At 40.4% G+C, this 256,637-nt stretch overlaps 15 protein-coding genes across 24 annotated transcripts in view; 6 read left to right on the top strand and 9 right to left on the bottom strand.

Moving 5' to 3' along the window:
• The window catches only part of phactr3b (phosphatase and actin regulator 3b), a 28,741-nt gene extending 12,983 nt beyond the window's left edge, over positions 1-15,758 (bottom strand). Inside the window, exons 1-8 of one of the 4 annotated variants that reach the window (XM_072451697.1) lie at positions 15,488-15,757; positions 7,885-8,043; positions 7,669-7,743; positions 7,442-7,582; positions 6,957-7,184; positions 6,674-6,881; positions 5,341-5,537; positions 2,250-2,403 (exon numbers count right to left, since the gene is read on the bottom strand). In XM_072451697.1, the coding sequence (XP_072307798.1) occupies positions 2,250-2,403; positions 5,341-5,537; positions 6,674-6,881; positions 6,957-7,184; positions 7,442-7,582; positions 7,669-7,743; positions 7,885-8,043; positions 15,488-15,596 (1,271 nt within the window). In that variant the 5' untranslated portion in view covers positions 15,597-15,757. Of the gene's footprint in view, positions 1-2,249; positions 2,404-5,340; positions 5,538-6,673; positions 7,185-7,441; positions 7,583-7,668; positions 7,744-7,884; positions 8,044-10,800; positions 10,995-15,487 lie in introns of those variants that run through there. The other 3 variants (XM_072451696.1, XM_072451699.1, XM_072451698.1) reach the window with 3 other exon arrangements.
• Positions 15,759-20,416: 4,658 nt separating this feature from the next.
• Positions 20,417-24,594, top strand: LOC140365330 (bactericidal permeability-increasing protein-like). Its single transcript, XM_072451700.1, has 16 exons — positions 20,417-20,546; positions 21,112-21,214; positions 21,287-21,401; positions 21,470-21,601; positions 21,695-21,850; positions 21,929-21,992; positions 22,146-22,206; positions 22,277-22,368; positions 22,434-22,610; positions 22,791-22,850; positions 22,936-23,103; positions 23,174-23,241; positions 23,334-23,376; positions 23,548-23,611; positions 23,989-24,065; positions 24,149-24,594. Exons 1-16 carry the CDS (start codon positions 20,472-20,474, stop codon positions 24,188-24,190), a joined length of 1,497 nt encoding a protein of 498 aa, XP_072307801.1. The 5' UTR covers positions 20,417-20,471; the 3' UTR covers positions 24,191-24,594.
• Positions 24,595-26,345: 1,751 nt separating this feature from the next.
• Positions 26,346-28,918, top strand: ghrh (growth hormone releasing hormone). Its single transcript, XM_072452815.1, has 6 exons — positions 26,346-26,524; positions 26,628-26,716; positions 27,494-27,598; positions 28,472-28,576; positions 28,691-28,819; positions 28,894-28,918. Exons 2-6 carry the CDS (start codon positions 26,637-26,639, stop codon positions 28,904-28,906), a joined length of 432 nt encoding a protein of 143 aa, XP_072308916.1. The 5' UTR covers positions 26,346-26,524; positions 26,628-26,636; the 3' UTR covers positions 28,907-28,918.
• Positions 28,919-29,411: 493 nt separating this feature from the next.
• On the bottom strand, positions 29,412-35,235 carry rpn2 (ribophorin II). Of its 2 annotated transcripts, XM_072451706.1 has the most exons (18): positions 35,159-35,235; positions 34,662-34,852; positions 34,438-34,533; positions 34,169-34,344; positions 34,013-34,088; positions 33,778-33,912; positions 33,512-33,688; positions 33,314-33,432; positions 33,098-33,203; positions 32,774-32,865; positions 32,587-32,701; positions 32,301-32,495; positions 32,130-32,216; positions 31,956-32,051; positions 31,301-31,376; positions 30,764-30,893; positions 30,282-30,376; positions 29,592-29,691 (listed from the first exon to the last, which is right to left on the bottom strand). In XM_072451706.1, the coding sequence occupies exons 1-17, from the start codon at positions 35,169-35,171 to the stop codon at positions 30,325-30,327; spliced, it is 1,932 nt and encodes a 643-aa protein (XP_072307807.1). In that variant the 5' UTR covers positions 35,172-35,235; the 3' UTR covers positions 29,592-29,691; positions 30,282-30,324. The 2 variants fall into 2 exon arrangements, with proteins under 2 accessions (XP_072307808.1, XP_072307807.1); XM_072451707.1 differs by lacking the exon at positions 30,282-30,376 and having other exon boundaries at positions 29,412-29,691.
• A 672-nt stretch (positions 35,236-35,907) lies between these two features.
• mybl2b (v-myb avian myeloblastosis viral oncogene homolog-like 2b) lies at positions 35,908-40,115 on the bottom strand. The gene is made up of 15 exons (XM_072451701.1): positions 39,749-40,115; positions 39,258-39,354; positions 39,115-39,186; positions 38,931-39,023; positions 38,616-38,836; positions 38,404-38,536; positions 38,267-38,320; positions 37,989-38,192; positions 37,597-37,869; positions 37,356-37,498; positions 37,188-37,287; positions 36,998-37,108; positions 36,503-36,619; positions 36,300-36,428; positions 35,908-36,220 (listed from the first exon to the last, which is right to left on the bottom strand). The coding sequence occupies exons 1-15, from the start codon at positions 39,766-39,768 to the stop codon at positions 36,092-36,094; spliced, it is 1,896 nt and encodes a 631-aa protein (XP_072307802.1). The 5' UTR covers positions 39,769-40,115; the 3' UTR covers positions 35,908-36,091.
• A 967-nt stretch (positions 40,116-41,082) lies between these two features.
• On the bottom strand, positions 41,083-44,029 carry ift52 (intraflagellar transport 52 homolog (Chlamydomonas)). The gene is made up of 14 exons (XM_072451702.1): positions 44,004-44,029; positions 43,409-43,546; positions 43,246-43,333; positions 43,033-43,162; positions 42,882-42,957; positions 42,737-42,808; positions 42,532-42,658; positions 42,375-42,458; positions 42,233-42,301; positions 41,931-42,085; positions 41,690-41,777; positions 41,511-41,619; positions 41,298-41,443; positions 41,083-41,231 (listed from the first exon to the last, which is right to left on the bottom strand). Exons 2-14 carry the CDS (start codon positions 43,525-43,527, stop codon positions 41,184-41,186), a joined length of 1,311 nt encoding a protein of 436 aa, XP_072307803.1. The 5' UTR covers positions 43,528-43,546; positions 44,004-44,029; the 3' UTR covers positions 41,083-41,183.
• A 10,717-nt stretch (positions 44,030-54,746) lies between these two features.
• On the bottom strand, positions 54,747-57,134 carry sp7 (Sp7 transcription factor). 2 transcript variants are annotated; one of them, XM_072451704.1, is made up of 2 exons: positions 57,012-57,122; positions 54,747-56,359 (listed from the first exon to the last, which is right to left on the bottom strand). In XM_072451704.1, the coding sequence occupies exons 1-2, from the start codon at positions 57,030-57,032 to the stop codon at positions 55,025-55,027; spliced, it is 1,356 nt and encodes a 451-aa protein (XP_072307805.1). In that variant the 5' UTR covers positions 57,033-57,122; the 3' UTR covers positions 54,747-55,024. The 2 variants fall into 2 exon arrangements, with proteins under 2 accessions (XP_072307805.1, XP_072307804.1); XM_072451703.1 differs by having other exon boundaries at positions 54,752-56,359; positions 56,997-57,134.
• Positions 57,135-77,321: 20,187 nt separating this feature from the next.
• On the top strand, positions 77,322-88,742 carry igsf8 (immunoglobulin superfamily, member 8). The gene is made up of 7 exons (XM_072451705.1): positions 77,322-77,377; positions 80,707-81,087; positions 82,603-83,031; positions 85,993-86,150; positions 86,323-86,572; positions 86,924-87,382; positions 88,587-88,742. The coding sequence occupies exons 1-7, from the start codon at positions 77,341-77,343 to the stop codon at positions 88,712-88,714; spliced, it is 1,842 nt and encodes a 613-aa protein (XP_072307806.1). The 5' UTR covers positions 77,322-77,340; the 3' UTR covers positions 88,715-88,742.
• A 2,589-nt stretch (positions 88,743-91,331) lies between these two features.
• On the bottom strand, positions 91,332-105,566 carry soat2 (sterol O-acyltransferase 2). The gene is made up of 16 exons (XM_072451711.1): positions 105,457-105,566; positions 104,340-104,468; positions 103,602-103,654; positions 103,385-103,524; positions 103,255-103,308; positions 102,463-102,570; positions 101,575-101,857; positions 100,062-100,137; positions 99,307-99,391; positions 99,190-99,235; positions 97,846-97,975; positions 97,623-97,720; positions 93,808-93,906; positions 93,555-93,690; positions 92,773-92,918; positions 91,332-91,571 (listed from the first exon to the last, which is right to left on the bottom strand). The coding sequence occupies exons 2-16, from the start codon at positions 104,416-104,418 to the stop codon at positions 91,515-91,517; spliced, it is 1,590 nt and encodes a 529-aa protein (XP_072307812.1). The 5' UTR covers positions 104,419-104,468; positions 105,457-105,566; the 3' UTR covers positions 91,332-91,514.
• A 3,880-nt stretch (positions 105,567-109,446) lies between these two features.
• On the bottom strand, positions 109,447-172,370 carry kif5ab (kinesin family member 5A, b). The gene is made up of 30 exons (XM_072451734.1): positions 172,176-172,370; positions 144,474-144,561; positions 142,001-142,074; positions 141,596-141,700; positions 140,581-140,629; positions 139,667-139,722; positions 139,497-139,584; positions 138,634-138,758; positions 136,537-136,641; positions 135,496-135,644; positions 133,264-133,412; positions 130,774-130,988; positions 129,772-129,840; positions 127,462-127,668; positions 124,511-124,657; positions 123,026-123,214; positions 122,269-122,386; positions 121,258-121,322; positions 120,384-120,493; positions 118,994-119,095; positions 118,515-118,575; positions 118,360-118,431; positions 118,181-118,285; positions 116,665-116,884; positions 115,431-115,586; positions 115,250-115,340; positions 113,719-113,783; positions 111,604-111,631; positions 110,685-110,797; positions 109,447-109,726 (listed from the first exon to the last, which is right to left on the bottom strand). Exons 1-29 carry the CDS (start codon positions 172,302-172,304, stop codon positions 110,698-110,700), a joined length of 3,237 nt encoding a protein of 1,078 aa, XP_072307835.1. The 5' UTR covers positions 172,305-172,370; the 3' UTR covers positions 109,447-109,726; positions 110,685-110,697.
• A 431-nt stretch (positions 172,371-172,801) lies between these two features.
• dctn2 (dynactin 2 (p50)) lies at positions 172,802-181,947 on the top strand. Of its 2 annotated transcripts, none has more exons than XM_072451712.1 (14): positions 172,802-172,973; positions 173,303-173,383; positions 175,686-175,776; positions 175,961-176,022; positions 176,235-176,333; positions 177,617-177,777; positions 178,394-178,541; positions 178,781-178,846; positions 178,932-178,970; positions 179,093-179,170; positions 179,271-179,342; positions 180,031-180,133; positions 181,269-181,360; positions 181,438-181,947. In XM_072451712.1, exons 1-14 carry the CDS (start codon positions 172,938-172,940, stop codon positions 181,522-181,524), a joined length of 1,215 nt encoding a protein of 404 aa, XP_072307813.1. In that variant the 5' UTR covers positions 172,802-172,937; the 3' UTR covers positions 181,525-181,947. The 2 variants fall into 2 exon arrangements, with proteins under 2 accessions (XP_072307813.1, XP_072307814.1); XM_072451713.1 differs by having other exon boundaries at positions 173,303-173,371; positions 175,680-175,776.
• Positions 181,948-190,626: 8,679 nt separating this feature from the next.
• On the top strand, positions 190,627-194,349 carry ddit3 (DNA-damage-inducible transcript 3). Its single transcript, XM_072451718.1, has 4 exons — positions 190,627-190,776; positions 192,041-192,096; positions 192,329-192,537; positions 192,685-194,349. Exons 3-4 carry the CDS (start codon positions 192,382-192,384, stop codon positions 193,441-193,443), a joined length of 915 nt encoding a protein of 304 aa, XP_072307819.1. The 5' UTR covers positions 190,627-190,776; positions 192,041-192,096; positions 192,329-192,381; the 3' UTR covers positions 193,444-194,349.
• A 309-nt stretch (positions 194,350-194,658) lies between these two features.
• mars1 (methionyl-tRNA synthetase 1) lies at positions 194,659-203,730 on the bottom strand. Its single transcript, XM_072451714.1, has 21 exons — positions 203,497-203,730; positions 202,275-202,365; positions 202,127-202,205; positions 201,787-201,918; positions 201,452-201,527; positions 201,192-201,370; positions 200,863-200,969; positions 200,342-200,458; positions 200,045-200,248; positions 199,730-199,931; positions 199,558-199,632; positions 199,267-199,437; positions 198,761-198,856; positions 198,188-198,305; positions 197,900-198,113; positions 196,860-196,991; positions 196,651-196,755; positions 196,230-196,425; positions 195,614-195,685; positions 195,095-195,226; positions 194,659-194,983 (listed from the first exon to the last, which is right to left on the bottom strand). Exons 1-21 carry the CDS (start codon positions 203,597-203,599, stop codon positions 194,837-194,839), a joined length of 2,748 nt encoding a protein of 915 aa, XP_072307815.1. The 5' UTR covers positions 203,600-203,730; the 3' UTR covers positions 194,659-194,836.
• A 306-nt stretch (positions 203,731-204,036) lies between these two features.
• arhgap9 (Rho GTPase activating protein 9) lies at positions 204,037-242,947 on the top strand. 3 transcript variants are annotated; one of them, XM_072451715.1, is made up of 21 exons: positions 204,038-204,254; positions 213,884-213,947; positions 217,169-217,459; positions 217,958-218,153; positions 218,696-219,081; positions 220,913-221,188; positions 221,470-221,559; positions 226,285-226,410; positions 226,487-226,576; positions 227,384-227,445; positions 227,523-227,610; positions 231,344-231,439; positions 231,709-231,807; positions 232,252-232,357; positions 232,775-232,894; positions 234,068-234,166; positions 235,928-236,005; positions 236,747-236,800; positions 237,690-237,824; positions 238,578-238,683; positions 242,287-242,947. In XM_072451715.1, the coding sequence occupies exons 3-21, from the start codon at positions 217,238-217,240 to the stop codon at positions 242,471-242,473; spliced, it is 2,616 nt and encodes an 871-aa protein (XP_072307816.1). In that variant the 5' UTR covers positions 204,038-204,254; positions 213,884-213,947; positions 217,169-217,237; the 3' UTR covers positions 242,474-242,947. The 3 variants fall into 3 exon arrangements, with proteins under 3 accessions (XP_072307818.1, XP_072307816.1, XP_072307817.1); XM_072451716.1 differs by having other exon boundaries at positions 226,490-226,576; XM_072451717.1 differs by lacking the exon at positions 236,747-236,800 and having other exon boundaries at positions 204,037-204,254.
• Positions 242,948-247,531: 4,584 nt separating this feature from the next.
• The window catches only part of LOC140365345 (zinc finger E-box-binding homeobox 2-like), a 20,231-nt gene continuing 11,125 nt past the window's right edge, over positions 247,532-256,637 (bottom strand). The window contains exons 1-8 of one of the 2 annotated variants that reach the window (XM_072451719.1): positions 255,541-255,632; positions 252,626-252,859; positions 251,311-251,517; positions 250,939-251,129; positions 250,729-250,840; positions 249,291-250,528; positions 249,031-249,214; positions 247,532-248,213 (exon numbers count right to left, since the gene is read on the bottom strand). In XM_072451719.1, coding sequence (XP_072307820.1) covers positions 247,573-248,213; positions 249,031-249,214; positions 249,291-250,528; positions 250,729-250,840; positions 250,939-251,129; positions 251,311-251,517; positions 252,626-252,859; positions 255,541-255,616 — 2,883 coding nt within the window. In that variant the 5' untranslated portion in view covers positions 255,617-255,632 and the 3' untranslated portion in view covers positions 247,532-247,572. Of the gene's footprint in view, positions 248,214-249,030; positions 249,215-249,290; positions 250,529-250,728; positions 250,841-250,938; positions 251,130-251,310; positions 251,518-252,625; positions 252,860-255,540; positions 255,633-256,637 lie in introns of those variants that run through there. The other variant, XM_072451721.1, reaches the window with a different exon arrangement.

Here is a 256,637-nt window from a genome sequence, read left to right on the forward strand (position 1 = left end):
CAGCCATGATGTGACAGTGTGACATCCCTAGTTCAAGCACCTTATGTCAGGCGTGCTTATGTCATCCCAGCTTCCTAAAATCTCAACACAGCATCGTGAAATGCCTGGGCACATGGAGGCTATGGTGCTATTCTGCAGCATTATTCATGCCTCCTGAATGTCACTGAGCAATAGTTTGATTACAGACGAGATGGAAGCGGCGAGCCTCATCAAAGACCTGCCGGTGATGTTTAATACCAGTGTGTGACCTGTTATGGCAGTGGCTATGTAATGAAACTGCACCCAGGCATTGACTTTTAATGGCGACCTTTATGTTGAGACAATTATGCAACAGTTATCTCACAGAGGAATCTCACACCAGAATCGTGTTTACCTGCTTTCCTCTTCCAAGAACTGACTCCTTTGTGTGGCTTACTCAGCAGACGCAAAAGTCAGCATGCAAAATATGCTCGGCTGACCTTTTCGTGTTGAATAATGGCAAATTATTACTGCTTCTGTAATGTACCGTAACATCCGGCAGTCGCTCCACAGAGAGACACATTATTTGAGTTTGTTTAACTTCATTCATACAAAATAATTCTCTCTGGCTTCAGTCACGTGGGTTGGTAAAATGTAGTAAACGTTTTATATAGTGAGTCTTTACAAACTCGTATTATATAAATACATATACAGTGAACTAGAAGGAAGTAACTACATACATGGACCAACATTTTTTGTGGTATTTTTGTGTATCTGTATTCTGTCAAAAATACCAAATCTTTAAAAAACAAACAAAACTATTACCTTACACAGTATTGTGGTCAAAATGTATAATCAAATTGTATATAATTTATAGTTCTGTGGGTTTTATTCTGAAAGAAACAGGGATCTTGGCTACAGCTGGCTTTATTAATTGTTATAATTGATGAGAACAAACGATGTGACCAAGTACTCCCGGTTCGCTCACATGCTCCAGAGCACAATGTTCTGAGTAGAAGAAGTCAACAAGTGTTATCAACTGCTTAATATGGACCGACGTTATGTCAAACAATAGATGTGACGTGTGCTTGTGCGAAGATTGCATAAGCTTGGGAGCAAAACCTACCGCTCTATTATTCATCAAAGAACCGACATGATTCCAGTGATAATCCTGTTAAAGACGCCAAAATAACCGCCTTTTTACACAACGCGACAAATGCAATTATTCCTCGCTTTGTATTCCTTTTTCACAAAATCCGGAAAAATCGTCAAATAACAATAAAACACACTGAGCAACAAGTAAGTTCCACATGACTGTAGTATGTCATAAATGATAGACTTCCCCGACACTGAAATGAAAATATCGTATTGACTCAAACACGCTGAAATAACTAGTCAAATGTAACTAAAATGTAGTAATCCATGTAAACAAAAAAAACCTCCATTATTGTTAATATTTGATTCATTTGATATAGTATAGCCTCCACGCAAAGATGCTTAGGGCTCGCGAGACAGTGATATCAATATGGTGCGCGTGATTTTCTGCAATATTCCACTGCTTTCACGAACCAAATACATTTTAACAACAGCATTCCTTTGTTAAACCGCTATCTGCTCAAACTTAAAATGAAAAATGCCCATTTTAATAATCAACAACACTGATTATGTCAAATGTATCTCTGAACAAGCAGTAAAACTATAGCGCTGCCACGTAATCATTTAATAAATACTTAATGCTGATATATCGATATATCGTTACGGGCAGCCCACAATGTCAACACTGTATCACCAGATTTTATATCACGATGAATTGATATTTCTTTATTTTAAGCATGCAAAGATTATTAATTTGCCCCTCATTTTTAATCTTTTTTGGTATTTATTATTTACTTCTGTGCCTACTTTGTGTTGCAACACTGGAATTTCCCCATTGTGGGACAAATAAAGGCTTATTTGATCTTATCTTATCTTAAATCTGTTCATTTTTGTGTTTGCTTTTGAGCTTCTTTTAATGGCTCAAGGATTCAACTTTAAGCATAAACCGTTCACTCCTGATGTGCTGTTTCTGACCGTCCGTAACTTTCCTCAGTAATATTCTTTATGCATCTTGAACAGACTTTCAACATTCCCTGCGGGCGGTTACTCGGTATGAAAATTGACAGCGTGAGAATGGTTTGGCTTTGGTGTCGGTGCAGGGATGGAGCGCACATACACGGGGGATGGCATGAGTGTGGTCAGGAGCTGGTCGTGGAGGGGGGAAGGAGGCTGATGGTCGACACGCAGCCACTCACTTGGCCAGCTTGGTCTCGATCTGTTGCCGGATCTGCTGCCGCTCCTGGTCGCTGCGCACGGGGAAGATGTTGCGGTCCTCCAGCTCCTGTTGGCTCGGCCGGTTCCTGAGCTTCACCGCCAGCAGCTCTTTCCTCATTCTGCGTGGGAGTGTTCCTGTGTTGAGGATGGTTTGAAAAAAAAAAAGACGGTTTTATAATTATGATTGTAGATGCACTCAGTGAACTGATGTTTTTCAGCACAAAGTCAACTTTTGTGCCGTCCCTTCCCGGCTCCACTTGTCCCTAACCTCAATTACGCAGAGCAATTAAACACTCCCATACATGTTTTCAATAACAGAGAATTCTCAAACTGCGGTGTGAGTGCTGATGCAGGACTGCAGCTTCGTCACTCAATATTTGGGATGGTTCAAGTTTGTTTTTTTCTGTTTGGTTCTGAATTGGACGTCGGTATTTAGTTCTGTCCATTTTCTGTACACGCTAATCTTTATTTCAGTTCTTCTACTTTAAGTTCTAGTAATTATCTGACAAACGAAAATCTATGACAACATCTAGTTAATTCATGTTTAATCAGTCAGAAAAAATGCATTCCTTGTGCTTATTAACCTTGTGTACCTTGTGTACCCACCAAACAAACCCAAAATGCCCTTTAAAGTAACATAATTCCCTGAGGTGGGTTTGTGACATCAGACTGTGCCATAGTTGTGGGGGAAAAAAACACAGATTATTGTTATTAAGCCATTCCAGTGGGGATTTAGCATTTTGTTAGGAAAACTATGACTAGCAGGTCATCCGCCCCGCAGAGAGCAAAGAGCAAGAGTAGAAAGTGCAGTATTTTAGGACTTCATATTCAAAAACCTTTCTGCAGCAACCCATTTCCCAAGACAATGTATCACAAAACAAAATAATTTGTTTTAGACAACCATTGTAGCTTATGTCTACTTGTACTTGCATAAGTATAATTACTACACAATAGTTCTGTTTATTCATTCAAATGAATCATAACACACACCACACACCACACGTCCAACTCCCAGCTTCCTCAGTATGTCCAAGTCCAGGAACTGCCCATAAAGCCCAAAGTCTGACAAAACAATCCTCTCAAGTGTGTCCTGTCAGCCCCTCAGTATGTGATCCACTCGAATGGAGGGGCAGATAACATGCCGTGTGCAGTAACTCGCAATAGGACTCTTTTTTCCAGTAGAATTAAATGCATCTTTGTGTCTGTAAATATGTTGTCGCCTTTTGTATAAGTGTATTTCTCTGGGTATAAGCCAAACACGAACACATTTGAGTCCAATATCAATTGCTTGGGCATTATTTATTCAGTTACATTATTCATATCCTCCCAGAACAGTGCAATGTTTCTACAGTACCACATTCAATAAACCGGTGTTCCTTCGCACTCACTACAACATCGAGAATACTTACAGTTTCCGCTGCCACAACTGGAACCGTTACACACACTCGCGGTTCTCTTTTTTTTGAATGACTCAAGTTAAACACACGTTGGATCAACTGTAGAAATGTCTTGAGGAGTAACAAATGACTCGCAATGTCCAATTCTTTCACCCAAGTTCTGGGACACTAACTATTTCTTGTCCACGCGGCGTCCATCTGTTCCCCGCAAACATCTGTCTTAAACCCTTTGACTGGGCGGTGTTCCCCCGGGTCGACAGACGTGTGCACTGACTGCCACTGACCTACATGGACGGCCTGCGGATTTAGGGCACAGATGTGGACCAGCGGGACTGTCAACGCAACTGAGACGCACAGCAAATCTCCCGCCGCGTTCCCATTGGCAACAGAGATTACGCGGCGCAGCACCGTTGTACACTGACAGGCAGCATTAGGACCACATGCAGCTGGACACAGACCAGGGGATGAAACTAGAACCTAACCAAGCGCATAAACGGACCAAGTCAAGGCGTAAGTCCATGTCTGACACAGTACTACAAGTAGGACAAGGAGACAAGGACGTAAGCAGTGGTGGGAAGTACAAAAAAATGGATGCTTTCTCTATATTTGAGAGCAAGTATATGTACTTTTTACTCCATTAGAATTGTTAATATGACTGAATAGTGGAGTATATAGGAGCAGATGTATTCAAAAAGCCCAGATTCAGAACCAAAGTAATGGAATGATCTTGACGCAGTATCAAAGAATCAATAACTGCGTTTAAGAGAGACATGAAAACGTATCATAATAAGTATAAAAAATAAATTTAGGTTGAGAGAAAAGACCAGAAATCTGTTTGCAATGTATTTTTGTATGTTATTATTGCAAATGTTTATTGTAATGTGTTTTAAAATATCAGGGTGAGAGAGCGAGAGAGAGAGAGAGAGAGAGAGAGAGAGAGAGAGAGAGAGAGAGAGAGAGAGATTGCTCTTCCTTCTGCTCCTTTTCATTCATTAGTTGTGTAACTGTATATCACTGATCATGTGTTTTATATGTTATGAATGAAATACAATTAAATAAAATGTAAATGGCAGAAGGGTTATTATTTAACATCTCCATGGTGACATCCTGCCTAAAGTTTTGGGTGAAAGGAAATTGCTTTTTCTGATTTCAGGCGTTGCAGAAATACATTGAATCGAACTGAATTAAAATGTAATGAAATAAAAATAAAAAGATTAAGAAGCTTTTGTTGTTTTTTTTCCCTTTTAAATCCAGACAACATTTGACAATTTGATAGTTCTCTGAAATGTGTGAAATACTTTTTACTCTAAAAGTACATTTTAACTGAATTGATTTGAAAAAAAAAAAGATTGAGATACTTTTACTTGTTTTGCTCCTTTTTACTTTTGCTTCAGTAACATAATGTAGTTCTTCTTTCACCAGTGCATTAGCATATTTAAACCAGGACCCAGAACTGAGCTGAGTCTTTAAACCATGACAAAAATGTGTCAATCTATAGTATAAACATAATTAGTACCAGTGTTGTAAAGTAAAAACTATAAAAAAAAAAAAGACTGTCATACCTGTCATACAGTCGTACCTGTACCACAGTTTGAGATCAACACTGCTTTGTCAATGTGTTCAGCAGAAAGTCTCAAGGCTACACAAAGAGCGTTGTACAGTCACATGGGCCTACCAGAGATCACAGAGTCGTTCCAGCTGTCCGGATCACTCAAGTACTCGTCCAGACGCCAGTTCTCCTTGTTCTCATCACATTCCTTCTTGTTATCGGTTCTCTGATCACCGCTGTTCTCCTTCTCAGTGCTGGAGGTACGGGACAGCCGGCCTTCGAATCGCCGTTTGGGAGAAGAGCGGACCTCTTTACCCTGGAAACTGAGGAGATAACACAAGAAAGCTGACCAAAGGCAAATTATGTATCATTATCAATCTTATAATATTCCTTTTGATGCAAATAATAAAAGCCAAAGCCAAAGAAGAGGCAAAATATGTATAGAAATAGCCAAAAGTAATATGGAAAGCACAGGTTTACTGTTACCCAACCAGCTCAAGGGGTCTATTTTCAACCTTCTACTTTGCAGACAGCAAATACGTTTTCATTTATTATTTTTGGTCAACTGGACATCGATAACTAAACATGACATACATAACAAATCAAAACTAGCTCATGGCTCACTGTACTTTGAACACTTAAAAATCAGCTGTATGAGACATTACGGTCCCTTTATGCAACTATCTGCAAAGCTGAGTCCTCAGTGCCTTTATAATGCTCTCATAGGATTAAACTCATCCACCATACAAATATAATAATAAGATAATAATGCAAACCATTACATTAGTCCTAATAATCATAGGTTACGTTGATGCCTTTTAGCTACATAATAATCAAGTATATTATTTGTAATTTTTTTGTCACTTCTTAGTAATGTTTACTGTCAATGTGTTTAGGTCTGTATTGTGGGTTATGCTCATGTTTTGTCTGCAAATACCTGTAATCACATGGTGGTAATAATAAAATAAAACAGTCCATGACCCGGCAGAACCTTTTCAGCAATATTCATATTGTCTCATTTCATATTATCTTAAATAGTACATAAATTACAAATATCTAGTTTCAACAAAAGCAACACAAATAAAATGATATGTTTGAGTGAACAAGTTGAATGTGACTGTGATTCCAATTAGTGTGGTAAAATCCCCTGACCAACAACACGTCTTTATCGTATGAGTCAGTCTGTTTTCAATAATCACAGCTATTAACACCACATCTTGACTTTTAACAGTTATTACATAATGACTAATGTGATTCCAGGTTACGTTGTCGTGTTTGTCCATTAAGTCATCCTAGACACTTAAAAAATATCCAAAATAATACAAAGAAAAAGACAAAAAGCAAAGAAAAAATGTGTGCATGCCTATGACGGGTGTCTAAAACATATATATATATATATATATATATATATATATATATATATATATATATATATGTGTAAGAAGGGTCAAACCAGCACCTGTCCTGCCTGTGTTTGCTGGCCAGTGCCCGGTGCAGCTCTTCTATGATGCAGCTGGGAGGTAGCTGAGGGTTCAGCGCCCCCAGGTGGGGAGAACCCGACGGTGTGGAAATGCGGCCTCTCAACAATGAGCCATGGGGGTCTTTGGGTAGAGTGAAGTTCCTGGGTAAAGTTGCCGGAGACTTCTTTGTTGGCACTGGGGGAGCGGCTGATATAAAGACATGTGAGTCAGACCTTTGCATAATTACGCCTTTGAAATCAGTGATGTTTTTGAATGACTGACCATCAAGGCTGCCCAGTCTGGGAAGCAGTTTGACTGGGAGTGTCGGAGGAGGAGGGGTACTGGCTCGTCTCTGTGGCTGTTTCACTACCACTTCCTGTTTGACTTCAGTTGACTCCTCTTTCCCCACCGGTTGCTCTTCAGTGGGGTCGCTAATGGTGTCACCTTCCCCTTCTTCAGTAGGGCTGGGGTCTGCCATGGTCCTTGTGTCTGCCTCTGTCACATCTTGAACTGTTGAAAGAGTCAAGCAGAGGATGGGTTATTGAGATGTGTCTGTCTCCATCTAGTGGACAAACAAAGATTCTTGCATTGTTAATAAAATTGCCTACATAATGTTTTCTGTTACGATACATGGATCATTTAAGCAATTGTTTAAAAAGTATCAAGAAAAGGAATTGACCAAGCTTTCATCTTTACACACAGGTGTAGGCAGTAGTTGAAGTAGCAGAATATCTTCTTGTAAAGCAGCAGTCTAAGCGGTTGTGTACCTGTGGAGCCCTCCAGATCACTGCCCAGCTCATCGTTGTTACAGGCCAGCGGGGCAACAGGCTCCTCGTCTGGGTCCTCTCCATCCGAATGTGTGGGTGTCTCTACATCCTCACTGTTTGCCCCACAGTGAAGATCTGACTCTGCATGTAATGCAGAGGAGCAAAGGTTAATCCTTCATTAGAAGAATAAGTCTGAAGTGCTTCATAATAAGTGAGTCATGCTGCACCTCTCTCTGCCTCCCCAGGGCTTTGCTTCAACAAGTCATCTCTTTTCTGTCGCATAGTAGTCTTCTTATCCACAGCTAAAACAACAAACACTTATTTATGGTCCTCATCCATACAGATGCATACTGTAGTTTTATATGGTAACATACTGTATTAAACAGTTTGTGTTTATTTTTTGTTGAATCCCACATTTGAATGTGATCACACATCAAACTCACCTGCAACAGGCTTCAGCTTCTCGTTCTTCTTTTTCCTCCATTTCCAGGGTTTGAAGATGCGTCCAAGGCTGGCCAGTTTACTATTGCGACGGACTGGAGGTGTACGAACCCCTGAGACAAGACAACCTGAGTGCATCGACCTCTGCTGGTCCATCACATCTACAACAAAAACACAGCTACATTAGTAAATATCGAGTACTTGTCAGTATGTTTGTGAAGGCCCACAGAATCCCACTAATGGTGTTATAGTTATAGTACAAAGCAAGTCATTTTAGAGGCTACTGACAGTAATTCTGGCCCTGAAAGAGGAAAAGACTATGTGTGTGACTCACATGGTTTGAGGGGAACCAGAATGCCTCCAAAAATACAAGCAAAGACCATCTTTAAAATACAGTTTGAAAGCTGTTAAAATCAGCTCCACAGGGAGTGCTATACGGCCAGTGTGCACTGCACACTGCACACACTTAAAGTGTTCACTCTCATTGATGAATCTAGGAAAAGGACCCAGGAATCCACTCGCGCTTGACACTACTAACAGCAGCTTTGTGGCCATCTCTCACATGCTGTTGTAACTCTGGTGAAAGTGTTTGTAATTACAGGTCGTGTATGAGAGCCATTCCGATATCATGCTGCTGTCATCACAGTAACAAACTGTTAGAAGCCTATAGACCCGTAAGAAAACAATAGTAACACTTTCATTAGCATTCTTCATGTTTGTTCAGCCCATGTGTTTAGTTGAACAGATCTACTTACTAAATGTTTCCCACTGACTATTCTCATTGATTCATTAGCTGAATCTTTGCCCTTTTGACCATTCTTCAAACTATTAAATGGCATATTTTAGTTTTCATCCTGAGGTTTTGGTTGCCTATGCAGTGCATGTGCAGGAACGCCTAGAGAATGCTGCACTATTTCTTTCAAACACTAATTTGAAAAAATACACATCAGTTGGGACCGTGCACTGACTGAAATAAACAATGTTATAATTTGTAAAGTAATACAAGAGCCAGTACAGATGGGGTAAAACCAGCAGTTGAGTCGACCGCCCACTGCTCATCTCCATCTGCCACAGCAAGTGTCAAGTGGAGATTAAAGCTGTTTGAACAAGAGGGATAAACTGCCTTTAAGTGTACTCTTCAAGGGGTGCAGCAGCCAATCAGTTTGTTCACAGAAAAGACTGATAATCAATGGCTTCTGGCTTTACCGTGTTCCTTTAAAGCCATGTGTGTCTGTGCAGAAGCATCACGAAGATGGGCAGAGAGAAAGGATCCTTGGAGAAGGGCTAGAAATAGGCCCTCCTACACGGTCTGACTCCAACCCAACAACAAGCTGACACCACAGGGAGCTTTCACTGTGCAGAACTGTGCATCAATCCAGAAGACACATTTAGCTCTACAACAGTGTCAATAACCAGTGATGGGAAGAATACTTTAGCTACTGAACACTGGATACTGAATACATGCATTATAATGTATTTGTAACATATTTTGTCAGAGTACTGTAAAATATGTTCAGATGATTAAAATAGCTTTTTGTGTCACCCTTTGTTATGCATTTATTTATAAGATAGAAAAGCGTTACCATAAATTAGAGAAGGAAAGAATGCACACGTAAGATCTGCGTTTTCTGTTTTCTCACTAATTCAGTGGAAGTTTGAAGCCTATATTTCATGATCAAATACAATGTTTTCCTCAGATTTTAGAGAATAAACTTACCAGTACTTTAAAATAGTATTCTGAATATGTATTTTCACGGTAACATCTGGCAACATGTCACAAGCAGGTTGCAAGGATGTAATATCAGCTTTACGTCAAACAAGAAAAGAAATCATTGTTTTAGTGGCGCACAATGGATATTGTGTGTAGATCTACACCGCTCACGATAGTAGACAACACATGGCTTAGCACATAATGTCAGCCGCTCAACTCGCTCATCTCTGATGGAGAGAACAGGGCTGTTCGAGCTGCCCAGAATGTAAAACTGAACAGTACAAGTCAGCCCTGCATTAACAACTCAAAAACATGTTATAGTATCAAAACAGAAAAGACTTTTGTTCATAAAAGTCTCCCCGAGGCTCTGTGACAACTGCTCACAATGAGAGCCAGGTCATTTGTCTGAATCGTGTCTGTGCAGCTTTGATGTGCATGGTGAGGAATTCAGGTCAAGCGTGCAGTGAGCGTAGCAGCACGCCCAGGGTCAGGCTGCTGTTGCCATGGTTACTGCGGCTGATGCTGCTGTAAAGGCCCTTGGAGGCAGAAAATCACCACAGCATAAGGAATGGGGAGTTGCTGGGTGGAAGAGAAGGAGAGATGGAGAGCTGTAGCCAATTACAAACGCCCATGTAACGATGCATAATGTAAGGCTATCAGCTGTTCAAATATTTATCAGGTTCGGACTCATACATTTTCTTACAAGATGCCATAAGACTTTAGCTTTTTACTTTCATAATGCCAAACAAGTAGTTTAACAAGTAGCTGCTGGGTGTTAAGTAAGCTAATGCAACTTGTATCTTCAACATAATTGTAATAACCTGTTTAATCTTTGTTTATTGTTATTGTAAATCATTATGAATAGTCTTGTCTTGATTCAGCTTGCACTGTCTACTCTAAAATGCATTTAATATTGCCACATTTGACAGAGTAATCTCTCTTACAATGTTGCTTTGGATGTAAACAAACTGCTTGACATTTCAATTGTTAAGATATTTTTTACGCGCAAATTTACCCTTTTTTTTAAAACTAATTGCATGTATTTTGGCACTGTCAAAAGTTGGATGCATTATTTATGCAATTGCTAATTCAAAAACATTTGCAATTAATGTCCATACAAGGGCACAATTTAGGAAAATCACAAATTGAGAAACAGGATGCAGAAACTGCATCTGTAACCAAAACATCTGTTAGGAGATGCACTCACCTACCATTCGCTGATTCTCGGCTCAAATCCCAGCTCTGCACAAAGCTATCCACAAGAAGCCTGCGTTCACGAGCAAAACACACAAAGAACCTGCACTGCTCCACCACCACGGAACTACTCCGTTATGTAGCTGTCATAGTGCTGCTGTCTCCGCTCCAGTGGAGATTGGAAACTAGGAGGGAACAGATGCAAAGAGCGCAGAGCAGTTGCATCTACTGCTCGCGCTCTGTGCCATGTGGACCCCGCCCCTGTGTGTATGTGCACTGCGCGGGAGGAGCAGATTTAAATCCTCTACTGTAATATGGTGGGTGGATGGATCAACACTGACACACAACTGTTTCATAGTCTAATGTCAAGCGAATGAGTAGTTGGCATTTAACTGTCACGTAAAATTGCAGATATATAGTTGGGGTATATTGAAAAACCCATTTCCAAATAGCAAAACAGACAACCAGACTCCCACTCTGGAAGCATCAACACGTTTGATGTACTTTCCATTTAACAACTATTAATAATTAAGACGTACAGCATGTAATGTGATTTTCAACACAAACAAAAGTGGTTGAAGGACTGTTCCTTGAGTGACTTTGCTCCATACAATCCATCAGTACACACATTATTAATAATGCAGACAACCAGAGCTGGTGTGTAAACAAAGCATTTGTGGTTTAGATCAATACACAGAGTCTGGTACTTAAACTGCAGAAGGGCTGACTTCATCAGACATGATAAAAGTCAATGTCTCAATCTGTCCACAGGGACACAGCTTTGTGCAGCCTCCATCCAGGCTACACAACACATCACATTCAACCTTACCTGCTCCTCAATGAAGGCCATATATTAACCATGACCTATTCAAATTACTACATTTTTCAAACTTCATGATGCTTCTCTGTTCCCTTCTTTAGACATGCTGAATCCACAGTGACAGATTACAGAGGAGACCTGCTGGAGCTGAATGGAGGGAGCACGCTGCCTTGGGTATTCCACTGGATACCAGAAAGATAAAACAAATGTGTGCATATTTTAAATATATTTTCTTCTTAGGCCCTGACCAGTGACTGTCCATCTTCTGTCCAAGCTGCTTTGGAACTCAATAAGTCCTACACTAGTGCTCCTGTGTGGAACGTGGTGTTCATTGTACAAAATGAAAAAAATAAGAAGAATAAAACACATTAAAATAATGGTATTGAGCCAGTCTACTTTGGACTGCTTAAGGGCATACAAGTGATCTGATTGCTGCTCTGTTTCCATACAAATACACCCTTGTTGTGGGATGAGGCTGTCAATGGGATCAGCTGCAGAATGCTCTGTGGTATACATAAGTACAACATACTGCTTTTACTGTGCACTGAAAAGAATTAGGTCAGCGCATGCAACATTCATGCAAGATACACTATGTGTAAATGCTCGCTTGAGTCCAGGAGCTATGCTCACACGTCTGTTGCTGGGTGGATTTCACCAATTCATCTCACACTATTGATTTAAAGGTAATTTTTAACCCTGTGTTAGAAACAACATGCTAAGAAGCTATAGTAAAGCCACAATGACATTGACATCCACTCATCTTTAATGGTGAGCACAAGTGGAAAATGGAAGATTGGCTGGTTCCGATTTGAAATGAAGAACATTAAACAGTAAATGTACTGGTGGAGTAGTGACTCGCTGTTCAGAGAGGACAGATTGTTAGGTTGGTGGGGGAGGGGCGAGTTGTTTATGGGGGATGAGGGATGTACACTTTGACAGTTTATACTCTGCTGTTTCAAACTCCACTTCAAAATTAAGGAATATACTTGATTCTCAACACCAATGTCGATAGGACAAAAAAGGTTTTTTTAGGTCACGGTCCAGTTCTGATGAAGCTCAATATCATTTTAAGGTAAAATGTTTTCTGGTTATTGTGATTTTTTTTAGTCCTTTGTCATTATAAAATAAAATAAATAAAGGAAAGTCAAGTTGTATAGCCATAAAAATAACAGATGTGCTAAGCAGCTGCCATATGATGCCTAAATGATGACGTCAATTTGTCCACCAAAAATAATTTGTACATTACAATGTAGTTTTGCCGTTTTTCAAAAATGATGTATTAGGATAGGACACTATATATGTATATGTAATATATTAGCACTGACAATTTAGATAAGTCATTATATAAATAGTTCAAAATATCCAATTTATAGTGATTTTACCCCTGTGTGATTGAAGTTGCACTTGTACAATGTAATTCCTGTTTAATATGATCATGACGCATTTATAACTTTAAAGTCGTGTTAAGCTGCAAAACAAATTCTATTACCACATACAGTACATTCTAGGTCACTAAAAAGCAACAATAACCCGTTTTGTATGCACTGGCGCCTGCTGAAGGCTGACATCATGTGCACTGCAGTCAGTGTGACCCAGGGACGTCTCTGCTCAGCTCACAGTGGCATGGGGGATGAGTTGGCATAAAATAGCAATGGTGCATTTGAATTAGTGACTACGTACTCAATAATCGATGTAAGTCTCAAGGGGACCAAACTATTACCACCTCTGCAAAGTCACACTTTCATTTATAGTCCCACATTAGAGTCAAACAGCTCCAGCACAGCTCCACATTAATCACTCCAGTGCTGGCCAAGCTGAATCCTTTATCTACGGCTTTCAGGTGCACGACTTTGCAAATGACAAAAGGCACAGAATCAAATGTTAGGGGATTTTTTTTCCAGCTGCATGCCGCTTCAAAATATGTGATATGCAATATGACGTAATAATAATAATAATAATAATAATAATCATGTTCCTTGACCCTCATATTAATTGATCTCAACACTATTTATATAATTGTATTTTGTCTTATTAAAAATAAAATTAAAATGGATTTCAATTACGACTTTAAATCATTGCCATATAACACACACCACACACACACACACACACACACACACACACACGCACCACATACACACACACACACACACACACACACACACACACAAATAAGTGTAATGGCACTAATTTGACACCTTCAAAAGAGCTATGGCTGGTTCTGATGCTCAAAATCGCAGTGACCCCCCCGACCACACCATAGTGGTTTTAGGTTGGTTATCAGTAGATTAACCATGTTTTGTTATTTTAGCTGAGATGTCTCTACTTTGTTGCCCATTTAAGGAGATGGTCCACTATGTGAAAGCTCCAAATAATCATCCCAGAGTAGAAGTTTAGTTTACATCACCAAACTGAGGGAACTCGGGCACATTTTTCAAACGCATCTTTGAGACAAACCCCACCAAATTACATTAATGAAAAGAGAGCAGATAAGGCAATCCTCTAAGTGCTGTCTCACGAGTTTCACTGTTACGTAACCATAACAACCACAACAACGTGACAAGAACGCAAATGCCTCCAGTTGACAGGATTCAGGAGATGCAGCGGCGTGCATGCCTAAACCTAACCATCTGTAAAACACAGAAAGGCCACGAGATCTTTTAGTCTGAAATCATGTTTGAATGTTTTGCCAGTTTTGAACAACTATCAGAAGTTTGCAAGGCTTCAGTAAAAAAACAAAACCAAAGGTAATTTAAGAAGACAGTTGATATTTTGTGTTGGCAATCCCAGTTCACGCTAATAGTATTAAACTCTTTTTAGGACTTGAACGTTGCGACACATGAACACAAATCTCAAGAGCTCCTGCTGCAAACAGATTAAGCAGAGAGAGTTCACTTTCAAACTAAAGAAATATTGTACAGAGCAGCTTGTTATAGTTTAAACGCAATGAGTGCAGACACAAAGCCAAAATGTGTCCGCTCACATCTTAGATCAGGGACGGTGCCAGCAACTAATCACCAATGGTTTATTTTACCTTGGCTAGACTACCTGCTTCTAATACAAGAAAACCGCATAGGTTTAGAAAAAAAAACAACAACAGTATATTTCTTTAATCGGCTGTGAACATGCAGGTCCACACTTTTTACAGAAAGAGCAGTATAGCTGGCAGTGGTGGTCCCTCCGTCATGTTAAGAGAAAGGTCTCCTCGGCATCCATGTCCTCTCCTCCGTCTAGTCACCATGGCAACAGCCCATAGCCTCACACTCTCCTTCACATCTCCTGCTGTCCATGTCCAATGTCACTCGTTTTGTGGAAAAGGGTTCGCAGTTCGAAGAGACATTACACAGATTTTTCAAATAAATTAAAGGAAATCTATTAGCCCAATGAATCTGAAAAGCTTTTATTGCCATTGTCAATTAAAAGCCACAATCCAGGAACTTGCTTTGGCATCAACGCGCAACATACAACAACGAGGACGAAGAAGAATAGCGGGATGTGGCCAATAAGGCGTGCATTGAATTAAAAACGCAGAACTAATCAAATAAAAGCAACTGCCACAAATTGGATACGCCTCTCGTGTCGTCCTCAAATGCTTAAAATGTGTCGATTATCTGCTGCAAACCCCAGCAGGTCCTTGTAAGGGAAAGTTTAGGCAGAATGACGCACGTTTACAACGAGCGCCTACGTTTTGCGCATTTAAATGAACCTGTATCAAGACAAATCCTAGTGAAATGGGCACACATTGAGCTACCACCACCATCATCACCACCATCATCATCATCATCATCATCATCATCAGCGCGTGTTATTCCCGTGCACACACGCAGTGAGCGTTAAAGCGCGCGCACATGACAGGTGTCACCGCGTCCCGCCGCCTCACCGTCTCCGTGCGCCTCAGCCAAGCGGACCTCGGTGATGCTGCTCGGGTCACTGTGGGACCGTCCCCTCTGCAACACGCAGTCCTCCCCCGGCCCGTCCGAAGAGGCCATCGTGGAGCCCAAAAACACACGCGACAGGGATGGGAGCCAAGGTCACACTGGCGCATCAAACATGGTGTGGGGGAATTAAAAATGAAGGAGCTAATTGGGTGAGGCTCGCGCTGGACGGCCGCAGCTCCCGCTCCCCAGAAGCAGCACTGATGGGGAAATCCATCACGCGCGCAGCATTGTGACGCCTTCACGCACTCCCAGTTAACCCTTGGAGCCCAATGCAGCACTACAAGATGAATGTGAGGCAAGTTTATCAACAGATGAAAGAAAATCAACGTTTCTACAATGAGCCTGTGTTTTTTTAAGTTCAATACGCGTCCTGGCAAACGTGGGGTTAATGTGGCAGCGGGGCTATAATATAATATAATATAATGGATCCATAGGCAACCCCTGTTTAGGATAAGATTGGAATAAGTGTGACTTGTGAAGGTGGAATAGATCTCATCCACAGCGCTCTTGAAGAGTGTGTATTACTGTTGTTCAGCTCTCTGGGGCGGAAACATTGCTCAACCAAATCAAACTGTAGTATGTTGTTCTTTTTACAGACAACACTGCATCCTTTCATTTCAAACAACTTTTACACTGACCATGATACATGCCCACTGTGAGGTAGCAATGTGACCCAACAGAGGATGAATCATGAAAGGGTCATTATAGGAACCTTCAAGATTCATCTGACAGGGACCTTTAAAAAAAAGAACCTGTGAAATGATGTGATTGGTTGCTTATTGATTTATATAATTCCATATGCACCGGTACATTACTGACAAAAGAAGGGGAAAAAACAGTGTAACATTTATTAGAACAATTTTTGAAGAGAGTTGCAGTTCAGTTTAGTTTCCTTTTGTTCACCACAGGTCATTCACTCTGGTACATGGTTCAGTCTACAGCCTAGTCTGGTTTAGAGTAGTCTTGTGCTGTGGAAGGACTAACAGGCCATGTGACATTCAGAGAAATGTCACACGTGAGCTTGTGGCAAAACCTTTAAAGAACAATGATGTTTAGAGCAGCCAAGGGCTCTCTTCAAGATACCTCTAAACCCCAACCCCTGTATTTGATCTATATTTAACCTTCAGATGGTTAGCAAGGCAACAGATATATCAAGATGTTTGTTTTGATCGACATTAGCCTTGGTAGGATAATATCCAGTTCAACCTTTTTCTACAATGGAACACTCCTGGACGAATGCGGGATTAGACCGGTTCATTCCAGGCGTTTGTTGTTCAATGTAAGTCAAAATGTGATGTTGTGTTCTCTTGTAGGTCCTTGCGTTTACCGTAATTCCCCTGTAAATTCCCACAAACATTAAATGATCATCGTACTACCCTTGTAGAAAGACTGATGTCAGCAGTAAACATGTAAGTCACACTATGTCTGCTGTGAACGGGACTTTTTGTATCTTTTTTTCCCCACAGGAAAAATTATGACACTCCAGCTGCTGAAAAGATGGACGTCAGGGTTGGCAACTCCTATATAATATATAAGTAAATACCTGACACTTCATCAGTGCTGCCGGTGGTGGAGTGGTTAAGGCGCAGCACACATGCCAGGCTCCAAGTGTAGCTCAGTGTCGTGAGCTCCTGGCTCCGCCAATGTACTGCATGTCCTGCCCTGTCTCTCATCCCCATTTCACACTAAAAGATGCCATATCTAATAAAGCCTACGGGCCACAAATCCTTTTAAAAAGATAATGCAATTTATTTTACAAATATCTGTATATCAATTAAAAAGACATTTAATACCATCTGATGCTTGAGTTTAATTTCTTTTAAAACAACTGTACTCATGTAAAGCCTAAAAATACAAATTGCGATAACTAAAATGGCCTTACTGCAGTTTAAATAAGCCCATTTTGCCCTTGTTATTGCATTAACACATATGGCACATCAAGTAAGTCATTGCACTATGCATTTAATGCGGTATCTTACTGGCAACAAATTGCCAGTAACGTACCACATTTATTTTACGGTAACTTACTGGTGATTTGTTGCCAGTAAGGTACCAAAAAAAAGTCACAGAAGAGTCATGTCATAGTTCCAGGGCAATTCACTGCATTACACATGATAACAGGTCTGATGTTATGAGAAATGGATTGTACAATAGAATTACCCACTCAGCACAACCCTGCACAGACAACCAAATATATAAAGGATTCAGCAGCCCCCCTTTATGGACAATCGTTTAGGTGAGTTTTAGAATCAGATTATGGGGGCTTGTTGGAGGATTTTGGATTCAGATTCTAGAAAGGTGGAAGTTCTGGTGTCGCCAGCAAACCAACCGTTTCGATACGATAACAGCCTTCCCCCGGACTGTCCACAGTCATAAATTTACCATGCCCGTAACCCACAACGAAGACAGTCAGGCCAAGAGCGCCAATGACCACAGCCTTAGACAGCCATACAGCGCCAATGAAGAGGGTCTTAGCTGCGCATTTAACTGTGGACACCAACAGTGATGGATTATTATTTACAGACGTCACTTTGACTGACCGAAGCTCCTTGATGTCTACAACCTCTGCAGCTTCACTGCTTTTATCAATGCCTTGTCTCAAACGGATAAACTCTTGTGCAAGGGTTGCTGTCACTTGGTCCTCGATCTGCAGCTCCAGTTGTTGTCTAAGGTCCTGGACTTGCTCTTTGTGCGTCTCCAGAATTCTATACAACTCCTCAATTAACTGTTTTGAGCTGGCTATTTCAGCATTTTGGTTGTTGATGAACTCGTCTTTAGTCAAGATGGTCAGCGTCATCTTATCAATGTTGTCCTGTAATTGTCTCAGCTTTAATACCATTTCACTCAAGTCATTCCCGCTTTGCCCGATCAGAAAACGGTTTTCTTCCTCAAGCTTTCTATATGTATGGTCACGTTGGTGCTCATCATCTTCAATCTTATCTAGACATTTCTTAACATTTATCTCAAGTTCCTTGATACTCAAGCTCAGATTGATTCTCTCGTCGCCTCTATTCTCCAAATAGTTCTTGACGCCTTCAAACACCACTTGGAGCTTCGTGTTCATTTCTGTTTGAAACGTCACATTTTGCTCCAGAGTCAAATTTCTATAATAAAGTTCATCAGTTTCCTCATAGAGCTTTGTTATCTGATCTCGCAGTGCGGCTGTCATGTTCCTGTCTTGCTTGAATGCACTTTGGACTTTGAGCACTTCGGCCAAAAGCACCTCCTCCACTGACGCGATCGTTTCATCCCAAATGTTTCTGAGTTCCTCTATGTCCCACTTTGCACTCGCCAACTGTTTCTGCAACTTATTCAACTCTGCCCTCGCTTCCCAGATTTGCGCCGCTCTCTCTCCAAACGCCTTTGTGTGTTCCTTCTTTAGATGCGAGACTTGATCGATCAACCGTAAATTCTCAGCAAGCGTTTGCTTATGTTCGCTTTGAAGACGTATGTTCTCCTCTTCCAGACTTTGGTTGCCAGACGCCATCTCATTGACGTCCTTCATGATCGAATTGATTTGAGTTTTTGCATAATTAAAAAAGATGCCCGGAGCGACAGCTGTGCCATCGCCTGCAACGCTTTCATTTGGGCTATCCATGCTGTCGATGAACACACAACTTTTAACCGCTAACCGTCCCCCAAACGGTTACTGTTAAATCGTGACCTGTCGTCCTGTGGTCAGACGCTCACTGAGTAAATTATGTTGTTGTTGTTGTTGTTGTTGTTGTTGTTGTTGTTAATGGGGGCCGTCAGCCAACTGCAAAGGTGCATTTACCGCCATCCACTTTATTCTTTAGATTTAAATCTTTCTTCTTCTTCTTCTTGTGTTTTATGGCGGTTGGTATACAAGTGTTACGTTACCGCCACCTACTGTAGTTGTACGACTTTATTCTTTAGACTTTAGTCTGTAGACTCCAGAATAAAGTCTTCTTCTTCTTCTTCTTTGGTGTTTTATGGCAGTTGGTATCCAAGTGTTACATTAACGCTACCTACTGTACTTTTACATCATAGCCGTTATTCCAGCAGGCCTTTGGTGCTTCCTCCCCCTTCTGGCCCTTTTACGGACCAAGTAAGGGTTCGAAATAAAGCTAAAGGTGATGATGACGAATAGTGACGTGACTACGGAAACCATAGCAACCACGCGCTGTATGACGTCCCGCGCTGTAGACGCTTTCAAGATTTGTCAGAATTTTGGAGAGTCCGACTTCCGGCCTCGTAGGTTTTATAAAAAGAAAGTTTAAATTAAAACAACGGATTGGTTATTTCAGTGATTAGTGGTTTTGTCACAAAAAAGAAGAAGCAAAAAATAAATAAATACAAGCACAAACATTTAAATACATACATTCATACGTTATTATAATGAAATAGAACGAATGGGTCTTATAAAAAGTGAAAAACAGGAATACAAACGAAAACAGGGGGGAAGGGTGTAGTGACAACAAATTGTCAGCAGATGGCAATGCCCTACTTTACACTGCTTTTGTGGTTCTGATAAAAACATGTCTTTTAAGTAGTAGTAAGTCTCCCTCTGACCCTGACAAGAGGGAACATTTTCAGGAGTTTGTTTTTATTTTATTTATATTTTTTGCAGAGGTCTAGTCCACTAATACAAACATAAAGAGGTGCAGATGAGATCTCTATCATATATCCTGGCCTATAATAGACTATGACGAATACCACCACACTAACCCACACATGTGCCTATCAGGCCTCATATACATTCATGAGGTTGGGTCTAAAACAAACAATCAAATCAAACAAGCTGACAAACCAGACTGAGACACTGTTTATCTCAAATGCACTTTGCAGATTTTGCAGGAGTTGTAGTGAAGTGGAGTTGTGCGTGTGTTTGCTCAGTGTTGCGTTATTCTGGGACCTCCTTCTGTTAAAAGTTGACTTCCTGATTCTTTAAGTGAATTAAAACCCATGTGCCTCTCCTTTTCTGTTCAGGCTTTCTCTTTCACTTGCACAAGCAAACTCCTTCCTTGCAGTCAACTAAAGGTAAGAACTCGTTTGACTTTAATGATAATAACTATTCATTTATGTTAACGAATTGAAAAGACAGAAAAGACAGTGAGTTATTGTGGACAGTCTTTACTGTGAAATTAGGCTTGATGTTACAAGTGTGATCTATAAAGCCTATATACATTTTTTTTTTAAGTTGGACAATATTTGGAATATATATGGGCTTCTATAATGGTTTCTTATTTGAGAATTGGTATCTCTGGAGTTTGAATAGACCAAAAGCAGCCAACAGAGCGTTTGAGTTCATAATCAAATTGAAACTTGGCTGCAGCTAACTTATCATGGTCATGTGATGTAGCCAGGCAAGGTCTATAACACACTTATTATCACATGTTTGAACTAGGTCTGAAATGTCCAGAATTGCCAAATACAAATCTGTGTCAATGCCACTACTTGATATTTGGAACAAAGAACTGGCACTTTAGGGAAGTGTATTTGATTTGACAGAAGCTGACAAAAGGGAAATGCAACCTTTATGAGCTCTTGAACAAACCGCTTCATGTGATGCTGGTATTCTCTATTTTCCTTTTTCCGAGTGAAGATGCGTCTTCAGTTTTGGCTGCTACTTGTGGCATTGACCACCCTGACATCTGCCATTAATCCAGGGGTAAAGGTTAAGCTGACACAAAAGGGCCTTGAATATGGTAAGAATTCTCCTTTATGATTGACCCTTATTCACTTTGTGTTTAATAATGTATCTGTTTATCTGTTAAAAGGCAGACAAATTGGCATCGCTTCAATCCAACAGAAACTCCAAACCATCAAGCTCCCAGATGTGTCTGGCTCACAGAAGATTAATCCTTTGGGAAAAGTCTCGTACAGTTTCACAAAGTAAAGCAGACTAATGAGCCTAGAAGATTATTGTCTTTAGAACTTGTATCAACTTGTTTTCTTCCTAGTATGCACATAATCAATGTTGCCCTGCCCCAGTCTGCCGTGAGCCTGGAGCCCGGAGCAGGGGTCAAACTGTCCATCGGAGGGGCCTTCATGGGCTTGAAAGGAAACTGGAAGGTCAAATACTTGAGATTCATGTAAGTGGAATAGAAACAGCTGTTATGATGTTCCTGCTTTTACATAAATGTACCATGGTCATGTTTTTTTTCTTTAATTCCTTGTGCTTACAGAAAAGACAGTGGCTCGTTTGATTTGAATGTGAGTGGACTGAGTATTACTGCCACAATTGCCATCAAAAGCGATGAAACAGGACGCCCTACAGTCAATGGCGACAACTGTGCTGCCTCTGTGGGCAGTGCCAGCATTAAGTTTCACGGTGGAGCCAGGTAGTACTTTATTACCCGCTTGACAGAAAAGTCCCTTGTGAATTCCCAAAGTCATAACTCTGTTGTGCTTTTGTCCAGCTGGCTGTACAACCTGTTTAAGAACTTCATCGACAAAGCATTACGCAACGCTTTGGAGAAAAAGGTGAGGCAACTACAGCTATCTGTCCTTCAGGTAAAAATGTACCTCTGTGAAGCCAGCAACAGTGTAATCATAAGCAGCACCTCGTCACATTTTATTATTACTGCTGTTTAGCTTTAGATCAGGTGAACCTTTTCATCAGCTCTTATTTTGCAGATCTGCCCTCTGGTCACAGATGCCATAGCAGATGTAAATCCTTATTTGAAAACTCTCAATGGTAAAACACCTACTGTGTTGGCTGTCTATGAATGTAATCTTAATCTAAATTACTTCAAAACATCTTGCAGTTTTGGCCAAAGTAGACAAGTACGCAGAGATCCAGTATTCGATGGTGTCGTCGCCTGTCATCTCGGCGACCTCTGTAGACTTAAATTTGAAGGTAAATTACAAAGTTATGTCTCAGATGTCCCCTTGGCTCTAATAAAATCATTTGTACGCACTCAGGGGGAGTTTTACAATGTTGGGAAGCACCAGGAGCCGCCGTTCACTCCGGCGGTCTTCTCACTGCCGTCCCAGAACGACAACATGCTGTACATAGGCCTGTCCTCTTACACGGCCCACTCTGCAGGCTTTGTGTACACCACCGCCGGAGCCCTCAGCCTCTACGTCACGGATGACATGGTGAGCCTCTTCTGCACAAGAACTGGGCACACACGTCTTGTTAAAAATGTGCAGGATTTAAAAATATGAGCACATTTAAGTCACGTGCGTCCTGTGTCGGATGGGTTTAATCTACACACGAGCAAGAGATGGGTCTATTTTCAACGAGAACTGATCGATCGTTGACCTTTGTCCCGACAGATCCCTGCGAGTTCCCCCATCAGACTCAACACTCAAACGTTCGGAGCGTTCGTTCCACAGGTAACGTCCCTATTCCGCCTCTTCCCTTATCGACACACGCCCGAGGCTCTACAATCACCCACCGTTTGCCCTTTTCCAATTCCAGATTGCCAAAAGCTTCCCCGGTCTGATGATGAAGTTGCTGGTTACGGCTGTGAAAAGCCCGGAACCCACGTTCGAATCCAACAACGCCACGGTCCGAGCGACGGGCACAGTGACGGCCTACGCCATCCAAGCCAACGGCACCCTTTCCCCGTTGTTTGTGCTGAACATGGTGCGGTAACGAGTTCGCGGGCCTCACACCGACTTCGAATAGGCTATTAAGCGTGTTTATGTCACTTCAGGACGGCAGTGTAAGCGCTCAGTTGTTTGTCAGCGGAACGAGGCTGGCAGGGTCTGTCTCCCTCAACAAGTGAGTGTGGTTTAAAAGTCAGAAGACAAAAAAAGGGCCAAGGGGTCTTTGTAAAGTCAAGATGAAATTCTGATGTGTTCTCATTTGCACAGAATGGATTTGACCCTGGGGACAAGTTACGTCGGTGATTTTCAGGTAAGACTTCTCCTTGCAAAAGTATCGATTTAACAGAAAACGAACTAGTTTGTTGCCCCTCGGTAGGATTTTAGAAATGTAAGAAAGTCTCTATTTGACCCTTTCCATCAGTTTTTATCCTTGGAGTGAGTAACGGTTGTATTATTTATTCCGTATTACACACCACAACAGGTGAAATCCCTCGACACGATCTTCCAAATGGTCCTGAAGGTCATAATCATCCCGAAATTGAATGGTACGTATGAGCTTAGCAACCTTGTGTGCAGAAAATATTCATTTATTCATTCATTAAATTATACAAAAAAAAGAAAAAGTTGGAGAAGTTGTGTGAATTAAGCAAATCCCAATGCAAAATGAGGTGAATGAATGTATTTAGTTACAAAATACTGAATACCTGCACTAAAATGTTTTCTGAGACGTGGTCCAGTCAGAGTCCTGTACTGTGAAATGCATTATATAGATTAAAGTTTGTTTCACAGTTACATGTATGTATTTAGTTACTTTCCAACACCATCAGTTTATCCATAAGCCCTCCCCCTGTCAGATTATGTGTCTTTGTAAGCTTTTTCATGGTAAAAGAGTAAAAACATGCATCTTTTTTGACCTTCGCAGCTGAATTGGCTACAGGATACCCCCTTCCAACCATTGGAAAGATGAAACTTGTGAACACCCAGTTGCAGCTCATGAAGGTCAGTGCTTGTTCCACGTCGCGGTCAAAGTGGCCCGTGCTGCAGACGCCGCTCTGACGCCGCGCTCTTCTGCTCTGCCCTAGGATTACATGCTGATCGGAACCGACGTGCAGTTTTCTGGATGATGGGAGCTGTGAAATACCTCAGACGTGCACGAGAACGTCTCAGGAGCATTTGATCAGATCCTTCTCCTCGCCCCAAACCACTTCCCGTCCCCGCTGCCTCATTCGAACACATCACAGCGTTTTCTTCCTGCTGACATAAAGCAAACATGTCCGGAAAAGTTTCTGTCGTAGCTCACTGCGCGCCGTTGACATTGTTGCTGATCTCTGGCATTTTGCATTTGAAATAATCTCACCGACACTGAGCGAATCATCATGTATGTATTTCAATATGTGAGTAGTTACATTTGAGCGCTCACAGCCTCACGGTTACTACAGTTCTGAGACATTTTTAAAGATTTTTGTATTTGGTCCATATCTTTGTTACTACAGCACAACAATCATAATTTGTATACACTGCTTTATTGTTTATTACTGCTGTTTAGTCTGCATTTACAAAATCATTCATTAAAATTGTACAAAAGACATCTATATTTTGTGTTTGAAACAAGCACTTCTTCTCTGACACATCCTAAGAAGGTATTAAACCACAGTACATCCTTCATGGCTTTGGCTTGATCCTCAATGTTGTAATGTCATAATCACTGTCAGGAACAGGCTCAAAGATGAAAGGGGGGCTTTCTTGTGACTGAACAAAGTTTGAATGAAGGAAACAAGACCGAAAATTTCCGTTTTTGTGAAACGTAGGACTGAGTGTTACTCCAGTAATGCAGTGTTCTTCAGAGAGGCCAGAATGACATCGTAAATGCAACGTAATGGTGCTGGATATGGCATTCACAAACACACATTTGTCATCAGACAGAAAGAGGATACATGTTTTAGTTTAGAATTACATTATTGAATCATGTGTCTTATCGAGAACAATGAACAATGACATGTTTCCTGTCAAACCCCATGATATGCTCATTTAATTTTGTATTACATTTTTTAAGTTAAACATAGTATTGTAGAACATTCATATACTGTTTTTAATTCTATATAGCTGTGTGGCATCACAATAGTCAAATAATAATAATAATATATGTATATATACACATATATAAACAGTTACTGGAGTAAAAGTTGACCCAGACATCCAACAACATTTAGGAAACACTAGTTTTCCCCTACACAACAGAGTGTCGCCTGGCAACCCATTCCTACCCTGCCGGAAGGGAGCGCTGTGTCTAGCTGACAGTTTAGAGCAAACACTCTTCAGCATTTTATTAATGTAACTCAAGCAAAAAAAAAGTCCAGGAAGCGCTTTTCTTTACCAAGGGATTGTTTCGGGCACGATTGGATATTTGACTGATTATCAATTATAATAAATCTGAGTCATGGCTTTAAAATTAAGTGAAATCAAAAAAAGAAAAAAGTCGAGAAAAAGGCAGAATTTATGTAATTAAACTTTTCAGTAGATTTGATAATTCACATAATATATTTTATACACCATTGACCGTCTTGACAACATTTCCATTCGTTATGACAAGTTGTGTCAGAGTCTCCACACAGTAAATACACTTGGCTTGATCAGAATCAGAATCAGAAAAGGTTTATTGCCATTGTCAATGAACAGGATTCACAACATAAGAACTTGTCTTGGTGATTCAGTGCAACATAAAACAATGAACAATGATAAAACAACCCATATACCGGTAAGTCAAAAAGAAAAACAATTTAAATCTGCTATATGATCAAATAAAAACAGGCTATAAGACTGTAGGTGCTACTTATTCTCCGCTGAGCCGTGTCTTTATCAATGTTGATTTGTTGAGGAATAAAGTGATAATCATCAATTTGTTATAACCTAAAGAAAGTCAAATCTGGCCATTTTTGTACTTGATTTTCCAAATTTCTGCTTTCCCTACAACTGCTCCCTGTGAGTTGTAAATAAAATAATTTCTTTAAAATAATTAAATATCATTGCGTGATTGTGTAATGTATTACAAAGTCACCATTAATTACTGTAGTTCATTCTTATATTTTATTATCATTGTGATGACCTCATCTTCCTGTGCACTATTTCACTAAGACATTTGTGGATCTAGATATTGCTATTCATTTGGTCAAATTCTTCATATATCATCAACCATCAATCACGTTTTGTTTGAGTTTGACTTCATTCATGAACTGGGGTCCCGTCCTTTGAGTCCCGTGTTGTGAAGACCAGCCCTGGAGAGAGAGGGAGGTCCATGTGACGTGGGAGTGACTGGACGCCACTATAAACTGTCATGGATGCAGAGGAGGACAGCAGTCACAGCAGGTGCGTCTACTTCTGACCGCTTCCCACATCTGCTTTCGAAGATGATACACACGGACAGCACCGATTAAGCCGCTTCAACTTTTAACACGAGACAGGTAACTTTGCAAACAAAATCCAAAAAGAAATACTGTTTTTCTTTGGACAGCAGCCTCAGCATTTTTCCAATGTTATTTGCTCCGGTCATTCTTCTCCCTCCAGCAGTTACTGATGATGGAGAAAGCTGCTTTACTGGTGCTCTTCTGTCTCTCTGTGACTCTCTCAGGCTCACCTCTCTATCCATCTGTACGGTAAGTCCTGGCACATACACACAAATCATGGAGAACAGTATTCATGTACAATACAGTAGTTCATTTATGTGTTCTCTGTAGCTATTTTTGACTTGTAAAGGCCATATGTGGGGGAAAAAACCAGCTTACACTGCAAGATATTACATTTGTGAATACTAGATGTGCTTTTCTTTCCTAAACTTGAAATTGAAATACAAATCCAGCAAATCTAATCCAGCTAAAGTATTCCCTTGTGTATTGTATTCATTTGTGTGGGACTGTACGTGATAATTGCACTGTCAGGGCTGAAAAAGGCTGTATTCATGATGTGTAAAAGCCATCATAGGGTTAAGTTAACATGTCACGCTCGCGGCCTCTGCAGTTGTTATGTTAATGGGAGGTCAACATATCTGGATTAGTCACACAGTGCAACAATCACTCTGGACCTTGAAGCGCAGTGTGGTAAAAGTGAGCAAAAATGAACAAAGAGTGGAAATCGTTTATCGTTACATTTATGTGGGTCTCTCCGGATCAATTCATCCACAGCCTCACATTTCAGAAGCAAAACTGAATCATTGATGGATTAACGCATGAAAAGAGAATTTGATGTACAACAACTATGGGCTTTAGACGAGTCACACTGTCAAGTTCATTTCCATTCATTGTTCTCATCCGTCAACGTCTTGACAATAAGAGGAACGTCTGGCAAAACGGGGAAGAAAATCCATTTGTGGTTTTGTCTGATTTTGATCTACCATTTTTTGGATGGCATACACTTAACATTTTACCCATTTTAAGGTTTGGCCAAAGGGACACATCCATCCTGATGACGTCGTCTCTAGAAAGCCCAGCACAGCAGTTTGAAGACCATGGCACACGTCAGGCTGAGCGAGCAGAGATGAGGTCTGAATCCAAACCAAACACAAAAACGAGTGGCATGATTTTGTTTAAAAGGAATCATATAGTGTCTGCGTGATGATGTCACGCAGACACTATATGTTCTACAATTTATTATATTTTCAGTGATTTTCCATTTAGCCAGTTTCAACTCCTTAACGCTTTAACCGATTTCAACATGTTATACCTCATTACGATCGCTTTCACAGTATTACGTGTGCTATTAGTTTTGACATTTGAACAACTTGTACTTTTTGCAGAAATTTCAAAAGTATTAGTACTTTTTCCCCAGTGAAATAAATGGGCCGTTACAGAGTGTCTGCGTAATTCTTTAGGCTTTATTCTTTAGACTTTTGTGAAGGAGCCAGTCGAGAGAGAGAGAGAGAGAGAGAGAGGGGAGAGAGAGAGAGGGAGAGAGCGAGAGAGAGCGAGAGAGAGAGAGGGGGGAGGGGTAGAGGGGGAAAGGGGGAGAGGGAGGGAGAGAGGGGGAGAGGGGGAGAGAGAGAGGGAGGGGTAGAGGGGGTGAGGGAGAGAGAGAGAGAGGGAGAGAGAGAGAGGGAGGGAGAGGGCGAGAGGGAGAGAGAGAGAGAGGGAGAGAGGGAGGGAGAGGGCGAGAGAGGGAGAGAGAGGGGGGAGAGAGAGAGGGAGAGAGAGGGGAAGAGAGGGAGAGAGGGGGAGAGAGGGGGAGAGAGAGAGAGGGAGAGAGGGGGGAGAGAGGGAGAGAGAGGGGAAGAGAGGGAGAGAGAGGGGGGGAGAGAGAAAGAGGGAGAGAGAAGGAGAGGGGGAGACGCAGACACTCTAGCAATGGCTTCAGCCGTTGCAAATTATCTAGTTTCTTTTGAGCTTTTGCATTCATTTCCACCACTTTATGATGTGTAGATTGGGACGCCACGCGGATGCCATCTTCACAAACGGTTACAGGAAAGTACTGGGTCAAATCTCTGCCAGAAAATTCCTCCAAACAATTATGGGCAAACGACTCAGGTAAATGTGCAAAAAAACAATCCAGCGTGTATATTCACAATTTAAGTTTGGAACCACATCAGAGCCCGGGCATATTCCAATTCACAAATACAGTTTTTTTTACACGTCCAAAAGGGAGGAAAGCGAGAGTTACATGAAGCGTCAGTCCAACATCTACGAGGGGACGTACAAAGAGGACCTCACCTCCATCCAGAGAAACCACAGATACAGAGGGCTCCGTGACGACGAGCCACTGAGGCCGAGGTGAGCTTCCAATTCAGAGTTTCCTACTGCATTTAAGAGCAAAAAACACTGTAAATTCTGTCTTCTCTTCGCAGACTGCTGAGTTGAGAGTGACAAGAGGAGATCACCACATAACAATCCACATTGCCAATTTATTATGAAGTATTTTCAGTTCAATTGTTAATAAAAGTATCAGTTGTCTGGTTCATTGTGGGAATTTGTTAAAAAGAATGCATCAGCAAGCATGATCTAAATGATAAGTATTGGAGTAAAGCTTCGATTGTGAACGCGACTAAAGGTTTAACGCTCCAAACCAAGTATCCTTCACAATCCACAAGGAATAAATGACAAAATGACGACAATAACAAAGGAATTCACCTCAGTTTTCTTTTATTTCCTCTGGAATTACAAAAAAGGTGTCCTAATTCAATTCATGTTTGTTTTTCCCCCCTCCAAATGTGTTCAAACTGTACAGTAGAATGAATGTGTTCGTCTTGTGGTGCGGCCTAAATTTGAAAAGAGGAAATGATCGACAAAGAGGAATGTACAAAACTTCCCAAACTCATTTCACAATAAAAAAACATTCAGTTGCAAAAAAGAAAAAAAAAGAAAAAAAGAAAATACAGCTTTGATGGACATTAACAACTCAAATCTCGCATGAAGATGAAGTGCATTGATCAGTAGCTTTAGAGCCTTCAGTAAAACGATCTGTATTTCTGCTGCTGGTCTGTGCTCCAGTCAAAACGGATATTGGTCTTTTACATTTGGCGACACAGACGAACGTTTTCGAATTAGGTTTAGAGAAACTGCTGCTGCGTCCGTCTGGCTGATGTGGTGTAGAATGACTTTGTCGGCGTCTTCTTCACATTTGCGCCGCTCAGTTTTTCTCAAGTCTGTAAAGAAAAAAACCCATGTCAGATAGAAAAAGGACGACGACACGTATGGTACGTTCCGACACTGTTGGGAACTCCCGTGCTCATTAAAAAAACAGTTTTAGATGACAGCCAGGTGAAACATGCACGTACCCAAACAATGAGATCGATGTGGCAATGAGCTTCACGAGTTTAAATCACTTTCTGCTGTTTTTTTCAAATCACTATAACCCTTACCTAGAAGTGAGGGTTTGTTTGACGTAGAAGCAAAAAGGTATTATTGTTCCATTATAATTCCAACAGTATTAACACATCTTTTGTCTAAAATGTTCTAGTAAATATTGTACGATCGTCAATTTCGGTGGATGATTTTGGCAAAACAATGCACACTACAATAAGCACCGTGTACATTCGGCCCTTGCTAGAGAGTTAATAAAAACTTATGGTACGGTCAAAAACACGACGAGAAGGGTGTGTTGAGGAGGATGAGTGATGGGCAAACCAGAAAGCAGGCAGCACACGGTCAAAAATGGAGTCGGTTATGAGCCATGCACGCTATCAGCCGACATGGAATTGCACTGGAGATACGGTCTTTTGAGAAAAGCCCTTACTTTGGCCTGGAAGCACGACCAACTCAACTCTTACAACAGGGCTTTATCGCAGGCTCCTATACTTTGCCAACCTACTACTTTGCTCAGCTGCAATCCTGAAAAGAGGAAGAAAAAGAGACAGCCAAGTGGAGATGGAGGGGTTAAAGACAGAGGGAGGAGGCGGCGGGAAGGAGAAAAACAAAGTCCTCAGTGGAGAATCACCTAATAGTTGATCATAATTGCAGCACGTTATAAAATGTGTAAAACTTTCCGAGAGTAGAGTGGCCAATTACAGTGCGATGTTCTCAGTGTTCTCCCCCCCCCTTCCCAAGAGAGCGACATCGCACCGTCAGGGCCACTTCGGAAGGCCCTCTGTCCCGATCTGAGGGGGAAAGGGGCTGACCCGAATCTCCAGAGACCCCCGTGTGACGTTTTGCGAAACCCTCAGATACAACGCAGAGAGGCCTAGAGCGTCACTCGCGCGGGTCCTCAACATCACGTACCTCTTGACCGCTTTCTGGGCCAGCATGCGGTTCCCGGCGAGGAAAGTGACGCCGCCGACGAGGGCCAAGTATTTGAGGGTCTGGAACATGTTGAGGTGAGTCCAATAGACGTACATGAGGCCCAGCGTGGCTAAAGACATGAAAACAAAATCACATTAACAAAAGATGCAGAGGCTGTAAGAGAGAGTCGACTGTTGCGTCGTTATTGCAATAAAGAAAATATACATAACATAAATGACTTCTGATTACATTGTACTTTGCCGAAGGAAAGTCCAAAAGAAATTTTTTGAAATGTTTACTCTGACCATTTCTATAAGTGACATGATCCATGAATTGATTTGATTAAGGACTTGCTAACCTGGTTATTTAAAAAAAAATAGTGGAATAATCATTTGGGGAATTTCATGAATAATGCATGAATGAGTAGACATTGTGCTATTTTTACGTCATTCACTTCTTTCAACGAAATCAGATGAATAAATCAAAAAGGTCATGAATATAAATAATTGTGTGATGTGTACATTGACTGGGACTGACCTGCATGGCCAGCGTGGAACAAAATGGTGCTGGGAGAGAAGCTGAAGTTGGAGACGTTGGCTCCAAGCTTAAACCACTACAGAGGAGAGGCAGAATAAAAGACAACGTTATTTTTATGCACAAGTGCTTTGAACAAAGAGCTGAAACAGTGTTTACCGTGTTGTACACAATACACCGTTACAATAACTATTACACAGCGCTGCAAATGCCACGAAAACAAAACACGCCACCGCTTTTGTGATTTCATTAAAAAAACGGCATAATCATGAAACACGGGGCCCTCATGTGCAACATGAAGAGGCTTTATGAAACTTCTGTTTCAGTCTGAACAGTAAAGATGCGTTTCTTTTAGGTGGTTTATGAAGAAAATCCACTTTAAAAGCTAAGGATATGGGATAAGTGATTTCAATGATACCAGGGATAAAAGACAACATATCTAAAGCTATTAATTTAGGTTATTGCCGTTTGTTCGATTGAACAATCTTATCAAATCATGATCCTTGTAATAATAATCATTGATTATTATTACAAGGATCATGATAATAATCAAGTATTTTTGCTAATACTTGATTATTAATCAAGTATTATACTTGATTAATAATCAAGTATTAGCAAAAATCCTGAATATGTCTCCCATAAACCCATGAAGACTCACCAGGATGAGAAGAAGCAGGAGCGGAGAGAGGACGAGGGCAGTGAAAGTGTTGGAAACAACAATGGGAGGCTTCTTCTCTGGTTCCCTAAATAAGTGCTGTAAACAAACCAAATATTTTCAGTCGCTTTACAAAGTTCAAGCTTTTTGACATTCATAAGACAGCTTAAGTGTTACCTGAATCTCCGGTTTAGGAACATAGAGCGTCTTGGGCTGGATTGTAGCAGGAGCTTCTTCATCCAAAAATTTCAGTACAACATCAGCCTAAGAAACACTCAAAAATCAATATCCAGATCCCAGCTGCTATAGTGTTAAACTAATCATATTTCCTTATTATCCAACACCCACCATGTTCCATAAAATGGGGTTATCCAAGGTTGCATCACCGACAATCAGATAAAGAGTGTATGTTCCAGAGATGGAGTCAAACTCTGATTTTCTCTCCGCTGTATCCAGTTCAAATTTATACACTTTTTTGCTGTCTGGTTCAGCCACAAATACAACTTCTTGGCCAGTTTTCTGGTTGTGCAAACGGACAAAAGTCTGCAAAAAGTCAAATGTGGTTTTAATAAATGATATGTTCTTCATTTTTCACAGTATTTGTGGAGAATTTGCTAGCGTGTTTAGGGTGTACCTGGTGAGGGGTGAGCTCCACTTCAGTGTTGGCATCCATCAGCTGGAAGGACATGGCAAAGTTTTGGTGGCTGTCTGCGGTGAATGGTGTCTTGGCTTTGGATGGATAATCCACTCTACAATGTCAGAAAATAAGTAATTAGAGTATTTGTCAGTAGTTGTCAAACTAAAAATGTATCTCGTCTTACCTTGTGGTTTTTGTACCAATACTCTGGTCTTTATCCACAACAGAGAGGTCCATATTTCTTATAGTGACCTCTGTTGACACCTTCACCTTTAGCTTTAAGTTAACAGAAAATACAATTTGCTTTGGTTTACCATGTTTAAAAAGACAATATTCAGAAGAGCAAGACGTTTTCATTGTTTGGTTAAAAAATGCACTGCAAATACCAAAGAGCAAATGTAAATAATGGCACAGCATTAGTATAGAAGTCGTGACCTTGGTATAGCACTCATAATCTGAGGAAACAAACTATTGTTTGCTAAAAAGGTTCAAGTATACAAAGGCTTACCTCAACATGATTAGCCACCAGTCTGGTGTCGCCAGTTACAGCCACAGTGAACTGGTAATAGCCACTCGCTGGCTGACTGGACATGAAGTTCAGTTCAAAAACTCCACTGAAAAAGACAAACCTCTTAGCAAAGATGAACAGTTTAATTTTAAGTTGAGCCAGCTCAAGTTGCAATGGCCACAAGTGAACAGTCTGATACAGTTGTTTAATACATACTCATTAAGAGTGAAAGGTGCTTGGCTGAGGATGATGTTCTTGGAGGCCACAGCGTACACAGATTCCACCAGAACATGTGCTGAGGCCAAAGGTTGGGACATGACATCAGTAATAAGAAGCTGTGAATCAGACAAAACTACATGGTCACAATCAGATTGTTAAATCTGTGCACAGATGAGTTTCTTAAATTTTCTTTACCTGCAGGGTTGGCTGGCTGTGAGACACAGTGGCAGGACCCTGGGCAATGACCACAACGGGCACATGGAAGCGGTTGCTGGAAAGAGCTGCGGCAGCACTGGCCACACTAAAGGCTTCAGACAGGGAGTCCCAGGACTTTTTGCTGAATATTGAATTAACCAACTGGATAACCTGATCCTGATTTGGGAAGAATGCATTGGAATATATTCAAATGCAGATAAAAAACACAAAAATACACCACAGAGATAAAAGTATATAAATGTTACCTCTTTGAGTGGCGGCTCCATATCAACATGATCAGACAGCGAGTAAGCAGCAGAGACAAACAAGGCTGTTGCTTCAAGTCCCTCCTCAAATTGAAGGTAAAGGCCTCCAAGGTCATCTAAACGAGCAGTCAGATCCTGAAATGTAAGGTTTAAATCACATTACAACAGTGTTGAGGCACAAAGAAAACATATGCCATTTAAAGTCTCTTAGCTCCCCCTTGTGGAGTTGTCTTACCTCAATTTCCTCCAGAATTGTTCCTAGTTCTGCCTGCTCGGACAGCCTGGCTGCTGTGGCCAAAGCCAATGTGATGCTGTAAATAGATGACATACATTACCGGTACCCCTCTTTTTAAAGTAGAATTTACTGTCCGCCACTACAAAAACAACTTACGCCATAACATTATCCTCTTTCTTGATGCGAGCAGTCAATGCACCTACAACTTCTTGGGAAGCCAGAGGAAGGCCCAAAGAGCTGAGGGCACTCACAGCCCGGTGAATCTGAGTCATTGTTGAATCTTCACTGACTGCTGCCAAAAGGATGTCACGGGTTTCATTTGAGACAGGAATCTAAACAATAAATCATTTAGAATTAAAGTTATTTGCATTCTAAAGCATTTCTTTTTCGAAATACAAGCATGGACCCTGGGGGGGGCAGCTCACCTCACATCCTGAAATGGCTTGACTTGCTTCAGCAGCAAAAAAGAGTGAGTCAACGCTCATGGGGTCGAGCTGAGATTTAAGAAACTGGCAAACCTCCTACAGACAGATAAGACGAAGAGCTTGATTTATGATACATGCAATTAACTTGACTTAAAATATATATACTTTAATTGGTGATCTAAACTATAATCCATTATGCTGATTGTAAATTTAAAAAAAATTACATTTTGATCAGGAACGACACCTCCGAGCTTGGTCAGACCCACAACAGAAAAGTAAGAAGACTCGAGGTCAGTAAAAGGCTGTCCCAGGACAGACTGCAGCCGGGCCACGTCGGATAAGGACAGGTAATGTGTCGGCGTGAGCGCTGGAGCTCCCGTCAGTGCAAGGCTGAAGACCAGCCACCCCAGCAGCCCTGTGGAGGCACATTAACACAGGTTAAACACACACAGCACTGTAATTTCAGACGGAATATGTACATTCAGTATGTGCCACCGTCTGATTTGCATCATATTCAAATTCCATTCATTGATAGCACTTCCTTGCTTTAGCGGGTAGCCATGCTAACGTCAGAACGAAATCACATGAACACGGAGACTGGCGAGAGAAAATGCGAACTTCTCTGCCATGCAATTCAAAGTACAATGCTTTTCGTAGATATGTGAATAACAAAATATCCTCAAACATCATATGAACATCTAATACTGACTGAATTACTTACAAGACCGGTCCATGTCTGGGGATCTAATGCAGCGTCACCAAAAGCGACGTTAGGGCTTCCGGTGTATTTAACTTCCGTTCTTTTCGAGCTGACTTCCGGAATTTCACAATAAAATCGCATACAATAGAACTATGAACACGTAATGCAACGTAGTAACTGCTTTATGACTATACTACTGTACACCTTATCAAAGTATTCTCGTGCTGCCGGTCGGAGAGGTTAAGATTGGAATTTGAGAAGGCATATTGGAATCTGAGAAGGCATAAGAAAGGAAGCAATGTGTGTGTGTGTGTGTGTACTGATGAGGCTCACAGCTCCTGACCCTTCAACGTGAATTGCTGTCCTGACCAGACACTAAATAAAGTGATTACAGTTCTCGCTACATCTTTCATTTATTTCAATCTCTGAAAATAGTGACAAAACATACAAGTTATTTACATACAGTGCCAAATAACAATAATTATACTCTGGTATACATAAAACAATTTTCCATTTATTAATTTCTGATGTCAAGAGTTTGTTTTTGCCCCTTAGGTTGCCTTTGATTAGAGCACTGAATACAACAATGTTTTAATAACATTTTAGAAATCTTCTGCCCACACTATATATAACAAATAGTCTATAATGGCCCACTTTTGAAACTAACTAGTTCCAAAATTGGAAATCTGACCATGAAGTTCAATCTCCGTGATCCCCATCTAAAACAGTTAAGTTATAGAAATATACAACCAACGGCACTACTTTTTTTGATTGTATTGGGATAAGAACATTTTGTGATTGGCCGTTAGTTTACTCTGTTAAGTTTAAAAGGACAACTCTCTAATGAAACCACTTGCAATCTGATAAAGTACAGCCTAGTCTCTAATTACAAAGTGCAATGGGAAGAGACATTTGCCACACAATAGTGTACAATACAAAAAATATAAAGTCATTTCAGGACAAAATTAGTGCTCTGTTATGGCCATGTGACTTCAGCGAGTGAAGAAAACGCTTTGCCTTCTCAGTCATTATCAGCTGGTCTTTAGTTTGTCCACATACAACTGTTTCCCACTCTTTTGTCGTCTTAAAAAGAAAGAGAAAAAGACAATTATATACACACAGCTTTACATTTGTGCCCCGAGGTAATCTACAGTAAACTTACTGGAGTGATGTGTATAGCACCAGGGAAAAAAGCGCAGTCACTTGGTCCCGAAAGAAACCCCTGATCCAATATATTTTCATGGCTTTTATTACATAATGATGAGTTTATTGAAATAAACATGGGTTCTTCCTGTGAATAAATAAAGTATCCATATTCAAAATTCAAAACTAGATTAACAATAACAGGAATTTGCGAAAACTCACCTTTATGTAACGTTTGGCCTCGGTTTTCATAGATTTGCGCTTGGATGATGGCATCGTGTGACAATCCATAGTATCTAGCGCCAAAGACTTGCGCACGTTCTTCTTTGGTTGGCGGTGCTTAAAAATAAGGACATTAAAATGTTTTAAAAAATCTTAAGAGACGATACAAATATTCTTTTTAAAAAGGCCCTCATCTGGATTGGTCAGGTTTATCTAAATATTGTGGCATTAAACTACCGGTAATAATATATTCTATTTTCTAAGTAACTATTTACTGATGTCTGGGAGGGGGAGGGATTTAAAAATTATCACACCTTATTACCATTTGAAAGGCACTCTAAAGTACTTGTAACTTGTAGATGCGACGTGAGTGGCATGCAGCATAAAATCAGGGTGTTAACAAAAAATTCCAAGGACCCAATTGGTCTCTTTAATGATAATGAATGATGTTTATCCAATATGATAATTCTAAATAGGACAATAAAGATTACTTACCATAGTTTTGCGTCTTTGTTCAGGGGGAGTGGAACACGCAGCTGATAAACCAATCCCAGCATCTCTGAGGATCACTTCATTTATATCATCTTCAAGATTTGGGGTCTGAGGCTGCAGTAGAGAAGAGAAAAGAAACAAGTCAGCCACTTATCACAATACTACGAGACGCTCCATCACACGCGACACTCACCAGGGGCTGCAGCGGCCCGTATTTTTCCATGGCATTTTTGAAAGGAGTGGGAGTACGTGGGGTTGTACAGAGCTCGGATTTGTAGTTTGGCGTAACAAATCTGGACATTGGGATGCAGAGTGTTAAAACCAGATCATTTTACAACATCCATGAGATACATATACATACATGGAGTTTTCCTTCTGAATCAACGGCGTCTTGTCACGCTGCAGTGGCGTCGTCACAGTTGCTTTCTGGCTGCAAACCGGCGTCGACGTGAGAGACGGATTCTCCAAGTCGTGGGTGTCCTGCTTGGTCCATATGTTGAGGAACTGAAACGGCAAAAACAGTTAAATGGTATTAACGTCCAAATACACAAACCCATACAAAATAAAATAAAGTACCATTAGGATTACATGAAAAGGCTTACCTGGGATGGGGAAAAGGGTAGGATTTTGACTGGTGTGCTCTTGGGAGTCCTGGAGCTGTTGGCGTCAGGAGACAAAGCAATGCGTCTATGGCTTTTGCGGTTGAGTATGGTGGGTGGAGTGACGCCGCCGGGAGAGATGGGAATGAGCTCTCCTTTACTGCCTTTGCTCAGCTCTTGTAAGGCACTGCCCTCGAGACGAAACTGGTGACGTTCTGGACTGGGGTTTTCTTCTGGCAGGTCAAAGGCAGCAAGGTTGCACCATCCTTCTAGATCCTAAAAAGTGAAGAGAAAACAACACAAAAAACATGACATCAATATTAGCTAGCTTTTGTTTTCCACTTGAACATGGCTCCACAAATAAATAATATGACGGTCCATCCATTGTTACATACCCCATCCACCAGATCGAGCACTTCCTTCAGAGCTGGGCCATTAGGAGACAGAAAGCCTGAACCGTCCACAACCCAATTGGTGCCGTTTGGGTCTCCTGTGTCCGAATCCACTTTAAGTGCCAGGTTGACCTTTGTTGATGTGTCCGTCTTAGTGGAAGCATCATTACTTGGTCCGGCTCGTGTAAGGACCGAGTATGGAAGTTCCTTTGCGAAAAAGGAGGCTTTAGACAATACATTTTAAAAAGTCACACTCTACATAATAAGGATAAGATACTTACAACATGATGTACACTAAGTTTTTGGTCTTCATGATCTATTGAGTAACTGGAAGCCTTAAATCAGAAAACACTTAGTTTAGGTTGAAGTTTAAACACATTAAATGACTCTTAAGATAAGAGAGCGAGTAAAATCTTACCTGCACATTTTTATCAACTTTGGCCAACAGTTCATCCAGTTCGTCTGAGGTAATTACCTCATCTGCGTAAAATCCCAGCTCAATTTTGCGTTTGATGGTTGAATTCCAATGATTCTTCACTGCATTGTCCGTTCTACATAAGGAGAAAGGAAATGCTTTATTGGGGGCATTCTTTAAACCGTTAAAACACATTGTGCTAGGACTATAGTTACCGTCCAGGCAGTAATTTTGCAATCTCAGCCCAACGATTTCCAAGCAGACAGTGAGCTTTATATATGATGAGGTCCTCCTCTGCTGTCCAAGACGACTTCTTCACATTTGGATTGAGGTGGTTGTGCCAGCGCTCCCGGCACTGTTTTCCTAGTCTCCCCTTGAGATGCTTGGCTACCGCTGCCCAATTTTTATTTCCATAATGATTTACAAGGTCAATAACCTATAAAACAATTCAACAAAACATACAAAAGTATAATTTTATCTTTTACTTTGACATGTTCTTTACCAGGCACTTTTACATTTCTACAACTCACCTTCTCATCCTCCTCCTTGGTCCACGGACCCTTGACCAGCTCTGGATCCAAGACTTTAAACCAACGGTGCTGACACTGCATTTCACTGTGGGCCTGCACCAAACACACAGTATTTCATTTAACAGGCATGAGGCATTGATCGTATGATACATTAAAAAAAAAAAGGAGAGAAGCAAGAACTCACTTGAATGACACTGGCAATACTTTTCCAGTCATTCGTTCCCAGTTGATGAACCATGCCTTTCAGCCGATCATCCTGGGAAGGAAAAGAACAGAGGTCATTCACTGCAGCAATTCAGACTGGAGTCCACTCAAGATGTCACCCACCTCATCTTGTGTCCATTTCACCTTCAGCTTCCCACCGTCCCTCTGCTCTGCCACATCAGAGTCTGTATCTTGGAGCATGACCTCGTCTGCATCCTCACTGCAGATAAACAATAAGGCGTTGCTAAGAGGCGAAACAAGGAAGAAGAGATTGTCCCGCCTAGAGTCGCCAACACCGTGGTGCTACTACTCAGAGCATACTAAAGTTTAAACTAATCCAAGATCACGTCAGGTTACATGACTAAAATGAATGTAAATATGTTTGACATCATTAAAACAATTAACGGTTAAGAGGTTCAACGGTGTCTAGAACTTTCCGGAAAAAGGCGGCACAACGACAAAATGTGGAAAAAAAAAACACCATTGTCGACGCCATGAATTACAAAATTGTCACTGGTAACATACATCGTGACACTAATATGTGGATAAAACGCACGCGATAACATAAGTGCAGTTATAACGTCTGCAAAAACAATGATCAACAAACGGCTAACCTGCGACACCACCCGGACATTTCTCTGGACTTCTCTCGTTCGGAAGTGGCCCCGACTTGTCCCGCCGCTGATGCAGAATATACGCACTCCACTCGAGGATTTGACAGTTTTTGTGTTCATGTATAACGCAATCTTCTCCGTGTTGATCCGCGGTGCAGGTCGATACAGCCCGAGACCAGCTGGATCCTGGTAGTCCGCGCTCTGATTTTCTATCTCGCGCCCACTGACTAGATTGTGACGTAGATGCGCACAGCGTCTGCGCGTACGCCGCGTTTGACTTCCTGTAGTCCTTCACATTCAAATCCTTCAAGTAACTTTTTAATTAGACAGGTCTGGATAAGTACCTCATGTAATTCAACTGCAATGTTGGTAGAAATGTTTAAATGAAACACATATAAATAAAATATGCATCTTATATATAAAAATAATTTCCAATCTGTTCCTGGATGTTAAGATGAGAGATACAATAAAATAAAGAAATAGCCTATGTTATAAGAATTGCGAAGACAAACCAACCTTGGCATTTTACAATAATGACTAAAAATAGTTAACAGTACTAAAAAGATGCTCTTGTATAAGTTAATGTGCTTTACTTTGAAAAGTGGTACCCGCTTCCGACGCAGCTGGGCCAATTAAGTTTCCCTTAAATGCAGCTGGATCACGTCTGTCACCCACAAACACACCATGGAAAAAGCCTTTGTTTTTAAAGGTAAGACAACAACCTTTGTGTAGCACCTGGTTTAAACCTGATTACTGTGTTTTAGACATGTTTTGTGTTGCATTTTGTAGATTTGAAGAGCTTCGAGTGCTCATCCCCATCTGAGCTTGACAAGAGCTTCTATTTCAAAGAGAGTTTGCCGTCTGCTTTGTCACTGGATCAACTATCAACATCCAGAGTGTCCAATGAATCTATGGCCAACAACGTGTCTGATGTGAGGCTGTCCATCCTGGCCTCCTTTTCCCCCTCCTTGCAACCCAACTCTCCATCTCAAGTATTATCTGTGTCCAGCATCAATGAGCCAGACACTGATGGTGGCTACCTAATCGTGCCTCTGCAAGGAAGGTCTTCCACGCCACAGTTGCTTCTTCCAAAACAAAAGCCGCTCGCCTCATGTGACAAGTCATACACTGACCTGGTTGGCTCACCGATCTCCTGGGACATTTCCAGTATTAAATCCGAAAATCCAAAGGTTATAATGGAGCTGAGTGCTTCCGAGTCAACTTGGAGTCCCAAACAACCTGATGCTGGACTTTCTCCCTAATTGTTTTAATTTTGTACATTTTAAATCTTGCAACAATTTAATAATAAAGTTTGATTATAAAATATCATTGTAGAAAAGCTTTATTAAGGAATGCAGAACTGAACTTATTTACAAACAAATGCAAGGTACGGGCTCAAGAACTGGCTGTAGCCGAGTTGTACGTACGGGAGCCATCATAATGGATTGAAAGGCGCCTCTGTATCCAGCTCCGTCTCAAGCTCCTGCAAGAGTGATTTACATTTTTAGGATCTGCGGCAGTGATCGTATTTAATGCATATGCTTGTTACCTGATTGAGTTTCTTGAATTCAACAATTTTGAAAAAGACATGTTCCAAAATGTGCTTGGCATCTCTCTTCTCTTTGTCCAACGTTGCAGTTACCCCCAAAATCTCTCCACATTTTCGCACATAAAACTCAAGATCATCCTCCGTGCCTGGAAAATAAACATTTGTTAATCTTATTTAGAGACCATGGAAAATCAGATTTCAATCAGAACTTACACTTGTTGGTGAGTTGTGCAAGGCGTACTTTTTCAGATGAGAAGGCTTCATCCAGATCAAACAGATCAAGCATTGGTGGAGGTAAATCGCTTATAGTAGGCGGAAAGACCTAAACAATACAGTTTAGAATGACAAGCTTTGGATTTGAAACTAATTGTTAAATATGTATGATGACCTACAGCAGGCTGGAGCTGAGGAAGTGGCGTCTCAAACTGTGGGGTGATCAACTGAAGAGGCTCACATTTAACATTGAGTTGCTTGTAGGAACTGTAGACGGGTTATGCTTCGTTTAGAATGTTCCACTTTATGGCATTAATATAATCCATATAGATTTATTTTTTGCTAAAACACCTTGTAAATGACATCATCACCAGAAAAGTGACAATTTAATCAGGATTATTAAAAGATGCCCTGACTTACCCGATGACTTGGGGCAAAGTGTCAGTGGACATGTTAAACAGTGACATATCAAAGAGGGATTTGAAGTCCTTGGGAGTTTCGTCACCTTCTTGTAAACAAACACGCAGCTGCTCAGACAGACCTCCAGTGTCTGGCAGCATGGTGTAATCTGTGATCTGAGGGTTGAAATGTACACAAAAGCAAACAATTATTATTTTACCTATATAAATGTACATTTAAGTTCACGTAAATATACAGATGCTTACACCAAAAATGTATACTTTAATATAGGCTACACAGCTAGCCATAGATTAATTTCTTACCTCTGGATCTTCAGCGTCAATCTGATTGGGTTGAATTGCGTCAGTCATAAACCATTGCAGTAAAACATCCTGAAAAGATAGTTGATTTTAGATATTTTTCTAAAAATACGTATTAGTGATATATACTTGAACACCGAGTCACCAGAATTTTACTATTCTCCTCTTTATCTATGTACTGGTCACTAAACATGTGGCAGGAACCCAGTACAGCTAATTTGCCACCATCCTAGAAGAAACAAAGAAAAATATTGATATTGTAATTTAAAGGAAAAATAATTCAAATTAATTTATAATCTTACCTTTGCTTGATAAAAAGCTAAAATGGGTCTGTTGAGAGGGAAACAGACTGAGCCAGTTGAAAGAATAGCTACAGCAGGTTTCATTACACTCAGGGTAGCCCCATATGGGTAGACAAATGTTAAAGCTCTGCAAAACACAATTATTAATAGTTGCTTTTCTTGCATTTAATTCAGCAAAAAAATCTTGTTCTGAAAATAGCTTTACTGTGCATTATTCCCCATATTTTCATCTTCTATAATCCCAGTCAAACTTTTTCCAGCGGCTCGGCTGATTTCTCTGCAACAAAGATTTGAAGAAAATATAGACATGTCTAAATGCCATCATTTGCAAAAGATAAAGAGCCACAAACCTATTCAAGACACCATTGGATACAAGTGCCTCCTTCGGATGGAAGTATTTATAATATACATTCCTCACAACAACGTCTACATGTCATTAAGGAAAACCATTTAAAAATCAGTATAAATATTGATATAATGTAGAGAGCATTACAGACCTACCACTATTGACCATTATGCCCAGGTCTTCCAGCAGAAAGTTAATATTAGTGTCAAATTTAGATTCTCCTCCTTCACCCAGCATCACAAGAACATTTCCTCCTTTCTCAAGGTATTTCTTAAGTATCTCCATCTGTGAAAATGGGCAAACATTCATAGTATTTAAATACAATGTGATTAAGGCGTGCTTGTGTGTTTGAGCTAATAATGATGAACCTCTGATGCTGTGAACTTGTCTCTTGGACCAGCAGTGATCCACAATCGAACCCCGTTCATCTTCTCTGCTGTCAATTCCTCCTTCATACTAAACATGACAAAGATGAAGGTCTTTAGATGATAAATTACAGCGGTAACATTTGCACAGAGAGAACACGTCCACCTTTGGATCTTCCATTGAGCCCTCAGCCTCTTCTGCAGTGACTTGTATCCGCTGTTGGTGGTGAACAGCTCTCTCTTTGAAGCATTGAAGATCACAGTGTTATGATGATCTGTTTCCATTATGTTTGTTCTCTTGTAGCTGTGAAGCCATAAAGCTAACGTTGGAAAAAATGCACTGGAGATGATGTTAAAACTGTGAACAGAATCCACATGCAGAACATTAACAAACACTGGCATGATTTCTGAATGTGAAGATCTTACAAATAAAATGAGGCAAATCAGAAATGGGATTAGCAACCTGATTCTTCTTAACGTTAGCTTCGCTTGTGTTATTGTGTACAGTTCACGGAGCTGACGTTAGGTTACGACAAACGCCCTTTTACGTTGTTATTTCCCAACTAATCAAGCTAACTCGTTGCTTAAATGCTACTAGTAGTCAGCCGAATGTGCTAAGATGCAATTAAAAAGGCAACACCGCGGGTAAAACGAGCAACAACTACCGTTATTCCATTCCCCATGCGGCTAGCATCAGGCTAACTCTGACGGGGTTTGCTAACATTGTTGAGCTTTAGCATGTTTTCATAGATAAATCTTACCTTATTCAACAGCGATACGGTAATACATCCCCCGAGTTACACCAAGAAGCATTGAAAACCCTGATTACTGTACATATTATAAGTACTGGGCTTATGCTGGATGTAGCTCGTTCTGTTGCCTGATGGGAGATCGCGGTAACTAGGGGCGCTACTCCTTAGCAACCGAAGCAAGTCAAGGTGCTAAAGTTACACGAGTATCTGACAGTCAAGTGCCTGTAACACCAAACCTGCACAACAAAGTAATGGTCAGATTTGATCAGCAAAATCGTGTGGAGAATGTGGCAAAAATAAACATTAAAGAGAAAACGTTAAATATGAAATGTACTTTGCTTCCTAAATACAACAGTCACTCAGCATGTTTGATTTTCAGATTGAATTGGTCTCAACTGTCTCATGTGACTTACTTAACACGTTTGTACCAATGAAGGCCATTTTAAAAGACTGATAATTTATTAGAGATGAGCATAAAAACCTTCAGAGCTCGTAGCATAAATAAATAATCATCAGAACAGGTTTATTGTCATTGTCAGTGAACAAAATGCACAGGCTGGGAACTTGCTTTGGTGATTCGGTGCAACATACAACAACGTCCAGTGATGAATGAACACAATTTAAATTGACAATAAGATTATAAATAGACTTACTATGTCCACAACATGTACAGTTAAATTTACAGATGTAGTGCAGGAAGTGAACAGTGACATCATTTATTAAAATAAAATGTTTACACCACAGTTAATGAATCTGAATGACTAAATTAGAATAATGTGCTTAGAGTTTGCTGCGCTGCGTGGCTGGTTTCACCCTGAGAACACTTTCTTGTGAGCATGAGGCTGCCAGAACCCAGCTCTTCTCCACATTCTGCCGTGGACCAGCCCACGACTGCAATACTCCGTTTTGCTCATTAAGGCCCCCTGCTGGAGTAAAGCAGGATTACACAGAGAAACGCAATGCATTTTGATGGCTCTTCAACTTCATTCACCCACAGAAAGGTCAATTATTTTACGTAGGTACAGGCCACTTAACTAATTTAGTGGGCTATAACCGAGTACAACAAATCCTAAAAAAGATGGAGAAGAAGAATCAATTTATATTACAGGAGGATATCCACATTTCCACCTCTTGGAGGAATTATATACCAACATTTCTTATTGAAGAGATGGTTAAACAAAGTGAAGTGCTATAGCAAGATTCATATTTTGCATTATATGTAATTGTTTTTAAAGCCCATCTTATTTTACCCACACAGGCTTTTCCACATGGATAGGTTTGGTAGACCAAATAAATGAAATATTTTATACAGTAGCTATGATCTCTGTGATCATCTTGGCGATTTCTGGACCATGATTTTTAAAACAATGATAGGTGTAATTATGCATCGATTTCAATCTTAACCAACGTGATTTGGCCTTATGTACTTTGCTGAGATTAAGATATGATTGTACCAATCTACTGGTTCTCTGAAGTGTCTTCTTCTTTCACACACCACTAGAGGGTGCTCTTGGAAAGCCTCACCCGTTGAAAGTTTTGCGTGATTACGTATGCCAATGATTTTTATGATGTTTTGAAATTGTTCAGCAGTTTTAAATAGCCTACACAGTTGGAAATGATTATATATTTGTTTGTATACAGATGATTCCCCATGAACACTTCTTAAACACTGTCACTTTAACCATAATTTAAACAATCACTGCACTGTTCACTTTCTGCATATGTAAACTCAACTGTACATATTAAGCCTATTTTTATTTTATTTATTATCTGATAGCTTATTCTGTTATTCTTGTTCTTATCAGATGGTAGATTTAAATTGTTTCTTTTTTGACTTATTCATTGTTCATTGTTTTATGTTGCACCGAATCACCAAGACAAGTTCCTATGTTTGTGAGTTTTGTTCATTGAATAAATCCAATAAACCCTTTCTGATTCTGATTCAAATAATCCACAAGTCCAAAAAGCTTTACAATAATATCACAGTATGGAAAATGTCAAAATTGTATTGAGCAAGTTAAGATATGCAAAAAATGACTCAAACCTGAATTAATTTTCGTTATGAAGTTTCCTCAAACAGGCCCAGAGTTTCTGAATAAAAAATGTCTTGAAAATTCCAAGGTTATTCAGTATGAAGTTCATAGAGGGAGACATGGCTCAATACCGCCATCATGTGGTCTGACAGTGCACGTGAGTCATATGAGACTTGATACTGTTCATGTTTAGATCAAATCCATACATTCAACAATATGTATCTGTGTCTATCAACTATTAACATGCCATTCCTTCATTAACCGACCCCAAGGTTGGGAATGACTGAATTAGATAAAGCAACAGTTTCTTACACTGTGCAAACATTCGTAGGCTCCATCACACCAGAAACCCCCGTGTGGCTCCTGCTTTGCTCAAACTCTCCACATATCTCCAACCATAGATTGTATGAATTCTCTTTTTTCCCTGCATCCACAATATAATGTGTTTCCTTTTTTGTGTGTGTTTTGATGGTGCTCTTGTGGCCGCGCTGCGCTGTGGTGAGGCAGAGCTTCAAGTGGTGCTCCTGTGTTATTTCTGGCACAAGCAGCGGTTGGTGGCTGTGGAGCAGAGAGGAGAGACAGAGGGGGATCGCATGGAGTCCAAAACCAAGACTGTCTGAAGGATTTGCTTTGTAAGGATTACGCATTATGAAATCTGAATGGATGGAATGGCCATGTATGTGGTGTACACTGGTACGTTAAACTACTTTAGTATCCTGATGAAAAAGTTGTATGAATTATAATTAGATTAACACAAACAACAGGATACAATTCAGAAGATCCAGTAACCTGTAGAGGGAGTTTCTATGAGACATTTCACACTATTCACACAATTTCTACATTTCCCTTTTCTTCTGGGGAACCTGCCTGGGATTTTGTGAAATAAAATGTAAATAGCCTAGCATTTATTATTTTGGATTTTCTTTTTTTGCCATAACAATGATCAGAGATGCACTAGAATGTGTCTGTAAAAGTAAAAGTATGTGTCTGTAAAAGTAAAAATACTGTCAAATTTAAAAGTGCAGAAATATACAGTTTTACCTAAAAAATATATACAAAAGACTTTGTTTAAAAGTACAGATGTTGAATGTTGAGTGGAAAGGGAAAAGTGAGGGTGGAGACATTCAGCAAACCTACACGATGCCGAGGAGGTAACAACCACATCATGAGATACACATTGGCGAGCACGTTTCAATATTAGTAATTTTCTAGATCCTCTGCCTGAAATCCATACACGCAGATTTAATAGGTTGAGTTCACATGACGTCAAAACACCCTACAATGTCTAGGTCAGGTCTGGTTTACAGTTCATATTTCTGTAATTGCTGGTCCTCCACATGGAACAAAAACTGGCACAAAGTTCAACTTCCTCTCTGTCAGTGTAAATAAACAAAAGCTAAATCATTTTTTCACAAAAAGAAAAAAAAGAACGCGATTAATGTAAGTTGAAATAACATTAACCCATAAGATTAACTTTGCAGGTTTGAGGAGCAAATCCCACACAAATAATGAGAAAATTCAACATTTGTGGATTTATAATTTGGAGATTTTTGTCAAAAAAACTAAATCTAGTTATAAAGGCCTTGGTCTTGTTTTCTTTAGCTAATGACCGGAGCCGAGATGATTTCAGGATGTAATTAAAAAATAATCATTCTAAAATATGAATGTGTGAAGTGGGGTCCAATAACACAAAGAACTATACACATAAACAGCATTCAACCTGATTTAATGTTCTTTCTGGTTCGTCTACAGGACTGAGACAAAGACACAAGACACAGGACAATTAACTCTAATCACAATATGGCCTTTTGTCAACTCACCTCAAATGAATGTCGTCGTACAGTGAGTAGAAGCTGCTGTAAAGAGACAAATCACACCATAAAGAAGACGTCGACTGAGCTCCTATTGCATGCCTCCTAACCTATAATATTCATAATAGTCAGTTTATTCAGTATATTTCTCTACAGTCCGTCTGATCTCTGTCACACTTTGGTAGACACATCCCCAGGGACACAATTAAGGGTTATTTCTGATGTAAATGTGATTCTCCATACAGTGTACACAGTTTTTATACGGTACAGGCAAGCGTTTCTCTGATTGGTCCGCCAAACGATCACCTTCTCGGGACGTCAGGTTAAACAGAATCCTATTTTTTGTGTGGAAAATGAAGTTAGCCACAGCTGCCCGAGCGAAGGATACGCTGAAAACTAGAAAGAATAACCATTTATTTCATTAAAAGGGAATAGTTTAGATTTAAACATAATGACCACTCATCAAACCATAGCTTGAGTTGTGTTTTGTTTCATCACATCACTGTAAGCTGACACATTCACCAGTATTTTCCACTTACTGTTCAGTAGTTTGCAAAGACCGTCCTGTGACTTGTGTCTTGTGCATAAATCAGACTGTTTCACCAAACTCTTCCGCCATCGTTTTCATTACATAGGAACAGTTTCTCAGTCTAACCCTTTGCAAATGCTTTGTGGGAGTCTGTGGAAGGCATGCGGTCTAAAACCATGCAACGTCCAGTGTCAGCCATTATTGCTCCTCATGCACTTCTGAAAACAGCTTTTGAAAAAGAAAAATCTCCAACTTTGCTCTTGGCTCCGGATCAAGAGAACATTACTCCACTTTATTTATTTATATATTGTGGTGGTAAGTAGTGTGTGTGTGTCCCTGTGCAGTGAGATTTAAGTGTGTATCTGTGCGCGTTAAGCCACAAAGATATTTCAATTTCTTCTGAATATTAAATAAACATGCAGCAGCAGCCTCAGTGCCAGTGGCTTAAGGGTTAGTTTGGGGGTGGTGCCGGCGGTTAAAAGGGGGACGAGAGGGGCTGGGCTCTGAGGGGGGGTGAGACTACTCTTGGCCAGAGCCCCCACAGGACACACTGGCGCCTCGCACTGGAGGACTTCTGAACCACCACACTCCTCCACCAAAACCCTGCCAGCCCTGGATCCGACGACACATCCTCAGCCCTCTCTTTTGCTCTTTCCTCTCTCGCTTCTTTGTAAAGCCTTGGTTTTATTATCCCGCTGATATTATTTGTTTTTCATGTCCTCTCAGACCACATAACAAAATGATTGAGCCCTATGTTTCATCATTCCTTTTAGCATTGTCTTAAACGTTCGTTCAAATTGCAACTTCTGTGCAGTCTATGCCTTTTTCTGGTATTTAGAACTATTGCATCTATAAACTAGGACTGAATGATATTGTAGAAAGCTAAATTTTCCGGTAAGCTTTGCAATGACTTTTGCTATTCGCGTTTTGATAGCATGATTCTGTTCAAAGTTTACATTTTAAACACATTACACAGAAAAGAGGTGTTTCAGAACATGTTTGTAGAGGTCTAAAAGGTTCAGCAGGTCATATAATAAGACTAAGTTACTTTAACTTCAGTTGTAATTGCGACCGTACAAATTGCGATTTAAATTTCATTCATGAATCAATGGAAATACCCCTTTGAGTAAGATAGTGAGGGAACACCATTATAACATGGTAAAACTAAAAGGTTATCATTTTACATATTATGTCCCCTTTTTAAAAATCTCCTCCCTGTAAATGGAAGCACTTAGTGGCTTTGGTGAAAAAAAAAGAACGGGCAGCATGTCAGTCAGAATGACATTGGGAAAGTGAATGTTCCACAGCGAAAAAGCAGTTTATGTATCAAACTTTCAGATCTTTGGTCCACCAGTTTACTTTCAATGCCCTAAAATGTTCAAATAAGCATGAAACATAAAGTCAGCGTAACCCCTCATTTGTCCAGAAGTAATACAGCTTAGAAACAGTTTCAAAAATAGTCATCATTTTTCAATCTGATTAAAAATGACTTTGGGAAGGAAGTTCAAATGTTTTAAAAAATGCCCAGATTACTACAGTTGAAACTTTATTTTTTATTTTCTTAGCATAAAACATATGTATTTATAGCTGTGATGGAAGCGGGACCTATCACTCTATTTACCTGTTCTCTAAATTACAGTTTGTTGTTTAATTAATAAAAATGAAACCTTTTGTGCGTCATGACTTTAGATAGACACATTTTCACCTCTCTACTTATATACTTATAGGGGTGTTTTAAAATGCATCTACTACTTTAATTTTCGTCTGGTGCTAAAATTAGTAAAGCCCTGACTTTAATTTCTTCCCGCAGGAAAACGCCTTTCGCATCGTACAGTCTCTCACAATGTTGCACCAGGAAAAGCAGCTGGACTCTGGACTCTGGAAAAGAAGAAGAAATAAGTCAAGTCTATTTGTTTTGAGAGAGTTTTCAGTTTCTTCTTGGATCAATATAGTTTTGTGGAGTTAATAATATGACAAATCTCACAATAATATCGCAAATGTGGTTGTTCCAATACCATACCATAATACTATTTATCAAACACAAGTGGATATGTCTATGTCAAACCAGCCGATTTCTTCTTTTCCCCTGGAAGCAATTTGTCACCCGGAGGCCATTAAACGGGAAGCAGATTATACTCTTAAAGAGGCACACAGTCACCCACACGCCACCCTCAGCTGCTATAAACAAAATGGGCTCATTTACTGGTCCTCTTGGTGCATTGGACAACATGGGAGGGGTCCTTTTAAACTTTAAAGACATTTGTAACCTTAAAACGACTTGGCCATGTAGTAAAATAGTGGATTAGAACATCAAAATGATGGCACTTAAACGGTCGATGATGACGTTCTCATAAAGCTAAGTTTGTTTGCAGAGCAGAAAGGGTGGTCTAACCTCCCTCACCACTGTGATTATAGCTTCAATCATATGCTGCATAGGGACAGGAAGTATGAAGATGTTTATCAGGAACTCACAATATATTTGAACGGAACATGCAGAATTACATCTGACCCTGCATGGCTTTGACTGAATTAGTTTGTTGCCTGGCCACCCAAAATACACACGTTACAAAGTCGTGTAGTCTGAACACTTTACCTTTTTTTTTTAAATCTCGTTTTATCTTCAGATAGTCGTGACTGACAGGTGGATTGGTCGATTGGGGACACCGCATGGTTCATCTGCATCAAAACAAACATGGAGAAGGAGAAAAAATAGTACAGAGGAATAGAAATGAGTGGGTACAAGCAAAGTTTGCCCCATGGCACCCGATTAACTCTCACAGTTGTTGGCCTAGGCACCAGTGAGGATGTCGTCACAGAGGAACTGCCCCCGGGAGCTTTTAGGCATGCGGCAGTTTCCTTCTCTGATGACTAGTGATGGTTTGAAAGGATAAGCTGCATGGACGTGTTGTAGTCCCACTAACCAAACCCTTTGTCTTCTCTTATCTGTAGAGCTCTTTAAAGGCTGACCTCCTGCGCTGTCAGGGTCACGTTATGGTTCAGCCCTGGTTCACTGTCTGTGTGTTGTCTTTTACTCAAAACTGCATATGTGCTGATTGTTGAGCCCTGAGGCGTTCTGCCCCCCACGCACACGCACAGACATGCACAGACACACACACACACACACACACACACACACACCTGCAAACACCTGTGCTTTTGTCCCGCTCCCCCAAATCCCCCCTCACAGCAGGCCAGGCACCCACGCCCCAGGCCACGCAGCTCTCCTCTGTTTCTTTTCACACAGCTTGAGCGGCTTGTCAGGCTCAAAGACATTCTGCACCTTTTATAGATTCTTCTGACGTTGTTCCGTGTAGGAATGTGACACTATGCAAATCTCACAGTATTAGATTTTCGCAATATTCATTTCAAGGTACGATACTTATTGTAGATATGCAACTTTTTTATTTTAAAATACCTTGACAAGCCTTTGATGTGAATCATTACTGTCTTAAGTGATTAATAACAGTTTTTCTTCATGTTGAGAAAGATGGTTTATGTAGTTCCTTATGTTTTTAACTGTTCTTGAAAAAAACTTGTTATTTGATATATTGTGACAGGCCACAATATAATATAATTCTAAGACATTTGGCAATTGTGACGTCCCTCATGCGTGTGATGGCCTGTATTACTTGTGTCATTTGGTTGATGTTAATCAAAAATAATAGCGTACTAAAGTCAAAGTTAAAGTGTAAATGACAGGATTGACAGACTACTGTCTTCACTAAAATGTTGCATGATTTTATTTAAGATTGTGCGTAAGTTTTGACCTAGTTCTCTTGACTTCAATTGTGGTTAAGTTTATAATGTTACTTCCTACATGGCCTTTCCTGGCCTACGTAAAGGTATGACTAAAGATGGAAATTACAATCATGTTGCCTATAATATTTACAAAGGGAAAGGTCATTCCATATTATTTGACAAATAAAAATATGTCAAGACCTTTATTTAATTCATGTGCATTGATTGATTGGGGGAATTCCTTTTTAGAACTTGGCTCTACTTCATGTGAGTTTTAGCCTCCTTTTTTTCCTCAACTGCCACTTGACTGATGTAAAACTATATACAAATTAACATCAGGTACTATCTCACGGCCACCAAACAAATAGTTTTAGAGTGATGGGTGCCAAAGGCCATATATTCCATATGGAAGCGATTGTCCGAGCATTGTATTTTTTTCTTTCATGTGGTCTTATTTGAAGCAACACTTAATGTTTCCAAAAAGAAGTAAAAATGAAGCTAAAGCCTGTGTCACCACAAGTGTTGAGGGACCAGTGGCAGTATGGTGTTCTGGAAAGCCGCTGACCGTCTTCACAACCCCCCCACCCCCCACCCTGACACACCCAAGCCAGCCCCTGCTCCTCCTGTGGGGCTTTTATGTTGTGGAGTGGACCGTGCGCCCACTTCAGACCACCATAAACATGTCGGTGCCTGATGACAGAGCGGGCCGAGGGACGTTTTATATAAATTGACCTCAACTACAGCTCATTAGAAGCCCTAAATTGGAACCATGCAGCCTGAGACGTGTAAATGCTCCATCCACTGCAGGTCTGGTCTGGGACTATTGCACATCCAGCACAGTTAGATTTGATGCTTTGAATTGTCCATAATATCATCTATTCCAGTGACTGTAGTTGGGGCGTATTTTACAAATGTCATGCTTATGTTGGTTTACAAAAATAATGTTTCTAACTAACTAAATTACACATTGAACCATGTTAAAACTAAATTATACTTTTGCAGCTCTTACACATTTTTTTTTTTTCAAATTTTCTCATTGTTTGTAACTTATTTTTTTCCCCATTTACTTTCTAAACCACAAGTTCCTTTATCAGTTTCTTCACATTCTTTATCTGTACAATTTGTTTTGATATATCTAATAGATATAAATACAAGGAGTAAACCGGACAGATTTAGTAGATTTGTGCGCGATGTGTGGATTCGTGCATGATGATGATAACGTGCAAAAGTTGTCATCGCTTTTCTGCCTGATCTCATTCAAACAAGTATTTAAGCTCAAGTGGCACAAGCATATAATTACTTTTAGTTGGATTTACACAAATACTTTTTATGTGTTTCAATTAAAACATGCAAAAATACATGTGTAGCCACCGCATGTCTTTATTTCTCATTTGCAGAGCTGTTCCCATTACATCGGCTCTGGACACTGCTTTTTCTTGAGGCTATCTTGCCTTTAATGCCATGTGGTCAATCCACCCTCTTCAAGTATTTTTTATTGGTTTGAAAAGGCCTAAGTGACCTAACAGGAAACTCTACTGAACGCTGAGTGAGACAGTGGCACGTTAATGCAGATGACAAGAGCATTTCTGCAACACTGAAGTATAAAGTTACTGCATTTTCTGCCCCCGACCCATCATTTTTTAATTAGGGTCTTTTGCTTGACCGCCTCCCTCAATAGACAATGGTCATTTCCCCTCTCCTAATCTCTCCTCTCCACTGAGCATCATAATTGCCCCTGTCATAGAGGTGAGTGTATCTACAGTGCTCCCTGAAAGACAGTCATTGTGCAGAGTCGAGACCTCACTTGAGATGGCTTTGTTTATGGTGCTTGAGATAATGAAACTATTTGCTTGTGACGTGGAAGTTTATGAAAAGTTAGAGAAGCGCGATGAGACAAAGTCCATGTTACACCAATATAACAACACAAGAAAGTGATTTTTAAAGATATTTACTTTTAGAAGCACCGAAAAGTGGTTATTGCTCATCACAGCTAATAACACGTACACCTTCTTAATGACACCATTTATATTTACAGTGGGTTTTTAAATTGAAGCATTAAAAAAACAATTCTGTGTAAAATGGTCATTTGATTTCTTTGTAAGCAATATAAACATCTTTGTTGTCAAAATCTTACAAACAGGCTCCAAAGATAGAAGGCAACACATTGAGCATCATCTATATAATGTGGTTATAGGAGAAAAATAGATAGTAGTATCAGGTGTAGAAGATGTCTCAATTTAAGAATCATATAAAAGATGAATACACATAACATCAAAATCTATAAATAAATGTTTAGAACATAGCCATGTTTTGACAAATAAATAAAGTTCTTAATTTATTGTGAATTTTACTATTGGACAGTTTCATCCTGCATTTGTTAAGGCACAATATTTCCTATAGGCTGCAAAATAATGTATAATTTAAGTCATAAATTAGATTTGTATTGTCTGTAAATATGACATTAAATAAACAAAGAAAAACACACACAAATCCCAACTATTCAACAGCACCAAACAAAAATACAATTAACATAACATAAAAACATTGGGCAAATACCGTTCTACATCAGATGTCGTAATCATGCATTGTCTTAAATAACCACCTGCTGAGTCTCTTTTCCCTGGTCAGGTGGAGGCAGACTGTGAACGTCAAACTGATTTATTGTCATGCCATTGCAGAATGCATCTCATCTGATTGTGTTTACACGTTTACACATGTACTGTGGTCCTCATCCACCATCGCTCATGTTGTCTGTGTGGCCCAGCGATAATAAAGTGATTGCTACCTATGCATGCTCAGCCACTTATTATATTAATTCTACCCAAACACCATCTGGTGTTTATTACATGTCCCTCTTTTGGTTTTAAGTTTGCCATAACAAACTCCATCTGTGTCCTGAAACATTTCTGCAAAAGTAATTTAAATCTCCAACAGTCCACTGCTGTTGTCCACTCCATTGGTGGTGCTGGTTTTGTCATCTCCATTTGGGATGGGGTCGGAGGTGGGGTTGGACGGCACTGCACCAGTGTTCATCTCTGTGGGGTCCTCACTGCGAGGGTCAGTCTCTCCCTCCACACTTTTGCCTTGCAGGGCAGACTCAGCGTGGGTCTTCTGGTGTTTGGAGAGGTGGTCGCTTCGGGTGAAGCGCTTATTACACAACAGGCAGGTGAACTTCTTCTCTCGGGTGTGGGTGCGCACGTGCCTCTCCAACTCATCAGAGCGAGTGAAGCGCTTGCCACAGAACAGCCAGTTGCAGACAAAGGGTCTTTCCCCAGTGTGCCAGCGCAGGTGGGCTTTCAGGTGGGACGCTTTCCCATAAACCTTTCCACAGCCCGGAATGTGGCAGCTGTGGACAGGCTTCTTCCTTAAGGAGGCGGCTGAGGCTCCGAGCCGCTCCAGCTCTTGGCAGTTGGGGCAGTCACATGATGACCTTGTGGGTGCAGACCCTCCACCGTAGCCCCCTGTGCCCCTCGCAGGCTTGAGCCCCATTTGACTCTCCATCAACCCTGTGCTGTTCACAGGCTTGGGCTTGTACATGTCCTGGGGCAACATGTGCTGTGAAGGCTGCAGGAGGTGAGAGGAGGAGCCCAGGCCCACAGAGGGGTATGGGGCCGGGTTTAAGGGGGTGAAGTCGGTACTGTAGCTGGGCAGCTGTGGGCTGAGAGAAGCTTGGGGGGCCACTGTCTGCAGTGAGGCCTGGAGCCCCACGTCTGACTGAGGCTGTGTGGCCGACAGCCAGTTGGAGTTGGGGTGGACGTCCCACCAGGAGGATGTGGCATTAGCAGAGGCACTAGTAATGCCCGGGATGCCAGTCTTGTACCAAGAGCCATAAGGATGTGTCATGTCCAAAGAGGTATACACACTGGTCAGGCAGTCAGCCGTGGCATGGGCTTTAGACACTAACAGAGACTGGTCCTGGGACACTGAGGTCTGGAACGAGTGGGAAAACGGGTTGTACTCTGACGCGTAGCCTCCGGCCGAAGGAGGGGGGCTCCCCGTCGGGGTGAGGAGCCCCCCACTGCCTCCTCCAGTTGTGGTGAAGGAGCCAGTGTAGGAGTCCGCCAGGCCAGTGTCTGCAGTGCGGCCGTTTTTGGCTGCCTGAAGGTCAGAGGTCATGATGTATGGTTTCTTTATGGGCGAGGTACTGCCGGTCTTGCCTGGGGTGGCTGTGTCCCTGATGGGGCTGGTGCTGCCGAACTTATTACAGGTAGCAGTTAACATAGCCAGGGGACTGGAGCCATAGCGTGAGTCTTCCTGTGAACAGAGATAAGAGCAGTGAGTGTCTGCAGGAAAAAGCTCAGTGCTTCTGTCACTGTCAACACTAATAAAAAACGTATGTCTGACTGCCACTGCAGGCCCTTCCTGCTCTCCCCCTTTTCAAAGTGGTTAGGCCAAGTTTCAAGCAGTCTATGCAAATGTTTGTGATAATTCTCTTCGGCTCCGCTCAGGATTCCCCCACGGCTATTGTTTCACTTAAACCACTGTCTCCATGCTTCTCTTATTGGAGAATTAGTGTCAAAGCATTTCACAAGAATACAAAACATAAGCCCGCACTCAGAAGAAATGTCATCAATTGATCTGGTTAGAAATACCATACAAAAGCATCTACCGGTACACTTTCATTTCTGTTTACTATGTGTTCCTTGTGTGTGTGTATATATATATATATATATATATATATATATATATATATATATATATATATATATATATATATAATTTAGAGTGGCTTCTCAAATAAAACTTACTGTGAAGACTTTTTTTTCTTCTTTCCAAACAAATTTTAATAATTTTTTTCACCCCAAAAACATATTTAGCATAGCTTCCCAAAGCGCAACTCAAAACATAAATCTGATGCAAATGTTGTAAATAGTAATGAAAGTTTACTTACAAATATATTCCCTACCTCCAGAATAGATGCGGCCATCCCTGAGTAACAGAATCCTGTGGAAGTGGAGGGGAGCAGAGGAGAGGTGCTCTCTGGGTCCCAGTTCAGACAGTGTGGAAGAAGTTGGCCACTAACGCAGGGAAGTGTTTTGAGGCACGGGAAGCCCGCCCCCTAATTACAGCCCCTGAACTCTTTGAAGACTCACTAAAGAGCAATAAAAAACAAAGCCACGGGGGAAAACTTAACGTGATTGGAGGAAAAAAAAGAACACTCCACCCCCTCCAAACAAGCCGCGGCCAATCACACTTCAAGATAAACGCATGAATGGATTACTCATCCATCACCACGCGGACTGGGATCTGTCCAGAGCATGGATCTTCAGTGGTTCAGAGGCGCCTGAAGGAAAGACACCTTTTTTAAATCAAATCTCACTGAGAAAAGTACAAAAAGAAAACTATAACGCGCTTGCCTGTGGTGCAGTGGTTAAAGGCATTGCACATGTGTGGTTGCCACATTCGCTCCCCCAATGTCATGCAGCTGTCCTCTCCGAATGAAGTAAACTAAATCGAGAGCCAGAATTATTTCAACTTCCTCAAAGTATTTTAAAAATATAGTAAAGTGAAATTGTCTAATTGTCTAATTGTCTGAATTTTTCATTTTATCAAATCAAAAGCTCGCTTCAACAAATGACTTGATTTTTTCTGTGTAAAATGGTGTTGAGCAAAAGACAAAAAAGCCCCACTGTTGCTTGCATGAAATTTAAATCTAAATGCATTAATAAATGAAGACATCTGACCGTTGTTGACATCAACATAGGAAAATCTAATGTCCCAGGTCTTTCTTTTCTTTATAAAAGTTTGCAAAACTCACACTTGCACAAACTTCCTCTAACTGACTCACTTCTCGTCTCTCTGATCGCTTTGAAGACTGAAAACAATTAAAATCTGCATGGAAGGGTATTTAATAATGCCTTTCACCTGAGTACATTTGAGTACACAGTTGGTAGTAGTACCTATGTCCTCAGCAATGTCATGATTAGCAATAATTTTACTCATTGTTTTTGAAAAGTGCTCTTTGCCTTTTTCTCATTATTTGAATACTAAAAACATGCTGTGTATTTTATCCACCACACCTTTTAGTCAAGTAAATCATTTGGGTAACCATTTTTTATTTTTGTCTATGGAAGTAACAATGATTTTGTGATACTACGGCAATTTTAGCTCCACTAACCCACCCTAATCCATTGCGTAAGCTATATTCACATTTCCATGTCAAACGCAACTGGAATAGCCATCACACGGCCGCCGGGGACAGTGTTTCTGGCGGAGAGTGGTGGTGTAAAAGATCCATGTTATTAGCCTCATTACTGCACATGCGCCGTAAATAAGACGTGAAAAGCCGACTTAGGAGCTTTCCTGTGAGGGAGGAAAAATAACAATGAACATGTAGCCTTAGCCCGTGCCACATAAATCCAAAAATTCAACCGGCCCAGTTTGTGGTTTCTCTTGCAGATTTTATGATAGTGGGTTCAAGCCTTTCTCTGTTTCCAATATTCTTAACTGCCTTTTCAGACATTAAGTGAGACGGCGCTTTGAGACAGGCAAATGGAAAGAAGTCATTACACACAATAAAGAAGAGATTATCACATCAAATAAAACAGCGGGTTAATAAGGGCTGGCATCAGTGTTGTTTCCTACAGGCTGCATGAAAAAGAAAGAAAGTCTCTGTGGACTCAAAGCAGTAAACTTGAGCCAGATAAATAAGTATAACAGAAACACGCAAACTTGTAAATACAAAAATCAATTGAAATATACTCAACTAAGAATGTATCTATCAAACTTCAGTCAGGTAAATGAATATAACAGAAATATGCAAACTTGTAAATACAAACATTTATTGAAATATACTCAACTAAGAATGTATCTATCAAACTTTAGTCAGGTAAATAAATAAAACAGAAACATGCAAACTTGTAAATACAAAAATCAATTGAAATATACTCAACTCAGAATGTATCGAAATGAACACAGCTACTAACGTTTTAATAAGACTAATGATCTTCACCATCAAACTAAACAAATAAATTAATACAATAGATTATATTTTTGGCTTCTAGTCTTAAACATGAATGTAACTATACTGTTTAAACAAGTTACGATTAAAGATAAAATACTGGCAATTGGGGACAATCGTCAAACCACCAGAAAATTGCTTAATGTTCTCTTCTAATGATTTGCTTTTCACTTACAACAAAAGTAGGCAACATTTTGAGGTGACAGGGAGAGAGTGGCAATATTTATTTATTTAAAAACTTGGTGCTCAGTTTTTTTGAAATTTATATCTACACATTGCAGAGATTTTATCCAAAGAGCGCAAAACGGGACCGCAAATTTTAAAATAGAACTTTTCTCAGTCCCATAGTGACGGAGAAGCCTGAAGCACACACAAAATAATTTAATTGGATGATTTAAATACACTTTTGATTTAAAGCAATGTAATTGGTGGAGCAAGCTACCGTGACTTTGAGCGTTATTAACTGTGTATTACTACGTTACAAGAATCAAATGAATTACATTTTTTTTTAGCAAAGTTTGAATTCACTTCCCCGCTCGCGTTTGCCAGATTCTCAGCATCTTTCTGAAGGCGTTTCATTTCTGAAGGAGCGCACAGAAGATTAAAATTGTTGTCAAAAATAAACATATAATTTCAATCCTTATTTTCTCCTCAATTACAGGGCATGGTCAGAGCTGGGCTTGTTGTTCGGGAGAGTCTGGCCCTCACATGAACACAGCAGTTATATTTGGCAGTCTGCTCTCCGACTGACCTTCAGCGCTTTATTTTCTTATTCCAAAGCCGCGAGTAAAAGACCAAAGCACATAAATGCAATAGTTCAACCCTGACAAACCTCACCTGGTCTGTCACGATCTCTATTCAAACACGCGCGGACAATGTTTAAGTACACAGTAGTTTGCCGTATTTTCCGGACTAGAAGTCGCACCGGAGTAAAAGTTGCACCAGTCAAAAAATGCATAATAGAGAAGAAAAAAAATATATAAGTCGCACTGGAGTATAAGTCGCGTATCAAATACTTTTGTGGAAATGTACTTGATAAAATCCAAGACCAAGAAAATACATTTCATCTTGAAATGCAATTTAAAATAATAACAGATGAGAGAACATGGTGAATAGGTGTACGTATGCTAACGCTAACACCTTCAGCTACATGACGCACAGACAACGAACTGTGGTAAGTGTCTGGTATGTTAACGTAACATATTAACAGTTATTCAGATAACTATAGCATAAAGAACATGCTAACAAGTTTACCAAAGCAGCAGTTTTACCCAAAATCACTAAATCCATTGAATTCTTCTTCCTCTGTGTCACTTCTAAACAACTCCACAAACTCTGGAGGTAGTGGAAGTGCAGATTCGTCTTCTGCGTCGCTTAGAGCCTACAGCGCCCTCTTGTGGTCGCCAGTGTGAAAATAACAAATAATATCACATATAAGTCGCTCTGGAGTATAAGTCGCACCTCGGCCTAAACTATGAAAAAAGGTTCGACGTATAATTCGGAAAATACAGTAGTTTGAATTGTATTGCCGTGATATTAAAAGTATTCAAATAAACGTGCTATGCTAATGGTATATATATACTCTCATGTAGCAATTACATTCACACATGACATCTTATTTAAGTTTGTGCTGTCAGTTATGCTTTTACTACAAATTTGTACCTTTTAGTTACAAATTCTGCATGATTGAAATTGTAAACATCCAACGTGGGTGGAAACTACTACGCATTGAAGGGCACAGTGAGAGGTTATTGCAAAGCCTGTGTGTTGTTGTTTGTTGCCTGTGTGGTGTTGTTGTTGTCGAGATTCACAACCAACAACAGTATAGTTTTGCAGCGTAACTAAGAGCTGCATTTGAGTTGAAACATCTAATTCAAGTCTTTGATTTTAAAATGTTGATCATCTTTTGTCACTTCTTGAAGGATCTGTCCTCCCTTTCCTTGGTCCTCGTGGCGCTGTTCGTTTCTTGTTTAACGCAGGGGGGTGGAGGAGGGTTCAATCGCGCCCGAATGCCGCACACGTGCCCCGCTCCCCCTGTTTTATTGGAGCGGTAATAATCTTTGACTTTTGGCGTGTGCTCATTTACAGATCCCTTCAAAAGACAGTGAATGGGATCTATAATTAGAGAATACGTGAAACTCTTAACGGGCTCATCAAACAGCTTTCCCTGCTCTATTTACTCCTTTCTGCGCGGTGCGGTTCCACTTGTTGGGTTACATGCAGGCACAGTGAGTTTGATGACCCACTGGAGCTGGGTGGGCACCATTATCCCCCCCAGAGCTGATTACATGGTTTGTAAGGATAATTTAAATCATTTAAAACCTTTTTTGACTCCCTATTTTTTTTCCGAGTTCGTCAATGTAAAACGCCACTGCACTTGCAATGTTCTTAGATAGCTGTATCAGTGCTTCGAATATCAATTTATTTATCTCATTTTTTATGAATATATTTGAATTATGGATCAGCAATATTGACTTTTTATTTATTTATTTCTGTGAAAGTGCATGTTAATTAACATTTCTGTAAATATGCCAGAATGTCGTCCCATGACAGCTGTTACAGTCAGCCTAAAGCAGGAAGTAAAAAAGCATTTTATAGCATTTCATATAGAAATTAGAAATATATACACTATTTACATTATGAGACACAGACACATCAATCATCCAGGTACAGACACATAAACGAGCCGATACACACTATGGAAAACAAACACACACAGACAAACATAGATCTAAAATGAACATCTCTGTATTTCTTGGAGAATCACGATAATGGTCAGACTTTATTGTGGTAATCCAACAATGTGTTAAAACATGTCTTTAAATGTATTAGTAGAGGTTTAATTATCAGACTAATGTGAAATGTGCAGAAATATCACCTTATACTCTTTAAAATACATATATAATATACTTAATATGCATAGCTTTAGAACTAAAATTAGATAGACTGCCTGTCTCTAAGTTCAATAATAAATTTAAACAGACCTTAGATTATGAGATGTGATGAAATATTTGGACTGGAATGCTGAGCAGAAACACATTCTCCTTTAATTTGCAATCTTTAACAGGTCATGAATGTTTGGAACTAAGGTATCAGTTTGGTCATGTGCAGTAGCAGTAGATCGCGCTTCACTATAAATCGTTTCTGTTTTGTGCATTCTTGGTTTGCAATAGATTTCTTGCTCCCTTTAGAACATTACTGCAACCAAGTAAGTGTATATATATATATATATATATATATATATATATATATATATATATATATATATATATATATATATATATATATATATATATATATATATATATATATATATATATATATATATATATGTATATATATATATGTATATATACTGTTGGATCAATGGAATATCTGGCCGTAATGTGTTTCCCTTGACATTCCCCCGCTGGGCTGCAGCCTCACAAAATTAACAATGTTAATAATACTGCGACGAAGAGGGAAAATTGAAATGATTAGATGTGTTTTAGTTCAGTGCTGATGGAAATGTGGTGAGAGGGAATCAGGGTCAGGGATAGACTTGCCTTGCAGCATGACTCTGTGCTATTTTTCCAGGCTGTGTGGTCAAAGATTCGGCGAGCTCGTCGACGGAAAATGAGCGAGCGAGACACTTGGGGGTGCGGGGGAGAGAGAGGGGGAACGTATAGACAGAAAAAGTGGCGGTTGGTTATACAACACACTAGTGAATATCATGTTAATACACCATTGACTGTTGATCGTGGCGGCAGATGGCCTTTTGGATTGTGATGTTCGACAATCAAAGCTTTTTTTTTATCCCTTTTAACGTAGGGCATAGCATTTTTCAACCTTCAACTGGCAGTCAAGCAACAATCCAGAAGAGAAAACCTCATATATTTGATTAAAAAAAACGTCAATATGTTGTTAATCAGTTCTTCCTGATGCCTTTGTTACATAACCCGGAAGACTCAAAATGAACCCTGGAAATGTTGCGCTCCATGCTGTCCCAAACAAAGCGCCATGAGCTGCCTGCTGCTGTATACAAGCCACTGTGTGTCCTGTAATCTGTGCGTCTCTCGTGGAGACCTGTGGCCACCTAATCACCCCAACAGGCGTCATCGTTCTGCCATTGCCCTGGATGGGGCAACGGCCGGGTCTGTCAACATTTCCTTACGTATCAAAAATGAACGCTTTGAAAATTAGGTATGCTTTTCCCCCGTAAATGAATAATACAACTATTTCTATTTGAGGTTTAGGTTTGATCATTTGTAACGGCTACTTTGACATTATTCTCATAAAGACGGGAAACATTCAGCTAATGCTTTGTTACTTCCTTTATAATCAGACTAATGTCTTAGTGATAGCAATGAAGGCATTAAAAGGGTTGGGCATTATTGAGAAAAATTAGATAAGTTATTGTAGAAATCCAACAAAAATGTGCTGAATTGAGTCTTTAAATGTATTTATTGGGGTTTAAGTATCAGACAAATGTGAAAGAACTGTAAAATGTTTGAAAGATTATAACAAATTGTTTTGCTGCATTTTTAGGCCGTGGCTGCAGAGCCGCGGCGCAGTCAAATGGCCCAGCTGTTTCAGGAGCCGCGGCAGTGCCATATAGCCTCATGGCTAACCCTAACCTTAACCCTAACCCTGACCCTAACCCAAATCCTAACCCGGCACGGTCTAGAACGGCGCGGTCAAATAATTCAGCAGTTTCAGGAGCCGCGGCACAAAACAACATGGCAGTTTCGGCCACGCGCCGCGGCTCTGTAGACACTCCCGCATTTTTATAATGAACAATACACTCGATATTCAAATTTTGCATACTTTCAAAAAAACATGATTGACAATTTGATATAATACCCACCTCTTTTGTAGTCATTATAAAGATGCACCATTCCAGCTTATTCTATTCCAATACCAATACTGATACTTTGGTTTATATCTGCTGATACCCAATATCAACTGAAACTATTGCTGAGACTGAAAATAGGCTTTTCTTTTCTTAAAACACAATTAACATATTTTTGAGATAGTCATCCTTCAGCTGTGGATGATACAAAATTCAAACAGTATGTGATGTTCAAACACTCAATCCAGACGGATATAAAAGAGATCAACCTTATAGGTTGAAAAATCCATATTCTGCTATTTAAAATACTGCTTTGAAAGTACGGTAACATTTACTTTTGGATGTATTTGAGACTCGTGGGAAACTGTTAAATAGGCAGAATTGATCAAATCAAGGCTTGACAGCAATACAAACGGAGCAAACTGAAATAGATCAGATTGTATGTGGATAATTGCCATACTCGTGAGGGTCGACTCTCGGGATGGTCCCACAGCGGGCCTGAGGTTAGGGTAGGAGCTACTCTCTGTGGAGCTCTGCCAACATGAGTGTGGAGCTCTATAAAGACACTAAATTGATTCTTATTTTATTTCATGCTGGCCAATCCAGCACCATGTGATGTGTCACCAGTATCTAATCGGTCCGATTGTTTCCCTGGCACTGGCAGGTTTCTCCTTTGTGTGTCTATACGCTCATTCACAAACACAGACGTTAGAAACCTTGAAAGTGTAAAGTTACACCAACTGTGTAATTGCACAGCCTTTTTTGCATTATAATACACATTATTTATTCTGGTACATTATTTTGTAAATAAAAATGTTAACAGCATAGAAAATTCTGTATAATTACATGAAAAAAACATATAACCATAAAAAAACACTACTACAAAAGAACATAGCAAAAACGATTTTCATGTTGTTATTTTTGATCACCTTGAAATTTATTACTAGATTCTCCAACCGAACACTGTCAGAAACAATTTGACCAGATATTGGACTTTTTTAAAACGTTAAATCCAATCTCCATAAACAAAGCTCAAGTGATACAGAGTTCGTGGTCAGGCACTTAGACAAAGCCCCATAAGTCCAGCACTCAGAGTGGTACATCTCTTGTCTTTGCCATAATGATGTGGTCTGTGCAGTGGAAACATCATCATTTCTGAGAGACACATTGTGCAGCAGGAGATCATATCTGCGAGTGGGTCAGGACATTGAGTTTGTAGACCAGTGACCAAGAGTATCAGATGTCATCCATAGAGTGATTGTGTGGAGCTGAAGTGAAGTGTGCTTGACTTGTGTTTCCTCTGATGGAGAGGAGACTGATGTGACTTCCTGATGATCAAGGAGAAAATGTCCAAATGAGAAACAGGATGAGTGTTGGATTTAAGCTGCTTTTAAAAGCTATTAGTGAACACGATGCAAAATGTTCATAGTCGGAATGTAGCTGGAAATGACTTGGAAAGTGTGGTGAGAGAGGGCTGGGCTCCACAACAGAAATAGAAGGCATTATAGGTAGGTAAAATAAGCATGGTGTACCTAAAGACACTTTATTACTTATAACCTAAAACCCCTAAAATGGAAACAAAAAGGCCACGCCACACCATATGTGTGTGAGAGGAAGCTTGAGTCCTTTTTGCTTTGGACCACCCAGCGCTTCACCCACACTGGCTCCTGAAAAACCCTGAGACTGAACAGGACTGGAGCAACTTCATGTTTCACAAGGTCCTGAATCCAAGTCTAATACTTCCACATCATTTCTTTCTTCTATGATCTGGAGAAACACCAAACCACACAACTAAAACAGGAGCAAGCATGCTTCAATATGCAATGTGTTTTTTTATGCAAAGAAGTGAAGTTTTGCTCTACCAGGAACCAACATTTAATCACAAAGCACTGAGGAAGTGCCAAACAATTTTCTACGCTAACTGGGCTGCGACTGTTGAATTCTCCCAAAGAGCGTGGCGCTTTGACTTAAAATAAAGGACAAACCGTCCTTCCCCCACAGGCCTAAGCCACAGCATGTGGTCTACTGTGTTGCTGCTCTAAAAATGGCAGGCCTCGGGAGAAGCCCAGAACAGCTTCCATCGTAATGGCCGTGTGGGTGTGGCCCCCCGTACATGGCTTTTGAGGGGGCCCCTCCCAGACGCCCGCGCCCCTGCCAGCACCCAAGGGCTCCAGGCTGCCTGACCAGAGACACCGCGAGGCAGCCCACGCTCAACCAGGTCGAGCCTGACCACTGTAGGCGTGGTTAGGACCGTTTCTCCCTTTCACCTTCAGGTCTTTGCACTCTGCCCTCTGCTGGGGGCCCACAGGACGACAGACAGAAACAAATGGCATACTTCAAAATGTTAGTGATCAGAACATAAAAGCCATTTGGCAAAATTCTGCTCTACATTTGACAAAGATCATAATGAGCCAAACACAGACAGGACATCCACCGGGGGGAACACTATACAAACATACCTTATGTGCTGTCATTTTCAGTGTTTAATGTGGTAGAGAAAAGGCTTTAATCCTGGAGAAGATCCTTGGCAGGTCAGACAAACAAAAGCACTGTTTGATGTAAGCATCTTGTCAAGGAGCAGTCTTTCATTGGAATGAGCAACCACAACAAACTATCACAAATACAACCATACAATACATAACCTATTTATACAAAAATCTATATAAAGACAATTTGCATTTATAACTAAATCTACATTTCAACATTGTCTAATATGATATGGGCTAAAAAGTCAGGGAGGGAGTATTTCCCACAATGAAATAGCCCTCCATCATAAATGTATGGACATTCTTGCTTCATAAGCAAACATTATATTGCAAATTGGTGCCATTAAGGAAATGTGGAAAGTTAGTAAAGCCCAGCCATGCTTATGATGTTTCTATATGCATGTGATGGGTGAAAACTTGACATAGTCCCTTCTACACCCCACATGTGATGAGCTCTGGCAGTGAGTGGTGCAGCGCACTATTACCTTCTGGTTTGAATCAGGGGAGAGGGGGGTCGCTCTCGGTAGGTTGGCTTTTATTGCTTCTCTTCTTTGGTTTTAAACAGATCTGCCTGTTTGTGGAAGTGTGGCTGGCGGTTGGCTCCTCAGCTGGCAAGGCAGCGCCGTTTAATTGGCCTTTGTTGTGGTGGGATCGGGGGAAGGAGGCCCTGTGGTCGCTGCTGCACAATGGATCCACGGGCTGCCAGCTCTGACACACATCAACGCACCTACAGTCAACATGTTAGCCATATTTTGACACAATAACACACATTTTAGCAGAGAAGAGAAGAGGTTGAGTTATTTAAATGCATAGTATTTTCTTCAAATCATTAATACAAGTGTCTGCTCATGAGCGACGTGTTACACAAAGGAAATCTCCTAATGATGTCGGTTTATAATGGTTTTGCAAAGTGTTGTAGGAAATAAAAGGGAAATTATGGGAGAATAAACAGAAGCAGCTTGGTTTGTGTATCTGAGCTGCACCATGAATAGGCAAGCGTATAATTATCACATTTACGGGGGAAGAGCGGCTATAATGGGTCATTGTGGGTGCATTGGAGTGGGGAGTGGATCTTCTGTTACTCAGCCACGCCTGTAGAGTGTTACCTGAATAAACATTTACAGCACATGTCAAAGCCAGAGCCCGTTGGCATAAAGTTGCGCTTCGGTTTTCTTCATTGAGTGAGAAACAAAGAATAATACAAACAAAACCACCCCAAAAAATATTAAGTCTGTCTGACACTTTACTTAGTTTGACATTATTTGTTTCTCATAATACGTCTAATTCAATTAAGTGCTATGATCAAACACAATATTTAATTTGCCCTTACCTTACTTTTTATTATTATTACTACATTTTCCCTTTATATATTTTCTTTCTAAAGTGATGCATTCAGCCAAAAATCTCCCTGTTTACTTTTCCTGCAGCCCCTGCATGTGGGTTTATCCAAAACACCACTATTCTTTCTTTTTTTGCTCCTGCTGCGCCTTCACAGTGGCTTTTTGTGCACGACTGCGGTGAGTTTTGTATATTTTAGTATATTTTACTCCTACACTTGAAAGAACGGCGTGTACTCCTGATGCTTCACCCAGCCCCCCAACCCGTGTCTCTTCCCTGTCCTCCCAGGTCACTCATTGTTCACCCGGTTTCCGTTGATGCTCTTACTGTAAAGTGCTGCTCCGTCGTCGACCACATCAACTTAGCCAATCACTGGTGACTCATTAAACAACTGAACAAAGCCCAAACAGTCATCGCCTTACTTGCACATATACACAGACACACGCGCCAGGCCAGAGCTATCGACTCTTCCACTTCTCTCGGTTTCTTTTTTAGCTCTTTCTCTCTCGCACACACCGAAGGAACAGAACCACTGCAATTTTTGGAAATGAAAATGGAAACTGGCACCAATTAGAAAACCAATAAAGTAACCTCAGTTCTTAATGCCTGCCAAGTGGTAGACGGGATTCTACTGGGGAGTATAGCGTTACAGCCAACTTTTTGGTATCAGCCAGATAACATCATTCACTCCACTCTGGTCACTGTTATTTTATGAAATTGCCTTGTTTTATCTACTTTATTTCAACACTTCATACAAACCCGGCTTAACATTAATTGAGGTATGCACAATTTAAACTCTTGGACTTGTCCGTCTTGTGTTTCTGCCCTCATAAATAAGTTTTAACAATGAACAATACGAAGATCATAAATTAAATGAAAGCCTTGTTCACTGACTATTATATTATTATTTTATTATCATAGTAAAAACCTTCGGTGTGCTCTCAATGTCATCCGAAACAACCCCGTCTCGCCATCTATATCGGGTGTTCCAAAATGTAAAACAGTTGTGAAGTTGTGACTTATCCAACATATTTAACTGTTTTTACCATGTGCTTGATTACGTTAACCACGGTTTACATTGGCTACCAGTGGCATCAGTTACAACCAAGCAGTTACCAGACTTGTCTTGATTCATTTAAACGCATACTAATTGTGATCTTCATGGCGGCCGCAATAAATGATTTCCTGCTGGCTTGTTTCAAAGACTGGAGATGATACAGAGGAATAGATTTAACTTTGCCTCCACAGACAGTAAGGTATGGCACTGATCAGGGAAAAAGAGCTCCAGGTCCATTAAACACTTCATTAGTCCACAGTGAGGATGCTACACCACTTGTGCACTCACACCCAAGTGAACTAGAAGGCACATGCTGGTGTTTTCTTGTTCACTTTTGTTGTTTGAGTACTTTTCCTTGTCCAAATCTACAGTACGTAACACTTTGTTATGATACACTTTCAATAGTCTTCATAAAGCATACAGCATGGGGTTGTTACTACCCTCTTTCTTCCTATTTCACACTAATACTATAAAAGGTAACATAAACCTTCAGGCCAGAAAATCTTTATTAACTTCTTAATAAAGGGAGTAAGGTATTAAATGCTTTATATGGACCAGTCTGAAAGGTACAGTCTGAAATAAAGTTTGTTAGGAATTTCTGAATTAAATCTGAGCTAAAAATGGTTCTGTTTAGCTGTGCTTTGGATTTAGGGCATTTTATCTACAATTCATACATTTTAATAATTATTTATGCTTTTATTTTAATCTTGTCATTTTATATTGTATTGCCATCTTAATGTATTTTTACTATTGTTACGCTATAAGTTACCTTTGTATGAACTGTGCTCTACAAATAAACTTTGCTTGATATGAATTAAGTTATTACTAAATTCATGCTTTACAACGGCTAATTAAGGCGTAAATATCATTAAGCGATATCCAAATCTATCCTCAGCCTTCCTCTAAGATCATGCACAGGCCTGTATTGACCAAACTATCCCAGGCGCACAAATCTGTTGTGAGTAACTTGTGAATATTCAACAAAACTAAAAAGCCGCACACGAGGGGAAACCTCAGCGAAATGTTTGAACGTCCAGAGCAATGGCTTCTGTGTGATGCAAATATATGCATGGTCACATACATGTTTTTGCCCTCCCTTGAAATGACTCAATCCTGTATTTTCAGATTATATAAAAAAAAAAAAGAGTAGCTCCTTGTTCACTGCCCTTTCCCACTCCTGCTGATCACTGCTTGTTGCCTCTGCGCTGTCACAACTACTCTGCCGCGCCTGGGCTATACCTCCTCACCTCTTCTGTCTTTTCCCTCTCTCTTTCTCTGTCTATCTCCATCTATCTCTATCTGGCGTGTGTCTGCGCTGGCCTCATGTGGAAGCGATTGAGCCGATCCTCCAGCCCTCATCAAAGGCCCAGTGCGGTTGAACGCGAGCAGGCCGCGGAGGCACCAAACTTGCGCTGCCTAATGAGCCCTCGTTCCCCTGTTCCCCTGGTCTTCTTCCTTTACGTAACCCCGTAACCGCAGCAGCCCTCCGGCGACAGGCAGCACAACCCCACTTCCACTCCTGCATTAGATTGTACTTAATATGACCGTGTTGAAAATATCAGAGGCTCAGCTACGAATGCCGTTTTTTACTGGAGTAACTTTGTAAATAAATGTTACTACTCGGAGTGGTTTGCGGAGCCTTTTCTCGAGTGTATGGTCTAAGAGACAATATTGATGTTGTCATTGAGGTCACTGTTGACAATATTTAAATGATTTGGACATGATTTGGGTTTTTTGCACAGCTCCTACGGGATATTATTAAGTTTTTACAGTTTTTGGGTCGATCCTTTGAAAATACCAGGTTCTGTGAATTATTTAATGTTTTGTCCATCAAATTACATTCACTTAAAATTAAAACTCAGATCCGATCGCTTACAGTTACTTTTACTTGATTAATAGTTTCCCCAAATACGTTTTCAGTCTTGAGTCATTTCTGGACCACTACTTTGTGCTATTACTTGACCAATATTATTAAACCTTTTTTTTTTACATTACTCTTACTTGAGTACACTTTGTGGCTACTACCCACCTCTGAGTTTAAAATATTTGTACTTTATTATGTGAATATAAAAACCTTGCTATTGTTCTTCTGAACATGCTATATTTTTTTCACGTTTACAAGAATTTAGGACATTGTTATTGTAAAATATACAACACATTCTGCTAATTTACTTGTATTTCTTGTACTCAATATTGGATCTCAAGTTTATCTCCAAAAATCTAAAGTTGAAACTTGGTGTTGGTCATAATAAAGTCATAATAAATATTTTTTTATCCGGTCAGTATAGAGATAATGTCTCATCCAATAATGGACAATGGGGCAGCTCATATAGATGGGCTTTACTCTGGACTGTGTCCAGTTAGTCACAACTATTAGCTACAAGAGAGTTATCTGTTCACCTCACAACTTATTCAGTGACAATTACGATTTATTTAGGTTATTTTGGGATGATTTGTGCTTTTTGTCAAATTAGAATATCAATAAAACATATTATTTTCCACAACAGTCTTGGATATGTCTTGAAATTACCAGAAACTTCATGGACTCTTAAAGTAGCTCTTTGTGCTCATATGTGTGTACTGTCATTGATCATTCTTCCTTTACTTCCCCTCTAAGTTCCTCCAGCATCAGCCAGCCACAGTCCTCGGGCTGTGCTCCAAACCAGCGCCGGCGTCTGTCTGTGTTGGACCCCCTTTGGTCCTCTGCCTTAACCACCAGCACAAGCAGCAGCAGCAGCAGCAGCAGCGGCAGCAGTGGCAGCAGCACCAGCATACACCCACTCAGCTTTAATTACACTGGTGCAGAGCTGTGCCTGTGCATAAGGGAAGACTGCACACAGGTGGGCAACTTGTGATCACTACACATGGGCTGTGCAAAATATATGCATCTTAATGTATGAATAATGTATTGTTTCACTGCTGTGGATGGGCACAAGCTCGGCTGTCACAGAAACACAAGTGGTTTCAATGTGGACTAGTAGACTTTCCAGATGTTAGCTTTACATTGCAGTTACTTTAGCATTAGAAAATAAATATTGTTTTTTCCCTTCATAATACTTTTAGGGGGGAAAAAAAGATCATTATATAGAGTTTAAAACCAACGTGGTTGCTCAGTTGTGCTGAAAACATGATTTAGAAGTAATAGTATAATATGTATAAATGGTATACTTTGTCTCACTGTTCTAAATTATCCTCTTCATTTGACCCATCCTGGGGCCCAGGGACCAACCTCCAGACCTTGAATTGTGCATGGAGAACATGGAAACTCCACACATAAACCCCCCACGCCGCCGGGGAGTTGCTTGCTGTGAAGTGAGAGTGCTGGACGTTCAGCCACTTGATTTCAGTGGCAGTTACCTGTGATTGAAACAAACACAAATATGATCAGATAGAGCATAAGATATACTCCAGCACGTGATTCTGTACAAGCAGTAAGAGGAGACACCGTGAATGAACAGTAGCTGTTGATAAAAATGAACTGGTAACTGGACTGTTTTAAATCATTGCCCACGTTTTATCCATTAAATATGTCCATTTTGCTCTTAAATGTAAGCTCATGTATCATCACCTCAGCCCCACACAAGCTCTGGCCCATGTCCTGTCTTTGTTGTGTGGTTGTGCGCTTGAGAGAGGGGAAAGACCACTGCATCTGTATCCAATTCTCTCTATGGACCTCTCATATCATCTCCTGCTCCTCGCCACTGCTCTGTCTCTCCCCATGTTCACCAAAATGCCCATTAGACATTGTGTTTGTGTATCTGTTGGACAGTATTCTGTGGTAGCCGGCTGAAATCCACGTCCCAATCCAATTGGACTGTTGGAGACCACTCCTAATGCTCAAGAGAACTACCACTCATTTCTATTACTGTATGTACTGTGTAGATGTTAGCTGCAAATCCGTATTCCTGTATACTATTAACTCAATTGAAGTAGAATCCTAAGACAAGGTGCAAAATCCAAATGCATCTATTTCCCATATTAGTTTTATAACAGAATCTATAGTTAATTTAAATTAAATTCTATTTATTTCCAAAATCACAACAGTCAATGCCTCGGTGGGTGTCCCAGAGTTGTTGATTTAATCAACAGAAAGTGATTGAATATTAGAGAAGCAGATTAAATAATGAAACAAATGGAACAGTAATAAAGGAAATAGATAACTGTCCCAGAGCATTCCCTGTCCTTAGACCCTGCTTCTCGTTGAGGAAAAACTACAAAAACCCAATGGGAAAAAGTAGAAACCTCGGAGAGAACCACAGTGAAGGAGCGATCCTACTGCCATGGACATGGACAGGCTACAGACGGTCCAGGACTGACACGCATCCATTTGCAGATAGAGATTGTGGGTGTGGCTCGTCTAATGTAGAGAGAGTTTATCCACTTCAGGTCAGGGTGGTCAGATGGGGGGGACCTCTAGGGTGCAGTCATCACTGGAGTAGCATCAGCAGGGTCTGACTCAGTACCACTCTCCGAGAGGAGTGGGAGAAGGAGAAGAACATGTGAACAGACTACAGATGAACTAAAATATTGACTAATGTTCAATGTAACGCTTGGATACCAACTGCCATAAAACACCAGAGAAGGTTGCTAAATACCTCCTAAATACCTCCTACCTACTTACCTCCTACTGTGTTTTTAGAGACTCTTGGGACCACCGGCATCCAGCATTTAGAGAGCGAAGTGCTCTGTTTGGATGTTTGGTACTATAGCATCTTTGTACAGTAGTACAACTGCTAAAAGTGCTAAGATTTTTATCCTTACTATTACAAATACTCTTTGCTGCTTTGGGATAAAATTTAATTAATCAAATTGACCATTCATCAACATTTTATTTAAACTGTATTTTCTTCTTTGTATTAATTTGAGCAGTTGGATGTGTGTTAATCATTTCTTTTATGTATAGCTGAACATGATGGAAAACTGTAAAATCATTCAACATACTATAGCATGACATCTGCTTTTCCTCTTATAGCATCACTCTTTTCTTTTTGTGGTGATATTTTAACCCAATGTGTCGATTCCAAGAAAAACTGACTGATCAAGCTCACACATTACCGTCTCAGACAGTGACCAAACTAAATCAAACTATGTGGTCAAATGCTTAACTAAACATTGTTGTTACATTGTGTAATAAAGACAGGAAACCATACATGACCAGAAGCCCTTTGAGAGAGTTATTAATATCCTGTCTGCAGTAAATTAGCTGTACCTGGTGTTTGGTCTAGCACTGGTGCGTTCACCCCAGTCACTACTGACGGTGAGTGAGGTGTTCTGGGGCACAGAGAAACTAAATGGGCTGTATACTGTATGTTGGGAAAGATAATCTATGTATATATCTATGTCTCTCCATGGAATTCAATGGTTTCCAATTGTCCATGCGCAGACATTAAACAAACAGAGCCAAAAAGAAATATTGGCAATAAAAACAATGTTGTAGAAGGATAAACAGAGCAGGCGCGAGCTCGTGTATGTATACTGATGCCACACACGGTGATGGGTCCAGTGACGACAGGACTTTAGTGACTGGGGTGGAGGTAATTAGAGACAGTCTCCACTAGGTCACAGTTTAGTCTGTCCGGGCCCGCTTGGAGACAGAGTGGGAGTGAAGGCACAAGGTGAGAGGATCACTAGTAAATAAATAAATATATTTATCTATATGCCATGTAGAATATTTTTTTAGTTGTTAGAGAAAATGCTGCATTTTGTTAGAGAAAATGCTGCATTTTGTTAGAGAAAATGCTGCATTTTGTTAGAGAAAATGCTGCATTTTCAGTTGCAGCAGGTTGGCGGCTTCATCTGCACTCCTAATAAAACATGGGTTTGAGAGCAGATCCACCTGTGGAGGACGCTTGCATAGACGTAGCCTACTATCTGTGTCATTGGTTACATCCAAAAGTGATATGAGATTCAAAAAAAATCTTGTTTGGGTTTCCTTGCTTGTCATAAATCATATTCAAACAGAAGTACAGTAAACCGAGACCCGTCATTACAGATCTTATTTGAGCTGGGTCCGAGCTGTCTGCCCAATTCGGTTCAAATGTGTGATGTATTGGCAGCTGTGAGAGTGAGGAAGTTTACTCTGTGTCAGTGCCATCCCCCAGAAGGCCCCTGCATAATAACCCAGGACTTCCTAATCACATGTGCCCAGCCACATTCATGTTTCCGTTATGCCGTACGTTATGCCTTAAATGAGGGCATCGGAGACAAGGCATGAAGCATAGGTTGTAGTATGTTGCCTATATGAGTCCTTAGCTGTGATTTGATGAGCATCATAGCCTCACAGACAGGACAGTATTGCCCTGTTACACTTTATTATGAATTACTTTATGAAAATGAAATGTATTGGCGTATTAATATAAAAAAATGTTAGTAGTTTTGGAAGGAAAAGGGGGAAAAGAGGAGAAACCATGGCTGTAACTGTGGTGCCATTTTGAAGCCACAGATATGTTGACTGGTTTTCTTGCTGTTTTACATCATTCTCAGCTCATCAGCATTTTTATGTGAAAAGCCTCACTGTTAGTTTGGATGAGGAAATCAGAGTGTTGGGTTTGTGTAGCTGTTTTATATTGGCGTTCACTTTGTGCTTTATATTCAACGTAATTATTAATGCATTTCCACACTCATTTTGTAGCTTTGAGGACTTTGTAGCCCTCGTCATGGCGTGAGCTCGTCAAAATGAATGTTGTCGCCATCTTGTGGCAGAAAGGTCTTTTATGTGTTTTATATTCTTTTTTTTAATTATAGAAGACAACTTTGAGTACAGTGCAGTTTACTGTTTTCCCCTACACTGGATATTTTCCCCCCTCCATTCCCTATTAACATATGAGAGGTTTTTTCACAGGAGTTTTTGTTTATAAGAGTTCTTCTATTAAGAGTGTTTTTCAAACTTCCTATAAGTGATCTGTCCTTTTCCTCTGTATCTTCCTGCGCTGCAACAATGAAATTTCCCCATGTGTGGACAATAAAGGAATATCTTGTCTTATCATATCTTATCTTAATCTTTGCTACATTCAAACCTTTATACTTGGTAACAGGCTCTACTGTAGCCCATTGTCATCATGCACTTAGCCTACTATAATCAGAATCAGAATCAGAAAAGGTTTATTGCAATAGTCATTGAACAGAATTCACAAAGATGTGTGATTCGGTGCAACGTAAAACAATGAACAATGATAAAACAACCTATCAAAGTCAAAAAGAAAACAATTAAACAAAAAAAAAATCTGCTATAGGATAAAAAAAATACTAAATAAGCTATAATATGAAACAATAAGAATAAAAATAGGCTTACTATGTCCACAGATTTACAGTTGAATCTACAGATGTAATGCAGAAAGTGAACAGTGCAGTGCGTGATTCAATTATGGTTAAAGTGACAGTGTTTAGGAAGTGTTCGTGACGATTAATGTACCAAAACATTATAATTTTATACTATCACTACACATTAAAAACAATCAATAATAAATAAAATGCTATAAACTTAATTTACATTCATCCAGTCCTTCATAAACAACATATACAAATCAAAAAGAAAAACAATTAAACAAAAAAATCTGCTATAGGATAAAAAAAAATAAAAAATAAAATAAGGTATAAGATAAAACAATAAGAATTAAAATAGGCTTACTATGTCCACACATTTACAGTTGAATCATCACATTAAAAGCAATCAATAATAAATAAAATGCTATAAACTTAATTAACATTCATCCAGTCCATCATAAACAACATGTATAAATCAAAAAGAAAAACAATTAAACAAAAAAATCTGCTATAGGATAAAAAAATAAAAAAGAAGGTATAAGATAAAACAATAAGAATAAAAATCGGCTTACTATGTCCACATATTTACTGTTGAACCATCACATTAAAAACAATCAATAATAAATAAAAATGCTATAAACTTCATTTACATTACGCCACGTCCTGTCTGATGTCATAATAACGCGTGACATGGAATAACTGAACATTTGGCTCCCTCTTGTGGCGACAACCCGTACTTGTTTTTAAACATCTGCGTCGCCACCGCTGTTCGCCCACAGATGGCGCCGTCACTTCTTCCGTTGCCGTTCGGCGTCCCTCCCCATTTTGTGCGCGCACGCCTGGTTCCTCCACGGTTCCCTCCTCCCACAGCCCGCCCCGGGACGTCTCCAGCAGCCTCCTCCTCCTCCCCGCGCACACTGCACGTCTGATCAAGCGGCATAATCTGAACTCAAACCAGGGGATACAATGGAGGCGTCGTCCCGCTGATCGAACGCGTCCGTGCACGATGACGGTACCGGTAATTCATTCCCCCCCCCAGCTCCGTGCACCGTTTAAACACCGCTCAACGCTTCTGACCGTGCGCGCGTGTCGGGAATAATACTGCAAGTGATTCTCATGCATTTGTGGTAATACTGTTTCATTCTGTCGTCGTGCCCGTGCAGCGCGAGTCCATTGTGCGGTGACCGGGGGACGCGGAGACGCACATCGAGACATCTACGACGTAATTCCAGCGGGACAACGGCAGAGATGAGGATGATGATGAGGATGATGAGGAGGACCACCACCACTACGACCCCGATGAAGGCGGCGGCATTGCTCGTGCTGCTTCATGGCGGTGAGTGGTCCGTGCTGTGTGGATGCTGTGTTACTCCTCTGCCAAAAAACATCTTGTATTATATATTGCAGCAAAGTGTGCATAATCTGAGCTTCATTTTGCAACTACTAGGGCTCGAATAACCTGTAAAAATGTTATTTATTATAAGCATTTGCGTTTATGATGCACACAAGCCTCTTCAGTGGGCAGGTGTTTGTGTCTGTAGTAAAGTGAACTCCATAAACTGACATGATCTGAGCTTATCTTTATATATTCTGCAGTAAACACACCTCTAACTTTTCATTTAGCTCACTGTGGTGTTTATACTGCACATCACCTTGGTTTTGTTCATGCTGAAACCGGTGACACACGCCTAGTTATAGGATGATCTATTGCCAAATGTAGTGTGACTCATGTACTTGTACACGCAGTACTGCACTGACATACACACATACTGCTGTCCTCCCTACTTACACACTTTACTGTATATTTAGTTGCTGAAATCACGTAATCGGTTGCCTTAATTAACTCTCCAAGAACAGGAATGTTTAGAACGTCATTTTGGACACCTGTTGGAAGAGTTTGACGTCAGGATATAAATAAAAGGAGATAGAATAATTATATATATATCAAATGAACCATCTCGACTTCTTCTGGACCTGATGTTCTGCCTCGGGTCTCAGACAGTTGCACCTCGTTTTCTTCCTAGTGTCTAATCCGGAGTGAGCATTGTCCCAATCATGGTCCCCCCCCGTCCCGTCCCATATCAGGCCTGGCCCAGTGTTAATTAGGACTTGATCCGCTTAAGCCTTCCTCTAGTCCCTCTTGTCATTATGAGGCTCGGGTCATGACGGAGCTCCAGTAGTTGCAAGTACTGTAAGAAGTACACGGAGCCAAAACGCACCCAGCTAGTATTACCTGTTGTTCAACTGTTTACTATGGTAATTATACATGTTGGGTGAGGTCAAGGCAGTGCTGCCTTGTGCAATTTGTTAATTTGAGGTTTATCACAAATCATTTGGTATTTGGTGACATGTCATGTGTCTTTCAGACTTAATAATGAACATTCCCTGAGCCCTTCTGAAATGTAAATACATCTAACCATAAATTAAGGTTGAAATATGGTGACTGAGAACTTTTAGAATATTTAGAAAAAATGTCTATTATTGATGGAAATCTGAAATGTTTCAACCATTATGAGGCTGATAATGTATTTAAGACGTCTGTGTCATCAGTGACAGCCCTCACCCAGATAATAATTACAATGATCAAAATAAGAATGGACTAGTCATAATTATCCAGATTTATTGTTGCCGCTCTACATTTGTATGTCATTTTTGCATAGGATTTATGCCTGGTCATTGTTTGAATGAAAAATATAGAAATAACTAATCTGTCACTGACTAGATGGTGTGCTTCCATAAAAAGTGGTAAAATGTGCTCTGCTTTGGCCCTTGTTCTTTTTGTAGATTAGTTTGTCTCTAATGAAATAAACCAGTGTTTGCAGAGGCCTTAAGTCTTCACACACATGTCTGTCCAGTCCACCAGAGTCACACAAGCATTTAATCATATTCTACTCTTTGTACATTCATTTTCAAATCTTTGCAGACACTGCAGTGAAAGGCTTAAATAAATCATGAGCGACGCCTCATCAATCTTTCATGTGGTCTTCACTTCTGACACTCCAGAAAAGCTGAACATTTTACCTCTAACAGTAGGAAAAAAGTGCTTTTCAGCACCTTTGGTCTAAAAAGTGTTCTGTCTGCTTTTGATCATGTATTATTGTCCAAATCGTTTAAAAAAAACATTGTATTCATTAATTTTAATTTTATTAATTTATACAGGGAAAACCTAATAGAAAAGTTCTCTTTTTCATGTGTCCCCTGTTAAAACACAGCACAAAATACACAACAAGCAAACACAGGATACTAATAACACAAATAAAACATTCAATAGAATTAATCAATACATAAAAACACATTTACACATAAAATATGAGATAAAATTATGTGAAACAAGTTAATTGGCACTGCAGGTCGTCATTGACCAGTTCTTTAAAAATCATTTAAAAAGTCTCCTGTGGCGCGAAACGCAAACTTGCTGAAAGCCTTTTTAACTGTCTCTGTGTTGACACAATGAGACTGTGAGACAAAAATGTCCTGAGACTTCAAGCGGTGACAACTTGATCTGATCTGCAACAAACTCGATAAATAATCTGGCAAAATGCCAACAAGAGCATTTTTGCACTACATTTTTACTGGTCCTTGAACAAATGATTTAGCATTTGTATTGTCTTGGTTTAGCCTAAGAACAGTATCGGATTTATAATAATAATAATAATAACTTTTATTTATATAGCGCTTTTCAGTGACCCAAAGACGCTGAACATATATAAAAAAGGGGGGGTATTTACAGACAGGGGGGGACAGCACGTACAATACACATTAATATACAGATAAAATGAACAAGAAGAAGTAGAGAGAAAAAGATGGGGATGTAACAGGGGGTAGAAGAGTAGGCAATGGGGTAGAGGAGGCTAGGGGTAGGGGAGGTCATAGGCTTGGGTGAAGAGGTATGTTTTTAGGCGGGATTTGAATGTTGTGAGTGAGGGAGAGTACCTTCATTACCTTTTGTACTCAGACCAAGTCTTTTTTTATCCCATTTATTAGTAAATTCTTACTTTACGCATGCCTTATTTCATATACTTTGATATTCTTCTTCATTGTTGTATGTTGCACCTTTAACACCAAAACAGGTTCCTACATTGTGAATGTTGTTCACTGACAGTGGCAATCAAACGTTTTCTGATTCTGAAACAATCTGCATAATGAAATACACAATGTGGAAACCGTCTCCTCTTAAAGATGTTTTCTCATTTCTGTGGAACAAAGTGTGAGTCTATGTAGTCAAGCGCTCCAGACACGATGTAGCCTGGTTCTAAACCGTAAGCCTGGATAAACAGAGCTCTGTATTTTAACTCTTTAGGAAATACAACTTGTGGCTGACGAGGTGATTTTAGTCCACTGCTGTGTGAGTCGAGTGTACTGTGTTAAAACATGACTGAGAATCACAGAACATTCAAACTAAATAGCACCTATAATGGGGATTTCAATTATTCAAAGTGTTTAACGCCGTCGAATAAGCAATATGTTGTTAATGTGCTTCTAGTGAGCTGGCCTGGACCCAGACAAAGATTTGTACTCTGTCATTTAAAGTATTGGCTTCCTGTGAGTCATTCATCAGCGTATTGATTGACGGCTGGTTGTGCTGCGAGCGCTGTAGCCCAGACCAGTGCCGCCGCTGTTGCTTAGAGCGCATCTCTGTCCTCACGCTTCACTTTCCTCCACCAGTTTTCCAGTCCGCCGTCTGCCGGGACGTCACCCTCCCCGCCGGGCCCCTGTACCGCGTGGCAGGCTTCCCCGTGTCCCTGCCGTGCGTGGTGTCGGGGTTCGAGGGCTCGCGGACGCAGGAGTTCGAGTGGTTCTTGTACCGGGACGACGCGGGCGGGCTGCAGATGGGGGTCATCTCCACCAGGGACCCGGGCTTCCCCTACGCCCCGTTTCAGTCGCGCGTGAGGAACGGCGAGGTGAGGGTGGAGAGGGACGCGGGGGATCGGGTCCGGCTGGTGATCCACAGGCTGCGCACCGAGGACCAGGGCAAGTACGAGTGCTACACGCCCAGCACGGACACCACCTACCAGGGCAACTACAGCAGCCTGGTCATTGTTAAAGGTTTGTCTGTTTGAACTTTTGTAACCGTGTCAAAGGTGTCATGTGGGTAATTCTACCATGTGGGGGATATTGGCAAAAATGTATATATATTGATGTCAATCCAACAGAAAAGTGTTGAAACTAAAGTATTCGTTGAGGGTTAACTATCAGACAAATGTGAAATGTCTGTAAAACTGTTTCACAAAAGTGTAGAAATATTACTTTACACACTTCCCAATGCAACCTTTCATCTTCTTTTTTTTTTAATCAGCTCTTTTTGTAACATTTTTAACAACAATATGCAGCGTTTCCATTTCAAATGTATATTAAAGTCTATATGACCAGTTGAATTAGTTTGGTGGGACGGCGCCTTTGGTAAACAATTACCATAGTTTGACTTCCGTTAATTGACTTCCGAAATGTTTAAAAATAAAGTAATAAAAGAGCCTGTTGTCATCCATCTGCGACATGTTATTATAAACACAGACTATTTAAACTGTCAGAAAGGTGTGTCAGTTCAGCGTAAACAATCGTTCAACAAAATAAAGGGTGTAATATGGTGTTGCTTGCCAAATCATAACTATTGTCATTTTTATGGCTCTTGTTTTCAGTATGGCTCTGTCATATTCACTGTCAACTGTCAAACCAGGAAGTAACTCTAACCAGTAACCAGGAAGTAAACTGTGGACAAATAGGCAACTGTCAAGTCAAATCTGAAATCAAATTGTGTTCTCTATGTTTTAGTGAAATGTGTAGTGTGACTCGTCATATATAGACTTTAAATACAACATTACTGTAGATAATATTATTATCTACAGTTTGATATAGTGCCCACCCTTTACTGCATGTAATAACAGAGTGGGACAAAGCTGCACTGACACAAAGGCGATTTTCCTATTTCCTCTTATTCAGTCTGTTTACGATCAACACCACAACAACTTCATTACATTGTGCAGTAGAGGTGAGCAATATATCGACATTTTAGATAATATTGTGACTGTTGAATATCAAGTACATTGTTTATGGGAAAAAAATGCCATAAAAAGAGCAGATTAAAAATAAAAATGAAAAAAGAAATGTCGTAAATTTTCAAATGAAGGTCTAAGATGGTGATAATTTTACAAAGATTTCTTATCTGTCTGATAATTGAACCTCTAAACAAATAAGTTTAACACGTTTCTGTTGGCTTGACATAATATTGTCTGCTATAATATTGTCTACGTAAACATTTTTAGGTTACAGACATCTTTGTGTGTGGAATGTGAATCATTTCTTCCGCTCAATCCAACCGATATTTCGAGCCAGACTCACTTCAAGTATTCACCTTGATGCTCTGTTTCCTGAAGCTTTGTACTTTTAAAGGTCGTTCCTCTCAACGTGAAATGTGCATAACTTCTTTTCACTATAGTCTGTGCCCTGAATGAGAGGATTTATTGATATAGCGAGGCACAGCAAATACAATCGGGTGTATTTTCATCCGTCTGTCTGCTGCAGTGACACATAATGTAATTTGTCTGTCCTTTTGTTTGCCCGCAGTGATTCCTGACACACTGCAGATCAGCTTCTCTCGCTCGCTCACGGGACAGCCACTGCCAGAGGGGGCTGAATTAACTCTGACTTGCTCGGCGAGTATCCGATCGGAACAGCTCACTCATCTGTCCGTCGTGTTCGGGAAGCGCGGCGAGACAGGTGACGATGCAGAGATCATCTCCATTGACAAGATGCTGGGGGTCGTCCCCGGAGGGCCGTACCAGAGGCGCTATGACGATGGAGAGATCACTCTGGAGAAGAGGAACGTGGAGGGCGGACAGGACCTGTACGTGATGAGGATGAGAGGGGTGCGGCCGGAAGACAGGGGCTCGTATTTCTGTGAGGCCTCTCAATGGATCCGGGACCCTGATCGATCCTGGCAGAAGATCGCACAGAGGAAGCTGGATATTGGCAATTTGACTGTCAATGAACTAGGTCAGTACAACCACAAAGTGTGCCAAACAGTGCTTATGTTGGCATGGGCCCATCGGTGCTCTGTATATGAAACAGGGCTGTGAAATATGACCAGTCATCAAGCATCAAAATGTTGCCATGGATGAGGGTCCTCGTCTGGATGATTGATGAAAGTGGAAGTGTCCAATGAGAGTGTAGAAACATGCCCAGCAGCCTCGTGCAGACCAATAGGGTTAAACCGGAAACTCTACCATCGATGGACTCTGATGGGATCTGCGCAGGCCTATTGACCGCCCGCCTCAAGGTCCTTGAAGTCAATTTCCCAATTCATTTTTCCAATTGGCTTTTCTAAAAAATATATACAAACGTTTGAAAGCTGAATCAAATCAGCTTGCTGGTACATTTTTGAAAGTGTTTTGGGAAAATGAATGTGACATTCATTTCCTTTGAAGTGGGCGGAACTATTAGGTTCCATTGACTTAAATGAATTACATCAAATATTTCGTTAAAGGCTGATGAAAAACTCCCTTTGTCAACCAGTACAATAAGTATGTTGCACTGATAAACTGTGGTGGAGCAGTTTGAGATGTAGAAGGACAAAAGCTCAACTTTCCTTTAGTTGTGACAGTTGGATAGTCGACTGGCTTAGCAGCTGGATATGTGCCAGTTGTCATGCAGCGCTGCCCAGTTGTTACTGTAAGAGCCATACACACTACGTTTACTTGTGCAGAGAACTCAGAGTGTGCTTAACAAATCACACAAGGGTCAGACCACTCTCGTCCCGGTCAACATGTGGGACACGAGCACGAGTGGCAGAGAGATGTTCAAGAGCTTCTAATAATTTAGCATTAGCTAAATACAAGTATAATCTAGTATACATACATATTAAAAAAAAAAAAAAAAAAAAATATATATATATATATATATATAGCTATATATATATATAGCTATATATATATATAGCTATATATATATATATAGCTATATATATATATAGCTATATATATATATATATAGCTATATATATATATAGCTATATATATATATATATATATATATATAGCTATATATATATATAGCTATATATATATATATATATATATATATATATTATATATATATATATATATATATATATATATATATAGCTATATATATATATATATATATATAGCTATATATATATATATATATATATATATATAGCTATATATATATATATAGCTATATATATATATATAGCTATAGCTATATATATATATATAGCTATATATATATATATATATAGCTATATATATATATATATAGCTATATATATATATATATATATATATATATATAGCTATATATATATATATATATATATATATATAGCTATATATATATATATATATATATATAGCTATATATATATAGCTATATATATATATATATATATATATAGCTATATATATATATATATATATAGCTATATATATATATATATATATATAGCTATATATATATAGCTATATATATATATATATATATATATATATAGCTATATATATATATATATATATAGCTATATATATATATATATATATATATATATATAGCTATATATATATATATATATATATATATATATATATATATATATATATATATATATAGCTATATATATATATATATATATATATATATAGCTATATATATATATATATATAGCTATATATATATATATATATAGCTATATATATATATAGCTATATATATATATATATATAGCTATATATATATATATAGCTATATATATATAGCTATATATATATAGCTATATATATAGCTATATATATAGCTATATATATAGCTATATATATATATATATATAGCTATATATATTATAGCTATATATATAGCTATATATAGCTATATATAGCTATATATAGCTATATATAGCTATATATATTATAGCTATATATATAGCTATATATAGCTATATATAGCTATATATAGCTATATATATAGCTATATATATAGCTATATATAGCTATATATAGCTATATATATATATAGCTATATATATATATATATATATATATATATATATATATAGCTATATATATATATATATATATAGCTATATATATATATATATATATATATATATATATATAGCTATATATATATATAGCTATATATATATATATATAGCTATATATATATATATATATAGCTATATATATATATATATATAGCTATATAGCTATATATATATAGCTATATATAGCTATATAGCTATATATATATAGCTATATATATAGCTATATATATATATAGCTATATATATATATATATATATATATATATATATAGCTATATATATATATATATATATATATATATATATATATATATATATATATATATAGCTATATATAGCTATATATATATATATATATATATATATATATATATATATATATATATATATATATATATATATATATATATATATATATATATATATATATATATATATATATATATAGCTATAAGAGATAAATGTATATTCAGGTCAAACTTCTAGGCCAGGTTTTTTGTTTTCTTTAGTTTTTTCAACACTGCACTCTAAAACAATGGGCTTCCACGTCCCCTTTGTCTCTGCTGATAATGTGTCCATTATAGTGCACATTTCTGTCTGCAGATATTGAAATATTATCTCTGCATTAATTGAGCACTAAAGCAAAACGCAGTTGAGTTATGTAGTTACTCCTAGAGCTGAAATTATAATGTCAATTTTATCATTTACTTATTATCTCCTGGTACTCTGTCTTACTCCCACAAAACAAACTGCCTTTAATTAGAAACTGCTCTATTACTCTTCACCTAAAAGAGTGAAATGGACAATAATATGAATGTGTTTTAATTTGTGTTCAATTCACACATACCATATCATTTAAATCTTATGTGAATGTTTAAATATATTTTTGATTGCAGCTGATATTATAAGAGTGATGCCCTCGCCCTCGGGGGAAGTGACCCTGCAGATCGGCGCCCCCCTGGTCCTGGAATGTGAGGTGCAGGGTTTGCCGTCCCAGATCAACTATGGACTTTTGGTTCAGTGGTTGGTCAGTGAAGGCACCAGAAGCAAAGAGGTAAAGTTGTTGAGTTATTCTGCTATATTTATTATATACGTTTTTGAAGTACTTCAGTAGTATTAAAAAGTCTGCTAACCTAAGTTGTTTGAATTCTCTTCAGGATCACATGTCACTGGAAACAAATGTAGTTCTGTGTTGCATAGTGCTGAATGTTCCTCTGTTGTTTTAGGTGGAGTTGGCCCGCATGACCCCCAGTGGTGAGGTGAGCTGGGGAGACGAGCTGAGCCAAGGCCGGGGCTCGCTGGAGAAAGTGTCTGACGCCCGATACGCTCTCAAGTATTTCTCAGTGCAGCCCTCGGACACGGGCTCTTATCGATGTGCGGTCAGCTTTTACGCTCCGGACACAACCCTCAGTCCATCTACAGCACCCATCTACTCCCAGCACTCTCAGGGAGTCACCGTCAACCTACGGAATAAGGGTGAATATGTTACCTCTTTTTTAATTTTTTATCTAATATAAAAAGTTATTGACCAATACAACCAAAGGCCTAAGCAACTGAACATAACTAACCAGCGTTTTTTGTAAAATGATATAGCTGTATCGCTTCTATCGCTGTTAGATGCTGATGTTAGATTTTGATGTTAGATTTTGATGTTAAATGTTGATGTTAGAACAAGGAATCGATGACCATTTGTCTGGTTAATGCTCTTTGCACTAAAAATAACTAATAATAGCCCAAAAGTCTCTCCTTTGATCCATATAATTTGATAATTTATTACCGTTTGAAACCAATTGCATGTCTCTAATTGTGCGGCGTCCTTTCCCACAGATGTGCGTGTCACCGCGGTGGCCCAGCGTCCTCGTGGGCCCCTGTTGAAAAGAGGCAACACCATAACTTTAATCTGCAACGTGACCGTCATAACCACAGGCCCGGTCCAGGCGCAGGTGCAGTGGGTGCGCTCGCCAACCCCCGACCCGCTCACCAAGACGACCCAACGTCCATCCTTAGACGCAGCTTTGCCCGAGCAACCGCCCGAAGTCGCCGCCGAGCCCGTAGCGACTTTGAGGCACGACGGCGTGTCCCAGATATTCTCCAACAGCGGTGAGGTCAGCGTGGACCGGCTGTCTGTGAGGAGCTACAGGCTCAGGGTGCACGTGGCCCGCAGTGAGGACCAGGGCCTGTACGCCTGCCGCGCCACCGCCTGGGGACAGGACCCGCACGGCGCGTGGTACAACACCGGCGTGGAAGCGGAGTCCAACGCGGTCACTGTTTATCTCTTTTCCCGGGGTAAGTCTGCTTAAGAAAGTCTGACAGTTTTAAAGCCTATAAATGGTGCCTCGTAACATTTTTTGTCTGATAGAACTTATGTAACTTTGGGGTCTGGTCCACCATCTGTTCGTCTCCATTTTATTTGTTTGAAATGTTCTATGAGGACCACTTTCATCCTGGACATGGACTGTTTACTGCTCTTTCTTCTGACAAACGACTCGCGCTGAAAAACGGCTTTTATCTTTAAAACTGTCGACGCGATCACGTCACCATGTAATTGACCCCATTAATAACCGCTGTCATCTATGGCTGCTTGACCTGGGACTTGCTCAACGGCATTTCATTGTTGATTTTATCTGACAATGACAAATGCGTTGTATTCAGTCCATTTCCATTCTATTAAATGTGACGGTAATGGAATAATGCAACGTAGATGTTTTTCCATTGCTTAAAGTGCCTCGAAAAACATGCATTTCTACTTTAAGTGGGGTCATCTTTCCACAGATCTGACATGTAATTCGGCCTGGTGTTCTATATCTCCAGGAAGATGCCGTTGATTGATTTAATTCGATTCCAGACAAAGCAATGACATCTCCATTAGACAAACAGGTGGCGAACCCTCCACCAGAAGTTAACTGTCTCATCATGTGCCTGTAATTTAAACACCCAGTGCGTGGTTTGTGTTTATGTTACACGTTTCTTCATTCCCAAGTCAGTTATATCTTTTTCACGTTAGTAGTTTCTCGTTTAGTGCAGCAGTGTTTGTGGAGACTGCCCCCAATAACCCTGCTCTGAATTTTTGGCCATGCAGCAGCGCTCAGAGGTCATAGTTCAAGAAATGCCCTCTTCGTTTATGCCTCTTGCTCAGCCAAATTAAATGCAGCTGTCTAAATGTCAGGAATTCCTTTGACCCTTTTTGGGGGTTAAATAAATCTTGTTCAGACACTTAATCTTTGCTGCGAAGTCAATTCTTAATTACCTTTTTTATTTTTTCTCTCTGTCAAACTTAGGTGTAGGTATTTGGTCTTATTATATAAATGTTATGTATGTAAATAAATTATGATCCAACTAATCCTTTAATGCATAGTATGTTATTAGCATATAGTATATTATGTTGATTTTAGTATAGAATGTTATTTTAGCATGCATTACAAGACAAGCGCATAATTAGAGAACATATGCAACGAATGTAAATCCCGTTCTTGCTTTCTTTCTGTTGCAGCTGAGGATCTGCTGCTCATTCCTCTGATTGTGGGCGTGTCGTCTGCGTTGTTTGTTGGGATCATCATCATCTCGACTGTGACCTGCTGCTTCATGAGAAACCTGGCCAAACAGAGAGCTAAAAAATAAGACAAACGCTGGCTGTTGCTGCCTACACTTTGGATGTGCTAAAAGGAAATGGACTAAGCTAACACCTGGCTTCCTGTGTTCTGATCTACACTTTGTATTGGTCAACTCCAGGGTTTTTAGTTTTTTTTTTTAATGTTTGCTCCACTTAAATCCCTGTGGTTGTCGATATTTTGTGTTTTTTCAAGATAATACTGCCTTTTGTGACCAAATCCCCTAAACAGACCAAATTTTGTCCATTTCTTTACAGCCCCTCACAAATTGTTAGTGTTTTCAGTTAAAACTAGTCTAAAAATGCCACAGCTAGTTTCATATACCCACATGAAACATCGTCTTGTCCTCTGTCACTGACTTTTGGTCCAGTACAACATTTGAAGGAACTGTTTTTGCAGCTCTGGTCGGTTGTATAAATGAACTCTGTCTGTGACTTAATAAGGAAGGCACCGGCCCAGGACTGTCTCATGCCAAGCTCATTGACCACCATCATTCTATACACAGGCGTTCTTTGTGTATGCTCACTGTGTCACGATGGACTTTTTTCTACATGTATTTTGTTATGTAGACAGAAAAATGGAGCTGATATCCATTATGCACTGATCAGAAACCTTTATTTTTGTTGCCACTTTTAGCTGTTAGTTTTACAGTTTGTTCGACTGCGCTGTGTGTGAGTTTAACATTCTGCAGCGGTCCCACGTGAAGCACTTGGACTAATGTGGGCCTCCGAGTCCTCCTTTTACTTGACTTTCTTTCAGTTGAACAGTTACTTGCTGTACTTAAGCTTTGTTGTATTTAGTAATGCTTTCTTTGCCACTGTCGAGTAGAGTTAAAAACACACACAAAAAAAAGAAGGAAACTGTGGAAAAGCAACACTACTTGTATCGCGAAAACAGTGAATGTTGGACACTTGTGCCTGAGGTGAACCCGTCCCAGTTCTCTGCAGTCATCACCAGTGGTCACATGAGGAAAAATGAATAACCTGAGCCACTGTGGCTTGCTCCAGGAAAATCTCTGGACACTTTCACTCTGCGGCGGGCGCTTGCATAATTCTGCTGGTTACATTCCCCCCCGTCATGCTCAAGTACGACTGTTATAGTATGTTGAATATGCAAAAGTTCCCCCCCCCCCTTCAATTCGTTTGCATACACTTTTTATGTGTTGTTTTTATTTGTTGCCACTGTTAAGCATCTGTCTCTTGCGAATGCTTTGTGAACGTGGATCCCACATGAGCCAGTGCTTTCCTAAACTGATTTTAAAGGTTCAGCATCATGAGCAAGTAAACACATTTCTGCTCGTTTCCTGAGCCACTTTGTTCCAGATGAACCACTCGAAGCCGATTTGCTGTGGCGACACTCGCAACATGATTACACACAGGAGGCCGCGGATACACGTGCACTCTGCCAGCGCCGGCTCATATTTCTGATGGGAATATCTGTGTCCATCTCTAATCCTGCCCATGGCCCTCCCCCCTCCTGTTCCTTTGGCTCAATTCACTTCAGTTTGTGCCCAGGGGAATTAGTCATCTGAAAGTTAAGCTGTGCATAATACAAAATACACTTTGTTGCTGTATATGTATCTTCCACTCCTCTGTCAGTTGAGTCCTTTATACGTTTGTTCACTTTTTTCATGGTGCTCTGGTTAACCTGCCAACTGATAAACAAAATAAACAACTGTGGATTCATCAGGCCGTAGCTTTATTTATTTCCTCTTTAGCTGACGTGGTGTATACAGGAGTTGAATGAGAGAAGAAGCCAGTGGAGGACTTTGTGGTAATTGTGGGAAGGAGAAGATTGTCAGACATTTTCCATCTTTCATTTGCAAACCATTACATCCCTGGTACTTGTGGTTGCCGCCCGTGTTGCTTTCCAAGTAACAATTCATCACAATTTAAGTTCAAATTAGTCCACAATAATTGGGCACAATCAATCATGCCTGAACAACAGTATTTTGTCTCTGTAAGGCAAAAGCTAACATTACATTTTTCTACTTTTCCATCTGTTGTCTGTTCTGTTCTGCTGCCGCTGCCTGTCTGTTCAGGCCCTATGATCCAGTATCAGTTTGTGGAGTATTACATCACTAATACAAACACTGTAATCCTCTACTTCCTGCATGACTTCAGCGGGGTGGCACACAGTGAGAGGCTTTGTATAAGTGATAACGGTCGTATGCGGGCCTGCGTTTCCCAATGATACAATACAACAATGATCCAGGTTACACAGCAGCAGGAGCCGTCTAGTGAGATGTAACCTACTTTTATTCAGTCTAGAACGGAAATCAATAGAATGTTGTATAAAGGGGCTGACATAAGTTCTTACTAGTTTATCCTGAACTAGCTTGTATTATTTTCCTCCTACAGCTTGAATATTTAATGTGGTCAGAAACCCCTTGAATAATAAATAATGCATCTTTATCGTTAAAAAGAAAAAGTCATAAAATACATTTATTTTATTTATTCATTCAGGCAGGTTGATTAAGGACAGTTTCCAACAACAAATACAACTCAACTTTTGTGCTGGCAAATATTAACACACTTTACTTCATTATTTATTTTCAAAGAGCCACTTTTTTTTTAAATTGTAAGCTCAATATGCTTAAGATATTGATAGTAATTTCATACGCATTAAAGTACTTACAAAATACCTATAAAACAACTTGGACTATTCTATTCATTAACTCCTAAAATTTTCACAATACAATAAAATACTGTTAACCGTTGAAAAACATTGCTACAAAGGGCTACTAGAGTACATATTTACACACATATTCATATCCAAACTGAAATCCTCAGTCTCCTGCCACATTGTGTTCACTTGTAGTAAGTGCAGGACCAAGAGCGAGGCGTCACCATCTCCCAGAAACTGCCCTGCAGGAAAAACACACACACGCTCTTCCTTTAGCCTACAAACACCTTCATTGTGGTAATAACATTATCTGTCATCTGTTCATGCGTTTAACTGTATTAAGTAAAACTGTGCATTTATGATCAGTCACTGTGTAATCTTATTTTATGGGCTCTATTTTTAGACATCTGTGATCAGTGCTAAGCCAGAGCGAGTGACGACAGTGGCATTAGAAGTGGCCTGGGTGTTTCAGCAGAGACAGTGGTTCATGAAGGAGTAAGAGTGTTAAGTACAATGCTCCCATCTGCCACAAATCCTCTACATCTGGGATCTGATCCGAGTCTTGGGTTTTTCAAGAGTTAAATGTCGTTTCTCATTTCTCTCAAATACAACTGATGTGCAACAGAGGTCCACACGTCCACACCAGCAAGGATTTACCTTGACTGGGATCAAATCTACTGTTTCTTGACGGTTATAAACTATTAAAATCCAATTGTTATTTAATTATTAGAATAGTTTATGTACAGTTATTTCTTTATTTTTATTGTGAGACCCTGCCTCAGTTGTACACACCAATCCATAATAGACTTTTTGTGACCATGTTTCAACTTAAGAATGCAAAAAATTGTACAAATCTGACTGGAGAACAGACTCGCACTTGTACATTTAGTTTGCAGAATATACAGAACAAGCATGTCTTTATTTTCTAACCATGCCAAGGGTCGCCTCCTATTTCCCCAAAGTTCAAAGTACATTTAGTGTTGTCTTACGAAGCACTTTGCACTTATTGTTTGCCAATTTATAAAAAATCCGGCATGTTGTTTTTGAGGGTGGATGAAAAGCCCTGACCCACATGTTGCCTGTTTGCTGAATGTATGTCTCCATTATTGTACTCTGTCACAAATAATGTGAAGAATCGCTTTTCTGTCAAGCATTATTGACTGTTTCAAAGTGCCTATAATAATTGTTTATTTCAACCAGTGCGGCTGTATTCTGGCCTACTTCTGTCAAGGGAAACTGACTTTTGCCCTCCCCTCTTCTATTTGGATCCAAGACTAAAAACAACATTGACATTTACATGCAAAATTATTTGTCCAGTCCAAAGCTAAGCATCAGAAGCCTTTGACTGAGGATCTATTCACTTCATTTAGGTTTTGGTCTGTAATAATAGTCAATTTGAATGGCCAAAGTGCAACACAAGTGCAAAATGAGTACAGCACAAACCTGTTTTGGAGGACAGTAGATTTGAGCGTACCACTCCTGACAGTACAGACAGACCTGGACCCCTTGCCCCAGGAACAGAGACGCCCACATCAACACGTTAAACACGGGACTCTGACGCTTGTCATTCATCATGAAGTTAAAGAGAACTAGAGGAACCAACAAAACACACTTGTACATTTTTCGTATATGACATCCATAAATATACAGTCTATATATAGTTTCGAAAGGGCCATGTTATTAGGCCATTTATATTGTATTCAATTAATTGTATTGAAATAGACAAAAATGATTAAAATTAGAATTAAAAGACCCTCTTTACCATAACAAATCAAACGTGATGTGATAACTAGCCAAAAATTTACTTTTTAGCATTTCCTTGAGTTGTTTTCATCTCTTCTTTGTATGTTGTAATGATTTGTAACCTTCCTGCAGATGTAAATTAGCTTTGTATATAAGCTGTCATATTTACACTAGTTCAATACAGGTGCATGAATGTGTATTGTCCCTATTAGATAAATAAATAATACAAATTAACATTGACATTCGAAGTCACAGGGTGATTTTTGGATGGACAAGTTTTCCAGAAACAATTGTCAAAAACATAAATAAGACAGAGACATACAAGTTTGCTTAGAGCCTATGCCTATGTTTATGAGCCATTATTATGAGGAATATGCTTAAGTAAATATATACAGTACGTCTATTTTTGACCAGGTGCTCTTTACATTTTTTATTAAATATGTTACTCATGTTCACCGAAATACTGTGTGTGATGGATTTACCCCCAAAGATGGAAAAGAGGAAGAACATGACGGGGTAGAAGAAGCCGAAGCCCATTCCCAAGGCGTACTCGTGAACAAAGGCGGACACCATGAAGACCGAGAGCATGGCAGCTGTTCTGAACTTCCTTCTGGACAGCTGCAGGGATCACAGGCGCACAAGAGGATCAGCAGCAGGTCCAGGGGTCAGCACAGTCCAGGAACAGCGACCAAATACTGCTGTGAGAAGCGTGTGAGGTTGTTCCAGCGCACTTACCCACAGTAAATCCCTGTATCCATAGTAATAAAGGAAGTCATGGACCACCACGTTCCAGGTTCGATAGTAGTTTGCAAAAGAGTAGGAGTTCCACCAGTCCTGCAAGGTTAAGACAAAAATGGATGATGAATTTGTGGTTGGATTTACTGCAGGGTTAAAAATTAGTAGGTGTGATGTTATAAACTGTAGGACCTGATATAGTGGTGCAGCAAGAACATATTTTACAGTCAAATCCCCTGCGGTATATACACTTTATGATGGAAAAGCGATGTATGGCTTCACAATGTACTATAACTCTATTTATATTCAGCCGGTAAGAGCCAGAGGTGAATATAAGACACCAATGTTTGCCTTCAATTTTAAGAACTGTCACAACTTATCAGACGAATCTACTTCTTAAACAGACATATACTACTTTCTACTAATCAACGATGCATAACTGCTGGTTGTCCAGCAACAACACGTACAATGAATCTTATTTTAAATCCTGCTAAACTGGTTGGCTGTAATTAAAGCAAAGAGTTTCACAAAGTGACTACTCCTCCACTCTACAGTCACTGGGTCGAATCAGGTAATCGTCATTTGCATGTTTGTTACAAAACCAGGTCAAGTTTTAATTGATTAAACTGCTTGACCTTTTACTCATTTAGTATAAAACCGAATAACCAGGTGAGGTATAAGTTATTATCAGCATTTGACCTGCCCTCAAAGCCACTGCTGGGGCAACATGTCAGGAGCAGTGGTGACCAGAGCGCAGTGATCCTCTCTTTGTTTAGGACGAGATCAGGGTTGGGCAATTATTTTCCTCCGAGGGCCATTTTCGAATCCAGGCAAGTAGCGGATCGTTGGTGTGAAAAATAATAATAATAATAATAATAATAATAATAATAATAATAATATTAATAATACTAATAAATATAGCCGCAAGCGGCAATGATCGGCCCTCGCCACGCCGCCGCCACGCCGCAAGAGGAGGGGGCGCTAACGCGCCCCAATTGTCCTTTTAGTACGCCTACTGCTGAATCTGTGACGCTGTCACATCTTCTCCCCTTTGTTTTACCATCAAAAAGCAATTTTATTTTGAATTCTTGGCAAAATGTGCGGCAGACACCGTGACTCTTAGAACAAAAATGTGGATATCTTTTGATGGTCCACCCCTGAAGATGAGTCTCACCAAATTTCAGGTTAATAGGGCTTACGCCCTGGGAGGAGTTGGTGAAAGTCTAAGGTGTAAACATGTTCTGGCGATTTCCCCATTGGAATAACATGGGAGGTTTCGGTCATCGCTACGGCAACGCCATAACAATTATGACATGGGTCTCATTGACTTTTTTGATGGGAATGCCAAAATTGAGTTGTGTGTCAAATTTCATATAATTTCGCAAAACTAAACATTTAACCTCCATATAAAATCTGTAGGGGGCGCTGTGGCGCCAAATTAATTTATTTCACCTCAAGTACGTTTAGGGCAAAGAGTTTAACAACTGATTCTAATTTGACGCAATTCGGACTTTATCTGCGCAAACGGCAGAAATGTTAAATTTGGGAGATTTCTGAAATTCTAGCTACAGTTTGCGGCTTCGCAGCACAGAGACCGTGACAGGTATCAATGTAATTTGAATAACTTTTGATGTCCCACTCCTCAGTAGCATTTTCACCAAATTTCAGCTTTTTAGGGCCAACGCCCTGGGAGGAGTTCGTAAAAGTACGACGTTTGGAAAAACTCCCGAGTCATGCTTAGCCATTTTTGAAGCAATATGGCCGACATTTGGTTGGGCGGACGGCGTTGCCGTAATAATATTTTTTACTTCTCTTGTCACCATCTACCTCTGCGCCAAATTTCATGATTCTACGATCAGATTTTTTTTGGGTCATTTCCTATCTCTCAATGCATTTTTGGTACATTTGGGGGCGCTGACGCGCCAATTGTTTTTATTTTAGAAAAGGGAAATAGCCAGAATGTAGAGAGGCACAATTCTTAGAGGTGTGCAAATTTTTGTGACTTTTCGTCAATGTTCACTGGGTGAAAAATAGGGGGGTTGGTCCCGAGAAGAAAGAAAGAAAGAAAGAAGAAAGAATAATATTCCGATGCGAAAACAATGTTTCCCATTTTTCAAATATCATAAACTATACATTTTCGGAAAGCATGGTGTGGGTCCCTGGTCACTGACGGGTACTTTCGTTAATTTTGAGTGGGCTCCGCCCACTTTGTGTTTTTGGCCCTCTATACAGTAATAATGTTCAATTTTTGCATTACATGCTTATATGCACGGAACATGCAAGAGATGGGGAACGTATTCGTGAGCTACTTAGCGCAAAAGAGTGCTTTATATGGGAAGCGGTCGTCATCCCAATGTAAAGTGCTCGTTTAGTGCGCACTTTTGCACGGGCTTCGCCCGTTTACAACGGTAATGTTCCATTTTCCTACTACTAATTAGTATGCACGGGGTGTGCGTGAGTGAAGGAGTGCGTTAGTGAGTGTTTGGAAGTGGCCGAGCGCTTCGCGCTCGATTTCGTGCGCACTACGTGCGCACTTTCGCAGCCGTGCTTCACACGGCCTTACGAGATTAATAGGCCTCTCGCCAGCTTGTGGCGCTCGGGCCTAATAATAATAATCATCATCATTATTGTTATTATATATATATATATATATATATATGTATATATATATATATATATATATATATATATAGATAATATATATATATATATATATATATATAGATAGATATAGATATATAGATATCAAATATCAAATAAAATTCACTTTTCTGAATCCATTATTTATTGAATCTATTATCTAATTCCTTTAATGTCATCTTTATTAAGGATACAAGTGCAGACAATTAAAAAATAGAAACTAAAATCTTTCTAGGGGCTGGCCCTCGGCAGATTAAAACATGCCGAGGGCCACATCTTGCCCCTGGGGGCACAACTGCCCAGTTCTGGCCTAAGGGCAAAAAACAAAAACAAAAAAATCCGAGCCGGATTATAAAGCTGGCTCGCCATAGTTTGCCCAGGTCTGGACGAGATGAAGCATTAGCGTTTTAGAATTTGACAGCGTTATAATCTCAGAAGGAGTGTGGGGCCTTGATAACTCTATTGGAGATTTACTTTTGTTTTTGAAAGAAAAATATAAACCTCAAATATTGAACCTTGCTTCACAAACCTCCAATTATTAATCTCCTGGTTTAAAGTCCTTTCAACTGACAACAATCACACCTTTGGAGTTAAATAATGGAACCACGTTTTGAGGCTAAAGTGAAACAATAATCCCATATTTGTTTATTTATGCTGACAGAAAAGAGGCTTGAACTTTGTGCCAGTGTTTATTTCATGTGGATTGACAGAGATATGTTCAATCTGACAAAAGTACAGGGTTTCTGCGATGTTGTGATGTCGATGAGGGGGTCTGCAGGAAACGCACCCAGGTCCTTAACACTGAGAGAAGATGCAACATAGTCCACACTCTCCTTTGTAATTTACCTCAGGAGCTTCTGACTGTGAGAAACCATCATTAATGTTCCCTTCAATATCCCTGCACGGTGTAAACTCAATCACAATGGCAGAGCTTTGATGTATGCGCGCTATTAGCCACATCAGTTTATTAGTTTTGATGTTTTCACTGGAAGGAATCTTATAGACGATAACAAATGAACCATGTCAAAACCCGCCCAGCCAATTTTGCGGTAACGGCTGCATTACTTTATAAACTTGCTAAGTCAGCTCGGCCCAATCCACCTGCCCACAAGTATTTTTGCTCTATTTTTCCTACTGTAATAAGCGTAAAGGAGGCAATCAGTCATAGATCTCACCTTATAAAACATCCTGTCAGCAAAGCGCATGAGCTCGGCGAAGAGGTTGAGCCAACAGTGGAGGAAGGCGAAGAAGCAGAGCAGCAGCAGCATCGAACCTGAGACGCAGAGACTCACCAAGCTCAAACGTGCACTTAAACATCCATTGATTTACGACGCTATTAAACGTTGCATCAAATGATTGTGCAGATGTATCAGAAGTTTGTTGTGACAAGTCACTTACCTGGTAAAATTGAATAAAAGATGGCCAGCACCATTGAGCGTGTGCTGAAAGTCTGATTGATGTCAGGTTTGAAGGCCGGCACGCAGAGTCGCTCCAAGATGTAGTAGCTATAGAACAGGCAGACCAGAATCTACAAACAACCACACACAACCACACACACAACCAACCAACCAACCACACACACAACCAACCAACCAACCAACCAACCACACAACCAACCACACACACAACCAACCAACCAACCACACAACCAACCACACACACAACCAACCAACCAACCACACACACAACCAACCAACCAACCAACCACACAACCAACCACACACACAACCAACCAACCAACCAACCACACAACCAACCACACACACAACCAACCAACCAACCAACCACACACACAACCAACCAACCACACACACAACCAACCAACCACACACACAACCAGCCAACCAACCACACACACAACCAACCAACCAACCAACCACACACACAACCAACCACACACACAACCAGCCAACCAACCACACACACAACCAACCAACCAACCACACACACAACCAGCCACACACACAACCAGCCAACCAACCACACACACAACCAACCAACCAACCAACCACACACACAACCAACCAACCAACCAACCAACCACACACACAACCAACCAACCAACCACACACACAACCAACCACACACACAACCAGCCAACCAACCACACACACAACCAACCAACCAACCAACCACACACACAACCAGCCACACACACAACCAGCCAACCAACCACACACACAACCAACCAACCAACCACACACACAACCAACCAACCAACCAACCAACCACACACACAACCAACCAACCAACCACACACACAACCAACCAACCAACCAACCAACCACACACACAACCAACCAACCAACCAACCACACACACAACCAACCACACACACAACCAGCCAACCAACCACACACACAACCAACCAACCAACCAACCAACCAACCACACACACAACCAGCCACACACACAACCAGCCAACCAACCACACACACAACCAACCAACCAACCAACCAACCACACACACAACCAACCAACCACACACACAACCAACCACACACACAACCAACCACACAACACCACACAACACCACACAACACCACACACACACACACACACACACACAAACACACACACACACACACACACCACACACACACACACACACACACACACACACAAACACACACACACACACACACACATCTTAGCTTTAGCGCTGTCTCTCAAATGTGTAACTCTGTGTTCCTTCAGAGTAGTATTAGTATTTCATTAGTATCAGTAATTACAGTGGCTTACCATGCAAAGAGTAACGCCGACATACTTCCATCTAATGTGGCTATTTCTAAATACAAAAACAAATGATCAGTTACAATTATTATGTCAGTTGATTAATTAAAAGCACATAATTATTACCTGGGATACGTCTCTCTGTAGATAAGTGTTGGGCAGAAGAGGAAGTAAAGGTAGCTTGGGAAAGTTGGAAACCTGGGATTTTCTCCTGAAACCAAAGGCATGAGAACATTAATTGAGTGTGATGGGAAATCAATGGGAAATATGTTTTATGAGATTCATCCAAGTGATAAAACATAAGGATATAGACAAATTGCATAATACATAAAGTTGTATTTAAGTTTTTAACACTCCTGTAGCTTAGTGCAACTCTCCAATGCTCTATTGTGTTTTGTACAGCATTCATCTAATAAACAACAGTACTTAAAGCAAACTGGAAGAGTTTTATCACTAAATCGTTAAGGAAATCTACCGCTAATGTATTTCACTATAGGCTGTGATAGAGCTTTAGTTTCTTACAGATATAACTAGCTTAAAATGTCTGTTGATTGAAATTGCTGATGTTGTATGACTATGGCCAGCCTAAAACCATACTTTGGTGATTAAAGCTGTCATTTGCACTTCTCAAAAGAGCCATTACAGTTTTATTACATTTACAGGCTCGACAGATTCTCCTCATCAAATAGATATTCACAATACAAGCCCATAGGAATAAATGGATTCCACATTGGCTCATTTGGGTTCTTTCTTTGTTAGTCTAAGCCACACATATATCTTCAGGACGCAGCCGGCTGAATAATGTTTCAGTCATTTTTCATTCTGAGTAATGGCACTGCTCAAGGTAGAAAAACGTGATTTCACACAATACGAGGCTCTACCTTCTTTTGGCGAAGTGTTGATAATAAGAGGAACCGACTCTCTTAAGAATGAGTAGGTTTTCATCAGAAATCGAATCTGTAAAAAGATGGAGAGATAGTTTATTGTCTGTTTTTTTCGTAAGCAAATAACAGGTAATTTATTGCGGTTCATCAGTCCATTCAACTTGTATTTCTTATTCTCTTGCAGCCAGGAGACTCGGGTTTATCAGGACGATAAATATGGACTTATACTCACAAAAGCAGATCATGAAGAAAAAAAAACAAATTTCCTTAAGAACAATAAATATTCCTGACCATGCGCCTCTTTTTTGATTAGTAAAAGCCACTGATGATTATTATTTAGGTTCTGCCTTCTCATTTAAAGCAAGATCCAATGTTGTGCATGAGGACACTTTTATCTGAAGTGGAGAAATAAAGTACAAACAACTTTCTTACTATTGGAACAGTTTACCTCCTGGGGCTCTACAAAATACAGTTTCCATGTATTGATTTCGGGAAACCAGCAGATTTGAGCTCTCATAATACAAGGTTTTTCAAAGTTTTTCTCAAGATATACACTCTTGTATAAAATATCCCGTCTCCGGATGTTGACTTTTGTGAGCACAAAGCTTTGGGACGGGGACTTTCATTGCAGCAGATGGATTTAAGGTTTGTCTGGGGACAGTGGCAGCAGAAACAAAAGGGGTGTTAGGCATATATTAGGGGTTGGGTGTTGAAATGCTGGCTACACTCAGATCATTGCCTCTTTGATCGTTGTCCAGATGGAAATTGAGGAGCTTTCTTTTCATCATGTTCCACTTCTGCTGTTCCAAAACAAACCTGTGTAGATGGAGTCAGCTTCAGTTCAAGGTGTGACCGACTTCAAGTGTGTGTCTATGCAGGAGCACTTACAATTACAGCAAAATATAACAACACAATTTAATGGCATGCTCGATTTGTTATGCAGATGTCAGTGTTTCCTCTAGATGTATTACTGAGCTACTGAGGTTTGGCTGTAGAAGGAGAGAAATCCTACTTTATGTCAAATAACTATATTTTTTTAATCAAAAGGGACATGTTTAATGACCTTTTAACCTTGTTACAACAGTGTTCCAGCATCATTAGTTTAGTTTAAGCTGTATTTTGATTGATTCCTGCATGTTTGAATATTCTTGTATTGTCCTGAAACCGCGCTCAGAACATTTCTGTTTTCACCTACTCCCTATCCCCGCCCACATCCATGTACTTAGTAGTGATTACCTGAAAAAGTAAGACTCCGAGTGACACACAGAGTTCTAGAATGTCACGTATCACCTTATTTATTGATTTTTTAAACATGTTACGGAGAAATATCAGTATAAAGAGGTGGCGCTTATCAGATCTGCAGTTTTAAAGTGGAGTTTTTATTACTAAGCCGCTTTTGATCAATATTGCGGTTTATAATGAACAAAACCTGAGAACCTGAAGACATTATTTATCTTGTTTAACCGAGCATATTGAAGCTGTGCAAATACATTACGTGATCTCGACTAACCTGCTCCAGGATGACGATAAAGCGTGAAGCTGGTGGCAGTTGGTTGTGTACGACAACATAGACCGGGAACAGCCCGAGGACGCAGCTCTGCAGGGCAAACAGGCCCAGACCGAAGCCCACGCTGAGAGCCTTTTGTGAGGGGGACGTGTGGTACAATGAACCCCAGGAGACCAGAAGCTGATAAGGAACAAGTAACGTGTAGAGGAACATAAGCGTCCACGCCCATGTCACTGTCCCGAGCTTCCCAAAGGCATAGAACAGCAGGTCAAACTCCAAGACCAACCTATAGAGATAAACATCAACATGAACAAAGTATAATCGTTCACTGAAGCAATACTTTTCAGAATCAGTATCATTTTCACATCTCCAGACAGAAATAAACTGCAATATTTTCACATAAAAGAGTCATCCAGAACCTAATGCGGCGTATTCAAAGCAGTTTTTTTATCGATAGACAGAGAGCGAGAGAGAGAGAGAGAGAGAGAGAGAGTCGATTCTAACTTAACGCAAGTGCACGGAATAGTTTGTTTCACAGAGGATTTTCCCGCTGGCTCTTGAGAAACGGGGTAAAGACAGGAGAGTTAAACCCACAACCCCACATGTGTGAAACAGCCTGCACATCATTACATGGCTGCCCAGAGCAACAGCAGGAATCCTCGCAGGGGCCGATTGCTCTATCTTTCATGCTGCAGATGAGGGAAGAGGCGGGAAACGGAGAGGAAGAGAATAACAAGTTGGACCAATAGAACGATAAGAAGTTTCACAGCACCCTGGGGTACGGAAGTTAGCGTGGAGGTGACGTTTGGGGTCATAAAGTTTGTCAGTTTGGGGGAACTGGATCAGTCGATAAACATATGTACCGTACGTATAAAAGATGATAAGACTGACCTGCCGTGCTCCAGATAGTCCAGAATCAAAGTGCTCAGACTGAAGAGGAGAAAAATGGCCATAAACATGTGGTAGATGGTTCGAATGTGGTTGATTTCAAACAGTTCACTGAAACACAGGGAATACAAGTTTAATAATTATACATACAGTCAGTGCAACAGAAGAAAGTGTTATAGATTAGCATATGGTATACTTATTGTAGAATATAATTATAAGTTTCTATTGTTGGTAATTGTTGATACAGTTGTATGAAGTACAGAGCCCTCAAACTACATACAATGCACAGATGTAAATTGAAAGTTACATGTTGAGACTTTTTATGCTTGTAAAAAATAGGGCCATCTACAAATGATTGCTCTGAATTGCAAGATATTGCAGAATGAAGCAATATTAGACATCAAAGAGCAAAAGAGTGTGACAGTTCTCTTCTAGACTGCGTCCACACCACTTCCCAACTGTTTTCACAAACATCTGATTAAGGATGACACAATACAGTTTTTTTCTTCAGAAAATGTCTATAGTAAAATGTATGCTCTCAATAAATCACAACATGATGCAAAATGACATTATTTTCTCAACTAGAATGAGACATATATATGATATCATAGTTATTATAATGATAAAAAAATGTATTTTCTCACACAAACTTTAAGAGGGGAGAGTTGAGAGTGTGCATCAAGGGGAAATTGTAAGCTTTAAACATATAATTGTTTTGAATAACGTAGTATTTGCTGTTTAATTCTGTCTATGATTGCAGAACAACGCCCATGTGCAGGACTACACAATACTTACTCCAAAAGGGATATTCTGTGCTTGAACACTTTCCCCTCATCTTTCCTCTCTGTCCTGAAATGAAGCATAAAAGAGGATTAGTCTTTATGCTATCGGCCTGAAAAACATGTCAGGCCCTCTCACTTCTCACCTGGACACGGGCGCCTGTGCTGTCTTTCCATTCTGATGAGGCTGGATTTCGGGAACGGTTTGAACAGACTCAGACAGCGCTCGGTCTACAATCTCGCTAAGCTGATCCTGAACCTGGGCCAGGATTCTTCCCTTCAGATTCTAAAGAACGACAAGAACAAAGTGAGTGAGCCGTATCTGCGCCACGGAGAGCAAAGACCAAAGATGACCTCACTAACCTGAACGTGTTTGGGCCACAGCCGCAGAACCTCATCTGAATTGTTTCTCACCTCTGGATAAACAAGAAAACAGGTCAACGTGTATTTAGTGTTCATTTCAAGGAAGAACAAGAAGATGAGACAATGGAAAATCCTCACTATTCCACAAATACTACGACCGTAAAACTAAAAAGTCACCGAACATACGTATAATGGCTTAGATAAATGGCTGTTAGAATGATTGTGTCAGACCCCCGAGGCTTGAAACCCAGTTATCAATCAAGACATTAGCAGGCAGACGAGATAGAGCAAGTCCAGACACACTCACTCATAATAACCCACCAATAAACCAAGAAAACAATAGGGACGTCAGGATTAACCGGGTAATTGATGGTTTTGATAATTCAGCTAATCAATCAACCCTTTTTAGAGGCAAAATCGGGCCGGTCGCTTACTGGACTCGAGCAATGCTGATCATTTAGACCGTGTGAATGATTGTGAGTGAATCATTGCGTCTCTTACAGTGGGTTTTACTGGTGTGAATAACAAGAGTATTTGCTGTGAGTGACGGTCCAATCATAATGTTACTTCTTACAGTAATCGCAACCATAACATTTTATATTGTGACATCCCTGGTCTCAAATATAGAAGTAATCATAACACCCGGGTACACATAAAGATGAAGAGGACTATAAAGGACGATAAAAATGTAAATCCAGACACAATGGTCCCAGTCTCCGCCCGTCACCGTTGCCATACCCGGGTTGGAGGTGTCATCAGTGCCGCGGCCGCTGATATTTCGGCGCAGCGCTCGATTGGCGGGCTCGGCCGTTGTCATGGTTACCCTCGGATCGGTCCACCTCTCGGAGCTCTACCGGATGGATGATCCTGTGCATATTAAAGCAGCAGGTTTGTCTATGCCTGTGTGGTTTGAATGATGTTCGAACATGAAAACTGCCACTGCGTCTGTTGTGCTTCAAAGGCTGTGCTATTGTAGAAAATCTAATATTTCACTTAAAAAAAAAAAAGGAAGCAGCAGTATCGCGGTGAGATTTCGACTTTGTCCAATACACAGTGGGTTTTTGCTTAGATTTAAGCTTGGGTTGGGTTTGATGACGTAAATCAGAGGCTCTTCAACCATGAATCGACTTATTAATTGGGTCACGGTCTCTTATTGCTGGCAGGTTGCCTCATACCAGTTAATGTTCCTGATAGGCTACAGCACAGAACGCCCAGAGTCTGTGAATCCAAAGCACAAAGTTTACTCTAGGACGTATAGGTCAGGCCTTTGAACGCCGGTGACCTGCTCGAGTGCTATTGCGGTTCAATCAAATCACTGCAGATAAATGATAATGCTACAGGATGTTTACGCGCTGTAGATAACATATGAGCAGGAGAAGAGAGTGAAATAAGTCATTGACATAAAGCGACCTTGTTTTATAATACATTCTGTCTAAAGAAGGAAACAAATAGGTGAAGTTAACGGAGGGAAATGGAGTGGAGCAGTATTTACAGTAAGACCACGTTTATTAAATGTAACAACGTAAACTCTCTTTCAACAAGGCTGCTGTTAAACTAGTGCAATCAGCTGTTCACTTGCAAAATTGTACATGGACACGTAAATATGCGCATATATTGTGAGGATACTACATTTTAAGTAAGTTAAAATGTAATGTTTAGCTGTCTTTGTCTGTTATAAAACATTTGACCCAAGAAAAGCATTGGAATGATCTGAGCCCTGCAATAATTAGTCTTTTCAATAATGCTACAATAATATTCTATACACCAAGAGATTAAAAATGTGTTTAATGATGTAGTTTGTTAGACTAAATGAACAGGAAAGTGTATTATTCATAGCCAGAAGCTGTATACTCACGTCTCTTGGTGTCCGGGGCTTGTGGGTGGGTGGATGCTCTCTTCCTGGACACAGACTGCTGAGTGGATCGCAGTGACACAGTGTTTGCGATGTGTGGCATCACCTTTTTCACAGCTGCTGATGCACTTTGACCTCTGACTCCTGGACTCGGCAAACGAGGCTCCGCTGTGTCCAACCTTCTTCTGTGAACCGCGGCTGCTCGGGTCACGGGACGAGGAGTGCACTGTCTGCGCTGGAACAGTCTAGGTGAACTAGTTAAAGAAGATGACCAAACCAACCGTACTAAAACCAAAAACAATGACGGAAATGAATGGGTTGAAGTGTCATATCACAAAACAAAAAGTAGGAGCGAGTTCAAGATTCAGCCATATCTAAAACCAGCAGAAAAACAGTAATTTTTGGTGTGGTTTTGTGGAATTTAAGGAAGAAATCAAAGCGAGTGTTGGTCAATTTAAAAAAAGGAAAAAGTAATAAATTCAAATGAGTCAACTCCTACTTTTGTTTTGATTCTTGGTTTTGTATTGTATTGTCATAGTATAGTTATTATGTGTTATTATATGTTGTTATGTGAAATGGCCATTCATCTACATAAAAAAGTATTAAAAAGTCTAAAACTTAATTTTATATTTTATATCCTTTTGATTTCGTCGTTTCACTCTCTGGTCTTGTTCTGTTTGTTCTCGCTGCTCTGTCTGTTTTTTGGTTGTTGCTTTTTTCATAATGTATAAAAAAAAGAGTTGGTTTGAAGATTTCAATGGTTGGTCAAAGTTTTGCAAATCAAGACGTTTCCGCTTCCATCCAGATGGAAATGAATGAATGAAACTTTTAATACGATAAAAGGTTAGCCAAATACATCGAACACACTGTGAAGTCACCAAGTCATTAAACCTTGACCTGAAAACATTACTGGCTTAGAAAAAAAGGAAAAACAAAAAGTAAACTGTTCGTATTATTATTTGAGTTCAAAGCTCATTTTGAAAAAGCTTGACATTGAACTGCTTTAAATGCTATAAAGGGTAAAGGTGAATAACATGGTTTAAAGGGAGGTTAACAACTCTAAACCATTATTATTAACCTGGTTTGGACTTGGAGTATTTGGCTTGAGACCATTAGCCTACACTTAAATAGCAAATGAAAGTTGGATGGTTAGTTTTCCCCCCTTTTAGTTTAGTTAGCAGTGATTCAATACAACATCCTTAACCTGTTGAATTAGATTTCATAAAATGTTGTGCTTATTACACTTTAATGTTGTGCTTATTGCATTTTGGGAACAATTTCATTTACTTTGCCTCTTCTTAAAACGTCAGGGTTTGTGTTTCGAGTCGTTTGTCACTCGTCCCAAAGTTCCAAAAGCCGCGCCTCCTCCCATTGATCTGTTTTGGCAATTTCATCTTATCAATAAAAGTTGCGTCACGACAAAACAACCTCGGGGCTCCTGGCGGAATTCCCTGTTCTTTTACAGATCAAAGTTTTCTTTGCTTCAGCAGGATTCGGCTGGCATGGCTGAATTCTCTTTTCTGAACGCCATTTTGAATACTTGTGAACCATCTCCAAGTCACTGCTTTTGAACAAGCTAACCACGTACATAAAGTAATCTTGAACTTTGAGTGTAACTGTTTGTTTAACATGGTACTTTTTTCTATTTTTACAGCCGAATTGGACCGTTCTCTCACAGCACGCCGAGAGTCTGTATAAGAATAATAGCCTCAGGAGTAATTCAAAGTTCTCAGCTTATTCCCCATCACCATGAGTGCTCTTAACGGCCACAAAGTGAAATATAGGCATAAATATTTAATGGCCACTTTCGTTTTATAGGCCTTGTTAAAATAAAGACAGGATTGGTGTGTACACAAGGGATCATCTTTATTAAAATGAATGGGAACAGTACCGTCTCTCAGTGTCCAAAGAAAAAGAGCATGCACTACAGCCTCACGCACGTACAACACAGACATTTTATCTCAATTTTATTACAGAACACGGTCACGGACGGGGGTGACGGACGGTGACGAGATGATAAAAACATACTGGACACTCATTGCGGATCAAACATGGTGCGTTTAAGGATATGTTTTCGTGTGTCTGCAGTTTTACAAAGTTTACATTACAAAAAAAAAGGGTTAGTGGAGGTGAAATGAGATTGGAGCAGTAAAATGACCATAATGCTTTGTTTGAAGGAAACCGTTAAAGATTTTCCACAGCAGATAAAGAATGGAGAGCATCGTCCTCTGTGTGTGGCGACCTAAATATTGGGCAATGCATTGTTGCTCAGTAGAGATGTTCAGCCACCAGCACGAGGGTTGTAGGTTGTTGTTGAGTGAGGGGCGTCGCGCATAAACGGATCAATACGACGTTTGCGGTGAAGGGGAAAAAACAAATGTTCACTTTTGCCCCAGTTCCGCTCTCGCTTTGCCCGATCAGGAGGTCAACTGCGGTCACTGCGCTTATCCGGGCCGGCGAAACTGAACGCAGGTAGCACTCTGCAGTTCGCTCCAATATAAGGGTCAAAGGTCCACAGCCTCACTGCTCGATGGGGTCAGCGCCCGAGCCAAGTGTATGTCTAAGGACGAGAGCCTGTCGTCTTAAGATAACCTAGAGTAACCCACGTCTCACAGCTTGCGATGCATTTTATGGACAGAAAGATCAAAGTTACACTATATCTCGTGCCGTCACCAAAAAAAAAACTAAAAAACGTATTTTCCGGACTATAAGTTGCACCTTTTTTCATAGTTTTGGCCGGGGTGCGACTTATATTTATACTTATATACTTATTTTTACACTCCGGAGCGACTTATATTTGATATTATTTGTTATTTTCACACTTGCAACCGCATTTCATACTCCAGTGCAACTTATAGATGTTTTTTCTTCTCTATTATGCATTTTTTGGCTGGTGCGACTTATACTTCTTATACTACTACTTATAGTCCGGAAAATACGGTAAAAGGATTTCATATCACCTCTAGTCATTTTACACGAGCACGTTTTCAGTCAGTGATCTTTTGACACAAATCATCGTGAACACATCCAGCAATTCTTCAAATAAATACACACATAGCGAATAAATAACATCTATTTTAAGCTACCGATAAATAAGATCTGTCTCTTTTTATATTATTTCATGTATAAAAATAGTTGCTACACAATATTTTTTTCTTCACTTGTGCCATGCTTTGATGACAAGGACAACATCCCACACGCAAACACCCCGACAAGCATTTTTTTAGGGGTAGTAGTCTCAAACGTTCACCACACAGTATTTGTCCAGAGGTCTTTTGCAAGTTAACTGTGTTTATATAAAAAAGTCAAACATGCCATGACTGACATAACCACAAAATACTGTACTGAAACTTTAGCTTTTTTACCTTTTTACTTGAGGAGAGGGGAAAAAGACAAATGTGACCATAAAGTTATCAAGGGACATTCTCTCGTGATGTATCGATGTCTGAAAACGACTGCGGCTCTCTTGTAAAACATTCCTCTTGTTTGCTGAATTCACACATAATAAATTAAGATGACAGTTCTAACTTTAAGGCCAAAAGCAAGTTCACTTTGGTCCGCGTTTTGTAGTGTCCCAGAACCTTTAATGCTTTTTATACATTCATTATTTTTGGGTGATTGTGGACATGAGATGGGGTACAACAACCTTGAAAAATCGAATTTTTTGTGGGCAATTTAGAATTCACTTGATACTAGTAGATTTCAAGTTTTGTGCCTTATTTATAACCGGCACTAGCAGCAAACTTATTCTCTGTTATGTATTTCTTTATGTTAGAATCTACTGTATACGTGAAATTGAAGTTTCAGGCATATCCGCATTATTGTTTTTTAAATAAAAGTCATAGTCAACACCATTTTCTACATTCTCTTCAGTCAAAGTGAACCATTTTCCATTTGTAGACGGATGGTTTGGAGGAATAAATTAAAGTGTCAGTGTCTTATCAAAACGGGGAAACAGCACCCCCATCTGGTCACCTAGAGAACTGCCGTTAATTTCTTTTTTGGTCCCAAACACAAAGCCAGTGTGAGAAAAAGGAGCAGCTCGATGAAGAAGGTGCCAGCTCATGCACTGTCGATGCAGCGCTTGTCACAGATGCCACTGAAATCCACACATGTCCACAAACGTCATGAAAAAGGGTGAAAGAGAAGGGTGAAAAGGGACACTATAACAGAGGGGGCAGGGGTCGTACAGAGAGGGCAGGTGGTGCTCTAGCAGGCGGGGGGGGGGGGGATAGTGATCAGTTCATGCAGATTTACAGAGGTGCCTTCAGACCTGGAAGGAGAGGACAAAGGCAGAGACAGAAAGACAGAGTCAATTAGGTTTGAAAGCAAAAGTGAACGAAAGCTTAAGAAGATAGAAGATAAGAGTTATGGCTGGAGGCAATAAATCACGGCCATTTTATTTTCCCGAACCTCAGACTCAGAGCTGAGTTAATGCACAAAGCCCAGGGCCAAATTTAGACTTGCATTACATACGTCACAAAGCGGCTTGCCGTATGTGTGCTGCTGAAACTGATCTAGTCTGCAGAAAGTCCTCTCATATCAAAGAGAAATCCCACTCCAATTCCATATTTAAAATGTGTACAAAAAGATGCTGATACAAATGATTATGAGAGAGTTAGTAGAACATGGTAAATACTATTGTAGATCAGCAAGGTATTTTAAGAACTCTTGCAGCGTTTACTTTGTGTAAATGTTTGACTGCTACAGAATATTTCTTAATGAATACTTGAATGAGAGTAAATGTGATGAAGTTGACTGAATAAAGCCCAGTGGTAAATGATAAAATAAACCTAGCGGTGTCATTTTCATTTGCCCATATTGCAAGGGTATTTCCCCAGGCAATACTTATATTATCTATTAAGCAATAAACAATTAATGATAATAGTTTTTCTCCCCTCACCAGCTACACTACACTGCACTACACTACACTACACTACACTACACTACACTACTACTACAGAAAATAGAGTCATCCATAGATCTATGTACGTTGCACACATTTGAAGGCAATTAACACAAAACATGTAAATAGAGATTGGATTTGTGATTCGTGCTCATATTATTCATAAACTGATTCAGTCCACAGAGCACATTATAAACACAACCTCGTAAGATTTTGAAACATGAATTGCTAAACTACTAAAATAACCCCAAACATTTGAGAACAAGATTAAACTACAGCATTAATATGTTTCTATTTCCCATCGTTACAGGTCTATAATGCTTACCACCATTGAGCTATTAGCTGGCTGGGGCCTCTGACTGCCGGCCGAAGAGCTGGATTTGGTCCTGATTGTCACAGATGACACTTGTGGGGACAGAATTCACATTGAGACACATGCTACACTCGACACAGCAGCAGCAGCAGCAGCAGCAGCAGCAGCAGCAGCAGCAGCAGCAGCAGCAGCAGCAGCAGAAGAAGTGAAGGAGGCATCAATGGAGCAGCCACAACAGGGACACGGCCAGGAAAAAACAAATCAGTTAAATGGTCCAAAACAGCAGACAAATCAAAGCAGGCGGAGAAACTACACTGTGCCATTGTGGATTCTATAGAGATCCACTCCCCATTATTCCATGGGTGATAAGACATATATTCATGAATAAATGAAATGGTTAATTCGCCTCCTCTACCCCACTGTCTACACTTCTACCCCCTGTTACATCCCCATCTTTGTACTTCTTCTGTTTTGTTTATTTTATCTGTTCTTTTTCGGACTGTGTACATTATTGTGTATTTTAAGTGTTGTCCCCCCTGTCTGAATATACCACCCCCTTTTTGATATGTCAAAACGTCTTTGGGTCATTGAAATATATAGATATAAATAAAATGTATTATTATTATTATTATTATTAATTCTCTTGTGAGGAAGATCATAGGTTCAATTCCTCTTCGTAGAGCCAAACATATAACATGCTGTGTTTGTCATTGTAAACTCAATGGAGGAAATGGCACTAATATATTCTAAATCCCAGCTCAACGTTCTGTTATGGCAGGAGCATTTGATGTAAAAGTCCAAATATTGTTAACCAGGCTTTACTGTCATGTCAAATAAATCATAATGAGCTTTTACACTGGATTCATGTCGGCAGAAGCGAAGCGAGAAGCTGCAGTTTAGTGTTTTCGTCGTGAATCAAAGGGGTGCTCACCTGTTGTCATTGATGTCGGTGGTGTTCCCTGTGGATAGAGAAAGGTGCATGAGGAGCAGGGAGGTGCACAGTAAGAGGGGAGTGAAGGCGGGCAGAGGGTTTCTCACACACAGGTACAATACTGGTGTTATTCAGAGGCACATGAAACAAGCAGCTGCTCCTCAAAACACGAGGCTCATGACTTGTTTTAGTTTATTGTATATTATTAAGCCGCCTGCTGTGCCATTGTATCCCAGTTTCTTAGTTGACATAATATTGAATTGAACATAGATTGATTCAGTATTAACGTCCCATTTGGTAAACCCTATTTCAGAAAATAATCCTATAAGCTTTGGAACATTTCATAGCCTTTAGCACAAAACGGATAATCTCCTTTGTGGGAAATGCAATGTAGAATTCGCTCAATTACAAGGAAATTGTAGCTATGTCTTTTTACCTTCAGCGTGATATTACATGTCTTGCTGTCAGAATACACATGCAGAATATCTTGGTCAAAGCTTGAATTGAGCAAGAGGAAGGATAAATGTCAAGCCTTTTACACATATATTTCATGAATCTGTTGCAGTCTTGAAGTTTGATTCTCATTATTTGCGCCAGATCAATGTGAAACAGCGAGCTACATTTTTAATCAGATATGCACAAACTTCACTGCTACTAAAGAAGTGATTACGCGCTGACATTTCATTTCCAATAACCCCCGAATCTATGTGGACTAACGCAAACATTTCCTCCACAATACCCCATTACACACAGACATCTGCCCTTTAGCGAATCTTAAAATAAGCCTGGTCACTTCTGTTGCACTGACCGTTCGTACGTGTTGGAAATGACACGTACTGGCCCCGGTGCGTTGATAAACCGAGCTGAAGTGTGCGTTTGATGATTATTGATATTTACTGAGCGCCAGAGAGGTGGAGTGTTGTCCATACAGCTGTCATCTCTGGGACACAGGCTGAGGTGGGCATCCGTCTGGCTGAGTAATGACTCCGCAAGCACAATCTATCGCCTCTAATAGCCCCCCGCTGACGGCTGCTCACGCACACGGTTGCACTACGTCTTTCTCATCTCTAGGGGCAACTTTCAGGGCTGTATCCAGGCAAGGATAGAGCTCAAAATATTTGCATATACAAAGTCTAAACTGATGAGCACCTTTTCCATCTGTGCGCGAAGTATATATTTGGTGCTTAAGGTCGAGGCATAGCACTTCTCCTTCAACAAAGACGCAAACGATTGCAAATAAAGCCATTATACAAAGATGAAAGCCACGGGAGGAGAGGCAGCCGGTTTCACAGCAGCAGTAAATTGAATTAACAGTCAGTAAAACGAGATAAAGCCAACATTGCACCAAGAAGCAAAGCTGGGCTGTCGAAGTTTTCATACAATCCTAATCTCACTATATCTGCAGTAAGTGCCTCTCCGTCTACATCTTGAGCTTGTGTTGGCGCTGAGAGTTGTGGGTTCACTTGATGGCCGTCCGGGGGAACAGTAGGTAGAAATAATCCATTGGGCAAACAGCCTTTTTGTCAAACGCAGCATTAGCTGGAGGACCTTGCTTCCTGTACCGCAATATTTAGATTGTGGATAGAAGGAGATGAAGCTGAGCCTTAAGTTTTTATGGTGCTATGCTAACTCTAAAATGAAACCGTGTCTGGCTGTTGTACATTCAAGCAGACAAACTTTGCTAATGTCAAAAGACTTGTGTCACTTTATGTTGATAAGGTTGATTGTCTGTCCCAGAGTAACTGCATAAGGCCCAGCTCAATAAAAAACACACATAATACAAATACTATAAACTGACAAATGCTAAACTAAGTGACACATATGTATACATTCAAATATGAAAAAAAATCATTACTTGTGAAAAGGTAAAAAGGAATAGCACCAAGTCTTGGTTGGCTTTCAGAAAAACCTTAGTAACCTGAGTGACTAACATACACTTGAATACAATTGGTCACAAACAAGAAAAGTTAAGTGCTTATTGTTTTCCCAATTGCACAATCCTATAATACATACATATTACTGAGTCCATTTGACCCTCCCAGTGTCACCGACAATCATTACATTGTGCATAACATGAAAGAAAGTTATTTTTTTAGCTGTCAGAAGAGCGCTCACCATTTTCTGAGTCGAGCATCTCTGCTGTGTTATTGGCAGCTTGTGTCACTGGTTCCACTGGAAGACTGTGGGCAAATACAAAAACATGAAATGAAGTAAATTCAGTTCAATTATCACATTTTTAATTGTGATTGTGAGGTGTTTATCTACAAACTCAACAACAGCATTTGAAACTCTCACCCTCACAGTCTGTCTAGTGCGATAACGCAAGCAACATTCAATAAGTGGCTACTTTTCACCAGAACGCAATCAGAAGTTAAAAGGACCTGGAAAAGATTATTAAGAGTTTGGGGAAATGAGTCGCCAAAATGTTGTTCAATAGAGCAGTGTTTAAAAAAAGGAAAGGACATAAATAATATATTGCTCGTTGCTAAACTAGTGATTTTTGAATTATTGAAACCCTTAACTGAAGAAAAAAACCTTAGACTGTATCTCAATGTTTGATGTATATTTGAAAGATCTCTCAGAAAGATCACTAGTGAAGTGAGGAGTATCTCATGCATATGAAATATTTATTTGTGATGCAAACCGCAGCTCCAGAGGCTCGAGCCGGATTATGAGTCGGTGTTACAGAAAGGTCAGAGATTAAGATGCAAAGATAAGAAACCATCCCTAGAAGCATATCATATACAGCAAATCTGTAAATCTGTGGGGAAATTAAACTCAGTTGTTCTAATCCATCATGTGCATCACAACAAATCGAATAGAGTTAGAATGTGAATAGTCTATTTTGCTGACTAGTCTTTGGTTAATACGTTTTAAAACGTCTTCTTACTCCCTTTGAGCATCACAAACTCCATAGTGTATTATCAATAAATAAACAATCCCATTTTGTATTGTTCTCTACAATGAATATATGAACGATTTCATGTATGTTTTTTTTTCATTTTACAGATGCTCAAATTAATGAAATAGAGCCACAACATTTGTTCAGGGTGCCATTGCAGCAGGGAATAGCAGTAATTACCAGCAATGAGCCTGAAATTTAGCTTTTGGAGTTTATCTTTGTCATTAAATGAAGCTGTAAATAAGAACACATCTTAAAAACTGATCAGATAAAACATTAGCAACCGTTACCTGGTCTGAGTGTACTTTTAAAGAGTTTAAATTGTGGCAAAATCTGAATATCTGATTCACTTTCCACCTTCTAATATCATCCAAAAAACGTGTCGGTGAAAAATATACCTTATTATGAAAGACCAAATGAATGCAGAAGTACTGTACATTTGTGGCTTTATTAATGCGTGGCTTGACTCACCACAGTCCGTTTAGTTAAAGAAATCCACTTCTCTCGTCAATCTGGAGCTTTGTAAATCATTTGTACATTCATAAAGATAATCCTCAATCTTCTGAAAGTCCGATAAAGTTTGGAGGAGAGTTTAGTGGTGCACGCCTTGCCTTAACCTGTGCCATGTTTTCTTCTGTCTTTGTGGATCATTAGCTTCGTATGCACATTGCTATTCCCCATACGATTCTCAGACGTATTACTCTCATACTCATTATTATTATTATTATAACTTTTAATACTTACATGCTGTTTTGAAGTCCGTTATTACACTCCTGGTTGTCCAGTGATTGGGGCCTCTTCGCGGGGCTGCTCGGTGTGGACCCGGGCTCGCTGTCTGGAGAAAGTGCCTCTGCTGGAGAAAGCGGCTCTGCTGGAGAAAGCGGCTCTGCTGGAGAAAGCGGCTCTGCTGGAGAAAGCGTCACTGCTGGAGAAAGCGGCTCTGCTGGATCGGGCGTTTTCTGTTTGTTTTTGTTGTAGGAGATGTCATTGCAGAAGGCGACGGGGTGCTCACCGAAGCCTCGGCTCAAGAAGGGATTGGCTGGAGGACACAGCGGGTAATGGCCCGGACGCACTGGCTTCGCTGTGGGAAGAGAGCCAAGATGATCTATTGACTTAGCTATCCATCCGTACCCCAATAAGAACATCTTTAGTCTGCTTTGCCCCGAGCTCCGCGGAGGTTTTTGGTTTAAAAATGTACAATATTTGAATTCAATATTACAGAAATTAAGCTGCAGATGCCTCAGGACGATCATAAAATCAATTGTTATTCATAGACGCTCACAGAAAATCGCAATGACACAACATCAATTGCTAATTTTCCTCAAAGAATATGCATCTAATTTGAGCTGATAGCAAGTTTGGGGGAAAAAAAAAAATTGTATCACTGACATAAGCAATCTCATTAGAGGATGTTATTTTTGGTTTGGAGCCAGTGGAGCGTGACTATAACCTTTTCTGCTGGACTGCATACCAGGGGAATTCACAGAACAGGAGCAAACAAGGCAAACCTGTGCCATGAAACAGTTTAGCAAAAAACACATGTATGAATGAGATTTGGAGATTTCTCTCATATAGTGCAGCTTCCACCAGCAAACTGTGGTTAACCTGTCTGATCCGGTGTGAACCTCATGTCTCCAGACTTGGGACCGGCAAAAGAAACTGCATATATTGGACATATTCACAAATGTTGGTTAATTCTGATCTAGGTCCATATTTTTTTCATAGGGCAGATGTAAAAACGCATTTTCACCACTGTCATGTAGTAGCTGATGCATCACATAAGATGATTTTAATTAAAAAAAGTGAAGAGACACCCGCAGGTCTATGGCTGACCTGATGTTGATCCTGGCAGATGGGTTTTAAAGGTTTATCAGTTTAGAGGTACAAATGATTGGATAGCGCCTTGTTATTATATTGCTCTCTTTTATCCGCTTACACAGCTTTCACTGCAATGACGCATAGGAGATGTTTAGTGCGCATAGGACATGTTTAGTGCGCATAGGAGATGTTTAGTGCACATAGGACATGTTTAGTGCGCATAGGAGATGTTTAGTGCACATAGGACATGTTTAGTGCGCATAGGAGATGTTTAGTGCACATAGGACATGTTTAGTGCGCATAGGACATGTTTAGTGCGGTATGTGAGGTGCGTGGCTGACCGATCTGAGCTGCATGTGGGCGGCGGAAAGGGTTGCGGGTCCTAATCATCACAACTTTAATGCGCTCGACTTCCTGCTGGTAGTGATGGCGGTCCTTCATGGCCCCCTCCTTGGCCTCCTTCAGTGCACCCTCCAGAGCCTTGACTCGCTCAGCTGTATAGCGAAGACGTTTCTCCAGCTTTGGAAGCTCACAGCGCAGATCTGCATTGTCCCGCACCAGCTGTGACAGGGAGCACACGCTGCGTTAACAAGTGACATTCTGAGAGACAGTTCTGAAATAGTTTTCCAACAGTCTTTACAGGGCCTTTTGAGGGAAGCTGAAGTTAAAAAGAAAGTTAGAATAATTTTAGAACTGGTACAAAATCATGTCAGTTGGGATGCCTTTTATCCAAAGACGGTGGTTGAAGCCAAACCCAAGGACAGTTACCAAAACCGATATTGTCTTATAGTAAGAAGATTGTCTGATCATTAAACAGACAATACACAGATAAATACATTCCTAAATTCTATATAGTCAGCTGCTTTATCTTTAGAACATAGTGCTAGCTGCCTCTAATATGTAATTCACTTAAATCAATGAGTCATCACAAACGAAGTAATTAGGCATATATGTGAATCTAATATGACAGTGGATTCTTCAGTTTTGTTCTCAATACTGTCTAGATAGATAATGCATTGTGAATATATTCATAATCCTGGGATCACTGCTAGCGTGATGGATTTTCCATTTCTAATGTCCTCTTCATCTCTGATTGTGAGGCCATAATTAAGCATCGTCCATTTTAAACAGATGTTGAAAGTCAAAATAAAAATCCCTGATGGATGGAGAGAGTCCGTGCACCATGAATATGCAAATTAGCCCAGACCCTAGAGTCCAATATATGCACAAAGACATTGATTTTTTATCCTGAAAATGAGGTAGTTCTTTGCACGGAAAAAATAACTGCATATGAAGAAACTAAAATGGCAGTGACTGCTGCAGTGTATGTGGAGATAGAGCATGTTACATCTGTGAAAACACCCAGCACACATTTCCTTTGCCTTATCACTCTCTACTGCGACTTTTCAGATTTATGAGACTTCAGCCTTTCATTCTCACAGTACCAGCAGGTGGTGGATGGGATGACCTCTCCCAGCAGTCGCTTTTACATTGGTTTTCTGCCTGACAAACTGCTGCAGTGCGGTTCACACACAAGTATGTGCTAATCAGATAAACATACAACGTCATCCTTCATCCTTTAAGAGCATGACAAAGATCTCTGTGAAGACCCTCTGCAGATAAACTCAGGGTTTATCAAATATGAGCCGCCCTGCTTTCTGTACCAGAAGGCACACCTTTCTGCTCTGTTTCAAGGCAAGTTCCTAAAAAAATATTACCGGTATTGATGGACCTTGCACTGCACTGCCCCGCGAGAGCACAGAGAGCACACAACACTCGATATTTGGATTTGAGATGCTTTTTTTCTTGTTCTTACCCTGAACACCTCTGCACGTTTAATAAAACTATGTTTGTTACCTGTTTGTGAACTTTTGTAAGTTGCTCCAAGTTGTTTTCAAGAAAGGAAATCTTCTGTTTCTGAGTAAAATATCCACCACTGTCACCTAGATGCAAGTCTGAACTCTGCGATAAAAGACGTTACAGTACAGTAATACAGTGATCATTTCTGCTTCTCGAATACAATGGATAAGACTTACTTTTCTAACACGAGTCGTGAGGTCTTGTACAAAGAGCTTGCGGAGGTTGTGCAAGCTGTAGAGTTCATGAGCCTTCAGCAAGACACGTAGAAGAAAGGGAAAAGTTACAGCTAAACATTCTTAGTAACTGCAAGAGCGAGCAATGAAACACTTACAACAGTCTCCTCCAGTCCTTTGAGGTCTTGTTTGGACTGTTCATGTCGCTCATTGAGAAACCTGTAGGCAGACAGAAAGTAAGATGCATGCACTACAAGCTTTATTATTACACTTTCATAAAACACCATCGACCAATACATGGGCCGTTAACCACTGCCATGTGATGCAGCACGCCGCAAAGGTCAGTGCTAAGTCCTTTTACCTGCCAGCTGTCTGATTATAGTAAAAGTCTATAATGGAACCGCAGAGAGGTTCTGACCATATAATGAAAGGGTTTGCCAAGCTTCCTGTAGACTTAGCCTTTGTGGCTGCGTTAGAATTTTAAGAAAAGCACATAGTACATGAATACAACAAAATAAGTGGACCAAAAGGTGACAGAGAGCAATAGAAGATGTGCAGTGAAAGAGACAACCCTGAAGCATCCATATGGGCAGTGTTTGAACAGTGGCCAGGGCCATGTCCACAGTAACACACTCACATCAGCTCCTCCAGCTGCCGACTCTTGTGATGTTCCAGGCTCTTCAGACTTTCAAAGTCCTCACAGAGTTGATCCAGTTCCAATTGCTGCTTCTGGTTACAACTAAAGCACAAAGCAAAACCTTGAATTTAGATCAGTTTAGTCAGTTTAGTCATTCAAAAAAGATATGTATCTGGCTTTATGTAGAGGTCAGACCCACAAAACCAAATTCTGATGTAATGGAACACTATGATTACATTAACTGTGGACTTTCACTAAAACATATTCTTTGTGAGAGTGCAGAGAGTGGGTCAGGCATGGTCTGAGCGTCACTCAATACAATAATCATCACAGAATTGTCTTTGAGCTTTCAAAACTTCATATTGCTGGATTATAATAGGGTAGTCTTATCATATGGATGAATTTAGTTTTGTTTTTGTGATTAAGAGCTTTATTAGGTTGTGCATCATGTGTGATATTAGAACACATTTAGTTGTTGGCCTCTAGGGGGCTGGGGCCTCTGGTCTGGGGGGCTGGGGCCTCTAGGGGGCTGGGGCCTCTGGTCTGGGGGGCTGGGGCCTCTGGGGGTGCCAGAGATTGCAGGGGGTCCAAGAGCTTAATCTGGTAGAAGGTCAAAATAAGAATTTGTGCAAATTTTGGTTAAACTCCCAAACAAATGATTAGAAAATGTGTATCTGAACATATTTACCATAACTGTTGCTTATTTGTCTGAAATAAATGCTTGTTAGTGATCAGTAGGGGAAAGGTTGGGAAACATTGCCCTATAGCAAAGAGTTTTTCGAAGCCAGGGACCAGGGACCCCTTATGAGTATGAAAATATCCTGGGACCCCCTATCGTTCCCCACAATGGCATCACAGTACAATTCACAAATTCAAACTATGATTATAACCACATTTGGGTAAAAGAAACATTGTATGCTTCAGATTGTGTATAATGAGTATAATAATAAATAGTTTTACAGTATTTATGGGATGATCAGCGTTATCATCATTTTTGGGGGACACCCAACACATGGACCGAGCACTTTGAGAACCACTGCCCTGTAGGACACTGACTCTGACTGTCATTATACAGATGAGATGTGGGAAATAATTAGAAAAGAGGTGTAAGTAAGTGAAAAAGCTTATATTGAACATTACATATCATTTTTTACATTGTGGGAACAAGCAGGTGGGAGCAAGCTTGGTGGGTGTTCCTCACACTTCCTGGTCTCACAGCAGTCTTCCCTGTTTGTCCCTGTTTGTGATTGTTTGTGCCCGTAATTCACTAGCATCGAAACACAAATGCCCAGAGGATGTACTAAACCCCCTTTGAACAGAACTAATAATACCATAATTGTAATGTATATATTTTAAGGAACAATGAACTGAATGACAAATAAACACTAACTCTGTGAGCTGGTTGATGGTCGTCTGCTTCTCGCTGAGTTCATCTCTCAGGAGGCTGAGCTGTTTGCTGTGAGCTTCTCTGTGTGAGGCCATCTGCTGCTCAATGGCCCTCTGAAGAGCGGGAACACCAGGGGCAGGACAGAAATATGTTAAGAGAGAGGGGAAAACACTAAATAATACCAAAGTAGTACATCCAGGGTACATTTCGACAAGTATGGAAGCATAGGAAATGGATCACTATGTTTCCTTCTCCGCCAGTGTGAACCTTGACAAAAAATGTTTGAATTATAAACTAGTCATGCAAACAGTTTAGAAGCGTTTTAGTGATAAAAGAAAGCCCCAGGGAGCCCTATCCAGTCCCATTTAGGGCTGCTTTATTAGTGATTTGATTACATGCATTTGCTTACCCAGAAGTAGAAACAACAGCTGGAAACAGCTCGATTACATAAATGTGAGTCTCCAGAGGAGCTATGTTCTGTTGTGATGCTGGGTTCAAACAAACTCATATTCTGCACACATCAGGCATCCAAGCAAATAAACTAAAAACACTTGAAATATACAGCAGACCTGTTAATAGGCATGGCGTGGATCAAATGTGTAATATATTTTAAGGAAGTGATTATTTAGGAAAAAAGGCATAATTCTAAGCAGACGTTTCATTCCTGCAGCCGCTTGAGTCTCATTGTGTTACAAATTAATCTGCACTGATGAATAATAACGAATTGTTAGAGCTTAGAGCTTTAGGAGAACCATGGCCACCAACGATGTGTGAAGAATGTGTTGTCTGTGTCTGGTGTCCCTCCACCTACACACTCCCACTACAGCATCTGCGACAGGACATTCTGTGGCGATGCTCTGGTCCTCGTCATGGTTACCTTTATCCTGGCAGATTTCTGGACTGTTGTGTGACTCTCCCGCATGGCCACTCGCGACACACTCTCTGAAAACATCCAAGCAGACGTGTTTGGATAAAAGATAAGCATGGTGATAAGCGAGGAGAGGTGAGCAGAGAGAGTCTCCCTGATGGAGATAAACAGGGTGACAGTGACCTGCCTTTGACAGCACTGCAGCACGTCCAGCCATCGTGACAGCCAGGTCAGCACGGGACAAGTCATGCCTCCTGTGTAATCATATGTAATGTCCCAGCCACAAGGCACGAGTCACTGAGCAGGACACAGTGCTGCTTTAATGATGAAAATATCCAGCTCTTTCAGCGACAACATTGACAACTGCCACAGCTCAGTATTTATTCACTCCAGGGATAACCAGGGACAACTTAAGGACCTAGTGGCATTGTGAATGAAGAGTGGGCTCATTCTAGCTGCCTGTTATTCAAAGCACTTCATCAGGACTTCCTAAAAAAGTGACTCACACTGCCTTTAGCCTGAGATGTGAAATGTGTCTGTCTTTACAAGATCATGAACACATTAGAAATGTGGGAACAGGTCTATATATTCTTTCCTTCACAGAACAATGAAGCTCTCTATTGTACTGAGTGAGAAAAATATGTTTTTTGTGTTTTTGTATCTATTCTATATGATTGTATGATACATATTATAGAAAGCTGTCTGGAAATGTACAATGTATTGAAATCAATTCTTATTCTAAAGTTGGTATTGGAATTTAAACTGCTCTTCAACTACCAAAGTGAAGAATGAATTGAGGATATCAAATCATTTGGCTGGAAACTAATTTAAGTATCAAAGTCTGTGCAAAATGTGAACATTTCACCAAATGTTTTCAACTTTTCCCTTGTTTTTTTTTTTTTTTTTGGGGGGGGGGCATAACATGTGGATCTATGGTATTTGATCTATCTTATTGGTGTTGGTGTGTTCAGGATGTTACTGCGTTGATTTATTAAGATAGTATAGTATTCATGGCCATACCTTGAGCTTGGAGTTTGGCCAGTTCCTCTTTCAGAGAGTCATAGCTGTCTTCAAGCTGTCTCTTTTTCTGCTCCACGTTCTGCACGCACTCGGTCAAAGAGCGGATCTTTGCCTCATGCTGGAAGTCAAAACACAGCATCAAGAACCCACACAGGATACTGATGAGCCAAGAACCTGCTGGATATGCTCAGAACTGCCTGTGTATCATCAAACAATGAAATAAATGTCATTTTGATTCCATTTTATTCATCGAATGTGTCTGTTGTATGAAGATTGTGTTCTTCTCTGTGACGCATGCGGTTGTGTAGATGTGGATTTTCATATAAATAGATTTTAAGCAAATGAATTTAACCAATGCAGTGTAAAAAACAACAGTCACTTACATTGATTAAAAAATACTACAACTAGTTTACATTAATTGTGTATATTCTTTTCTTTCTCCAAAACATCTCTACATTATAAATCCTTGCCATGCGCTCTCGACCAAAGAGAACTTTAGCATCTACAGTTCCTTTCATCCAAACCATCAAACCATCAGTTTAATTAATGTTTCTCAAGGCCTATTCAAGTATACATTATGCCCACCTAATCAGAGAGCGGTCTCATTGTCCAAACAGCTAATTATGCTCTTTTTATCTTAGCCAACTTCTCCTGAACGGCTAAAACTTCAAGGCATTCGATAATAACTAACATAATTATAGCTGGCGAACGGTCCACATTTTTCTCATCAATTATTTCTCACATTGGGCCATTATACCTGTGAAACGAGGAGTTGACACGAGGACAGCTCTTTGCCCGTCTCCTCCATCTTGCGCTGACACTCCATGTGAAGGTTGTCCAGGTAACGGCAGCGCTTCACCATGGACTTCACCTCCGACTTGATCTTGCTGATGTAGAGGCGCGCCACCGTGAACTCCTCTTCAATGGCGCCCGTGATTTCAGCCGGCTGCAGACAATTCAATTTAAAAAGTAAAGTTTGCTTAGGTGTAGGAGTAATTGGAAGGCGCTTGGACAGGAGGGCTGCGTTTCATATTCATAGCCGCTGAAGTAAATGGGGCCGTTTAGCAGATGTTTTTAGATGAGGCTTTTATAATCCGTCTCGATTAGACACGGATCTGAGAGCAAACTACACCTTCAATCTCTGACACTGACTTTCATCAAACTGCGTATAACCTTTAAAAAGGAGTGGAATATACAGCTGCCTTTGGTGTTGATACAGCCTTTTGTGTCGTGGATGTTTAGTCTCACCTATCTCTTATATAAAAAATGTAATATACTGATTCTTTATCTATTGAAACACCTTTGTGCATGACGTTCTATTGCCTGCAGATTTCTATGAGAGCTTACAAGTGCCACTTATGATGCTCTCTGATGAATATATCACTTAACGCTATGATTTTTATATTATACATCTGTGTTCTTTGGTTGTTTTCACTGTTATTATCCTGCATGTATACCGGTAGTTTTTCTTTGTGGTGTGGCTGGGAGCACACTATAAATAGGTGCCTGTCTATGGCGCACTCTCTGTCGCACCCTTCACACCCGAGACGTGCGCCCGTCGACTTGCTCCAGGTTCTGCTGCTGCTCGATGGTCGTATCATTCTGCGTTTAGCTGCGTTAGTCTTTTGTGCTTGGCCTTTACTTTTACACAGGTTAGTTTAGGGATGTTTTTTTACCTGCTTCTACGGACCTCGTCATCAGTGTTGTTGTTACTTTGTTTTGGGAACGGAAGGGGATTTAGCTCTTTTGAAATAAATACAAACCTAATTTAAACTAAAACTATAAACATTTTGTAACACTTTTGAATCCTGAATCCTCTTTAATATGTTTGATCTGTAATGAGTTGTAACAAAGATGGACTTCAAAAATAGATCAATAAAGCATCTGTAAAAGCTTTTGTATTGATTCTATGCAACACCACTGTTCAAATGTCATTAGAGTATAGTTTATGGGAAAGTGGATATCATAATAGTGTTACATAATCCACTACGCTCTAAATCGAGACTGTAAACTCGTCAAATCCAATGTAATTAATTCACATCACTATTGGCTATTACTTATTTCCAAAACTTAATCTGCTTTTCTCCTACACTAGTCAAACATGAGGCAAAATAAATATGTTGGAAGCCGCTGCACAAACACATATTGAGCAGCAAACGCTCATTATTGACAGCGCTCTGTGGCATATTTTTCACAGTCTGTTTCCTTTGGCGCTAATTAAATTCAACATGCCTCCACTCACCAGCTTGATGTCCCGGTTTCCAACTATCGCGCTGAACTCGCTCAAGTCCCTCATCAGACCGTTGAGAATCTCGGCGATGCGTTTCCTCTGGTGACCGCTCACTTCCTGGATACGGGACAGCTCCGCCTCCAAAGCCACGAGACGAGTCTGTGGACAAGAATGTACTGTAGCATCATCAACAACACACAACAGAGAAGAGATGGATTAGGGGTTATGGATTAGGCCCTGTGTGCAAGTAAATATCAGATGGGGAGAGCATAATGTTCAACGAGGAAGTCTAAACTGAAGGACAGATGGATTGGGCTCAAAGATGCGAGATGCACATTGACCCCTTGACCTTATTTCCAACCAAGAAACACAGGCAGGAACAACAAAGTGGCGGCTAAATTACAAATCGATAGAGAAACGAGAAGCTAGGCACATGGCATCGGAACCAACTGACAGGATGTTGGAGTGAAAAATGGGACTTTTCTTGAGGCGGGCCAGTTCGTAATGCAAGCAATTTTTTTTTTTAGACAATGCATTGCGGCAGCAGCAGCAGAAGCAGCAGAAGCAGCAGAAGCAGCAGAGGAACAATCGAGATTCTGTTGATTACGAGCCGGACCTCGCTATAAGTGGTGAGAAAGAGAGACGGTATGTAATTCTGTATCTGATCAAACACCGTCCCCCAATCTGCAGCGGAGACACAAACTGTTTCTGCGATGTGAATGCAACAAGAGGCGACAATGTTTAGGTTTTCTGTTTTCAGACATGCCATTGTTCACAACGCCAGATTAAAAAATGGAACTAGACAGCAGTGTTACGCATGTGCTGTATAAGCGAAGGAGACGGCAAGTGATTTTGATGAAGAATAAATCAAATTATAATTATGAAATATGAGTAAATATTAGAGCAACATAAGGTACACTGATATGCTAACAAGATGAGGTTGATTACAAATGAAAATCTTAATTAAATACATGTGATAATACAACATTCTTTCAAACAGGGCTGTGCAATTCTAATCATCAATGATCAGCTCGGGCTCACAGCGAATCCTCTGTCAGTAAAAGCGTGCGGTTTGGAAATCGGACTTTGCAGAGAGAAATGTGTATTTGGATTAAAAAAGAGAAGGTAAAGGCGTATCAGCACAAAGCACAGATTCAGCTTTGGAGATAGAGGCCCACAGACTCTGATGAATGGACTCTACTGCCCCATTTTTTGGGATCATCGCCTCTACAATACTACTGCAAATGAGGTGGATTGAAAAAGCTGCAACTGTGTTATAGAATACATAAAGGCAAGTTGGTGAAGGTGGAGACATAAAAAAGGCCTTTGGGGGGAAGAAGATGAAGTAAATGTTTAGTGGCCCTTTAAAAGAGTTATGGCAGCAAAGAGGTTAACTCGACCAGATGTGAGATGACCAGCTTCAGTAAATTTGTCACGTATTTCTATCATATTTTGAAAGCTAAAACAGAGGTAAACGGTGTGATTGAAATGACCTAGCATCCATGAAATATGGAAGATGATTTAAAAAGCTGGACAATGCTATCCACGGTCTACTGACCCAGTCAAAGGGATATTAAGGACTCATAACTTCTGCCTTGAGTTTATTCCCTAAAAACAGCCAGCACAAAGTGAGTCTCTATTTCTGTACTTTGTCCTTACCAACTTTTTTCAAATAAAGTCTGTGCAATTGAATCTCCATTAATGATTTAAAACCACTTCAAATGCTGTCATGAATGTGCTGGCGGACACGCTTTGCAGTTTCAGTGAATGAAGTAAACATCCTCCGAGTCACAGCCGTACGATTAAGGAAAATGTAATACTGTATTTGAAAAACAGAGTTCAGAGACTTTGGTGCGCTATGTTCTGAGAGAAACCACTAAAACTGAACTATTTGGCCTGCAGCCCTTTATTCTAATATTGTGTTTAAAGCTGCCAAGGGAGTCACTCAATGAATGTGTGACCAAAAAGACTACATTTATGATCTTGGACGATGCACAAAAACATTGAATTTGTTACTTTTCTAATCATGTCGTGTGCTAAGTCACCAATTCATTCAAAGTCAGAAATAAGAAATTATATTATATTTTTCTGTCGACTAATTTAAAAACTGAACAATCTTCAGTGTTTACTTGCCCATGGATGGCAGTAGAGCTATAGTCAGCCGGTAAAAACCAGCATGCAAGTAATGTGTGCTTGTGTTTGACATCAATGCTCCAGAGACGCAGACGTGAACTGTAATAAACATTAATAAATCATTAACCTCACCAAGACCAATATAAACATACAGTAGATGAAAAAACTGAAACATATAACACAGGACATTGGCGTTCTAGTCCTAATCACGCTTATCTTTCATTACATTATATACAACTCAGGTTTACTGTTGTAAATCAATTCATAGAACTGCCTTGTATATTTGAAGAAACTGTCCATATTTAATTTGTTTAACGCTAGTTAAGGCTTCAAATTGTTAAACAAACGGAGCTCTGCGTGACCTATTGGACCTACACGCATTTTGAGATCCACTGCTATATACCAACTGGCCTCAACAGAGATCAGCATTTGAAATATTTACCATCACATTCATAAAACTGTAGTTACACAGTTGGCCTATATTATATTTATGTATATATATATGAACTTAATGACAGTTCAGTTAATGCAGTGACTCTGGACAGACAAACAGCTCCTTGTGATAAATACAGCCACTTTGAACCCTTTATGAAGACAATTACAACATAGGCAAAATCGTGTTCCTCTGCCAAGACGAAGTTTGGATTTTAGTTTACATTCTCTCTTCTCATCTCTGTGTAATTGGTCGGACCTGAAGGCAGGAAGAAAGAGAGGAAAGGTGTGATTGAGAGGGTAAAGTATGATGTGAGGAGTGGAGGAGCTCATGAAATGGGGGCACGTTACTTAACTTTCGTGGCATGTTACATGAAATACTGCTCACTCAAACTCACCATTTTCTTGGTCAGCTCTTCTGCCAGCAGTGTGTTCTTGGTGGTTTTTTCCTCCACCTCCAGGCTCTTCTGGTCGTAGTTGAGTGCCAGCTCCTCAAGGGCCTGGAGCACCTCTTTCACCTCCGCTTTGGAGTTCTCGTTCTCCGACTGCAGCCGGCCCAGCTCTGACTGCACTTTCTCACTATCGCCTCTCGAAGATGCCAACAGCTAAAGACACGGCACAAGCAGCTGTCAGCACTGGGCCATAACATTTCATCTCAAGTTTGCTTAATTAAAGTTTTAAATAGTTTGGTTGGTTTAATTATTTTTTCTATTTGGAGCTTAATGGATATGGACAGTAAATTATAGGTTTAAAAATGCTTATTACAGTTACCTAGCAACAAAGGCACCTTGCTAATTATGAGTTAGCACTAAAATATTATATTTTAAAGAGCCAAATTAGCACAAAATGATGATTAGTGACTATACCACATAGAATAAGCCATGTGGAGTGTAAAGGTGCACTATTTCACTTTTCTGGTGGAGACCATAATTTTCTTGTCTCCATGAAGAATGCCACACTGTGGAAAATTCCAGGCAAAGCATTAACATCTCATTGGAGACAAGCAGCTGGTGGATCCTCCACCAGAAAAATGGCATAGTTCACCTTCAAATAACATAAGATAAGAAAATCTTTAGAAGAACAGCAGGAAAATAGAAACATGCAATATAAAAAACCCTGTTAAAATGGATCAAACACACACTGTGCAGGTAGAGCACAAATATAAGGCTATTCTGTACGATAAGTGGCTTTGACTTTGGTTGTGGACAGTCCGGAAAACTGGTGTGACTACACAAAGTCCATATCATGATATACCAATTTACCAAATGGAACTAGCCACACACAGATACATATGAATAAAATGTAATGTCATAAGGCTATCATTTATAATTCAATGAAAATATACAAATCTGTCAGCATGGCTCAGTTTGTGGGCTTTCATCATTATTGAAGACACCACAATTTCAAATTATGATCATTTTCTAACCACTTTCCTTGTTAAAAATACTATAAAGCACTCTGGCCTTTACAGAAGCACTTAGGATTACCATGACCCGGATGACAGTCATTTAGTCACCCTCGCGATTGCTCTCATTTGCTTCCCACTGTGTGTCACTTCACAGAGTGCATGCTGGTACATGTGGATATTGCTCGGGCCAGGGCGTCTGGCTGTTTGCACACTAACATGCAGCTTGTGTCAAACTAATGGATCTAAATTCAAGTCACAGAACATAAACTGAGGTCGGGCAGTTACCATCATGTCATTTTGGCTTGTGCCAGGACCAATTTACATTATGAATAGGTCAATTTCAAAAGTGTGCACTAATTTTCTTGCAAGTGCACTTTGGACATGTGCAGTTTGTGGCTGCTCCTTAATTGGTATTCATACAGCTGTACTTTGCTGATCACGTTTCATTCCAGCATTTCATGAGCAGCACACATTTAACTACTTCAAAAAGGTTAGATTCCACTTAATTTAGAGACAGCTGTCAACTCGTCAGTCATTCCATATAGATCAGAATCAGGTTGTCTCAAATCTAGAGTAGAAGGTGTTGATTTGCTCAGCCAGTTTTTGGTCGTCTGCAGCGTTAGGGGCTCTGGGCTTGTAGTTGGTGAGAAGTCAGAGCCCACTCCCTTGTGCGCTGCATCCTTCTGCTGCCTTAACTGCTCAGTTGTGTGAATATATTGTGCACATCAGCTGTCCTCAAATGCATAGTTTTTCCTTCTTATTTTTCCTTCTTGCCTTAACCGTCTAATGAGTGGTGCTGTGTATGTAGTCACTCAAGCATTTCTCTCATGCAGAGGCCTTTCATTAATCTTCACATCGATTCTCCCACTGACTGTTGAGTCAAAGAAGCTCCTGACACCTATTTTGCTCACAAAGTCTATGATTAAGTGACGATGCTTTAAGTGTTTTTTGACACATCAAACCGTGTTTTATTCATCACAAGGACTGTGCATGTACATGTAAAACTCTGCCTCTGACTAGATATGGTCTGATATGATTTTTTTCAGGCTATACCCATATAAATGTACTGCAAGGCTCATACATTTTTTTATATACTTGACATATTGACTGTTCACTCCCATTCACACAAAAATAATAATCAGATAAAATATTGTACTTTGATGGTTTTTGTATACAGTCACCTTTTAGTTTCATTGCTCTGGAATTCTTCCAATACCAGTATATCACAAATATATTGTCTAACCTTCACTGTCTTCTGTTTGCCCAAAGTGCAGAGAGAAGTTTCCAGTTGGTTCTTTACCTCCTCCTGATCCAGCATCTGCTTCTTCAGCTTCTCCACCATCTGGCTCTGATGGTTGATCTCATCATCCTGGAAAGGCAAAAAAGATGTTTGAGAAATATGTATAAAAATGACAACTAGCAGAGAAATATTTGTTGTAACTGGACAGGGGACATTCTACATGGCAGCTCTTACTTCAGCATTCTATTACTGAAATATTATTCAACACTTCCTCAAAGTTCCAATCTAATCTTTTTGACTTATATATTTTGACTATATCTCAAAACACCAAACTAGAGACGTCCATCAGGTGTTTCCCTCCCTCTACCTATGCCTCTTGTTTATTCCAAATTAAACCTCAAGTCTGTATTTGTTTATGTATTTATTTTTCTGATATTCTTTTACTATACTTATCCATTCTAACTTCTCAGTATGCAATGTAAGCCTGTGGTTACAATGCTACATGAATGCACAATATTAAAGATAATACATTTTGCTCTTGTTGTTTGTTGAATTTCACAATGGGTAGTATTTTTTCTATTTATAAACTTGCCACATATGGCAGTTAGAAAAGCCTGTCTCAGCACTTGCACAGTGAGCACTCCACATGAAAAAAGAAGAAAAACTGATCATTTTCTGTAGGTTGCCCTATATATTTAACCACCCACTGGAAACTTCTGCATAAAAGAAAAATAACTAGGCTGGAGGGAATATTGCCAGAGAAATTGTTATCTATGTAATGCGCCCAATGGAGCTTTCTGCACCTGCCAGTCTAAATTGAGGGGACAGTAACACGGTGGCACCGTTGCACGTCTTAATAATTAAAGAACAGCCGCATTTCACATGTGACATATATTTTTAAAAGGATCATCTTGTGCCTCCACCTGCATTCACTTACATAAATAATGCATGTGTGGCAGTGATATACATGAATGCACACCATTACAGACCCCCTTCCCATCACGTGTAATCTGCTCTCTTTTCATGCTCACAGATGGGTCTCGAGCGGTGGCGATAATTCACCTTTTCATCCAGCTGTTTGTAGAGTTTACGGATCTCCTCCTCATACTTCTGTCGCTCCTCGTCAGAAATGTGAACCACGATGGAGGAGGCGATGGAGCAGGGCGTGCAGGGGGAGCAGGGGCTGCATATGTCGGGGATGGCCTCTTCAGATTCAGGAGGCGCGAGGGGAAGGGCTTTTTCTGAAGACACCTCTTCTTCTGCGCTCACGTATTCCCCTGAAATATATCATTTTGTGTCAAGGACCTTGATTCTTCTGTGTGGAATTGCATATGGAATTAGAGCTATTCCACAGTATACACACAATATTAAAAAAATAGCAGTACTCATTGCATTGTTTTTTGTTTTTCTTGTCACCAAAATATACTTTAAACAAAAAAAAATAAGTCGAATAGTTTGCTGGATAAACGCTATCCTTTCCAAAAACACAATTGATTCAAAGTTCAGAATTTTGCCAGATTCAACCCAGATACATTATATTATTATTATCCGATACACTAAAACGTAAAAATTGCATTGGGTTAATCTGCACACTCACCCCTTTACGATAGGACATAGTTATACAACTGATTTAATACGTTTCAAATGACTACTGCCTCTCTGCTTTACAACAAGGTCAAATAATCCATATGGCTAAGACAGCGCAGTACACTCAGCTCATGTGGACTGTCTCCGGAGAAGTATTTGATAGTGCACCAATCAATAAAAGCTGCCAGGTTAGATGTAAAACGCAGAGCGGGATGAGACCTCCACTCGCAATGAGAGCTGTAGCGTTTAAGTGAAGCAGCTGGTCCTGTCGTTGAGCCATCTTTGATTGAAAGCGTTCGGTTAATGTGGAACAAAGTGCGCAGGTCAAACACAGAGATTTTGAGGAGTGCTTGGCCTGAGGTGCAACACAAAATAGGGTGTGCGCTTGACGGCGTGCGCCCTAAGAACGGGTGAACGGGACCAAAGATGTCCAAATGATCCTTTAGTGAATGAAAAGCACTAAATTGTGAGGTTGAGTCTCGGGATGGACTCCGTGTGAAGGAGAATGAGAGCGGCACAGTGGAATGAGGCTATAAAAGGAACCATTTTCACTGATGGGGGTTCAATAAAGATGCGAAATTGTCTTTAGTGGACGGCACACCCCTGCACGATTGGAATGTCAAGTAATTGTCCTCACTGAGCACATGTGTGGTGTATCGCCGTGGCAATCAGGAAGAGGGTGGTACGTGTGTGTTGTGGAGTGGTAACTGATCCACACAGACAATGATGGACAATAGCGTAGTTTGCAACAGTGCAGGGTTCAAGCTGGTATTAGTGAAATATACGGATGCATTAAACCGACAACCACCATTTTATGCCTGCCACTAAACAACATTATACTGAGCGTGAAATTCAGAACTGGAAGAAATGGCCAGGAAGGTTTTGCTTAGTGTTTCAGTCTGTCCTTTTTGGCAGCTCTCTTTCTTTATCCATTGGCTTTGTATACGATTATATCAAATGAGGTTAAGTCGGCACTTAGACGGTCTGGAAAATAATGTCTTGAGGCAGGCCAGTTGGTGAGATTTTTATCTGATCTCTCGTCAATGTCTGAGTCCAGCCCAGACCCAGAGATAGTGGGATTTTAGGCAGACGGCCAATATGGCTTAGACCAGTAGTTCTACAACTTTTTTCAATCCCAACCCATAATAACGACCGACAAACCCAAAAAATAGACTACCAGAGTGTAGCGTTATTTTTATTGATTGATTTTATTTTCAGGGTCTAGATAAATTAATGTATGCCAGCAAACAGGAATCTACATTTACCACTGCATTTGAAGGATGTCAAGACTTATTTAAGTCTTAGACAACATAAAGCCAGGTGGGTCCGTTGTTAGTTTTTAAAATTTAGAGGAGATTTGGGGATTGTAGGATGCTTTTTTACATTTTATTTAGTATGCATTTGCCTACATTTGCTTGAAACATGTTTTGGTGTTATGGCTTAAATTCACTGGACACAATAATTAACAGTAATTAATGTGTCTTAATCTCTTGTTCTCTCCCTCATATTACCGGTACACTCATTTGTACCAAAAAATCCTCTAAAAATATATATAAATTATACAAATCTTTGCATTAAATTCTCACGTGCGCCTCTTTCTGTCTCCAACCCATTTATACCTCTCCATCTTCTCGTGTATGTGCCCCTATCCTTTTTATATCTTTCAGAATGGGGGGGTTACCAAACCAGACCAGACAAATATTTTAACGATACTTTACAAAGACATTTTGGTCTGGCATCATATTCTTTCATATTCACAGTCATAGTAACCAATCAGAGAAACGCATGGCGATTAATGAGGAAAAAACAAGATTTCTGCTGAGGCAACAGGCGAAGCACAAAACTCTGTAAATCGGAGGTAATTGTTATTGTTTGCTAGACAGACAATGGATGACTGACCCTTTTTTTCAATACATTCACCTGAGATTTGGATAAAACACTTGTGACCCTCCCCTCAAACATTACCGTTCCTCCAGCGGTTGAGCTCCAACTCCAGCCGCTGAACGTTCTCCTTCAGCGACCGATTCTTCTCCTTTTCCTTCTCATATTTCTTCTTCCACTGTTCGGCCGTGAGCTCCAGGTTCACCGACACTGTATTGCGAATGGTCTTGGCTCTAATGAAATAATGAAAAAACACAGAGAAGAGAAAAAGTGTTAAGAGCGTGGAAGATTTAACAAAGACTCGAGTGAAGTGTTGACATTGGTGTACAGCAGCCTTGGGTTCTCAATGAAAGGGGAGACTCATTGGTATGCAAATTATAATCTACTGTTGGATGGTGTGCGCAGTAAGGCGAAGGTATGAATGAGCAGCCACAATGGTAAAATAAAAAGACACACACACAGAAAACCCTACTCAAAATGTGTTATTTCTACAAACCAGGAGAATAACAACATTCATTCATGGTGCTGTGCTGTGCTGTATTCTGGCTGTGAAAACAATTCCTGATGTAAATGAGACCGAATGCTTTATCTAAACCGCTGTCATCTTGTCAAACTCTGGGAAAACTGAACAGAGAAAGGCTCAAGATGAAACGTCAGGAGATAGAATTTTCATTTTCAACGTCTTATTTATTGTTGTAGACACCCAATCAAACTCTGAAATCTATTCATGGGTTTCAGCGTCCTGTTATATTGGGCCATTATGAGGACGGCAGACCATTAGAAAGATATCATATTTCGTTTTGAATTGTTGTTGAAAACCATGGATCGGTCAAACTAATGATAAAGCTAAATTGCACAGTGAGCCATCAGATTAATTGCAAAACATTTACTGCAGCGTAATATGTGAGAAAATGTGACTTAAATATACTGTATGTGTAATATTCATTGTTCGTGACACTCATGGCTGAGAGCAATAAAAGCAATTATTCTCTTATTTCTTAAAACGTGGGATTTCAGCTTTGAATTGCACCATTTTCTTCTGTCAGCAGTGAATTACAAACATCAGCAAACATATTACAGCAATATTAAACCAATCTGTTATTTCAATTGTTTTCTTCTGGTTGCTACGGTGCTCAGCTCCCATTTAAGCTCTGAATCTGGCTTTTCATTACATCTATAAACATCTTCCAACCTCAGCATTATACACATATTATCACTGGAACATCATTATCAAGCTGTTCTCTCATTCCCAATTCTTTTCATCCTCACCACAAACAAAGACACAATATTTTACAACACTCTTGATGCTATGCAAATAATTTGTTATATAATAATGACATGAAACTATAATTGATATTTGAATAAAAGCGAGTAACATTCATACTTAAACAGAAGGCTCACTGTGTTATAGAGGGAGAGCCATTGTTTTACTATAAAGTAGAGTGTATAACTTGTCACTTTGACACAGGGTCTATTTTTAAGTAGATTGTGTTAAAGTGAAAGTTTTGTTCAGACAAAGATGAATGTCTCATCAACGGCATCAAATCCGTGACACATAATATTAATATGACTTAAAAACCGCTTGAGAGAAATGGAAGAAAGTGAGCTGTATAGTGAGTTAAATATAATATATTGAGAAGCCTTAATTCATTAGTTATAGATGAACACATATGAAATGCAGTTGTTAGACAGTTTTAATATTAAGCCTATGAAATGTTAATGATTTAGTTTGAGAACACTGGCCCTCGTGGCCTAACGCCCGATCTCATCAGATGTCGGAAGGTGAGTCATGTCGAGTCCGGTTAGTACTGGGACGGGAGGCTCGGAATAGCGGCTGCCTAAGGGGACAATAAAGTCTTAACATTAAGCCGCAGTGGGGCATCAGTGGCTGTAAAGCATACTCTTGTGTCATCGAGCAAGGCACTTCACCATAATGATATTTACGGTCAATGCACTTCACCCACATTGCCTCCAGTGCTGAAGTACACTGGCGTGTGAATGTGTGTTTGTGTGAGCGAATGAGGGACAACCAATGGAAACGCCCCCTATGGCTACAATCCAGGGTATTCACAGCATGTATATCATGTGTGTGCACTGTCCTGACCAAATAAACACTACCACTGCTAGTACTACTCCTAATAATAATAATGATAACACTGTGCGACTCCCAGCACCCAGCCGAATGAGAATGCAGCAGCACAGTTGTCCCGAGGTCCAGTGAGTGAGAACAGCATGCATGAGCAGGAGAACAGAGGGACAGATGTGTGAGGGAGGGAGTGCGGCCGTCTGTGGCTTATTAGCATACAAGAATTCTACCGTTGGCCGAACATCAAGGTGGACTTGGTCTCCACGTCGTTGTAGCTGGAGGGGGAGCAGCAGATGAACATTGTGGTGCGACAGTTTCCGCCCAGCGAGTCCTGAAGGATGCGTGTCATTTTGCTGTCCCGGTACGGTACGTGGGATTTCTGCAAAGAGAGAAGTCAAAGTAAGGCGCCCCCCCAAAAAAAAGAAAAGAGCAGCGGAGGATTAAAAGGGATTCTCTTTGGTGCAAAGCCAGGCTATTCTGTGTAACTATGAGAGGAATAGTGCGAGCATCAGCCAGGAACAAAGACACAAGAGGGTTTTCTCTGTCTGCACTGTCGCTCATAGTAAAGCGTGTTCAAACTCTGTCAATCAGACTACATCCTTGAGCCGTGAATAGGAAAAAACAAGTGCATTTATTACCTAACTCTAACCGTTAAGAGGTATTTGACAATCAATGAATGCTTGAGTGTAAACTGAATGAACAAATGCTGGTGCTTTGTGATAAGATGGCCAGGAAAAAGCTAGTTATACCTACAAATATACAAATACACTCCTAGTTGAGAAATATATTAAATCAATTACAGAAACACCTTCTACATGATGCATTTGAGATCAATATACTATACACTAGCACTCATTAACTATATTGTAAAGAGGTGGTAAATACAATATGTTTTAAGAACTAAACAAAACGACCAATATGATTAATGTTGAACAGCTGCCACTAAGCATTTCGTGAGAGTTGTATTGTAATCTAGTTTATTGTCTGAAAAAATCTATCAAATGTCTTTCAAAAATCTCTGTGTACATGTGGTAGAAGAGTTGAGTATTTACCATTTAAAGAGATGATAAATCAACAAAGAAATTACAAGTTAATTTGCTTTTGATGGTTTCTGCAAATGAGTATCGGAAACCCATATGCACAGTAAATATACAATAAGCACGAGATTTGAGATTTATGTCACCGTGGCCCTCGTGCACATGATCTTCGCTCATTCAATCTCCCCCGAACACTGGTGGAACATAAATAATAGAGCGGTTTCTCAGTCATACCGTTCCTTCTGCCAGGGCTGAAATGACGTTCCCCAGGGCGGACAGAGACCTGTTGATGTTCTTTGCCTCATCCAGCACAGCTCCCTCTGCACCCGTCTTACTGACCTGACACACATGCACAGCACAGGAAATAGAGTGAAACTGCACTTAAACACACTATGTCAAAGAGGACAGGGTTCATTTCTTTTATTTTCCTAATAACGGCCATGTAGCAGCCTTCGCCTTTGCTGAAGTGCAACGTTAATTGGGTCTGAAAATCAATATGCAATTTGCGACTAACTAGAGAGAAAATTAAACGGTGGTTATAGGGCTCATGTATAATACTGTCCATGCTAGTAATGAAAAGGTGTTTGTATATGTGTGTGTGAGCGTGCGCTTTGAAATACAGGTTCAAAAGGGGAAAAAGAAGGCCTGTCAATCATTATCAAGGTGTAGTTGCCACAATTATTCAAATTACCGATAACCATTCATTGCATGGTTATTGCACTATTCTGTAAATTGTGTACATATTCAAACCACGTCTACTTTATTTTCTTTGTACATTATAAACTTTATGCATGCCCTTTTTGATATATTTTGGAACTATTTTTATTCATTGTTGTATGCTGCAGCTTAATGCCAAAGCAAGTTCCTAGTTTGTGAATTCTGTTCACTGACAATGGCAATAAACCAAATTAACAAAATGACTGTCTAAATTCATTGAAGATCTTTTCTATTTAACTTGTTTGCAAACAGATATATTCAAGGAAGAAATTTGAAATCAATCAAAAAAAGCAAGCAGAACAAATAAAAAATGTTATTATAAAAAACAATACAATGTCTGTCAATTCATTTCTGCTCATCTATATAAAAGCAGTGCAATAAAACATATTATGTTATAGTTTACAGTTTTTTTCATCCAATTAAATGTATTTTTGAAACACTCAAAATCACAACAGCAGTTGCCTCGATGGGTGTAAGGGATCTGAATCACCCAGCGGCCACACCAGGTTCTTTCCTCTAAAGATATACTTTAACTGTTAGCCTTGAATTGTGCGCTACAAATATACTTGCCTTGCCAAACATAAATTGCCAAATCCGAGTAGATAAAAAATAATCTAGTTTCACATTGATGTGTGTCTGCACAGTTACTATCCAATTTATGGGTTTCAGCTTTGTTTTTATTGTTTCATTCTTGAATAAAAAATCTAAATAGAAACAAGAGTATAATAATAATTTCCAAAGAAGATAGCAGGACATGTTGTTGCTGTTGTGGAGGCGTCATCCTGTTAATATCCATATCCACATATCTATATAACAGTGTACCAATTAATTAACATTTACCTTCAATTCATGGGGTTCAGCTTCTTGTTTTATGTAACATTTTAAAGGACTTTTTCCCATTCAAAAGATACATTATGTAGTTTTAAATAGTTAATCTCTATTGCAATGGTCCTACTGCATCCTGGGACATGGTTACTGGTATTGAGTTAATGAGGAACACATTTCCTGCAAACAACCACACAGATCAAAGCTTTCCGTGTTTTGACTTTGTGTTCAGTCAATAACATTTTATCAAAGTGTACCAAGTTTGCAGAGGGGAATTCAGATTGTCCTGGGGGATGACCAAGACCACTCAGCCGCGCAACATCAGCAATTATTACCTAATGAAACCTGTGGCTCTTCCCAGCACTGCTCCCAATGCCAAACATACTAGAGTTATGGGCAATCCTTGCTTGTGGTTGTGTCTTTTCCCCAGCTTTCCACAGAATGACCTATGTCCTCAAGAGAAATTGTTTTTGAGTGTGCATGACAGTAAACGGAGTCAAAGTTAATCTGAGTGGAACTGAAATAAATGGATTGGTTCTTGGCAAAAATCGAGCTGTGTCTAAGGCACGACCTCGAAGAGCAGCAGAAAAAGCTGTATTATTTTCAAAAATGCAGAAATCTAACCTTTGAATGCAAAATAATGTAATATCATGAATTTGAAGATCCCATGTGACGTCAAGGATGAAAAATATGATAATTTACTTCACAGAAAAACACCAAAAACACTCAATAAGAAATGTCGGTGGCAAATTATCTCTGTTGCTATGAAAACTTCCCAATTTTTCTTACCTTCTCACTACCTGCCAGGTCGACCAAGTACAGCTTCCCACTCAGCTGCTGCTCCGTTTCCACATTTTCCTGTTTGATATTTATGAGGAAGATGCTGTGGCTGCGGGAGCTGTGCTCATTCATGTCTGCAAGGAAACACAGAATGAACCTGGATAGACTTTGAGTAAGTCACGTCAAAGCTGAGACAAGTAGTCGTTTTACGCCTCATGGCACGGTCCTCACTCCTGCGCCCTCATGTTCCCACGCTGCATATATTATATCATTCAATGTTTATCACTGACAAACAACAAACCGGGTCTAGAATCTTTATATCACAAACTCAGCAGCAACAAAACAATAATGTACGTGATCGTGTCTAACATATCAGAATACACATAACAATTCAAGCCATAAAAAGTAGTAAAGTGGTGTTTTTAGTGGATTATATGTGTGTACTTTTGCTTAGCCTGCTCAGACAACCTTTAAATATTCATGATGTAAATAGTTGAATGAATCTATTGCCGTAGATGCCTCCTGGGAATTAATCTGACATTGCAAAGATGCCTCCATACACCTTTGTAATTGATTTGCGTTTTATCTCTCGTTAGAAGCTTTAAAACATCATTAAACGGAAACACCTACAACCACCGCAGCTACAATAAATATCTACGATTGAATATTCATGAACTGCTCCCGACAGCAATACTTCATAATCTATACGTGTAGGATAAGATGAACAACCACTCAAAACTCTGTAACCATTTCAAGTTTGATCTTTCGCTAAAAACATGCGGCCTCCCTCTCCCTTGTAACGCGCATGCTCCCGAGCTTTAATTGTGAATTAGATGTGACGTGAGATGCCTGAGAACGACCGGGTGACTCACTGGTGACTGCGACGTGGCGGTTGGCCTTTCCTTCATCTATCACGTCCATCACTTCGTCGGGGCTCGTGACGAAACGCTCCGTACAGCCCTGTGTGGGAATGCAAGCGAAACAAACATGAGGGACGACGCTGGCGACATACATTTACCGATTAATGACTAAAGGACGTCACCTTGACATAGGGAACTCTGTATCGGTCTTCGTGCACGGACAGGTTCGTCTTCGTCACTGCGTTAGAAGGAGGAGGTCAGAGTAACGTAGTGTGAGGTTTGACGGAGCGTTTGCATTTATTAACTGTGCTTGTTTTTGAGCATAACAAGCATCTCTTATCTGTCTTTGCTAACACACTGTGAAATCGTATCATCCTCCCTGCAGGAAAATACACTTTCCCAATTGTCTGACATGCTTCAAAATAATAATGACCTTTTTTAGATTCCTGCATTGCTCACACTGCACTTAATGCCCTTGTGTGATTAAATGTAACCCTCCGGCTCTTCAAATCCTCTGCCGACTGTTATATGACACTTTGATTTTCCTGACTTGTTTGGGTTTTTGCAAATGATTCCACATCTTTTTGGCTTGCAGTCAGACCCTTGCAGGGTAATGGGGTCTCGTTGCTGTCTCACACGCCATTAAACATGTTATTGCTACTGTATCCTGCCGTTTCCTGTTTTTACTCCAGTCGTTTCACATGGTTTTATATCGCTGTGATAAGACTGTGTGGTTTTACAATATGTACTATGGTGGTCCACAAACCAATCTAGTTTCATCAGCTGCAACCAAACATAACAGTGTGTTTCATATCATTGCACAGTTTCAGTTTATATATTCACATCATGTATGCACATAAAGTGAATATTGTTCACTTTATTATCTGTCTATCTGCTGTATAAAATATATTCTGCATCTGACATTTCAAGAGTAGTTTGCTCTTTCACAAATAAGACAGTCAGGCATTTTATATTGATTGCGACGCTGTGTAGGCAGTTGACTTTTCACAAACTAAATCCCAGCTAGAATATTGCGGTCTGACTTTGTAATTAGGTTTTTGCTGTAAAGGAATAAGTCATAATAAGTGTGCTTTACCGTCCAACAAGTCCCGGATTTTGTCCATGTAGATCTCAAAGTAGGACACCTGCAGCAGAATGAATGCATGAAAAATGAAGCAGATGTTTAACATAGTGCAAAGAAGGCACTTTTCCACATATACAACATGTTGTTTGCTCCTTTATAATTATGAATAATTATGTTATGTTTTGCTTGTGGCTGTGAATCTGATAATGAAATAAAAAATAGAGTTGATGAAATACAGACAATGTTATAGGATGAGACGCTAATTGGAAGTCAACTATTGTAAATTATAAACAGAGTTTGAAAATTAGAAGCTAACAGTAATATTTGCACAAATTACTGTAGATTATTGAGTTGAAAACATAAAAGAAAATATTTTTTTGGTGCACGTTTAGTTACATGTTATATGTCGTTGTATAAGTTCTTCCTTGGTCCATTAAAGGTGAAAATAGTCATATTATAGTGGTTAATATTAGAGCAGGGTGAGACATGACATGTTTAATTGTTTATCATTGGTTTTGAGAATGGTGAGGATTAGAAATGTTGCCATAGCAATACAAAATGTAAACTAGTTTGAGGTAATACCTTGAAACATTCTTCAGAAATGGATAATATTGATTGTGACACTGTGACAACTGTGACACTATGTTCTTTCTAGTAGCAGGATTATGTTGTCAATTCTTATCATTTTGTGCTCCAAGGACAAAGCAACTGTGGAGGAATTTAAAGAAAATGCTTGGTCACGGTATATTACTGAATCACTGCAGCCTCAATACAAAAGCTCATTACTATGAAGACATGCACATAATCCTGGAATAACGTGTCCTTTGTGGCAAATTAGACAGTGGCGGTAAACGGAAAATGATGATAAGATTATGTGCGTTCAAGTATCATCATTTCGTGGTACTTAGTTTAGTGTGGTGAAGGTAGAACGAAAGCTCTGCGGTTGACAATGCGCTGCACGTGTATTCGAATAGCTCGAGAAAGGAACTGAATCCACAAGCAGAGACGGGCGAAAAGGCACACCAACCTTGATGTGAAACTCCAGGTTCTCATCCATGGCAAATATGTGCTCGAAAATGTCCTCTGCGATGCGTGGGATGATCCCCATCCCCTGTGGGTTGTGAAGGTTCCCCTACAAGAGCAGAGAGCGATAGGAATAAGTGGGTGAAGAGGCGGATGGGTGAAGACCTTGGAGTGAATTAAGTAGCAAGAATAGAGAAGAAAAAGGGCACGGGAAGAAGCCTTTGACTTGAAAGGCTCTAGGTTGCTTCCCTGCGAGAGTAGTAAAAGAGATAAGAGAAAAGTGTTGTGACAGTGATGGACTAAGATTTACTGTCTGAGAGATTGTACTCCATAAAAGAAGGTGTGTCTATGTATGTGCCGTAGCAAAATGTCTACACCGTGAATAATTTAGCTCTGCAATATACTCTACCTCCATAGTGTGTGTCTTCCCAGAGGACGTCTGCCCATACGCGAAGATGGTGCCATTATAACCGCCCAGGACATCTACAGCAAGAGGAGGAGACATAAAACCAGGTGAAACTGAAGGTCAGCTTCATGTATCCATCCACTATGCTATGTATTCTGTGTGGGGAAAGTAACAGTATGGTTGGATGGTGTATACTTATTCAAAGTATTAAGTCTATTTTTATTTTATTTTGGTAAACTCCTATTTATGCATGCCTTGTTTTATTTTATTATTATCATAGTTTATATTTTACAATTATTCTTCAGTGTTTTATGTTGCATCATATCAATCATAGCAAGTTCCTAGTTTTTGAATTTTGTTCACTGACAACGTTTTCTGATTTAGAGCTGTGTTTACAATTCTTCTAAATACGTTTTACATGTGCTTTATTTTTATCCTTTTAAAGTGTGCAGCGGTGCACTCTGTCACTTTTCCTGTGAACTCCTGTTTGTTTGGTGATGCTATTGCTTTGAATAATGTGGCTTTAAATGTATCTCTGTTGCATTTATTCAATTGCATTTGTTTTTATTGCTTTGAAATTACCTGGAACAAAACATGCATTCTTACAGTGAGCAGGCTCGCCTCTCCACACATCATCGCCACGGAGACAAGCAGGTGGCAGACCCCCCCCCAGAAAAGCTACACAGTGCACCTGAAGCTTTTTACATCAAAGAGAATGTGGGCTTGATGTTAAAAAAGCATCTAAAAACCACAGCTTAAGCTTTTAAAATGATCCAGCTTAACCACACATTCCTGTCACGACTAAGAAGCAGAAATGTAAAGTCAAAACTTATAATGTAGAACTATAGAACGTAAGTGTAGAGTATCAGCAGCCGATCTGAAAGGCTGAAAGCGTATGAAAGTATCTGTGAGCGAGAAGTCTGGGCTTCCTAGACAGAGACAAATAAGTGTGACCTTCAGCCCAAATGACACCCTGTGCTTAATGACACCCATGTGCACTGAGGTGATATTTAAGCTCGGGTAGGTTTAAAACGACCTTTGTGGCTGCGTGAATCAAACATCCAATCCTGCATTGCCAAAGTGAAGTTGCTACCGAAAAAGCTGCAAGATAAACAGTGCTGGTGAAAGAGATACTGCTGACTATTTCTCATAAACTCTGTGGTAAAAAGAACTGACCCGTGAGCAAACAGAATGTGTTTTCCCTCCCCACACCTTCCGTTTCTTTGTAGTGTTGTTGCACTCCAGTCTCTCTCCCTCTCCCTGTGCTTAACTGAACTGAACTGAAAAGGGCTTGACAGGTACAAAAACGCCGCTTCATGCGCTTGTCTCAGTAACAAAAATAATAACATCAGAAGATTAGGGACAGTCTATTGTGTGAATGTATGAAAGAGGCAGAGCGGGTGCATCGTGCTCCCACCGTGCATGTTGCAGTGAAGCCCGTCTTCATTTGAGTCATTATTCTCTGTAATTGCTAAACGTTGAATTCCCCAGCTTTCAATTCTCTCATGTCTCTCCCCTTCCCTTCATATACCTTTGTGACAACAGAAGTTAAACACACATTTCTTTATAAATGGGGTCAGGAAGCTGCATTTGGTCACCCTTGAAAAAGAGGTCTCGATCTCAATGGGTTCTTACCTGGTTAAATAAAAGTTAATGAATTAATAAATAAATAAATGCATTTGTTAGGCTGAATTAGACATTTACGAAGGAAAATGCTTTATGGATTTACTCTGGCATAAAATCATGTTCCTTCTGGGGCAGTGCTGGATATTTGGCTCCTGACTAACAAGTTTCATATCACTTTTTGTGCAATAGTAAGAGGAATTTTTGCCAAATTGGAAGAAATGGTGAGGGTTTGCAACAGAAAAAACAGGATCAGAAACAATCATTCTAAACAATACTCTGTTTTGTGTGTATTTTTGTCCTCCATTACTGTACAGACTTATAGATGTAGATCACACAGATTGAGGCCTGATGCTGGCAGATAGTGTAAAGACAGAAGGAGACACTCAGGCATATGGAGTGTTTTGATCTAAGGCTTTCTTAATGTTCCTATGTGCACTCATTTTCACATTATCTGTCAGATCAAAACCATCTCTGGGCTGTATGCAGTGGTGAAAGAATATAAAATGTTGTTATGTAAGTAAAATTACTGAAACAGGAGCAAAAGTAAGTAACACATGCAAAAATCTACTTAAGAACCTATTTAAAAATGCACTTTAGGAGTAAAAAGTAGAGGTTTTTACACAGATTTTGGTTAATTTGTAGTTTTTCTTTTTATCTTCATGCATAATGTCATCAGGAATGCACTAAAATAACCCCTCAAACCATGTGAAAGAACCAAATCTACTTTCCAGTCCAGTTCAACGATGTGGAAAGTACAGAGACTGCTCTCAAATTAAGTAAAAGTAAAACTCATTCACTATAAAATGACGTAAGTAAAGTACAGATATCTAAAAGCACCAAGATGACTCACCTTTGACGATTTGCTTGGCACAGGCGTTGTAGACCTGCTCCTGGGTGGTGTTGGTGGGGAACACCTTGTCAAACACATATGGCCGGCCCTGTCAAACGAAACACAGTTATTTAGTTGTTCAAGCACTAGACAGGTTAATTATGTATTTTCATATTTGGGCAGCAATTTCTCCAGAGCACTTAAGAAAAGTGTCATAGAAACATTCTAAATAAAAACTGAAGGACACTATATGATAAAACGAGTACTGGTACTACCAACTGCCTCAACGATGGGAATCAAGACAATAGTTCAGATTTCCGTTGACACTGAACATATTCCCTAGAGTCTCATGAAAAGCACCGGTGGCAGAATGTGCAGCGCAGCCCAAAGCTCTATGTTTAAGTGCAGCCTTATACAAAGCTTTCCACTAAAGCATCCTCCTAAGATATATAGGGCACTATTTGTTTCATAAAGGATAGAGTAAAATATTACTGCTGAACTCATTATTTTAATGACAAAAAGGCAAAGTGAGTCCTTGAAAACGCATAACATTTAAATAAATCACAGTTTTTACACAATTTAAGTTGTCAGTTGTTATGAAAGTGCAATAATCATAAATCATATGGTGATGTATAATGATGTTCACACAATTGCGTTTCAATTTCATTATGTAAAAAGTATAGTTCTCATTTGGTAATTGATACAAGAGATAAACAAAGAAGCTTCACATAAACACAACATCCACCATTTGTATTGTATATGTTTAATATAGCATGCTAACTGCACATAGCATGAGAATAAATTGTATATTGTCTCTTATAATTCAATATGTATCATTTAAATGATGTTGCTATTAAGTAGTAGAAGTAGTAGTAAACTATAGTCAAATCTAAATCTGCAGACACCCAACAACATCCACAAGTATATATGACATACGTAAAGCTTCATGGCTGTATGTTGTACACGCACTGACCTTGTCCAGTTTGTGCCTAATCAGACTGATTGATGTGAGTTTAGCATCACGGCTGTAAATGCGTGACAGCTCGCAGAGCATGAGGAAATCCTGGTTTGGATTAGAAAGGTTCCCCTTGTCCTCACTTTAGGACATAATCTAATCAACCACATCTGTTTTTAGCAGTATTACATAATATACAGCACAAACACATGCACCACAAAGTCAATCCTCATAATCTCACTATAGACTGATAAAATGACCTGATGGAGTATTCTCAAAGCGATGGTGCTGGGCAAAATACTACTGTGTGTTGTCCATGTGGTGCATTCACTGCTCAAAGTCCTTCTACTTATTTGTGGGGTTTTCTGCTACAGAGGCAGTGGGTGTCGAGATTGTGAATGGGCTCAGGGCAGCACGATGGCTTGGGCAAAGACTGGTTGACCCCAAGAGAGAGAGAGAGACAGACAGACAACCCACATCAGAGGAGAAGCCATTAGAGACAGCGCTCAAGAGAGAGGTGCACGGAGAGATGGATGTGGAGAGGAGGGCAAAGCAGCGGCACAGAGGGAGAAATGAAGTAGTCAAACTGAAACAAATGTCTGCATCTGAGCGCCGATGGGGGGGACACAGAGCAAGATGAAATTTCGTACAGCCAAAAACAGGTCCTATAACAGCAACCAGGTCAGGAAGCACTAAACCGCTCAATTCATTCAAACCCCAAGAGGCCAGTGCTTTCAACCTACTTCAGCTTTTTCACACGAGTAGCTGAACCACTACTGTTTCAGAAATGTAGATGGTGAGATCCTGCTCTTCAAATGCATCTTGTATTAACACCCATTTCTCTAGGGCTGTGCAATTAATCAAATATTATTGAATCAAGAGCCAATTATTTCAAATTGGATCATTAGGTATTTTTAATCAAGAGGTTTACAGCTAATTTGTCAGTAAAAGCATGTTGTTTGGATCTTTGGGGGGGACAATTTTGAGCCAACCAATATGTTTTGGTGTCAGACGAACACACGCAGTTTATTTTTGGGAGCAAACAAATATTTTTTACATCCTCATATTTTTCAAAAACCTCGAGTTATGCAGTGCTTTTGGCTAAGAGTGTGCACTGGTGGGGGGAGGGGAAGAGACATGTCAGCAAGGAGAGAGAGAGCGAGAGAGAGTGGGAGAGAGAGAGAGATGGAGGAACTCATTAAAATGTTTAAGCAGCTGAAAGCGGTACAGTACAACAAAACATTGGGTCTAGAATTGCTCGTGGCAGTTAGAAAGAGGAACAGATGATTCAATAAAAGTGAATAGGAGCCAGACCAGTAGCAGCCGATTGGAAGCCGCGCTTACGTCCTGTTTGGGAACCAGCAGCAAGTGTGCTAGTCCTGACCCCTCATTTATACACTCTATGGGTTGGTTTCAAAAAGAAGTGTAGCATTAGAAAAGATGTAAGAGAAGCGGCGGGAAAACAGATGTTGAGGCCGCTTTAATAATGTGTAAAGCCCAATTTTACTTCTGATTCCTTTAAGGAGCTTAGCGTATTTGATACAGCTGCTTCTGTTACAGCCACACAAGCCTGAAGCCCACCTCAGTCTGTAATAGAATACCCACAATCCCCTGCACAATGCCTTTCCAAATGTTCCCATGCAGTTCAACATCTCATCTGATTTGCAAATACTTGCTCAAGTACAGTCTTAACGCGCCAATACATTATAAAAGGGAAAAAAAACACAAAGTGTGGTGACACAGCACAAAGTCAATAAGTTCTCATAAGCTTAAACCAGACTCCTCCACACTTCATTAGTCCAGCTCCATTTCATTTGCAGCAAAAGTAAGATGAATGTAGATGTTTTCTCTTCACTCAAGTGTTTGGGATCCAACCATGAAAATAAACCACTGCAGAAGGAAAATGAAAACAGTATTTACCATTGTACTAGAGCATATCTCCAAGAGTCAGAGACAGACCTCAGATGACCTCAGATGGGGACTGCATTTACTGTATTAAAAACTTACTTTTTACTTTCTCTACAGAGTAAATGGTATGAAGAAGTAAAAGTAAAAGAAAGAAAGCTGTAGTGGGATCATGGAGAGCAGCCGGTGTCGGCGTTTCCGACGCTTGCCTGTGACGTCCAGCAGCTCGGGGCCACGGCGCACACCACGGTGCCCCCCGCCCGGTTCTCTCGCTCCGCTCTCGACCGCCGCGGCTTCTGCCACTACGGGGCACTTGTTGAAACCAAGTGTCGAAGTCTTGGATTTGACTGTGGCAAAAGTGTAGTATTGTAAGAGAAAGTATATTGTACACCCGGGTTGCATAGCATGCATTTTTTCATAAAAATATACATAACACACTTTTGAAACAGTTGAACAGTGTATACATAACAGGGTGGATGGATAAGACAAATAATTACTCATTTGGAACATAAAATAAATTTGTTTTAAAAAGTTTTCATTTTCTACAGCTGGTTCCGTTAGGGCTGGTGGGTGACTGGAGCATATCCCAGTGACTTCAGGCCTGGACAGGGGCCAACAGTCCTAGTCAGTGAATGTGAGAGTGAATGCTTATCTGTGTGTCTATGCCTCTGTGTTAAACCTGCGTTAAATACACTTAAGTTATATTTCTTTATTGCAGACGTATGGTTTATATCTAAATATTTCAAATTCATCAAATTATGCATTTGTGCTCGTAAATCCCGAACTTGAGTTCGAGCAGGTTTTTTTTTAAAGTTATTTTCTAAAATGTACTTTGAAACGCTCAGAATAAATAGTCTCTAAAGTAGGAAACTTTAGTCTACATTTATTTAATAATTTTAAACTTCCGCATTGGACTGTCACTGCAGCTAGCGGCACCGTCTGTTCCAGCAGATGGCAAAAGGGGAATTGGCGTTGCCAGACGTCTCCTAAAATAACATATAGTGTATAGGTACAAACCACTTCTGCTTTTTGAAACTACGGCTTCTCAAAACGTGTAACTCACCAGCGTTAAACCCTTTTTTTGTCCAAGCAAATGGAAAAAACACATTGGGGGGAAAAAAATCTCACAAGCCCATTTTAAGATAAGATAAGATAAGATAAGATATTCCTTTATTGTCCCACATGGGGAAATTTCATTGGTGCAACGCAGGTAGATACAGAGGTAGATCCAGAAGAACAGATCACTTATAGGAAGTCTGAAAAACACTTTCAGTAGAAGATCTCCTATAAATAAATAAAAACTCCCATAGACAAATAAATAAATACCATTGCATGTGATCCCGACAGTAATTGCACATGAATATGTGTCACGACGGCACATAGATTGCACATGAATTTCATAGTAATTGCACATGAATTACACATGAATTCCAACAGGATTGTACACATGTGTGTACAATCTTGTGGTGATTTCATCTTGTCCCATTTACTAATAGAGGTGTTTTAAGCATCAGTCCAGAACAGGAAGGACAAAAATGTGTCCTCAGTGGGGTCTGGCCACACGTCTTCTACAGAGCATTCAATAAATCAGATAAACGATGTTACAACAGACTCGGGCTGACAGTGGTCATGCTTCACATCCATGTCCACCTTAATGAGCTCATCTGTTTCGCTCCCTTTTTGGAGTATTGTAATCACAGCTGCAGGTCCAAACAAGCACCCCAGCAGAAACCATTAAGCCCACTTCTGCTTCACACATGCAAACCGTGTCATCAGCAGCCACGATGGTGTGTAGTGTAAAATGTTACATAAGATGGATGAAATAAAGCTCTTTGTCAGTCATGTTCTACTGGCTGCCCCGGCTTTACTCTGCCCCTTCTCTGTATTTACGATAATAGCCCGCATAAACAGCAGTGCGAGAGCGCCGGTAGAATGGCTATGATGCCTGTTCAGTACTTTAATTATAGAGAGACAATTTTGTTGGAGGAACATGGTATAGAAGAACAAAATGTGCACGCAAATAATGTATCCAATTACAGTTGTTCTCTGCTCTAGGATTGGATGTGTCCAGCTGCAATCTGCTGCGGCCTGCCAACCCTGAGACAAGAGACGGTGGAAGCAAAAATCCCCAAGACAATTAAAGATCCTCCGAGAAGAGCGGGAGGAGGGGTTTGGAGCCGCTGTAATGAACAAAGTTTCTGGGCTGCGAAACAAATGTGCTACGAGAAGACATTGGCAAGGGAGCGGTTATAAATGGAAGCTGAGCGCAGGAATTAATGAGCCCTAAGAGCAAAACATGATAATTAAAATGAGGCAAAAAGACAATGACAAAAGATCTCAAGTTAGAACGTAAACAAACCATTTAACATGAGACCCCAGCAAATATATACATCGTCTCTGATTCTGCTGAGCGACTAATAAGACTTTCTGAGTTCATTTCAACATCCTCTGTCCACATATTGGTCCGTGAGTGATATGTGTATGTTAGATCATATCCAAACAGCGGTTTTCAAGTCAAATGCAAGTAGAATCATCATATTTTACAAAGGTTTGGTGAAGCAAGCCATTAAAGTGTAATAAAACTTCAAATGTTCCCTTCTTTAATTAAGTCAAGACATTACCAGGAGTGCTACACTATAACAATATAAAAAGCCCTGGTCATATGCGAGTGAGATGAGAATATTAGCGATACAGCAGTTTGCAGCAGTTTTTATATATCCACTTATCCTACATGACAGCAATGAAAGACAATTTTATACATGAATGGTTTCGCAAGGTATTAAAAAGAGTTGCATACGTCTCTGTTCAACAACAGAACTATTTTAGCTTTAGTTCAGATGTGATACTTTTGTGAGGATTGCTTCATCTTTTGCAGTCTCGCAAGTCAACAAACATCAAAAACTGTCACACCATTAATATTACACAATCTTATCAAACCAAGCGGGAGCCACTACGAGATGTCCTACCGTTCCGATATGGAAAGTCAAAGTTCATGGTCACTAAACAAAAGCATGATCGTTGTTATGTTGTTATGAGACTGGAGTGGAGAAAAGATTGTCAGCTTTGAAAACCAGCTGTCTTTGTCCTCGCCGGGGGTTGCAGTGGTTAAAGGCACATGGGTGGTTGTGTGGGTTTGATTCCCAGCCTTGTCCTTTAGCCAAACGTCTCTTCCCTCCTCCTCCCCCCATTTCAAGCCACGACTGTCTTGTCTAATAAAACCTTCAGGCCAAAAAATAAACAGAAAACCAAATGCGTATTCCCAATTGTAAACACCGCCACAGATTTTACTTGAACGACAATTCATCTACTTCTTGCAGCCCATAAATAATGCTGTTACTTGTTGTCGAGGCATCTTAGAACACATCCACAACATCCAGAGGCTGACAAACGGGAACAACACCTTTTTGTGCATATGGTGACGCTCCCCGGGTGCCAGCTGGGAACCTTCGCTCCACCAACACAGATGTTAGTTCCTATTGGAGTAGATTATTCTTTCTTAATGTACATGCCACCAATGCAGCTATCCTTGTCACACACACACACATGCACAAAAAAGAGATTTATATTGTAAAGGGGAAGCTGGAAGATACGATAAGAAGATTAGCCCTCCTCCTACACGTGTGAGCTAGAGCTGAGCTGGAGGCAGGCACCACTTCAGCAGTTACAGGCAAAGGCAGTGGTTCTTTCTGTTGGCTTGTCTGGCCATGTTGCTGTCACATTCTGTACATTCAGTCTCCCACACGGACTCCCACGAACACAAACACACGATGCAACATTCGGAGTGACAACCCAGAGACAAGATCGGCCAGCCAGCGTCTACTTCCAGCTCCGCAAACCGGCGCCATTAGAGCGTTCTTCTCGATCCTGTCAAAACGGCAAGAATCACACGGCGTTGCCAAATATGACGGCGTTTTGTGACTCGCTTTGCTGACAAATCGATGGCACTGTGACTAGGCTTATCGGACAAATGTCTCACAAATGCAGTTAAAAAATATGAACGGATTTGTGCTATGAAGCCTTGTCGATATGTTTGGAAGTTAAATTCAACGTATGCTAAGAATTATTGATAAAATTTCATTACGGTTTTAATCTTCTGTTGTTGTCTATTGAGCTAGGGCCTGAGGTGGAGTATTATTCTAACAACTCAAAACGTATACATTCATGCGCAAGTGGAACATGGGAAATCGTGCAAGAATTCATGGTGGTTTTTATACAAATATCCACTCCTAAGAAGAGGGGGGAGATATCAAAAAAATATTGCAATTGATGATTTGGAGATATGCAAAACTAGAATATTGAGTGTGTCATCTATGATTAAAACTATTAAAAGTAGCCTAGTGACTTCTGGTGTAATTTCACAAACAAGGGTGTTAAGTAGGGGTGCGACGATTAATTGGAATAATCGTGATTACTAAAATAACCCTAGTCTTATTTTGATAACCGTAATTGTTTATCTGTACTATACAGACTCTAAGACACATTCAGAAATACCTTTAATAAGAAACACAGTGACATTATTAGATCAAAATGTCAAAAAAGAATAAACTATTTCAGATTTCATACAATTTTCATACTCTTTATGCATACATATTCTCTAGAAGCCTTCAGTCATGTAACCTTTATTTGTTTTTAAGTGTTTTTAAAGGAAAATTGCAATAGTGATAGTCCTATGCATAAATGTGGAGAAAAACTACAGACCAGTTTCACTTCTCCCCCAATTTTCCAAAATTCTAGATTAGGACAATTTATAGACAAATACAATATAATAAATAAAAGTCAGTATGGGTTTAGAAAAGAAAGATCAACAATGCCAATAATAGATGCAGTGAAGGAAATTTACCTGGCTTTGGACAGAAAAACATATGCAGAGTGAACTTTATAGATCTAAAGACAGTTTTTGACACATTAAATCACGGTATTCTACTTAATTAACTTGAGTTATATGTAAAAAGGGGGGTGGTTCTAAACTGGCTCAAAGGTTATCTAACAGACAGACTGCAGTTTGTGAAAATGGGAGAGTCTACTTCCAGATACTTGGGCATTGCTAGTGGTGTTCCCCAAGGGTCAACCCCAAGGGTCAAGACTGGGACCTAAATTGTTCAATCTATATTTTAATGATATTTCTAATACATCCAAGATCATAAAATGTATCTTGTTTGCAGATGACATAAATACTGTAATGATGATTATAATCAACTTATTGTTAGTCTCAATAGGGAGTTAAGCAAGTTAAAACATGGACAGATATTAACAGATTTTAATTAAACTTAAGCAAAACACAAGTTCTTTGGTAATTGTAGCGTAAAATCCCAACAATCAATCAATATAAATATAAAATTCATAGAGCATCTGAAAATAAATTCTTATGGATGACAAATGAAGCTGGAAACCCCACATCAGACACCTGCAGAACTCAATAATAAATAAAACCAAATACTTCCTAGATGCTAAGACTATATATCTACGGTATCGTAGACTAGTTCTGCCTAATCCAACATTTGGCATTGAGTTTTGGGGTAATAACTAATAACATCCCCTCACGTGCAATAAGAACCATTAACAAAATAGATTATCTTGATCACACTTTATTTTTGCAATCCAACATTTCAAAACGGTCAAAGCCATAAGTTCAGCATTGTACAATCTGTGTCCAAAGCCAGTAGAAACACCTTACCGGATAATATTCAAAAAGGATTTACTTAAAAAGATAATGAATATGACTTGAGAGGCTGTGGTAACGTTAAACTCCCAGCGGTGAGAAGCACAAGGAGGAGGTGTGTGTCTGTGGGATTAGGCTTTGGAACAGCCTGGGCACAGATCTAAAGCATTGTTCAACTATCCAACCATTTAATGTTTAAGTGTAAAAAATGGTGTGGGCACAGTATAGGATGGAGGAGGATAAATAAAACACGTTGAAACAAATAGAAAACTAAAATACTTGTCAGAATGTCAGAATCAGAAAAGGGTTTATTGCCTTTGTCAGTGAACAGAATAAACAGAAACAAACAAGGAACTTGCTTTGGCATTAAGGCACAACATACAACAATGAATAATATTAGTTGCTAAATATATCAAAAAGGGCGTGCATGCTGTATATGTATATATGTGAATAAATGAGTATAGGTGTATAAAACTTGTGTATGTATGAATATGTGCGTAGGAGTAGACATGTGCGTATGTGTCTGTATCCATGTATGTGCCTGCGTCTGTCTGTATGAATGTATATATGTATATAATATAAATAGCATACAGGTATTATAAATGTCAAGAGGTGTTTGGAAATATGGAAGTATGTCACGATGTAAGACGTTGTGATGGCATTCGATGGTGGTGCAATGAGTTATAACATCATTGAGGCGATTTATCATAGAACAGGGCCCATAGTTGCAATATCGAGAGCAAAAACAAAAGCTGTCTCTCAATGTTCTTAGGTCTGCAGGCCGAGCAATGACAGTCACAGCCGTGCTATATGATCTGTCTCTGACCAGGGAGCATAACAACTATTAATATTGAAACCGAAATTGGCTGCTTATTACAAAATCATGCAGTTATTTGAGCTAATTTAACACCAATGCTGTGATCTTCTTCCCACTCCTTTTCGAGCTATTATTGTCTGTTATTAGCATTTCTCATTAACTTCTACCCGGGACATTCAAATGTATATGTGCTTCTTGAATGAACACATTTGTGCAGCTGTATGTTGCATGCAGACAATATGTAAGTATTGTAAATCATATGTGTCCTACAGCACGAAATAAACCAATGAAATCAAATCGATCAAATTTAAAGATCTCAGTGTATAAAAGAAATAATTGTGAACTTGTCGAAAACTGAAGAGATGTTTCTGCTCTTTTGTGGTAGAGTTTATGGTCCGTTCACGTTTTTTGGACATTTACACATTTTGTCTCATCAAGAAATTACAAACAGATTTTGAGATTTCATTTTTGTCAATATCACTCCTTTGCAACACACATGACATGACTTTAAGTAACACATACTCATTTTGTAACTTCTGAAAGCACCTGTTTTAGTCCGACATTTTGGATTAAAAACAGCATGATCTGAAGCAACACAGTATTTAGTGTTGCACATTAAGGACCTAAATTAGCCACCAATGTACCAATGTCTAATGTGCTTATTAGCTTTTAGATTAGTTTCAATATCAATACATCACTGAACGTGCCTTTAAAAGCTTCACTGTAATATAGGCCTACTTTCACAAACAGGGAATGGAGTCAATGGTAAATGTAGAATCAATGTATAAATCTAAAAAGCTGTAAACAAAAACAGTTAAACGTATAAGAAGCTGGCATTACCTTCCCTTGTATATGCAGAACAATTAGTTCCCTAATGCGGGGCAGCTGCATAATTTATTGCAGAAAAGACTGAAGTAAATTGGAGAGAAAAACGATTATCTCCCTTCACAGCTTCAGACCAGGAAATATAGAGCCACACCAATCTGCATGCGGAGGCGACGGGAGAAAAAAATACTTTCAGAGCAAAACTTGACATCCGATGGAAGATATTGAGACGGAGGGAGACAGGATGAACGATAGCCCACATGTAAACCCTGATGGATGAACTCAAGAAGAAGACAATATGGGAGCAATGACAGAGACGGCAGACGAGTGGGAACCAATAAACAAAGATAGTTCTGATAATCAGTGCATATGGGACGACACAAATCTCAATAAAGCATGAGATGAGCATGGGTAAGTCAGAAGAATCTTAGTAAAAAGTCTGCAGTGGCAATAACACATTCATTTCTTATTAATTCCTTTATATTGAGACCTGTGATGACCTTGATGGCTATGGCTTTCAATCAACTAATAATGTCACGAGTCCTATTCTTGCCTCCATATATTATAAATATATGGATATATAAAAGAGTTGTTGATCTTGTTTCACTGCACATTTTGTCTATTATGTCCTGAACTGACACCTCCTCACATTCACGTCACACAAAGTGATCATTTCAGTTGATGAGTTGCTGGCGGTGCACTGAAGCATTTCAACAACCATACTAAATTCATGTTGCTATCATTTCGACCTGCTAAACACTAGAGGTGGGTGATATATCGAAAAATGGACAATATCACAATTGTTGTTTTGTTAATATAATTGAAAAGAGAACAAAGTAACACTTTTACGTTATTAAAAATCCCTGTGATGGCTGCGATGTTTTTTTTTTATATATATATATTTGCATTGTTAATTGTTTTATGTGATTATATTGCCATATATATATATATATATATATATATATATATATATATATATAAATAAATACATTCAAACGCTTTTTTGCACATCGTAGCTGCAAGGGGAGTTACTTAGCTGTGTTTTAAAATATCCTCAAAAAGAGACTCTAATCTCTAATCTCCCAAACAAGGGTATGTACCGATAAGTGATATTTCTTACAGTAACTTTTATGGTCCATTTATGTTTTGTGCTATACCTGAACCTGAACCAAGACTGTTAAAAATGCACATTCTAACCCATTTCTGATGCTTTGTTACAATATTATCTCAATATCATTATTAAACCTACAGTTTCCCAGCTACGCTGCCCTAGGAACAACTATGCTGGGGCAAGTATAGCAGCTTGAGCACTAGCCTCTGCTTCTGTGTCTGGTCTTATCTGTTCACATCTTTTTTTCCTTCTTCCATTGTTTCAAGAACATGGATGTCCTGTGGATCCATATGCTCTTCGCCAGCCTGGAGAAACAGTCTCTACTCCATATGAGCGGTTTTTCATCTGCCTCGGAGATCTGGTTCTCCTCCTGAGTGGCTCCAGCTCCACAGTCTATCTGTAAATTGAAGCGTGTCCGTCTGAGGGAGTCAGATCTCTCCTCCACTGTGGAACTCCAGGTGGTTTCTACTTTTTCCCAAAGAGGTTTTGTCGTTTTTCCTTTTATTTGCAGCTGCCGTCGATGTTGGGACTTTTGCTAATTTCCTATGAACGTTTTTTAATTTTCACTGCCCCCCTCGAGGCAACTGCTATTGTGAGTTCGGGTGCTACAAAAATGTATTGAATTGAATTACCAGTAAATTGACTCAATAATAGAGATACAATTTTTTACCAACATCATCCTTATTGTACAAACTCTTCTTTATGAACTCACAGTACTCACGTATAAAACAAAAAGAAGAAACATAAATGGCCCAAATATGTGAGATTTTAGTTAGAGCACGTTTAAGATAAGATATTCCTTTATTGTCCCACATGGGGAAATTTCATTGGTGCAACGCAGGTAGATACAGAGGTAGATACAGAAGAACAGATCACTTATAGGAAGTCTGAAAAACACTTTCAGTAGAAGATCTCCTATAAATAAATAAAAACTCCCATAGACAAATAAATACATAAATACCATTGCATGTGATCATGACAGTAATTGCACATGAATATGTGTCACGACAGCACATAGATTGCACATGAATTTCACAGTAATTGCACATGAATTGCACATGAATTCCAACAGCAATTGCACATATGACAGAATTGCACATCAGTATTAGGTTAGGTCAGTATTGCGAGTGTTCAGTACTAACAGTTTTTGTTATAAAGTCTGACAGCAGCAGGAAGGAAAGACCTACGGAACCTTTCCTTCACTCATCGAGGGTGGATCAGTCTCTCACTGAAGCTGCTCTCCAGAGCGGAGAGAGTGTCCTGCAGGGGGTGACACTCATGGTCCAGCATAGATGTGAATCTAGCCAGGACCCTCCTGTCTCCCACCTCCTGCACCGAGTCCAGAGCACAGCCCAGGACGGAGCTGGACTTCTTGATGACTCTGTCCAGCTTCCTCCTCTCCCTCTCTGTGATGCTGCTGCTCCAGCAGGCCACACCATACAGGAGGGCTGATGCCACCACAGAGTCGTAGAAGGTCTTCAGGAGTGGCCCTGTCACTCCAAAAGACCTGAGTCTCCTCAGGAGGTAGAGCCGACTCTGGCTCTTCCTGTACAGTGCGTCTGTGTTATGAGTCCAGTCCAGTTTGTGGTTCAGATGAACACCCAGGTACTTGTATGAGTCCACTCTCTCAATGTCCCGTCCCTGGATGTTCACTGGTGAGGGGGCAGTGGGGTGGCGTCTGCGGAAATCCACCACCATCTCCTTGGTCTTCCCCGCGTTGATGAGGAGGTGGTTCCGCTGACACCTGTCCACAAAGTCCTGCGCCAGTCCTCTGTACTCCGTGTCATCGTCGTCCATGATGAGTCCGATGATGGCAGAGTCGTCAGAGAACTTCTGCAGGACACAGCTGTCCGTGTCATGTCTGAAGTCTGCAGTGTAAAGGGTGAAGAGAAAGGGCGCGAGGACAGTGCCCTGGGGCGCCCCCACACTGCAGGTCCGAGTGTCAGACACACAGTTCCGGGCTCTCACAAACTGGGGTCGGTCTGTGAGGTAGTCCAGGATCCACTCTGCCAGGTCATACTCCACACCAGCCGTCTCCAGCTTGTCCCTCAGGAGCAGCGGCTGGATGGTGTTGAAGGCGCTGGAAAGATCGAAGAACAGAATCCTCACAGAGCTGCCAGGCTTTTCCAGGTGAGAGAGAGAGCGGTGCAGCAGGGAGATGACGGCGTCCTCCACTCCGATGCCAGACCGATATGCAAACTGCAGCGGGTCCATGGCTGAGCTCACGGTGGAGCGGAGGTGGTCCAGGACTAGCCGCTCCAGTGTCTTCATCAGGTGGGACGTGAGAGCCACTGGCCTGAAGCTGTTGAGGTCTTTGGGGCGCGGTGTCTTAGGCACAGGTACCAGACAGGAGGTCTTCCAGACCTGTGGTACCACCCTCAGCTTCAGGCTCATGTTGAAGACATGCTCCATAACTCCACACAGTTCATCTGCGCAGGACTTAAGGAGCCTGGGCCTGATGCCATCAGGTCCTGCTGCCTTCCTCACTTTAATCCTCTTCAGCTCACTCCTCACCTGTGCTGCTGTGACAGTCAGTGGTTGGCAGGGGGACCGTGTGCTGGGGGGATGGGTGAGTCCAGGCAAAGTGGGGAGCTGATGGTCCGGGGCAGATAAGCGAAGAGGAACAGATGCAGGGCATTGTCCAGCTGTGGAAGAGGGAGCATGCAGCTGTGCAGGGGGAGGGGGGTGACCGATCAAACCTCAAGAAGTGAGCATTTAAATCATTCACCCACTGTAGATCCCCCTCTGTCTGGGCAGGGGGGATTTTGAAGCCCGAGGTGGTTTTCAGGCTCCTCCACACTCCCTGAATGTTCTTTTGCTGCAGCTGCTCCTCCATCCCCCTCTTGTAGCCGGCCTCAGCCTGTCTGATCTTCCTCCTCAGCTCCTTCTGCACAGTCCTCAGCTCCTCCTTGTTCCCTGACCTGAAGGCTCTCTTCTTCTCCTTCAGCAGAGCCTTCAGTTCACGGTTAATCCATGGCTTGTTGTTTGGAAAACACCGCACCGTCCGGGAGGGAACAATGTTCTCAAAACAGAAGTTGATGTAGTCCGTGATGCACTCTGTGATGGTGTTGATGTCCTCCCCATGTGGGTCATAAAGCTCAGTCCAGACAGTGGTGCTGAAGCAGTCCCTCAGAGCCTCCTCGCTCTCAGCAGACCACATCCTCACCTCACGGGACACCACAGGCTGCCTGCGCACGATGGGTTCATACACAGGCCTCAGATGTACAAGGTTGTGGTCCGAGCTGCCCAGGGGAGGGAGGGGGGAAGAAGAATAAGCCTCCTTGGTGTTGGCAAAAAACAAGTCCAATGTTCTATTCTCTCTGGTGGGGCAGGTAACATACTGGGTGTATGTTGGTAGAACAGAAGAGGGAGAAGCGTGGTTAAAGTCACCAGAGATGAGGAAGAGAGCCTGTGGATGCTGTGTTTGCAGCCTACAAGTGCAGGAGAGCAGTGCTTCACAAGCATTTTCAGCATTGGCAGACGGGGCCACATAGACTGCGATCAAAATCACATGTGAGAACTCCCGGGGCAGATAATATGGCCTCATGCCAATAGCCAATAGTTCAATATCCTTGTTACATAGCTGCTCCCTCACTGTGCAGTGTTCGGGTTTGGACCAGCTCGTGTTCACATACACCGCCAGACCGCCACCTCTTTTCTTCAAGCATTCTCTCGTTCTGTCCGCCCGCAGCAGATGAAAATTGTCCAAACCTACAATAGAGTCTGGCATTTCTGCTGTTAACCAGGTCTCTGTGAAAATCAAGACGCTGCTGTCCCTATAAATCCTCTGGGACCGCATGAGGCTCGCTATTTCCGTCATTTTATTTTGAAGTGACCTCACGTTACCCATGACTACGGCGGGGACCGACTTCCTGTTTGTCCCTCTCTTCTCTCGGAGTTTACGTCCAGCCCGTCTGCCTCGTTGCGTTTTCCTTAGGATGTCCGCCGGGATAACGTGACGATCTCCGGGTAAGACGACAGTTCTCCGCAGTTTCATTAGTTCCTCCTTTGTGTAAACGCGGTACGGCGCCGGGCGGGGGGCGGGGCCGGAGCCCGGGGACTCAGAGCCAAGACACATCGCAACGACACGACGAAAACACTCAATCCAGCCGAATAAAGTCAAAACAAGTTAATTTAAAGCGATTCCAGTGCGTGTCCCGATCGTTCGTGAAGTTCCTCTTTCATATAAACGTGTATATAAACGTGTACCGACGACACGCCGTACTTTAGCGCGGCCGGAGGGCGCGGGGGGGGGGCTGGTGGGCTCGCTCGGAGCTAGCTCACGTCACAACAACACAACGAACGCAACGAAAAACGCTCAAATCCAGCCGAAAAAAGTCAAAAACAGTTGAATTAAAAAACTATTCCAGCGCGTGTCCCTATCGTACAGTAAAATAGAAAAAATATACTAATTATATTTACAAAATATAGGAGATAAAGCACAATAAGTGTGAGAAAGAAGAGAGAGCGTTTACACCGGGCTGCCAGCTGTACCAGCGCCTTATGTAAACTATATTGAAATATTCTGACCGTGCATCATATACCTCTGGGAAATGTTGTTATTATAGGCAGCCCAGAGTTTCCAAAAGTAGGCTGAAAAAGAAAGACAGGCTTTTTATCAGACCAGCACCTTTAAAATGCAGCTGGGGACTCGCTGCAGTCTGGACAAGTCTAGGTCTGGCTGCTGAGAGCTATGTTTGGTACTGTAGGGACCTATGTTTGCTATTTATCATTTCCTGGGCTATTGTTTGTCGCTCCTATCTTGTGTGCTTTTACATGTTTTTTCCCCCATTTTGGTTCGGGATGTCAAGATGAAATGTTGAATCGATAATTGAGATTAATCGGGTCATATAATCGCAATAATGTAACACAATAATCGTGAGAATCAAAGGCAGCAACAATGAGTCACTTCAGCTTCATCTACTCTACTAACTACATGTAAAGCACTTTTTAATCTGGTGGTTTATGTAACAATATCATTACTTTTGAATTCAGAAAGTCGATTTTAAAAAAAGCAAATGAAGGATTTCACAGTTGTGTGGTCAGAGCGGAAACAATGAATAAGATTGTAATGTTTCTTCTCACAATAAATGTAACGCTAACATTTGATATTGCGACATCTTTTCTTACGATTAGTTTAAAATCCCATAAGCAAAGAATCTGTTAAATGCATAAACATTCTAGCAGCAGATGAAAGTGCGGGAACAAGCTGTCTCAATATTCTAATGAGGTGGTTGGCAGCATACATTTTCAAGGGACAAGCTGAATGATGTACTGTCACTAAAAGAGATTGGTTTTATTACGCTAAAGCTAGGTTAAACACCATGAGAAGACAACAACAGTAAACCAAACGCCTGGAGCCGACGGCAGCTGCAAATAATGCACAGTTCAAAGCACTTGCAAAACTGACTGATGCTGGAGACATCTCAGCATCTAGAGACACTTTGACTGTTGAGTGCTTCCCCGAAATGTCACGTCTAATTGGGCCCACATTTCTCTCACCTTAAACCTTTGTCACTTTATGGATTTATAGAAAGCAACAAAAGCAGTCTCCAACCTTGAGACAGAGGGCAGTGTCTTGCAAGAAGTGGAATGGAATCCGTGACCTTAATCTTGAGCGAAAAGCAAACATCACAGAGTCAGAGGAGGCAATTAGCAGTTGTCTATCACAAAGAGAATATTTGATGCTGAAGGAATGGTTCAAGCTCTGGCTTTAAAAAAGCCGTATGAAAGGCACTTAAATTCCAGCACCAGCACTTAACATGAATTGGTGCTAGTGCAGCCTCTGCAGCTCAGTGAGCCTGGAAATCTGGAGGTTTCTAAGCTGAACATGAGCCATGACCTGCAACAGAGAATGAGGAAAACTAGTATGTGTCCTCTATATGAAGGTTAAGACATTGTAGGTTAAAGTGTGATTGTACTTTTAAACGGTATGAGAAATAAGGCTACATACGGTTCCTTTAAGCAGCATCTATTATTTAAGCGTTGCCTCTGGCTTTCAGCTCAGCACAGTGTAAGCACAATCCAATCAAATGTAATTCATAGACAGAATCATACTTGGTAGCAGCTTAGTCTCTGTCTGCCACTTTTAGACGTAAGCAGGAAAAAAGCATCACACATTTTATATGAGAATAAATGGTGCATTCTAACTGCAAACTCAAACGTGCTCGTGACCAGAAAGAAAACAAGAACATAATTGAATTACTACTTTTATCCTGACTTATTTTGACAAATTTTAGCAATAAATTGTGGTTGACAGAACCAATCCTCAGACTTAATTCTTATTACGTGGAGGATTGAAACAGTTTTGTGTGGTCCACCGTCCCAATTAAATCTGAGCCCAGAGGCAGAGCAACATGACTAATCCTCAAAAGCAAAGCCTCTAAAAGAAGACACATTCTGCCAACATGGCCAACAAGCTGTATCTGGCCATTAAGAGCGCTGTTAATGACCACAAGTGGCAGAAAATTAATAATGAATGAGATTAGAGAAGGATGAGATGAAAAGGGGAAGACAGAGCACTGTACATGCACTTCAGTCCAAAACGAGCCTGCATTTTAAGAGGAACGATGCTGTGTGGAGACGAACTACGACAGCCCTGGAGGCAAAAGATAAGATAAATTCACCTTTAACCTTTATTTGTGCCACAATGGGGAAATTCTAGTGTGCAACACAGATTAGGCACAGAAGCATAATAATAAAAACAGATAACACTCTAATTTGTCAAATAAATATAAATTTACAATTCTAAAAGTACTATCTAGACACAATTACAATTGAACATGTAAATAATTCCGCTCGACACAATAGCCCATTGTGCTGGGGTCCAAGGCCTCATAGGAAGTGTCTGGGGAGAGGGTTAAAACACACGCTGGTCAGATTGTCAGTTGGCTCTAAGGCCACTGCAAAGTCCAGGAAGAGCCTGGCGCACCTACTCACTGACCAAGAGTGAGTTTTAACACTAAAAGCTTTGGTCGAGTTTTGTCTGGGACAATTCGTTTGGCAAAAGCTAAATTTAGGGAGGGAGCAGACGAGACTTAAAGATACAAAAGCGCCACACATAATGTGGAGGCGTTGACGAGAGAGACGTTGTAAATTATACATACGGTCAGCACAGAGAGAAAGAATCAATCCAAAAGCGATGTGCCCGTCCCGAAGACGCCTGTCACGCTGACAATGTCAAATAGATATGGGAAAGAGTGTCTGGAGAGTCTGCCAGTGTGAACCAATAGATTTCATTTTCCATCTGGCGGATCACTAAGCAGGGACAAAATGTATGATTCATGCCAGCAAATTTGTTCAATTGAATGAATAGAAATTAATGTTTTGTGATTTCTGTCATGTCTTTTTTATTTTAATGTTTTTTTTTTTGTTTGAAGCACTTTGAATTGCCTTTGGTACGAATTGTGCTCTACAAATATGCCTTATTTACAGTCAGATGGACAGAAAATATTGCACCAGGGATTATTGATATTATGTCACAGTATTGCACATGAGTTATAAAAAATGTGAATGACACATTTAGGACTAACAGTGTTAATTGTAGAGTCTGACAGAGTGTCCTGGAGGGGGCGACACTCATGGTCCAGCAGAGATGTGAGTTTAGCCTGGACGCTTCTGTCCCCCACCTCCTGCACTCCAGAGCACAGCCCAGGACAGAGCTGGACTTCTTGATACCTTTGTCCAGCTTCTTCCTCCCCCTCTTGTTCCCCTAACCCTAACCATTACTACGAGCTACCCGGCAACTTAGAGCCTGGGCGCCCCAAAACAATAATTTTAACAATTTATCAGCTGTCATTTGAAAACATCAGATTAGTCACGCCCACAGACTTAAAATTGTCACACTTCTTTGATCAACTGAAGATTTTAACATGTTTACTGGACCTTTTTATTCAGAACAATAACATTTTCAAACATAAGAGACGCAACAAAATTTCTTAGGCTAAATGGAAAGCAAATGAGTGCAAAGCAGTGGAAGTCCATCGATCGAAACAGATTTAGACAGGCCCTGTGGTGTATATAGTAGAGTGGTTAACGCAAATGATTAAAGTAAATCATCATTTTAAAGTTTGTTCATTGTAAATTTAAATATTGATCTAATACGGCTTAGTAATAGAAACGGTCCAGTGACTTCCTGTTCAAACTGAAAACTGATAAGCCTCTTCATAGTGACGTTTCACCTTAACAAAGAGTGGATTGTTTATTTATAATTACATGTATAAAGAAGCAATAAAGAGGCTACATGCCAGTTTAGAACCATAAGGAGGGATAGGGGTTAAAACAGGACATTTCTGAGCACTGGAGCCTCAGTTGCAGAAAAATACAGGAGTACTCAAACATAAATTAATCATTCAAAATATAATTTGGAGTAGACGACAAATGAAGGAACTCTGTTGCAAGAAAGGTTAATAACCCATTAAAGTTGATTTTACATAATACGTTCCCTTTAAAGCTCACATAATTCCACTAGGACGGTGGTCCAATAAATGGCCTCACACAAGTATTTTTTTAAATAAACAACATTAAACCTGATCCAACACATTCTTACTGGAATTTCATTCTATATTGGGAGGTCACAAGTCCTTGCAAGTTTGTTCTTAGGCGTTGTCCTGGTCATGTAGGCCTATGCTAGTTACAATTCAAGATTACCCTCAGACTTAATGTGGACTAAACCACAGACACAGAGAGGTTCAAACTGCAGATCTACAGTGGAAAGTGGCCTGATAAAGTGTGATTAATTGCCTCTGAAGTGTGGTCACCTGAAATCCTTTCCCCTCTATCTGGGATTGCCTTGCTGTCACATTACACAGCTAATTTGTCGCTATCAGCTAATGACCTTGGCTTGTGTGCATGTGTGCTCACACTATGGTCTCCAGACTTTACAGAACCAGAAAATGAGTAGGGGACACAACCTAAAGCCAGAATGCCCCCGGAACAGTCACATCCTACTTCAGCATGACTGAATTAATATTTGGATCATACTTAATTGTATTTGATCCTCTCAACTTTTCCTGTGTGTAGGCCAAACGTTTTACCAAATTACTGTCTCAGCTGTACATCGACAAAAGCTGCTTTCAAGAGCACTGTAGATCTGTCTTGGAAGAATTACTCAATTTTGTCACTTTGATAAACACACGGCACGGTGGCACAAGAATATCACAGCATGAAGGTTGCAGGCTTGACTCCCAGGCCAATCGACCTTTCTGTGTGGAGTTTGCATGTTTCTCCCTGTGTCTGGGCGGCTCCGGGTTCCTCCATCAACTCAAAACATGCACCAGGTAAAATCCTTCAGCCAAGGTAGTCCTGACCAAGCCTAGCAAAGAGATCTAAAGATGGCAACCACTGCTCCTGAGGAGATGCCCCATTGGTACTGAAGGATGGGTCAAATGCAGAGGACACATTTCCTGGAACAATAAAGTTTACCTTAACTTAACCCTCTTGTGATTGTACCTAATGCTGCAGGTTTGCACTAAACAGCTAAACAAAACTAACTAATATTAATCCAAACAGCCTCCACTTTACAGACAGTAATACAATTTGAACTAACTGGACATGCACACAGCATATGCAAATACAGGACAATACAAGTTGTGATTGGTTGGGATTGATTCTGTAGTAATAAATTATGTTTCTTTATATTTTTCAGCCAAATTTAATTTGATACGGGCAGACCAAGTGTCTCCCTGATTGGCTAATTCACCTGTCAATCAAGCACATCTGAACTCTGAGGGGAAATGTATGGGACAATGAACAGCAATATAAAGTCAAAGAATAAAGTCTGGTGGTAATGTAACACTTGGATACCAGCGGTAAAACACCACAGAAGAAGAAAAATATCATTTAACGCAAAAAAATAAAAAAAGAGTGGACAATAATCGTTCGTCATACACATTTTGTGATGATAATCACCCACAAAGACAATTGCCTTTATACCACAATGTTCTTCTACATCGTTTGTTATTTCACCCAACAAAATAGTTCATAATAGTTTATTAGTACATTTGTAATATTAACATTTAAATACTAAATTTAAACTGTCAGCAATTTGAATCATTACTGAGATATTATTGTGTAACTGTGTAATACTTTATGCAGTCAATATTTGTTCTACTAGTTTTTAATAACAATTATTAAATTAATTATTAATTTATTATTATTTCAATATCGTCTCATGCACAGATGAAACCAGTGACCTGAACATCTCATATTGGAGAGCTCTGTATTCTGGATCCCAGGTAACCACCGATAGGTCATGTTTATGAAGTGTGAAATTAAAGTTCTACATACCTTCCCTTCAAACGTTTGGTCAAGTTTTGTTGGCTTTGCGTGTTACACAATATTCCTTCACATTTGTGGGTGGCATCACTCCTCATAAATGCTTAGGTTACACCGATCCACATCCCTGTTAGAAAACTGACAGAAAGTGTGCCAAAGTATTTTAGGTCTTTGATTTTCTGACTTATGACTGACGGTAGCATCCTCCCGACTCTGTGAATAACTGCACATCGAAGCTTCTGCTAAACGTAATGAGACAGCGCTGTCCAAGACGTCACATCTCCCTAAAACTGCTGCTGACTCATGAAGAAGCAGGCGGGCGGATAATTACTGCATGAAATATAGCACATACAGGAGAGACTCACTCAGCTGTGTTGGAGGCAGCAGACAGACAGAGGAGAGGAGGTTTTGCCCTGGTTTAGCCTTGATAGTGGTGTCCTAGGAGATATGAGAACAGACCATAGAACACACTTTTACCATAGCAACCTCTACCAGGACACACAGAATGATATCAGTGAAGTCAATGTTCAAATTTTGCTCCATGTTTGGTTGGACAATAATATATAATATAGATAAACATCCAGGAGAAAAAATGGCGGCAGCTCAATGATAATAATGGCAGCCTGTTGTAGTATGCAGTACGAGCGCCTGCTTCAAAAACAAGCCTCGAAAAACTAGGGGGTAAAATTCACCCTTTGCCTACAATATGCTGGAGAAGAAGCACATTTTCATCTCAAATCAAGGGATCTTGAATAAACAGTTATTTTTTATGCTACAACTTTACACAATAGCACCACATAAATAAGTGTCTCAATGTGGATGCCTTTTGTGTCATTATGTGACTATGTGATTCTAAAAGATGGTTTGAAAGAGTTAAGAGGCAATCTTTGTTTAAAAAAAGAGAGGGAATGCATCCATAAACAGACATGGAGGTTTAAGATTCAACCTTCCGGTAATAAATAATAGTGTCTTGGAACCCTGGAGCAGTAGACGCCCTGGGCATTCTGATGCTAATCAGGTACTCAGTGAGGAGGGGGCGAAAGTCATTTTACATTAGGATGTAGATAGCCCGTTACAGGGCTGTTAGTTAACAAAGATACTTCCTTTAACAGGAGGCCCCGCCCGGAGGGCAGGGCTTACTCAGAGTAGGATAAATATCTCAGTTCCCAGACTCGATTAGCAGATTGAGAATGACTCTTGGATGGGAGTCGAAATGTCCAGAGAGTCCAGATGAAACAACTGAATCTTTTTCTACAATGATGTGACTATTGAATACCAGATGGGTGAAGAAAACATCAACAGTGGGGATGAGTGGGACTTGAATCAGCTATGAATGGTGTGCTGAAAATTGAGAATCAATAGTCAACTTTCTTGATGCACATATTTCCCCTGCACTGTTAGTTTGGAATATTTGAGACTGAATCCTCTGTGTCAGCACATTTTATCGGCTGAAATACTCACTGCTTAGCTCAAGGTAAAGTGAGGTATAATGAACAGCACATTTACTGTAAAGGGTTTTTATTTTCATTTTTATAACAATCTGGGCATCCAGGTCATGGCATTCCACTTTACATTTAAGTTAACTTCAGCTCAAGTGAGCAGCAGAATCTCCTCCCACAGGGTGAGCAACAGCAGCAGGGAAAAGAACGTTAGCTGAAGGTGCGACACTGCACGCATTTGTAGGAAATTACAATATATTCATGGATAAATGCCTCTGAAAAACCCTTCAGAAATGTTGTTATTAGAAACCTGAATAGCTGGTGATTGTATTGAAGTGGACATGACTCAAAGTGAGATTGTCATCTGAATGTGAAAATCAAGAATACACAATCTTTCTCAATGTTACACACAGTTTTTAAATTACCCAATTCAATTTACAAAAAAGCTTTCTGAAGAATTGTCAAATACAAATACGTTTGTGAATCACTGAACCAAATAGACCATATACTGCAGCTCTTGTGATGTGTTTCCAGTCAGTATTAATCTGAGAAATATGTGTGCGGGACAAAAAATTGTAAATAGACAATAGACAAATTAGTCCATATTTTATTTATTTTTCTCTCACGGTGGATCCATGAAAGGTTGTCACCGTACACAGTGCATTGCAGGTTGGATATTACATTAGCTGAGCAATCCTGAGAAGACAGTGTTATGATGTACAATAATGTAACTTATGTGTTATGATCATATCTTGCCAGCGGGAAGACTCATATCATACATTTTTAATAACCCTCGCATATAGCCCCCATGCAGTCTGGAGAAAACGTGCACACCGTCCTCTTTCCAAGCGCACGTGTTATTTATTAATTCTGAAGGCGGAGAATGGGACGCGTGATTCATGGTGGCAGTCTCCTGAAGATTGGGAGGGACACCGTGGGCTCGTGATGGCGCATTATCCCAAACGGTGAAATACTACAGACAGACAGCTGTGTCACTCCACTACAAAAGCCACTCCCCGGGGCACAGTGCACTGTCTCTATCATCACTGTCAGGCCAGAGCACTACAGGTGAACACGTGCGAGGGCTGGCACCGACAGGAAGAAGACACGTAAGCAATGATATTATACACGCTTTTATGAATGCAGATGACACGTTGCACTCCTCACGACGGGTCATGTGGGTATAATGGCGATGTAGAGGGTGCAAATGGACTGCTAAGCAACCTGGATGTCTCAACAGAGAATGTATTGCACTTACGTTAGCCAAAAGAATTGATACGTAGATACTAAACGATACACAAATAAGTACAAAATTAAACAAGTATCGAAACTATTGAACTTTTGAATAGAAGCTTTCCTTTTGGGGTGCGTTTAGATTTGTCCCAGTTTGAGTTCGGATGTAGACTTGGTTTGGTGCTGTTCTAGTCTTTGTTCAGTCCTGAACTAGTCAAAGTTTAGTTTTGGTTTAATCCGGTTTAGTTCTAGTTTTGATGTGGTGAATGTCAAAGTGTGAACGCTCCCTTAGAATGGTTTGAATCTATGTCAGAACTTGTATAATACCACACGGATCTAATATTTTCTGTTGAAAATTGCATTCGCTATTCCAAAAAGAGTGTTGGATTTGGTATTGGAATTGGTAACAAATATTGAGCCTTATCCCTAATGTCAAAATCAAATTGACATTTTTGTATTAAACCCCAAAAATTCAATACAAATAATGCATTGGCTATTTTATTGACACGTTATTGACAGCTCGCTATGCCTTACTTTCACTTTGCCCTTTCTGGTTTTTTGAAGGGTTCCAATCCATCCAAAGTCGCTTACAGATCAGTTTTTTTATAAGCTCTTCAAATAGCCCAGGGGATGCTCAGGCTGACCTCCTGTTATGTAATGATTAAAAAACTTAGGGGAGGGCATCAGGTCCACCCAGAGCCGCTAAGGTCACACTGTGGCAAGACTTATATATTATGCAGCTCTGACCAGTCACAATCTGGCCATTCAGGCAGATGGTCAAAGCAGTTTGCAAGGAGAGAGGACTATGTGCGAGACGGCCGTGAAGTCCTCAAATATTATACAAAAGAAATGGGGAAGTAATCACCTCAGGGAAGCAATATCCAAAGTATTTCAACCCAGAATTAACTACCTCAGAGTTGTATCCTTCATCTGGGAATAATATTGTTATTTCTTTGAGTTTGTTCAGCCACTTTTCATTTCGGGCTACCCTGAGAACCACTCGCAGACACAATTTAAAAGTGCTTTATCAGAACCAGTAGAACAGATGGAGCCTGTAAATAGATGATGGAAAATACTTGAAAGCTAAATATTAAATATATTTTATAACAATATTAAGTCTTTTCCCTGGGATGGCTTTCGACATGAAAGAAACGCCTACTATTTGGAGTGTTTTTTACAAGTTTCCCTCTCGCATTTTCATTTCACGGCACACTATATTTTATCCGTTCCTCATAAAACATCCCCAGCAAATACTTGAAGCAGGCAGTCCTGTCCTTGGCGACACGAAGCGAGACAGAGGATTAAAGACTTTTGACAAAAACATCACATTGCAGCAGCAGACCGCCCTTGCACCGTGAGTTTTTGGTCCATCGTTGCACATTCAGAGCACAACATCTCTCCACATCTTCAATCTCTTTCGAGCCTCCATTTACCTGCCAACCCGATGCCACCAAACCATCACTCACGCAGTCACAGCCACTTCAGAGGGAGACAGATGTGGGGTCAGCAATGTAGCCTCCGTGGGAATTGTTTCTTATCAACAATGTCCAGGGTTAGTTGTTGCTCCTCGCCGTTTGGCCTTGAAATTTAAATGCTTAACACAGTTTGACAGTGCCCAAGAATTTGACTCGTGCATTTCTCCTCACAAAAAAACATTTGTTCTGAATATTCAAAGCGTGACAAAAAAAATAAAATGGCATTCTGCACTAGTCAAGAGCAATTATTCGCAAAATGGGAAATGGCATGCTTTCAAAAATACATTCATTTGACGAGGAAAGGGAGAGAAAGGTAATTAGAGCATAAAAAGTCCCGTGGAAACTGCAGTTGTCTGAGTTCTGCGATAAAACACTGTTGGATGGTGACCAGAATAGTAATGAATTCAGAAGCAGAGAGGGTAAAATCTATCATTTATAAGTAACTTAAAGCATGCTGTGGGATCTCTAAACTTGCTTACATAACTAACACTTAAATGTGCCAGAACATCGTCTACTGCTGGACTCGAGAGAACATGTGTATTATGCAAAAGGCTATTCTTGTATGAATATATTGCAGTTAATGCATGGGCGCCCTGGTCATCCGAATGTTTTCAACTGTGTCAGAGGCTATAACGGCATATCTTACAGTTTGCCTCCTGCATCCCTCCACGTACTGTAGATGGTTCTGCTGGAGTTTTCCAGTTTCACATTGAGGTCGTCGATCTTGCCTTTAATGGATTCCACGTCTTTTTATTGATCAAAAATGCATTGGAAAAACATGCATTCAAACTGTCAGAGCAGTAGCTTCTCGACAGATCTGAACCGTAACTCGGCCTGGTTGTGTCAGCCGCATGTTTTCCGTGAATAAAGAGCGGTTTAATGCTCTACGATGGAACCAGGCAATGCAATAACATATCGAGCAGTTGGCTGACACTACACCAGCACAAGTTACACCGTGCGCCTTTAAACTGGTTCTGATTCTGTTGTGGTATTGAACAGTTTGAATTTGCCATTACACTGAATAAACCCATGTAGAGGCTTGTTTATTTGTCGGTGCAGAGTCTGTGGAGTCTTTGGAGTCTTGTCTTGAGCTAGAACACCCAGCTGTTGGCACAAACGCAGATCTGCCGGTCAGCTGCACGGGGCATCTACCACACTGCTGCGTTGCATTTCAATGTGTATGACTAGGTGAGCCGGGGGGACTTTTCAGCTGCTGTCTGCTCCATCAAGTTCAAGCCAAACCTCAGGCCAAATGGTTGCACCTCCCTCTATGTTCTCTGCAATTGAGCGATCTTTGCGTTATCCAGATGTTTTTTTACATTTAAATAAGGGGGGAATTTGCATTTAGACCACTACAATCCAGGTGCTGCAGGCGAGCGCGTTGGCTAAATGTCATCAAAAGAGGAAATCACAAACAATCTCGGTGTAAGCCCAGAGCCTCAGGTGTGTGTACCTGCTGACCGATGATTGGGTGATTCTCCAACATTTTTCAGACTTAAGCCACTACACGATTGGTGAAAAAACAAAACAAAAGGCCGTTCAGTGGGCAGAAACACCCAATGGAGAATAATAACGGATCATATTATATTGGCAAAAGCTAATTTCACAGGGTGGATTACAGGCTCACTGCGAGATCCATCAACAACAATATTACTCAAGCCCACAAAATTATAACATATTGAGTTCACATCACATCAGCAGCGCAAATGTGCACGATCGAAACACAAAATAACAATAAGCGTGTGTGTGAAAAGGTGACAGTGGAGTGCTGAACTTGTTACTACTGATGCGTAATGACTGATTTGATCTGATTTGAAAGAAGAAGAAAAAAACAAAGTGATGCTGGCTAATGATGCGCTGCATGATCTAAGCACTGTGTCATTGTGAGAACATGTGTCTGATTTTGGGGAGGGTCTTGCTCTGTGGGCCAGTATTGCATGCAATCATGGAACTTGGGCAGGGAAAATACTGAGAAAAAGCACAATTATAGTTCACATGGCATATGCAAAGGAGAGGCATGTGCACTTACCCCAAAGATGACAGTGTCTTCTCCTGGAAATACTGGGATGAACTTGTCTCCGCGGGTAATTTCGGATTGGTTCAATGGGCGAAAGCGGCACAAAACCTTGATATTGCATTCAGCATTTCCATCCGCCATAGTGAGGTCAAAAATAGCTTTCCCGAGATTCCCAATAATAAATGGGCAAATCTGCGCGCGTTCTTCGTCAAAAGCAGCGGACTCTCAGCCTAAACCGCCGGGTACAGTCACATGCTTTTTAGGGCGAGACAGATACGAGGTGCATCTGAGTTTGCTAAAAAAAAAATGGAAATAAAAGCGCAAAAGACAGAGCAAAAAGACAGTCAAATTTAAAAAGTTCTTCACGGTGCGATCCTCCGAGCAGCCAAAGTGTGGCCGGGGCAGATGGTGAGGTGCGGGGAGCGTTCCAATTTGGTCCGGTGCTGGTTGGTGTCTGAATGGGCTGCAGGCTTTCAGAAGCACGCCTTGCATCAGTGCCATCTCTCTCTCTCTCTCCCTCTCTCTCTCTCTCTCTAGAGAGAGGGAGAGAGAGACCACAGAGAGAGAGAGAGAGATTCCTCAGGACTTTAGCGTCATCTTGTGGCCGAGCACGCGTCCACGTCACGTCACCGCCTCAGCCTTCTCCATGGCCTTCCCCCGGCTCTGAGCTCTGAGCTGCCGCTGCTGCTCCTCCTCATCCGTCGCTACATTCGCCTTCTATTCAGCTCACATTTCAAGAGCTCACGTATTTATTGCCGGTGCTTGTTTACGACAATGGCCGATCCGAAATACGCAAACTTGCCGGGGATTGTAAGCATTTTCCCACTCGTAGCCTGACTGTCAGTGTCTGCAGCGTTAGCCTGACGCTAGCTAGAGCTCCTGTAGCTAGCATACAAGCAGCTAATCGAAAAGCTTTGTCAGTGTTATTGTTCCGTTTACACATTATTTCACCATTATGTGCGTCATTGGGATAAACGTAACTGTTCAAAGCTACATATTTAACAGATTTAGTGGTTCGTATCTAGTTTTAGACGTCGCTGGATGGTCGGGGCGTTGGCTGTGATGACTTGACTGTGTCCAGTTTGTGACAATAATGTCCTGTGTTTACATCATCTTCATCTTTATTCTATAATCATCAGGCCTTCAATGAACCAGACGTGTATGAGACTGGCGATCTGCCCGAAGATGACCAGGCTCAGTTTGAGTCGGTGAGTGGCTGCGTTTATGTTGTTATGGTTTTGGAAAAGAAAGATTCATGTTCATTAGCTAACCAGACCCATAGTGATGTGGTTATAAATAAGCTCAGAAGTAGTGTAGTTTTGGTGCCACAAATCCTATTCACCCATACAGTCTGTAATTATAGTTATTGATGCACATATAACTCACAAAATAATCATGCATATTTCACCTTGCTCTGACTACATTTTGACAGATGGAATACAAATTTGTGTTAAATTTCATGGTTGTATTGAAGTTAAAGTAGAGTGCTGAATGAACACAATCTACCACCTGATGAACAGTTTGGACAAACATTTGGGACATTATAACGCACAGATTAGTTATACTGGTCATGTGCTATTTACGAAGGACAATAAGTGTTAACTGTGAACCTAATTGGCCTTCTCCCTTCATGTGTCCTATTCGTTCTTCCCAACCCCTTGCCTTTGCTTTGACTCCCCCCCTCACCCCTCCTGGAAGTCTAGTTTGTACAAGTAAGACTGACATTTACACTCCGTGAGCTTCCTACCATGCTTTTTGCATGTCCTTTTTCAATCTCATTTCGATTTAAAACTTCTTGGGAGTAATGAGAATGTAAATTTTAACTATTTACAAAAAGTTGACAGAAGTTTGTTTACCTATCGGTGCATTTAAAGGTGATTTAGTACTGCTGAAGAGTTTCCCTCTAGTCACTTTCTATGGGCCAGACAACATTTCGGTACTGCTCTAGTGACAAAAGCTATCAGTGATCTAACTTTAAGCTTTATATTGGGGTGTGATTGCCTTTTCAGATCATTTTTAAATGATCACAGATAGCAATTGCCATCTTGAGTGGTACTGATGGCCCATGGACTAACTTTCTGTACGACTCTTATTTAAAGTATAATGTGTTGAATAGCAGAGAAATGTGTGTCTGACTTTATCTTTCTTCAACAGCTAATTGCTCTGTTTTTGCATTTTGGTTGCTTTTTCGACCTCTGTAGCGTGTACAGATATAGCATTATTAACATAAAGTCAAAGTGGCTGCCAGTTTTGAAGAATGAATTGTTTTGGAGCTCAACCTCATCATTGCAATACATTTTTACTTTTGAACTTGATAGACCAAAGTGTGCACTTTACAGAGGCTGTAGCTTAAGATATCAAAACATTTTGTCCGGTGCTTTTTCAGATCAGCTGTTATTTACACTAACCGCATGTTGAAAGCAAATTTGTGGTTTATGATCAGTCTGCTATTTTTCTAGTTTTGTATTTATTCACGAAAAATACTTTTCTTGAAGCATGTTCCTTCTAAACCTCTCCTCTTGTATTCCCATCATGTATTACACTAGGCCTCCGTGTCAACAATAATGCCATGACACACTTATGCCCTGCATTTGTCGTGAATGCATTATTTCAGACTAGATAACTCTGTTGTGTTAATGGGACATTTCTACTGAACAGGGGAAGACAGAAAGAGCACCATAAGCTGTATGAAAGGTCTCCAGGGCAGACGCTCTTCAACACTGCTCTCTTTCTTATTCCTCCTGCCCCTGATCAACTGTTCCGGTTGTGTGCCTGGCATGTGATAACCACATTAATCTGTGTTGTCTCTCTCTCTCCCCCCTCTCTTCTCTCCCTATCCTCTTGCGTTACTTTCTCTAACTCTCTTTGGAAACCCAAGGAGCTGGTAAGAGTCTAACTCTTCTTCCAACCCACCCATCCATCTGTGCACCTGTGTCACTTTGTGTGTCACTTTGTGTGTCACTTTGTGTGTCCTGTTTATGTCTGTGTGTCACTTTGTTGCTATTTTAATCTACTCCATTGATCACCGTCGAGACTGATCAATCGGTAGTGCATGTTCTTTCAAGGAAACTAATTCCCCTAGAAATGAAATAATGGAATGGTGTCCAAAGGCTGGGTAACAACATTTTGTTAAAGAAAAGGGTGAACATTTTGAAGAAATTTGCACAGCCCTTGGGTCCATTTAACAAAAGCATCTCATTTAGTATGTTAAGAAAACAGAAAATCAGTAAATATTAATTGATTTGCTGTTCATGACAAACGATTGTCTCTGATGAAACAATTAAGCTTGTTTTTCTTTTTAATTATTTGGATGTATAACTACGACATAAACATAATTGTGAATCTTTGATGGCCAATGATTAAGCATTAAATTTCCTGTCAGGTTTTGCCATTTCTCAAGTTTACTTTGGGACTGGAAAGTCTGGGGCCTCCAAATCAATTGTCCAACACTCAATACAAATAATAATAAAAGAGAGTGTGCTACTGTATATGAGCCTGTTTTCTGCTTATCCACAGGAGGAGCTCTGCAGTGACAGCGTGGAGAGGATCGTGGTCAATCCCAACGCCGCCTTTGACAAGTTTAAAGACAAGCACGTCAACACCAGAGGGCTCGGTCAGTCCTATTTATTTATTATGATTATTCTGTTGTCTGTAGACCTTTTAAAATGTACGTACCCATAGAGTATCATAATACTCTGTTCATTATAATCTTTCTATATTGTAAATAGTTGTGTGTTTTGTTGTGTACTTATGCATTTCTTGAATTCACTTGTCATTTTTCTGTTCTTTCTGATTAGACTTCTCAGATCGAATAAGTAAAAGCAGACGAGTGGGCTATGAATCTGGGGATTATGAAATTGTGAGTATTTGTGAAGATTCTCTCTTGTGGTTTCCACCCAATGATCTGATTTTCATTGTTTAGAACGGACATGAAGTCAGCCGTTTGTTAAAAGTTGTTTTAAAAAGTTGTACTGATAATTTCAATGTTTTCAGATTAAACAAGGACTCTTTGATGGTGACTGTGTGATCCATGAAACTGCATATTAATACATTCTTCTGATCTCTGCTTAGCTTGGAGAAGGCAGTGGGGTGAAGGAGACGCCCCAACAGAAATACTTGCGTCTGGTCAATGAGATCCAGGAGCTGACCAAAGAGGTGGACTCCATCCAGGTGGGCACCTCAAAATACAAAATGTAGAAAACACTGGCTTTTGTAGCGCAGTCACTCTCTGAACAGCAGTGGTTTAAAGTGGCCCCTAAACACTCCAGGCTCAGCTCCAGATGTGTATCAAGACGTCTGATCATGTTCTGTATAACTTTAATAGCCATTGCTCCTTTGTTGAGATTATGTTTGAAATTGCTGATCGCGCTCCATGAAATGGAACATCTAACATTAGTCAGCGTCAAATAAAAAGTGGCATACAGATTGGGTTATGTATTTTCATTTCATTTTATTGACTCTGTCAATAAAAGGGCCTGGCTTATTGCTGTAGCAGCAGCACTGAGTCCTCGCCGCCTCATGGCACAGAGGCTGGCACTTCTGCATCCAGCTCCGCCCTGTCGGCTTTCCCCCACCAGTGGCCAGTTTAAGCTCGGCCTCAGAACTGTGCTTTGTGCTGCTCGCAAGTCTGACATTGACCTGCCCACCGGGAAAATGGGGGACTACGTAGAACCATAGGGTGGGGCATACCGCAGGTTGGAGTTAGATGTTTGGAATAGGTAGATTACATGAAGCCTACTTATTGCGCTCTTTGCTCCTGGCTGCACTTCAAGAATGAGCGTCACAGCTGTAATTTTATGCATTTTAATGATCCACCAGATGGCGCCTTAGGGGACCGACTGGCTCGCCTGTGCCCTTTTTTCTGGTATTGAAAAAGGGCATAGTGATAATGAATAAACTCCTTCTCATAAATACCATCATTTTAAGTACTTTAGAGTGCTGCCCTCTACTGTCTTTTTTTCTACAGTTTTTGTCCAGTGTAGACATGGAAATCAACAGAAATCTAGGCAACAATGCAACCTCTTTAATATGCATGATGCCATCAAAATATCGTGATACTGATATAGATATCAGTTTTGTGACTCTTGAGTATTGTGATATTTAGGTGAAAATAATTTTTCCTAATACACTTATGGAAAATATTGAAGACTGCTCATAGTATCGAGTCCTGTATCCATAGTATCGAGTCCTGTATCCATAGTATATCGAGTCCTGTATCCATAGTATCGAGTCCTGTATCCATAGTATATCGAGTCCTGTATCCATAGTATATCGAGTCCTGTATTCATAGTATATCGAGTCCTGTATTTCTATTCACCTATTCAGTACTTTCATTCACCTTTTCAATTCTTTTACATATTTAACTCCCACTGCACTTTCAGTTAACTTTGAAAAATTGCACCTCTTTAAAATGGCATCAATAAAAACGATCTGTTTAATGTGCTTTTCCTTAGTCGGCCACAAATGAAAGCAACGCAGAGGAGCGCCTCACCCCTGTGGTCCTGGCTCAGCACGCAACCCAGCTCAAACAGCAGCTGGTGTCGGCCCACCTCGACACACTCCTGGGACCACAGGCACACATCAACCTCACTGATCCAGATGGAGCGCTGGCAAGGTGAGCTGCCAACACCATGCCAATCCCAACAACTGTCTGAGAGCTTTAGATCTACTGCTTTAAGCTCTCAGTAGAGGAACGAGGTGCTAAAGATCTCGTGCAACATTAAAGTGCATATGACGGGTTATCATATTTTTCTAATGATTACTTCATTTGGTGGGACAGACCCTGAGGTAAATAGTAGAAGTAGAGTTAGAGTAGTATTCTAAAACATCTGTTATCAACGAACGGCATGCTATTGAACATGCAGGGATATGTCATTAATATGTCCTTTGTTTACAATATGGTTGCTATGTAACAGTGCTTCTGTGTTCCAGTGGTCAAGTTGAAATAATTTATTTATACTGGGGAAACCCAATGAGAGAAACTCTTATTTTTGTGAGTGCCGTGTCAAATACAAAATGAGACAAACACAGAATATCCAGATTAAAACATTGAATAAGATTAACAAATACTTATAAACACAGGGAATAATAATATGTGCAGATTTTCACTTTGACATTGTTTACACCAAACCCCACGTGACTAAGGCTAGAAAACGGAAGGCAGACTGGCATTGATGACAGCATTAAACTTGGTCAAATCTCTTTGTGTCTCTGTCTCCTTCTGTTGCCAGGCGTCTGCTCACCCAGCTGGAGGTGGCCAAGGGCAGTCGTCCCGGCGTCTCTTCAGACACCAAGGCCGCGGCGAAGGGCCCAGATGGAGTGGTCCTCTATGAGCTGCACAGCCGGCCGGAGCAGGAGAAATTCCACAACGCTGCCAAGGTGAAGTAGAAAACCGCAGGCGCAGGCAGTTTGGCAATAATGTCGAGGATGAACGTGGAAATGAGATGACCTACCCATTTAGCTGGCTTTTCGTTTTTTTGAATATCGTACTACAAAACCACATTTGAACTGAACAAAATGATTAAGAATCTTCCACTACAGGCAATCAGCCATTGAATTGAATCGGACGCTACAAGGATTAAAAAATGTCTTCTTCCGTCATGGGTTTATGTTTATAGATGGCAGAATTGGAGAAGCGTCTGGCAGAGCTGGAGACTGCGGTTGGCCCGGGATCAGACAAACAGGTACGCAGCACGATCACGCCGCCTCCCAAAGTCTCGCCAGTGTCCCGCCCAACTCCGCTTGACTCCGTTTTGTTTGGCGTTGCAGGGGCCGCTGAGTGCTGGAGTACAAGGAGGAACTTTGATGGTGAGTATCCTGTGAGCCCTCAGCATTTACAGTGTCACGCAGCCACTTCACTGATAGAATGAGGACTTGTCACACGAAATGTGTGAGATATCGACTTGAAATGTGTTTTTTGTCTGACTCAGGACACCATAGAGCTGCTCCAAGCAAGAGTCAGCGCTCTAGACTCCGCTACTTTGGATCAAGTGGAGGCTAGGCTGCAGGTAATGCCCTTTCTAAAGTGTTCCAATCCCTTTTCAAAATGATCCCTATTCAAATGATTGGCGTAAAACAAGCTTGTCATTGATATGAATATGTTTTTAGAGCGTTCTTGGGAAGATGAATGAGATCGCGAAGCACAAAGCGGCTATTGAAGATGCCGAGACTCAAAACAAGGCAAGTTTTGTGGTTTTGTCTTTGTTCAGTGTTTCTCAAATTGGTGGTATGTGGCGCCCTCTGCTGCTTGAGTCATTGTGTCATTTAGAGAAAAATATGTTAATGTTTTTGTACTCTTTTATCCATGTTTTTGGCCCGTAGGCTTTTATTAGACAGGAAAGACTGCGTGAAATGGATGAGAGAGGAGGGAGGACATGCAGTACATTTTCTGAGTCGGGATTCAAACTCACGACATGGGCCCTAGTGTAGGCTGATAAAGTCCGGGTTTAGCTGCTTTAATGATACTTAGAATTCATATATAATCTTGAGTTTGAGAACCACCGGTGTAGTTCATTGAATTGTGTATTTAATGATTTAGAGGGTATTTTAAGTACTGTATTTTCCGGAGTACAATTTGCACCAGCCAAAAAATGCACAATAGAGAAAAAAACATAAATTGCACTGGAGTATGAAATGCGGTTGCAAATGTGAAAATAACAAATAATATCACATAAGTCGAGTATAAGTATATAACTATAAATATAAGTACAAGTCGCGCTCCGGTCAAAACTATGAAAAAAGCTGCGATTTATAGTCCAGAAAATACGGTACATACATTTCTACTACATTCAGCCATTCCTCAAATCTTGGTTTGGCTGAGTTGAAACCATGTCATGAACTTGTGTGACTGAAGAGGCTCTTTTCCCAGGTCACGCAGTTGTATGACTTGGTGCAGAAGTGGGACGCCGTGTCCACTTCAGTGCCTCAGGTGGTGCAGAGGCTCGTCTCCGTCAAAGAACTCCACGAACAAGGTACTTCAGACTTCAACTGACTCAAAGCAGGTCCTGTCGTTTTGTTTTATCACCCGGTCGGTCTGTTATAAATGTCTGTTAGTGTTTACAACAGTTTCCACTTTGGGAGAAGAAGCGATTACTATTTGAACCATTTTTCATACAACTTTTGTGTGAATTTCAATGTCAAAGTATAGCCTCTTTTGATGGAACAAAACGACAGATTATAACTAGTTCTATATGTTTATGGTAATACTATAAGCATAAAGTATTATTTGTATCACCAGTTTTGGATCAGCTTGTTTTAGATCATGTGGAGCAACATTTAGACTATGGGACACTACTATAGTCTTCTCTAATAATGGGCTTTTTAACACTTTTTAAACATCTAAAACGCCTCAAAAGTGTTTAAATGAGTAAAGTATGGGTTTTATAGCGTTCCAGTCAATCCTCTGAATGCAGCATTTGCCTACAAAAGTACTACTGTACAACTTTAGTACAACTGTTTATAAGGACATTGAAAAATCACATTACGCATAACATCAAATACCTATAACCTTTGCCGCTAGTTTTTTGTTCACTCAGTACTTTAGCGCCCGGGATTGGAGAAGAGAAGCAGTGAATATGGCAGAAGTGACACCCATGAGAGTTCAAGGACAATTGTGTTGTATTTGGGTTACAGAGGGAGAGGGGGGAAGGGGGAGCAGGGGGTTCGGAGTACAATACTGTGCAACAAATGTCTCCCACGGCATGTGAATGAGACTCGTGTCAGGCTGCGCCGTGACGCGACCATCTACAAAGGAGACGAGGATTAAACTCGTGCTAAATTTGGACTCAAAAGGATAATGGAATTAGCCTAAAGCATGTTATTGTGTCACAGATGGCAAGAAATCACTGAAAGGGCGGTTTAAATGGTAATATAATTAGACTAAATCTCCGATACAGACCCCCGTCCCCCTCACGTCAGCGCATGAAAGCAGAAACACGACTTTTAAAGCTGCACCGTGTAACTTTTCTTGTCAACGGTGGGCCGCGTGCTTCTCTCCGTGAGGTGTTCTCGCTTTGCCACGGCCCTGGGCTTAAATAGTCAGAGGAAAGAACATTATTGTACCGATTTTACTCGAGCGTCTTCAAATCTAGGCGTTTGTTTCCACAGCGATGCAGTTTGGGCAGCTGCTGACCCACCTGGACACGACCCAGCAAATGATCAACCACACGCTAAAGGACAACAACAGCTTACTCACACAGGTAAATGGACACGGAAAGGCCGAGGATTTAAAAATGAGTCAACAAACATATTAAGTCTCATTGTTTCTCTGCTCTAGGTTCAACAGACGATGAAGGAAAATCTGGCTGCGATTGATGAGAATTTTGCTGCTATAGATCAGCGAATAAAGAAGATTTCTAAGTAAATTGTGAACATAATAATATATAATAGAATTTTCTTTCTTTTCCTCTTTTTTCCTCAATCAAAGCAGCGAGTTGCACCAGTCGCATGAATTCTCCGGATATCACTTCAAGCCTTCGCATTTTAGACTGATTTGTTTTTATAATTGTTGCTGAAACTTAAAAACGATTATATAAATGGTGGGTTAATTTACATGTTGGGTTTACTGGTGATCCAACTGGTTAATTGTGTAAAATGAAGTTGAGTGGTGAGCACATGACGTCCAGGACGACTCACAGAAGGAACGCTTGTAAATATGCCTCGTTTCCAGACCGAATATCACAGACAAACTTTTATTCTGCTCTTGTCTTTGCATAAAAGTTCATTACATTGTAGTCTACATCCGTGGTTATGGCAAATAGTTAATAAAATTCACAATATGTAAAAGTACTGTGCTTTTTTCCCCCTTTCAAAGTATAATACTGAACTACAATATCACAACAATAAAAAGGGTCAAACTCGACCATCAGTGAGAATTAAGACCGCAGCGTTGTCATTACGTTATTAAAACACAAGGTGGCAGCAAAACATAAAAAACGAGACTGACTTAAAATTAACCAATTCTATTTCCTCTAAGAAATAAATCCACATGTCCATATTATCACCGATATAAGTGTTAAGTTAATATGAATGTAGCGCCTTGAACGAGATGATTTTAGTCTCATTTCTGTCAATGAAAGGCGCGTGTGTCATGACATGTTTGGACATGTTCAGAGGACCGCTGCGCCCCTGGTGGTGAGAGAGTGACATCACAGCAGTGTTTTTGATATTTTACCTTTTCACTTGACATAACTGGTGGAAGCCAACTACAAGACTGTTGTTACAGTGAGTCCTGTTTCTGCCTGTTCATGGAAATGTGCTCGCCCTGGATATGTATACAATACAGAGTGATATCATTCTGGATTTTGCTTAAAGTAAGTAAAATTAGTCTGACTTTTTTCCTCAAACTAGGATACTCAAATATATACAAATGTAGGCTACAAAGAAAGCATAAAAGTACTGTTGAATAGATATCTGTTGTGTAAAGATCTTAAAGTGTGATAAATGCTTGATAAGAGCAGGAGGGTTATGGCTGCTCTCTGCCCTGGATCATGTTTTTTTTTTTTTACAGGTCACTGTAAAGTGGAACACATGAGGTCCACGTAAGTGTTACATTTTAGTCATTGTAAATGCCAATAAAACGACTTAATAGAATGGATCCATTAGTTCCTGGGCAAATCAGAACTGATTTTTTGCCACTTTCCTGCCTATTCAATGGATTTTAATTTACAGAGTTTAATTTTTGAAAAATGCATTATTATTGATACTCAAAGAATTCCGATTCCATAGTTCCACCTTCAAGGCACATACAAAGATCTTGCATAAGGACACAACGGCCTTTCCTCTAGTGCCCCACTGTGGCCCCTGGTGTTCCAGCGTCCATCCAAGTGCTAGTAAGGCGTGTCCTGCTGAGCTTCCGAGATCAGCAAGATCAGGCATTGGTTAGTACTCCACATACTCCACATCGCATTATTCATTCACTCCACATCTAGTTTCTATTGTAGCCACAGCTGCCCTGGAGCAGACTGACAGAAGCGAGGCTCCCAATCTGTCCCATCGCATTCCACCACCGCCAAACATTCACTCACACATCAGATTCATACTAAGGCTAAGCAGAAGAGTCTACACACATCAGATTCATACTAAAGCTAAGCAGAAGAGTCTACACACATCAGATTCATACTATGGCTAAGCAGAAGAGTCTACACACATCAGATTCATACTATGGCTAAGCAGAAGAGTCTACACACATCAGATTCATACTATGGCTAAGCAGAAGAGTCTACACACATCAGATTCATACTAAAGCTAAGCAGAAGAGTCTACACACATCAGATTCATACTATGGCTAAGCAGAAGAGTCTACACACATCAGATTCATACTATGGCTAAGCAGAAGAGTCTACACACATCAGATTCATACTATGGCTAAGCAGAAGAGTCTACACACATCAGATTCATACTATGGCTAAGCAGAAGAGTCTACACACATCAGATTCATACTATGGCTAAGCAGAAGAGTCTACACACATCAGATTCATACTAAAGCTAAGCAGAAGAGTCTACACACATCAGATTCATACTATGGCTAAGCAGAAGAGTCTACACACATCAGATTCATACTATGGCTAAGCAGAAGTGTCTACACACATCAGATTCATACTATGGCTAAGCAGAAGAGTCTACACACATCAGATTCATACTATGGCTAAGCAGAAGTGTCTACACACATCAGATTCATACTATGGCTAAGCAGAAGAGTCTACACACATCAGATTCATACTATGGCTAAGCAGAAGTGTCTACACACATCAGATTCATACTAAGGCTAAGCAGAAGAGTCTACACACATCAGATTCATACTATGGCTAAGCAGAAGTGTCTACACACATCAGATTCATACTATGGCTAAGCAGAAGAGTCTACACACATCAGATTCATACTATGGCTAAGCAGAAGAGTCTACACACATCAGATTCATACTATGGCTAAGCAGAAGAGTCTACACACATCAGATTCATACTATGGCTAAGCAGAAGTGTCTACACACATCAGATTCATACTATGGCTAAGCAGAAGTGTCTACACACATCAGATTCATACTATGGCTAAGCAGAAGTGTCTACACACATCAGATTCACACTAAGGCTAAGCAGAAGAGTCTACACACATCAGATTCACACTATGGCTAAGCAGAAGAGTCTACACACATCAGATTCACACTATGGCTAAGCAGAAGAGTCTACACACATCAGATTCATACTATGGCTAAGCAGAAGAGTCTACACACATCAGATTCATACCATGGCTAAGTAGAAGAGTCTACACACATCAGATTCATACTATGGCTAAGCAGAAGTGTCTACACACATCAGATTCATACTATGGCTAAGCAGAAGAGTCTACACACATCAGATTCATACTATGGCTAAGCAGAAGAGTCTACACACATCAGATTCATACTATGGCTAAGCAGAAGTGTCTACACACATCAGATTCATACTATGGCTAAGCAGAAGTGTCTACACACATCAGATTCATACTATGGCTAAGCAGAAGAGTCTACACACATCAGATTCATACTATGGCTAAGCAGAAGAGTCTACACACATCAGATTCATACTAAAGCTAAGCAGAAGAGTCTACACACATCAGATTCATACTATGGCTAAGCAGAAGAGTCTACACACATCAGATTCATACTATGGCTAAGCAGAAGTGTCTACACACATCAGATTCACACTATGGCTAAGCAGAAGAGTCTACACACATCAGATTCATACTATGGCTAAGCAGAAGAGTCTACACACATCAGATTCATACTATGGCTAAGCAGAAGTGTCTACACACATCAGATTCATACTATGGCTAAGCAGAAGTGTCTACACACATCAGATTCATACTAAAGCAGAAGTGATTCAACAGATCCCATCAGAGCCACAGCCGCCGCGCTGACCAGGCCCCACTCGTTTATCTTTTGAGATATGACGAGCTCAGGCCTACTTAGATACACAGATAACATAAAATATATTAATAATATAAATATAAATTGTATAATAAAATATAGCTCCTATATAAGTAATCATGAGGTGAAAACAATTTAAACATGATTAAACCCCCATAAAATCATATTTATTTGCGTCTCATTTAAAGTAGTAGTAGTAGAAGTAGTAATCAAGTAAGTAGTAATCAAGATGCATAATTTTTAATCAGAACAAACACATTGCAGCTACTGGCAAAAGCAATCCTGCTTTTATGAGGGTTCAAACTAAGTCTAAGTCTACTGAGGAGAGAACACATCAAGTCTTGTTTTTAGAGTGTGTTGAAGATAACATGGCTTCATTCTCCGTAAAATGTCAAATTACTTACACATTTACTCTCAAGTTCAGTAATTAGAATATTTTTGATTCATTACTTCCATCTTGGCTCTGAATATTCAGCCTAATGTCAAGAGAGTTTCCAGGGAATTTGATCCTGGACCCTGCCCAAAAGGGAAAGGCCCAGATGACTCTTCAATTTTATCTATAGAATAGGTCTATATTTATTACTGACTGAAAGGACACTTACATGCTGAATGAAAGGGTTTATATTTAGACAAAAGCAGTATCAATTTGAATTATTATACACAGTAATAAAAAAAAGGTTGATTTGTGAAGCAGCATAAATTTCATATTTTAATTATAGATATTGAAGAGCTTCCAATTGTTGGAAGTTTCCAATTGTCTGTTTTAGCTTTTAACCAAATACCTTGAAACCACTCGACTAGTAAACCCTTTATTCTATTAAATATGACTATATTACAGTTCAAATTCTGCTCTAGGATCTATATAAATAACTGATTAAGAACAAAATGGCCCCAAACAAACAGCAGCCGTTGTTGCTTCATTACATTTGTTACATTTGTAGAAACAATATCTCAAGGATGTCGAGGTGTCTTCACTTTAGCGCATGATGTGCAGAACGACTTAAAACCTTCCGAGATTTTTGTTTGAATACTTGTTTTGCTCCTTACGACAAAGAGATGAACCGATTCAGAAATAACTAATAATGATTGAATATCTGCACTTAGTTGTGTCTAGATTGAGAATAGATTGTTAGTGTATTAATACGTGTTTTCTGTCAATTTAGATTTGATTTAGTGTTAATACTCATACAATAGTGTCAAAATGGCCATAGTATTCAAGACACGGGAAGTATTCAACATAAAATATACATACTTGTCTATCATTGAAATCACATCAAATTACTGATATTAGTCATTTGAAAGATAAAATCTTGTAAGAGGTTAAGCAAATATTTTCTTTTTCATAAATTAAGACTTATGTTTCTATTGCATTCTTTATATATTTATAATTGTATCTTTTATTTAGATATACTTTCAGTATAACTTACATTTATGGCTTTTCCAATTTAAATTTAAATTGATTTAAAACTTTCATAAACAAACAAATTAGTTTTTAATAAGATGAACATCAACCACTTTTAGTTCAATTTAAAGCCTTACAACAAATGACTATTATAAATATATATGACTTATCATCCACACTGACTTCAGGCAGGACTCTTTATTTACTGAACAGAGTCAAACGGTGGGATTCCTCGGGCAGAGGAACACAAAAGAGGAACAGGGAGCAGCGATTGTTCTACACCTGTGTTTGTGTGCTGGTTTGAGGAGCGAGGCAAAGCGGTGCTTGTGGTGAGCCCCCCGATGGCTACCAGAAAACCCACCTGTTCAGACAGCCGTTTAAACTTTAATATTCTCTGCTAGAATCTGATTTTTACCTTTGCCTTTTTAATGTTTTATCTATTGTGCCTATTCCAAGAATTTGAAAGTTCCCAGAAAAAAAGACAATAAATCCTCCTTATTGCAAACCCAAAGTGATAAGAACAAAGACAATAATAAGATAAAGACAATTATTTCTATAGATTTTAAAACCAGAAGTCGGATTGTGTGAGCTCATATTTCATCCAATAATTCTCAAATATCAAGATGCAAAAGATAAATTGTTGTCGGGTAAAACAAAGCCGACAGTCCGCGGGTGACATTAAAAAAAAGAGGTCGTATATAAATTACATTTGGGGCCCCGGCGTGCATTTGTCAGGTTTTCCCGAACGGGACCGGACAGGAGAGGAGACTGAAGGGCTAAAAGTAGGCTGGATGCGGTTGTGAGGCAGAATAAAAGCTTGGAGCGAATGAAACGAGGAGGGGGGGAAGAAGACTAAGGAGGTATAGGCTAAAGAGAGGCGAGCTCGCAGGTAAACACGGCTTACAGATTAACAGGGATTGTTGGTGACGCCGTGCCCCCGAAATCTCCAAAACACACAGATCTCAACAAGTGGAAGCGACGTAGAGCTGGGGAAATCTGTGCCGGATGAGACGGCTGTGAGTGGATAGAGTTCTGTAAGTCCCAGGTGAAGAAATAGAATTGCATTAGCGACGATTTAAGTTGCCCTAAAAAGCCGACTACTGTAAATCCGGGACATCTTTGTTTACCGAGAGATTGACGGATGATCTCATTGACCTGTGTGTGAGCCGGCGTTTCAACTAACAGACAATAGATTGCTCGTCTGAAAAATAAAAGGAAAAAAAATCTGTTTAATTTGATAAACTTGATGTCAATTGTCTCAAAACGGCGAATCAGTTTTCTCAATCTGTTATTGGTCTTTCAGGGGGAGCGGGAAAGCGTTGGGGGCTGGCAGCGACAATGGGGGAAAAGGGCAAGTCGGGAGGAGCAGAGCGCTTCTGGAGTCTCGCCGGAGCACGATGAGAACAGCTGTAGGAGTTTTTGAGTCTCGTTCGGCGGCGCTGGAACCGATTGCGACAGCTGGTCCGTCCGTTCCATGAGAGAACGTTGTGAAAGCTGATGAGGCGTGGCCGTGGACTCTTGACCGAGGGGGTACGGGACAGAGGAACAGGGAAAGGGAAAGTGTGGCGCAGGTGGAATCACTAGTGTTGATGGATGTGGAAAACCAAAGATAAACAGCAATAACAACAGCAAAAAGTAATTGTTAAACTACATTTGTTGAATAGTTATGCTGCGAGTTTGTTTTGGAGTTGTTTGAATGTTCGGAGCTGGGAAAATAAATCTTCAAACTCATTTGTGGAGCAGCTCTGTGGCTGTGAGAAAAGATGATCGCAATCGCACCGACTTTAAAAGGATTAATACATTTTGAGAGGTGTGAATATTTGGTTGAATTTGGTTAAAAACTGTTTCTATAAAATGATAGTGGGCAATTTCCCAACACGCAGGGAAATTTTCATACGAGCCATTGTTATTGATGTGAAAAACAAAATTTAAAAAATGTGTTCTTTTGTTTTCTCAAATAATTTAGAAGAGATAATTTATTCTAATATTATTATAATAAACAGATAAAGCATAAGCATCATCAGTGATAATAAAAGTGGACTGAGCCGTTTGTGAAGAGAGAATATCACACATTTGCGTTGACAGAAAGCGAGACAAAGTAACGGATCTTATTTACACTGCTATAAAACCTTTCAGAAAATTATTTTTTACCTTTCCATCAATACATCTTCACTATTAGTAATGCATTATGATAAACTTATTTGATTGATTTAATTGATTGATATTGACACATATATCAACACACAACAAACAATATGCGCAACACTGGGAACACTGGGCCTAAACCCTGCTGATTATTGCAAAGAGACACTGGGAATGGGGCTGTAAACAATGTTCTCTAATGAACACAACACCCAGACCGACAAAACAAACAGACGGCGCGCGCGCGGGATGCGGCGGCGCGGGGGGCGGGGCTGGGTGCAGGGGGGCGGGGCGGGGTGGGCAGTGAAAGTATGCTCCACCAGACTCAGCAACAGCCACTCAAGTCGTGACGTGATCGCGGTGCTTCCTGCAGCGCTTTAACCCGGGTCCTAGAGACAGTGTTGAGCTTTCTATTCGCTACTTGGCGCTGTTGCTATGGGGCCGTGTGCACGTGGGGCCACAAACACACTTGCTGAGTTTGGGATTAGGGCAGGGAAAGTGTCGCGGACCCGGAGACGCGTCCAGACCACGGCCATGATGAAACGCGCGGTGTTTTGTTGCCACGGGTGTTGTTGCTGGTCGGTACCGTGGTCCACCAGACGTTGTTTACGTCGGTGGTCGCGCTCCATCAAGTGAACACGGAGTGACTCGAACTGTTTGACCCCGATGAACTTGGGAAGTCTGCTTGGAAACAATATCGACTGTTGATAGGCTACTATTTATACAATGATGTGATACAATAGATGGGACGGACCTGGGTGAAAAACTACAACTTGTGTGTTGGAATGTTGACTTTTTCTGCAGTGAAAGTTACTCATGTATAGCCTATTTGTTGTGGTATTTTGTAAGTTAATGTACTAGTTGTAGTTGGCATGTATCAATAAATTGCTCGAGTTACATTTTATTGGCATTTGACTGTTGTATTGTTCTTGTTGGGTGGAGTTCAGAAAAGGCATTTCTTTATGATTTGCCCGTTGTTTGCTACCAAAAAAATGACTTTCACTAACTTCCAGAACTTACATTTAAGTCACAATAGTCTACAATTTAAACAAAGGAAACAAAAAACACTATATAAATTTGTGTAAAGGTGAATCACTATGTGGCCGATGTGAATTTGCTTTGACATGATTGGTAAGGGGTTTAAATTGCTTAATGAATGATTAAACAAACACGTGTAACATGTTTGTCTCAGACAAAGTAATGTTTCAGAGCAGACGGACAAATAGAGCGCGAGACGTATGCCGCGGCTGCGCGCGCGCCTCAGACGCTCCTCCAGCCGGGCGTGTTTTCATCAAATGAATGGAGCTGAATATGACACCATTGTCCGCGAGTGCTTTACTTAACCATTCATTAACTACGTCCCTGGCAAATTAAAGTCACAAGTCCTCATCATTTAGATTTAAATTTTAAGCACACCTGGTGAATTCTATTTTTTTAAATATTTTTTTTTAGCTAAGTTACAAAATAAACGGAATCCAAAGTTGACAAAAGATCGTATCATTGACTGATTAACAACATCATTTTGATTGATGAAATATTAAACACACGGCAAATATTTTTCCTCTTTTTTTTAATTATAGTCTTTTGTTCCGTAAACAAACAATTCTTCGACATTAGATATCCTTGCATATGTGTATATTTTTAGATTTTTGTTAGAGCCAACACTGTTTAATAAAACATGTTCTGATTCTGCTGGTGTTATCCCCAGCTAGAAATTGGTTGCCAAGCATTGCATCATTCCTTTCATGTGACTCCCATACGCCCCAAATTCGTCCTGGCCGTCTTATGACTGCATCACAATTGCTTGCTCGCACAAACTATGCGCGCTACGGAAAGAGAAACCAGCTGGATCGGGAAAGTCCCGCCCCACCGCGCGCGTCCGACCTTCCCATTGGTTGTCGTCAAGGAGAAGAGCGAAAGTCCGCTTCTGCGATTGGCCCACCGGCGCGTCACTCACGTCACGACGGGCCGCGTGCTTCCGCAGAGCCTTCCCCCCGTCAAGTTCGGTTGGCCGCGCTCTCAATATAAACACCGCCGGGAGTTTCCGAAAAGCCACATTCAGCTGTCAAGACTGAACAATGGTTAACATGAGCGATCAACCATTTTTACTAAAACAACCACATTCGAGTTCAAGACAGTCGAGGAGACGAGCGAATAGAAGAAAAAAGGTAAGCGTGTCATTGTCGGCTTTATTACGGTTTAGTTTATTATACAGAAACTTATGCGGTAGTTCGAGAGACTGCTGCTGGGGTTTGAGGGGGAGGAAAAAAAACAAAACAATGCCGGGATTTTTTGGCATAAATCCCAAATCTGTTTTTAGAATAGCAGCTGTTTGGATCCGTCCACATTGAGCGGTTTGTTGTAAATGGAGCTGTCGGGTCGCGGCGGGAGAGCGTGGACTAAAGTTTGGGGACGAGCGACTCCAGTGCGCTTTTTTGAAATAAACAAAACGAGTCTCGAACTTAACCATTCCCGTGCCTACAAAGGAATAACTGCGTTATTTTATTCCATCAAGTTTAAAATCCGTGACAATTGACTAAACTAGCCGTGCGGGACTGGACAGCGGCACACACCCACTGAGCTCCGGTCCGGTCGCTCCACAGATCGTGCTCGTTATTGTATATTTTGACACTTAAAGCCCAAAATGTGATTGACAGAACTATATACTCCGTTATTTATGGTGTTTTTCCTTGATTTTCGCTTCCTTTTGTTTCGCCCATTCTTTTGCTGGACTTTGATTTCCATGACGTAATTGCGTAATTGACGTGGTCAAGACTCAGGCGTTTTTATTTCATTTTATTTTGCACGCCCTTTACGCAAATAAGCATAATTTACTGTTAAAAAAAAAAAAAAAAAACATAACTTTCAGGGTTTGCCCATCGCACGCTCACAGCCGGACGCACTTGTTCAAGTTTACAAAGACTGAAGAAATGCAGAATTTTGCGGTATTTTACATTTAATTCCAGTCAATTGAAAAACTACCGCATTGTTTTGACTTTCTGCCTGACGTTAACGACAATGAAAAACAGTGAGATTTCTAATTATTTGGCTTAATTTCAGTGATGTGTCTGGTATAAAATGATGTGATTTCCCCGCATCTTTGTGTCGGGCTCTTGTTTATCAGAGCCAAGGTGTTTTTAAAAATGTGAAAAGCAGGGGGCGCCGTAGAGAAGGCTTAGGTCTTTGTTTACAGGAATTAAGTAACATCATCTATTGTCTCGTTCCCTTTTAGAAGTCCGTTTCAAACATTCATCTCAACATTAAACATACATACAAACACATGAAAAATGGAAATATGCAGGGTTCAGTTTTAGTCCTTTGTCTGGAGCAGGCGTCTGTATTTGTCCAAATCATCATTTTCATTATGGCATCTCAGCAGATTTACGATGTGTTTGAGAGACTAATTAATAATTGTTTTCTCTTTTTTTACAGAATTGTTGGGACAAGCTATCGCCAACTAATTGGCAAACTTGATTGACAGTGACAAGGTAAATGCAGATCTCATTATAGATTATGTTCCCAAAGATGAATACTCCTGTGATGATATTATTACAAGCTTGAGCTAACATATACATGTTTACGATTTTAAGCGAAAGTTATTGTATTTTTTTTGCATGAAGCTGACAGTATGATGAACTGCACAAAGCTAATGAGTGACCCAAGCAGACTTAGAGATGTCGTCACTCTTGAATCTGCTCATGCTCTCGTGTGCATCCACAGGTCCAGTGTGAACTGTGTAGCCAGGATTCTGTGCTTTGGGAGTGACTGGCATCATGACTGCCGAGTGGCTACACCTGCCCCCGCCGTACCCCCCTGGCGTGGGGCCGCTGTGTGGTGCAGAGTTGGAGGCGTGGTATGAGGACCTGCAGGACATTCTGGGCTCTGACACAGGAGGGGCAAAGCTGACACGTGCACCCACCTGTACAGAGGTCAGTAGCCTTTTCAAAGAGTACTCACTTACTTTGAGTTCCCATGTATCCGTTTGCAACTTTTTATACGTACACTAGTTATAAATCATTTAAATCTTACTTATTCCTCACATTTGACAGCTATTGACATTTAATTTTGATTTGTAGAAAGAGCCCGAGTTTCTGGACGTCCTGGAGAGTTGTTCTCTGACTTGGCTGTCGGACGGGAGCCAGACGTGGAGTGAAGGTGTCCAGAGGGCAACAGAGATCCAGGCTCTCCATCACACCTCCTCCTCATCTTCGTCCTCCTCATCCTGCATGAGTCCAGCTGTGGCCGAGGAGCGGAGGGGCGAGGGGGAGAGAGGCAGAGGCGGAGACGGCTCTACGGGAGGGGGCGGTGACCTGCTGCCTCCTGAGTTTTTTGCCTTGCTGAGTGATGGAGGACTGGTGGATCAAAGCGGAGAAGTTATCAACGAAGGCTATTACTACCACTACCACCATCAGGCCGCTCATGCCCACCCTGGCTCCCCTTCAGCCAGCGAGGAGGAGCTGCCCTGTGTCCCCGATTCTCCCTCTTGTTCCTCCTCGGCCTCGCAGTCGCCGTCACAAAATTGCTCTTCGCCCTCCTCGCCCGCGTCCTCGCCCTCTGCGTATCAGCCCTCTCGCCTGGGCAAACGCAAGAGGACGAGGAGCAGCGAGAGGGCCAACGGTGCCTTGTCCCCCTTTGCATTGAGCACACCGAGAACATCTTCATCTTTCTCGTCGTCGAAAAAGAGTCGCAAGGAAAGAGAACAGGAGAACGAGAGGAAGGTCCAGGAGCTGACTGAGCAGAACGAGCGTTTGAAAGCGGAGATTGACAGGCTGGGGGAGGAGGTACAGAGGACGCGTCGAGCCCTGATTGAGAGACTAGTCAACACCAGGAAATGAAGCGGGAATCGACACGGTTTGAATTGGCACTGGTGGGGAAAGGTTTGATATCGAGTCCTATGTTTGCAAAAGAGGAAACCAAAGATATTTGTTTGGGACGCTGAATTTTGGACGAGGAGAAAGACCAGAAGAAAGGGAATGATGAAAGTCTATGACAGGAAGGCAGTGAGAGAAAAGGCTGCAACAGCAATGCGGCAAATAAAGACACAGCATGTATTAAGGAAAGGAAAACCGCATGGATACAAGTGCTACTTGAGTGTTTTGTAAATGGCAAGTGTAACGATGCTTTTTCATGTCTGATTGAATGCAACTGTTGGAAGAACAGCTTGTCATTTCACTTTAGGACATGGGGCAAAGGGGAGTGTACTTCAGAGAAAGGTCTACATGATCAGCCTTTTCCCACCATTTTGCAATACATAGATACCCCTTCTACCTTAAGGGCTGCAAACTGGCTAAAAGAGATTATTTGTCCCTCTTTGCAGATTTTATGAAGCTCAGGTAATCCTTGAAAGTGCCCAAAACCAGTGAGAGTATGTAAGGAAGATAACGTTTAATAGAAATTTGACCTTTTCTTACTTTTTTACCCTATGGCTCTGTGTCCGTGTCTTGGATAAAGCAGAAGAGACTGGCTAAACTTTCTAAGCTGACCTTTTATATTAATGGGATTTTTTTAATAGAACGAGTAGTTCAGCAATCATTTACTATTTTTATATAATTCTGTATTATACATGTACTGTAACGGCTTTACCTGTCATGTTCCGACATATATTCATTGGTATTTTCCTGTTGTAAATTGCAAAATGTAGAATATTGTGCATGGCGCGTATTATTTACGGCATTGTATTTCTCAACTGATTATTTTGTAACTACCTGTTATCTCAATTTTTCAATAAAAGTAAAACAAAAGATCAGCCCAATGTTTATTTTTCAGTGTATATGTGTGTGTGTGTGTGTGTGTGTGTACATGATTATCAGGAAAATATATGAATAATATAAGCAAAGTTTATGAAGGGTATTTGTAGCAAACGCAAAGGGTTTTCACACAATATAAACACCTTTGAGTGCACGACACACCTCACAATGCTAATGGTGCATGAGTCCATCGGAGGAAGAGTATAAAATCAGTTTCTTTTGGTGGAGGGATTTGGAGAAATCCCTCCATTCTGTAGCTGTATTCATTTGACTCTGTCTTTGTGTGTTTTCATTTCCCTGTCGGCCTATCCAGCATTTCATTAGTCCTCAGTGCCAGTAGCACATTGTCTTACATCCTGTTACGGCTTTGCCTTAAGCTAATACCCTCATCTCTTGGTGTACAGCGTGTTCCCATTCTCCTGTATGATGCCTCAAACCGCTCTTCCCTGACTAACCTCCGCACAAGCCTTCCTCCTTTCTCTCATTTCTTCTTCTTCTGTGATGCAGGTTCAGGGCTCTTTCCCTCAGCCGCTGCCAGCTGTTTCTTCAGGTCTAACAGTTTGGCCACTTCTGCAGTGATCGCAGCCTTTTCCGCTTTTTGGGCCTTCAATGCGCGCACCTTCTCTCCCTGTATAGGAAAAATATATACATTTATGATTAGATAATAACAATACATTGTAAAATATTACATTTTGTAATCATTTTCAAATGATTTTATGATTTGAATGTCATTTCTTACCTGCTCGGTCACCGCCTGTGTGAGCAGCTTGGCTTTCTCGGGGTCCACTGCGCCCGCCGCACTCGCATCAGCGGCTGGAGCGGGCACCACAGCGGGCGCAGGACTGGCAGAGCTTGCTGCTGTAGTTTGAGACTGAGAAACAAATTATTTAGTTAGGCAAATTGCTGTAAATTAAGCAAAAATGGATCCAAAATATAATGGCGTCACTCATAACAAATGGGGTCATTAATTTCAGCGTCACACCACACGCACAAACACCATCCAATAAAAGTACAAATGTGAACATGTTATGGACTTGAGTGAGAAAAGCATATTCAACATCAACAGAACGCGAGTGATGGGAAGTGCACAAACACCACGCTTTACCTGTGTCTTTGGTACTTCCAACTGCAGACAGGCGGTTAAGAACAATTTTTAAAAATACTAAAATTTTTAGATAACTGATGAACAAAAGCACACACAAATTTTCATTTTTAATATATTACGGTGAGGTTAATTAAAAGACATTCAAGTAAATACCTGCTGTCCGCCAAATTTCTTCTTTAGTGTCTCAATATGTTCGGCCTCCAGTTTCTGGAACAATGGACTGACCTAGAAGAATACAAATAAAAATCCATTATAAAATATCATAAAAATTGCATTTCATATTTGCTTGTCATCTTTGAATAAAATATAACACTGGTGACAAGCTCATTGTCTAGAAACTAGGCCACCAAAATTAAAACATAATATTTTAATAAATTCAACTACAGAGAATGTGTAGCAGAACATATATACATTATGTTTTAACTTGAGGCGAAACAACTGGGTGCTAAATTAAAATTCAACACAGTTTCATTGCCTTTTCTTCTTACTCTTATAGAGATAGAAGAGTTACTTAAACAGAATGGCCCCTTGTTTCAAGTTTAAAAATCAGGAGTCGGGTCAAATGCTCTGTTGGTCATTACAATAAGGCCAAAAGTGACCAATGACAGAGGCCTGGAAACAGCCTCTAGGCTATTAAGTCTGTGCATGTGCGCGCTTAGACAAATGTCTGGAGCCGAAAAACACCGACAAGCGGTTGCATCCTCATTGTATCACCCTTCGTCAACACGTTGGTGGAGGTGCTACAGGTGTGGGCTGGACATGGACTCACCGTGCCAATGCGGTGGCCGGCGCTCAGGGCACACACAAAGATGCCAGAGCCTTGCAGCATGGTGTTGATGCAGGACGGAGCGGCGTTGAGCTGATCCCGGATGGTTTGGCTGACAGTTGGCATGTATGGCAAAAGCATCACTGACAGCAAGCAAGAGACGTTGACGGACACGCCAGTGACGGTGCCAGCGCGTTGCCTTTCAATAAAGAGACACGGATAAGGCCCACGTCGGAACTCAAATACACTGACATCATCCTTTTAGCTACACATAACATCTGAATTAAATTAAGAAAATAATACTTATATGTATAAAATATAGGAAAAGGGGAAGTATTATGCTTTGACTAATACGTTAATTTGATTTGCTTGAAAATAAAGGAATTATAAATATGACGAATATAAAATGTCACTGACACTGTACCTTTCAGTGTCTCCTCCCTTGATCTTCTTCCAGGGTTCGTTTACTTGTATGTACTGGTTGCCATGCCGAGATATATTCAAAATGTGTCTGAGAGCATCACGGAGTCTGTTGACATTCATAAGATGTAATTAATAAACTAGAAATAAATTGGTGGCTAACCTGTCATGAAGCATATTATTTGCTATATGATACATAGGAAAATGACTTACTTGACTTTGTCCATGAGCTGAATGAACTGGTGCAGCTCCCAGCTCACCAGAGCGAGGAGTCTTTTATCTTCCTGCTGAAGGTCCATCACAGGCACACAGCCCTCAAAGAACTTTGTGACAAACATGCCAGCTCTGGGTGATGAAAGGGAGGGCAGGGTGAGGCAGAAATATGAGCAAAGATGTCATTAAACATACCCTAAACTATGAGGTTTAAGTGAGTTAATTAAAAGCTGTTAAATGTATTACTAGTGTAAACAATTCTGCTGCAATGACTCTCCCAGTTTTCACATTTCATCTAAATAACAGCTGAAGCAAGTTTTGTGTGCAACAATAGACTGTTCATGCTCTGTTTTTGTCACGTATGATGAAACATATTACACAGTGTCTTACGCATCTCGATGCCCCTGAGAGGGTCTATCCAAACATCTTCATGCATACTAAATGTTCCTGACTATTGGCTTTTTTATTATTTGATTAGTAAAGTTACCACTGCATTTTTTTTTTTTTTACAATTTAATACCAAACTTTCCAAGTTGGCCTTCTGGCTCAGGGGACCCAGGGACTCAGGGACTAGATTCGGGCAAGGACAATTTCTTTTCTGAAGCAGAATATTTTCTACCTCTACCACCTTAGGCCTTATGCAATCTACCACATATTTTTGACCCAATTAGGCATCAGCTGCCCGAGACCAACTGGAAGATCAAGGTACTCCAGTGGAACGCTACTGAGAAAATCTTTGATGTAGGATTTATCCCTGATCTTTAAAAATTATTTGAGGCAATTTAATTGAGGCCAAATTACACCATCCCAAACAAATTTAGAAAACTAGGGTGAGACTCTTGTAATCGTTACTCCACTTTCAGAGGTTTGGTAATAACAACATAATGAAGGCTTGTGTCAAATATGATGCAGGAATAATTTCTGAGAGCCGTGGGATGGGGGGGCTTCTGCAGTCGTGACAATAAAATAGGATATCTTCACAGCATGATACTTTGTTTAGGACAAATAAATGCTAAAATAGTAATAGTATTGGGACAAACCTATTGATAAAGTTGCCCAGGTTGTTGAGCAGCTCAGAGTTGTTCTTCAAAGCCATATCGGCCCAGGAAAAGGCAGAGTCCTGGCCCTCCGGTCGCACATAGAGCAGGTAAAAGCGCCACACGTCAGACGGGATCCCCGTCTCTTTGGCCATGTCTCCAAACACACCAACACCACGACTTTTGGAGAACTTCGTGTCCTCATAGTTCAAATACTCTACAAACAAGTTTCAATGTGTATCGATACATCATAAGCTTAAGCTGCCATGTGAGTTTAAAAAGAGGAGTTACCTGTGGCTACAAGGTGATTGACCAGAGTGTAGTTGTCCTGGGCTCCCAGTAGAGAGCAGGGAAAGACAACGCTGTGAAATGGAACATTGTCTTTGGCCATGAAGTTGTACAACTCCACCTAGTGGTAAAGACACAACACTGCACCGTGAGGATGACATCATATTAGAGCATTATGAGATCATCCAGTTCAAAGAGGACTTATCAGCTCTTCCCCAACCCCACCTCTCTGCTGGTCATCTCACACACATTCTCACGAAGCCACACACACATACATGAACTTAGACTGGGAGCGATGAGTCAGAGAGAGAAAAAAGATCCATAACTCTGAGTCTAAAGGCTCATGACCCTCAAAAATGTGGAGTTTTGATTAGTCATCTCTAGATGCATCTTGCCAGTATCATGTATTTTTTAACACCTTTAAATTCCTCCCCAGAGACGGTGGGCCACAAAATAGCCTGTGGGTATAAACTTGTGTTCATGGCATCGGTCACTTATTAGGTGGCATGTTAAATTGTAACAAATAAAGTGTTCTGCGCAATAAATGTTTGGATAACGTTGGTGAGATGGTGTCACCTGTAGAGGATTCTTCCACCACTTCTCCCATTGGTCGGTGTAATTGGCAGTAATAGACAGATAGCCAATAGGTGCATCAAACCACACGTAGAACACCTGTAGAAGCAGAGAAAGACACACCTCAGTCAGTGGAAAATAAATATAGCACAGTACAAGAGAATCATGACAACAAAATGACTATGGAACCAAGTAGGGCTGAACAAATCGCAATTTATCATGATCGAAATCACACAATCTCTTGAACTCAAGTGTTGTTGACAGTCAAATTTGCGAAGGCTGCTATCTCTGTAGTTAGACCTCTACAAAGATGCTCTGAAATGCATGGGGTTCTCGTATTAGTTTACATTTCAGTCTTCTCTCAAATCATAATGCGCCGAGTCGGGTTAAAATGTGCACAATGAGCTTAATCCTGATTTGAAAACACAATTTTTTTTTTTTTAAATCTCAAAACCTTCCTAACTATTGCCCTAACTAAAATAAAACATGCAAACGGTTATTTTTTCAACCTTTTCTTTGAAGTCGGAGTGTGGCACTGGGGTCCCCCACTTCAGGTCCCTGGTGATGCAACGAGGTTTGAGTCCATCCCTTAACCAGGATCGAGTGATCTGCTTTGCATTTGCCGTCCAGTCTCCTGCGCCGGTCGACTTGTCAAGCCACTGTTCCAACTGCTTCTCCAACTACATTAAAAGAACAGCGTGTTTTACCATTTAGCAGACAGAGGTACTTGAACTCTTTGTGCAATGCAAAATAAACAAATCCATTTAACAAGTCAGCGAATAATTTACGACAAACAATACCTTGGGCAGGTTGAGGAAAAGATGTTTGGACGTACGGATGACCGGAGTCTGTTTGCAGACCTTACACTGTGGTTCCTGCAACGGCAATCACACGACCAAAATGTGAGTAATACCGGTACAGTATGTGTAAAATGACAAAGTGCGTGTGGGTGAAGACGAACCCACGGCTTACCTTGAGCTCCACGGCGTTGATCAGCCGGCCACACTTATCGCACTGGTCGCCGCGGGCCTCTGGGTAATTGCAGAAGGGACAAACGCCTTCCACAAAGCGATCTGCCAGGAAGCGCTGACAGTTTTCACATCTCAGCTGCTCCACGGTGTCCTCCACCAGGAAGCCGTGTTTGTGCAGCCGCCAGAATATATCTTGGGCTATTCTAAAAACAAATAGTAACATTGTTTAATCAAATCTATTCAAACAAATCTATTCAATCTAAAAACGACACAAGCGAATGGGCTATATATGGATTTGCGCCGTTTTCTCACTTACTCCGTCTGCTTCTGTGTGGTTGTTCTTCCGAAAAAGTCAAAGTCAATCTGGAACCATTTGTAGATGTCGGAGTGAACGGCGTGATACTTGTCACAGATCTGCTGCGGGGTCAGGCCCTCCTCCCGGGCTTTGTTCTCCGTGGCCGTCCCGTACTCGTCGGTCCCGCACACGTACAGCATGTTCCAGCCTCGCAGACGCCCGTACCTGAGTTCAAAACGCGGTCACTTCTACTGTAACCAACAGCAACCGCAGCCGGTCCACACGTTTTATTCATACGCCTCTGTGAGTGTTACAAACCTTGAAAACACGTCTGCACTGAGGACGCAGCCGATGATGTTACCCAAATGGGGCACATTGTTGACATAAGGTAAAGCACTGGTTAAAAGGATGTTTCTCTTGCCCTCCTGAGGTAATCTGGCAAAAAAGAAATGGGAACACCTTTTAAACAATGGTCAAGGAAAGAATGACAGTGTTGATAAAGCAAACCACTGAAATTATACATTATTTTTCAACTAATTTAGAACCATTGTTATTTATTTGCTTATGAAAGGAAACATAATGTTGAAATATTAAATATTTCATTTCTTTTTAGAATTTATTTCTGGCCCAAAGGTTAAATTAAATTAGTGCCAATTTAAACTGTATTTATTTCTTTGATATTCTATATTTTGTAGTTTATCATAAGCAATATATTGATGATCACAGAATTGGCTTAAAATGATATTGCCAAGTTGAACCAAACTGTGAGATCCAGTTCTACAATGAACAACAAAAGTGAAAAACATCTTAGCAGAGTGGAAAGAAGGCTTACTACTCACATTGGATGTTTTCTTTCGGCTTCTTGAAAGGTACTTAATCCTTTGCTATAGTTGAGAGCAGCTGCCTCCATCTCTTCTTCAGAAACAATGCGCTCTCCATCGTCTCCCTGTTCAGGTGTAATGACACACAAAAATAAACATAATTAGGACCACATGCATGTACAGATTATTCAATCGTGAACAATTCACAAGACTTACATAAACGAAAGAACAAATTCTATCAGCTAACTTTTATTTACCTTACTACTATTACAAGTGCACTTGTGCCTGGAGATACTGACGGCTCAGATATGTTAAAATGCAATAGTTTGGTGAATGCTTTGGGGTACCTCGACAGGGCTGCTGGTGCTTGGCTGAACGTCTCTGCTGCTCTGAGGGGCTGGCTGCTTCTGCACGTAGCTCTTCATGCCCTGCAGGCCTTTTCCCTGGAGGACTTTCTGAGCTGACGACTGGCAAGCATTCATACCGTTCACATGGTTGAACCACAGTGTCACAGTCTTGTGTTCGCCTTAAACCACAAGCATAGATAGATATTCAAAACACACTTATTATACTATTAAGGGTCGTGCTTGTCTTTAATGAGGCATACTTGTTGGCACCGTAGAATCAGAAAAGAGAGGATACAATGCAGCCCACAAGACGATGTCCGCAGCTGACACAGACTCCTGACAGAAATACAATGTGGCACAGTTACAACCAAATGAATACAATACTAAACCTCCATTTGAAATTATTTAATCATTTACACAGATTGTGGATTGACTGAATGTCTTTGTGCATCTTTGTACATCTTTAACAAGCCACTCCTTTTATGTGTTTGTTTGTTCACGATCATCTGGAACTTTACTTGAGTGTAACTGATACTTTTATATGATTACACTGTAATAATAATAACAGTTGTCAGAAGAGAACATATCTCCTTACCCCAGCCAAATATGTTGTCTTTCCTTTGCTTAAGTTCTGGTCCAAGTAGTTTAAGGGCCCCTGGATGATCTTGGACACCTCGGAGCCTTTTCCCTGCAGCACTGCCACATGGAGAGCGTGTACAAGCGCAGGCTGCAACAACACAAAGAATAGCTTCAGTAAGAATTAAACAAAACATAAAATCAGATTAATTAGAGAACAGCAATCTGATACTAGCATCTGTTCTGATCCAGAAAGATCGACACATGTTTGTGTGGGAAAGAGCAACCATGAGGAGACGCATATTAAAAGAGATTATTAACCAACCACAGCTTGCATTACTGAAGCGATGAATATTTACCTGAAGATTTGTGGCCTCCCACTCAAGCCACTGATCACACAGCACACTAGAATCCTGTGCACTTACTTCAAACATGTATCTAGAGAAAAGGGAACAAAAGTTTAATTTGAACTGAAAATCATAAGGAGCAATCTAGAATAATACTGACCGACAAATGGCATTGGGGCTGAAGAGGTGCTGTCCACTGGGCAACAACAGGGCGGGCAGTGCAGGACGACTAAGAAAAGGCACGACTTTATCTGTTGAGTTTTGAAGATATGAGAAAGTGCAGTTGAAAACAATATGTAATGGAAAAATGTCATGTCATTCCATCTATGCTGTTATTGTGTTATCATAATATAAGAATATGGGTTACTGATAAATGTGGTCCGGCATACTCTGGATGTGTATAGTCATTGACAGTGGTTATTTACTGTGCACGAGTAAATAAAGATCCACCTTTTGAGAAAGACAAACTCTGTTCTGCTTCATCTTTTCTTGGCGATTGTTTGCAGAAATTCCACAACAAGTACAATGTGACAAAGTGTGTTTTGTTTGACATTAAAAACAGATCTTGGTTAAAACAACATTTTAATTGCAATTTTTATTACGGTTGTGACTTTGTGACAATTAATGTTCAAAAGTATGATTTTGTTCAGCGTGCACATTGTAAACAACTCCATATTGGTAGAGATTTTTCTATAAAAAGTGAGTTCTTTGTGGAGGACATTGTATTTCCTAAATAACCGTAGCCTTTGATTGTAATATATTGTGCAGTGCTACGGCAGTGCACAGGTGACTCTGATTGTCACTATTTCTTCAAAATATTATTACCCAAGCAGAGGTACAAAGTAGTGATCCAAGAAATGATTCAAGTAAGGAGAACTCTATCCAAATGTTAGACACAATTTACACACAAGAAACCCCTTTTCTGACCCTATTAATATTTTCATTTTTAGCCCAGTACAAAACATGGTTGCTTAACAGTAATGTAATGAGTTACAATACAGAAGTACATACACCTATAAAAATGCATAGTTGGGATAAAGTTTGTAAAAGAAAAGAAAAATACAAATGAAATAAAATAAAATAGCAAAAGCTTTGAATATGATCTAAACTGCTTTTCAGTCAAAGGAGTAGTCCAGCCTGTCAAAGGCACTTAAAGAAAGTACTGTTACACTGACAACACTACACAAAAGGAGTAAAAATATAAAGTATGCAGTCAGAAAACTACTGTGACTGAGTGCAAACACCTGATCCGACTTGTTGGACAACCCTCTGTCAAATCACTTTAGGTTACACATGAATTAATTATCAGAACGAACAGAAACGCGGTTGTAACACGACACATAACATTTGTTTAGTAAAAGAGCATCTGTGACGATTCTTACCTTCGTGGTTGACATACTGCACGTCACATTTAGCCTGTGTCACTTGTAAAGCGGCTAACGCCTTCAAACAGTGCGGGTTACCTTCACTCAAAAACAGCTTCATTTGACAAGTATCCCGTCTCCAGCTTTACTTTTTTAATAAGACAAATATTTAACTTTACAACAGAAACGATAGTGTGAGGAAGTTTGCCGGTTAGTGTGGTCCCTGCGCATGCTGATGCAAGCTGTGTTGCTCCACTTACAAATGGCGGGGTTGTAGTTTTAAATGAAGCTTCGCTAACGTTATTTTTGCCATTTTAAACTACATTACCCACAACACCTCTGTAAAAGGTTGTCCTCAAAGTCTGTGAGCGTGCTCGTTTTGTTTCTACAGATTGCCCGCTGCAGCAAAGCACCATTGACTTTGGCTAGCATCGGATCTGTTGTAATAAAAACAAGCGCTTCCTTTGCCTGACCCTTTCATTAATCTGATTGGCTGAGAGTAAAATCATATTGGGCGACTACAGCCAATCGCGTGCTTCCAATGCTGTACAGTGCGAAACATTTTTATCCGCTTAAAGAGCCAGGAGTCTGTGCGATGTTATGTGGTCAACAACTTCATAAAGGACTGTGAGTGTGCGCGTCTGGAGTTTTTGTGCATGTATTCAGCCGTATGTACATTTATTATTCAGGGTTTTAATTGCAATACAACAAAACCAAACAAGAAGCGCCAAGGGAGCTGCGGCTGACTCAGAAAACACACATCATCTTGTTGCACGGTGAGTGATGCATCTTCTATCCATAATTAGTACCCAATTTGCAATGATAACAGGATTTTAAATAGTTGTTTTTTCTTTCTCTTTTATGACTTCCTGCAATGCATGGGCCAATCTGTTTATTTATTTATGTGTATTCACTCCATATGGTTTCCTAATAATTCTGCTCATTCTGTAGAGTTAGTAAAGTAGATATAATTGTGTTATAGTGGGTATTACATTTTATTATGTATGTTGTAGCCACATAGTCTGCATAAAGTTAGGCTACAGCATATATGCCCTCTCAGCCTGTGGTTACCCCGCTTGGGCTCTCAACAGAGTGAAGAGAACCAAGAAGCAGGACAAAAGGGAAACTGAACAGAGAAGGAAGGGTGTCTCTATCCCTTATGTGTCTGGCCTGCAGAGAATTTTTAGACAACACGAAGTCCCTGTTTATTTTAAACCAGGAAACACTTTAAGACAAAAACTGGTTCACCCAAAGGACAAGTTGCCGACTCAAAAACAGCAATGTAGTTTATTCGATCCAATGCAGTGAAGAAAGTTGTAAAGAACGGTACATAGGTGAGACGAAACAGCCTCTACACAAGAGGCTTTATCAGCACAGAAGAAATACAAGTTCAGGACCACAGAGCGCCGTGCATCTCCATCTTGAAGCCTCTAATCACTTGTTTGAAGACGGTGAGGTGAAGGTTTTAAGCAGGGAGAAAAGATGGTTTGAAAGAGGAGTCAAGGAAGCTATTTTTGTTAAAAAAGAAAGACCTTCTTTAAACAGAAATGGAGGGTTAAGGTTTAATCTTCCTGTTATTTATAATGGGTTACTGAACCCCTGGAAAGGTAGAGGACATTCAGATGCTAATCAGGTACTCAGGGTGGTTGAGCCAGGGTCTCACAAAGACAAAGAGGTTTCTAATAGCCCATTAAGATTCTGAATAGGCTAGCTCGGTAGATACAAGGGGGGAGTTTCTGTTGAAACAAACAACTCTTTCTACTTCAGGAAGGCTCCTCCCAATGGGCGGGTCTTACCACAGAATAGTATTAATATCGGAGTTCTCGACCTAAATTCTTTTATTGACAATGACTCTTGGATGAGAGTCGAAACGTCTATTTTTCAAACTGAGCCCAGATGACTACAACTGAAGCTTTTTCTACTATGGAACACGCCTGGACGAATGAGGGATTACACCGACATAGCTACAGCATATTGAAAAGAAGCATAAAGTGCTGTCCTGCCACCAAAGTTTATTCTCTTCATAGAAGCTTCTCTGTTGCATCAAATTGTCTTATGTCTAAATGTGTCAACAACTTGTGGCTACTTCTGCAATGAATGCTCATTGTCACCCGAAGACCTTGGCCTTTATATGAAAACACAGGGCCACTACCAACCATTTCCTGTGGAAGAACACCTACACAGCTGAAGCAGTCTCTAGCCTTTTTTGCTCACAAACATGATGAAACTTTTGCAAACTTGCACTACTGTAGCCAAACTATACTATTGATTTATTTATTTTTTCCTATAGGCTACTGTTCTAATCTGTAGCTGCCATTCATTTTTATTATAAATATGTTGGCCAATTTGGTTATGCATTATAATATCAATCAACAATCTGCCTCACTTCTTTTCAGATAAATCATAAATGGGTTTTATATGCTATTAAAACTGTTTTTGCTGTTTCATAACCTTACTTAAGTCCAAGCAAAGCAGGAGATTTGCTCCCATTTTTCACAAGCTTGTGACGACACAGGCCTGAAAGATTATTCTCCAGTAGCAACTTTCCTGATTAAAAGTGCCTTGTAGCATAGGCAGTATTAGCAGGCGGGGTTGAAGTGTAATTACTAGTGTGTCCTACGCACGGCCTTAGTGTCAGGGGAAGATTTAGCCATGACTTGTTTCACACTGTGACATGTCACTATAGTCAGATTACTGTGTAGCTGTCTCACATTTTTGGGGTTATCTGGGAACTTTGTGGTTGTGTGCATATAGTTCACACTCCGATGTTGAGCAACAACTGACACTTGTATTACATGTAATAATACTGCCGAAGAACACAGTGATATTGTCTCTGCTTTACAACATTGTGACTTCAATGTTTGTGTACTCTTGACTTCCTGTCATTAATGATATGTGATTATAATCCACACAGGATATACTGTGTTAAATTACATTATAGACATTGCATTGTATAAATCCACCTAAAAGGATATAGTGCTGCGATAAGGCTGGTTTAGTTGTTTGGTTAAATGCTATATTGTGGTTTTTGCTATAGTTCCTCTTCAGGTACAGCTCTTCTGATAGCTGCCTGCAGCTTGATGAGTATAATTGTGCAAACCATATCGGATCAGAGACATAGATTAATCTTGTTTTAATCCTACATTAAGTGCACATTTTAATGTTTTACATGTAACACCACATCAAGACTTTTGGACATCATTACCTACAGTAAATAATTACAGGCTTTGACATTTTGATGCTTCAAATTGCAACTATTTGATCCCTCTTAATATTGCAGCCCTGTTTGTTTGTTTTCTCACCCTATATTTAATTGCAGCATCGACAAAATGTGTGTGTGTTTGATACCGTGCAATTCCACGCATCTCTTTCAGTGCTGCCCTGAGGACGTTCTCACTTCTCTTCCTTGTGCCCTGGTGATACTGTTCTATCTTCTGCGGCGCAGGGCTAAAAGTGGCTCTTTGACTTCGCTGATAGCTTTTGACAGCTCACTCTCATCCCGCTGGATCAATGGAGCTCAGTGCACTTCATTAGAAACATCAATGTAGCACACATTCCCACAGGCTGCATGGCTGCAACACTGTCACGAATGGGCTGCTGGACGCATGTTGTTTTTCCTCTGGAGTGTGGTTATCAATATCTTTGGTAATCAGACAAATGACACTTTTATTACATTCATGCAAAATTGTGGCACGCTTGATTGTCTCATGTACAATGTGTGCTTTTTGGAGAAGCCTTAACATATTTTTTATTTCAAATGGCTTGGATATTAACTATTTCAATAGCAGTTTCATGTTGGTAACACCTCCTGTTTGTAGCCAGTGGTCTCTCAAGTAAATATGCACCAAGATCTGTGTCGAAAATAGACTCCAATCAGAAAAATGTTCTAAATTGGATATCAGTTTTAGGCCAATCGATATAATAAGACTATTTACTTGCAGCTGTTTGCCCAGAAAGTGTTGTCTCATGATGTTTGAACTCATTATTACAATGCAATACAATATCTGAAGAACAGACAATAATTAAAGCCGCGGTAGCGGCGATGATGGCTCCTGCGCGACCGCCTTCCCGCCCATCCATGTTTTCTGTTGCGTTTTGCGGCATACCAAACGACGCTCAGTAATTCACCGTTGATGATTGCGTGGTCTGTGATTCAAATAGTAGTTTGTCCTGACAAATTGCAAGATCGTGCTGAACGCAGACCTGAGCAGGGAGAAAAAAAGAAAGCCTCAGTGACCCGAGACTTTTCATTGATGTTCAGGGGGTCAAAAATACCCGAGTTGTGGCAGAAAGAATAAAGTCTAAAAAATAAAGTCTAAAGAATAAAGTCTAAAGAATAATAATTCTAATGCTACTGCTAATGATAATGCTAAGAGAGGAAATGTCCCATCAAAATAAAAGAGGAAGAGGAAGTGAAGGCATTAATTGCGCCCCTGCTGGCCAATAGTGAAAAATACACAATATCTGTGATGCACCTTTTTTCATGGCGTCTCGAGGAGAATATAACCTATGAGTTTCAAACAAATCAGACAATGTTGAGTTTTTCACACAATGGGTAGGGGGCGCTAGAGTAAATTTGTTACATGGTATTAATTATTTCCAATCAGACCATAAAAATGCATTAGTGAGTGAAATATGAGCTCCGTAGATCAATTCCATTAGGCGTGACTTGTCCTAGAAAAAACAGGAAATTAAGCCTTTTTTTGAGGGCGTTACGCGGAGACCGTAAGGAATATCACATTTTTTTGAATATTCATTAAATTTCAATGTCTTTAGATGCAAAAAGTGTTGTTTTGAGCTCGATCGGACGAGAAACCAAAGTACGATTTTGAAAATATATATTTTTTAAATAGTTTTCTTCAATATAATGTGACAATTTACCATACTATTTTTCCTCATACTGATCAATCCCAATTTTAAATTTGATTTAATTTGTCATATTAAAATCAAATAAACATGGCAACAATTATACAATTTAACACAAAAACAGTCAGTACTCTGCTCCAAACCTCATATCTTTACTGGCATTAGCTGTGGACCCAAACATCACTGACTATTAGAAATGAATGAACCTTGATTTATTAATTGATTAATTACACTGCCTTGTCTTGATCTCAATAAACTAGACCACTACTGCTACTATTAAGAAGTCAAGAGAAAAAAAACATCCATTTCATACTTGTTTGACTAAAACTGGGTGCTCATTAATTGTAATGAAACCGCTTTTTATTCCGTCTTTTCACCTTCCGTTTCATGCATTAATTTGCTTGAATTAATGATTTTACTTTTACAATCTCCCCTCAGCGATCCCTCTGCATTGGTGTCTTCAGTGCTGTTCCATCTACTTGTTTATATGTAAATGAAGGCAACTTGAATAGTTTGCTGGCTGAAGAAGTTTGCCATGTGTCGATGTCGACTCGACTCATTGTAAACATTGCATCAGCGCTGGCTTGAAATGACGGCATCACACACATTCAGTGGTGTGAATGTGCAACAAAAAGAGAAAAACACAGTGGCGATGGGGAGCCACTGTGCTGTTGTCATGATATTACTACAAAGGGGGACCAATGGCTGCTTTATTGTCATCCCTGCTTTTTGATTGGCTACTTGGCGATTTACACAGCTAATCAGTGGCGGGCTGCGAGCGAGACCCCGGCCCACCTGTTCAGTCACTATTCACACAGGCATGTATCACACAGCAGGGAAACGCGCCGCTTCTGTGCGTCGCTGTGGTCCCGTCATCAATAATGCATGGCTCTGAGGATGAAAGGCTGTTTCGGCTTGAGGCATGTGTCTCTTATGGAGCGAGAAAGACATCAGTGCAGCCACTTAGAAGTATTCACAGACCAACTGAGCCCTGCTTCACATAGACGTGCTTCAGTGCTATAATGTACACAAAGAAACGTCGTGGGGGCAATAGAGATGGTCAATGGTGAGTTGTGACTGAGGTGTTTGACGGCTGTGATTTGACTACGATAGTGATGTTCAATGAATCGACTTTTAATGGGGAATATTATCACTACAATCAATGGCAAAAACGGTGTAGTTGAAAAAAACAATTCAATTAATTCTGTTCTGTAGGATTTGAGTGTGCTTGTTGAAATTTCCCCATGTGTGGACAATAAAGGATTATCTTATCTTATCTTATTGTTCCACTCACTCTTCATAATCCACGGTGGGTTTTTAAAGTTGAATCACAAAATATGAATAAGTTACCTATTCATTCTCTTTCTGCGTTTTCACTTTTGATTATAAAAACACAATAATTGAATTATGGTTTGTCCTTGTACTTACTTATTCTAATTGAACTATAGTGTCACAAGATATGTCAACTTCATTGTTCCAAGCATTTCTGTTTCATTATCCAATGAATATCGTTATAGGGATATTGAGATTTTCATTTATTTTACTTGCACTTGCACGTATCGGCTCCAACACATAAGGATACAGGTTGGAATATAATAGTAAACTAGTAATAACCCAATACTAGCATCTCTGTGTGTAAAATATTAGCGTTAATCTTATTCAATATAAGAATAATGCTTTTTAAAGACATTTTTACATAGCATAACCCCCTCTTTGTCTCTAGTGTCTTTTTTTTCTATCTCAATCCATCAACCACAAATAAATGTGGGCGACATTCAAGTTTCAATTCAGTCTGAGGTGAAGTCTTAAAACAGTCTTTGGTTTGGGGCTGATTTGGGGAATAACTTCAAGGCATTTCTGTATCCGTTCAAAGCTGTAGTGCTGTGGTACAATCCCTTTTACCCATAATGTATGATGTAGAGTCTATGATGCAACTCTCCACCTCACACAGCTCGACTGACTAACAGATGAGATGCCGCAGCACAGGATCAGCTGAGGAGGCTTATACGTGGCAGCGAAATGTAAATGTCGTTCTACACAATATCAACTGAAAATCATGTGGCCTAAATACGGACCAGAAGTGGGAAATGGATCAAAACATGGATAGTATCGAATACACTGTCCTCACTAAAACTATTCCAGGCTGATCTACATTAACAAAATGAAATTAACAACACATTTTCTGTGTAATCTTCCAAATAAGTGTTAATTTTACAATCCAGTGTTTCAGCTTCCTTTACATTTTCAGACAGTTCTAATCGAGACGACAGAATACTGTGTCCAACTGTGTCAAAAGCTGAGGACATATCGAAAAGCAGCAGGATTTCCAGAATCAAGTGTCAAAAGAAGCTCATTAAAAACACATAAAAGTACAGTTTCTGTGCTGTGTTGTTGCTTAAAGATGGATTATTTTCAGAAATGTCATTACAGGCAAGGTGTGTCTGCAGTGTGCGATAGACAACCTTTTCCAAACTTTAGAAAGGAAGGGAAGTTTAGATATTGGCTTATAGTTTGTAAGAGCTTTAGGATCCAAATTGTGCTTTTTAATAAGGGGCTGGACAACAGCATGTTTAAAACACAGAGGGAACACAGCCAGAGGAACGTGACTAACTGCATCATAGACTTCTTTAAAAAGTTTAGAAGTTATGCAGTCTGTGGGACAGTAGGAGGGTCTGTGCGTCTTAACTATCTTTGCCACTTCACTAAGGGCTGTTCCAAGGCTACATGACACACAGGAACAGCAGCAGGGTCACATATCAGGGACAAAGAGAAGGTGGTTAGAAGTTTGAACAGCCAGCTGATAAGCAAGCAAAGACGTCCTGAGCATCTGTAGAGAGCGATGTGCCGTTTTCTCTCAGTGCGTCGACATTAGTGCCTGAGTTCACGTGTGGTCTCATTTAACTATGAGACACGTCATAGTGCGAAAGGGCGCGATGGAGTTCAAATACCATTGCAGGTACTATCAAATGCAAGAGCCAGTTCTTCAACATCCCTCCAAGAGGATAAAAGCAAATCTGAGTTTACAAACACTGAGGAACATTGAGCTGGGATTGAGGAGTTCATTACGCGCCGAGTGCTCGTGACAGCGGGACGAGGCAGTGTTATAGTAAACAAGACAGGAAAATGATCCGAGATCATCTTCCATTCAAAGAACACACATAAGCAGCTTTAGTTCAAACCTTTAGTGCATTGAGTAGGACACTGCACAAAATGTGTCTTCTCTTATCTGGTTTATAAAACAGGTTTGAGGATGAGTTTGTATGACTTGGATCCTACAGATCGGCCCAGAAATATTGTCCGAACTTATTGGTTATTGGTTTCTTAGTATTATAAACAATCTGCATCAGCATCGGACATGAAAAAACCCCATATCGGTCGATCTCTTACCATCATAATCTCAGTATAAACCTGTGGAAAACAATGCAGTCCAATATTTTTTGTGCAATGCTTGGCATATAGTATTTTATTACATTTCTGGTGGATTTCCATATATTGTTTTTTAAAATGGTCATTAAAGTATTGAGGTGTACATTCTTTTTCTTTACACTTTAAAATTTTTAATGCAGTTCATAAAAGCCATTTACTGTAGGTGGATTCTTCTTCTTTTACGTGCCGGTAATTCAATACAACCTTTATACATTTAGTACACAGTTCAAAAGGTGGTAAACCACTAATCGAACAAAAACAGAAGTCATTTAAACACCGCACACGTCTCACAACATGCTTTAATATTAATAACCATTATGCTTTATTCTATACACACGTAAGTCTTGCCCCAGCCCCAGACTTCTATGTAGATCTAGTGAATGCTTTGTGAATGTGTGAGTGCATGTTTGCTGTAGTTGTGCCTTTGAAGTTCATTCTTCATTCAGCCTTTACCCTCTGCTCGGCGTCTGCTTTCCCTTTGAAGACCTTGTAGAGATGATTATTAAAGGCGTCTGCTCCAAATGTATGGCTGAATATGGATATGGGTGGAACTGACATCAGCCGCCACGTCTCCGGGCACTCGGAACGCTCAGAGTGCTTGGCAGTTGAGTTGATCCAGGAAATAAAATTAGCGGCTTCACAGGTAAACGCTGGTGGCTTGTTTACTCTTGGTCTTAGCGTTTTGCATTCACCGTCATCTCTTCTGCTAAGCTGCCCTGGGCTTTTTTCGCAAACACGTCGTTTTAAACTTCATCACTCAGTCGAGGAAAACGTAGAATATGAATTTTCAAAGGCTGTAAAGTTCTGCCTCACAGAAATGTATGCTACCCGCTTTCAAAAAGTTGAGTTCTGTACTTTTGATGCTTTGATATTAAGACCTAACCTTTTGTGACAGCAATATGATGGTTTTGTAAGTTTGTTGTTGTTGTTTTCATCTTCACTATTTAACATTCTGCAATATCTTCTTCATAAAACTGCAATAAGCTGAATATTAAAACAAGAATTGAAGGAAATGTTTGTGCGCCGCTTTAGTTTTTTAGTGATTCAAATTCTAAACCAATTCTAATCAATCAACCAATTCTGATTAATTCACCTTTGTGTTCTGTGCCTTGGTTTAACAAAGCGGTGTTAGAATTAGAAATGGCCCTATCGTAAGTAGAGGTGGACAATATTGAAACTGTGAATGTTGATTTGAAGAAAGTAAAAGTTGTATAATGAGGTAATCTTTAGATATTTCTGCCATTTTTTTGACTTTTCTTTTTTCTTTCTTTTTATACACAAAATAACCAAAACAAAAAGGGCAGGACCAGAGAGAAACAAAATAAGTAAAAAAACAAAACAAAATTTAAGGAAGGGTTGGAAATATAAGAAAAGAAGGTTGACGCACATTAAGTTAAAAAAATAGGTCAAATTTGTCCTTTTTCAGTCCAAAAAGTGATTTATTTCTTTTTCCATATTGCGTATTTTGATGATGACGTCGATGTCGGTGCGATTTGTGTCATCCATTTTTCTGCGTTGTCCTTCTCTCCAGCTGCCAGCATTATGTCCCATCCCAATAGATTTCCATTTATTGTGTCCATGGCAGGGGTATTGAGGCCCAATTTTACAAACATTTCTCATTTCTCATGATAGGCTCAATTATTTATTGCCAACATCGCCCAACACCAGGCTTGAGCATTGAGCAATATCTTTGGTTAATTTGATCGCCCAGATTGCGTTGGATGAGGCTTTTGTGGTCAGAAATCAACCGCTCGGTCGACGATTACGGCTGAGAAACTCTTTCATTTTGTCCGCTCGCTGGACATTGCTTCACTTTCCCTCTGCAAACAATGTGCTGCGGTCTTCCAAAGTTCACATTAGGTCTATTTGCATGCACGCTTGACAGCCAGCTGATGCTCTGTCTCTCAGCTGAAGTGCTCCGCTGTTGTTTTTCGACTCGCGTGCGTCCTGCTGGGGGGAGGAAAGGTCACCCGGGGTTCATTGGGTAGAGGTAGGATTTTTTAGCCTTGATTAACTGAACGTTATGTGGGTTGTTTTGACGCGAGCTACTCTGTGGACAGCCGCGATTTTAACGTGATATGATTGAAATGTTCACAGTTTTTCATGTTTTTAGGCACGGACGTAGCTGGAAGAATGTGACCGTCCTGATGCTAAAGCCTTTTTCAGTCAAGACCATGGTGAGTGACTCTGCTGTCTATATTTGGCTCATACAGAGAAGTTGCTTTTGAGTGCTCGTATGGGGGACGGTTCTAAAATTCATGTAAAACTATATATAGGACTATATAGTCATGTTTCAGTTTCATCAGTCCTTTCTTATCTAATGTTAGTTCTCTGTTTTTGGCACTACTTTGGCACTATTTCCTGCCATATGGCCCTCTCTGTGTGGTAAAGACTGTGTTCCATCTGCACTTACTGACACTTTAGCCGTATCAATTCATGTAAAACCATTTTAGATTTAATATTGAAAAGAAAATCTTCTGTGTAGTGCGTGTAGCTGCTTATATATAGTAAAATAGATGATTACATAAAGTCACAAACTTCAATTAATACAAAGGGGCAAACCACATGTTTACTGAATAGACTTAAATGCTTTTAACTTGTAGCTTTCTTATTTATTTATTTTTATTCATTCATTCGTCCGGGGACGACCTTAATAAGAAAAGCTCTCTTTTTCATTTGGCGTGACTATAAAATAAACATCTGAATCGACAAATACCTGATCTGATGTTCAGCACACCTTAATAATCAGGCCAAATACCAACAAGAGCCTTGTACACAATCAAAAGGTTGTGCAGTTCTCTTCTTGCATCCAATGATTGCCATCATACTTTAGAATATAATGGACACTAGCCTGGGTTAACTGTTTTCTACAATTAAGAGGAAAACAGTCAGCTCTTGTCTGTGTATGATTATTGTTCAATCACATTACCACTGAGCGTAAGAATACATTCATTTTTTGAGTCACTAGAGTTCCTTTTGGAGACCAGCATACATTTTGTTTTATTTGAATTCATTAGCCATTTTAAATTAACACAGTTTTGTTAGATGGAGTGAAAATCCACTGACTCACACTTAAGGCGCACTAGCATATAGAATCACATTATCTGCATACAAGTGGATGCTGCTATGTTTTAGATTATGGCCGATTGACCTCATGTAAATTGTAAATTGAAGTGGTCCAAGGAAATGCATTAAGAATTTAACTATTATCTTTAACAGTCTTTACCAAGCACATTAGTTTTGCATGTTTCTCTATTGAAGGCAGTTTCTTTTTACAAGCAGGTGTAAGTTAAACCTGGAAATGACGAGATGAAAAGGATATGACCCAAATTGTGGTTGTGCTTTTGATGTGACTGTGTAGTTTCCTGTTTGCTTGCTCTATACATTTAAAAAGTCATTTCAGCTTCATAGTTTAAATAAATACTGCTAACCTTGTAACTTCATAAAGCATCATAAAGAGCCATATAAGACTCCTATCTCCGAGGTCAATAAGCGTACAATATGTTGTTCTGGCAATATTCCACTACTGTGTTAAAACAAGGCCTCACAGGAGATAAAAGTTAAATAAATAAAAATGCCTGCCATGCCCATATGCCAGTTTGCCAAGGGGCTTTGCTGTAATACTCGGTGCGGTGGGGGTCACTGGCTCTTTGCTTTAATAACAGCAGGATTACCCGGGGTCTGCGCCGCTAACCCCGCCTTCTCCTGCGGCGCATCCAAACTCCCACGCTTCAACCGCACAACTCCCACTGGGTGACTCCTGCCGTCTCCACTTTCCCAGATATTTCTAAGCACCTACTCGAGAAGTCTCACAATCCCCGGCCTTAGAAGGTGTCTGCTTTGCCCTTTCTTCTTCACCCATGGCATTTAAATCCTCCTCCTATTGACGTGTGTCTCCGTATTGATTCTCTCCCGTTTGAAACGAGATGGGCGTGACAGGGACTGAAAGAATATCTGGCCAAGTTTGTTCCTACGTCTGTTTAAGTGTTGTTTTTAATGTGAAGGGGTAAGTTAAGTTGTGTTATGTAAGCTGGTCGATCTGGGTGGAGAGGGAGGTTCACTTGGGGATGCTGGCTCAGGTGGGGAGATGGAAGCTATTTTGGGTCCACGGCACTTATTCTGTCCGCCACACACATGAGATATTCTTTCACTGAAGGGTTTGTTTAGTACTAGTGCTGTATTTTATTAGCTAAATGCAACGACCAAACCACCAGCTTAATACTATGTTTGAAACTACAACTACAATCAGGAGTTGGATTGGACGATATTGACTAAAATAGTTTTTGGAGCATCCTGATAACAATAATTAGACAATTATGACAATCTGACCGAAATGTACTATAACATTGAACTAACACAGTGGAGGTTATTGATCAGGCACATTGGAAATGTCTGTCAAAAACAGAAATATCACTTTATACCCTTATTTGAAAGTTTTCAACTCTTTCTGACGTTTGTTTTTTATAAAATTTTCACTATTCACTTACGATATTCAGATTCAGCCCAATATATTCATTTTCAAACCAACATTCATGATATTATCTAGATTTCAATATATTGCCAAGCTCTAATTGGGAGTTTACTGTAATAAGACTAGAGTTAAAGAGGACTAAAATTTGTGTTAATCGACCACTTATTTTATTATAATTATAAGGAAAAAATAAAAGAAATTGCTGAATATGTGGGAGTGAATAATGAGTTTATTCTGCCTTTGGTTTTGTTTTTGTTTTACATTATAATGATGTATTCGATAAACAACATTTTTCAAGCTCTTCTGTTGCCATGCTCCCGCTAGTCAATTTTAGTGGACCAAGAAATTATTAAGTTGATTACAACCCTAAACAAGACTATTCATTCAACTTATGGCTTTTGAAAGAAAAAAGTGTTTATTCAGGTTGCATAAAATAATTGAGAATGTGATTTGGATACACACACGCTGTACGAGCCTCCTACTGGATAGTTGCTGCACGGGACATGATCTTTCAGCTGCAACACGGTATTCAAACCCATCTGATGCAGTGAGTGGCCTGATGTGTTTGAGAAGTGTCAAATCATTGGCATCGAGCAGAGAAAACATCTAAGGAGAAGCAGACACTAATCTACTACAGATCTGAACCCCAGAGAGAGTGTTTGGGACGAGCTGGAGAAGGCTTTGTGCTGTGGTCACTCTCTCACATCATCAATACAGATCAATTGGTGAAAAATAATGCAACACTGGATGGAAATAAATCTTTTAATAATGCAGAAGCTTATTGATACCATGCCTCAGCGAATGTGTGCTGTGATCAAAGCTAAAGGCGCTCCTACAAATAGAGCGTGTCCCTTTATTTCTGTAGCGACGCAATAACCCAAAACAAAATGTATATATTTATCTTTATACTTCCTTCATTCTCTACAGAACATGGATCGGACCTGTCTCCTGCCTCTTGTGCCTTGTGCTTGGTGAGTCCGAGCCAACAGGGCAGCCATGTTGTCCGGTACGTGGCGGCGTTCCGTGGGGCACCAGCAGTCCGGCCCTGTCGCCGCGGGGAACACCAGGGGCGTGACGGTGTGCGGGGTGACCAGCGGGACAGTGGTGCTCGAGGCCCAGTATGACTATAACTACCGTGCGGCTGACGGCAGACAGGTGTCCATCAGAGAGGGGGAACGCTTCATTCTGATCAAGAAGACCAACGCAGACTGGTGGCAGGTGAGAGATAGCAGGGTTGTAAGAAATTGTGGTATTTGTGTTTGATTTAGCCAGGAAACCACAAGATTATAGGCTTTTGGCCAGTGGATTAGGTTGACTGGCTTTACAGAGTAGTAAATACTGCAACAAGAACATTTTTAATTGACATTTATCTGTATATTTGAGTAATAATTTATCAGGACACGGGGCATCCCTTGCAAAAGAACATTAAGAGAATCTCCATGAAACCCTTTTACATTGCACAAAAATATATGAATTAATAACGGGGCATTTATTTGAGGCTTGGAATATACAACATGGTTAATTAATCAAACGTTAAACAGCAATACTTCTATCTTCTGTTTACATTATTAGAATAGATTAATAAAATGTGTATTATTTCTTACAGCATATGTCAAGTTAGGACTCAAAGAGCAGCTTTATTACTCAGCTGAGGCTCTCTCCACCGGTGTGTAGTCTTATTATTTGGCATCTGAAAATGTGTCTGTATGTTGACAGGTGCGGAGGATTGGTGCGGCCAGTAAGACAAAGCCTTTGTATGTTCCTGCCACCTATGTGACAGAGGTGCCTATTCAGCCCATGCCCTCGCCTCAGCGCCTGGTCACGTCAACATCACTCAACTCCAACTTCCGGACACTGCCCCGAGTGGCTTTCACCCCGAGCCCGACTCATTCAGTATACAGTGAAAGGCAAGGTACAGAATCTTCTTTCGCACCGTCATGGCCAATCTGGATCAAAACGGCGGAAAAGAGCCAAGTTTATTACATAACCAAAAGTATTTAGAGTGTATATAAAAAGCTTAGCTGGAAAATTGGGTTCTGTTATGTGCCAATTGCTGTTTTCGTTTGTGCATCTTGGCACCAATAGCAAAACTGGCAAATGTCAGTGCCAACCAGACTTATCACCCTCAGCAGGTCAATGAAGTTTAAGAATGTTACCAAATGCAGAAGAAATAATACAGCTTACATTGTACGTTTATTATATTTTGTGATGCTTCTCATATCAAGCAAAATGCTGACAGATGAAAAGGTGCCAATCTGTGCCATCCAAGCACTGACCAGACCCAATCCTGCTTAGCTTCCTAAATCAGACAAGATTGGGTGTTGACAAGGTGGTATGATCTATGGTGGAGGCTGTATCAGGAGGGGCATCTGATGTAAATAACATTTTCCCAATCATCTACAAGGGAATAAGTAATCATTGCATTAAATAGTAAAAATGTTGCTCTGTCCACAGTCGTGCAGAAACCTTTCTACCACTCCATGGACAACCTCAACACAAGCAGTGCCTACCAGGGAGCGAGCAACAGCACCGGCGGGCGTTTCCCCACTCTGCCCCTGTCCGGCTTCACCTTCGCCCCTAACTCCAGCACGTCCTCGTCGGGCCACCTCATGGTGCCCAGATCTCCCTCTGTGTCCACATCTCAACATCTCTCAGACTCCAGGGTGATTCCTACCATTACCCGCAGCCAGAGCTCCAGCAATCTGCCAGAAAATGTAACAGAGAACCCCTATGACGAGGTGGGAGGAGGCATCGGCACCCGAGGGAACTACAAGCCCCCCAAAAAGTCCTGTAGTCAGTGGGACATCGTGGGGACCTCTGAGAAGAAGACTCATCTACAGGTAGGAGAGAGGATATACTGTTTTAGTTTTTAGTTTTTCTTCTCATTTTCTCTATACATTAAGTTTTGAATTCTACACTGATGGTACATTTTAGCTGCCATTCAGATTTTCCATTTGATTGAACTAAAGGAGGCTGTGTTGTTAATTAAATAAACAGTTTCCACTCCAAAGGGCAGATGCATGACACCAGCCACTCCATAATAGTTGTACGTTCTTACAATAAATTTGCAATAAGATTCATCTGTAATGAGAAAACATTTATTACTTTGTGTCTCAAAAATGCTAAATTAATAAATCACAAAGTAATTACTGCCAAAAGTATGTATTTGTATAGTATTGCTTTAAAACCTAATGCTGCCGCAGCAGCTGGGGCAGTATTCCAGCGACACAGTATCTTGACCTCAATAATCCTCCTAGAGCACCAATCTAGTCAGCATTGGCATGATGTCAGAGCTGCCCTGTATTACATCAGTTGAGATTACAGAAGACATTGTTGGTGAGAGAAATAATCAAGGTTGTGTGTCTGCGTAAAATCTGCGTATCCAAAGTGTCTTTTTACCATGGTCTGAATCATGCATGAGGCTCTGAAAGTATGTGCTGTGATCTCTGAGGACACAGCAGTACTCTTATACACCACTTTCTCTTTTCCCTTCATTTCTCCGGCTCTACCCCGCTGTACTACACTCTTCTGCTCTCATGGTTTAAATCCAGTAAGCAGGATTATTGCTGTCACATTCAGGTCACAATTCCCTTTCTAATGGATAAACACTTTTTAATATATTTCATTCTCTACGGGCTCGCTACACTATCATACAATATAATAAATGAAGTATTTTATAAATACTGGGCAATATGACCTAAATAGTAGCACAATATTCAACCAAAGGAATTACTTAAAAATGAATTAAATACCAATGTCTGTTCAAAATGTCTGTTCAACTGGATGCCACAACTCCTTTGTTAAGACATTTAAACACTAGATGTTTTGTGCTGATGATAAAGCTCTGCTCTGATATTGGCATCACAGTGAGGCACGCAGCCAACTGTGAGTAAGCTCCAATCTCTCATGAAGATGAGAACATGAGCATCACAGAATGTGAATGTGCTCATTTATTTAATTGTCAAATACCATCATATTAATATCAAACAAAAAAAATCCTTGGTACTTATTTGTTTATTTATTGGATGAATCAGATGCATTATTTCAAGTGTTATAGCAGAAATTATAATTTTCAACACCGTCTTTAACACAGAAATTCCACAGTTACAGATTTATTGTAAGGTAATTATTTGTGAATGCAGTTCCTCCAGGTGAGTGCAGCCTCAGTGCTGCCCCCTGCAGTAAACTATGGCACTGTAACAGAGACCTTGTATATGGCCTAAATATGATCCCTTTGACATGACTGGGCTTATGTAACAGGGATCAAACTGCCAGTCACTGCTGTTTGTTCTCTTTCTCAAACCACTTTAAATAAATGATCAAAGGTATGAATGTCCTTCATGAGCTTTGTTGTATCAGCTATATATTTAATATACCGGTATTCATGTATTCTACATACTGTATGTGCTGCAGATAAAATGTATGTGACTATACTAGTATAAGGCACTGCAATGACATATCTGCTGTTCGCTTCTAAATTTGTCAAATCAATAATCTAAAAGATTATGTATCAATACTTTTGTTTTAAAATATCTTGCAGTGTAAATGCCCATTACTAAGTCTTGGTAATTGGATCGGTTTGATTAGTGAAATAAACAGATGTGTATTGTTTCAATTGACTTACTTGTTGTAATACTCAGTGTGTCTTTGTCTTTCTTTCTCTTTTCTTAGGTCCCGACAGAGTCTTACCTGGCGCAGCTCTCGTGGCAGGTGTCTCCTCTGTACACGGACCCTCAGCCTGAGAAGCGTTCGTTCCAGCACGAGCCCCCCAGCCCTGCCCCAGGACAGCATCCTCTCCAAACCCTGGAACTGTGGGAGCAGTACACAGACCCCGCCTCAGGCCGGTGGTACTACGTCAACAGTGTCACAAAGGAGAGATCCTGGAAGCCTCCACGAAGGGCCCGCAGTCACACCACCAGCAGTGGCAGCAGCACAAGCAACACCAAGGTGAGAAAAAATGTCCTGTTTTCATCCTACTAACGTTGGTTAGGTTGAAACGTGTTGGACAAAGATGTTTGCTCATTAATTGACCTTTCTGCATTTAAAAAATAGCTTATAATCCAACAATATAAGTTACCAAAATGCTTATCTGCCCCCATAAATCTTCTGTAAACACTATTCAGGTTCATTTGAAATCTGAGTGCAATTGTTTAATGATTTAAGGTTTTTGTTCCAATCAGACAAAAGGTGATAAGGACATAAACCTCACACATCCATTTCTGTTCCAGGTCCGTTTCGTTCAAGCCCAGACATTACCCAGAGACACCAACCATTTGACATTGACGCTTGCTGCTGCGAGTAATGGGACTATGCACAGGGTAAGGATTGAATGACTGACAGCTCCTCATATCGAGTCTAACTTGAATAGTCATTGGCTACTGTGGTTTTCTCCGCCCTCATTTGCAAACAGGAACAAGCGAGTTTGTGCATATTGGCAAACTTTTTCTTTCTAATTTATTTTTAACAGTGACAGTAACTTTTAAATTGCTGAACTGAGTATTGCTATTTAGTTGTTATGCATTGAATAATTTGTCCTGGTTCAAACCGGCACAGGTGAAAGCGAAAACGTGGACAGAAGGACAGAGGGCAGCAGAGGCTTTTAGAGCTGGCTCATGACAAACCCCACCCAATATTCACCATCTTTCAAAAGAAACCAATTAGAAAGCAATTAGAACTCATCTCATTTAATGCTCATGGATAAATGTAAATCTTTAATAATAATATTCTACAAATCAATGAATCTTTCTGGAGCAAAAACTCCAGCAGTCAGAGCAGTCAAAGCCTAAACAACATGTACAGACAACATTACATCATACAGACAGCGTATGAAAGTGTCCGCTGAGAGTTTAAGTATTGTGGACAATTTAAAGCAGATTATACTATAGATATTATAAAAGTAATCTAAAATGAGTTTTGGCTGTTAATCCCTGGAGGAAACAACAAGGTCAGGCGGTTTGAACTGATGCAGTTGCTCTGAGGCCAACAACACAGTCATAATCCAACAGCCAAATATAGCAACTACATTCAAATTAGATAAAGATAATGTTACGTGGTCAAATAAAAGTTTCAATTGATGTTTGGTATTGGGGAATTCTGAGACAAAACCAATTAATGTAACCCGTCTTGCACTGTGAAACTACGCAACTTCAGTCCGCTAATGTCACTGATAAACGTCCAAACTCTCCGTGATTTTGCAAAGATTTTTCGAGATTTTCTCGTCGACGTTGTGATGAAAAGGTTTTCTGCAACACAGGAAACGGCTGAAATTGACGCATCCATAGAATGAGTGACGACACGGCCTTGTTACGGCACCGTGAGCGGCGTGATCCAGATTGTGAAAGATAAGCATTTTGCATCTGAAAGCAGCCTTGCCTCACCCTTGCGTCAGTGTTTCAAATTTAATGTGGCTCATCAAAAAATACTCCTCCTGATCAAAGGAGTGATTCCCCCGTCAGGTCGGAGTGAGGCGCACGCTGCCGACCCATATGTGCCACGTTCGATTCATGAGGTGTTGTCATACAGGGACTCCAGCGGCGACAACCGATGCATAGTGTATGATTTAGTGATGCTGAAGTGAAGTTTACTCCCTGGTCTGTAGGTCTGAAGTATGAAGTGTGACTGCTCTGAGGTTTAGTAGTGGTAATGGTAGTTGTTTGATGTAGTGCTATTTGTTTTTCTTTGCCACTTTGCACTTATTTAAATGGATTCACAAATCATCAACCAATGTTTAGCGTGCGATTGTTTGTCAGCTTTAATGCTATATTCCATGTAGTTAGATATGTCATACGTTTGTTAGTTTTAGACAATTATCACATCAGTCGGGATGTAACGACATGCAAATCAATATTAATTTCTCTGTACACTATTTTTGGGGATATTGTGGCAAACTGAATTGTAGATATGATACATTTTGTCTCTTTTAAAATGCCTTGACAAGACTTTGGTGGTTGGTGTGAGTCATATTCCAACGAATTAAGATACACAAGTGCTTAAAAACTTATTTCTCTTGATGTCTTCAAACAATCATGGTCCAAGTTTTCTCTGTTTCTTTAGCTGCTGCTGCAACAAAACAATGCATTTAAGCAAAGAATATTGCAATTCAATATATTTTGCCTTTTGTTACAGCCCTAGTAACCAGTGGTGGAAAGTTCATATTAAGTAAAGTACTGCACTTAAGTAATAGTTTTAGTCTGTACTGTATCTAATTTTACTTTACGTATAATTTACATTGGATGTGTTTTATCTCACTACATTTTAGAGCAGGCATAGTATGTACATTCTATTCAATTTATTTTTCACTCAAATAAAAAGTATTTTTATTCTAGTTTGAAACCTGCTGAAATGGTTGAGGGTTTATTTATTTTTTTTCACATTTTTATGCTGACACTACAAGAAATCGATTTGGTCTCTACTGATTTTCCAAAATCAGCACAATTCTTTATCAAAATCCCTATATTCCACTCTTTAATACTTCTCAAAATCAGCGTCAAATACTTTTTACTCTAAAAGTGCCTACTTTAGTAAATATTTTCTGTAATAGTTTAAGATTGCGCTTGTATATGCCTTTTTACTTAAGTATCACAATTGAGTACTACTGCGTAGACCACTAATACCACTTATACCACTTATACCACTTATACCACTAATACCACTTATACCACTAATATCACTAATTGCAAATAATATGTGTAAAAGTGTGACCATCTACTGATCCATTGTAACACAACATTATAACTAATACTTTTAAATAACTACAAAAGAAAGTCTGTACTATAAAAAAAAGAACCATTGTCATGTGCATTATTATGTCATTGTTCATTTTCCTATTGCCCTGAGGCTGTCAGGGCCAACAGGAGTCAGGCGTTCTGGTAAAGCTCATTGACAATGCAACTTCCTGGTTGAGTTGCTGTACACGAGACTGATGCTGCAGCTGATAAACTGGCTTCCTTCTAGAATGGGGAAGTATGCACGGACTGACAAGAGGGAGAGATTAAACGCTTTTAACCGTGACACTTCAGTCATGACATGCAAAACAGAGCAGAGGATTTGACCTTTATCTGAGTGTTACTAGTTGGTTTATTGTCTTCAGTTTTCAGCCATGAGCGCATTTGTAGTAAGTAGATTTTACATTTATTTGTCCGTTCGTTCTACCATGTGTTATCTAGTTTGCTGATGTCATGTTTGTTAGTGACAAAAGCTGATTAGACTGAGCTACTGTGTGATGAATATTTGAGTTTCATCAGCCAGGGAGGCAAAAGAGCTGCCTATTTCCCCCCAAACGTTGAGAAAAATATGAAATGACTGTGTGTGCGCGCTGTGGTGATGATTCAAAGCTTTTTCTTTTTCTCACAAGCTGTAGTGTTAGCTGACCTTGTGACTGAGTGTAGTAGCTAAAAACATACCAGCATCCTGTTTGTCTAAAATCACTTAGAGCTTAGTTTATTTTAGTTTATTATTAGCTTCAACCAGGGCAACTTAAGGCCCGGGGGCTGGATCAGGCCCGCGACCTATCTTCCAATTTATTTATTTTTTCTTGTTTACTAGTTTAATTTTGGGTGAGCACTAATTTATAGCTGGTTTGGTTGATTTAGTCATTGTTTAATTTTGCTTTATACCTGTTTTTATTCTGGGTTAGTCCTGGTTCAGACCCAGTCAGCTCTAGTCTTGTCCTAGTTTAATTCTGGTTCTGTACTGGCAATTCTTCCGATAAGCCTTGGTAACGCTGGTAAAACCTTATGTCTACACAAAAATCTAATGGAGCTGTGGTTGTTTTATTCTTTTTGAAACAGATCTAGGGTTGTGTGTATTTTGTGTGACCCCAGATAGTTAACGTGGTGGCGTGTTGTGCATCCAGAGACCACGGCCCGCTAACAAATCTGGCCCTTAGGAAAATAATTTGTCCGGCCCTGGCTTAAACTGTAAACAATAGTTGTTCATGTGACTGTCTGTGTGTGTGTTTCTTTCCTCGTTGTTGTCACCTGACGACAGCTTTGATAGCCACAACCAAAGCACTGACAGTAGCTGTGCGATCAAACAGGTGGATTTACATTAACACATGTCACAGTTATTAATATAAATGAATGCAAATTCAAGCATGTCAGTGAATTATTCCAAAGTGATACATCTTTTTCCTGCTTTGTTCATTCCCAAGATATTTCATCATTTTGGCCCCCAACTTCAATGCACAATCTGCATTACATGATTCTGTTTTGCTTGAATGGGAGATTGGTCTGTACTGTGTCAGCAATATCTGCCCTTTGGAAATGGGGGATTTTCCTCTTAAAATCAGCGTGTTGGAGCAGTTAGATTTGCAAAAAGTGCCTCTGCACAGCCTCACAGTAGACTGCATTAGCTTAATGCCAGCTACGCGCTTCACATTCCCAGTGATCAGCATTTATGCATATTAAGTTGGAGAAATAACAACTCATCGCGTAAAAAGAAAGGCTATTACCCAAGCAATTCTTACTGCAACATGTTGCATCACAGTGGGGTGTGGGTGCGCGCAATTTAAAGCCCTTTTAAAGGCCTGCTCTTAGCACAGGAGCAGATTTGGCTCTTAGTACTAATCCTCCCTGCATGAAGAGATGGCAAACATTTGGAGGGATGTTTAGTGATTGTTGAAACTGGGTTACAGGGATTTACAAAGGTATTCAATTATGGATGTGGTGGCAAAGTTAAGTGAACACGTGACTTTATGACAAACATATTGACCGTATAACTTTTCCAGTGATGACAGTCAAGCAACATCAACATCGAACTGTTTGATTTGATTTCAGTTCAAAGTACCACTTACATTTATACGAAACAAATGTAATGTGTCAAAACAAAAACTGAGATATGCTAAATGTGAAATGTATGTCATTACTGAATGTTGAATAAATGTTATTACGGTACTTAATGTTGTAAATATGTCATTACTTAATGTTGTAAATATGTCATTACCTAGTGTCGTATATATGTCATTACCTAGTGTTGTAAATATGTCATTACTTAATGTTTTACTTTGTGTTCTGTCTGCTCTCTGATCCTTTCTTCACATGAAGAGCCTTCCTCGAGCTGTCTCCTCCGACACCCTAAACAGCATGACGTTCTCTAAGAGTCAAAAGTATAACGAGTCCAGGCAGCAGCTCAGTCATTCCCAGTCTCTCAGCTTCTCTGAGAATGGCAAGGTAAACATGCTTCTCCACATACATACAACGCTAACGAACAAACAGCTGCTAAAGCTAACTGTGTCATCAACTCCAGCAGTGCAGAGACTACTCATGCAATGTGACTGACATTGTGGTGGAGCCCCCCTCTCCAGCCAGCTCCCCAGACAGTGACGGCTGCACCCCGGTAAGACCTCTAACTCTTAACCCTGAGCCTCATAATAATAGCTGGGTTTCTGCAAATTAGCAAAGGTTGGATACATTTATATATATATTTATTTATTTTATCGCAATCCAAAGTACCGGTAGATGTATTCTCCTCTTACACATTACATTTTACCATGATATTTGATGTCACACATACATTATATTTAGTATTTGGCCAAGAAACTTTGTTGTTTGACCATCTTTTTTTTGTAGAACATGTTTGCCTTGTTTGTAATGAGAAGATACCAGAGATTTGCAGTTTGGCCACACAGGTTTTACAGGAAGAAAGACTGCTATGACATAAGTTTAACTGTTACCTAAAAATTTGTGTCATACTTACGTACAGAGTAATATCAACTCTGCTGGTCCCAAACCTTACTTAGAAATGGCAGCAAGAGGAAGGGCATCCGGAATAAAAACACACCCTGGTATGATTTACAGTCTTTCAACAAATAAAAAAACAATATTACAATAAACAAAAGCTGATGATTCAGTCCATGTTCAGTTTTCAAACTTTGTCACTGCTAAATTGGCTGTTAAATGGGGCCGCTGCGAGTTTAGTGCAGTTCCCTCATGTGGATGTTTTATTTTTCCCTCATGTTGGTGTTTTATTTTTTCCTGAATGATGCAAGAGTCAAGTTAAATGTCTGTCCTCTCAAGATGCTGTTTATTACAAAAGGGAAAGCTTTATGCTTACACTCACCTACTCCTGTCTGAACTATCCATGGCTTATATTATATCGTCATAGACACCAGTGTAGATGTATCTGTTTGTCCTGTTATTGCAGGAGTTGGAGAAAGCTGGACTATTAAATAAGACCAAGATCGCAGAAGGAGGTAGAAAGCTAAGGTACAATTTAAACTACTCTTCTGTGAATTATTATAAAGTAAGCTTAAGATTGCACTGAATTAACGTTATGTTTACAGGAAAAATTGGACTCCTTCTTGGGTGGTGCTGGTTGGGAACAGCCTGGTTTTCTTCAAAGATCCTAAATCACAGACGCCATCCAGCTGGGTAAGTGTGTAACTGAATTTAAATGAGTTGGTTTAAGCTGGTGAGCGAGTACATTTCCTGATTATAAAAGCTCTTGTCATGCATGAGGCACAAAACACTTTTTTCTGCCTGATGGATTTCCTATTTTGGGATAAAGCCCACAGACTCTAGTGTCAGCTGACTCTGCACCAGAGCTGAAAGCCTCGGTGTGAACTCAAAAAGACACTTCATATTTTCCCCCTTTGTCACATAATGTATTGATGCGCTTTATGTTTTTTATCCTGAACCTGGGGAGCATTGGACTATTGTAAATCAAATCAAATCAATTTATTTTTGTAAGGCCCAAAATCACAACAACAGTTGCCTCTGAGGGCCACAGGGAGAAATGAATCAACAATGTCTGTGGTGGCGAGGGAGTTAGACAATGTCTGTGGTGGCGAGGGACGATGTCCCAGGGTCCTCTGTCCTTAGACTCTCCTTCTCGGCCAGAAAAAACTACAAAAAAAACCTCATTGGGAAAAAAGCGTAGAAACCTGGAGGAGTTCCAGTGAAGGAGAGATCCGACTCTCACAGACGGACAGACGGACACGAGGGAGACTGGAGCTGGACCACTTTTCAGGCAGATGAGGGACCGACTGAGTCGAGCTGGACCCACTCTTCAGGCAGATGAGGGACCGACTGAGGCGAGCTGGACCCACTCTTCAGGCAGATGAGGGACCGTCTGAGTCGAGCTGGACCCACTCTTCAGGCAGATGAGGGACCGACTGAGGCGAGCTGGACCCACTCTTCAGGCAGATGAGGGACCGTCTGAGTCGAGCTGGACCCACTCTTCAGGCAGATGAGGGACCGACTGAGGCGAGCTGGACCCACTCTTCAGGCAGATGAGGGACCGTCTGAGTCGAGCTGGACCCACTCTTCAGGCAGATGAGGGACCGTCTGAGTCGAGCTGGACCCACTCTTCAGGCAGATGAGGGACCGTCTGAGTCGAGCTGGACCCACTCTTCAGGCAGATGAGGGACCGACTGAGGCGAGCTGGACCCACTCTTCAGGCAGATGAGGGACCGTCTGAGTCGAGCTGGACCCACTCTTCAGGCAGATGAGGGACCGTCTGAGTCGAGCTGGACCCACTCTTCAGGCAGATGAGGGACCGTCGGAGGCGAGCTGGACCCACTCTTCAGGCAGATGAGGGACCGTCGGAGGCGAGCTGGACCCACTCCTCAAGACAGATGAGGGACCGTCGGAGGCGAGCTGGACCCACTCCTCAGGCAGATGAGGGACCGTCCACACAGGGCAGGGACCACTTCACCAGGAGAGGGGCATCTGGGTCCACAGGTCCTCAGGAGTGAGAGAAAGAAAAAGAAGGCAGTGAACAGTTTGCAAGTGGAATTAAGAAATAAATATTGTTTGATAGCATAAGTAGTCAGAAGAAGAGGATAGTGCTCAAGCTGACATACTTCCCCCAGCACAGTTACTCCTAGCTTTAGCTACAGCGTAGCTAAAGCTGTGGGTTTATGTTTCTGTTCCTAACTAGTCTGACCATAAGCGATTTCGAAGAGGAACGTTTTAAGCCTGGACTTAAATGAAGAGACTGTGTCAGCATATTTAACATGGGTCGGGAGTTGATTCCATAACACAGGAGCTTGGTAGCTAAACGCTCTACCTCCTACAGTACTTTTAGAGACTCTTGGCACCACCAGAAGGCCAGCATTCTGAGAGCGAAGAGCTCTGTTTGGATGATATGGTTCTATAGCATCTTTGAGGTAGGATGGGGCCATGTCATTTATGGCTTTGTAGGTCAAGAGTAGAATTTTAAATTTGATTCTAAACTGGACGGGGAGCCAGTGAAGAGACTTCAGCACCGGCGTAATGTGCTCTCTTCTTTTTGTTCCTGTTAGTAATCTTGCTGCTGCATTTTGAACCAGTTGAAAGCTTTTTATGGAGCTTTTAGGACACGCTGCAAGCAGGGAGTTACAGTAGTCTAATCTAGTCGTTACAAATGCATGGATAAGTTTTTCGGCATCACTTTTAGGCAGGATTCTTCCGATTTTGGCTATGTTGCGCAAATGGAAATAGGCTGTTTTACAAGCTTGATTTATATGAGCTTTAAATGAGAGCTCCTGGTCAAATGAGACTCCAAGATTTCTTACTGTAGAACTAGAGGCTACACTGACATTGTCCAGTGTGACTATCTGCTCAGATAGAGAGTCTCGTAGATGCTTAGGGCCAAGCACAATGACCTCGGTTTTTTCAGGGTTAAGAAGCAGGTAGTTAAGTGTCATCCAGGTTTTTATCTCCTTCACACAAGCACTAAGTCTGTCTACTTGATCGCTCTGATCAGGTTTCATTGATAAATACAGCTGAGTGTCGTCTGCATAGCAGTGGAAGTTAATGTCATGCTTTCTGATAATGTTGCCTAATGGCAGCATATAAAGAGTAAACAGAATTGGACCGAGTACCGAACCCTGTGGCACACCGTAAATTACTTTAGAGCTTGGTGAGGAGCTCTGGTTTACATTAACAAATTGGTACCTATCAGATAAACAGGATTTAAACCAGCTGAGGGCTGTTCCTCCAACACCTACATCACATTCTAACCTCTGCAGTAGAATGTTGTGGTCAATGGTGTCAAACGCTGCGCTGAGGTCCAACAGAACCAGGATTGAGACCAGTCCATCGTCAGCGGCTAATAACAAATCATTTGTGACTTTAACTAGTGCAGTTTCAGTGCTGTGGTGGGCTCTGAACCCTGACTGGAAAACTTCAAATAAGTTATTGTCCTGCAGGTGGCGACAAAGCTGTTTTACTACAACTTTTTCAAGGATTTTAGAGACGAAGGGAAGATTTGAAATAGGTCTGTAGTTTACCAATAGGTCGGGATCTAGATTAGGCTTTTTCAGAAGAGGTTTAATGACTGCATGTTTGAAGGACTGTGGAACATAGCCACTTTCGAGTGAAGTATTTATTATATTAAGAATAGGGTCTATAATTAGGGGGAGAATGTCTTTGAGGAGTCTGCTTGGAATGGGGTCTAGGACACAAGTTGAGCTTTTAGAGGACATAATGGCTGAAGTTATCTCTGCTTGATCAACAGCTGTGAACCTTTCTAAGTTTACAGGTGGATTTATATGGGACGCTCAGATTTACAGCTTGGGCTAGTTCAGGGCTAATAGCGGGGGTAATTTCATCTAATTTATCTCTGATTGTAAAACAGGTCTAAATAAACACTGGCCACTTTGGACTTTACATTTACCTCAGACATCTGACCTTTTGTTTTGTGTTATTGTGCAGACAAACCAAGGAAATATAGGTTAAGAGGGAAATTGTAATAACAGTATATTCTTTAATACTTTACATTTGAAGTGACATTTGTAGGAAGATAATTTGTTGGCTTTATTGGTTTCACTGGTGGTTTTATGGTTAGTACTGACAATAATGCAATCATATGGGCCAAGACTATGGAATGACAGCTATTATTCTACTAAGGGATGTCATGATTTAATTTTGTGTCACAATTAATGTGAGAAGAAACATACTTTTACAATTATTCACAATAAATCAAATATTGATTGTTTTACACTATCAAATAAACTACAGTTCTTCATGAAATAAAAAGTGATGTCAATGTAATCAGCCAGATGAAAAAGAAAATGAAAACTGAAGTCAGATATGAGCAAAAAAAGAAAGTGAATTGAACTTTTATTAGTGTATTATCATTCTAATCAGAAAATGATGGTACTAAAAATGTCCTTTTCAGAGACCAGGAAACAGCAGACCTGAAAGCAGTGTGGATTTGAGAGGATCACAACTGCACTGGGCCAACGATTTATCCAGTAAAAAGAACGTCTTTAAGGTGAAGGGCAGTCCAGATATTTTTATCATAGGATTTAAATTGTGTTTTGAAGAAAAGCGACTTTTCTCATGAATGTGGGAAGTGAGAGTGGGAAGCACCCTTACTTTTAATTAGACCCCATTGTAAGTCTTACCCTGGAAGAGGAAGCATCAAAAATAACTTGTTCAGTGTAATTTCATTAAAAACTGTATAACTCATCGGACTCTTTTCAATCAGAGAAAGGTCAGACATTCTACAAATGTTTGCTAACACGTATTTAAATGTTTCAGCTGAGGACAGTTACAGGCAATGAGTTCCTTCTCCAGTCAGAGACCGACTCGCTGATCCAAGAGTGGTTCAACACCATCCAGAGTGTCATCGACCGCCTGGTAACACTCCATATCACAGTTTGATACATTTCATCAGCAATATTTGGCCTTTCATTCCATTATCCCATTTTTTATTTGTCCCTGTACATCTTGAATGTTGTGTGTTCGGGCTATTTTAACACTGGCTAACATGTTTTCTTTGACTCATCTCAATACCACTTATTAATTTATTTCGGATACAAACTTAATCGAATTATGCTACTAAATATACTCATACCCACATAATAAGGATGGACAAAAAAGGACAACAAACTATTTGCCAAAAGTAGATGCTGATTGTCGTGTTTATTTCTTGTTTGACAACTTCAACTTAAAGTATCATTGTCACTTACCAATTACAATATTTTAGCATTGATTAAACTATTCTGACTATCTTCTATAACACTGTTTAAAAGATCTGTCTGATTCCAGTGCCACTTTAAAGTTTCCTTCTCTTCTGGTCAGGACCGTGAGAACCCCCTGGACAATGTGCTTCTGTATTCTCTGAGGCGAGCGGGCAGCGTGGAGATGCTGGAGCACAGTGGGGACGAGGACGAGAAGAAAACCACCCGTAAGCTATCTTTGCTATTACATGTAGTCTTTCTTTTAATTCAAACCCATTATCATTCACTCACTACGAATGTTTAAAGAAGTACAAAGAATTATGCCACTCTTGACCATCTTTAAATGCCATCGTCCGGTTCATGTTTCCTTCTGCTCATTGCTCTGTCTCCTCACTCCATCACAGGTGCTTTTCACCCCTCCATCTTGTCCTCTATTCTGTGCTCTATCCAGCCTGTGTACATCTTCACACAGCCCCCCTGGCAGGTCATCCCCCCCTCTGTGCTGTCCCACCTGAGGCGCCGTCCTGCTCTGCCTCTCTTCATCCTCACCACCATCCCCTCTCATCTGTTCTTCCGCCCCACAGCTCGGTGTCCCACACTCACCCACACCTCTTCTCTCTCCTCTGTTCCTCTGTCCTCCGCAGTCCCTCGTTCCTCGTCCAACCTGGAGAACACGGAACGGAAACGTGTCAGGTCCAGACTGAAGAAGCTGATCCTGAAGAGACCTCCTCTGCAGGCCCTGCAGGAGAAGGGGCTGATCAAAGGTGAGAACATTACTATTTCATTCTAATATTACTGTTGTATTTTATGCCAGGTGAGTTTCTTTGTCTAAAACAATGGAATGTATAGGTTTTTATTATTGTTCATGGTTTATGCTTGCTGATCTAAGCAAGTTATCTCTCAAATGTCCCCTTGAGAATGCCTGACCTGCTCTTGCTCTTGAATGTCTGACCTTGGAGGTGCTGCAGGGCTGGGCCTGGTTTATAGTTTATGGGAGACTGCTGAGAACATGCTGCTGTTGTGTCATTCAGCAAGACACTTCACATCCAGCTTGCCTAGTATGAATGTGGTGTCTCAGTGAGTGTTGGTGGGGTCGCAGTGTCAGATGGCGCAAATTGGCTGCCTTGCTTCCATCTGCCCCAGGGCAGCTGCAGCTACTGTAGTCACTTACCACCGCAGAGTGTGGAGGGAATGAATAATGCAATGTAAACATACTGGAGTATCCACAATAAGACTTTATAAATAACGTGTTATTATACACGTTTGTGGCGCGCTTTTACTTCTGCGTCCTGGTCAATGGATCCATGTGATGTTGAGATGGCAGATGGTTGACTATGACAACCTTGGAAAAGAAAGAATCTTTTCTAACGGCTTTGTCTGCATAGGCTGTAGATGAGAGTGAGGCGTGGTCTGGGGGATAGACTATACATCTCTCATGTAATGTTAATGGAAACCTCGGTGACAGTCCTCGGAGGTCTGTGCTAGATCCTGTTGACTTTGTTCATAGAAAAGGAGGTAAATATGATGTAACCCAAATTGTATCACGTTCTGGAAAATCTGTTCATATTTTATACTGCACCAAGAGTCTATAGAATGTGATGCTCTTGAAGAGGTCCGTGATTAAAGATATAATAATAATAATTCTAATTCTAATTGGTTTGATGATTCTCCAAATTATTGGAGACCACGGACTGTGTTCTGAGCCATATACTTTTTACAACATCACTCTATAGAAGTGTGTATTGCATAAGGTGTGTTGCATCATCAAAGGAGCTTTAGCTTTCTGCTGGGACCGCAGTTGAACATTGAGATTCGCTACCACAGCGGACAATCGTTTTACTGTACCTCAGAGTAAAGTTGTCCTCATATCATCTCAATTCTGAAAATGTCATCTGAGGACGATATTTGAAATGAAAGTATTTGTTGTGTGTCTTTAGATCAAGTGTTTGGCTGTCGTCTGGAGATGCTGTGCGAGAGAGAGAGGAACACCGTCCCTCGCTTTGTCCGACTCTGCACTGAGGCAGTGGAGAGAAGAGGTATTAAAGTCAATGCCAAAGTAATCAAGTCAAATATTCAGGTTAATAAAGGGGTCGTATGTAAAAATCAACTTTAATTAGCTTTTAGTTTAGGTTAGTTTTATTTATCAGGGAAAATGAACATTAAAAACATCAGAAATGGTCTGTATTTCACCTACCCCTTGTCTCCACCCACTGCTCTGGATTTACAGGCAATTATTCAAAACAATTCACAGTCATACATGAAGGTTTAAAAAAAAAAATTACGTATATTTCAACAATAAAAACATATACATAAGAATCTGCTGCTTGCTACAGGGACGTCTCACTTTTTAACAGGCAGTCAATTGACCTTAAAAGGGTATAATACAGTCTTATTTAATATAACATAGAGACATTTCAAAATCTCAGTAATTCTATCCCTTAATTGTATATTCAATAATAATATAGTGAAATGTGTGCAGGGAAAAATGCCTCAATGTCTAGATTTACAGTGCGTTTTGGGGATTCAATTATGTCTAATCAAGTGCTGATCAGGTTAAAACAGATAATAGCGTTAAGTACTAAAGTGGTAAGATTTAAAATGACCTCAAATGTGCTCATTCATTACGGCATCGATCCCATTTGTCTCTTCCACATCGAGCCGTGAACAACAGTCCGACACTTGCGACTGCCGGTGATGCGATGCACCACAAACAGCTTTGCACGTCCCGCTCAGTGTGTGACAGCGATCATCAACCAAATCTCACAGAAATGTTTATGATTGCACAAATGTAGAGAAAGAACCCCGTGACAGCTGCCAAGACAGAGATAGATCCAAATGAGAGAAAATAGACTTGAAATTGGATCGAAACAATGCTCCAGATGAATATTTAATACACAGTTTTTTGTTTTTTTTGACCACTAAAGCTTTTAAAACCTGGGTTTGATGAATTAAATATGTCTAGCCTTTTTTCTTACAACTTGACTGCCAGATATTTCAGAAAGTTTAAGAACAAGACGGGTCTCTCCACATAAGAGGAAAAGGAAAATAGCCTGATGTGTCACAGTGCTGTAAATCAAAGACACGCTGAAGGAGAATGGTGTCACCTGCGCGCACAGCGGACCGTGTGAAAACTCTGCACTTTTGTCTCGTGTGTAAAACCGGCGCAAGAGTTTTTCATGAACTTTTTCCCCAAACTGAATCCATTTTGATTTTGCAAGTGGTGTAAGTGCTTTGTGTGAGCGTCGTAGCGGCGTTTGTCGTCGTCAGGGTGAATATTTCATAATAAAAGGATCAGAAGTTCAACTTGTTCCATCTCCATGACAATGAAACGTGCTGAAAAGGCAGAAATGGTCTCTCTACACCAGTGGCTGTTAGGTTGAGCTGCGGGCGAGCGGTGTAATAGGAAGTTTAAACCCGCTTATGTGAGGCTCATCACACACTGTTTCTCGCTACACCAGCTTCTGCTATTTCAAAGTGTCAGGGTGTTTTTCTCCCCCATTCTCTTGGCTTATGCAACGTAAAACTTCCTGAGTTGAGTAAATTATTGATTAGTCTAAAAGAATCACTACAGCATGACAAATAGAAACACAGTGGCATCAGTGTTTACCGCCTCTTCTCCTTTACATCTTGATCCGCGAGGTTTTGACATAAGCCTAACAAAGCTGCTAATCTGTGGAACTCTCTGTCAGAATTATGTAATGAGATAAGTTTGATCTTAAATATTGTATTGAAATATTATTCCAAAAGTACACATCTTCTGATCCTTTATCATATCTTTGGTGTGCGTCATGTGGCAGGTTTGGAGACTGACGGCCTCTACAGAGTGTCTGGGAATCTGGCCGTCATCCAGAAACTACGCTTCAGGGTCAACCACGGTAAGTGACTTTGATGTTTAAAGTTAAAATGAAGCGCAATTGAGAAATACACTGCCTGTCCAAAAAAAAAAAGTTGCCAAAGAAAAAAGGGACATGCTTTTTATATTTAGTAGGAACGCGCCGCGCCTTTAGCTTTGATTACAGCACGTATTCGCTGTGGCATAATTTCAATGAGCTTTTGCAATATTTAAAGATTTACTGTATTTTCCGGACTATAAGTCGCACCTTTTTTCATAGTTTTGACCGGGGTGCGACTTATACTTATATTTATACTTTTATACTTATACTCCGGAGCGACTTATATGTGATATTATTTGTTATTTTCACACTTGCATCCGCATTTCATACTCCAGTGTGACTTATATATGTTTTTTTCTTCTCTATTATGCATTTTTTGGCTGGTGCGACTATAAGTCGCACTGGAAAATACGCTATTTTGACCACTGCACAGAGCCTTCCCCAACTCGTCCCAAACACACTCTCAAACACGCCGACATCTTCTCCATGACCACGGGATTCGTCTTTCCACGCGGTCGTTTCAGAAATGAGCCTCGGACCTGCTGCATTTGCTCGGGTGAATCCAAGTGGACGGGCAGTGTATCTCTGTCATTAAACGGGAGAACGGTCATTTTGGGGCGTATTAGCTCAGCATAGATACGACGAAGCCAATAGAATCGGACGTATGCGTAGCTGCCCTGACTGCATCAATCGTGTGGGTCAAGACGCTGTTGGTTTTTGCAGAGCGAGCAGTGACCACAGACGGACGTTACATGTTCCCTTCAGAGTTGGTACAAGGTAGAGCCAGACAACTGTTCAACTAACAAAAAACAAAAAAAAACTACAGAAGGCTTCTTTATGTTTACTCTGCTTGTTTTGTGCATTACACGTTGCATAATGTGAAGCGTCGCCGGGTCCGAGCTCGCACGCCGGCTGACAGAGTGAGATGAAGCTCTCTCTCAAGTCTTGTGCTACCATTTGCTTAATGTGTGTCTGTGCGTCCCTAAGGCATTTCTGCTTTAAGTTTTCTGATGTAACAATAACTCAGCATCAAGTTGTGCAGCGCTCTCGTGCGGTCCACTGTCGCCCCCAAGTGGACACAAGTCAGTTAACACGATGGTATGTGCGTGTGCTTTTCCATGTGCTGCTGCTGAAAGCTTCTTATTGTGACTTTTGCACAATTTGCACAATCAAATAACTGCACAGAGTCGATCGTTCAACACAGACGCATGTGAAAAACTATTGAAAACTAGTGACGAAATTTTTAATATCAGGAATATCTTTGGTGGGGGCAGAATGTCAGCAGCTGGCATCCATGTTTTTATGTCAAAATACACTGAACACTTGATTTAGGCGTGTTTTTTAGATGCCTGTCCAGAAGTGGTCGTTCATGGGACCTGCACGAGTCTTATTCAGACCGTTCACACTCTCACTTTGCGACAGGATTATGAAATTTGGTGCAAATTATGATGACACGAGGACATAAATTAAACAGACACAAACTCAAACTCAGAGATAATCCAGTGCTTGCGAAAATGCCTTTAACAAAAAACTTTTCAGCTCTCTGCGGCACCTCTTTATTGTATGTTTTTTCTTTAATGTCACTTCCCTCCTGTCTTGTGCAGTCTGCTCGCGTATAAGTCATGTTTCTCTTCGTCTCTCGTGCCTCATCTCATATGTCTCTCAGAGGAGAAGCTCAATCTGGACGAGGGTGAGTGGGAGGACATCCACGTGATCACCGGGGCTTTGAAACTTTTCTTTCGAGAACTTCCCGAGCCGCTGGTCCCCTACGGCTTCTTCACCGACATCATGGAGACGATCAGTGAGTGACACGAGTCAGACTAACCCAAACGTTCAATAAATCTGTGTTTTGTGGTTTTACTTACTCTAGATTACGTGTGTTTTCTCCTCTGTGCAACGATTTATAAACCTCACTCTTAAACATTCAAATCAGCTGTTTGAGTTGTGAGTTTGCGTTAAAAATCCTTAGCTTTCCTTTGCTGAATTGTTATATATACTTTTACATCTAGTTAGAGTGTTTTGACATTCGTATCCTGTTTTTTAGACTTGTAAGTGTACATTTTCTGTTCAGTCTTAAGCGGCTTAAAGGTTCACAATACAATGCACACACACACTACTTGGATGCAACAGTTTTAAACGAGTTCTACATACACAACACATGCCACGAACACACTGTATATCAAAGAGGATCTCAGATAATAATCGAACTTGACTTAAAAAGATTGAATGAATTAGAATGTCCAATCGAAGTGCAATTGTTGCACCGTTTATGCCTCTTTTCTAATCCCATTTTCAATCGTGGCGACAAACGTAATAAGTAATTTTTTTAAATCAGTTGTTCCCTTTTCTTTGATGAGAGTAGATAATCGCGCAGCGCTGCACAAGATTAGATGGTTGCACATAATAAGTGTTATCAGAACAAATATTAAGTCTGGCTGTGACACTGATTATTATAGGAGTCGTCATGCGTATGATGACACTGACTGTGTGTGTGTGTGTGTGTGTGTGTGTGTGTGTGTGTGTGTGTGTGTGTGCCTGTGTGTGTGTGTTACAGAGATGACAGACTACATCGACAAAGTGGATCGTCTGAAGTGTTTGGTGCTGAACATGCCTCCACCAAACCACAACACGCTGCAGTTCATGTGTCGTCATCTCAAACGGTAAGCAGCAACAACACATTAAACTAGATAATGTGCAATGGCTGAAGCCATTGCGAGTGTCTGCGTTCTTGCGTAAAAGTACAACATGTGTGTAAGAGTACTACATGTGTGTAAGTAGTACTGGTAGTACTACTTAAGATAAAAAGTCTGATTTAATTGACAAAAAATTACATTAAAGCCGCGCTAGCGGCGATGATGGCTCTCGCCTTCCCGCACTTCCATGTTTTCTGCTGCATTTTGCGGCATAGCAATGACGCTCAGTAATTCACAGTTGATGATTGCGTAGTTTGTGACTCAAATAGTTGTTTGTCCTGACAAATTGCAAGATCGTGCTGAACGCAGACCTGAACAGGGAGAAAGGGAGAGAGAGCCTCGGTGACCCGGCTGTACCCCGTCCTGTACCTCTGTCACCTAGCAACAGAGACGCTAATGCTAAGTGCCTTAGCAATTTACTTTTGCAAATACTGAAAAAAAGTACAAGGTGTACAAATGTCAAAAGCAATAGCTCCTAAGACGGGGAAAGCGATCGTAAAGAGCTATAACTTGTTGAAATTGGTGAAAGTGTTAAGGAGTTGAAACGCGTCAAAAATCCTACAATCCTAAAATACAAGAACATAGTGACTGCTTTATGACGCAGATGCTCAATAAATTAACAAATACACAAACACATACTTAGACATACAGCATAGAATGAAATCATGGTGAGTAAACTGCCAGTGCTCTGAATAGATTGAAAGGCATGAGATTATCTAATTTAAATAGTGTCTGTGTTTTGTTCCACAGACAGGAAGCAAAGTCGCTGAAGGCCTTTTTTCCTGATTCAGAACGGACTGTAAAATAAAGATGTCCAGAGGATTGATGAATACGTGATCTGATATTAAACATACATACTAAATAATCAGGCAAATACCAACGAGAGCCTTATAAACAAACAAGAGGCAGCGCTGTTCTATTCTTGCATCCAAAGACTTTAGAGTATAATGTAAACAATCACTATCAAATAGACCGATTGAAATTATTATCATTCTGAATGTAGCTAGATAAACACTTTATAAACAATTATACTCATAACGTGATTTTTACTGCAAGAAACATGTAATGCTGACATATTTTTATTAGTAAGTAGAAACTTTTATTGCGTCAGGAGTTGAGAATTGGCACTAACACTTTATTTGCATCACAACAGCTCCGAGCTCAGTTAGTTTATAAGTATGTCTGACTCTATAAACAAATATGATTATAAAAAAATACTTAGAATGATAGGTTTTAAGTATTTTGGTTTCACTTCAAGATCATCCTGTGGTATTTAAATAATACAACGTTCTAAAATGTTTCCTTGTAGTTGCACAGTGGACAGTTCATGATAAGACTCTTATTCATCATCAGTTATTCGTCATTCATGTGCATTTTTATGATGAAAATGAAGGCAAAATGATGTTACGCAAGTAGAACGGACTCACAAAGTCACCCAATGTGTTAGTTTTTTCTTATATTCAACTCAGAAGTTACCCAGGTTGTTTTTTTAAAAAAGTGACCACGAGAGGGCGCAGTTTCCCCATCGTACGCGGCCCCTTTGCTGTCCGTCCCTGGCTCTGGAAGTGTGTCAGTGCTGTTCTGGGATCACAATGTTGTTAAGCCCATGGTCTCAGCAAAGATGAAAAGCCTGGAGGAGGATGAATGATGTACAAGGTTTTGCGAGCCAGTTCCTTTTACAGTACATAAAGTGTGTGTGTGTTTCTTTTTTACCGCCTTTGGTTTTTCCTTCCACTGCAGGGGTGAGTGTTCGTGTTTGCAGGCCTGTCTCGGTGCCAGGGTGTGGTGGATGGGGGCCATGAATTTGTCAACTCTTGTGTCTTTTCGCTTAGTCCCCCCCCCCCAACAGTCATTCCTCCCCTCCCAAGTTGTGCATCACTTATTATTTTTTCCATTTTTTTCTAATCGTTGCGTTTAATCACTCCAGTCGCCTTGTCTCCTGCTCACTTGCCACCTTAATTTCCTTCCTCTCCACGTTTTGTCTCGAGTGCCCCCCCCCCTTCCCCCTTCCTCTCGTCCTCTGTGGCTCTCCCCTCTTTGCCTCGAAGGTCCTGTGGGAGCCTTGCGGTTCGTCTGCTGGAAGGCATACCGACACCGCCGCCGCCACCACTGGAACCTCGCTCTTTCTCTCTCCTTCAGCCCTGTCCCTCGCTTATTTTTCCCCCCTCGTTTTTTTTTTTCTCCCTTTTTTTCCCCTTCACTCCGTTTAATGTGGAAGTTTTGAGCAATTGCTGGCCGCTCCTGTGGCTTGGTGGGAATGGCATTTTTAGAAGAATGCCTCATGATGTGGAATAGTACGGAAAACCTGGTACAAACAAACCTGCAAATTAAACCTTCACACAGGGCCGTTTTGGACATTCGGGGCCCAATCGGCGTCTTATTTATAGGTTAATGATTTTGTCTGGTGGTGCGCCGCGATAGTTTTATATGCTTCCAGATCAGATACATGTTCCTCCTATGCCATAATTACACGCAGTCTGTGAAACCGGGCCCTCCCACCACGCTCCAGTCGGTCAATGGCGCTCACTTTTGATTGGTCGGTGTTTAATAAATCATTTACCGTCCTCGAATGTGACTTCAGCTGTAATGATGGGGTCAGGAATGTAGTCGAAGGTCTAACAAGAGCCAACTGACAATGCATTTCTCAGATATATACCATTAATCTTCAGCAGATTTATTCTTTTTGAACCTTTGACATTTTACTGAACTGTGAGTTTGAAGTCTTCACTAGGGATGTCAAGATGATGAGGTTAATTGATAATCATTATTATTTAGGTCACAATATAATCGTAAGAACTAAAAAAAATCATAATCGTGACAAATTTGAAGCAAAATTAAGTGTTTTTTCTTCAATCAATAGTTAAAAAAAATAGGCCTAAATGTAAATAACTTTTTTATCCGTCTGCTTTTGTCTCATTTAACTTTATTTCATCTTTCAGAAAGGACATACTGTATTTTCCGGACTATAAGTCGCACCAGCCAAAAAATGCATGATAGAGAAGAAAAAAACAAATATCAAATAAAGTCGCACTGGAGTATGAAATGCGGTTGCAAGTGTGAAAATAACAAATAATATCACATATAAGTCTCTCCGGAGTATAAGTATATAAGTATATGAGTATGAAAATAAGGATAAGTCGCCAAACGTATGAAAAAACTGTGACTTATTGTCCGGAAAATACGGTATTTATAAAGCCAATCACAAACTTGAGGAACAGTAACATGTGAGACAATGAGAATGAGAGAAAATGTAAGATTTCACTGTTGTTTAGTCACAAAGTCATAATCTTTAAATTCCTACATTATTTGATTCATTTGACATTATGACATCCGCACTCTTCTCTATTATTGTCATTACAAGTTCACAAATTGGATTCATTCTCTATTTACTAGGATAAATGACTCGTGTACTCCTCATATGTCATAGCCCTGAGTTTTTTTAATATCTTTTTTATTTCAAAAAATTACAAACGTTCAATGCACCCCCAAATCTATTACATCCATATCACATCTTTTGCTTTCATGGGAACGTCGAGTGACTCACAAACATGCCTCCGTTCTCTTTTGCAGCGTTCTGGAACATTCAAACTCCAACCGAATGACCACCCAAAACATCGGCATCGTGTTCGGGCCCACCCTCATGCGCCCCGAACGAGACAACGGCAACATCGCAATCAACATGATCTACCAGAACCAAGCGGTGGAGCTCATACTCAGCGAATACGAACACATCTTCGGAACGCGAGGCTTCTCCTGATGCCGCCAGGTCTCCGAAACGAGAGGACCGACCCCCGCCATCGGCTCGAGTGGCGCAAGCGGAGCGGCATCCGACCTCCGTCTAACCGAGGACGCGTCTGAAGCGAAATGGATTTAACATCAAAAGATAATTACGGGGGTGAAAAAAGAACCAGGACAGAAAGCTGCTAATCACGACATCTGGCCTCCATATATAAAAGTCATGTTAAAACAATAACAGTCAAAAAACATGCCAAATTTAGCCGGTGCGCTTGTGTCTTTGCCATGTGGGGACGCTGCAGATGGTTAAGACTCTACCTTTGTCGCTGCCCTTTCATCTTTCCATGGATCAAACTTGATTAAGATTTTTAAAAAGCCACACATTCCCTCCTCGGGTCGAATAGCTTTCTGTTAGTTCCTCTCCATTCAAAAGCCACAGATTCTGCCTTTATTCTTTAACTTAGCGAGTAAACTTTCCTTTTTTCTGTTCTTTTTTTACACATACATAAGATCTACCATGTGTCTTCTTGCCAAAGGATACGACAGCGGTGTGCAGATGGACTCACACTTGCCTGTTTGAACTGGTATTAAACCTGTAAACAAACTGGGACTAGACCAGGACTGGACTGGGATTAGAACTGGATCAAACTAGGTCTACAGTGGGACTGAACTGAGGTCAGATGAGGACCAGAGGTGGGTAGAGTGGCCAAAATATGTACGTAAGTAAGAGTAACGTCGCTTTAAAATGATCACTTTTGCTCAAGAGAAGGTAGTAGCCCAGATAATTACTCAAGTATTAGTTTCTATATATTAAATAATCCACAGATTCTGGATCAAGATGTTCATATAACACTTTATTCACTATAGACTTACTCACAGTGGGAACAGGAACCAAAACGTTTACTCAAGAGAACTATTACTTCAAACTTAATATTACTTGAGTAGGAGGAAAAATATTTGGTCTGAAAACTACTCTGAGTAAAGTAAAATGTCTTGAAAAAGTAAATGTAACAGATTAAAAGTAACTAAGTACTGCCCACCTCTGACCAGGCCTAAAATTGATATTGTCAATTCAGCAATTCTGCATATTCACATATTGTCAGTCTTATTGAGGGAAGTCTATAGGATACATTTATTTAACCGTTACTATGTTTTAAGGGTTTTACTTCTGCAATACCTGACATTTCAAACTTGTTTTTGATACTAAGGAACAGGCTCGATACTGATTTCAATACTATATTAGACAACACAATGTCATTTTCAACACATTCTAGTTCTGAGAAAGTTCAATATCATTCTAAAACTGATCAGGAAAGGTCAAAAAATCTCGTTGATGACTTTTTTACTCGCTCAAATTCATATCTTGTTTTGATACTGGTTTGTAGTATCGAGTAGCATCTGGTTATCGATACTTTTGAACCAACCACTACTGCAAACGTTGACGGTCGAGCAGGTGGACGCGCTGGCTGATCACACCAAAACAGCGACGCCTTATTCGAGCACAGCAAATAAGTCCACCGTTCAAAAATATGCAAACTATTTTTTTCTTTGCAGTCCTTTGAAAATGGGATTGTGGGAAATGCGCTCTACAGGAACTTTAAATCACAGAGGTGGGCGAAAGAGGGAGCTAAACTTAGCAGAACTATTGCACTGTGAAACCCTAACCTCAGCAGCACACACACCTTCACCGTCAGTGTGGCTGAGTACACGGTCCAAATATACCAGGCATGTCCAAACTAGGGCCCAGGGGCCAAATGCGGCCCTCAGACCATTTTTTGTTAGCCCTCCAGCTTCCTGCTATGTCGGCCCAAACAACAAAAACTAGTACTTTTTACTGTGAAATTGTGAAAATTCAGGCATATTGATGTTATACCAACCTAATATTAATGTTCTAGGTCTAATTAAAGGTGTGGAGGCTCATCGCAATTACATCAAATGCAAAATTTTGAATGATTCACTTTGATTCACAATAAATTCGACATTGTCAAGTTGTTTGTGGCCCTCTGCCCGTTTAAGTTTCAAAATGCGGCCCTTGGTGAAAAAAGTTTGGACACCCCTGAAATATGCAAACCCAACAGGAAGCAGAGTGGGCGTGTACACAGACTCACATGGGATGATTGTGCCAACGAGCCCAGACGTCCCATCAAAACCAAACTATAGTCGCTGTATGCGGGGGCCCCTATGGCTTTCCTACACTTGTGCGCCATCCATTTATGATCATTTAATGTTGTAAATATGTGAAATAACCTAGTAGCACCTTTGCCTTTCGTGTAACGTTAGCAGTGATGTGGAAACTATGTTGTGTGTTCACCTCACAATAAACCGGCGTGAACAAACCCGTTACATCTGTGTTGCTTTGTGCGCTTTTTTTTTTTTTTTTTTGTTGCATAGTGGGGAGCGGCTGGCGTGAGAGATAGTGGAAGTGTGGAGGTATGTGGCCCCCGGAGACTCTGGGGGCCAAGCGAGGCATCCCCCTGCGATTGGTGCAAACGCTGCTTTTAATAAGAGAACAAAAGAGGAACTGGAAATACATATGTTTTCAAAAAATGTGGATTTCCCCCCTTTTTTTGTCTCTTTTTTCTCAACAAAAGCCTCTCACTCTGCGGCCTGGGTAATTTTATATTGACTGCGGGTTTGGCAGAAGACGAAACGATCAGGAAAGAGGCACCAGGGACGAAAGGGCTTGAAGATTGTGCTGAGTTTTATTAGCAGTATTTATTCATCTTTACGTACGCGGTGGTGCGAGTGAGAGCGGACAGGGCAGAGGGATGTGCGGGGCCCTTTTTGATCGCCCTGTGCGTCTCCAACAATCTGAGCGACATGAGTTATAATTTGAAGTGAGTTGTGCGACCACATGTGTTTATTTGATCCCAGAGATTGTCTATGAAGTTAGATTTGAGTTTACATGTGAACGTGTCGGCCCATAATGCACGCATGAAACTTAAAAAAACATCTTCATATCACATTTTTAATCGTATAATACATCATGCACTTTGACTTAAACTTCAGAAATTGATTGTATAATTCATTTGTTAAGATGTGTTTGCTACAGAATTATATATCTTTGTTACTTTTACTAGTTATTGTAAGTATTATTCAAGCATTCACTTCGTCGAACTGCTAAATGGTGACAAATAATACACTTGACATCTTACTTTATGCATTATCAAGATTCATATGATACATTTTTCTGCTTCTATCATAAAATCAACAACTACTATGGGCTGTTCAGCTGCTCATACTTGGGACACACACTGACAATTTTACGCTTCGTTTTATTTTCATATAGTTCTGTCAAAATCTGAAAGATGTTTTTGTTAACTTCAGAGTTATTTATTATTATTTCAGTTATATAAAAAGAAAAAACTATCTTTCTTCTTTCCTTTTATCATGTTCCATACGTTTCAATGTAAAACTCTAACACACTCTTTGTCCTGAGCTGCCTTGGTGCTAAAATTAGACCAAACCTCTTTTTCTAATCAGCCGTGTTGGCGTGATGTGATCACAGCACATTGTATTTCCTCCCTTTCTTCTCACCTCATTAATAGTGTGTTATTTTAATCACGAAGCACTAATTGTAGCTTAATTGATAGCAAACAATCTGTAATGAGAGATGATGTAAGGAAATGTAAAGTTGAACGCCGACAATGGAGCGGCGGCGCTCAGGGCGATAAAAAAAGAGATTTGCTTACAACAACAGATTTGTGATTTATGGCCTGATGAAACGTTACAGCTGAATGTCAAAGGCATCGGTGCATCTGTGTGCACTTACTAACACTCAAAGAACTGTTTGGTGTGTGAAAGTATTTATTCTATAGCTAAAAAGCCTTCATCTCTGTCCTGGATTTCATATAACCAGTTACAACTTCTTATTATAGATTACTTAACTTAATAGACTATAGAAATATTTCAATTTCTGTTAATTTGCTTATTTAGCATTTCTTAATTCAAATCCTTCATGTCCTTATATTTTACACAAAGATAAATGTGTGTGTTATTTGTTGACCAGTCGAGTCCTCTCTGTTATATTTGATGATAAAACCACGTTACAATACAAGTAATATTATATTCTTCCGGTTAAATTTTGCCATACATGTTTCCGAGGTTTTAAAGCTCATTATTATTAGATATAAATTGATTTCACTCATTTTACTCTAGGCACACCCACAAAACACAACAGTCAAAAAGTCATCCATAACACTGTATTTAGTAAAAAATGAAACATACAAAATAAAGTTTCCATAGCAAAATATGTACAATTTTTATTACAAAACTGACGACATGCAAAAAAAATACAAAAACAATTAAAAAAAACATCCAAAAAGTTGCATTGTGCTGTTAAAAAATACTGGTTTGTATAAAATGTGAGACACAGGTGAGTTGCATAGCGTACGCATGAGTGCTATAAGCTTAGTCACACCTCACGCACCACATCTTATCTCTCTCTGCCAAAGCTTTGTCCCATTACTCACAGTGTCTTCTTCTTGGTCCGTGGACAGGCACTTTCTTTTTTTACCAAAGCAACCACCAAAAAGGAAGTTCAAACTGACAAATGTATCAAATGTGCAACGTACAAAGTGGCTAAAATGTTCAAAAGCTCCACAATAAAGAGGAAAATAATTAAGACGATTTATTATTTGGCTGATAGAGCGTGCTTGCTGCAAAAATACTGCTAACAATATCTGAAAACTGGCAAAAAAACTGCTTACTGCGTATACAAAAATAAATAAGTATCCAACACTGCATGTTAAGGGGTTCAACCAGTCTCATCATTGACATTGTAATTTCACAGCATGATTTTCTCAAACACAATGCCTTTTGAAACACTGTAAATACCTGTGTGTGTTTTTACGTACGCTATTCGAGTACACGGAAACACAGAAATGCCACTTAGGTACGGATTAGTAACAATAAATATAGAATTTGCTTCCTTTTGATGTTCACTTTCATACACTTTAGTAACTTGGCAGGAAGCTTGAAATGGCACGTCGGTCTGTAACACGGTCATATTTGGCATAAGAGTTCTAACCATAGATGCATTATCACATTATATTGTTATGGCTTCATTTGGTTTAAATAGGGAGTAAAAAGGTGTATGTAAATGTAAGAGATATGTACAGTTTATGCATTGACGTTGCTTGATAAGTCGCTCCAGGTTTGTATCCGCGGTAACTGTGACTCCGTCTTGTCTAACTGCAGTTCGCATTTGTCCGTAACTCCATTCGAGTCCCACGTGTCGCCGTTGATGTCGTTTGGTTGTTCTGCACATTTCCCCGTCTGTGACCGTTGCACATCTGTGTCGTCCGTGCTGCGTATCTCCTCCTCCTCCTCTTCCTCCTCTTCCTCCACCTCCTCTTTCGTCGCCTCCGTGGCTCCGTCCAGGCTCGAATCGCTGAGGAACGACTCGTGCGGCGTTTGAGTCTCCTCCAGGGACATGGGCGCGTCTTCTGACTCACCCAGGCGCCCGCTGAAGCTGCCGGCCGTCCCGGGGGTGAGCGGCATCTCGTCCTGGTCCTGGTCGGGGTCCTGGTCCTGGTCCTGGTCGGGGTCCTGGTCGGGGTCCTGGTCGGGGTCCTGGTCCTTGCTGCAGTAGGCGTAGCGGTGGTTCATGTGCTGGGAGTAGGAGCCCGAGTGGGAGAAGCGCTTGCCGCACTTGTCACATTGGTAGGGCTTTTCTCCCGAGTGCAGTCGGCTGTGCTCGATCAGGTGGTGCTTGTGTTTGAAGGCCTTCTTGCAGATTTTACATTCGTGGGGACGCTTGCCTGGAAACAAAAGAGAAGAGAAAACAAGAATTGTTTTTTTTCAGTGTCCAGCAAGAGTATTTGATAGTGTATTTTAAAACATGTACTGATGCTGTTTTATTTTTGAGTTCCATAATTCCATACTGCATTATATCTAGCCTGTTCATATTTCCTCTAGACATGAATACCGTATTTTCCGGACTATAAGTCGCAGTTTTTCATAGTTTTGGCCCGGGTGCGACTTATACTTATATTTATACTTATATGCTTATACTGCGGAGCAACTTATATGTGATATTATTTGTTATTTTCACACTTGCAACCGCATTTCATACTCCAGTGCAACTTATATATGTTTTTTTTTCTTCTCTATTATGCATTTTTTGGCTGGTGTGACTTACATTCCGGTGCGACTTATAGTCCGGAAAATACGGTATTCATTATCAGATCAGAATTACTACATATTTACGTACTTCCATGATTTTTTTTTTGATTTTTTTAAAGTTTGAATTTCATAACTGGTCAACTATAAACTATTCTCCCATATTTTATCATATTTATATCCAATCATTATGTCCATCTAATCTAAAACTGTTTTGCCTTTTACTAACGTTTTAGGTGCAATTGGACAAATATGATTGACCCACAAGGGAAATGACTTGGACACAGCTCATGCTTTACAATATAAAACCAAAGACAAAAAAGGAGATACTAAAGTAGCAAATAATTGTTTTAACCAAAACTGAGCGATTTCTTTTACATAACAGCACCTATAACTACGTCACTGAAGTATACGAGTATAAAATGCCCTCTCCTTGTACCCTTTGTTTCTACGCACCTGTGTGCTCATATTTGTGCCGTAGAAGCGAGCTGCTCTTCTGAAACGTCTTGTCACAAATGTCGCAGGCGTACAGTCCTTCATCTGTCTTCTTCAGTCTTTTCCTGCCTGGGCCTCCTTCACCATCGAAACCATCGTCCATTAGGGAGAGGTAGTCCAGACCGCCGCGGCTTATCATCTCACCCTGAAGAACAAGAGACGTCATCAGTTAAAACACCATCAACTCTATTGCATCGCGGCTCTGGTTGGTTTGGGCTCACCATTAGCGCTTGTCTCTCTTGGTGGATCTTCTTGAGCGCCGCCTCTGTTTCGCTGTCCATCATGTAAGCCATAGGAGACAGAAAGCCGGGACTGCTCGCCGGTTGACCGAACGGGAGCGGCGCGATGCCTTCGTGTCCCAGGCCGGACTGGTTAAAGACGGGGAACGCGCTGTACATGGAGCTGGCGAACACGGGCGCGCCGGGAGCACCGTAAACCGGGTGATGGGGCACGGGCATAAACGAAGGGTGAGGTGGACTTAGTCTTCTAATTTGATGAAATTCTCTTTTTTCTCCTCTGCTTGCAATGCCGTTGGGGGTTCTGCTTTTGCTGTCTTTGGGCATGGATAGGTCTAGGGGTTCATTCTGGTTTCTGGGTGACTTCAGTTCGGGCGGACAGTTGGTGAGGTCGAGACACGGAGGGGAGCCAAACCCCGCTGCGTTCTTTCTGCTTTGAGGTGACGATAGTTTCGGTGAATGGTTGAGCATCTGAGCGGGGCTGCCTCTGTCTTGCGCTGACCAAAACGGTGACCGGGGGGACGGCTGAGGCGGGGAGTGCATGGCGGCCAGAAGCTGTTGAGGGACAGAGTGCCAGTTGGACTTCTGCGAGGGCGATTTGTTTGAGGACAGACCGTTGGCGACTTTGTGCGGTTTCCCGTTCTCCGTTTCCTCCCGGTTCATCTTGCAAAGGTAGCGCTCGTGCTGCAGGAGGACCGCCACGTTCGGGAAGAGCTGACAACAAAATCGACAGGAGGCGTCGAGCCCTTCCTTCTCCGCTCCTCCGTTGTAAACGTCCTTCTTGTCCTCCATTTTTGCCTCCACGTCCATGTCCTCCTCTCTCTTCACGTCCCTGTTCAGCATCTTCTGTAGCACCTGCTCAAATTTGGTTCCCGAGTTAAGATAAGGCAGCAGGGTGGTGCCTTTGAGGATGCTGGCCCTCAGTGACAGCTCTGACTGAGGGTCCCACATCCGCCCCAGGTCTGCAGGCCTGGGGAAGCCCGTGTGATGCTGCTTGTGCTCCTCTAGTTTTTCATTGGCAACTCTACCTCCGCCTGCAGAGGGAGAGGTCTGAAACGTGGCCTGCAGCACATTTGGGCCGTGGCCGTTCAAAGTTGCACTAGCAGCTCCAGCGCCGCCTCCTCCTCCGCTGCTAAGGCACTTTTTGCTGCTCAGATGAGAGCTGTAGGAGCCGGAGTGTGAGAAACGCTTCTTGCAGTTGGAACATTCATACGGCTTCTCACCTAAAAGACACAACGAGTGGACTATTAGTATTTGTTTCATACATTGTAAATACACAAATAATGACCTCATTTATTTGTCACCATGCTCCTTTATTGAAGTGTGTGACTAATTTGTTTTGTGGAGGCGGACACAATGGAGCATAAACGTAATTTAGTGAGAGCAATAAGAGCTATGGGAGGGAGAAATGATTACAGCTTACCACTGTGGATTCGGAGATGCTCTTTGAGGTGGTGTTTGTACTTAAACGCTTTCCCACACTGAAGACATTTGAACTTCCTTGTCTCTGCGCCTTGTTCAAAACTGAGAGCACTCTTGAAAGGCAAACAACACGTCTTATTAGTTGTGGTGGCAATAAAAAGATGTGTCATTTAAAGCACTAATAAATGAGCAATGCTTTGGAGGATCCTACTTTTTCCTGAAGCTGGTTGTGCAGTGCTAGGTGCCGCTCCATCTGTGCCCTGAGGGTGGCAGTGTATCCACAGAGAGGGCAGACCATGGGCCCTTCGTCCTGCTCCTGACAGTACTTGATGTGGTCCCTGAGAGCCGTGCGTGGATACGTGCTGTGGCAGAACGGACAGGCCTGCAGGCTCTTTCCACCATCTGGAAATGTAACACATGAGCAACAATTATTAATGCATATAGATTTGAGGGAACACAGTTTTCCTACCCAATTCTAGTTGTGTACGTAGTGGCACAAATATACTTTCTACTTATTCAATATTTTCCGTTGCATTATGTTAAAGACATTATTTATTTGACACTAAAAGGAGTTTTAAAGCACCTGCTGAATCGGGAGAGCGATGCTGAGCTCCAGGAGACCAGATAGCAGCCGGCATGTCGTCATGGTTACTGCTCTGATGGTACAGCTGCGTGCTGCCATTCTGGGTCAGATGGTCCAAAATACTGGAGTTAGAGGCCCTCCTCAGCTGAGCCAGGAACTCATAGTGGGCCAAGTCCTCCAATGCAGTTTGGGAGTCTAAGGTCTTACCTGCAATACAGAAAAGTATAAGAAATATACATCTTAAAATGTGTTATCATTCATTGTAATATGATTTATTATTAGGCCTACTATAATAAATATTGCATTTTTAAATGCATTAACAACTGATGATGTATAAATAGTGATTATAGAATATGTTTCATCTTTATCTTGTCAGGTAAGTTAAAGGTTTGTATCAGCACTTTGTGCCATTTTCGTGCTTTGTGGTTTTGAAAAACTACACATTTGAAGTTGCTGAAGATACTTGATAACTCACTGTGGTTAAACCTCATTCTGTTTGAATGTCAAATGTAACAGTTTATGATGAGTGCTTATTTAGGTACCCACGGCACATACTGCATATTTAATATCATGCAACTACATTGTTGATTTTGGGACTGACAGATAGACCATTTGTGAGAACTCATTTTTGGCCACATGTACAAGTGAATTCCTTGGTTTCCTCCTTATGTCCTTGAGTGCGGTGACAGGCAGGAGACACATGTATGTGAGAAACATGCGGCGCCAGTCAGCTCTGCTTACAACCACTTTGAGGAAGATTTTTCAAATGTTTGCAGATGTTGGCATATTTTGAGCTGTTTTTAATGTGGCGATGGGAAGAGCCTATGTGGTTTAGTGTTGTAAAAACTCAGCTTTGCCTTCATCAGAACAGGCCAAATCACACCAGGCCAGGGAGCTAAGTGATTGTTAGTAGGCAAGCCACGTGAGCCTTTGAACTCCTCTAAATAAAAGGGAAAGCCTCACGTCGCAGCGCGCTGATTTCAGTACCCTAACGTCACCTCTTTGATGCATGGAAATATTGTGACATTGTGTGGGATGAGTTCTTTTGTCATGCTTTCAGAAGGCAGCCTTTTCAAAGAGCAGAATGAAAAGGAGCAGCGTCTGTGGAAGGCTTTCACAAGGAGCTGATATGAAGGTGTGTGGAACGGCTCGCAGCGCGCCAGCGTCTTGCGTCACAAACACTGTAAATTAGTTTACACATAGGCTACTGTAGTAGCCAACACAGCATTCTCACTGTGACCATGATATAAAACAAATACAATTTTAGGAAAGTTGTGAAGAACAAAGAGAATATTTGTATTGGGCTTCCACTTACGGTACATGCTCCCTGCCTCCTTCTCCTCAGCCGGCTCTGTGACAGAACTGGGTTCTTCTGGGCTTAGACCATGTCCTTGTAAGGACCGGAGTGGACTTCCAGGTTCCTCGGTGCCCTCACTGGGCGTCAGGCTTGCTTTGTCCAGGCTCTCCGGGCACTCCTGGGGCTCCAGGCTCCACACGCCCACCTCATCTTCTCCCTCAGATCCCAGGGAGTTCACTTGATCAGCCTCCACTGCAAGAGAACAAGAGTTTAGACATAAAACGCAAACTATTTTGTTGTCCTACAGAAGAACTTTAATTAAACAAACAAATAAGTAAATTGTAGCCTTAATAAAGGTGATATTTCATTTAGAATTAATGTAATAAAGCATTACACATAACCTCTTCCAGCTCCTGTCGATATCAGACACTGAAATGGAGAAGGGTCTGATTCAACAGAAGCTTTGCACCATCTCTATCCTCAACAAGCTGCAAAACCGCTGATCTGCCATCTATTGTTTCTGCTTGTGTGAGTTAAAGGTCTATTGTGCATATGAGTATGTATGGTGTAAAATGTCAATTATCATGGAAACAAATTTCCCTCTGGGGCAATAAAGTAAAGTAGTTTATCTATACAGGTAAACTTTAAAACAACCTGATGAAAACCAACCGGACCGTTCGCAGGGATTTTACATTCTAAATAAAGTGGCTATTAAATGGCACATTAAAATGCACATTGTGTTTTTTAAGATGTCATATACATCCATCAGATACTTTACGGACGTCCCGTTTAAAGCTGTTGCTGTAAGAACAGAGGTGGATGTGGTTGCTGTGTGTTGCACTTATCTGTGTAGTGTGTACCAATAAAAGGACTCATAAACGGGCCTGGGCTGAAGCGCTCGCTCGGTGCCCGTTCTGCAGCTGTAGTGCAGCGCCACATTACTGTTTCCCATGGCAGAGACAAGAAATGGCAATCACAAACACATGCCTGGGATTTCATCTGTAGGCTCCGGTTACTCAAGCTTCTTTTGAGGACTCTCTGTTTCTCTTTTGCTGATTGGCAATATCTAATCACAACCAAGTAATGACCAGTTAAGAGCAAAGAATACGGCCTTTTGCCAGTGGCTTTCATCAAACAAAGCTATTGTCATAAAGCGCGCACACTGAAGACTCGGGGCTGAGCCAACTGTCAGTGGGACAACTCATCTTCTCGTCTCTGCACTGTTGTGTTTCCCATTAGCAACTAATAAACATTGAAATGCAGATTTTTTTCCAGTAACACTCTGGGGAAAAAATTACAGACTTACAAAAACTAAGCTAAACTATCCAGACAACATTGTTATTAGAGTTTTAAATAGACCAGTTGTTAATATCTCTGTAATCCTCAATTGTCCAAGGGTTTCATAGCTGTCAGATTCTACAGTTGCCTTAATTATTATCATATTTGCTCCTTAGATTCTAGAAACCTACGCAGTGTTTGCACATTGTATCTCAGTCAAATCGAAAAGTCACCAGTTAGCCGAGGGGGCCACCCGAATCACTGACACATCAATGGTGCATTCTAACAATTAACAAAACGGATGAAGCATCTTTCAATCCACACGTATTTAACACAGTTTTACTCATGTGATTTACTCTGGGAATGACGCTTAAATTGGTCATCAAATATCCCAACAGGACACGGCTATGAAGTTTTATGACGTTGCTGAGGTTGGACAAAGGAGGTTGCTGGGATGATAGCGCATACCACCAAGTAAAAAAAAGGAAAAATCTGGTCTGAATTAGCATCAAATTGGCAGTAATTTTCCGCCATAAGCGTGAGTGACACTGAGCCTATATATGCATTGTCATTAAAAGTACACCACGTTCTTATGGCTTCAATTATCTGCTTTGTTGAGTTATTTATTTATTTATAGTGATAAATAAAGGAATAAAGATGTTCAGGGAGGGCATATAAATCTTTGAAGTGTTCATGGGTTGTTTTTTGTACAAAATGCGTGTCTGAAATGTTTTTTTAAAATGTGTGATTTATTTATGTAAAAAAAAGACGGTGTTGGTATTTTGCATTTGGAGTGCGTGGGGAGCTTGTGAGTCATTGTGAGAGAGATGCTGCATCATGTTTGACTGTGCGGATCACCGAGGCTGACGAGGACCACTCTCACAAACAACTGTGTGTCAAGTCAAGCTTTTCCTATTCCAGACGTGCTTCAAATGATCTCGAGCAGAGGGTGATGGAAAAAAACAGACAAACAAAAACATCCGGATATTGTATTGTCACCTCACTTTGTAGCAGCATATATATATATATATATATATATATATATATATATATATATATATATATATATATATATATATATATATATATATATATATTGGTATTGGATTCACAGACAGACTATTTACCTCGATGTGTCTCCTGTGGTTACTGAAAGGCAAACATCATTTACAGATTTTATGATTACCATTTATACTTATTGTACGTCCACTTAGACCCCAAATACTAATGGGGATCAAACAAATATGAATAAATTAATTAATATTTAGTTTTTAAATTAAGCAAAAGCACTTACAATAAATGTAATGAATATGCTCTTCACACAATCAAACTACAACATTTCTGTTACAAATTTTACTGTAATTATTTTGATTGTGATGTTAACTGTTTTTGGTTTCATACAATACATTTTATGACCACAAACTGAAATATACAACATTATAGTACAAATATATAATAATGGCTCCTGTGTGTGTACATTAAACCCAGCACAGAGTCATCTGTTTAAAAAGAAATGGTAATACCTCAAATCAATAATATTTACTGGTATTTAAAACAACAATAATGCCGTTTTACTGTAACGTGCTGTTGGGTTGAGTCACTGTAGTGACAGAAAACTAGAGCAGGAAGACTAGTGTGTGACAATGGTACTCTACCTACAGAGCCGCTCACAGACGAGATAAGTCCATCACGCAGTACAACATCAGACAGAGATGAAGTCCTAACGTCCATAACACCACTGAACAGAGCTGAGGCTATTGAACATGACAGTGTCACCAACCCAGAGCAGAGAGAGGAACAAGGCAGGACCACAGAGCTGTCACCTCCCACCTGACCCCCGAAACTCTGCACCCTGCACAAGGTGAGCTGAACATTCCCCTCTAGAGCATCACACTGAACAAAGACAGCAATACAAACGCAGATGAAAAGTTATATCTTATGCTGACAACATTAAATCATGCATCATAAATGAACATAAAGTGCCTGACAGTAAATTGGGGATTAAATGCAGTGAATTATATGCTAACCAATAGGAATGTTGATAATGGGACGCTGTGCTGTAATTGTATGGCATGTCTGCGGTTAGCGTGGAGGAAGAGCGAACATACTTATGATGGGAGAAAAATCCCGCTAACATTTCGATATGAAAGTCATGCTTCAGCTGATGGTGCGAGTGCAGGAGCGAGACTGAAAGTGTGACACGCGGGTGGTAAAGGTCGGAGGTGACTGCTGTAAAGTATGTGCTCTTATACAGTCAGTGAAACTCGGGGGGAGATGGACATCAAGCTAAAGGACAAATGTGAACGACAGCAGCGTGCAGAGGGGGAAACCCGGCAGGTCTCAGAGCGCTGTGTGAGGAGAAACAAGATGACAACATAGATTACGATCAGAGAAGCCTGTGAACTATTAGCTATTAACTGTTATATATGCGCGTCAGTAAAAAAACACGCATTCTCACTGTGAGCGGGGCTGCTTTTCCATAGATCTGACCTGTAACTCAGCCATACTTTGAACCTAGACTTGTTTCATTTGCAGTAGAGAATGCGTGAATGTCCTCAAGGGCTGTCGATATAGAGAGTCTTAAGATGGGCTCTCATTAGGAGACCAAATGTCAAAGCAACTAAAGCAGGACTTCTTTTGGCCCCTCAAGGACAGGGCACATGAGAGGAGCTGTGGTGCACTCAAACCCCCCCAAACAACAAAGAGAGTCTCTTATATTTGCGCAGGGGCAGCTTTTTCTTTTAATTCACTC

The sequence above is a fragment of the Eucyclogobius newberryi genome, unplaced genomic scaffold, assembly GCF_026437365.1.
Source record: "Eucyclogobius newberryi isolate DKJ021-1_F unplaced genomic scaffold, fEucNew1.0.hap1 SCAF_19, whole genome shotgun sequence".
Lineage (NCBI taxonomy): Eukaryota > Metazoa > Chordata > Actinopteri > Gobiiformes > Gobiidae > Eucyclogobius > Eucyclogobius newberryi.

Coding starts and splice junctions, on each gene's coding strand:
- LOC140365330 (XM_072451700.1), top strand. CDS start 20,472: ATGTGCCTCTCCTTTTCTGTTCAGGCTTTCTCTTTCACTTGCACAAGC. Junction 22,851..22,935: donor TCGGAGCGTTCGTTCCACAG/GTAACGTCCCTA, acceptor TTCCAATTCCAG/ATTGCCAAAAGCTTCCCCGG. Junction 23,612..23,988: donor AATCATCCCGAAATTGAATG/GTACGTATGAGC, acceptor TGACCTTCGCAG/CTGAATTGGCTACAGGATAC.
- ghrh (XM_072452815.1), top strand. CDS start 26,637: ATGATGGAGAAAGCTGCTTTACTGGTGCTCTTCTGTCTCTCTGTGACT. Junction 26,717..27,493: donor CCTCTCTATCCATCTGTACG/GTAAGTCCTGGC, acceptor ACCCATTTTAAG/GTTTGGCCAAAGGGACACAT. Junction 28,577..28,690: donor ATTATGGGCAAACGACTCAG/GTAAATGTGCAA, acceptor CACGTCCAAAAG/GGAGGAAAGCGAGAGTTACA.
- rpn2 (XM_072451706.1), bottom strand. Junction 32,496..32,586: donor TGGAGCTCACCCCTCACCAG/GTACACCCTAAA, acceptor GACTTTTTGCAG/ACTTTTGTCCGTTTGCACAA. Junction 30,377..30,763: donor GCCCAGAAAGCGGTCAAGAG/GTACGTGATGTT, acceptor TCCTCTTTTCAG/GATTGCAGCTGAGCAAAGTA.
- mybl2b (XM_072451701.1), bottom strand. CDS start 39,768: ATGTCCGGGTGGTGTCGCAG. Junction 38,193..38,266: donor AACTTAGTGTACATCATGTT/GTAAGTATCTTA, acceptor TTTTTCGCAAAG/GAACTTCCATACTCGGTCCT. Junction 37,288..37,355: donor ATTCAGAAGGAAAACTCCAT/GTATGTATATGT, acceptor CCCAATGTCCAG/ATTTGTTACGCCAAACTACA.
- ift52 (XM_072451702.1), bottom strand. CDS start 43,527: ATGGAAACAGATCATCATAACACTGTGATCTTCAATGCTTCAAAGAGA. Junction 43,163..43,245: donor ACAAGTTCACAGCATCAGAG/GTTCATCATTAT, acceptor CCATTTTCACAG/ATGGAGATACTTAAGAAATA. Junction 41,620..41,689: donor TTCCTCAGCTCCAGCCTGCT/GTAGGTCATCAT, acceptor TGTATTGTTTAG/GTCTTTCCGCCTACTATAAG.
- sp7 (XM_072451703.1), bottom strand. CDS start 57,032: ATGGCCGCATCTATTCTGGAGGTAGGGAATATATTT. Junction 56,360..56,996: donor TGGAGGTAGGGAATATATTT/GTAAGTAAACTT, acceptor CTCTGTTCACAG/GAAGACTCACGCTATGGCTC.
- igsf8 (XM_072451705.1), top strand. CDS start 77,341: ATGAAGGCGGCGGCATTGCTCGTGCTGCTTCATGGCG. Junction 81,088..82,602: donor CAGCCTGGTCATTGTTAAAG/GTTTGTCTGTTT, acceptor GTTTGCCCGCAG/TGATTCCTGACACACTGCAG. Junction 86,573..86,923: donor CGTCAACCTACGGAATAAGG/GTGAATATGTTA, acceptor CCTTTCCCACAG/ATGTGCGTGTCACCGCGGTG.
- soat2 (XM_072451711.1), bottom strand. CDS start 104,418: ATGACAACGGCCGAGCCCGCCAATCGAGCGCTGCGCCGAAATATCAGC. Junction 99,236..99,306: donor TACAGAGAGACGTATCCCAG/GTAATAATTATG, acceptor TTTTGTATTTAG/AAATAGCCACATTAGATGGA. Junction 93,907..97,622: donor CTGACAGGATGTTTTATAAG/GTGAGATCTATG, acceptor TTAACCTTGCAG/GACTGGTGGAACTCCTACTC.
- kif5ab (XM_072451734.1), bottom strand. CDS start 172,304: ATGGCGGATGGAAATGCTGAATGCAATATCAAGGTTTTGTGCCGCTTT. Junction 142,075..144,473: donor TGCCAAGCAAATCGTCAAAG/GTGAGTCATCTT, acceptor CTCTTGCTGTAG/ATGTCCTGGGCGGTTATAAT. Junction 139,723..140,580: donor AATCCGGGACTTGTTGGACG/GTAAAGCACACT, acceptor CTTCTAACGCAG/TGACGAAGACGAACCTGTCC.
- dctn2 (XM_072451712.1), top strand. CDS start 172,938: ATGGCCGATCCGAAATACGCAAACTTGCCGGGGATT. Junction 178,542..178,780: donor AATTCCACAACGCTGCCAAG/GTGAAGTAGAAA, acceptor TTATGTTTATAG/ATGGCAGAATTGGAGAAGCG. Junction 179,171..179,270: donor AAGTGGAGGCTAGGCTGCAG/GTAATGCCCTTT, acceptor ATATGTTTTTAG/AGCGTTCTTGGGAAGATGAA.
- ddit3 (XM_072451718.1), top strand. CDS start 192,382: ATGACTGCCGAGTGGCTACACCTGCCCCCGCCGTACCCCCCTGGCGTG. Junction 192,538..192,684: donor GTGCACCCACCTGTACAGAG/GTCAGTAGCCTT, acceptor TTTGATTTGTAG/AAAGAGCCCGAGTTTCTGGA.
- mars1 (XM_072451714.1), bottom strand. CDS start 203,599: ATGAAGCTGTTTTTGAGTGAAGGTAACCCGCACTGTTTGAAGGCGTTA. Junction 198,114..198,187: donor CAATCACCTTGTAGCCACAG/GTAACTCCTCTT, acceptor ACTTGTTTGTAG/AGTATTTGAACTATGAGGAC. Junction 196,426..196,650: donor AAGGGAGGAGACACTGAAAG/GTACAGTGTCAG, acceptor CTTTATTGAAAG/GCAACGCGCTGGCACCGTCA.
- arhgap9 (XM_072451715.1), top strand. CDS start 217,238: ATGTTGTCCGGTACGTGGCGGCGTTCCGTGGGGCACCAGCAGTCCGGC. Junction 227,446..227,522: donor GAAGGAGGTAGAAAGCTAAG/GTACAATTTAAA, acceptor TTATGTTTACAG/GAAAAATTGGACTCCTTCTT. Junction 232,358..232,774: donor GGACGAGAAGAAAACCACCC/GTAAGCTATCTT, acceptor TGTCCTCCGCAG/TCCCTCGTTCCTCGTCCAAC.